Raw genomic sequence first — 237,179 nt, 5'->3', positions numbered from 1 at the left:
AGTATTAGATCGAGGGGCTCCCAAGTATTTGCCATCGTATTTGTACATAAAACTGCATGACAACTATTTATCTTAAGAAAATGGATACAAATCGAGAAATCATATTTTGTTTGCGTTCGAACCGATTTCAGCCAAGGGGATTAATAAAATATGAAACTATGAGCGAACCCAAAAAGAAAAAAAAGAAAACGAAAATTAACGTTAGCATAAGCCAACAACTGCAGTGAAGCATAAATAAATAAATAAAATCAAAGAAAATTGTGTGAAAATGATTGGGTGCTCCATTATGGATTAGGTTATGGCTTCATGAATGAAAAATGGGATTGGATGGAAAACATGTGACTTCAGCAAAGGCCTGCTTTGTAAAACGCATCTCAAGATGTTTTTCAGTCTACCACATGATGATTTATAGAGGATAGTTATGCCAGCACTATAAGCTTGATATATTTAATGAGTTCTTCGTAATATTTCCCAATAATCATATATCAGAGCATGTGTTTAGTATCCGCTCCCTTGAATAGCTTAATATATTCTCTTTCGAGGCATAAGTTCCCACTTGCTAATGCCGCTGCCGCAAATATTAATTAACGAATGCCATTTTGGGCAAATTGATTTCATGGCTCGTCGCCAGGACGATTGGGGTTAGAGTTCGCCATGGAGGGAGATTCTGACACTTTGGCCTGAGATGCTGGGGCCTTGCAATTGGCAGCGAGCCCACGTAGCCGGAAATGTTGCAAAACGCCTTTAATTAAATTTAATTAATGCGCCAACAACTCAACGGATTATGATAATAAGCGCACACATAACGACCCCATTTATGGCACGCCCACATGTGCGGCCAGGAAGAAGGACCAAGAAGGCCCCGAAGGCAGGGGACTGGGCTCGAGTCCCGGTCGGCGGTGGGGGCCAGACGATGTACTCATCCCGTTGTCGGAGCTGCGACAGCGTAATGGCAGCGTCAACGAGCTGAGTCCTCGGCAGCGGAAACGGAAGCCCCGGCACCCGAATGGCTCATGTATGCAATAAAAGAAACTTTCGAAAACGTCAAAATGGCGTTCCAAAGATTGTCCCATTGATGGGGAGAGTGGGTGGGGTTCCTTCCCGGTTGCTTATTGGGTTCACCATTCTGGGCACGTAGACGGGCCGGGCATAAGTTCACATTTGGATGCTGTTATTGGAAAAGTTTTCGTGCGTCGCTCAAACTGCCCCAAAAGGCGATCAGCGACGCGATAAGGCAGCGCTTGATATATACTTATATATTTCATTTATGTGCTCGGCAAAAACCATTTAAGGCAAACTGTCCCTTGCTTAATAAATATTTTGCAATTAATATATGCAGGAAGGGAGTTCATGACATTTGCCTGCTAAAGAATGTTTTGTTTTATTTCCAATTTGACTTGTATTTGAAAAGAGCTTAAGAATAATCCAACGAATCTTTATAAGGAAATATAATTTGTATAATTTGTCAGCAACATTACAATGTTAGCTTTGTGTGACAAATGCTATAACATCATGTATGAAAATGTAAATAATGGTTATTTTCTAATACATTTTTTTTATATTTTAAAATAATGGACCGCATTTGGCCGTTCCCACAGCTCCATGATTTAAGCGCCCTGGAACACCCATTCCTGGCATATGTTTTATTCATGTTCTGCGAGTGAGTATCCACCACTGCGCGACTCGGCGAATCCGCGGATGGCGTTAGTCGGCCGTGTAATTCTAATGCCAAATCGCACATAAACCCTGGCACTTTATGGCATTCGAATTCGTTTGCGTCCGCGGGCTGAGCCCGGCCGAAAAAGAATTACAATATTTTGACAGGGCAAACAAAAAGCCGCAAACGCTGATCCTACTTTAAATTCCGTCCCAGCCCCGCGACTCGAATTGTGGATGCTGCGGCATATGCGAGCCCTAATTACAGCGCATCGCAGATGTTGCCATCCGCGTCCTGGATTTCTGTATTTGCAGGATTTCAGCATTTCTGGCTTTTGGGCCGACAAAATGGCGGCCAATTACCGAGTGCGCTGCGTTTAATTGAAACATAATTTTGCATAAATAAAACAAGGCATAAAACACCCTGTTCGATGGCGTTCTCCCCCAGAGAATCCATTACCGAGGGTGTTTTCCCTTTAACAAGTGCAAAAAGGGTCCCAATCCGAATCACAATCCCTAGGCCCATCCGTATCAGATGCGTTGGTATCTCCGGCCATCCCCCACCCACAGATGTCACTTCTCCCAGCTCACAGCTCATTGCGAATGCACAGGTTGATTTTATCCCCTGGCACTTTTTCATGCCTCCGCCGGAAAAGATTGGCCCTGTCTCCGGGTAGGCCTTTATATGTATGGCCGACACTGTTGTTGTGGCCGTCCTCTCTCCACCTTTATGTTGTTGTTGCAAAATTGCACATCCCGCCGCGCTGCTACATCATAATTTATTAACACTGCGAAATGAGTTTTTGCCTTTTTTGGCCCAACACTCGCCGGGCGCTGTTTAAAGCCCCTGGCGCTCGTTTATCACAATTTTCGCTTTTCAATTTCAATTTAAAGCGCGACAGGGGAAATTGAAAAGTGGAGTTTTCCATTCGATTAATTGAAAATGGTGAACAGAAAAATGGCCGCTCTTGTTAGTGGGATTCAGGTAGAAAGAGCCAATTTTAAGATAAACCGGGAAAGGATTTAATTTATATACTTCTTACCTAATCAGGAAAAGTTGTCGAGGCTTAAACACATTTCTTGTAATCATCATTAGTACATTTTAAGGTACACTACATTATGAGTAAAAAAGTGTGTGAATTTTTCCCTCTCTTAAGTGCATAATTCGTAGAAGAGTGTTTAAAAGCTGACAACAAAAAAACCAATATAATAGTTCCAAAATTCGAAGAGGCAATAAAATGTTTTAATATTTCCCAATCCAGTAATTTGATTTATTTTAAACCCCCCATTGACATTCCCAATCATATCCAACCCAGTCAAAAATGTAAGCCAACAGAACTACAGACACATTGCCATCGAAAAGTCAGAAAATGTGAAGCATCGCCATTCGCCGGCCATTGTGCTGCCCTTATTGGGCTCATAAGACCCCATTGGCATTAACACTAAATTTCAACTAAGCGATCTTCAATATATTATAATAATCCGCCAAGAAACCAGCCGACAAATGTGCACCGCATTCAAATGGAACACAATCTTTTTAATACGGCCACCCCAGAGCCGGGAGAAAACACCCCCAATCCCATGGACATCACCCCAAGCCCAACCTTCCACCCCGAGGTTGGCACTTCCACAACGGCTACTTAGTGCTCCCTCGAATTCCGGTGAGGAGGCTAGGAAAGAGGCTGAGGGACAAACTAGAACTGGAACTGAAACTGAAACACGTTGCCAACATTGCAAATTTTTGTTGATTTAATAAAATTGCACCCACGAGACTAATTTATATGGAATGTTGGTAGCCGAGGAGAGAGGCCGAATTGGTTTCAGGTACAACGCAGCCATCCTTGTGGGCTGCACAGTGGGATTAGGGAGGGTTTCTTGGGGCTTAAGATATAAAGAACAACAATTAAAGATATAAGTCTTTGAAACAAAGTTTATACAAAAATATTAAAAATACATTTTGTTATTATAAGTTAGTTAGTAATTCTGTGAATATTCAAGCAAGGACCTCACTAAATAATTAATCCTTTTAGCTTTTTATGGTATTGAATGAGCTGTTTTTTATCTAATTGACAGTTACAAAAGGACCTTCAAAAAATAGTTTACGTCAACGATATTCAACGTTCTTCTTCTTTAATAATTACACAACTATTTTTAGGCTTCCTTGCAAACTCTCCCTGAAAATTGCCGGCTAAAAAAGTATGTTTTTTGTCCTTGACAACCCGTCTAACAGCCTGATTGGTAGTGGCTGTCTTTCGTGGTGTCCTTGATGTTCCTTAAAATAACCCATATGATAACCCATGAAGCAGCATGTGACCACCATGCCGGAACCACTGTGCACACAGAAGTTCGCTTTCACGGTGGCTTGTTACATTTTCGGAACTTCTGTTATCATTTCGAATTAAAGTTGCCATCCCCGTGCCCCGAGGCCTTCACCTTGCCTTATCCATCGGCTGGACTGGGTGGATTCGGTAGATTGGGCCACCCGCCACCATTTTGGCCGGGTGTTAGTGTGTCGCTGCCATTTGCTGATTTATATTGCATAATATTGCTGAGCTGAAAATTGCCTCGGTTATCGCCATCTCGTCGTTGGAGGAGCGCAATTTGCCAACTGCTCACTGCGCAATAAACATTTCGTCTTGCACCGACTCCAATTGTTTTGATCTGCGGCAATTTACGAGGCCTTTTCCCGGGAAAACTCTTGCCCCTCCATACCTAAGCCCCTGGCCGTTATCGATTTTGTTGTGCCAACTAACCGTTCTCATAATTTTTATGCGATCCAATGGCCCCTTTGAATGCGACCGACCGACAGCCTTCTTCGCCAGCCACTTGAACAGATGTCAGCGCGAATTTCTTCGACTTTCACCCAATACAATCATATTTAATAAGGAGTTCTTTCTTCGGGGCCAGACTGTGAGATATTCGGTTACCTGAACGCCGAGCGGAGAGGAAAAGATACAAGGAGCGGCCGTGACGTATCTGTCAGATTACGGAAAGGTCGTAAAGTGTGGTGAGCGAGGATGACAACAAGACACGGCCATTGTGCTGCCTTCCACACAAACATGGCAGTTGGCGGGCATCCTCTACCCTTCACCTACCCCCACTCCCAGGGAGTTGCGAGACCCTGACCCCTGACCCACCACTGGTTATAATTTTAATTGTCTGCCGTGGGCATTTTACATTTGAAATGCCATATATAGCATACCCCGTATCCGCTGACTGGCTAGCAATTGAGCGGCATTTACGACTGTAAACAGAGTATAAACTGTCGCCCATCCATCGGCAGTACGGATCGCAGACCCAAGTGCTTCCTTGGGAACGCGCCGCCTCTCGAATTTGATCCTGCCCAGCTTCTGTTTCGGCTGCTGCTCCTGGGCGAGGAGCTCGGTCGGCACCTCGGCAATTTCCGCTATTTCCCAGCGCCAGCCATCACTGGCGACAGTTATGACTGCGGACGGCACATTAAACTGACTTTTACGGCGGTAAACAGTTCATAAAACGAACTCTCACGGCCAGATACGCGTCTGAGCTACTCGAAGATGCTCCTATGTCCGGGCGTTTCATTACCGACGCGTGTGCCCAGGAGCTCCGGAGAAACTACGCCATCGAAGTGCCATTTATAAAATTAATCATTAGGATGAGGGCTGGTGGCCCATGCCACTTACTTGATTACCTTGTACTACCCTCAAGATCTTTGATTGACTTGGATAAGAAATTTAATTCTGTTCCTTTTTTACAACACATTTTAAAATTTGAGTAGTAGTAGTAGAAAGTAGTCTTTTGAATCTTCTAAACTATTATTTTTAACCACTAAATTAATAATAATAATAATTAAAGTAAAAAAGTCAAACTAAATGCTTAAGACAACTTTAGTTAGTTATGTAGTTTAAGAACAAATTTCAATCTCCAATTCTGATAAGTTGATTGTTCATAACTAAATTTATGCCAAGAATTCCCCTTAAGTGATAAAAAATATATTTTCTTTTCAGCCATAATAAAAGTAGTTTAACACTATTCAAACATATCTTGAAATTGAAATTTTATCAGTGTTTATTTTCGTTCCTTTGCATTTATGGTATGGTATGCAGATTGCCCTCAAATAGATACAAAGAAAAGCACTGAACGGACAGATATGGCGGCTGCCATGGGAGATAGCTGGGCGTTTCTAGGGGTCCGATGAGGCCGATTAAACTATGCATGCATAATGGTCGGGCAACTCTTTTTCCCAAATCGACAGCAGGTTGATCTCGGCTCCGAGATAGAGGGACACCAAATTCCACGCATAGGTGGGATCTGCTCGGATTACTGGGGCCTGTCAGCGGATTCCCTGCAATTCGAGCCGAGAATCTCCCGCATTTTGCTCCGAAGTCGGCCATCATGTGCATATTTTTATGTGGCCACGCCATCCACGGGGCCTCTCTACCTGTGCGTGTGATCCCAAAGATGCAATTTATCTTATTTGTAGCCCCTTTATGGGCCATCTTGCTTTTGGCCATTGTCTCGTCCGCTGGGGTCTTTTGTATTCGGTTCCCTCCCCCATCCCCGCTTCGATTCTTGGGTTTCGTTTCTGGCGGTGCGCCTCCACGCGTTCGGTTTCGGTTTTAATTTAAAACGGAATGGTGATTCCGAAGATACGAGACCGCGGCGAAGACTCATACCGCATGCTTACACGGGAAAAAAAGAAGAACTGATATAACATTCAATACATTTTTTGTTACCATTTTCATATTAAACTGTTTTAAGCAAAGTGAATATACATACATTATACATTACAAGTAAGAAATATTTCACAACTTTCAAACCAATAAAACTGATTTTTGCACAAAAAATTAAACAATTAAGTAACCCCCAGCGTTTATTTCTTGTTCTTACAGTTGGAAATTTAGTACTTTAATTTCAAATATTACTAAATATTCTTAAGTTTCTTAACGGTGGTATCTTTTGGAGAACCGAAGAGAATGGCAGATATATGCCTTCTATAACTTTTAAAGTGATATCTAAAATTATCTTTACACTTTCTCATCTGAAAATTCAATTTTAGTAGAGAATATGAAGACAGTTTTCCAATTTTTGTCTGTGCACCCCCTCCAATCCTTGTTCCCCACACCCGACTCTGCGCGCTTCACTCGAAATGGAACGAATGACTTTGTCTGTGATAATTTACGGCCACAAACCGAAAACTTGCACCACAAACTGAAACCCGGACTCAACTTTGTGTCACTGCTGGCTCAGAGACCCGGCTCTCGCGCTCCTCGTCTCCTGGCCGTCCTTATACACAAACATGTATCTACAGATGTTTGGCAGTGTGTTGCCACAAAAGTTTTTGCCATGCGGTTTCGGATTACAGTTCTTAACCCTTTCCTTTCGCAGGGCCAGCGGCCGGGCTGGGAATGCTCGTTTTCGAAATTCTGGGTAAAAGTTTTCCTGCGCTCGAATTAATTAAAATTTTAAATCGCGTCTGTAACTGTTCCTGACGTGTCCGCGTCTCTGTTCGTGTGAGTCGCTACATTCAATTCGGATTAAATTTAATTCAATTCCATATGCAAATGTCGCGCATGTTAGCTTGATTATGTGTTAATCTCATTGGGCCCCGGAGCCCCTGTCCCTCGATTCCGATTTCGATTCTGTGCAGCGTGTTTATGGACCGCAACATATCGTAGGCACAAATTTATCGCTGCCATTAATTGTAACATAAATTTATTTTATTTTAACATTTCGCATCGACGTAGTCGTTGTGGCCGTCTTTATCGAAGGCGCATTATACTTATAAGTCGGCATTTAGCCAGAAACGAGACCGAATCAGAAACAGAAACGGAGACTCGAACTGCAAGGCCTGGTTCGAAATGGAAACTTGTTTCCGAGTCGAGCAACACTGAAAACCGTTGGCGGCTTTTATTTCAGCCAAACCGCCAATTGAATCATTTTTATGGAGCTCATTTAAAGCGCTGAGATACTCGCCCCACATCCCCAGCTGTCGTCTCGATTGGCCGCTGTAACTTAGCATCCGCCACAGAAACAGAAACTTAAAGTGAAACAGAAACAGAAACATTCGAAAAAGCAAAATGTCGTAGGAGCCATTAGCTTTATCTTTTGAGATAAGCCAAACTTGTTTGCATCTTTGCGGGCTTTGTCTTTCGGCTCGGAATTCGGCACTTTCAATGCTTTATGGCTCTCTGCGGGCTAGATTCAGGGAACCATTTGTCAATCAGACCCTGGAACTAGAGTGAATAACAAAGATTCAGTTATGAATAAAATTAAAATGTGTCCCCTTCTTACCAATAAGAATCAATTATTATTCAGTTCATTATTAAATAATAATACATTAAGTAAACAATATGATCTTACCAATTGTCAAATTAGTAATTCAATACTTTATTTAAACCAGTCAGTTTCCACTTCATTATAGAAATAAATATTTCAATAAATACGAATAATTTGGAAAATTCATTACATAGGTAAATAAATTATTTTAAATTCTATAAAATATTTGTCATTATCGATGAGATCGCTACAACCACATCTAATGGCAAGCGGCTTTCAATATTCACATCCCGCTAGAACCAGTTTCGGACGAGGCAAGACATTGTATACATGGTTACTGAAATGGAAATAAACAATTTAAATTGACTTAACTTATTGAGGTACAAATTAAGTCGCGAAACTGAGCAAATGCAATTCGCGCATTTTCAAGATACAATCAGCGAAGCAATTCAAATGATTTTATTTCGCGGCTCAGTAGGGGTTTTATTTATATTTTATGGCTACCGAGGTTATAATCGGACACATAAAGTGCACGTTTTGATGAGCTGATACATAATTCGGAAATAATAAAGGGGAGAGCTAATTAGCTGCTTTTTTGCAGGGGAGTGCCTGTCTCAGATTGAATCCCAAAGTAACTTCATGAAAACACATGTGCGAGCGGTTGTAATGATAAGGGAAATCTTAATTAGAAGCTCCAATGAAAATTCTTATTTCGTTCCTTTGTAAGTGGTTTAAATAATTTAATTCAAATTAAAATCAGAATTTATAAGAGGGCGCGGCAATATTTTTTTAACTTTTCTGCAGCCATAACTTAAAATTCTTGGAAGTGAAAAGTGATCGCTTGCTAATAAGAGCAGGGTAGGGAATTTAAATTACCGAATAAAGAGATGTTTTTGCACATGGATTTATTATATTCTCTTAATTTTTGAATTTACGCGCCAATTTTCAGTTCCTTTTTTTCGATCTGGTATCATATGGTGATGCCAAATCGGTTAAAAAAATCTTACCAAAAAACTCGAAACACAGGTGTCGCAATCGAGGCAACTGCGCCCCTTTTGGCAGGCAGTTAAATATCCGAAATATAAGATTGGTTCTATCTACTGCCCAATAGGGGGCGCTCATTAACTAATGAAAAGGCAAATAAATAATAGTATGATTTTAGGCTTCTTTGGCTTATAAAATGTTGCCTACTTTTGGGACCAGAGGAATGCATACAGTTTGAGATTGACTGCAAGTAAAGGTGTGAGTACTTGCTTAAATATGCTAACGAACAGAAGCTGGCTGCGTTTTTATTAGTGACAAATGCTGCTTGAAATGCAGTCAGATTTAATACCCAAAAATTTTAAAGTTTAAAAATAAATACAAACTTATAAAAAACTTAAAAATATGCTACATTACTTTAAAGTAAATAAGAAATAGTTTTTGATTTAAAGCACCAATAATGTGTGGTGTGTTATTTAGGGGATACAAGTGCGAGAAAATGTTGTAATTTCATAAATGTCAAGTTAATGAACCCTTTTATGTAATATGTTTATTAAGACCAACCAGCAAGGTCGCCAGCCGCCTGTTGTTAATTAGCCCGAAAAGAGACCCTTCCGCCCACTCGAAAAACATACACCTCACTCAGATGCCCCGCGATAGTTAACCTGCTCGATCCGACCATAAATTCCAGTAGTCAACTTCATCATCGCGACGTCGGAGTGGTTTCTACCTGAACTAATGAACACAACACCGCACACCGCACACAGCACTCGGAAAACGGCGACTTCAACAGAACCGACCGACAACAATGTCGCTGACACGTTGCAATGCTGGAAATTAATTATGGCGTGGAGGGGTTTTAAAAATGTCGCTGTCGCGATGTTCTGTGTTAATTACGGCCTTTGTCGCTCCCAAGTGCCGGTTACGAAACCACCTAAAAGCGGCTAACTGGTGGCCCGAATTCTGCATTGGTCCAGGCCCAGATGGCCAACGGTCGAGCGGCGGGGGAGTGGCTCAAACGAGTTTGTTTCTTCGCTGCCGCCTCAGCTGACGTCTTTTCGGGTCGTAAATCCACTTAACGATCCTCAGAATGACGTCGTGGCTCTTGGGCCCTGTTTTTGGGCCATATTTGTTCGGATTCGGGCTAGGGTTTCTGGAACTGTCTCATGTTCGGCCACCTGGGAGTGAAATTTACATAAGATCCAGAGTTTCTACGAGAACGGGTTTAATGGGTTTTTGTTGATCAGACAATAGCCGAATATTAACCTATTTTTTGCAACTAAATATGTTTGAATTAAGGTCTATAAGATAAGTATAATAAATCCTGTGAAGAAATTATTGCTTCAAATGTATTGAATTTATTATTACAGTTTTCAGAGGTTTTCCACTTTTAAGAAATTCGAAAACATTTTTGAGAAAGAGAAATGATGAGTTTTAGTTCATAAAAGTGTGTTGTTACAAGTGTACAATACTAATTTTCTAAAACTCTGTAAATACGAAGTATTTTCTATCTATCTTTAATATTTATGCAATTTGTTTTGTGGGAAAATGGAATGCTTTTGCCTTGCCTTGGAATTTAGAATGGCAATGGGGAAGCTGCAGCCAAAGGATAATTCTCGTTTTAATTCGTTTCTGAATGGCGCATTCGCCGGGGCATTAAAACGCCACCAAAAAAGAATCAACACGACATTTGCGCCACCTGAAGGCCGGGATGCTGCCGTGGTTTCCCTCTATTTGGCCGGTGGGCATGGTGCACCAACTGGATCTTGATTAGAATTCTCAAATATTTATAAAAACCTGGGCGGGGCCACGCCCACCTCCGCCACCGCGAAGGCCGTACGTGAGCTCAGGGAATTTACATAGAACACAAATAAATGAAACTACAGTTCGTCGGGCGGGATTCGGGTTATGAAATTAACATTTCGAGGGGCTGCCACCCACCCCTTGCCCATTGCTGAGGCAGCACTTTCCACTTTCCACTTGGCCGCAACTGAAAATGCGAAAAGTCGACAAAAAGTCTAAAAAGTTTTCGTCCGCATTCGGAGCTGCTGCAAAGCGGAGCGGATCTCTCTGGCCGAAACCGAAATGAAATTTTCAGTTGAGTTGCCACAAGCTCCCCCCGAAAACAAGGATGGGGAATTCTGCTGAGTTGCCTTCGCTGGAGCCTGAAACTGAAACAGAAACAGCTGAACAGAGCTGAGCAGGACAACGACGACGACGACGACGACAGTCGACACATTTAACGATTATTGCCGGCCATTAAAAATAACAAGCAAAACTTTTGCGCATAAAGCCGCTTCGGGGATTCATTCAACGGCGGGCGAAACTCTTTGCCGAATCCTTTCTCGATTGCAATTGTTGATCCTTTCGCAACTGCTGGGACCTCGGCGTTCCTTTCGCCAGCAGTTTGCACTCCAATCGCCAAAGTTTCAATTCAATTGGAGGAGTGAGTGTTTTCCGAATTTGCCTAATCAAAAAGGTTTCCCAAGAGATGCCTCAGTCAGCCTGGGAAAAGTAATGGTATGGCGTGCTTTAAGATCTTTAAATATATTATACATGTTTTTAAAAAATTCTTTAAATAGTTTACATTAACAAAACTCGTCTTATCTAAGATTCAAGTTTTTCCGCAAACTGCTTTCAACTTTCCCATATGTTCAGCGGACGGCTCCTCCCTTTTCCAGCCCTTCGTCGAAGGTTCATGCTCGATAAATGGCCCAGGCACTTGGCAATCGAATCACGTATCGTTCATGTTTGGTGATTATAAAGTTTTAATGAATACGCACCACTTGTCCCGCATGGCAACTGCCACGCCCCACAGGAGATCCTCAGCATCCACATGTCCTGCGCTCCCACTCCCACCGCCCCCCGGTTACGCACCCTCTCAGAAAAAGGCAACTGCAATGGCATTTTATTTTTACAATGGTTCCGTGCCGGGATGCGTGCGACTCGAGGATATTAACACGTACGCAGCGTGTTCCATCGAAGCTGATGTGCGAGCATCCGATGTCCTCGCTGGGCATAAATATGAATGCCCTGCTCCGGCTCCACCTTTCCCAAAAAGGGAAGGAATCTCAGGCATTTCGTTCCCTCCTTTTCAACCGCTCGATTGGCTTGCGTATGGCGCTTTCTGAAGTTTAACAAATGCTTTTGCGTCCTTTGGAGGCAGGCACTGAAACACCTTTAAAAGTCGCTTCCCTAAAAATACTCTAAAATTTCGATATCCAAAACTTGATTTCTTAAATCCGGTGTAGACGTCCTTTAATTTTTGGTGGAATTCTATTATTTTATGTTTCATTTTCCATTCTTCGAAGGCTTTTCAGGAGGGTCACCCACAACTTAACTTTTATGATCCATAAGCACTTCCATGATCCAAACCTTGAGTTCTTCAATCCCGATTTAGACGTGGGATACCTCTATGAATTTGTGGTAATATTTCCTATTATTCTCCATCAAAATATCTACAATAGTCGATGGTCAAAATTTTAGCCCATTTTCATGTTCCATTTTTCTGTATTTCGAAGGGTTTTCAAGAGGGACACCCAAAAATGATCTTCTATTATTCATAACTAAAGTTCTTCAATACCGATTTAGACGTGGGATACCTCTATGAATTTGTGGTGGAAATATCTATTATTCTGTATCAAAATTTCTGATATAATCGATGGTCAAAATTTTAGCCCATTTTCATGTTCCATTTTTCTGTATTTCGAAGGGTTTTAAAGAGGGACACCCAAAATTGCACTTCCAAGATTCATAACTAAAGTTGTTCAATCCCGATTTAGACGTAAGATACCTCTATGAATTTGTGGTGGAAATATCTATCATTCTCCATCAAAATATATAGAATAATCGATGGTCAACATTTTAGCCCATTTTCATGTTCCATTTTTCTGTATTTCGAAGGGTTTTCAAGAGGGACACCCAAAAATGATCTTCTATTATTCATAACTAAAGTTCTTCAAAACCGATTTAGACGTGGGATACCTCTATGAATTTGTGGTGGAAATATCTATTATTCTGCATCAAAATTTCTGATATAATCGATGGTCAAAATTTTAGCCCATTTTCATGTTCCATTTTTCCGTATTTCGAAGGGTTTTCAAGAGGGACACCCAAAACTGATCTTCTATTATTCATAACTAAAGTTCTTCAATACCGATTTAGACGTGGGATACCTCTATGAATTTGTGGTGGAATTTCCTATAATTTTCCATCAAAATATCTACAATAATCGATGGTCAAAATTTTGGCCCATTTTCATGTTCCATTTTTCTGTATTTCGAAGGGTTTTCAAGAGGGACACCCAAAACTGAACTTCTATGATCCATAACTAAAGTTCTTCAATACCGATTTGGACGTGGGATACCTCTATGAATTTGTGGTGGAATTTCCTATAATTTTCCATCAAAATATCTACAATAATCGATGGTCAAAATTTTAGACCATTTTCATGTTCCATTTTTCTGTACTTCGAAGGGTTTTCAAGAGGGACACCCAAAACTGAACTTCTATGATCCATAACTTGAGTTCTTCAATCCCCATTTAGACGTGTTTTCTTATATATATTCTTTAAATAAGAGATTAAATGTAGCCGTAGTCTCAGACTTTGCTCAACGTTGCTCACTTTAGTTTTATATATTATTGGACTGCAGCATAATAATTTTAATTTAAGCCCGAATATTTTTTCAAACTGTATGCAATTTTAAATATTCCGCTTCGTAATTATATTTATGCAAATGCACAGCGCACATGTGGGTGGGAGGTCGGCGATATTGGTTCGAACATGCGTGCTTGGCAGCAGCTTCTGGGCAGAATATAATTTTCATTTTTAATATTCTCTTGCATGCACGGAGTTTGTACATTAAATTTATTTATTGCCGCAAATATTGGATCGGATGGCGATGGCTCGGGTCTCTTGCCATTTGCATTATGGCGGCTCCTTTGGCTCAGACCGTATATATATGCGCACACATGTGTATATGGTTATCCAATGTATATTTAAATTTTTAGTTTATATACGGTTTGAGAATAAATCGGAGTTTATTGCTTATACGGAGGCTGGGCAATAGAAATTAAAATAAAAAAGAAATAAATTAAGTCGTACATAAATTTAGGAATATCAATTTTTGTAGCTCATAATTAAAACATTACATTTTCTGGATAATTAAATTCCTTTCAAGAATAAATATTATTTACGGAGAAGTTTTGTTCTAAGACAATAAAGCAATGGACGTAAGTAACCAACTTAAAGCCAGGAAATGGTTCAACTTGTTTCCATTTATTGGTCGAAGCCTCCTGCTTTTCCTAGGAGACCCCCTTTCTCGGGAGGGGTTGAGTGGGCGGTGGGAAGTGGGAGGAGCTGCCTGTTGTTTGCTCAAATGGAATTTCCAAAGTCGTTTAGCTCCTTATTTTTCTCGTTTCGCTTTTCTTAAATGCCATTTTTTTCCATTTCGTGCGTTCGCATCGCAGAGGCAGCTGCCGCCAACTCCAAGGCAGCCGGAAACTTCTCCGGGGTGGCTGTGCGGAATGCCGCAGCCCGATGGCGCTGGAGAAGATGGCTGGCTGGCTGCCATCGCATCCATGGTATCGCCATCGCACGAACGGCGACCCACCCTTAAAGGCGCCTTCCGTGGCCGTTTGTTTGCTTTTTGCCGCATTTCTTGGCAGCCAACTGTTTCCACACGGAAAAAAATACAGCAAGGTTTCTATTAAAAAATGTAACTTACCTTACTTTAAAACAATATTTTAAAGTATTTATAATAAATTAATAATGGCATAAAGTGTAAACAAATAAAGGACCTATTTATTTTCAAAAGTTACACAGTTCCACCATAGTTGTTTAAATGGAAATCTTAAATGTTACAGTATATTAGATTCAGAATTTAAAATATGGTTTTTAGTAATTTAATATATTATATTTATATTTAGTAATTAATTGATTGAATTAAACTTGTAATGTTCCGTAATTTTGAAAGATGACTAAAATATTTGCAAAATAAAACGATTTTTCCCCCAGTGCAGCTCCTCGGGAGCAGCATCGTCTTAGGGTCTGAGATGCCATTCGGATAGTTTGCTTAGGTTCATTTTCCGTGGGCGAACAAGTGGGTGGTGTTTCAGGGGTGTGTCAGGGGGTGTACCGGGGGTGGTGGAACGGCCATTGTTGCCAGAGTGTGCGGTCGTAAAGAAGATTTATTGGGAAGACGCGCGCGCTTCTTGGGGCGCACGTAGCCAGCGGATTCCATTTGGCCGGGAAGGAAATTGGGTTTGCTCTTCCATATCCCTGCCCTCCCCCTCCCCCTGTGGCTTTTCCTTCCCCTACCCCAGCCCCCGGAAACCTCGACCTCGGCCCAGCAGCTTACCAAATTGCTTTTTCTGCTGGGGAGTCTCAAGAAAAATTACTTTGCCTTGTCTATGCGCTGGGTGTGGGTGGGATACATATTCCTATATCACATTTCTCACATCTGAGACTAATGCGATTGCGTTTTTTGAGAGTTTTTCTAATTTGCATTTAATTTTTTGCAGCTGTTACAGTTCCTCTCGCTGGGACTTGTCTAATTCCAGAGCCTTCGAGTGGTTGGAAATTCAGAACGCGTTTTGCCTTTAGTTTAACGATGCTCCATATTGAAAGATAAACATTTGAATAGCAGGATTATGCCCGTTGCGGCATTTCGTATGCAACAGGATGTTGTCGTTAGCCAGGGAAGCCTGCAAAAGGTGCCCTAATTATGGGTAAACAACATCATGGATTACTTGAAGAGTGTTCCGATTTTAAATTAAAACCTATTAAATAAATAAATTTTTATTTTTGATACATACAGAGTGGCTTTAGAATAAAGTAATTTTATAATAATTTGTCCTTTACAATAAATATTTAAATACATTAAAAATGTATCCAAAACCTTCGGAAATATTCAAAATTATTAAATATTATATAATTGTTTTATATGGATGAAGGTCAGCTTTGTGCCATCTGTGTCCATTGGACTTGCATCACTTGTGTTATACAAAGTGCCAACTAAAAATCGGTACTGTGAGCGTCAAGGACGATTCATTGTTATGTCCATTTCTCCCCTGCAAGGTGCTCATTTTTTGCACTTATTAACCCACCGCAACGGATGCGGGCAGTAAAAATGCGACCAAGGTTAATGGCCAGCAGGATAAAAAAGGAATAGAGCACTTTGCAGAATTCATATTTCACGGTTATTATCATCAGCTTGGAAATTTGCACTTGGAGCGGCGGGAAAAAAGCCAAACAGGTAAGAGATGCAGTTAGGCGGGAAGGTCCTGGCTCTCGAAGGTTAAATCGAAATCCTTGTGCCTTCGCTTAGGGTAAAAAATGCCCAAGACTGTGCTAGTGGAATGTAAAAAGATGCACGAAATTATCCTTGGCATTTCCCACAAGAGCAATACAAGGAAATCGAATCCAAGTGAGGAGCAAGGACCAAGTACCTGGCCCGGTTCCACTTTCTGGGTTTTTGGACTGTTTTTTGTGAATTTTTTCTCCGCTTGCCAGCAACGTTCTTAATCTCGTTTATGACCTCGTATATCCTTGGCAGGGAGCGCAGCTCCCAAAAAGCCGGATGGGGACGGGTCCTTCGTCCTGCGGCGCCGGTACAACGCCCATTACAATAAACAACGAGGCGCTGGCGTCGCCATGCCGGGAGTATGGGGGGCAGAAGGTCCTCCAGCCTCCCTTCTCCCTCCAATATACCAGATCCCACAGCCCGAATCCCAAATCCCGCCCCCCAAATCGCGTATCGTGCCCGTATCTTCGGATGTCCCTTCGCCATTTCCGTTCGCTGGCAGCGGCGAAAAAAAGGAGGGAGAGCACTTTTTTCGCCGCCTTATCCTTTTGGGATTTTGCGCCATTAACGTGAATTGCTTTTTGGCCAAATTATGTATACCCCGTGCACAGCGGCAGGAGCTTTAATGTTTTGTAAATTCACATAAGGAAACCATTATCACCTGAAATATGAAAGCAATTTTCATGCATCCTTTCGCGCCACAGAGTTCCTCCCCTTTTCCCAAGGGCCGCTTTTCTTCGGAGGCGATCGATTGGAACTGGAGAAAGCGTTCGTGATTGGACTAAATGTTCTAATCTCTGGCGAAGAATTATATAAAAATATTCTGAAAGAAACTTAAGGTTATCTAGTACTAGCCGGTTGAACTGCTATGGGTAAAGATTAAAGATGTAGGTAAAAATCAATATAGCTTACTTTGATTAAATCAATTATTAAATAAATATTAATAAAGGTAAATCTATTCCTAATTTAATTAAAGGTAAATAAAGATATTTCAAAATATTCCAAAACATAAGTAAGTACTTGTGAATGAGTCATTGTGGTCCCCAAAGTGCTAAAATACCTGCCTTTACAATCTTTGCCTTATGTCTAATATTGCCTTAGCCAATCGCTTAATTAAACCCAAGTTGTAATCATTTGCCATTTAATTTAAATTTTTGTGGTGCCACCAGGAATTGGCCATAGCCCGACGGCAACTTGGAACAAAAGAAACTCGGGATGCTCCGACTTGGACTTTTTCTCTTGCCACTCTGAGCTTTTTCCCACCCACCGTCTTGGCCAAGAAGGCAGCCCGACGGCTGTTGTTTCCTAGCTACTGGTTCAGCCTCCTTGGTGGCCACAAGCCGAAGACGATGAGGATGACGACGTCGTCGCAGTTTCAGTCTCGTTCTTGGCAATTGCTGGGAGCCATTTCGGTGGCCATAACAATTCTCGTAATACTTCGGGCATCTCCGACTAAACGATAATCGCGCGTAAATGCGCCACTAAAATCAATACGACGACTTGGAGCCACGTTCGTGGATTTGGACTCCAGTTTCACCTTCGTTGGCTGCTGCTCTTGGCCATCTAGCCATCCTTTTCGCAGGAGCGCAGCCAAGGAGAAGTCGGCGCCCACGCAAATGGGCGGTTATGCACATGCGCTTCTTGGCGGCAGCTTCTTCTTGGCTTCTTTTATTTTTCGTGGCTCCCCTCCGAGGGTTTTCCACTTGGCCAGCGTCTCAGGGCGAAATGAAGTCGGTTTGCTCACAAATTGAGTGTATTCCAGGGTTTATCAGATGCGGATTTATGCATTCACATATGAGCACTTAAATGTAGCGATCTGAAGGTTATGTGATGCAGAAAAAATTATATCATTCCATTTTTTTATATTTTGCAAACCTGACTTCATTACAATTTTTTTCGTTTATGCCTTATTTGAACATCTAAAATTTTTACTACTTCACAAGTTTCCTATTCACATGATTTTTGGCATCTCTTAAATATTTTAATCAATATTTCTCACAGCTTTATTAAGGGAAGTGCTTTAATCTTCCGATCAGAGCTTAAAATGTCGTTCCAATTAGCGAATGCAGCTCATTACAATTCAATTCGAGCTGCCTTTGTTCGAAGCGCACATTCGAATAATTAATTTTCCATTTCACTTAAAGAAATTATACATTTAAATTTCCCCCGAGAAGTGCATAATTAACGGCCGAGAAACCCAAGACTCGGACCGAGCTGAACATTTTAATCAGCCTGTGGGACTGCGAGCACATGGCGGAGTCCTCCACTAATTTACGATCCGGCGGCATGGCGATCCGAGCTCCGAGATCGGAGATCGGCAGATCCCAGCGGGCAGGTAAGCCAAATGAGAAATTTATCAAATTTATTGGGGGGAATGAATTGAGATATAATTCAGGGGAATTACAAAGGACCAGCCAGGCAGGCCAAAATGGAGGCTTAAAACCTCAATAAATTAGCCAGGAAGAAACGCCGGGAAAGACAAAGGCCAGAAGGCTCAGCCATTATATTTTTCCCCGGCTGCCCGCTGTGTGCGTAATTAAAAGTCGTAAACTATTCTTATGGTGCCTCGTATATTTGCCGCAAAATGTCAACCCCGATTTGCATGCGTAGCTCGTGGGAAGGTGAATACCATACAGCTGAGATACAGGTGAGCGGGGCCTTTCGGTTGAGTTCAATTAATTGCGGATAGATAAATCGAGATGATCGCCGAATCGGCACAGTTGCAGTCCGTACTAAAGTCCACAGATCACGACGAGGCAATGGCGACCATCAGAGCCCCCTCGCGCACATTTATCTCAATGAGAACTCCACTCATTAATTGGACTTTATGGCCGTCTAAATCATGTGACAAAATGCAAATTAATATTTATACTCGTACCAGAATGCCAGTGGAGCCCGAATCCAGTTTGTGTTCGCCTTAGCGCAGCTTTCAGCACACACAGCGCATAAATTCATAAATGTGCCAGCACCGCCAATGAATTTACAGTGTAAAACATAACTTTTAATTACGCGAGCAAGAAAAAGTGCGCAAAAACGGAGAATGTCGCCACACAAGTTGCATAAATAAATAAGTGCTTAATTATGATGAAGACAATGTTGTTACAAGGAAGGGAAAGGAGGAAGCATAGCTGCAATGATTTGGCTTTGTCTTGAAGAACGCTGGCAAGTTTTTATTAATACAGAACAATTTCGTCTCGTTTTCAAGAACATTTTGTACTCAAAAATGTGTTTTGAGTTTCCTACACTCAATTACGTTCAATGACTTTTTGGGCATTTTTTTAAAGCACAGCTTGATTAAGATCGTATAATGGAAATTCCCCTTAATTAATAAGTGTGACTAACAAATCGATTTATTTGAGACAGTGACTAAGCATCCGAGGAATCGCTGCTGGATGTGAAGGTGATCGCCGCTGGCCGGTTCATGATTCCCCCCATCTTCTGCTGGATCTTCGACGAGGACAGGCCCTTGGTCTCCGGGATGTAGACCAGGGAGAAGAGCAGGATGATCACGGCGATGATGGCGAAGAGCAGGAACAGATACGGCTGGCATTTGACCTCGTGGCTGGCGAACCAGCAGACCACGCAGAAGGCAGTTAGCCAGTTGGAGGCACAGGCGATGGCACAGCCCACGGGCCTCATGACGGGCACAATGAGCTCGACGTTGAGCAGCCAGGTGAGTGAGCCTATTCCGGTGGTATAGGCACCCACGAACACAGATATGCAGAAGAGGGCCACCCAGGGCAGGACTTCCGTTTCCATGAACATCCAAATCTTGAAGTACAGGCCGAGGAAAATGGACATGAAAACCATCACGGAGGAGGAGGAGATCAGCAGTGTCCTTCGACCCACTCGATCCACCAGCAAAATGCACAGGATGAAGCCAAATGTCACCCCAATGGCCAAAATGGATCCGTACTCCCGCTGAATCTTCAGGCAGGTCAGCATATTGGGGGCATAGAAGATGAAGATCAGGGCGCCACACAGCTTTTGCAGCACGGCAAGCGCCAAGGTCCGCGCGAGACTCCTTCGTATTTTCTTATACTTGAAGCCCCGCAGTGGTCCTTGGCGCACGTCCTGCTGACTGGCAGTGGGTTCCCTCATCAGATGGTCGATCTCCTTTTTCGTATCGTACTTCTTGCCCCGCAGGTACCGCAGGGAGGCCTCCGCCCGCGCAATATTGCCCCGATTCACATAGTACGTCGGCGACTCGGGCATGAGGATCTGCAGCAGGCCCAATGTGAGCACTCCCAGATTCAGGAAGTTCACCAGCCACAGTTCCAGGAAACAGGACATGGTAAAGCTGTAGAGCACACCGCAGATGCAGGCCCCCTGGAAGAGCACACTCATGGCGCCTCGCTTGATATTGGTACTGATTTCGGCATTGTAGATGGGAACCGCCACGCAGTGGGCACCTCCGCACATGCCCAGCACAAACCGACCTGCATATAGCATATAGACACTCTGGGCGAAGGCGGTGAGGCACCAGCCCAAGGTATTCGGCAGCAGTTGCATGAGGATGGTGCGCTTGCAGCCGCAGGATCGCACCATGTAGCCCATGGGCACACACCACAGCGCCGCTCCGAGGGTCAGCAGTATGCACACTCCGTTCCACTCGGCCGCCGAGAGATTGAAGAAGTACGAGTGCTGCTCCATCACCGACCGCTCCACCGATCCCGACCAGCCCACCGCGATGCCGAAGAAGAAGGATCCTATGTTGCTGTAGAAGGTGGCCTTGTAGAGGCCCACATTGCTGACGATGTTGGGCCTGGACTGGGTGGGGCTAGGCGCTTTTTCGATCGGCTTCTTCGCAGACCTGCTCCACCTGGAAGGACTGGGCGACTCCACAGCGGGCGGCTCAGGTTCCGGATCCGATGGCCGACTGCCCCATTTCATCACTCAGCGGTTGTTCGTTGGCAAATACTGAGCATTTATATTAAGAACTTTAAATAGAAAATGTGTGTGAGAGTGATCTAATTTTGGCACCCCAATTTGCTGAATTTTAGAATAATTTTGGAGGGTCTACTGAGGTAATACTTTTTGTTAATAATGAAAAAGGCCGAGCTAGAATTGGACTAAAAATATGTGAAATTTATCTTTAATCTCTGATTTATTAATCACAAAAAGAGGTTTGATAATAAGATAGTCAACACATAATTTTTAGATAAGTTTAAGGCAGATAATTATCTTTTAATGAGGTTTGGTGCGTCCCTTCTCATAGTGTAAATGTCGATGAATATCCAAAAGGCATTCCCCACACATCTAGTTAACCATAATGTGCCTCCAGTAATTACACAAATCATTATGCTATTCCCAGCGAAAATATCCCGGGCCCATAGGAAAGAGGGGATTGTGGGCGTGCGATTTACAATATTGCATTTGCAAGTCCCCGTACCGCCCAACTACATGTGTATGTAAACTGGAAAAGGGACAGCCAGGCGGCCATAAACTGGCATCTGCAAATATTTGTGCCCCGAAGTTGGGGAGTCCGGGTGGGTATTTATTCCGGACTCGCATCCGGAGCTGTGTTTTGAATTTGTACGGCTGTCTGTCCGTCCGGGTGTACTTCTGGCAAAGTGCAGATATTTATGCGTATTTGATAGCACTAATGGGCCATTAAATGCGTACGCAAATACACACACGTACCCGTTGCCACGTCTCATGTGTGTGGGTGGGGTTGTCAGGATGAAAATGTACCTAAGCGAATCTAAATGGCATCGGGGGCACCGAACATGCAAAATCATGTACTCGTAAATCTCCTTAATGCCAGCGGCCTCCGGCCAAACTGAGACACCCGGGAAATGGCAGGAAAAGCGTTGGAGCAGGTGGCGGGGGTGCTTTTCGCAGGGGGCACAGTGGGTCGGTGTGGGGTTAAGCATACACACGCACGGTGGATGCTCGTTTCGCCCCCTTCCCCGGAGAAAAATGCGAAAACGGGTGGCAGGGGATTTTCCGTAATGGAACTCGATATATATGTGTGCCCGGGCGCTCGTGTGGGTGTAAGGTGCTTTCGAATACGTATTACGTAACTAACGAAAATTAACGTTAATAGCCCTGAGTATCAAAATAATGCCACTCGCCTGTTGGTTGCCCTCTCTACAAGGCCGCTTTTCGCATTGCACGGCTCTGAGTCTGGGGCTCTCACTCCCCATCTGGATCCAGAAATAAATTTCAAAAGTCATTCCGGACTTGGGAAAAACGTGAAAATATTGTTACGACCTCTTTGGCCGTTTGGGTTCTTGGGTGTGCGAAAAATTCGGGGGAACTACCTTCCTTCTCCTTATGGCACATTTCCCATCGAACTAAATTAGATTTTAGTCGCAGAATTACGATGCTCGAGCGGTTAATTGAGAAAAGTGAAGCAGCGATTTTTAATGATGTTGTGATTGCGGGTGGAAGGCGTTAGATAGGGGATGCTCATATGGTCTGGATAATGGGGTTTAAAGGATATGGGCACAGATGTTATAGAGAAAGTGCGGCTTTAGAAAGATATCTTGTTATATGTTGGTAACTTTCAATAAAATACTTACTAGGTAACATGATGCTTTAATATTTATTAAAATTATAATGTTTTCTAGTTTCATCTATAGGTATCAAGCATCTGTTTTTGTAAGAGAAGTCAAAGCCCTTACTTATCCTGCACCATTTTAAAAAGCTTCTTTAAAGATACCCTCTTGGCAACGCAATTCAGTCTTCAACGAAATTGAAATTTCGAACCACCCACCGAAAAGAACAGCAAAAAATAAGATACTTTATATAAGGGCCAACATTTTGTGAACTGGGTATGCGTGTATCGTTAATTTTTATTGGCGAGCTCTCGAGAACCCCCTTCGCATTGAAATCGAATGAAATTCAGTTGTTGGTCCTCGTTTGCTTGTTGCTGGCACTCGTATCCGGACCTCAATGGCTGCCCGTACCGGGGGATTGGATCGGGAGGACGAAAACGCAATAAGCAGTTAAAAAGTACTCGTAATTGCAGCGGGAGTCAAAGCCCCGGAGACTGGCTTGCTGCATGCCTCATATGAGTTGCCATTGTTGCCTTTTTGCCGGAACGTGCGCATCTCATCGACTCGATTTCGATTGCGCCCCTCCCGCTTTCCATTTCCCCTTCCGGCGGAGGACAACGGCTGGAATGACACTCAGCGGACTCGTTCCGCCGGAAATTCATGAATAAGAAGATGAAATTGCCTGTACCAAGCCTTGTTTTAGCATGTTTTGTCGATCTCTCCAATCAGAAATTCTTCTTCGAAAAAGTATGTCTATCTTTGATAGTTTTAAGGAATTTTTAAGTTACTGAATTCGGCTGCAGTATTGAGTCATCCAAGTAATTTGCTAAAAAATTAACCTTTCTATAGATTATTACACGTCTTTAATAACTGTGAGTTGCCCACCATATTTTACCAGTAAGTCGGGTGCTTTAAAATATGGTTCAGTCACCATAATATAGTTGAAAAATATAATAAGTATTTCCAAAATTCAAATTTTTAAGGTAAAACTTATTTTTTAGGATTACCTAGTACCAATATTACACGGAATATTTTATTCTTTTAATTTAATAAAGTTTAAAGCTTGGAGTATTTATGGTATATTTTTGTAAGAGTATATTGCAAAGAGAAAAGAAAATCAGATTTTTGCCGGATTCTTCCTCCGGCAGAGCTAGTATTTTCGATTCCAGATGGAGTCCACTCAGTGGTCGACCATCTAGGATGGCTTTCGTTCCGCGGACCTCTCCCGCGTTGGCCGGCTTCCTTTTGTTCGCCTCGTTATTGCCGTAATATTGTTGGTCCGCGCGGGACTGGCCTGTTGTTGCTGCCGCCGTCGCCCTTGTTTTTGTAGTTATAATGGCCTAGTGCCATTCTGGGCGCTCGGGAGCGGCAAAAATGTTTCACAAATGGGTTCATATTTTGACGTTTAATGTAGCGAAAATGAAGAGGGGATTTATGGAATGCGCACGTTGCCCTCGCGGCTGTTTGTCTGCCCTTTTTTCGCCCAATTTCCCCCTGGCCCGGCGGCCAATTTCGAAATGGAGAGTGCAAATCAGGAATCAATTGCATTATTAGAAGGGGCCACTCTGTCTGGACATCTTTGTCTGCTGGATGGCGATTTTCCCCGGTTCTTTAAGATTAAAACTCTGGCATATTTTGCACTGAGCTCGTAACCTGCCACCGGTGTCCTTAATGGCCAATAGCGCATGATGAAAACGCCATCGGCTGCGGGCCAAAGTTTGCCTAAAAACGGCTAATCGACTGCCTCGGGCACTTGGGGCCAGCAGTTACCAGGAGGCACAGTAGCAACCCCTCCATGGACTCCGGACGCACACGCCGGGGATCAAGTAAATTGCGAAAACTATGTGCAAGATGGCCTGTTATTGCAGCCGAAGCGCTTGTAATGATGACTCTAAGAGTCGTTTCCTTAAGTGTATTACCTATAAAAAATTTATACAAACATGCTGCCGAATTCGTTCACATTTTCCCACCACCCAAGGGGCGCGCCCGGCCTCATCTGCCCTGCCTGCGATAAGGTGAGAGACGAGGACCGGAGCGTCTTGGCGATAAAATGCAACATTAAGTTGCTGATTTCAGCTACCCGCCCCCGTTTCTGGGCCACAGAAGTATCTCCGGGCCTCGAGTGGCGGCAGTTCATTAGGGTAACATTGCAATTGGGTACGAAAAGGTTATCGAACGTGCCCGAGTTGGTAAATATTAATTGGTCATTATGCATGCAAATGTCCCGAATCAATTCCTGAAGGACGAAGTCATGAAACAACTGAAATATGTAATGGGAATGACTCGAAGATGGCGTCTGAAATTATCTTTGATTTATAAAGCAACATAAAAGAAAAATAATTCTAAAATAAAAATAAATAAAAATTATAACATTTTCCTATAACCTTTAATTGAATCCTTAATCAAATGAATTGCGCACCTTATTCTAATTAAAACGAGAAATTATAAATGCCTTGTAAATGGGAGTATATAATGGCATAAATTCCACTGGGCGAACTGGTTTCCCGGTGTCCTGTCTTCGTATCCTGCTGCGTGGAATCGCCGTGCCGCGAAAAGGACGACCGCTCCCTTGGCGCTCGTAGTTTATGTTTACGTAGAAATTAAAATAAACGCCGCAATGAGATTTATTCAATGTTTGTATTAAGCTGCGCTGTCCAGGAAACGGGGAGTCCAAGGAGCAAAACCACCCGCCTGGAACGAATCCCCCACCAGGAGCGGCTGAGGCCGGAGCTCCCGGCCATTCGGGGTGATATCCTTAATGGCCCAGCGAGTCGCGTCCTTTGTGCTCGCTCTTCTGCGAGAGAGCGCAGGGTTGCTGAGTGGGTGGTGGTGGGTGGTGGTGGGTGTTTGGGTCGTCCTGCCACCGGATTTAAATTCTAATCTAACGGGGACAGCGCCGCTTGGAGCGCGAGCGTCCTGCGCCGGTTGCGCACTTATCCGGCATGGCGGTAATAGCTTTATCTGCCGACAGAATTATGGCCGCTCGCCTGATTCATGATCCTTCGGCAGCGCAGGACCTTCGTTCGAAAAGGGGGTGGCTGGGCGTTTTGGGCTTGGTGGGGTATTGCAGAGCTCAGACGTCGATTTCAACGCAGATTGATGTGCCTTTTATTGGTGATTTTGTTTAGTTAGAATTACTTTATACACTCCGTACTACATTATAAAAGAATATAAAAAAATGTTTAATAGGTAATTATATCCGTTTAATTTAAATATAAATTTAAAATTATAATAAATATACCTTAATAATAATACCTAGTAATATCTAATATTACTAAATATTACAACAAAATCATAACTTTTAAAAAACCAAAACACTTATTGAGTCTCATATTGTCTTACCCCGAGCTGTGGGTTTCCCCGTACTCGCTGGCCGATCGACTCTGCGGCTGAATGAAACTGAATGGGTGGCCGCCGCAGGAGGCTGCCTTTCAGCATCCGTATCTGTATCTACACGGCCGGCTGGGCAGAGGAGGAAATCCTGTTCGCCATGCCAGGGACTCCGCAGAACAACATGGAAAATCGATATCAACATGGCGGCGGGCCAGCAGCAGCCACCCCGGAAAAATCCGGGCTCAGCTGGGGGATGTTTGTTTAATTTTCCGCAGTGCAAGTGATGAAAATCTATTGAATGTGCCACCGAACTCCCGGAATCTCCGCTGGCGTCCTGTGAAAATATTTATTCAGTGCGGCGCAGAGTGAAGCGGAAGTGCGATTGCCAGGCGACGACTGACTTCGATCCTAACTTCCAATCTCGGCATTGGATGTGTCTGGCAGGGGATGGGCAGGACAGGCCGTGAATGACACGCACTCGCTTAAATTGACATTTAATGCCAATACAATGACAGTTATTTTAATTGTGTTTGGGTGCTGCGGCAATTTATGGCACGGCTGTAATTGTTATGGCCGAGGCAAAGTGATTGGGGAGATGCTCTCCAGGACTTGGTGTTGTAATTGCAGAAGAGCTGTAACTGCGGTTCCACCAGTTGAACTTATGGAATAGAAACTAATTTCATGCATATCCTTTTCTAAGGTTTCCATAGAGGGTTTATTTTACTTTCATAAATTTTTGTCAAAAACATATTTAAAAAACAAAACGATATATTTACTTATAATATCGACCAGGCTTTTTATAGATAATATATCTCTTTCTTTCGTTTCAGAGAATCCATCTAGATATCAGTTATTGGAATGCGTCACGTTTCTACACTCGATCCTTTAAGAACCGATAACTTAAATGTTTCAATCATTTATTAAAATAATAAAGTAATATTCATATTAACTCCATCGTTCTTGAACTCTTTTCCCTCCGTTTTTGATTTGGGGCCCAAACCCCTTTGACTGCGCACTTCGCTCCCGGGCTGAAAACAGGTTTTCCTGGCCAAGGCAGATAGGCAGGTATCGGGGTCCCTAACTCGATTGGGTTCCACAGGCTTATTCCATCCACACTTTAAAGTCGCACTGCCATGGGGGCGGAGGGGATTGGGGGCGTGGCTGGCCCCATTGCGCCGCAGTGCGTCCACATGCCGCTAGATGGCGCGCGGGTCAATTTAGTGGAATTAATGGAATTGGAATTCATGGCGCGGAAATTGAATTTATGGCCCCGAAGGCCGCCGTCCAATCGGCGCGAGGAAAATCCGGGGTCAGAGGGCAGGGGGCAATCGGCTTTTAATGCGCCATTGAACGCTTCGAAACTGTTTGCGATTTCCCAGGGACTGGCAAGTGCAACCAGAAACTCCGCCGTTTTCCGAGTTCGCCGAGCTGGGAAAACTTTGGCCGGCTAACAGGCAAGTTTACAACGGATAATGTCGCCCGTAAATAGCGCACGGGGCTCCGTAGTACGAGTAATTAAAAACACGTTTTGTCCTTTTGGGCCATTAAGGCGAAAGGGAGACCGCATTGCTCGCATGCCGCTGCCTGGGAAAAGTTCAAAATAAACTTCTGCGGCTAAACAAAGGGCCAAAACACACACACGTTGGTAACTCCGTGATGTCAACTTTCGTGTTTGGTTTCACATTCCCATTTCTCTGCTTTTCCCCTTTGTTTTGTTTTGGCTTTTTGTTCCCATACGGACTCACCTTTCCAGCCAGTTGATTAACGCAGACGAATCACGAAACGGGCTCCTGTTATTTTTGGCCCGCAGTTAGTCATTTCGCTTCTGCCGGCGAACAAAAGGATTCGAATCTGGGATTTCAGAAGGGTAAGGATCGATAGACGGGGGAAAGCGACGGAACATGGAGTCATCGAAGGGTTAGGCTTTAAGGCAGCCAATTGGGCTTTAATGGTAAGGCTAAATAGGAAAAGCTCCGACCAAACTTTACTTAATTGCTTAGTGACTCAGGAATGAAAGGGTAAGTTGTTAATAGACTTATAAAATATGTGTTCTATATATCAAGACACGCATTTAAATCAACACGGCATACATAACTAGAATATGTATACACAAAGTGGTTTATAAAGCAACGTAAAATTAAAACAAATATATTATATTTTAGGGAAATGATTTAATATTTATATCGATTAAACATCAAGTTTCATATAAAACTGAGTATATACAGAGTAAATTCTACTATGACACGGTTTCGCTAAGTTTAAGTGGTACTTTTTCACTGGACAGCTTAATTTATGGCAGGAACTTGGCCAAGAAAATGGTATTTGGCCGAGTGTCCCATCCTTTAGGCCAGAAGCCGCCTCTTCCTCCTCCTGGAGCCGGGCCAAATTGTGCAAAGTTGCGAAACTTTGCTGAATTAATTTGTAAAACTCTGCTGATAAATGTGTTTGAACAGAGGACCAGCACAACCGCAGGACCGCTAAGACCGCAATAAAGCCACATAAGCCCTGGACTGGCGAAGGCCAAAATCCAATCTCGCAAATCAGGTTGATAAAGCGCCGGCACGCAACCCTGCGACTTGAACCCTTTTTCAGCAGCCCATCAAGTCGTATATGGCCACCGTAAGCCGGCTTTAATTACGCTCCACCACCGAACCGTCGAACCCCCGAACCACCCAATTTCGCACCACCCGCAACCAAGAGCAGGCGACACAATTAAGCATTCATGGCTCCGGGTGAGCTTAAATTTTGACATTTTCCTGTTTGCCCTGGATGAGGCTGGGAAAGGTCCGAGGACCTTTCCGAAGGACAACTGGGTCCGTAATCAGACACACACGTCCTGTCGCTTTTCCCCTTTCCCTCCGATCCCAGCGACCATTTTATAATGTGTGTATAGCAGCTTAGGGCACCCGGGAGACCCATTGCCAGCGGCACTAAACAATTTTATCATTTTTAATCATCAGAGTGGATTTTCGGGGTGGTCCGCCGTGTGCAGGACGACAGACCGGGATTAAAAACTCATATTAAGTTATTATCGGGATGGCTGATACGAAGGCCCCGCCCCATCCCCCAGGATGCCACCCACTCGGAGCGGTGGAAAATTCATGGAAGCCCCGGCGAATGTCAAAGAAACCTCGGGGCCAATAAAAATTCATTCCAACCAGACGATGTTTAAAACATTGTCTGCACTGCGGCAACAAAGGATCGCTGCCAAATTGGTCTCGAGGAGCAGGGAAGCGGGTTCCAGGCTCATGGTTAATGCATGATTTAATGCAATTCGGACCCGCTCGCACGCATTCTCCAGTCGCCGATTCGGCCAATTTGGCAGCGCATCAACACGCCATTTGGGAACTGGAATCGCCACACTGGCAAAAATATTTAGGGATCACGGGGATTCCTTCCTATCAACCAACTATAATTTGAAGAAAAATCTTTCAATATATGACGCTTTTAATACAATAACTCTAAAGCTGTTAAATTTAATGGGAGTATTAAAGTTTCTTTACCATTTGTAATACTATATAAAGATATTATTTCTTTCTGTGGACTCTAAGCCCGCGGTCCCACTGCAGCACCTCAGCCTCGACTGGGGCATTGCACATGTTTCCATTAATGGCATTTCGCATCCTTGGTGGCAAATTGGAGGCAGCCTCGGTGGCCATAACTCTGCTGCTTAGCTGCCATTTATGGCCTGTCGAGAGTTGGCAGCGGAGATGCTCCATTGTTTCTGCTCCTCGTAAGTGAATTGCCGGTGTTCCTCGGCAGATTTCAGCCATTTAATGAGCTGCCATTGCACGGCAATGTGGCTCGTCAACAGGGCCATGATGTAATGAATATAGGCATTACTAAACGGATTGAAATTGCCTGGTAAATAGGTAATCGGCGAGGTGAAACCAATCAGAGGTTAGTTAGAGTTCCAGCCAGGATCGAAGCATGAAATGAAAGTGTGGGAAGGAGCAGGGGCAGGTTCACTAAAGTTATGATGGTAAGTTATAAAATTAGATGTATGTAAAGATAAGAGCACTGTTAAAACCGTATTTTAATTTGAAAGTGTGATATAAGGGTTTTTAAGCTATCTAGACTAAGACTAAAGTTTCTCCGATTTAATCCCTAAAAATTTGTAACTCGAGTCGGAAAACTGGGATTTTTAAGATTCCTTTTCCAGGAGTAAGCACAATCTGTATACGTGCAATGCGAACTCAAGTCTAGCTCATCCAATGGCCCATTCTGCTGGCAAAGTAAAAGTTGGAAACGCAAATGCCGTAATTGCTACACGTATGGAATGGTATATGGATGTTCCGGGTCCGGAACAAAGCCAAAGCCATTAGGTGAGCACACTCTCGTCCGCAGAAGAAGTGCCTCGGCCTCTGCCCCTGCCTCTGCCACTGCCCCTGTTGTGAGTCACAATTTTAGAATTAAAACCCGAAATGCATAAATTGCCGTTAACCGCAAGAAACTTTAGCCTTGGCTCGACTCCAGACTTCTGCTCTGCCCCGTCGCCATCTTCATGCCGCAGCCACAACGCCATCGCATCCCCGTCCTCGGTGGCGACCAGAGGAGCTGCTCCTCTGGGGAGAGCACAAAAAGTTGCTTAATTTAATGTTATTTGCGCTTTAGCATATAAAGAATTTTGTGTCTTAATCTTTTGACTCTGCGGCGAGCACGAGAGCCTCTGGAGGCTTTGAATATGCTAGTGCTATTTATGCGCGGGACGTGAGTCCGAACTCAGCTCCATTCCACGAAAATGTATTTGTGCAGAGAAAAAAATATTCATTATGTATAATAAGTAAATTTTCATAAAAAAAAACGAAGGAGACAAAACATCAGTGATCTCTTTTTAAAGTTGGAAAAGGGTATATTTAGGTATAAATTATGTTGGGTATTATACAATAATTTTTTTGGTTTAATTCCCCTTTGCTTATTTTATGTCTTATGTAAAACATATTTCTAATGATTTAATTTATATTTTTTTATACAATATATATTGTTTCCTGTGTACTAGACTGATTGCACCGCACATACATGGCTGCGGATGCTGCAGCGGTGTGCGATTGTGTGATGAGCACAAAAAGGGATGCAAATTTATTTCTTCATTTGCATATTTTAAGGAGCTCTCTGCGAAATATATTTTTTTCGCCATCTTAGCCGCCGTCGTCGTCGACTTTCCGATATTCATGCGCCTTTTGTGGACCCGGCGAAGAAAAAACCCTTTCTGCCTTCGTCTGATGAAACTTTATGAACTTTGGCTCTGCGCTGCGAGTGAACTATAAATTTGCGAGGCTCCGCTGATTGCCATTGTTGTTTTCCCCCTATGCCAGCATGTAAATCGCATCCGTATCTCCTGCAATTGTGCGCAATCAGCGAAATTGTAACGCAGCTCGTTTCTCAGCCAGTTTCCAATCCGGCGACCGATCCGCAGCTGATCCCGCCCCAAAGGCATCGTAAATTCACCGTCATCCGCCATCAGTTCGAAAATGTTTTAATTAAATCTCCGCTCCGCCGATGCGCCGGGGCATTCATTCCTGGATCGTCGTCGAGCCGTGTGGGAGTTGGCCTTAAAAATAATGTAATGAATATTTATCTCACTGGCGGGAAACGAGATTTCTGCCTGGCTTGACAATGGAAAACATCAGCATCTTGATGTTAATTTGGTTGAGTGTCGAGACGTTTAAGTGAGTTAGTACTTGAAACCATTTTGTGAATTTATTTTGCCTTTAATTTAAGAAAATATTTCATTTAAATTAAGTTATTCATAAGAATGTATAGGAATACGACCGGAATCACACCATCTGTTTAATCATCTCTCTAGTTTTCAACACTGCCTCATCACTTACATTTGATTATAAGTTAGCCCCGGCAATAATACTTGCAAATAAGTGAGTAGATACCGTCAGTTGCTTTTGTAGATGCCAACTTCATGGGTAATCATGAACTCCCAGGTAATTACAGTCCCTACTTACGCTTCAGGCAATTCTTAAGGCAACTCGAATTATACGGATACGCAGGTATTTAAGAATCAGCTTCGATACAAAGTAAGCAAACTGTTATTACATGTGAGTTCAATCAACGAGTTGAAGATCAAGAAGACCTCTTTAGTTCTTAACCCATAATTATTATAGGTTTGTTTTGTGGCCATTTCCAGGAACTTTATGGCACAATCGGCAATCCTATTTACCATGGCTCGGCAACATTTCACCCTGATTGCGATAGAGCACCAATCCCATGACATTTCGGTAGCTACCCCGGCTTCCACATTTTAAATTCTTTTATTCCCATTCAGCGAAATAAAAAACGAATCAGAATTGGAATAAAATTATGCGACAATCTGCCCAGGTTCTGGGACCCGCGCGACCTCGGCCGTAAATCGCATTAGAATGCATAGCAGATCCTTATTGATTCACTAATCGAATCGGCAATGGCGGGCGGAATGGCGACCCCCGCGCAAATAACTCATTTAAGGCGCGGGCCGTGCGAGGAATCGAAAGCGATTATGCAAATGGGAACGCGGACGCCATGGGCATGGGTGGCGATTTTTGAGGGGGACGGGAGTCCAAAGCCGCCAGCCAGCAGAGGAAGACAACGCGTCACGCGCCGCATAAATATCTGCAAAATGTTTCTAATAATAGTCGCCCAGACGGATATTAAGGAGGCCAAGGCATCGGCTGCATGGGAAGGAAACGCCAAGTGGAAATGGATATCCAGAACATTTGCGTTTTTAATTTGTCTGACAGAATTTATTTAACACTCATGGCCGACTCGAATCAAGGATTATTTATGAAGGCCCCAGCGAACATTTTACACAGGCAGAAAGGCTCTCTAACATAATATATCAAAATGCAGACAATACCTAGATAAGGTATATTTAGGACGATAAATTGGCGTTTTCAGAAGCATAATTAAATATTTTGCGTTTTTATTTTTGATAAGACAATTTTAAATTAATCCTTGAAAACTTTTTCCGTGTGGAACTGGTAAATTGAAACCCAACTTTGGTTTTAATTTCAACACCATTTTTTGCCTTTGTTTTTGCGCCGAAACACCATAAATAATAAAATTACTCATCCGCATTGCAATCTACTGATAAAAATATTTAATTGGCTTTTACTCGCACGGCAGCCGGTGCAGCTGAAAAATTGAATCGAAATCGCATTTTTGCTACCGCGCATAAATCGCGGATGCGGCGATGCAAAGAGCCAGATAAATAATTTAATCGAAACTTTTCCGCGCCGCGGACACAGTGCAGAGCAGCGCGATAGGGACGAAAATGGAAGATGGAAAGCACGCACTTTATTTATTTTTAATTTACAATGACGCCGCACCAAGTCGGTGCTCGGGGGCGAGTGCTGGAGCTCTAGCTGCAACCTGGGGATCCGGCCATTCCGGGCGATCTCATCTTACAGCGCTGTGTTGCAGTTATTTTTATAACTAAATTATATACGCCTGTCCTGGCAGCCCACGGCCACTTGCTCCAGAGCCGGGAAGGAGTAAACCATGTCCAGAATCTCAGATCCCTGCCCTGGCAGCCGGGGTCTCTCCTCCTTGGCCAGCTCGATTTATGGCGCACAAGGAGCGCGAAACCATAAACAGCTTTTATGGCGTTCTACTGGATTATTGCCAGCCAGTCGGTCCAGGCCAAGCCCCAGTCCCCAAGCCCAGTCCCTAGTCCGGGCCAATCCCCAGATCCTTTTGATTTAGCCAGGCCAATAAATTGTGTGCCCCACATGCAATTGTTTCCCATCTCCGGGGCCTCCCTTCAATTACCAGAGTACTGGGCTCGGACCATTCGCAGGTCGTGTTGCAAATATTTGATCGTCCGATGCTCAAGGAAAGTTGTGGAAAATCAAGGGATCTATTGGATAAATCAGAGCCTGAGTACATATTGCAATCAAAGAAATAGCAAATGTTTTAAGAGTATCAATATGGAAGCTACAACTTTTCAAATTTAGTTAACCTAATATGCTCTCTTTTGCGTTAAGAAGGAATTGGCTTAGAAGCTTATTTCTTTTTTTAAAATTCAATTTTCGACTAATTTTTATTTAAGCTCAAAGGTTATTCAAAGAAAAATCTTAAGTAAATTCTAATATTAGGACCCTAAATAAAATCCTGTACCCCAAGCCGACTTCCTCTGGTTTTCTATTTCCATCAGCTAAACACAAGTTAAGGCGTGTATTTATGGGCCAACTAATAAATATATGTATGAGTTAATCGATTTTTGCCTTTGTTTCTGGCCCAAAGTATTTCCTTATGTAAACGGATTTCATTTATTGGGCATGTTTGTGTTGGCCTGGAGCTCCTGGAGCGGAGAAACTTTTTTCGCCAAAGTTGCGGCGGGCCAGTTTGTGGCGACATTGCTGTTGTTGTAGCGGCTCCTTAGCCCCCACTCCAGCACCACCACCCCCCTGGGGTTTATTCATGACGCATAAATCTCGGCGGCAACACTTTATGCGAACTCACAACCACACCAGTGGAAAATCGGCAACCACACGCCATGTACTCCTCGTAAATTTCGTGAGTAACTTTTTTACGAAATTAAATCTTGTAACAACAACAGCCTACAACAGCATGTATACATGTATTTATTTATATGTAGGTATGTTTTTTATTCGTATTTATGTAATGGAGTTTGCGCCGCTTGGCCAAAGCACTGAAAAATATTAGTGGATAAGCATGAATACCTTTAGTTTTAAATTTATTCATATAAAGATGTGTTTGTAATACCAATAATCTACGCAGATTCCAAGCTACTAAATCTTCAGAGCTCCGTTTATTTTTACAATATTCAAAATATAGTAATAGTATTTTTTAAGTACTGACTTTGACGTTACAGATTTCTTAACTGAAACAAACATTTTTTTAATTTCAAAATTGTATTATTTTACAAGAGATGTTAATCTCTTAGTTTGCAACATGGGTATCCAAAAGATTTTAAGTAAATATTAAATTTGTAATATATCGACCTGGTTATTGATCTTTGATTTTCCTCAGTGGATCTAAGGCCGGAGATTTCGGCGGCCCAAAACTGAAGCTGGCCAAACGAGGCTTCGAGGTGGGCGTTGTGGTCGTCGGTGGTGCGTCCGTCGGTGGGTGGGGCGCTGTCTTGGGCCAACGCGTGTTTATTGCCCTGCAGCCGGGGGCCAGAGATTTACAGGCCAGGCAGCCGGGCCGCATAAATCTGTCCACTCAGTTGTCCTGCTGCCGGCCAGAAGGGAATGGCCAAGGAGTGGAACCTGGAACTGTGTCCCAGTGGGCGGACTGCCGCAGATGCGAGGCTGCTCTATGAGGATCAGGTTACCGGGATGGGATGGGTGGTCCGGGGATGGGGGATCGGTCACGCTTGGGCCGAGCAGCCCAATGGATGCGGTCAGCTAATTGTTAATGCACTCGCCATTATGGCCGAGCACTGGGCGAAAAGCAGCACGTGAATGTAAAATGCCTTTTAATTACCCGCCATATATTTCACTTTAAGCATTTCAATGCAAATTGCCCGGCAATGCACCGCAGCCCGCGAAGGGGCCATATTAAATGTAATTATTTGGCACAAATTGCGTGTTTAGGATTAATTATGATACGGATAGGCTAATAACGCGGCCCGAAGTGCAAAAAAAGCCATTTTCAAATTATGCGCCGTCGCTTTAAATGAGCTCTGATTGGCGACCATCGGATAGGATATCGCATTAAAGTTAATTCCACGCGCCTAAATAATGCAGTCGCCATATGTGTAAATGGCTGTGCGTGATGCGAATTTAATATAAGCAAGCTCGTTTTATTAGATTTAAAGTGGTGCCGACGTGCGAGGGGTTTGAGCCTGTTAAAGCCGTGTTTATGGGACTTCAAATGGTAGGTTTTACATTTTAAATATTTAATTTGTAAAATATTCTTACCCTCTAGCTAAATTCTTAAAACATCCTGTGCTGCTGCAAAACTTGTAGTCAATGAATTTGCCACACAACACAGCTGTTTCCCCATTCCAGAGAACACGACACTACATAAAACAAATTTAATTACGAAAATGTTTTTATGTCCGTGTAAATTTTCATGTTTCTGCAACGCCTGTTTTGAATGGCAGGCGACGATGAGGAGGCAACCCAAATCTGTGGAGGGTCCAAATGCAGCTGCGAATGAGCCCAGTTAATGGGGGTTTCAACAAAACTGAATAAAAAACCTTGAAGGCTGCTCAAGGTAAGCATAGAACTTTCCCTATGCAATCATTTAGCAGGTTGCGTCATTTTCCACGGTGTTAGAAAATATGAAACAATCATAATTTTTGGCCATGGCTAATAAAAAACGACGGCCAAGGTCAGGTCAGGTTGCTCATTAAGAACACACAAGTGCAGCTGCTAATGAGCTATCTTCAGGATACTATAAATATATACATCTCTTTCCCGCCCTCGCAAAAATGTGAGCCGAGGCACCTTTTTTAATGGCCGCCGGCGGTGATGACCTTGGTCGAATTTTTAAGCGGAAAAAAGGCAACATACACACATTTTTTATGGCGCATTCCCGTTGCGTGGCGAACCGTTTCGGATTTGGTTTTTTACCATCAGCCTTTGGAAATTTATGATTTATGACGCCGGCCGTGTCCAAGTCCGTCCAAATGCCCGCATCCGTGACCCTTTTGCATGCGGTCCAGGATCGGTTGGTGTTGTAGGATCCTCAGGGATCGGCGGCTGCTGTTTTGTAAACACTCAGTATGAGTTCCCGTTCCCGGGCGCTTGGACGTTGCGGATCGGCTTAAAAAACGCATCGGAAGAGGCTATTTTCTGTTCGCCAGCAATTCGAAATGAGTTAAAATGTGTGCAAAATATGAAAAGCCATAAATGGCATATGTGTCGATTTCCATGGGAAAGTGTTGAGTGAAGTGCGTCCCAGGGACCGAAAGAGGTCCATGTGTTAAAGATGTGTTTGCCAAAAATAAAAAACGGAAAAGTCAAGGGGTTTAGGGCTACATTGGATAAAAAACTCGATGGTAAGTTGATAAATCATCATAAATGTTAAAGACTAAATGTATCTTTCTTCCCAAATATATGCCATCTTTTCTGTAGATGCTAAAATTGCTTATTTTTAGCTCGCAGTTTTTATTTAAGCATCCTATATTAAAGCTTCAACAATAATTGCACCCCTTTTAACAAAAAACGGACCCATTAGCTTCTTTAAAAATATTTTAAACTACATTTCTTCACATCCATCTTCCCTTAATTGAATTCAAAGGAAGCTCGCAGGGCTCCTTAAAAACGAAAAAGGAGAACTCAAGAAAGGCCCAAGAAAATGTTTGAGATAAATCACAGACGAAAACCGCAGACATGCCTGCGCATCTCATCCGGGGAACATTTCTTGCTTCCCTATCTTTCCCCAGATTTTTCTCAGCGTTTTGAGTAATTCCGCGGAATAAACGATGAAGCAGCCGGTCAGCCCCCGACCCCTGACAAAAAAAATACACAAAAACAAACCCGCTCCAGGTACAAAAACAACCAGATCGGGCTGCGACAAATCTTGAGAGAGCAATAAACAACATGGTTGACAATCTTAAATCTTGCCTCATGCAGGCCATCCCACACAGATGCAGATACGAGCTCACAGATACGAATGCGAATGAATGTCGCAGCCATTATGGAACCCCTTGTTTTGGTTGCCTTTTGTTGGCTCACTTCTCTTCCAAACGACCAACACTATCGCACTTCCAATGCCAGTTTTCAGATTTCAGACCCAAGTAAATGTTGCGGTCATTGCTATGCCGGAATGCAACAACAACAAAGCCAGCGGAGAGCAGGGTTCAGACCAGGCCGCTTTAAAGGCTTGGCCGGTTCTGTCCCGATACGATACGGCCCCTTGGTAGGTAAAAAGAATACCAGGGCACCCCTGCTCCCCAAACAATGTACTGTGGGTTCCATAAGAGAAGATCCCCTTGAAAACTTTCTAATTCTAAATTAAAATAAAAAAGTGTAATACTATAATTCAATTTTTTAATTTGCAATAACAACTAACAAAAAAATGGTATATCAAAGAAAATGAAATCATACTATTTTTTTTAAGATATAAAAATTATATAAAGATACCCTTAATTTTTCGTATATTTTTATAACATTTCTTTAGAAGAATATCAAGTAAAACAGTTCTTTACATAGGACCTTTCTTAAAAAATTAATCCTATTGAGCTTTTTTATAAGTCGTTTTTTTTTCCTACACTCTGTTGTTGCTTTCCACAGTAAAGACGCGGACTCGAACCCAGTCAGCACTTGGCCTTTTGGCTTCTTTTTGGCCGCCTGGCCTGTTTGTTGTTTGTCTCCTTTATGGCTTCTTCTCCATACCCTTAATCGCTATCTCCGATTGCAGTCGGATTTTCCCTGCTTTTTATTATATTTTTTTTTTACTTTGGGGTCACATTTTCGTGCTTTGCAGGTAAACGGAGCACACGAAAAGCCTTTTCTTTGATGGTGGTCGTTGCCATTCGAGATTCGTTTACGGATATCGAGTGTCTGGCGAACCTCACTACCCAACCATCCTTCGCTACTTTAAGCCCGAGAACCAAGCCATCCAATAACTTGTAAAATAAGCACTCATCTAAGCCCGTAAATCATCGCCGAACTGGTTAACGACATTTTAAACACTCGGGAAATCAGGGCCCGACATAAAGATTCAATGAACAGCCAAGACATAAAAACCACAGACAACAAGCTCGAGCAGAACAGAAGCGTTTGGCATTTGATGTTTATTTAATTTGCCGCAATTCATAACAATTTCGTTTACGACATTTTTACTACTCGACAAATGCCGTAAACAAAACACAGCGTCGATTTGCTCGATGTGCCCTCTCCTCTGACTCCGCCGGCACACGCTCAGGTTTTTATGGCTCCGTGTCCGTGGACTTGAATCTGCGCTGCTCCTCGACAATTAACCGCCATCATCGAGTTGATTCGAAGGCGAAAGTGCAGTCAGCACCCCGGCGATTTACGGGCGTTTTATAGATCGTAAAAGCGGCTCTAACGGCCGGCCAGATGATTTTACGACGTGTCGAAATGCCACCAGGACGAGCTGTGCCAGCACTTGTCCCCCGAATTGGATCGCATCGGATGTGGTTCAAGTGCAGCGTCGTAAAAACTTCCTCCGTACTCCCGTGACTACTTGAAAGAGCCGTAAAAGGGCTATAAACAAAAGTGGCGCCCAACGGAGGAGACACCGCAAGTTGTTGGCCAGACTTACGTGTCGTTATCCCTGCGGATTGTGTGAGCGATTCGATTCTGATTTGATAAGGATAATTATGTCTGATCGCCATAAAAAGACAATCAAGCTGAGAAGGCGGAAGGAGCATATGCCCAGTAATTGGACTGTTAAAGACGAGAGTTTTATGGGGAAAATGATGAAGAGATTGGGGTTAGTAAATGGGGTACAAGTCTACACAACTCAGACAGACCGTTAAATTATTCATTATTTTTCTGTTAAAACTGTTTTCCTAAAAGACGTTCAATTACAAACACAAAATATTATGCAAATATTATAAAAATGTTAATATGCATTGAAAATAAATTAATAGGTATGTGGTATAAAGTTTTGAATACTGAGATGATTAACAAGGTAAATCAGAAGTAGGATCTTATATTTCTATGTAGATTTCTTATCAGAAGACCTCGCTGCTCCTGCGGCTAATTGAAGTCTGCTAGAAACAACAAAGGGCCGCACTGCCAGCGATATATAGTACGTAGCTTATCCATGTCGTGCGCGATACCCATTATTAAGCCAGCCGAAGACGTGTTGATGCACTGGGCCAGGAACCAGACATCTCAGACAGCTCGGACAATGCAGAGCCAAAGACAGAGGGCCACGGACAATGAACAGCGAACAATTGAGCTAATGACGTGACTATGGACACTCGACGCACTGCCCGGTCATTTGGCAGCGGAAAAAAGCCAGCCCCATTCCGATTCGGCTGACCATTCCATTCCATTCCCGAGCCAAAAGCGCTCGTCTGGGCCGCGGTTTATTGTTATCATTCGAAATGGCAATGGGCAAACTTATGCATCGAAAGTGTTGTTAAATTACGCCAAATTGCTTAATTTCAATAATGAAACGAACCGAATGGACGGCAACCACTCAATGAAATTGTAAATTTCGGCCCCAAATGATATGCAAAGAGCAGTGCAAAGGCGGAATGATCCGTGATCGTGATGTCTCCTCCCTGTATTTCTTATTTCGATTCCGATTTCAAGTGTGTTTCCCCCCATTCGGACACACGGACAAAAACCAAAACCAAAACAATGGGAAAAACTTTACTTCAGTTGCTCGACTATCACATACTCCTTGCTCGCATACTACTGTGGTAAAAAGGATGTACCGAAAATGATATCGAAAAACTTCCATTACTGAACATAAGAAATGAGAAAATACTAATGCTAAGCGTCTAGCACTATATTTGAATTTTTGTTGCTTTTCTTAGTAACTGAACTTTTTTCCAGTGTGTTTTCACTCGATCTCGTCCAGACGGCGGCTCGAGTCTTCCAATTTAATGGGCCCATTGAATCGGTCGTTAATGTTGCTTTTTATTTGGCCTTTTATTCGGTCCCTCTGTTTTAGTCTCTTTTTTTCGGTTATTGTTGCCCCAGACTTACTCAATTGTGTTATTGTTTATTTATGCGAGCTTAAGTAATGCGCTGCAATTCCAATTTCAAAAGATAAATTTCAAATTTACTGTCAAATAATTTATTAGACGAATGCCTCTCCACTGGGGAGCTACTTGGAAAGAAGCTTTATTGGGCTTCTTTGTTTGTTTTCTCTTCTGTTTGTGTTTGTGTGCTCCCCCCAAAAAAACACTTTTACATTTTTGTGTGTGTTTTGGAAAAGATAAAAGCAAAGCCGCAGCGAAAAGTTTTTATAAAGTTTTTTGGTATTATTTATGGGCTGGCTGTCGTGGGCGTATACGTAATATTTTATAATTCCCGAGTCGGGGGGCAGAAACTAGTTGAACCGAACGACTTGTGATTTGACACGGCAGACAGTTTTGATGGCCCATTGATATCACTCCAAGGCGTGGGCTGTCCACTTAATCAATTGCGATCTATTAAAGCTGGTTTTATCAATGGGAATGGATACTAAATCGGATTAAAATTGCCCGCTTTAAATGGTTAATACTATTAAGATTAAAGGATATCTACGTTTGAGATATAATGCTTAAAATAAATAATGAATAATAAACCTGAAAATAAACCTTTACCAAGCGGTACCGATAAAATATAGGCAGCGGTTATCGTGTTTTGACTATCGATGGAGATCAGCATCGATATCCTTGAACCTACGAAAAACACTAAGTTAAAGTACAGTATTTGTACAATGGAAACTGAAAAGTTATTACTAATGGAAAAAGACTTGGAGACTTTATAAAAATCCATTAAATAAATTAAAAATAATCGAAGAGTTTTCGTTGCCAATATCAATAAATCGGAACCAATCAACTGGAGTCCTTATTTTCCATGCGACCAGTCCTTGTCTTTTTTAGCCAATATAAGTCCCTAGTTTATCATTATAAATTATGGCCACTTTCGGCCGACGCCATCAGAGTCGTTTACTAAGTGCAGAATCGGCGGCTCACGTCCTCCCGTGGGCTTGAGTCTACTGTGTGGTATATACCTACAGATATAGTAGTTCCTGCCCGATCGAGAGACATTGCCCCGGCGGAGGCGTTCAACCCAGAGTGCTCCACGGCATGGCAATTGCGACTGGCCACTGGCAACTGGACTGGTGACGCTTGCTGCCACTTTATCACGGCCGTGCATCATAATTTAGGCAGCCATTCCACCCACACTGGCGTGGCCAACAAAGAGACACACTGACAGAGGTTGCAAATAATAAAATTCGTTGACATTCGGTGCGCTGACTAAGCAGCCAAAAGGCCGAGGACGTGTGCAAACCTGGCCAAGATGGCCCAGCGCGATAGCCACAAAACGCTGACCACGCCCACCCATCGACCCTCCGGCCACAGGGCCATTTCCTGCGACAACTTTTTGTGCTTGAACACTCGTATTAAGTATTAAGTATGAGCATATAATGGTTTTGTTTTCATTTTGCGACCCAAAAAATGTGAGCACTTTGCTCTGGCCCCATTGATTAAGTGGATCGATTGGCCGGCCTGCCTGGCCGCCTGGCAGCAACTGGCTATCAGCTCTTGGCCCAAAACACTGAAATTAGTTGGCATTTTAACACGAACACCTGACACTCGAGCCCGGCCAAAGCAGCAGCTTCCTCTCGTGATGTGTGGAGTGGACCGAGTGGTGGGGGAACCTATGGTTTCTCTTTGGTCAAATGGATTATATTACAATCGGAGGGGTGCGGGGCTCCACCATTATCGATGGGGCCTGACGCAGCAGCAAAGCAAAAGAACACTTGAAAAAAATAATATTTTTAAGAATATTAAATTTAAGAAAATGATAGAGACTTCCTCGAAACTCTACATATTTCGTATAAAGAATAGTTTTGCTTTTTTTGTCAAAAGATCTAACAGCTAGAAAAGATACCTTAATATACCATATCAATAATATTTGGCTTGCATTTTATCATTTGATCAATTTTGTAATACAAAATAAATATTATATTTACTTAATTCATATTTCCCCCAGTGCATCAATGGGTTATTGATCGATAATTCCATTTAAGCAAATGTTCGCGCTGAGCACCAGAATTGTCCAAATTATATGTGTGTGGCCCCTGCATCGAGTAGGAATTAAAAAAATGGCCAAGTTTCCTCAAAACCAACTCGATTGCAACTCTTTTTACCGAAACGCTGGTAATAACACAGGCACCCGAGGGACTCCGATCGGGATCGATGGGATTCTGGGAGCCAGAAAGTCGGGATACCGAGGGTTCGGGGTCGGGATCGGGGTCTGTAACTCCGAGTGCGTTTGTCGCTGCCGCCAACTCATCAGAGGCCAGTCCATCTTCATCTACATCCCATACACTTCCCAAGCGGATCCCCAGCATCATCCGCATGCACAGGCACATCCAGAAGATGTATTTTCACTTAAACGTTTTACTCGGCTTATAATGGCTTTAATGACTTTAATGGCGTTCGGATAATTTGGCCGCCGGCAGCTGGCCGGACTTCATCTCCGCCCGAACTGCTCTTTCATAATTGACGAAAGTAGATGGCCGCCGGTGAGATGCACTTGGATGCGGATACCCGCACATCCAGGATGCTCATGCGAAATGTATATAATTTGTAATTGTTGTTCCTCTTTAAAATGCACTCGACTGCGGCTGGAATAATTGCAATGAGCAGTTGCAAAGTGATCCAAAATGAAATGAATGCAATTAATTCGAGTTTTCTCCGCAGGTTCGTAAAAATGTGGATGGGTTAGGGGTGGGATTTTCTCACGAAATATTTTTGAAATATTTTTTGATTGTTTTTATAAAGAAGAATAAAAATTGCTTTGATTGATCTTCAAAATCTTGATCTTCTGATCTACGCTAAAAAATATTTTACCTATTTAAATAATTTAATTATTTTAGGGTTTTCCGATTTCTATAAGTGCTGTCCTTCACATGCAAGAAACAACTCTAAAATAAGTTATTAGGATAAAGATCACACCATTTAAAACCGAAAATATTTTGTGAAACTTTGTACCTTTTAATTTGTAACTCATTTCTATACCAATTTCTCTATTTCTCTTAAGGATTACCATTTTGCCAATAGATAGCACCATTCCACGTCATTCACCCGCCGCGATTGACCTTGAGACAACAAGAATCCATTGAACAGAGTTCGACCCTGTTCGGCGTAAATGGCAATTCGTAAAAAAAAGACATAAAGACTACAGGTATGGCCAAAAAAGACACGAAAGACGTCGTCACACGGCGACACAAATCAAAAGGTGCAGCATAAAAAACGACATTGGGAAAACAGATAATTAAGCAGAGGAGAGAGAGGGGCAAGTGGAAAACGGGATGTCTGACCTGAGAAAAGCCGGAGGAGGAGGTGGAAATGCTGCTGCCGAATGACAAGTCGCACATTTTCAAAGAAATTACCAAAAAATAATGGGAATAGACAAGAAAGAAAACATTGGAAAAGGCACATAAATTCACCGGGACACATCCATAAGCGGATCAGAATGGAGGAGTATCTGGAGAGCAGCTGCCGAGGGCGGGCAAAATGGGAATGGGAAAATGGGGTGGGAGCAGCGTTGATGGAGGGCCGGGAAATGAAAGGAAGGAGATCCAAAATTAGTCAAACCGGGCGAGTCAATTAAATCGAATGGGATGCCCGGCAGGCGGAATTTATCGGATCGCTTATGGCGAAGCTGCTACTTAAAAACGCATTTGCCCGGGGCAAAGTATTTCTTAATATTTGTTTACGAAAACATTCTGGAACGTCGCAGTGCAGAATTTACAAGCTACGCGTCCCCCGGGGCGGCGGTCCCATGCGACTTTTTAATTAAAATTCCGAATGCATCGGCGGTCGAAAAAATGCTTTTATTATTTTAATTACCCATTTCGGACTCGGATGGCCCGCAGCACTCAATATTAATTTCACAAAAATAACTTTGCCGCCATTCCTTCTGCTGCTTCTGTTCATTACTGTCTCTCTACCAAAACGTGTCTTTTGTTTGTTTTCCCGCCAGCTGGGTCCCAAGGCCCAGACCCCAAAAAATGAAGAAAAAACCCAAGTGTTTACTCCACAAAAAAGAACTCCCAAAACAAAATAAAGCGCCAAACATTCAGAGGATAGATACGCATTTGCTCGACGTTCGATAAACATTTATTGGGCAATCCAATCACGGAACTCACGTTCCAGGGCCGTGACAGTTTCGTTAAAATGCTTTTTCTTTATCTGACTTATTTCTCTGCTTTCTGGTTTTATGCTGGCCGCTCTTCGAATTTCACAAGAATTATGTTTGCCTTATGAAAGAGTAATAAATAAAGCATTTTTGTATGCGAACGGTATAGCCAGGGGCTCGCAATGAAATCGAAACTGAATTCGAACGCGTTATGGAGTCTTGCAGTTGTTAAGGTTTTTTTAAGGACAGATGGGGTTAGGCTGTGTGAAAATTATCTTTAAGCTTTTTTAATATCCATAATATTATGGGCTCTTGCTTAATATGCAATTATCAAAGGAAGTCCCTAAGGAATAATATTTGTATCAAACGTGTATGCCATAAAGTACCAACGTTTGACTCAAAGAAACCAGTCATAAACTGAAAAGAATTTAAGTTATGACGAGAAAAAATTAAATAGGGCTACTTATTAATAAATATATCTAAACTCTTAAACTTAGAAGATACAAAAATAAAATATCTTTACGTTATGAGGACTCGTTATCGAGAATTCTTAAACTACCCTTTTTGGTCATTGTTATAGTTATAAGAGTATCTATATTATGATGTTTATTATATTAGGGCTCCCAACTCTCCCCATCCTCTCCAGTATTTCCCCAATTGTGTTAAAGGTCAAAGCTAAGCCAAAGAAGAAGACAGCGCAAACATGAAGACGGTGATTAGGGCCATAATCTTCTCTTCCCGGGGCAATTTGTCACCACAAGGCATTGGGCCACTAAAAATCATTTAAGGCGAAATAAAAATATTTTTTACGGCCCTTTTATAGTTGTTGCAACAATCTAATAACAATCCAAATAATTATCCAAACAAGCGACGGCAAACGTGAAAGTGGAAACCCCCGAAAAATACGAAATACGAATACGAGCCCAAGGAAGAAGAAGCAGCGGCGGAAGAACGCACTCAAAATCCGAAAATGAGCCATAAAACCCCAGTGCGAAATGCTACTGCTCTCTAGGCCACGCCCCCTTCACACGGAAGCCATAACGGCAGAGCCAAAGTGCCGATAACTCAAAAAGAGAGAGGGCTATCAAGCGTCTTGTGTGTGTGAGAGTGGGATGCAGCTAGGGCTGACCTGTGTGTGCGAGCGAGAGGGCTGCGCGCACCATAATGGCTGCGCCGTAAGAAATGAGCGGCCCGAGCGAGATGGCTGCTCTGGCCTTCTCTCTCTCTCTCACCCCCATCTCAGGCCGCCACGTGTCGCTCTCGCATTAAGACAAGTAAATCGGCCGTTGAGCATAATCGATACGCAGCTCTTCGTGAGAATGGCTTTTCTCACGCTCTCCCTTGCCGGGCAGCAGCGCAGCCGCCGCCTCTGCTGGCGTCGTCGCCATAACTGTCGTTGGTAATGGCCGTTTTAAGTGCGACTGAGATGGCCTCATAATCGTTTGCTGAATGTGGCTCAATTGTCTGCGGCTCTCTTTGCCCTGCTCTCTCTCACTCTCTGGCTCGTGCTCTCTCGCTCTCTTTGTGCTTGCCCATGTTTGCTTATTAATTTCTATTGATTTAATTGTGCAGAGAACATTTGGCAGCCCGGAAAAAAAGCCTGTGGCGTAAGGAAAGGAAAGCTCTCTTTTTGTCCGCTCTCTTTCGCACTTTTTTTGCAAGAGCGAGAGAGCCGCCGAAAAGAGCGCGCGCAGCCAGCCACCTCGCGCGGCTGTTAGAAGGGGACATAAAATGTGCCAGGCAGTTAAAATGTAGATTTAAGTAAGTGGAAACGAGATCGTTACGTTGGCGCATAAAAATAAAAATCATTGAGCTCGGGCACTGATTGAAAAAAAAGCAACGCAGCCAGCGGAAGACGGAGAAGAGAGCGCCGGGCAACAGGCGAACTTCCACTCAAGGGAAAGGCGACGGGAAAAGCGAGTGGAAAAGCGAGCGCAGCGAACATGTTGCGAGTGCTTTTCCATATCAATCAGAAATCACCTTAAACTTGTTTTCCACCTCCTCTCCCCCTGCCCCACCCCCTCCACTACCTCTTGCCCTCTTGAAATTCATCGCTTCTTGTTGCTCGCCGCTTTTTAAGATTCTTTTCATTTTCGTTTTATGGTTTTTATGGGTTTTATGCGGGTCTTTATGACTTTTATGGGGTTTAGTGCGTGCCAAAAACGAGGAAAACAAAAGATACACAGCCCCCGCAACAGCAAAAACTTTTAATTGAATAATGCCGGCGTCGGCCGGCCGCCGCTGTTGTTGTTCTTGTGGCCCAAAGGCGGCGGTAATTAGCCGGAGATAAACATTTAATTGGCAAATTCAAAATTGGAAACCGCCACGAGGTCCACGCCGAATCGCCGCCTTGCCCATTTTCCCATTTCCCCGGCCATATGCATTCTAATTGGGTCAAAGAACCCGAAAATACGACTGTTTTCTTCCGCGGCGCCACGCTTCTTGGGTGGCACTTTCTCGGGATGGTATCTTGAGATATTGCAACATCAAACAAGTTTTTTGATCCTCAGTAAGTTGGTATTTTTATTATGATACAAGTACAAATTATATTATTTTATAAAAAAAGGATAGAATTTAAAATGTTTTACCACTATTTTAATACTAAGAAATCTTCTTTTTTATACTCTTCAATACTTTAAACAATTAAGATGGAAGCACTTCAGCATATTCCTAATCTATTATGTTATTGGGGACAACACTGCGTATGAGTGATATTATATTTATGAAACTTGTTTGCCCTTTCCTTTAATGGCATTTCTTATGGACACCGCAAAACGCATTGAAGTAATACCATAGCGGCGTGTATCTACTTAAAAGGCAACATTGTATCTCTTACCGAACGAAGGGAAACCCAGAGAAATACCCCCTTACACATGCCCCAAGTAATTATTGTTTTCGAGAGGCCGATGCCCATTATGCACTTGCCAGTTGTGCGGTCGCGGAAAAGGTAAATTGATAAATTATAAAAAGAAACTTAATAATATAAATAAGTCGGGCCGCAACCTGTCGCATCGGCTCACAACTCTGGCGGTAATTGGCAAACTGGAGGCACTGGCCGCAGTTAATTGCACTTTTTAATATCCTGACCCTCTTGCTGGATTTTGGTTGAGGAGTCGGGGAGGAGCGTTCGGAAAGTGAGTGTAAACACGACATGAAATGTTGCACGGCCACTTGGCCACCTCGAAGTGGCTCGAACGGCGAGCCGGACCCCCCGTGTGGCAAGCTACTCCTTTTGGTTTTCCCTGCCGAGGAGGGAATTTACGACCAGGGCTGAGGGCTTGTGTAATTGCCACGCAATGCTGCATCCGCATCCGCACACAGTTTTCAATTTACAAAAATTAAAAAGGAAAATATGAGGCGTACGGCGGTGGAAAAGCAAACAAGGTGCCATGCCCTCTCGGCACGGCACGTCCTTTCCCAGGACACATGTGGATCGCCGTCGGCGTGGAATGTCCTTTTAATGGACTCGCCACTCTCACACTGCGCCGCATCCTTTCGCCGCGTGTGCCGCGCTGTTTGATTGCCGTGAATGGCTGGCTGCAGGATTTTTATCCTTTCCTTTCCCCTGCAGATCCCTGCCCTTTGTTCCATCGACGCAGATGTCGTATATTTCCCGTAGTCCTGCCGGGCAATTATGACACGGTAAAAGCGCTCGGACAACAGCTGACCAGCTGGCAGATCCTTGACGGTTAGAACTCGGATAGAAAGGAGGATCCACTATACAAAGCATTTGGTCTTTTAGAGAAAAGAATTTTAAAAACAACAGTCAGTCATGCCATTCAGTGTGAATTCTTAATTATAGTACATGCTATAGTAAATGCTACTTTATAAAGTGTAATCTTTATGATGACTATAACAAATTCTACTTTTTAAACGGTGTACCCTTATTTATTATACATCTTTCTTATAAGTTCCTGAGCTTCCTTTTAGAATTACCAAACCAATAGAATTTATTTAATCATAAAATATATTGCAACTTAAACTATCCAGTAAATATTCAAAAAGGCATCCTAGAACGCCACATAAACGTCTGCAGAAGTTGTCTTGAAAATAGAGTGGAGAAGAGCTTGGTGGTGCCCCCAAAGGGCGCCGGATGATGCATGGTACAGTTAAGCCAAGAGGTCGAGAGTGGCTCTGGAGGACCAAGTGTCACTGGTGGATTTCCCGCCCGCCGGCGCCCATGGGTCCACAGATGCGATGTCGGGGTGTCAAATGTGACGCTGAATTTATTACGGAGGGCTTTATTTATGCGCTTATCGCGTTGCCAGTGCCGGCCTTAGCACGTTGTCAAGTGTTTATCTTGGCCTCGGAGCCCGAACGCCGAACCCCCTGGAACCCCTAACCCCACGAAACTCGGGGCCCAAAACCAGATCCCCGGCCAGAGCCAGACCGAAATGAAATACCAAAAAGCTTAAAATTGAATTTATGACTGCACCTAAATCATGCGTCGAAAAAACAACACAACTTACGAATATGCGAGTGATTCTGGGTTGGTTGCTGGTTGTTTTTGAATGAGCCTGTCGCATGATTTAGGGCCTCCAGCGCGCAGTCGAGAAATTTAAATAATAAATATTCCATAGTTACACAAACGCACAAAGCCAGAAAATGGTGGCCCAGGCCCAAATTCGATTCAGAAAATCCAAACCGATTCGTAAAATATTCAGAGCGAGCGCGACTAAATCAAAAAGTTGTCGAAATAAAACGTTTGAAAATTGAATTTGGCCCGGGCGAAATTGAAAAGCATTTGTAACGGAAATGAAAATCGCTCGAGGGTGGCATCGAACAAAACCCGATTCACCCCGACTCTGAATTTAAATTAAGAAATTTATCTTATCAATGGCCTTTGTGTATGTGCGTCTTTGTTGTGGGGCCAATGTAATTTTTTTCCGAGCATCTCCCACCTTTTTTGGGACCATAAAACTAAATGAACTCAATTCCTTTGTTTTGCCAAGCGTTTTCGCTTTGGGCTCTAAGATTGCCATCGACCGAAACTCGATATTCAATACTTTGTTTGTTTTTTATTAACATTTCAAATTTATTTGCCCCGAAAACGAGTCTCATGAAGTTATTAAAATTAGCCCGAGATATCTCACCGTTTTGCACCTCTTCTAACAATTTGTACTCCAGAGGAGAGCAACGATTTCGAGCGCTGCGAAATGGCTTTTATGGCCGACTTCATGGCTAATAAAAATTTGCATTGTTCGGGCCGCAAGTATTTTTTTTTTCAGCTGGTCGAAACCAGATCGGTTTTGGCCAAGTCCGCGGCTTTCATAAATTAGCAAGCCAACTGCCAGGGGAATTAGCATACGAAATTACGCTGCTTAAAGATAAATACCTTAAATTGGTTGTTATTTAGAAGACCGTAACATAAATTCGAAAAGCAAATAATGCCATTTGTCAATGGGATTACGAATTTGGGGCTGCAATATTTTCACGGGGTTTATTGTTTTCGGCCCGTCTGAAAGGAGGTGATCCGACAATTTGTCGTTCGAAGTAATAAAATCATGTGTTAATGTTTGCTTAATGTGGAGATTTGTATTTGCATGGGGCCTGAGTTTGAGTTAGAATGTGGAAATCCTTTAGATACTTTGGTGAAATATCTCAACAACTATTATTAAACGTTAAATGACCTATGAATATACATGAAAATGTGAATTTAGGGCACCTAAAGTAATGTCTAAATAGCTTTAGTGGTCTATCTCGAGCTCTCCCCGATCCCATTTAACACTTTCCATTTAATTTTCAATTACAGAGCACTCACACAGCAAATAAATTGCCCTGCCATCCGATTGCCAGCCCAGGATATGGTATATAACACAACTCTCGAGGACCGTTCTCCATTTTGGGCCCATTAGAAATTCAGAGCGCGTTGAGGTAAGTCCACATGTAGCATGTATTATATGTGTGTTGCACATTATTTATGGCAGCTTCGGAGTCTCGGAGTACGTAATCAAAACTGGGCTTCAGATGCTGGCGATATGCGAAGCGGGGAACTGTGTCAGTGGGCCGAGCGGTGGAAGAAAGGGTAGCTGAAGGATTCAGGATTTGGGCCAGTTGGACAAAAGGCGAAGCCCTCGGCCAATTTGTGCCATGTGTGTGCGACGTGTCCCTTTCGCCGCTCGAGTGGCACAAATGAAAGGGCCAAAACAGAGGGCAAAAAACCAGATACAGATACCCAGATACACCGTTCCAGAACTGACCGCCGGCCAATGACCGGACCTCGGCAAAGGCCTGAATTCCAGCTCGGGCAGCTCATTTGCATTTTCGGGGAAAGGAGACAGGGAAAGTGTTTCCAAATTGCCACTCCATGTCCTGTATTTTCTCTGCCTTTTTGAGTTTTTCTCACTTAATTTCAGTTTGCCAGTTGGTCTGTTGATTTTTCTAATTAACGAAGGAATTTTCCATTTTCTAAGTTCCATTCTTTTTGGGCGTTATTTATCGTTTTTGATGCCACCCTCGGTGGGGTTGGGAAAGTTGCGTCTGTTGGTGGATGAATTATGCCTAAACAGCGATAGTCATCTAATTAAATGAGTTATGGCGCCGGCATAACGCCGAGTATCTCGCTTTCGGATAAGCGTTTGCCGCCTAATCCCGCCCCGCGGCCAAAGCCCAAAGCCCAAAACCAGAACCGAATTCGGGCCCACAGATAGTGAAATAGTCCGACTTGGGCCCAGGGGATTTATGAGCTCGCATTTTGCATAGTTTGGAATGGCACCGAGCCCGAACTTGAACACAATTCATTTTCCGGCCACAAATCTCCCGTTTTGCATTTGGCGGCCATGAATCATGACCAAGGGGAGGGTAGATTTGGGGAAAATTTAAAACTTTACAATGGGAGGGAAGAATATTTAAAAATATATTTGGATATGGAAATATGCAATTGGTAAATAGATAATTTAATTTAATTAAGGTAATGTAAACTGTGTTAAATACTGAACTTTACTAAAGTTTTTAAAATGAAGTAGAAATTAGCCTCCGCGAATTCTTGAGAACTTACATAAGGAAATAACGTTACGCTCAGCCATGGCTCTATTTTAATCAACTTTTAAAGTATCTGAACTGAAATGCGAATCCAAAGAACATTCACTTATCCCAAAAGTGTTTTTTGGGTTAACCTCTTAAGTTGTAAGTTATTATTCTCCCACTGTATCTCGTAGGTTGACCCGTTAAATGCAAAGCGTTCTTGTGGACGGCCAGGAACGACGAGTTTCGGGTTGCCGTTGAATGGCATCGGAATTTATGCACATTTTATTGACCAGCTCGGGCAGAAAGAACGGAGCAGAGTTGAGAGTTGTTTGTTGGGCCAACAGCATGTCCGAAAGTGTTTTATGGCCGTTGTGGGCGCTCGAGTGGCCATTTTGGTCGATCCGGGGATATGGGGATATGCGTTCGTACATCTGGGGAACCAGAGGGACATGCACTCCCATCTGCACTCTCTGGACTTGTCCGACAAGCACTTCTCCCCGAGGAGCAGAGGAGCGGAGGAGTCGAGGCGACGAGGGGCCCTGAATACAGATGAGCCTGGTTCAGATGAGTGTTGTACTAAATACTAAACACCCGCTAGGAGTCAGTACTTGCAGCTCTGCCAGCCCTGATTTATGGCATTCTAGCAGCTTTAAGGCTTCGAGCTAGGCCCAGAATTAGTTTAAATCGCCGCCGCTGGGGAGTCAACGACCTGCGACAAGGCGGTTCAAAGTCAAAAAGTCAATTATACGGATACCTAAAGGCACAGCGGCGGGTGGAGTGGAAATCTCGTTAAAAGCCAATAACAGACGCCATTAAATGTGCATGAAAATTAAATGAAAACGGCTTGATGAGCTCGCCTGCGGGAGCAGCGAAGCCACGCGACCACTTGAACTTGGGCGGGAATATCACTTTTTGTGTGTTTTGTGTGCAGCAATTCGAACTGACCGAGCGGATCCAATTGGAGGGCAAGTTCAATGGCACCGGGGAGCCCGGGGAGTGGGGGGATCAAAGGCCCCTGCGAGATAAGAGAACTCCAATAAGTTTAATTTATTCCAGCCCACTGCCATCTGTTGCGATGTGAGAGGTCCAACACTCAGTCAATCAACGCGATAGGCGTGTGCTGTAATTATAAATCCGATATTAAAATGCCGGGCATGGCGGGGTTAATTCAAAAGTGCCTTAGGGGAAAGTGGGAGAAAACATTTTCGCTTTATACGGGAGCTAATGAATGTATTCAAAAGTACGGCTGTAAAATAACCATTAAATGGGATCAGTATTATTAAAGTATTATAGGAAAAGAACCATTTTATTTCCATTTGAAGCTGTCTTTAAGTGATTAATTGTACATTAATGCATATCTACGTTTTCAAGACCCCTGAGCCTTTTAAATCAACTCAAATTTATGTTCCTTAGAACAACCTGCCAAGAGCATTCAGTTCTCCCAAACAAATCACACAGGGCACAGTCAACTCACTCCCAGTCGCAAAACAAGTACAACACCATCTACCACTTTCCACACAATTTAGTACTGAAGATAATGAATCGCATCCTGGAGCAGGTGATCCACCAGAACGCACCCGTGGTGGATCGCATACTATCGGAGCACACCTTGGGATACGTGGTCTCCGACAACGTGGCCAATGCGGTGGCCGAAACGTCGTTCGATAACACCAGTGCCCAGGCGATCGTGAAGCATCTGAACGGACTCCTGGTGGGCACCTGCCAAAGTGTGGTTCGGGACCTTGACCCCTCCAACAAACTGTGCTTCATGCGCCTGGCCACTCGCAAGTTCGAGTATCTGGTGGCCCCCGAGGAGTACTTCACCATCACAGTGGTTCAGTGAGGGAAAAATCGAAAAATGGGGGTATCGATAAAAATACCCCTATCATAATACCATTCAAGTTGAATATTCGAAGAGAATGTATCTTGTGCTAGACGGACTACTTTCAAATTGCCCAAAATTTGTAGGAAGAATTTCCTCAGATAGCGCGAAAAAGTTGTAGGAAATTGTTTCCTACAATTTTTAGGCAATTGGCTGTTCCAGAGTATAAATTCATCATATTGTCTCTATGAATATTCTAATGTTGTAAAGTCCAAGTCAAATAAATGAAGCTATCTCAAATATAAAAGGGCGGTTGCATAATAAAGTTATATATTTCAGGCAGATCTTTAGAAAGGTATCCGTCTGATTTCCTTTCCGGTATATCTAGTATATAGATAGGTTGAAAATTTTTGTAAAATGCATGCATTTTTAAATTAAAATTGCGAATAGCCATGACATTCAAATGAGATAAGAGTAAAATGTCGATCACTGTTGGTGGCAAGGGGAAGCCGTCGAGCATGGGGTGGCGATTGTGTAGAACCCTTTCGAATGCCAAACAAACACGGGAAGAATGCTTAAATCAACAGGGCTGCCCGAAAATCCCTTATAATACCCCGACGACGTTCCGATCTCGATTATTTACGACATGGCTTCATCGGCCGGGGAATCTGAATCGATGTATCTGTGAGATTGCGGCATCTAATGCGATAATTCAAGAGATTTACTTCTGTCAACATGACCATTTTGTCCGCTGGATTGGATTTTCGGGGTGGGAATGCGTGGCCTTTGACCTTTTTCCTTTGCCTCTTCCATCTTGCTGCCACAATGGACGCTGCCTGCTATTTTAATTTAAAATGGCAGGACTCGTAACTCATTTTTACGACGCACCCTCCGGGCAGATGAATGCGTGCGAGTGCAACTGCGAGTGTATCTATATCTTGTCCTATTTTTAAGGATCCCTTTGCAGGGGTTGCTTTTCGCCGGCAACAATAACTTATCTGCCCTTCCTCCTTTTTTTTCAACCCGACTTTTAACCCGAGTCCATAATCACCACGAGACGCTCCTGGGGTGCTTTGTGCCCCGGCAGCTATCTTTAAGCAGTTTCCCATTGTCTGGCGTCGTTTTGTGGTGCTGGGTAAATATGAAATCGTACAATTTGTTCACAAACTTGATTCAACACAATGGGCCAGCTTCGATGGTGGCAAGGTCGAGCCACTCCGTTCGTGCCCCCACCTCGGCTGTCAGAATTGCGCACTTCATTTGAGGCAGCGTGAAATGACATTACTCCACGGTCCATTCCCGGTGACGACTCTATTCCTGCGAAATTATCAATGCCCCGGCGAATTAGAAACACTTTGAATTAAATTCGAATAAAACGTTTTCCAAGAGGCTTTCACACATCACACTCTGCGGACTCGTCAGGCGGCTACCGTCCCCGTCTCCCGGTGTTCACTGTACGGGTGCACGGCCAACACGCTCTATGAATTCAATTAAGTTGTGCCGCAAACCTGAAAGCGGAGATGCATCGTGATGGAGGCAGCGAGTGTGATGAATACTCAAGCGCAACATCTGCCCATTACTTTTGAATACTTTGTATTAGTCGTAAGCATATATTTTATTTATTTATTTATTTTTACTTTGCCAGCTTACTGACGGGTTCTTTGCCAACTTTGAGTTCAAGCGTGAATGCAGATTTGATAAAGGAGATTAAATTAAGTAGTATTTGACATTAGATCGCATTTGTTTATTTATTTACATAAACACTTGCTTGCTTTAAGTTAAAAGTGTAGCCATAGCTATGCATTTTTCGCTTACATTATTGCTTAATTCTTAAAAGCTTTTAGCAAATTGTTTAGTATGTTAGTATATGCAAAATTTAGTACCTACAGAAAGCCATAAAATACCTGATTTTGACAGATATGTATTAAACAACGTTATTAAGAACTTATAGCAAAATTTAATGGAAATAACTTTTATTAAATAAGAACAAATTATTTTTAAAGAAATAAAAATATTAAGATTATGAAGAAAGGGACCAAGAACCTTTGGAATTTTACTTTCAGCGCCGACGGCTATCGCATCGAGAAAAAAGAGAGGGGAGCATGGAGAACTGAGGAGAACGAGCACCTCGAAATACTCACTCAAACGAAAAGGCCAAGCCCATTTTCTGCTGGTGGTGGTGATGAAATGCTGAATTTTTTCTGGCTCGTTCAACCACCGCGCCACATTTCCAGTTTCGACTTGCTGCGGCGCAGACGTCGCTCGCAGGGGGCGGATGAGCGATGTTCTGCAAGAAGACCAAAAATAGAAAGAACTGCTGGAAAAAAAGAGAGTTAGCAGAAAAGCAATACAATATTTAACAAAAAAGCATAAAACTAAAAGTCAGTGAAAACATTTATTTAATAAACAAAACAGGAAATAAGGAGTTAGCTGCAAGCACTTACTCCGTTTGAAAATTAACGGAAAAGGGACGGCGTTGCGCAAGATTTTCGACAGATGGCAGCACTGTTTTGCATGCGCCATCTATGGGTTCTCCCACCATAGTTTGAGAGTCAGCATGGTTGTCCAGTTTTAGAGCCACTGTTACTCCTTTGAAGTTTTTCTGTTGCGTAACATATGTTAAAATGTAATGCTACAATTTAAAATTTGAACTTATTTAAAAATAAATGTTATTTGTCAATTTGTAGGATGTTAAAATTCCGGTAAAAAATTAAATATTTTGTTTTGTTTATTGGTTGTAAGTATCTTAAATAAAGAGCTACGGCTGAAAATTAAACTGTTTTGTACAGCTAGCAACCTAAGCTATATAGTAAACTATTTTTAAGATTGACTTAAAAAAACTAAAATTTTTCCAAATTTTTTATTTTTTCATAGGGGGTAACATCTTATTTTTTGAAAAAAATGGGCAAAAAATAATTTTTTCTGTTTTGAACGCTAATCGATAGGGAATTTTATTACGAACTCAACGATGTATGACATTCCATATTTGGACAACTGGTTTTTATGTTTCTAACAAAATACTGTGTTTTTTATGTCGAAATTTGGAATGTTGGAGTTATGGCAAAAACAGTACAATTTAGTTTAGTTTTTTCTTTGTAATTTTGGTGAATGGAGTGCCACAGCTAAAAGAATAACAGTTTTTTACAGCTAACAACCTAAGCTATCGTGTCAACTGTTTTTAAAGTTGATTTAAGTAAAATAAAATCTTTTCAAATTTTTAATTTTTTCATAAGGGGTAACATCATAATTTTTGAAAAAAATGGACAAAAATTAATTTTTCTTGATTTGAACGCTAATTGATAGGGAATTTTATTACGAACTCAACGATGTATGACATTCCATATTTGGACAACTGGTTTTTATGTTTCTAACAAAATACTGTGTCTTTTATGTCGAAATTTGGAATGTTGGAGTTATGGCAAAAACAGTACAATTTTGTTTAGTTTTTTCTTTGTAATTTTGGTGAATGGAGTGCCACAGCTAAAAGAATAACAGTTTTTTACAGCTATCAACCCAAGCTATGGTGCCAACTGTTTTATAGTAGGATTTAAAAAATATAAAATTTTTTCAAATTTTTCATTTGTTTAGAAGTGTTACCCCTTCTAATATATACATATTTTTTAAAAAAAATGAACAAAAAATAATTTGTTCTGTTTTGAACGCTAATTGATAGGGAATTTTATTACGAGTTCAACGATACATAACATTCCATATTTAGAAAAATATGACTTAAGTTTCGTACAACATTCGGTTGTTTGTTTTTGTAAAATTTACACTTTACTTTATAGTTTTTCCAAAAGAATGCAGCCTTTAAATACGAACACTCTTCTCCCAACAATTTTCCAATTAAGTTTTCTTTATATTGGCTCTCTCTGCATTTTCCGCTTCGGTTAACGATCGACTGCCAACTTGTTAAGGGGTCAACAGAGCATATTGCCAATCAAAGCCTTCGATTCAATTTCCCCGGCTTGCCAGAGACGATAATAGCAATGGGGCATAAAGCCAAGTGCGGGTGTTGCAGCGCAAACTATTCCATTCAAAATCGGAGCAATCAAAGCATCAAGATGTCAGTAAACGCGGTTAAGACAACAAAATTACTTTGAGCATCGTTAGGGCCACGATTCCGGCTCAAAAACCGGGGCGATGCCGGGGACGATGAGGGGGAAAAACATGAAAATCATCTTTCAACGCGATGCGCTTTCGACATTCGCAGCAGCCAGCCATCGCCATCCGCTGAAACGGCTAAAACAGAACACCAATCGCCATCGGGGGAGGTGGAGTGGGCGGAAGGGGGCTCTGGCTGCGAACTGGAGTTGTTGGCTTCGAGTTGCACATGTGATGGCCGGGGAAATAAGAAAGATCCGAGCCATAACAGAGACAGCCAGCAAGTGCAGAGAAAGGAACCGAAGGAGGCGAAGACTGCTTTTCATTTGGCTGCCGGCGATGTCCATCCAGTTAGGAATCAACTGGTTTTCCTCACGGCACATCCTCCCCGCCCCAGCACTCTTCATTTGAAACTCTAGCCATCATCAGGGCTCTAAGACTCTGCATACTGGATTAATACACAAGTATAATATGATTTCTTGAATAACTGCATTAGTTTATTGTTATATTTTTTTTAACTTTTTTTATTAAAAAACATCATAAAAAGTTTAAATGATAATGGATCATACTATATCTTGAAAATAATGTTTTTCATCTTTTAGGATAGGGTTCAATAAAATGAAGGAAATAATTACCGAATACTTTACTAATTAGTTACCCAATAGTACCTTTGAATAGTTAATTTTTGAGACTCACAGTTCACGATGCAGGAAGTATCTGTGAAGTGGCTTTGTTTTGATGCTCCCCACTGGGAAATCGAGACCCACCCACGCCTCACTGACCTCTGCACCGCCCCGAGATCCTGCTCCCCATATCCCTCGATTCAACCTCATCTAAACTGATGCAACACCGATACAGATACAGATACGGTTCCATCGCTCCTCCGTCGACACTTGCCGTCTCTTTCGCCACTCGTGTTGCTGTCCCTGTCTCCGTCTCCGTCTCATTGTTCGTCTCAGTTCAGTTTGGTTTGGTTCCGTAAATTACACTTTTGATTTTTAGTGGCCGTAAAATAATCGTAAATGTCGTGGTTATTGCGACCGAAAGTGCCCATTTTGAGTGCTCCCCTTCCAGCGCTGCCCCTCTAACTGATATTTTCGCTCAGTGCAGCTTGTCGATGTCGGCTGGGACGTGCTGCCACTGCACAAACAGCACGAAGGCCCTCCAGTGCAGCCAATACCTGAAAGCCGAAAAGGCCAGATGGGAATTTTTTCCAAAACAGAAATCTGTTATTATACAAATAAAGATTTTGGTTAAAAATGCACTAATTTTACCCCAATTTTTTATCCAAAAATTTAATGATTTCCATATAATATGCAGCAAAAATAAACAATACAATTTTTTTTAACCAAAATATAATAAAAGGTTTAGTGATTTTAAAAACACTACCTACATAAAATGTTTAGCAGAAATTCGAAATTCCTTAATTAACCAAAATAAAGGTGTTATTTTCCTCCAAATTTCTTGTTAAAGAGAACAAAGAATACGATAAAATTGAGTATTTTTTTAAATGCCTGAAACTACTTTTTCACAAAATGTATTCTCCTACGTTTTAAAAAATATTTCTAATATTTTTGAGCTAAAGTTTTGTTTATTTTTGTTGAAACCCTCAACCGCCAGTTCTAAATTGTTAGCCAACTTGGCAGTACCGATACCCTCCGCGTCTTACCCTTTCCGCCCCGCCACCACCCCCTTCTGGCCAACTCGCTAAGCAAGCTGCACTTGTTGTTTTTAATAAGTTTCTGGTTGTTGACTGGTTGTTGTTGCTGCCGCTGCTGGCTGGCTGGCTTTCTTCCTTTGATGTTTCGATTAAGTTCGGAGTTCGCGTTGCCGAACTGGTTGGTTGGGTTCCATTCTCCCTCCCCATCCAACCCCCTTTGGAGCCCCCCGAGGAACCCTCCCCTCGGAGGGAGCATTTTGGCTTAAGTTTATGGCCATTTCGTTCGTTTCACTGTCTCTGCTTCTTGGCGCTGCTCCTCGTTGGCTTGATTTTCTTGAGCATTTCACCCATTTGCCACTTACCTTTGCTTATTTGGGCTTGTGCTGGAAATTTTCTCACATCGCCGCTCTGACGCAACTAGTTGCCCATTGGCCCGCTCACACAACTCCCTATAAACCGCCCACCGCTCGCAAATTTCAAATTTGATTTTATTGTTATGATTTCAATTGTTTTCGCAACGTAAACACTGGAGATTTCCAGAGCAGACCATGTCGAGTAGTCGGTTAAATAATTTTCAGTTTTTATTGCACTCCGCCAGGGAGATTTTGCATTTAGCGCGTACTGTTCGAGTGACTCAGGCAAGGGGCTCTGGAGAATGAGGAAACCGCAGCTAGGTTATCTTAACTCTTGGGGGAGGAATCTACAGCTTTAAAACATTTCATAGAAATTAATATTTATCCCATGAGGCGTACAGTTCGTAGATCAAATTAGTTGGGAAGATATTAGGAGGTTTTAGGTAGTAACACGGTACTGTAAGTATATTTGAAATAGCAATAATAATACCATTTATTTAGCAGATACTATAGCCCAGGTTGATTTATGTGTTTTATAAACCAGTTTAAATTAATTTGAGACGGATTACCCCATCCTACTGCATCAATTTACCAGCTCTAATTAGTGTTAGCCGGCTTATTAGCATTTTCCAGACAGTTGCCGCAAACAAGTCACATCGAAACGCCCAATTTCACAAGAACAATTACGGAAAGGCACCGCCGAAGGTGATCATAATACCAATATGCTCCGGTAATCGTTTTGAGGCCAGGCCCTCCCAGGACACTCAAATCGAAGGTCGCCTGCCCGAAACGACGCACAGAAAATAATAGATCGTGGAGGAAACCCAAAGTCGAAACCAAATCAATTCATAAATCATAAAAATGTGTCATAAAAAATATTGCAGCCATAAATGGAAATGGAAATGGAAATGGTAATGCTGCCTTTCAACATGTCCTCGAGAGCGTAAAAAATGCCAAGGCGAACGATGCTTTTTAGCTGACCTTAGGAGATTTGTTGTGACTCTCTGTTATCGCATCGCCGACGATCCCAAAAAAGGACACCCAGGTATTGTCTGCCTATGCCAGCTCGATTATAGCCGGGCCCGGTAATAAATCATAAAAATATGCCTCAGCCGCCCAGATCGGCAGTGAGGCATAGACCTCGTTACACGGTGGATTCGAAAATTCGTAAATCCCCTGTAAAATTGGTGGTGGCCCTCGGTAGGTACTATGTTGTGTATATATTTTGTATATATGTTGCGTATTCGGGCCGATCGCGCCCTCGAGCATCTGATAACAAAACCACCGGCATGGCCAATGGACAGGGAAACAAAGGGCCAACAACTTTCTCTTTTGCGCCAGGCGATTCGGGCCGCATTCATCCTTGCCAAATATGAGAGTTTTGATTTATTTCCCAAAAACATATTCCAGCAGTTGGCCTGTTTGTTTGGCTGTCAGTAAGAGGCGCCTGTGAGTACGTCTAATTGTGTTTGGGCATCAATTCTTTGTATTTAAATACAAGAAAATAGTAGTATTTTACACCATTTCATTGAGCGACTTTCCCTTCTAATCCCCAGCACATTATCACTTGCCATTGGACCGAGATGTCTTCATTTCCATGCCATGTGACTTGGGATGTCAGTGCTGTACTTGTGGTTCCACCCGCTCCCTCTTAAGTTGCAGCCATGATTTACTACGAGCAGATGATTTAATATAACCGCATATATGGATGTAGACACACGCACACACCCGGCCGGAGTGCACTTCAGATGCATTCGACTGCATGGAAACTGGAACCCGTTGAACAGGCCCAGGAACAGAAACATATTCGGAGGCAGACACCCCACACATGTTGCCAGTGAAGCGTCCGATTTGGAGGAAATCGGGAGGACAGTTCAAGTTCCTCCATCTTGAAAACTGACGCCCCTAAGAGTCGGGTCTAAACGTTTAAAATTCTATTGGGACTCAGGAGTAATACGTTACTGAATCTCATCTAAATTAATAAGCGCAAAGCTGTCAATTCTATTTTATTTTCATTTCAACATCCCGAAGAACGGTCCAATCAAACAAACAATTCGAGATATTTATGTATTTTATTAAATTTATAGTAAAAGATACAAACGCATATCATTACATTTATAGGCAAAGTAAAAATATAAAAAATGTAATTTTTTGTTTAGAAAAATATGTAAATTATGTAGAGCTAGTAAAATTAATTCCTGTACCTACAAGTGCTAATAAAAACGCTGTAAAAACAAATTGAACAAAATATGACTACATTTATGGCCCCATCGAAACGAAAATGAACTTCCGCCAGTGCGAGTGCGAGTGCGTAAATCAAGGCGTCAACGAGCTGCGACCTTGCCGGAGGGCTCATCAAGATGCTGGCCAAATCCGACGTCAAAACAAATCGTTAAAATGCCATAAAAGCCAGAGCCATATGCAATCACTGGGCCCCGGCGAAGGCAAATGCATTCAAATAAAATTTTACCGCCATTTCCTCGGCCATCATCATCGCATCAAACTAACGGCGGAGGCAACGGCGGCAGCATCCGAGGCACCTCGTAAAAGTAATGATGTCTATGGGCCATCAGCATCTCGCAGATACATTTGTATCTACACGCAGGGGATATCACAATAATTATGGCATACGTCACGCAACTTGGGTTTTATGTCTTTTATATTGATTGTCATCGTGTCACACTAACAGATCGTAAAAAGGTCGTAAAGTCCGCAGACTCGAACTCGAAATCTCACTCACGCCGGAATGAACGCACATCCCCCGGGGCACTCAGGATCACAAAGGACACTCGAACCAGCCGGGATGTTCGGATCACTCTGAGTGATTCTCAGGCGACTCTGTTTAGCAGCGGATTTCTGCCACTCGAGTGGTGGCGGTGGCGTCAAGTCGTAAAAAGAACATAAAACCTCGCCCTGTGTTTTGGTATTAACCGCAATTTGTTTATATAGTTGTTAAAATGCCATTCTATCTTGTTCCGCTCTGTTCTGCTTAGCATTTAATTGCCGACTGCCGGTTTTTCTTTTTACGAGCCAATAAAATTTATTTTACGACAATTTAAATGGTTTCATTTGCTATTCGCTGGTACTGCATAGGTACAAGGGCCCAAAACAGCAACAGGTTCTAGGCCATCTTCTTTAAGTGCTTAACTGTTTGCTTTTTTATTAACCAGCCCCAAGTGGGGTCGTAAAAGTCCCTAATCACAGACATATGACAGTCATTACGGATTGGTTGTAGGGTGTTCTGAATAAGGGGAACAATTGATGTATTTCAAATAGTTTAGCCCACTTTATCATTGGGATTTTTGGTATACCACTATCTATATGCTTTTTAATGTATATATCTCGAATTCTATTACAGTTTAAAGAAGCGCTTACCATTCTCAGCACGATTGCCTGCCATAATCCCTTCCGGGTTGCTTGACCGTTTTCCCACCTCCAAAACAAACGCCCCGGGCGCCGCGGGAAAAATTTGTTTGCGACTTGATGACTTAATCCACCGCAAAGTGGCTCAGCGGTGCCGGGCATGGGCTCATTACGGGGTCAGAAATCAATTGCGGTCCGAAGTCGCTGTGAAGCAACTGCTTATGCAAAGCAGACCATCCGAACCGAAACCAAAGCAAAACAATGGCGAAACCGGGCCGAAGAAACTCCTCGGACACAATGAAGACATTCGGTGCGGCCGAATGCTACCTACTAATCCTGGCAATGAACCCTTGACTTCTGGCCGCAATTCATCAAACAATCGGCAGAGCATTTGCATGCGGCTGTCGGCAGCTCTTCACTTCCCAACTGCCTTTCCCGTATCATCATCCTAATCCGAAGGACTGAGGATCGAGGATTGGGAAGTGAGGATTGAGGATTGAGGACGGAGGGCGACTAATTGAGCACTTTTGTTTGAGTGCGGTGGCTCGCGGTTTTCGCCTACTTGTTAGCTGCTGGCCAACTATACTCCGGCCCTCCCTCGCACACTCAGAGAAAAGGATTGGTAATTTAAGATCCTTAAATGTAAAGGTATTTTAAGTAGAGAAAATAAATGTCAAAGGTGAAATGCCCGCATTCTTTTTTATAAAAATATAATAAATGCTCCTTTTCCTACAAAAAAAGTGTATGTACATATATTATTAAATTCAGATTTCTTTTAATATTTTTCTAAAATAGCTACAAATTGGGTGGCAAGTCCAGATACATTAATATTTAGAACAAATATTCGAATGTCCAAGTATTTATAATGATTATATTAATCTAAATCTTGACTTTTTCATTTAAGACAGCTAAGGAGACCTGCTAAAAATCACAACTATTTTCTTTTGAGTGCGCCATTATTAACTGGAGCGGTGTAAGCCGGAGCGGAATCCTTTTTCACTTTCCACGGCCTGCGAAAACGTGCAAAGTGGGTGTAAACGGATCGAAATGATGATTGTTTATTGTAATTTTTATGACTGCTTTGCACACAAACACGCCAAGGCGCCGATGATTGCACTCCAGGGGTAGCAAGGCCAACAGCCGGCTGCCTTTGGCCCGAGCTCGAGGGCCACATCCACATCGAGATCCCGCAACTGGCCAACTTTAAGGGTGTGCATGGAGCGGAGGGCCCAGACGAAGCCATATCCCATGGATAGACCAGCCAACGGAGTCTTCGGCGACGACAACTCCAAGCACTTGAAAACTTTCTAATTAAGCCATTTGCCAGATAGTTATTGATGGCGGAAACTAATGTGAATGGGCGGACTCAGTGACAGTGATATGCACATCAAAATTACAGCTTCAACTTTTGGGCAAGGTATTACACTCATAAATTCAATCAATTCGAAAAAATAATAAGGTTATAAATGTTTTAAAAAATGAATATCTCTCTATACTTTTAAGAAGTAAAATTAAAATTAATTAAAGACCTCGAGGCTTTGAAAATATACACCAAATGACAGTCTTTAATCTGACTTACTCTTCAGCGATTTGCAATGCCCACAAGTATTTAAGGTAATGTTCTACCATTTTCCAAGGTATTCAATAAATATTCGATATTTATATGAACGACTGGAGCTAATGACCCTTAATATCACGTCTTTGAGATCTGATTAAACATTTTGCATGCTCAGAGTTGGCGAATCAATGGCTGCTTATCAATTTCAATCAATTTGCCCAGAGATAATTTACTTCTCGGACACACATTACGAATCCATCAGGCGATCTGCCGTCGTACTAGTTTCTATCGTGAGTGTAGCTATAAGATACACATATGGGTTGATGGATAGATGGGCAGATACTCCACCTGGCTGCTGCATCGGATGGTAATGGAGATCGGGTTCCGGCTGGCGGGGTGCCATAACACTAATACGCAACTATTACCTGGGACTGGTTTGCTTTATGGCCAGAATCGCCACGGCCCACCGGTGGGGGAATAAATTAAGCCAGCGTTTATGGAATGGCGCTGGGGGCGGTTATGATGCATTTTTAATTGACGTTCATTTGAAGAAACGCGAAGAGCGCTTCGATTCAATTATGCGCTGTTGCTGTTCGCTGTTCGCTGTTTGCTGTTGCTGCTGCTGCTGCTGCCTCACCGGGTTGCAAGTCGTCAGTTGGCAGCCGGCAGTTGCAACTCCGTCTGCAGCTCCGTCTCTGATTGTATAGGCCATAAAAGGCGCTCGCAACGGTTTTGGGCCAAATTGCCACTTTGTGTGCAAATTTGAATTGTGGAAATGCTGCGCATAAAAATGGAAAATCGCGCGCCTCGCCAATTGTTGAGCCATCCCAGGTACACCTGGAAAAAGTAGGTTTGTAATGTTTTTATTTTGAATAGGGGTTCTTATTTTAATTCTTAGGAGGAGAGAGAACTACAGGAATTGTTAAAAATGATTAAATTTAATGTAGTAATTTGTACATAATTTAAAATAAATAAGTAAATACAAGCTAGTTAGAACATGTAGAAAGATACATTTTAGGGATTAATACTTAGGCATTTCTTAAAAGAATATACTTATAAACTACATTGTAATGTTTTCCTAAAACCTAAAGAGTTTACGAATATAAATATTTTATTTTATTTAAATTGACAACCTTTAACAACTTTGGACTTAGGCAAACTAAATATATAGTTTTATTTTATCTCATAAAAATGAATTATAATACTTTCCAAATCTTAAAAGTCTACTAAATATTTTTTATCAGCTAGTATAGAGTCCTTTTCTATGTAAATGGACAGTCAAGGTTTTCAGGCGTGTGAAATCCCTTTTTTTGCGTGTTTGTTCTGTCATTCGTATCTCGCGAATGCAATCTGCAAACATTTTAAGCTCTGCAGCTCGTCAAGCAATGGGGAAGGCATAGCAATAGCAATGGCAGCCACTCCCCCACCCACACGGGCCTCAATTACCACCGCCAACGTTGGTGGCACTCGCTAACGAATATGCACGCCCAATTGTTGCACATTGTGGCTGCATTTGCCACTGCCCCCCGAGCCTGCATTTAGCCGCGTTCGACAGCCGGCGGTGGATCGTCAGTCGGTGGCCCGTCAACTTATTCATTAATTCATCAAATCGCATCGAAGGAGCCCGCTTTGGAATCCCCTCACGATTTATTCGTACGAACGCAATCGCTTTGGCAGTCGTCGATAGTCTTAATTGGCTTCGTTTCGTTTCGATTCGATTGTATAAAATAATCGTTAGGAAACGTGTTCTGCTTAATTGGAAAATTTGTATGTCTTGTCCGTAGGCCGGGCTTTTTGCGTTTATTGATTTTCCAGCGGACTCGAGCTGGAAAACTCTCCGAGTTGTCTGTCCAGGTCGCGAGTCGTCCAATAAATTTAACTAACGGCGGAACGACATTCAAATGAGGCTATATGGTGGCTTAAACGACGCTAACTGGAAGGATATTTCATTCGTGAATTTTGGTGAAAATGTACAGCAGGTAAGGGTGATTTAAGATTGATTTAAGGCACCTAGAAAAAAAGTGAATTTGAAAATATTTCTACCAATAAATTTACAATTATATTTTTATAATAGTTGCAATTAATAAACCTATTTAATTATAAAATATTTTGCAAGGAATTTTCACTCTCTTCTTCTCTTTTTTAATTCCACATTTTTGTTGGCAAGACCTCCGTTGATTTTATTAACTAAATTTGAGTGCTTTGTTCTGTTTTCGCCTCGCTCTGTCACTTGTTCAATTAAAGCCCGGCTTAAACAGAATGTATTGTTGCGCCCACAATGAATGGGCACTAAATATTCAACTTTGCGCACCACACTCCCCTCCCTCGAATCGATTCACCTGAATTTGACGACACTCGCACACAAATAGGCCTTAAGCTTAAATCCGCAAATATTTATAATTCCGTATTAAATTCATAATGCAGAATGTTTAATGCATAAATACATAATAAAATTTTACGACTTTTACCTTATCTTGTCATGCAAAAACAATAATAAACTCTCATTTAAAAATGAAAGAGGAAAATTTTTACCATTGCCTCGCCAGAGTTGCTGGTTGAATTTTACGAGTATTTTATTTGTGCACGCTGCAGTCGCCGTTGCCGTTTGCCGTTGCAATTGCAGTTGCATTGGCAACTTGCAACACACGTGCAAAAGGGCCAGGCGCCACAGGCGAGCGCCAAACAATTTGTCATTTTTTGCCATTCGAGTGGGAGTCGGAGGCGATGATCAATGCTTTGAATTATGATGAGGATTTATGCTTGACACTGTCGCAATGTGGCAGATAGTGCCGGACAGCGGGGACAGCAGATGGATGAATGGATGGATGGATGGACAAGCATTTACGGCCCTTCCCCGGTCCGCTGGCGCTAGTTTTATGGCCACCATTTCCCCTTGGCTGGTGGAAAGCGAGCCCCCGAGACAGTAGGAGCCACCCAGAGCCACCCAGCACCACCCTGCATCGCCCAGCACCGCCCAGCACCCTCCTATGATTTATTAAGTGTTAATAAAGAACTTAAATCCGTTGGATTGCATTCCGCATTCGGCCCTCTGTTTGTGCTCTTTTTCGCTCTCTGTTTGCCATGGCCCCTGCTTGCGGGTCAACTCCCCACTTCCCCTCGAAAGCAGAAAAACCACCCGGGAAAACCGCCCCCTAGAATGGCCCTCAGGATTTCCTTATCAATGCGTTCCATATTCGCGGCGCGCCGATTTCATTTTGCACTCCCGCCAATTTCGCAATAAAATTTCGCCAGCCTGCAAATTAAAATTGCAATGTAATTGGTTAATCCATGCGTACATTATGGCCATTGTAGCCGGGGCCATTCAAATTTGCAGAGGAAGTGCGCCCGGTAGTTTCGTTTCAGTTCGCTCCTTCGTCCATTCTGTCCGCTCATTGTTTCTGGCTCATTTTTTTGTGGATTACATTTTTCATTAAATTTTTCGGAAAAGCGTCGGCGTGGGAGGTCGCTCTTACATTTGATGGGGCTCTATTTTCCTTGGGGCGGGGCTTTATTTTAAATATCTTAAATGTCTTTGGTGAGGTTTATTTTCAGCATATCTCTTTGCGTAAACATTTACATTGGTAAATGGAAAGTTTTAAGATACTAAAATATGCATACCACTTAGGAAAAGAACACAGAAGTTTTTAATAATGTAAATTTATTAAGGCGAGTTGAAAACTTGAAAATGAGTAACTAATTAGTGGCACCAATCAACAAGAAATTTGAATACCAAATGCATCAAACTTGGCCATTTGCTGGCCCATCAACTTGTCGACACCATCTTGGTTAGCGATCACTTGGCTTCGGTCTCATCAAAGCCCGAAAATCGACGGAGAAATGTATTGACTTTGAAAATTTTGAACGGTTGCGGTGATAAATCCAAGGGGGGCGTGAAAAGCGCCCTTCAAAGCACCACCCACTGTAACACTGAAAAAATAGATAACAAAAAATTCCTATAAATGAGTTCCTATATCAAAATATTGTACTAAAAACATAGAAAATTTTGAAAATATTTTCTAGATCTTAAGAGATTTTTAAAGCATTAAAGTATATTTTAATCAAATGGTTTTAGGTATCTGTGCAAGAAGTCTCACTTGATTAAAACCATAAATATACAAATACAAATAATTTAATAACTTTACCATATCAACATAAGATCTTTCAGCCTTCTCAAAAGCACATTTTCCGCTCAGTGCACCATCTAACAGGTGCCGAGCCCCATCGAGCCGAAAAACGCCGAAAGACAGAGCCAAAATCTTTATAGACAATACGTAAACAATCGGCGAGCGCAGGCGGCCAGGCACCGAGGAGTACGAGTATTTTGTTGAACATTTCTGTGTAAATAAACCTCGGGGCCCCGAAACTTTGATCTCGGATGGCGGAGGGGTTCTGGGCACTGGCACTGGCCGTTTGATGTTTTGGACTGGCGTCAGCGCCGGCGCTTCCAGCTGCCAAATTGCTGCTTTATTAGCTGCGTAAGTGGCTCCCCCCGATCTGCAGGTGGAGTGGGGCGTACGTAGCCGCCTCTGGACTATGATTAGATTGGGTGCGCCTAGCCCACGGATGGCATCGCTCGATTTGAGCGATTGTGGCCAATAAAACAGCGGGTGGGGCGGCAGATGAGCTGGTGGTGGCAAGGTGGCAATTAAACAGCTCGTCTAATTGCCCTGCACCAGTTCTCAAAGCCGAATGGAGGCCATCAATCAAGGCGATGGTGTGAAGGTGGAGTCGTCTTTTGGGCCACGGATTCGGCTGCCTCGGGGCTAATTGGCCGCGTTTAGCTCTGGCCACTGGGCAACCTTAGGCAACTCGGACAGGTGTGAGCTTGCCACTCGACTCCCCTTTTTCGCAGAACGGAAGCTCTCGTAAATTGCCGCAACAAGCTACCGATGACAGTGGCTGCGGCGGAGGCGGTGGCGGTGGCCATATGAAAATGAGATCGCTTTGTATGCAAATGCCTGGGAATCGAATTGCGAATCGGGAATCGCACAATCTCACTGCAACTTTATGCCAAGACAATCGAAGCCTCCCTTTTCGGGCTGTGTGGGCGGGGATTCAGCGGATTCAATTGTTAAAACGTGTTTACACATGCAGAAGAAGAAGTAATTGATTGCATTGCATTCTAACTAAAAAGTTATACTAAATTTGAACAACATGTTGGGTATACTTAAGGACCATTTAACAATGCTTCATATCATTTAATGTTATACCACCTTTAATACAAATATACAAAAAGGCATTAGTTAGGCAAACATTTTAATACATTTGTATCTAAAGTATTTCAAATAAAATATTTATTCCAATAAATAGTTACCCTTTTTAAGGAAATATTCATTCTTACTACATGTACATCTCATTTAAGACTTATAGATACTCTTAAGGGGAAAGTAATCCATATTACCTTATTTTTAAGCATTATTAAATCGTAATGAATCAATCAATAACCGAAACACAGCTCCCCACCTCTGCCATCAGGAAACCCAAGAATGCACGGCGGAGGAAAAAACAATCATCGATGTCGAACAAAAACCAAGTTCGGAGTCCCAACTTTCTGCAGGCGGAGGGGCTTCTGCAGGAGCAAGAACAGGGAAGCCAACAGGAGCCACAGAGGCGAAGGCAGGGCAGGCAGGGCAGGCAGAGAGGGGGAGCTGCCCCATTGCATAGCCCATAACGTAGCAAGTTTGAATATACTCGTACCCGTAAGATTCCCGAGTATATTAGGTAGCAAAATTTTTACGAGCTCATTATGGCTCATTTCGGCGATTGTTGTGATCCTTTTATGCGCCTTCGAATGGCTTCAAATGGTTATGAGGCTATTTCTCTGTCATCCCCGCGAGTCCTTCGCACTCGAGTCCTTCCCCCGGGTGCCGAGCTAGTTCCTGGGTCCTGGATTGCGAGTTTCTGGGTCCTGTATTCCCGACTCACGATATTTAGTTTGCAGTTGCGACTGCGATTTTTACTTTTGCCTCGCTCTTGGCTTTCCCTCGTTTTCCTCGGGCTTTTGGCCGCATATTTGGGAAGATGTCGCCGCGTCTCCGAATGTGATTCAAATGTGTGTGAGGGTGCCTGTGTGTATCTGTGTTTTGCGCAAGTTTTTGTATCTTTCGCTTGTTGTTGATTTTTCAGACTTGGCACCAAAAAATTTCGGGGGATGGAAGATGGCGCGTGCGGGCGGGGGCTGGAAAAGTAGAAAAGTAAATTTCTTCTTATAATAAGTTTATTTTGCAAACACTTGTGGCAAGCAACTTTGTTTGTTCGTCGTCGGTTTCTGGCTTAATCTACGAGCCGTTTGTGCGAATGTGGAAACTTTGACAAATATTTGCGAAACTTTCGCGAATGGCTCGGCGTTCTGCGCTCTGCGTTCTCGGCCCGCAAGACCCCGATCTATTTGCATTATGCATATGAATTTATTAGCATCAATTCGCAGCCATATTTACATTGACATTAATATCCCATTGAAAGTATTGGCGAACGGATTGAACATTGCGATTCGAATGCGAATTTGAATGTGAATAGGAAAAGGAAAACCGCAGCACACAAATTTTCCGGCTGCTCGACTGGAACACATTTTAAAGACAAACCGGAGGAGGTGTACACTTCAGTAAGGCTCTGTGGGGTGTAGGTTTATTTTTCTAAACACCATTTTTATAAATACACCATAACACATTTCTTTAGATATATTTAATCAATTTAACTGACTGGCGATTCGAGAAATGCTTTATTTGTTTTCTGGCTTAAAAATAAGGATTTATCTCTTCTTATTTTTTAAAATTCCTAGAATTTTAATTTCAGAATCTAACAAAAAACATCAGCTTAGTACAAATACAAATACATTTAATATTTTTACAACGGAGAATATAGAACATATTTGCATTTGACATTATAATAATTTTTGGCGAGGTCAGTTTCTATTATATTATTATTTACTATTAATTTATAGTGTTTTCTAGGTAAAAATAAATTCCCTTGTTAACAAACTTAAAGTCTGTCAAAAACTTCTTTAAAACCTCCGTACGCTTTTAGTGTTAAATCTATTTTCCCAAAATCTCCCCAGAAAAGCATTTTTTATTTAAAAAGTAAACCATAAAAGAGTGTTGTACAGAGCAGATACATTTCGTGAGAGTTTCCAATAGCGGAAAATCTGAAATATGCCTTAGCCATTAGTGCGGCGAAACCGACTCAATGCGAGATGTGCAGCGCTTGGCGTGCAACTGGCAACTGGCGGGCCCTCCGCGGAGCGCTTTTCGCCACTCCGTTGAGTGAGTAGTTGGCCGATAGGAAAATCAGCCCTCCTCCATGATGAATTTCCCGCGGCGAGCGCATTTTCCCAGCTCGCGAATGATGAACGAGAGGCGCCCACCCCGGGAAAGCGGAGAGCGCCGGAGCGCTCAAACAAGTTCGAAGGCTGAGCGGCGACTGAAAATGAATTCATCGCACCGCACGGCATCGCACGGCATCGCACAGCAGAGGGTTCATTCGAGCGGGCCAGTTTGAGCGCTCTCCGGCTCTCTGTTTTGGCTGGCGGGCGCACTTCCACTCGGTTTTCGGCCGAGTTGAGTGGCTGAGTGGTTTGCGGGCCGAGTGGTTCGGCGGAGCAAAGTCAAAACACTGGCAACTGCGATTTGGTGGCACATTCGTTCGATGGCAACGGTTTGGATAACAGGCGCGCGCTTTGTTTTATTATCCACATTATCAGCGGCATTATTGTTATTATTGGCCCTCAGCGCTTTTACCGCTCGCCCACGCGTCGTCCGCCCGTAAATGCCGCGCGGAAAAGTCGCTTTCCACTAAATTGGCTTTCCCGATTCGAGGAAATTCGTCACCAGCCACATTCGCGCCCGTTCGGTCAGCACTTGGGCTAATAATCGTTCAAATCGTTAAAATCATAAAAATAATAATAATAATCGCAATAACAATAATAATAGTAATAATCGTAACGCTTACGAGCCTTTGATAGTGCCAAGGCAAAGCGCAAAACAAGTATTCAAATTCAAATTCGAATTCAATTAACAGCAAAGTGCAATTGGCCAAAACAAAACCAAACCAAAACGCAACCAAGTATACGAAAACACTTGTGAAACCCAAAAAACAATAGTGGAAAAATATTTAAAATTATTTATGCCAGTTAATGTTCAATAAACACTAGTGCTTAAATTAAACTAAAGGCCTCGAGTGGAAAGTGCAATAAATAAAATTAACTTTTCAAAAATAATTACCAAACAAAATCAAATCAGTTTTGAGAAAAATATTTTAGAAATATTAAAAAAAATAATCAAATTGGTTCAGAAAAATTTTCAAAATTAAAAGACATATTCAAACCAAAATTAAAAAACAAAGACTTGAAGTATAACACATATTTACAAGTTATAAATAGATTTTGGAAAATCTTAACAAGAGTTTAAAAGTCTTACGAAGAGTTAAAAAATATTTAAAAATTCAGAGGAAGGCCAATGAACAGCAGAGACAGCTGAGGAGTGACTTGAAAAATCCGCCAAAAATCTGAGCTGCCCGGACGCAAATCCCTGTGAAATCGGTCAGGCCCCCAACGACTGTCAGCCCGTCTCGGACGGAGCACCGCCAAGATTCTCACCGCCAGCAGCGCAATGAACTCGTACTTTGAGCAGGCCTCCGGCTTCTATGGCCATCCGCACCAGGCCACCGGCATGGCGATGGGCAGCGGCGGCCACCACGATCAGACGGCCAGTGCAGCGGCGGCGGCCTACCGGGGATTCCCCCTCTCGCTGGGCATGAGTCCCTATGCCAACCACCATCTGCAGCGCACCACCCAGGACTCGCCCTACGACGCCAGCATCACGGCGGCCTGCAACAAGATCTACGGCGACGGGGCCGGGGCCTACAAGCAGGATTGCCTCAACATCAAGGCGGATGCGGTGAATGGCTACAAGGATATCTGGAACACGGGCTCGAATGGTGGCGGAGGAGGTGGTGGCGGCGGCGGCGGAGGGGGCGGAGCGGGCGGCGCCGGGGGCGCGGGCAACGCCAACGGCGGCAACACAGCCAATGCCAATGGACAGAACAATCCGGCGGGCGGCATGCCCGTTCGACCCTCCGCCTGCACCCCAGACTCCCGAGTGGGCGGCTACTTGGACACGTCGGGCGGCAGTCCCGTCAGCCATCGCGGCGGCAGTGCCGGCGGCAATGTCAGCGTCAGCGGCGGTGGCAACAACAACGCCGGGGGCGTACAGAGCGGCGTGGGCGTGGCCGGAGCGGGCACCGCCTGGAACGCCAACTGCACCATCTCGGGCGCCGCCGCCGCCCAAACGGCGGCCGCCAGCAGTTTACACCAGGCCAGCAATCACACATTCTACCCCTGGATGGCTATCGCAGGTGAGTGTCCTGAAGATCCGACCAAAAGTGAGTGTCCACTGCAGCACAAGTCCACTTAAAGTCCCCCCAGGAACCCCCATCCCAATAAGCCACTAAAGAGCAGCCGAAGCTTTGTTGTTTTCCCAGTTGTTATCAGGCTCAACAGATTGCAGGCCGGACGGCCAAAGTCATCCTGTGACTAATGGCCGTCTCTGCTGCGATTAACAGACAAAGTCAACATGTAATGGCAAAGTAATGAAGAGCCCAAATCGATCGTAGGGAAAACAGATAATCGCCAGCACATTAATCTAGCCAGGGAAAATAAATAGAGCCTGAGAAAAACAGACCTTGTTAGGGAAATATGCACAGCCTATTGGTTTTCAAGGCGTAGGTAATATCTTTTTATAGAGAAAATGCTTTGAAGTAGATATTTTAAAAATATAAAACTAAAAATAGATTTAAAATTTAAAGTGTTCAAAATCCATACCATGCTAGCATACTTATACCTTAATTTATTAAGTGCTAATAAGATTTCAACGAGCAATAATAGACATACCTATACCACAATTTATTTGGCATGAAACATAAAAACAGGTTTTAAAATAAATTAGAATTAAAAGCTTCAAGTTAAGAGGGAAAATTCCAGATTGGCAGACCAAAATAAACTTCATAAACCCATGCAATAGTAGTTCTCAAAAATTCCTTTTGGCTAAATGACTTTGAATGAACTGCAAATTGTTTTCCACTTACTCTATTTAAGACCCCCTCTTTTTGGGCTGCCAATCTGGGGATAGTTTATTCGCTGGCCGGCCCTTTGAGCGATTTAATCACTTTAAGCAAGATCAGAGCCATAAATAAGAAAAAACAAGCAGGGAAACCCGCTCGGAACCCACGATTCCACCTGCTCCTCCGCTTCTGCGACACCTTGCGCTCCGGCTGCCTCATAATTTTCAACACTTTGTTTACTAATTTTTGTCACCTTTGCTTTTAATGATGCTCGGCGGTAATTGTTGCAGCGCCGGCAGCCCAAGTGAGCTGCAATTTGTGCAACAAGAGAGCGGCAACGAGCAGCATGAAGTTGAATTATGGCATGCGGCCGAAGGAGCTGCAAAATAGCAACAGAAAGGGCAGGAAATAGCAGAGGGCAGCCGCGGGAGGCGGCGTTCGGCGGAAGGGGCAGCAATCCTTTCAGGACACACACTGCGCGCAGAAGTCGCGCTTATTACGGTTAACTACGCCATTATGTAATTACGTTCAGCACCGCGGCGCCCCGCCCCGGCTTTCCACGGCTCTAAGCCACCAGCCGAGCGAGGCGAACGGCTTGCCTCCGAGATTGCCGTTTGGACCAAGAACAATGCCGAGAGTAGGTCAGCCGAAGGAGGTCTAGGTGCTCGAAGATCGAGCATAAATTGCACTCAAGTTGGCACTGAGAAAAATGACGAAGGCATGGGTCTTATTTCAAACAATAGCAGGGAATATAATAGTAAATTTCCTGTTTTTTTATGAATTTTATTTTCACCTTTTGATCAATACTTATAAAAATGTTTGTTTTTTAATAATCAAAAAATCTTTTACAATATCCAAAGTCTTTTGCTTTTCCTCTGTGACTAAATTTACATTCATCAATAACTCTTAAAATATTTAAAATAATTTCCTTCAATTTTTTCTATGTGTAAAGCGAAAAGCTCGTGAAAATACCCTTCAAAAATCAATCAAATTTCACTTAAAGCCAACGCGCAGAGCTGGTTAAAAAACAATTAAAGTTGAACTAAATTCGAGAGCCCTGCTACAGGTTTTCCCCTCCAATCGATCGGTCGATCGGTTCTGCAAGATGATCAGCGTAATGAAATTTATGCGCTGCGCCAGCCCAGTTTGAAGTGTCGGTGATGAATTGGCCAGGCCAAAAAATAAAAAAAACATGGCCAAAAACCCTGCATACAGGGTGTCCCGTATAACACTTTCGGTACAGCCCAGACAATCTCTCACAGTTATAACATCCCAGGTGGAACATTTCCCCTAAGAAATTCTAATGCATTTTTCTTACCTGAAGAAGGTCCCGCCGGATTACCTAAGTTCAGGTAATCAAATTTTCAAATTGTTTCTTATAAGAAAACGTAGCCCCTAGACACTTACGATATTCGAACCATGTTGAATTTGGTGAACTTGTAACCTGGGAACTTGTGATTAGCTGATGGCATCTACAAGATTTCAAATACAAATACATATTTTATTCATGTCTTATCTGCATCTGGCTGAACTTAAATCCGCTTGATTGCCATTTGTCAGCTGCTATCGCTGATTCGACTTACCCCAAACATATAATGCGAATATAATTTAATTTAAGCGATTTGCTCTGAGCGAACTGATCAGATCGCTGGATCGCTAGAGAAAATCAAGTCATAAATAAATCGGCGCACACTTCCAGCGATCATCGATCATTTGCCGCTGATCCGCGGCCCGAAATGCAAACCGAATTCAATTTTATCGTATCTAAACATGGCTTCACATTTGAAAAACCCACATCCCAGATTTCTGGCCTTTGGAGATCCGAGCTTGGAGTTGGCAGTTGGCGTTGCTGTGTGTGGTTCTTGGGCCCGTTGTGCGGTGTGTGTTGTATGTGCGAACACGGCGCGCGGCGGGCGAGGAGCATTAAATCATTGTCCTGAAGGCTTTTAAGTCATTATCGATAAATTTCAACATAAATTCGTAAATTTGCTTTATTTGCCCGGGCCGGTGTGTGAGGTTCACGTCGGCGAAGTGGTTTATGGCTGAGTTCTGCCGTCCGGCTGTCCCAAATTTGTCGGCCGCCTAATTTCGACCAGGGCAAAAAATAACTCACAAGTGATTTCATTTCACACACATTTTTGAACAATACAAAATATGAATTAAACTTTTTTTAATTATTTTTATCTATATCTATTTTCTTATAACCAGAAGCAATTGTTCAATTATAAGTAAAAACTTTTTTCATCGCCCCAAAAGTGCAGTTTAAATCTAAAGATATGTCTAAAATATTATTATTCCACTGACTAACACAAAATATGGGTTTTCAGATATCATATTTCATAAAAATAATTGGCTAGGCACACTGCAAATGCTCTCCAGCACTCCTCATTTTTCTCTGTGTAAATGTAGTGCACCCTGAAAGATAGATTTTGTTGCGGCTTGTTATTTTTTTGTTCCACAATGACCTTGAGAATAGCAGGCTGGTCGGGCAATTGACACGTATCGGGCAATCATAATTCATATTTGCCGCATTTGGCGAGCTAAGAACTCTCACGCTGTGACGTAATGATCGGGATGCCCTGTATCCTGGCCAGAGGCCTCACCTACCTGCAATTGTAGCGAACACGTAGAGTCGGGGAGGGCACGTCATCCCCTGGCAAGGTTAATGGGCTACGGCATTCCAAGACTCTGCAGTTCAAATGTCGGGCAACAGTGGCCACTGCAACGTGCAATTAATTGCCAGAGGAAGTGCGTCGATGATGCCGCTGATTATGTAAATGGCGAAGTGCAAGCGAACGCACACACAGGAAAGCCTTTCAACGCGCGCTTTTAATCATTTTTCTCCCGAGCAGCGGAGGGCAGAATGCAAAATCTGAAAGTCAGAAACAAATCAAAGCGCCTCTGAGCTTCGCAATTTCTGTGGCGGATGCTAGGGATGTGCCCCGCGCGAGTCGCCCTTGCCGGGCACCGCTTCTTTTTTCGGGGATTGGTTTTCGGGTTCTGGGGCAGCTTCTTGCATTTTTTTAATGTATTTTTAAATAAGGAATTTAATAAGCACCTTGGCGGTCCTCAAGTCGTTGGACTCGGGCTGCGACTGCGGCGGCCGGTCGAGGAGGCCAAAGTTGCAAGACGTCGACGTCGCCAACGACGACAACACAAAGTGGCCCAGACACATGGCCCAACAACCACAGCCAGAACAGAAATAACAACGGCGAGGAGCTGCAGGGCGAGGAGCAATTTTGGCTTTCCTCTCGTATTTTTCGAGGGCCGCGTAGTTGCAATGGGCTGAAGCTAAAAATTCGGGATTAAAAAATACAATTTTTGAAAATTCGGTTGAAAAAGAAAGTATAACATTTTACAATCCTAAAAAATTGGAAAACTAATTACATTTAAATAGTAGCACGAAACTAAAAGTGTACGATCCTTACATCAATGTTAGAACATTGAAAAGTATTACAAAAAAGTATGGTTCAGTTTCTCCCTAAAAATATATCATTCCTTCACGCTTCTTCAAAAACTGTAAGAAAATATGTAATTTAATAATTTCTAAAAATATTTATAATGTATTTTTTAATCTTTCCAAAATATTAATAAAATATGCCCATTATAATTTCTGAAATAATCAATTTTTTATGATAACGCGTAAGAATATAATTTGAAATTCCTCATTTGCCTTATACCCAAATATTACAAATCATAGAAATAAATTTATTATAATTTGACCTATTAAATTAAATCAAAGTACATAATTCAATATCATATTTCAATTGTTCAGCTCAATAACAAAACCTGGGTGGCGCTAAGCTGTAAACAATTACTATATTTTAAAGCCTCAATTCCGAACAGACTAATGACCATTCGCCATTCATAGTTCTCCCCTAAGTGCCCCCAATAAAGGTGATTAGGTGTTGTATTTTCCATACTTAATAACCATAATATACGATCGCCGATAAGAAATAGTTATAATAGTATATGTGCACTGCGCCCCTCTTCCGCATTGTGACATTGGCAGTGCGGCGTTATCGATCATCTCTTTAACATACAAATGCCATGTGAACAAGCAGTTATTACTCATAATGCCACATTTGTGGGCCCACTGTGCGGACGTCTTCGCTTGGCAGTTGCAAAATCATGTTTTAAGGTGTTTTTGATACCTAATAAAAACAACAACACGGCCCGGCCGAGAGGCCCAAAAGAGACGGGTAGAGTGCGGCCATGCCAAAAGGGACAAGGGTCGTGAATACACCGGGATATGCAGTATAAACGAGGGAGTATGGGAACACAGAGCAGACGTTAGTGGCCAAAACACAGGAACAGCTCCTCCCCACAGCACACAGGCCCCTTAACCCTTTGGTGGCTACGTCACAGCCACATCGCCACTTGGAAGACGCCAACATCGCTGGCCGGCGTGTTTATTATAAAACAACAAATCATTCATTATAACCACTTGTGTGTCTGTATGGGAAAGTGGCGTAAACACGAAAAGAAATCCATATAGGGGCACACACACAACCCCATGTTGTTTCCGATAATATGCATATTTGCGTATTATTTTGATTTTAATAATGATTTATTTATTATTAATAATTCATTGGAGGTGGCCTCTTGCCGGGATTTCGTATATGCCGGGATCGGACGGCCTGATTGCGATCTGATCCCCGAGTCCAAGTTCTCCGAGTGCAAAAGCCCCTCTCTAGACCGCCACATCTATCCCCGGCTCGTTTGAATATCGCTTGTCTTCGGGTTGTGTAACAGAAGTTGGGCTACCAGCAAACAAACAGGCCGCAGCGTAGGAAACGCATATTATAATGAGCTTCAATTAAGATAGAAATCTCGAAGACTAAAAAGACAAAGATTAATGGGTTCACAATTGTCCAGTCGAGTGGCTTCAGGTGGTTCTGCCAATAGAACTGCACAGAGAGATATTTGTGTTAAGCCATCATTTCAGTAATTCTAACTAAGTATATCTCTTGTTCTGAGGCCTCCAAAATAAATAGCCAAAAATTAAAATATACTCATAGTTTATTCTAAAAAGCCAATCTTAAATACCCCAATATTTCTTTCACTGTAGACACATGTTAATGCCACATGCTCACAAGCCCGAAGATCATTAGGCATGAATATTTCTTTCGCGTCTCCACGCCTTTCAAAATTTTAAACAATTCTTTTGGCATATGAATGAAGAGTTCAACAGAGTTGTTCCATGTTTCGTTAGGAAAACCCCCATCTCTCAAACAAGTTTGCACTGCCCACTCTCTGACGCAAAATTAGGGCATTTCGTATTCGTCGATACCCTCTCCCAAGAGCCTGTTTGGCCAGCTCCCCATGATTTACGAGATCTCTGGCCTGACCAAAATGTGGGTAACTGTTATAGCAGCTCGGAATATATATTTTTTCGACGTTGGGTCATCGATTTGTTCGCCGCATTCTCCAAACATTTGCCTGTACACTGTAATTTATTGATTACTATTTTGATTTATCTGAGCGAGAACTCTGGTCAGAACTTTAAGGATCCTTCGCCTCCTCCTTGGGGAGGGCGACCACATTAATGTCAATTTAATGTTTCCTTAATGACCTCGTCTGGCTGCAACTTCGCCTCGGCTCAGTTGTTATCAGTTTGCTGGTCAAAACTGGGAAAGTGTTTATGCTAAATAGCTAACGAGTTTTCCACTCGAAAGTGAATCTCTCCGGCACTCAAGTTGCATTCCGTCGACTTGATGGTCTGCTCAAAGTTCCGTATGCCACATGCTCTCGGCGTCTATTTATTTGGGTCGGCAATTAAGATTTATATCAGCCCCTTTGATGGGGCAATAAAAGGCCAAAGACGCCGCAAGCTGCAGCCGGAAAATGCTCTCGTTCTCAGCCCAGAGATTTTCCAACTGCCCCCTTCTCTCGCAGCTAATCCTGCCACAAAAACGAAGCGTGCGCCGCCTTAAAGAGTCATAAAAATCATTTCCCCCCGCGGAAAAGGTGTGAAAAATCACAAGGGGGCCAGGGGTTGGGTTTTCCAAGGGGCAAGACCGCAAACTAAATGTTTAATTTTTACAAGTCGCGTCGCATGTAAACAGAATTCAGCATTCATTCCCCCCTTTTCCCAGCCATTTGTTTGAATTTGTCTAAAGTGGCTGGCCCCTTTTCCTCCGCTTTTTTCTGTCTTTCATAATTTTTATTTACAGACCGAAAAAACACAGGGAGAAAGAGAGAAGAACCAAGCGCTTGTCAAATTTAAAACCCTTTGCCCCTCATAGTTTTTGGCGTTTTCTTGGTCTTTTTAATTTAATATTTTCTTTGTTGTTTCTTTGCGTCTGGATGGCCACATAGTGGCAGTATCTGTGTGCGGCACTCGCTTTTCCCGGTGTCTGTGAGCTGGAAATTACGTTTGCTCAGGCGCCAGGCGCGCATATTTAAATACACACGTGTTTTATCGCTGCCATTAAATCATATTTTTATACTTTTACCTTTTCCACGGCAAGCTGCCGCCGCCCCCTCGCCAGCCCCACCTTTCGAGGCGTTGGCATTTCGGATTGTTTACATTGTGCACTTTCATGGCATAAACAAAGCTGAGGCGACGCTAAATATCGTGAAAAAGGCGAGACATCCAGCAAACGCGATAGAAAGAGGCGATAGCACGGCGGCCATGAATCAGTCCAAATGGGATTGATAGCCCTAGTTTAAACTTTGAACGACTCTCGTGGTGTTATCATGAGCCATGGAGTGCGTTTTTAGTGGCTCAGAACATAAATTATTACGAATGGATTACATCTCCGGGGAGAAATCATTATAATATGTATGCGATCTATGCATTATTACGAATATAAGATCTTTAGACCTCCAATAATAAGTTCACCTCGTTTACCTAACACTAATAATTATCTCTGTAACTGCTTCTAAAGAGCTTCATGAATTATACATTAGTTCTAGATATTATGCAAACTTTTTTCTGATTCCGAAACGTATAATTATTTAATGTTTTTATTACTATTTCATAATTTGTTTTTTGTTAAATAGTCTCTATTACTTTCCATTATCACTTATCTCTGAGCACCTTTTGTATCTTTTTCTATGCATCATCCATTATCCAACCGACAACAACAAAGCTTTGGTTGGCAAATCTTAACCAGCCTCGCACCACGTGCGGCTGCTTAGCCCCTAGTTGCCCCCCAGATCCCCACGTACTCCCCTATGTACCAAACACCATCCATCTGCATCTCGAGATCTGCTCTCGAGAGCAAACAATTTTGATTCCACATTTTTTAAACGTTTTCTTCTCTCCGCTTTGCTTGCATTTTCAGGTAAGATAAGATCTGATTTAACACAATACGGCGGCATATCAACAGACATGGGTAAGAAAATTTCCACTTTTATTTCATTACATTATTCGCTCTTAAGTTTTCGAAAAATAGAGTATAGAGTGTAGAGTTTAGATCGGTTAGTCTACTAACATATGATTTAGCGGTGTCGGTGGCTGAAATACCCTGGCCTATGTACTTTTTAGGTGGGCTAAATGTATGTACTAAGGGGGCGGGGCTGTGGGTGGGCCGGGAAAACCTGGGGGCCGCGTGTGGAAATGATTGATTCACTGTCCCGTGATTACGCTGCAGCCGGGAGAGCTGGCCATGTTCGAGCTGCCTGCTCCGCTGGCAATTAATATTAAACATGGCAATTCAATTGGCCAACAAACGCGGCCAGCACGCACGGTGGAATGGGGGTTGGGGGTACCCAGATCTGGGCCCGGTTGGACGCCTCGTTCGAGCGGCTCCCTTTTCCCTATAGTACCTCGTGCTATCAGCTTTTGTTCCCGCTGCCGATCGAGCAGCCCAATTGCGTGTTCTCCCCACATACCCTGCACTTCGGGTGTAAATTCACTTAATTAACAGTTTTTTAGATAAAAATATAAATATTAAGTAATATTTTTTTCGTTTTATTATGCATTTATAGAGTCATCTATATACCAGTTGTATACTCTATTCCTTTGATTTTTTTAGAAATATTTTTACATAATATAGGAAAATTTTAAAAAAAAGTTAGGTAAAATTTTATGTTAAAAAAAGAAGTTTTATAAATTTCAAAAATTGTAATGAGTAGAACATTTTTTAAAAATTCTTTCCTAAGATGATGTCACTTTGAACATTTTATAAGTACTTTATAAGAGGCTAAAGTATCACTTTCTATATAATTTGTACTACCCTATGATTTAAGAGTACACCTTATTCGTCTAGACAAAATCGCTCACGATATTCGCCGCCGAACGCGAACATCAAAGCCCCAAAGCCTCGGAAGGCGTTTATTTCAGCCTGTTGTTTGGGACCTTTTGATGCAAGGTTATCAATCAGTCTTGTCTCGCGCAGCTACTTCTTAAAATCCAATTACACACGTGAACAAGGGAAAAGCCGGGGACCTGGGGACGCAGGAGTCCCTCTGATCAGCGCGGGTCTTGAGCTTCTTTTTTTTGGTTTTTGCGCGGGGCAGGCCACTCAAATTACATACATTGTTGGCGGTGCATTGAGGCGAAAAATTGCGGGGCCATCAGCGAAGTTGAGCCACCCAGATGCTCCGCAGTCAGCCACTTCGCTCCCACTTATTATTTATATTCAATTGATAATCTCGTGCAAATCGGTAGCTAAATGTTGGCACAGGCGCAACAAGTGGGCAGCTACTTGTGGAGCTGCGATCAGCCATCCCAGATTCGAGATCCACGAATCGTGCACGGAGAAAAAAGTAGTTAACTTCAAGTCCTATAAAAAGCTATAAAGCAGTATTATGAACTTTGAAAAAGAACCTTTAATATACAGCTTATCCAATGGAAAGGTTTATTTATAACTATCTGATCTCAATTAATTTTAAAGTTGTATCTGCCATTACGAAGTTGATATGCATTTTAAATAGTTATAGATTTAGACTGAATTCAAAGAATATCAGTTTGATATACAATCACCATCAGCTGGAGATCAGGAGATATTAAATTTTCTCCGTGTGGCATCACTTTTGGCACTCGCAGATAAGCTGCGATAAGCCCGCTGCTCCCGGCTGTGGATTATGGCCAGTGCACTTAAGGGGCACTCTTGGGGGAAGGGTCTTGGAGCCGGCCAGAGGAACCACTCTCTTCCGGCTTCACTGACATTGAACGCTGCGTTTTCGGTCCGTGCCCGCAAGAGATAATTAAATAGCGGCCTTAATAGAATTAAATGCCGTGTTTGCATTTCAAAATCCGCAACGTGCCAAAATGCAATGGCCAACGGGCTGACGCCCCCATCTCCATGTGTGTCCACCTGGCTGTCAGGGGGGGTAAAAAAATGTCAATTTGGACAAGTTTTGATAATTGCAGGTCCCCCTAGTTACCGACTGTGTGTGTGTGTGTGTTGCTACTGTGCGGCGTGTTGCCGGTTGCATGTGGCCATGTTGCATGTAGCATGTTGCAGTTAATAATTATTGAAATGTGCGGCCTGCCAGGAGTTGTGCCGTGCTCCTTGCGCTTCCTGCGCGGCTTCCTCCACCTGAATGTCCGTACGGCTGTCCGTTTGTCCGTTTGGCTGTCCGCGTGTCCGTTTGTCCGTCAGTGGCTGCATGCTTCGTTACCTTTTAGCCTGGCCAAAAGGCTAACAATGCTTGCATTTTCCCACCTTTTTCACATAACTTTTTCTCCCTCTCCCTCTCCCTGGCTTTGTTTTGTTTTCTGCGTTTTTTGTTTTTCGTTTATTTTTTTTGTCTGTTTTTCGCCTTGTGTGTTTGCTGGTGGCAGGGTAAACAAGTCGGCCACTTGGCCAACTCGTTACTTCCCGCTAAAACCCTCCCCTCACATGTCGATTGGCGATGTGGAAGTTGTTACCACTTTGGACGCGCGGTCCGGCCTCCGTCGGCCGGCACCGGCACCGGCACCCCTGTAATAAATTCATATTCAAATTGTTAATTGAATATTATTTGTTAAATTTGCAAGCATTAAATGTAAATGTCAGCGGCGGATGTCCGACGGAGGGGGCGTGGCCAGTCGGGGGCGAACGAGAGCTCCTTTTCTTTATTTGCTCGTATAATTCCGAAATCGGCAGAGCCGGTGTTCGTTTTTAATTGAATTTATGCGATTTTAATAGAGCAGCTTGGCCTGGGGTCTTTTCGATTTAGGGGGAATTTGCACTTCAAACTGTTCTCGATTTTCTCGGTAGATTATTAAATCTGGAATCCAGTATTTATTTTATTACATTTCAAGGAAACTTGTTACTGTTGTCTTAAAGTGGGGAGAACTTTTTTAAACCCCCCTTTAAAATAGATCGAACGCAGAAACAAAGCGAAACTCGGTCACTGTTCCGACGACCTCAATGGCCTGCAAATATGCGGAAACACCGCCCCCAAAAATCAACAAAAAATCCCCCCAGGAGAGTTTTAAAATTCGCAAGCGAATGACAAAAAGGACCAAACAAAAAATGGTGCCAAATGCGACTGTGAGTATTGTGAATACTCAGGCTCTTGTTCGCTGGTCGTTGTCCTTGTCGCTGTGGCCCTGCCATTTCCATAATTCATATTCATAGACATTACACAATAACAGCCAGAGGAGAAAGGGAGAAATGGAGAATTGGAGAAGGGGAAAGAGAAGGAGACCGAGTCCAGACAGCACCTGCAATACGGGCAAATGTTCGTCCAGCAGAGCCAAAAAATAGACCATAAAAGCATGTGCAGGGTGCAAAAATTCCACATATGCTAAGAGGGAAAAAGAAAGTTCAAAAACTGTCGCTTCACGCCTATGCATAAATTAATCGAGAATCTAAAGCTCAAAGAGGAATTCTGCCATCAGTTTGATGAGCTTCAAATCACTGGCAAATTAGGCCAACATATACGTACACATGTAGACTGCCACTCCGCAGTCGCAACGTGCCGGCAATTTGATTTTACACACTTCGAAATTATTAACTGGGGAGCACTTTGGGTGTGCGGCAAGTGTAAGTGTTGTACGCCCTCCGACGGAGCAGAAACAGTTCATAAAATGGCAAAACAGGGCACTTTCGTTTTTACCGCTGGCATTTGCAGCATCTGCAGGACGACAAGGACGACAAGGGGGTGGCGATGGCAAGGACATCCTGGCATGTGTCGCCCGCGCGCCAATGGACATCTGGCCTGGTCAGAGGCAGAATCAGAAACGGACTGAATGTTACCGGGCAGGTTTCAATTAATGAATTAGTAATTTCGGCTTCATTGCCACAATGAACCCTTCGGGGAGGTCTGAACGAGGTGGCAAAGTGTGTGGATTAGTCCCCACTGAAAATGGGCAATAAGGAACACCCTTAATATTTACATAAATACTATGGAACCAGTTCAAAAAATATAAAAATCAGAAATAGTTGTGTAAATATATATACAAGTTCCATCACTGTTTAGTTAACTTCCATATTCAGCTGTTTAAAACACAACGACGGCACAGCAATGTAAGCTTTTAAAAAACGCTCTAGGCAAAGTCAATAGGCACTCTTCAAATAGCACAAAACACTTTGAACTCCTTTTAGCTGCTCTGATTGCAGTCCGCAGACAAAATGCCATTTGCAATGGCGTAATTTACCATATCATTGTGTCATTAGAGCGTTTGTATCTCAGCTCCAAAGTGAGCGCTGTGTTCAAATGATAGTTTGTTTGCTAAGTCACAGTTAATGAATGGTTCGAGCTGGAAAAACGGATGGATTGTAAATGGGACCACCTCCATGGGGAGTTGTGGCCAAAGCGATATTTACTCGCGATGACTCCGAATATTAGGGAACCCGTCTTATCGCTGAATTAACATCCGTATCTTTGCTTTTTCGTTTCACTTTTATGGCGATTCGGTGCGCTCCGCTGTAGGTATGCAATTAGTCAATTAATTTGAAAATTTATTAACCGCCAAAAACCAATTTGCTGCAGATCAGCAAAAACACACGAGAAACGAGCGGCGAGAGAAAAGACAAAGAACGCGCTGCGAAGATCGCGAAATGCCGGCGGTAAACTGGCCGCGATCTTGGTCAAGATCACGGCCGCGGCTGCAAAAGCTGCAAAGATCCGTTCGAGGCGTTGGTCGGCGGACAAATGAAGGGTCTAAAGGTTGCGGAACTTTCAGCGAGTTAGGGATTTGAAATTAAAGCCCCGAAAGGAACCTCAGTCCCCCCCTCGTTTTCAGAATGTGGAAATGTAGTGCAGATAATTTATGGCCTCGGCGGTGGCAGCGGAAGTGCGTGTGTATCTGTATCTGGGAGATACGAATCGCAGCGGCTACCGATTTCTGATTTTCTAGGTCAGAAAGCAGAGTCCGCGAAATAAATGACTTTTGTGCATGTCGCGGGCTGCTTGCCGTCGGCTTGGCCTCAGCCCATAAATTTTGGGTGTATTTGAAAAGCATTTGTTGTCTTTCCCACTCACTCACTCGTTTTCGGGACCCTCTCTTTCCGTTTTGGGCTTATGATTAATAACGCTCGGTTTCGGTTTCGGTTGGGCCGAAAACCTGCTTTTGGCGGCCATCATGACCAGCTGATCGCGCAGACCCGCAGACCCGAAAAAAGAAGCAAACGTCATGACAGCGCAATGTCCGTTGGGCAAATGACAGGAATGAACCTGGAAGGGATCACTCATAGATACAAGTGACGGATCACCTTTAGCAACAAGTGTAGTGGTGAGCGTGCGTGAACCCATTTTGGAAATGTCAGCAGCAATGTCTGGAAAACCACAGTGATCTTCACCTGACGCTCAAAGGCGTTCGCATGCTCACCGCACAGGTATGCGCTCTCTCTCTCTCCCTCTCTGTTGGTGGCTCATTCTTCTGCTCTCTCCACATTTATCTGGCTCCTCTCTTTCGCTCACCTGGTGATCGATCATCTTTCGCTCAGCCGGTTTTCGGACCCTGCTCTGGGCATTAATTTATGTGCTCTCGCTGGAATGAATCTCACCTTTATTCGAATTGGAACATTTTGGGCAAGCTTAGATCGTTTACGATATTCGCTGTCGTGAATGGGATTTGGCAAAGGTGAGATAATCTTCTGATTAGAGAACTGTTAGAGAGGTAAAGACGTCTGTTATACGACTTAAGATCTCATGGATAGGTTCTCAGATGAGAGATTGGGTTGCTCTCACCTGAATCTCATTGAATATCATAGGTGCTAGCTTTTGTGAGACAGAAGTTATGAATTTATGATTTTGACTTTTAAATAAACAGTGCTACATTTTTTTTAGAAAATCTTACAACTTTTTTGATTTTAGAAATGTATGGTTTTTAATTTTTAATAACTATTGCCCTCATAAAATTACATTTACTGGTACTGTACTGGTATCCAACTAAAATTAAACCGAGTCCCGCCCTTTAGCCAGCTCCTGCCCAATCGAAATCAAAATCACGTCCACAAAATGTCCCCTGATTTCAGGGGAATTTCAAGGGGCCCCGGACCCACCGCAGCGGAACCGAACCAGAATCGAACGATTCCCTGTAATCTCAATCGATGATCTATTAACGAGTGCCCATAAAAATTATGCAACTTTCCGCTGCAGCAACAAAATGGATGTGCACAACAACAGCAACGACAATTGAGCCAGAATGCCATTTCCTTTGTCAGCTGGGGCCATAAATCTTGAGCATATTAACATGGACGTGCGATGAAAGTGCCAGCCAAATATGTCATTGTCAGCTGGGTTTTGGCCAGGAAGGGGGATTGGATTCGGTGAGATGGCATAGTATACGATGGGACTGGATGGGAGGGCAGAGCGGACTGAGACTGGGCATCAGACGCCTCTGCGGCTGCCGTAAGCGAGTGTATTGACACCTGAGCTGCCCAAACATTCGAGCCGGGGGCTGGAAAAGATAGTTAGGGCCCCCAGATCGATAGAACAGGTAGTTTTGGGCATTGGGAATACTTTCGGCCGTAAATCACCGATCCGAACTGCGGCTGATAACTGGCCAAAAGTCGAATGCCAAGTATTTCGGGCCCTGTTTATCGCACTCGATGCATTTGGAATTGGTCAGAGTATTTTTCCGTATTTATGCGCAACTTTGTTGTGTTGCCGTGTCTGTGACACAAACACAAAACATGACCAAATTTTTGGGCGTGAGCGAGAGTGCGATAGAGAGAGAGAGAGAGGGGGGTAGAGAGCAAAAGAGAGAGACAGCATAGTGACAGCGCCCATAAATCTCTGTAACATGACACTTTTGGCAATGGAAATAAAATATGGCATTCGGCGCACCAAAATGTCGCACCAGGCTCCCTTGATTTTCGTTCTGTTCTTTTCTTTTTCGATTTTTTTTTGGCACTGCCCCTGGCACTTTGGCCCACTGTGCCATGCGACACTCAACGGATCGCTCGCGCACAGCATTCAGCTAATTACAAATGAAATTACAATGGTCAGATATCGCCCCTGCCCACCGCCATTGCGATCCTCTGAGCTGCTGCTCCTGCTGCCGGCCAAGTGTCACTTGCCGCTGTCATTTTCGTTTCGTTTTCATGTGTCACTTGGCAGTCCAGGCCCCCTAGCCCCCTTTCAGCCCCCTCGCGCGCAGCCCTTGTCCTTGTAATAAAGCAAAACGGCTGCGCATGCGCGCAAGTCACTCAGCAACCATGCACTGCAGGAAAGAAAATGTCTATTCAAAAGTTCCACAAACTGTTTACTTTTTAAATTTACGATCTATTTAATATTCATAAATCAATTGAACGTTTATATATTTAAATTTGATAATAATTTTGATCAGCTTATCTAGATATTAGAAACTAATAGATCATCAAATATTTTAATTGCACTTCTATATTAATATGGAACATTTGTAGAGTATGTTTTTAGCCATTCTGCGTTTCTCTCAGTGCCCTCACAGCAACTACAACTTGGTAAAGCCGCTGCTGGCTCTGTCAGATTTTGTGAGTGTCACTTGGGCTGCTTTGTTGCCGTGTCCCCCGACTCATGGTCTTGGCAACTCGGATCCCGAGCCAGACTCTTTCTTGGGTGTTATCTGTCCCGTCGACCGTCTTCAGTTTCGCTGCGGCTGCGGCTGCATCTCGGCGGCCAAAACGACGACCGGCGGCGACCGGGTCCGAATCTGTATCTGTATCTGAATTCCTGCAGAAACACGCGAAATGCGCGCCTCGGCGTATAAAACTGTTAACTAACTCAATTTTGTAGCTGTCAGTTGGCCAAGGGGGCTGCAGAGTTCAGCATGGGTTAATGAGTTGTTGTTGCCCCTCGCCGGCGTGCCGCTTACACATGTCACAACAAATTGCCAGCCGTTGAGGTTCGGCTGGCCCATAAACAAATCACTTGACCCGCGGCGAGGTGAAATTTCGCCAGCCCGTTTTGTGTGATGGATCCAGATCGGATTAATACATATGTGTACGCCTAGGATTACAGTGGGCTGTGGGCTTAAAGCACGTGTTTCGCTGGGCAAACTCACGGATGCACGCCGCGCACATGTCTGTCACACAAATGTCACTTAGAGTTGCAAACGCCGCGAACGCTTAGCAATTTCATAATTCGGTGGAGCAACGCAGGGGGCTCAGTGGAACACTTGACATTGGCCCAGGAGACTGGGGAATGCGAAAAGCGAGTCCGGATATTTAGTATTCGCAGCGCATTTGAGAAGTCAACTTACCAACAAGAAGCGAGGATCAGTGCACGAGGAGAAATGCCACCTATATTAACGAAATTATTAAAAAGAAACGTGTTTGTGCTTTAAAAATCTCAAATCAAATTACCAAAATTTTAATTCATTCCTAAACTTTTTATAGTAATATAATGGAATAAGTTTCAAACCCTAAGAACACTTTGTGAATTTTAATATTTTGTCAAAACATACCTAAATGCTTTGGTTATTTTGGTAATAAATCCATTCAGCCATTAGAATTAGAAATATAATTTTATGCTCCGGTTAAATTCTTTTCTTTTATGGTATAATACTAGTTTTTCTGTGCATGTTAGATCCCCTCAGTGCCTCCTTACCTCCCAAAACCTCCTCAAAAGGAAACAAAGTTGACAATTCAATCATTGTGGGGGCTTGGCCGCCAGGGGGCGCCACTGCAGCTGGAAGTGCCTGGCGCTTAATATATGGTATAGAAAGTAGTTAGTTGTATGCACTACAACTGCCGGGCTTTCCCACTCCCTGCCACTCTTTTGTTTGTTTGTGTCACTTGGCAGCTTCTGGGGTGGGGAAATGAAAGGAAAATGGGGAGGGAAAAGGGGTGCCACGTTGACAACGGCAACAATTGCAGCCACAACAGTGAAAAGGGGGACAAAAGGCGCACCACGCGGTAATTCTGCCCAGAAAGAGTTTTGCCCATGGTCTAGTGTGCCCGCCTGTGTGTGAGTGTGTGTGAGCCAACAAAACTTGGGGCCATAAATTTGCAACGGATCACATAAATCACATTCAAGTGAAGCTTAACACACGCGCCCAAGTAGAAGACACACACACTAATAGATGCCAGCTCGTTTTTGCAACACCCTGTGTGTGTGACTGCAAAAAAAGATACTTTTTGCAGCTCGAGGAGAGGAGAAACCGTTGTAATGAGAGCTTGCAGGGTGCAAAGTGTCCCCAAGGGGTCAGCAAAGGTCAAACCGAATGCACATAGTGGAAGGTGTGCTGTGGGGAATGTTTTTATACCTGCAAGTTTAGGAGCCTTGATATGAATGTTAAAAAAACATAGAAATAAATCATGTTCAGATTTTAGATACAGTCATAATCATACTATAACTTTCTTCTGAAAATGGATATATAGAAACCCTTGATAAAAAGGATTCCAGCACGACTAGCTTCAGTGCAAACCAAATTCCAAACATATTATGTCGGCCAACTCGCCACTAAGCTACATATCCGAAATTCCCCCAAGGATGCTGAAACTTTCGGGCCAAATTAACTAAACGGTTAAAGCAACAATTGCAAATTGGCAACAAATTCACAGATCATAAAGTGCTCTCGAGGTGGGACAACAATTCCGACTGCACTTCCGTGTGCGACCTCCGGTGCGCCCAGCTTTCGGCTCTCACTGCTCGGCACCCAGCATCATTTCATTTGGAGAACTTTGCCATTTGAACTTGACATTTAGCACACGGTTCGAGGGGACTTCTTTGCAAAACAATTGCGAGCCCGAGTGGGAAGGAGAGCGGTAGCTGCGACGAGCAGGAGGGGGAATGCACTTTTGGCATTCCTCGACTGCCAGGGAATGCCGGCACACAAACACACACATGGCCAGGCCGACAGGACGAAAGGAAACAGTTGCAAGGGTGCGAAAGGGAGAAGGTCGCCAGCCACCCCCTGCCGGCAGAGAGAGAGGGGTGGCTGGCGGGCGACAGAGAGGGGGCGAGTCCGGCTCAGACAGGCGGCCATTGCAGCACCTGTCGGCCATGCGACTGAGTCGCGTGCTTGCCGCTTTATTTGCTTCCCGGATTTTGCGCCATTAACAATATGGTTCGGTCCTTCCCCCTTTTCCGTACTCACCCCACCCATGCAGAACTGATGAATTGGGCGTGTTTAATAGCTAAAAGTAGTCCGGATTTCTTTATAGTTTTAATACTTTTTAATTTTGTTATAATACATAGGTTTTAATATGTTTTTTAAGATAATAACATGGTTTTATTCATCAAAACAATTTCCATTTCTCATCAAAAACTTCAACTTCTGCATTGACTATAACTCATTTCGCTTTATATATATTTTTTTATTTTTTTTTTTACAAAAAATATTAGAATAATTCCTTAATACCTAGCTAGAAAACACCCTAGGGTGCATCCCTTAGAAAACGTGGAGTTGCTTATAAATTAACCCATTGGCGGAGTGAAAATATCGTCTGTTAATTGATCAATGTGTATGCAGCGAGAGTGCTGTGGCGCCATTAGCCGGGCACTCGGATGTGTGGGGTGTGCGTGGTGCTGCTAAAATTTAATTAGATTCCGCATTGGCCGCTGTAGCAAATGTTCCGGGCTTGGGCTTTATCAGCTGCACACAATTGCACAGGACCCGGCCCACACAAACACCCAGCGAACTTTATGTCGTACGTGCAAATTTATTGTTATTGAAATACAATTGCGAAATTAACTGTCAAAGTGTGCGACCCATCGTCAATGTACTCGCAGAATGCCATATGTTTCCCATTTCGAGAGGCCATGGGTGCTGGGGGTAAATACCACCCCTTTATGCAAAGCATACTAAGGGGTTAAGCGGGGGATTGGTGGGAGCAAAAGTATAGGTTTAATATTAATAAAATAGGTACAGGTTTATAAATGAGGTGGTAGTATATTAATTATTATTTTTACATGTTTTTAATTATTTTATTTCCGCTCGCTCAGTGTATTTTCCCCATTAAAGTTGCTTGCAGCCATGATTAATGGCACTCTTATGCACTCGTAAGGGCTTTATTTTGAACCCATTTCTTTGGCCAACACCAAAAGTTGCCAATACCCTAAATCAGTGGTCGAAACACCCCCCGAAACCGCCCCTAAAACCGCCCCAGCCCGCCCCAAAAACCCCCCAACTGTTTGCGCTAAACGAGCTTTGCATATTTACTGTACTAGCAGCAGACATTTTACGATATATTGAGAATTATTTGCAATATATTTCGCAACGGGCAACAGCAGCAGCAACAAGGACGACAAATGTTCCACCGACGGCGGCGGCAACAACAAGTGCAGTGTGTTCAGTGTTCACTGTTCAGTGGAAATGCAGGCAGAGAAAGCTTCTAATTCCGGCACTGAAACCATAAGTCTTTGTCGCATTGTACACACAAACACACTCTCGAGCACACTCACACAGATAGTGACTCGCAAATACACTCGCAAGATGGGGCTGTGTGTGTATGGGTGGTGGTCCTGGCCTTTCAGGAGGTCCTGCGAAGGTCCTAGGCCTGAAGTTGCGCCCATTACTTAGGTTCGATACACAAGTTTCGCCTGTAAATTCGAAACTTATTTTTCTGTTTTCGAAGATTTTGTTTAATTTACGAAAATTTGCATAAGATACAATTGTGCCCACCCTTCGGTACGGCATTTGTGGGGATCTGCGAAGTCCTTTTTGCCTTTTGCAGTCTCTAAATTTGTGCGAAAATTGAGCCAAAGTTCACAGGCAAAGAAAGAGGAGCAACAAACGATTTTTTCTATTTCTTTTCCTTTTTTTTTGCACATTTTATTGCCCTGGCCTGGACTAAATTTGAATTCAGCTCAAATTGAAAGTTCACAACGCACATATACAGCTCGGCATACAGAGCTACAGACGGGGAGACACGCCGATATTTATGCCTTTTCGAATGCAGCTCAACTCAGCTTTAATTTAAATGGATTTCCCTGCCTGGCAACCCTGGCAGACATATGGCAGCATTTGCAATTTGCAGTCCACAGGGGCGTGGGGTTAAAAGGGGCCAAAGGGGGCCGCTCTCCCTGGATGGGCGACTCCACTGACTGCTGAGGATTGATTGTGCTTGTTGATATTTTGTCAAATAACGCAAATAAATACACAATTACACACTCAAGTGAGTCCGTTGCGAGAATGGGGTGGTTTTCGGGGGGTTTTCGAGGGGGCTCCGGGCGTCCAGGGGCCTCCTGGAGTCATGGGGTTAAACCGAGCATGGACGTGCTCTCTGTGTGTTATCCTCGTTTAAAGGATTTTCATTTGTTTAAATGTGCTTTATCGAAAATGGCCAAAAGGCCGCTGGCCATTGCCGTTGTTGTAGTCTCAGCTCCTGTCCCTTGTTGCCACGTGAAATTTATTCTTAGCGCACAGTGGTTGCAAATATATTGAACCAATTTTAGGTTTTTAAGAAATTAAACAAATTAATTTAATTATTTTTATAGAATACTTTTTTTAAGCTGTTCCCTTAAAATATTTTTATAGATAGCTCAGATCCTTGGGTACGTAAGCCAATGGTTTCTAATAGTACTAAAATACAACCCTGCTAAAATATACACAAATAAAATAAAGAATAAAATAGCAGTGCTTGCTTTTAAGTAATTTATAAAGAAGTCATACAACACTTTCCCTTTATAAATTAAAAGTTAAAATTTTTGGTTTTTTAAATACGATAATTATTTCGCTGAAAGCTAAACTATGTTAACTTGCCCCACTGTGCCCCGACTTTTGACTTTGTCATTGTTTGTTTTTGCCTTTGGCGTTGCTTTTGCTGGCACTTTTTTCGGCGCACGCCCGTAAATTCCAATGTAAAATGTTGCATTTATCTTGTAAAAATAATAAATCCAGGCAAAGGGACTTTACTCTCTCACGCTTGGCAGCACATCCCACATCCCAGCCAGTAACAGATTGCGCCGCCCATCCGAGGGATGCAATCGGAAGGGTTCGAGATGGGGCGAGATTGTGTTTTTGGGGATGATGGTCATTGTTAATGGCCGAATGGGTAAAGAGACGTAAATTTGGCTAATTTTATTAACCGTCAATACGGCGAACAGCAGAGGGGGAGCGGAATGAACGGGCAAGTGGCGACAAAAAATTAGTCAACACTCGGCCATTAATTTAACTTATTTATTGGCTGGCGCGCAGTTATTCCAATTCGAAAATCCCGAACTGCTGGCGCGATAAATTTAGTCGAATGTGAAAATTGTGCTGCTGCATTTCCACTGCATTTCCACATGCACATGTCGCGGATTTTCATTATAAAATATGGCGCAGCGCGGTGGAAAAGGGGGGACAAACGACTGTCGCAAAAGAGTTTGTAATTTATTTTAAAATAAAAGTATCTAAAAGCATGACAAATAGTGTGAGATATGTTTTTGCGCACTGCAGCAGGCTGATCCCCTTTGTCCAACCATCCCAAAACCCCCCTCGATCCGGAGACATATGATGGGGCGCCGCTGATTTATTTGCATACAACAGCGCAGCAGACACAGCGAAAATAAAAAATCCCTCGGCCTGATTCCTCCTCTTGTGGGTTTTTTTCGCTTTTCAAGCTACGCCCATTTTTGACGCCAACGGAGACGCGTCGATTGAGTTGGCTGCAGTTGCCAACTTTCGAGGGGGTGTGAGGCTGTGGGGGGCTGTGTCATGCCATCGGAGTTCATGAAAAGTCCATTCAAAATCAAAAATCAAAATGCCAGCAAACTACAAGGAAGGTGGAGTGTCACAATGGCAGAGAACATATTTTTAAATGGTTCGCCTGGCACCTAAAATGATTCGCTAAGTCAGCAAAAAATTCAAATGAAATTTACATAGCAGTAAAGTCTCATTTTTTTGAGTCGAGCCTATAATAAACATTTAGTGCCTCTTAAAATCTGGCATATTACATCAATTTGAACATGAACTGTTTTTTATGATTTGGATTCAACATTAAGTATCAAACAAATGATTAAATTTTAAGAATCCATATACACACGAATTTAAATCTCATTGTAATATTTTAAAATTTAAGATTTAAGCTGGAAAATATGTCTTCATCTGCCCTGAAATTGCCTTTTCCTTACGTAACTCCGCAACCATTTTCCCTGTCTACCGCTCAATTCATCATTTGGCAACATTTTGCCCAGCGCCAAGTTGCATTTAGTTGTTATTTATGCAAATTTTACATGCTTCAACTTTTCGCCAAGTGCGTCGTGTCGTTTTCGATTATTTAAAACTTTGTACGGAATTTACTAGATTGCGAGCTGGGATGGGATGGGAGGTCTCCGTTTTAATGCGCACACCTGACGCGCTCCAACGTCTTCCGGCGGGAACACTTTTACCTTGGGCCGGAGGATTAGGGTCTGCCCTCCGTGCATAATTTTGTGCGCTGCTGTTGAGGCAAATAAATTCTTGAGGCGGCTAAAGTTATTAGATTAGCATTAGAGAAACGCCGGGAGGTGGGACAGCAGTGGGCTGAGCTTAGAATTATGATTTACCTGGGGTTATTTACATGCGCATAAACGAAATACCTCAGGCAGCCTCAAATTGCTAAAAATTTATGAAAAACTTAACTCACTGCTCAGCGAGTCATGTGGCTTTTATAGTTGCCCAAACAGGCGCGGCAGTTTAAGCATTATTATTTTTTACATTTTACTTTTTACACCAAAAAGTGGAAGTTTTCAACACAAAAAAAGAAGATAATGTTCCTTGTAAACCTATATATTGTGCACTAATGTCCTATTAAATGTCTTCCTTACGCTCTTAAATAAACCAAATATTTATTTGTTTTATCTTTAATTTCAAGTTTTGAATTGGTTTTAATCATATTTATTTATTTTAAGCACCGACAAGAAATTTATTTTAATTAATATTTGTATTTATTGCATTTTAATGTATGTGTTGTATTTTATATTTGTTATTGATATATTTTTATATATTTATTCAACTATTTATTATTAGTTGCTTTTGTTTTTATACTCTATTTTTTACTAACATGTGAGGCACATTGACGCCCTTGACCTTCATAACTAAACACCTTTTTCTCTGTTTCTTCCAGGTAAGAGATACTCAGAATCTCTTGCGGGCTCACTTCTACCAGACTGGCTAGGTAAGTCAAAGTTTTATTATATTTTTTGTAAACCCTTAGCTTATAGTTTTGCCTATTATTTATTTTGGATTTTTGGTGAGAAAACCCTTTTTGAATTTTCACATTTTTTATTCACCTTTTCGATATGTGTTGCAAAGCCATTTTTCGTTTTTGCGGAAACTCTCTTTTGATTTTGAGAATGCCTAGTCCCGAAAACCCAGACAAAAAGCATATTTTTCGAAAGATACAGACACAAACACCAAACCAAAACGAAACCCGCCCAGTCCAAGTGTCCAGCATTTTTCCAAAACCCTCCAAAGACTCCAAAAGAAACACCAATACTCCATTGAATCGAGCTTCTTTGAATTTTGCGTTGATTTTTTGCGTTTGGTTGTTGTTGCTGTTGTTGGTGTTGCAACATCATCGCATCATCATCATCCCGATCATCCCGTTTGTCTTCATTTCGTGTCAGTCAAGAGGAAGCGTCTCCTGCCAGAGTTCGAGAGGTAAAGCGATATACTTTCCAATTCCAATAAATCTAGTAAGTTCTGTGTTGTGTGCATATGTACCTCCAACTATACTCCCTAGAAGCTACCCAATGTACATAAATACTATCTCTCAGTGTCTGCCATAGTTCAGCATGTGCATGCCTCCCAACCTAGGTTCTGGCCCGAATAAGTTATGCAACTCTGTACATATAATATGTGAAATTATCAGCTCGTAAAATTTGCCCAAAATAATTGCCAATTATTCAGTTTGTCAACTCTGGCCAACACACACAAATGCAGACGTAGAAACAAAAGGTTTAACTACCAAAAACACTCCATACACCATACAAAGACACATTTTCCTGGCCCTGGGTGTGCAATTAAAAACCACCCACCGCCCGGCGAGGAGAATCGGGGAAAAGTATCACTTGGCACGCAAAGAAAATCAGCGAGAAAATTGGTGATGCCTGGCTGCGAATTTTACAAAGCGTATCATTTTGTTAGCAGTTTTTCAGCAGGTTGCACTTGACAAGAATCGCCCCGGGGCACGCCAGCCCAAGTGGCACTGTAATGCAGCTTATTGCAGTGGCACTGTGGTGCTGCGGTACAGTGGCACCTCCCCCGCACAGCCAATTAAGCACACATTTAATTTACTTTCGTCCGTTTAGGCACACTCGAAAGGCTGTTAATTCCTGTTTTTAGTTATGTTAACCGAACACTCGACAGACAACAAAACCAGCCAGCTCTGCACTTTCCCTATATGTTTATGGGCAATTTATACAATCGCATAAATTACCAGCGCAGGCATAAACAAAACTTCCTTCCACCGAGTGCCATTTGCCAATCGTAATCAATTCCTGTCCATAAAAAAAAGGGACACAGCCCGGAGAGTCCTGTCGCCGGCAGTGACAACAACAAGTACGGTTCCAAGTCGGTTTCCATGTGTATCCTTAGAGCCACCCAACCTTCCAACCTTCCAAGCTATCCAACCACCAGCCCAACCCAGCCCCACGCATAAATATTTATCTGAAATGTTGAAATCTTCAACTGCAGAAAACATAAAATCCATTAGAAAATTAATAAAGTCTATGGCGGGAAATGTATTCCTGCCAATGCGGTTTTCCACTCTCTCCCCGGATTTTCCCGGCTCATTTTTTGTCATATATAGGAAATTTGTGGCTGCTTTTTGAGGGGCCAAATGTATATTATGCCGACGCTAATAGAATAAAGTCCAATCGATTACAATAATGCTCCTTTGTCTGGATAATGTTTCTGTTCGAGCTGCGGTGGGAGGAGTTTCTGGAGCGGTTGTTGTCAGCCTTTTAGGGATATAATCCATTAGACCAGTTTGAGGCAGATGTTGTAAGGGATGGGCGATAAGGATGTTTATGTTTTCGAAAGCGAGGTAATAGTTGTTATATATTTCTAATTTATTGGAGGGCAAGATGTACTACAATTCGTTTCTTACCATCCATAAAGTGAACTATCTTTACCTTTTAGTGAAGAAATACTGTAATATCAGAAATTCTCACCTTAAAAACTATGGAAATGTTAACAGTATACTATTATATCGGAACTATGTTTCTATAATGTATATTTATTCAATTAACATACGAATACGTCGTTCAGACAATGCCAATGCTCTGTAGATTGTTCAGCTTTGTATAAAACTCACATTTCACGATCAATTATATTGTAGATTCTTATGAAAGATACATTTTCATTCCCAATAACTAAGCAAATATACAAGATATCTACACGAGATATGTAAATTGCTCCCGATGTGTGCGGCTTTGATCGTTTTGTTGGCCAGATGTTTGCACACACTTTGGAGTTGGCTTCATTATCATTCGGGCGGGGTCTATTTTTAGCCGGGGGATAGAACATGAATGGAGCAAATGTCTTAATGTCTCGACAAGATCGACGCGTCGGCGCCCTCTTTTCCCCTCCGAACGAAAGCAAATGGCACGCAATTCACAATAATAACATAATAATGTGCAATAAAGTATCTTAATTTGTTGAATTGTTGATAAACTTTGGCGCCACTTTGCGGATAAACATGAAACGAGGCAATTGGAAAATTCTGGGCCCCCTCCGCCCATGAACTGTTCCGTTTGGTAAACGTAATTCGGCAGGTTGAAAATACTTTCGGCTTTGTTTTCCCGTACCGAAAATACTTACCTCACGACAATCCGAAAGTTCTCCTCTCGCCGTTTCCGGTATTTCGAACCACTTGGCACTATTGCAATTATCAGTTCGCTTGACTTCTGACACTGCCAGGTGAGCGGGGCAAGTAAACACCGAGATGGGGACAAATTCCAACTGCAACAAGTTGAATTATCTGCAAGTGCCTCATGTGGGTACATATATACTCGCATCTGGGTACATATATGTTCGCTGGGCCAGTGTGAGTGCACTTCCCTTTCTGGTCGTTGGCCGTGTCCTCTTAATTGCCCCTCGGAGAGAGACTTGGCAAATTAGTTAATTGGCGGCCAGTTCACTTTGAACTGCTCCACGGCCACTGGTCGACAATGTATCTCACAGATGCAAAGATACTTGCGAAGGTATCGCCGCATTGCAAGCTCTCAGATATATTTCGTTTTTGACTTCTCCCTAGAGTTTAGCAAAGTTATTTCACTTAATTGTGGTTCAAAGTGTATCAAAAAATTAGAGATTTAATTAAATTGTAGCACTTTTTTAAGCATAACAAGCATTTATTTGTGAGTTATGTCACTCGCACTATTTTTTTAAAGTTCAAGTTAGTACTTAAAAGGTAAGGGTTAATCACCACATTTTATAAAGAACTTTTCGAACTCCTCTCTCTGCATATTTGATCCACTGTCCAGGCTCCATTCTCTTGGGGTCAATCACAAATAACAGAGTATCCTTCCTTTTATTTCTTTCTTTAAAAGTCTTTTGATAATGCCGCATTCTAACCATATGATTATAATCACTAAATATACTTGTTTATATATACGTACAATGTATTCTGACACCGGTTATTTTTACTTTGTTTACCTTGTTCTTTCTTTGACTTCGAAGTCGTATTTTATATTTCAAAGTAATTACTGGCTATAGTCAAGCCATTATTTTTTTATACGAATTTTTAGATGCTCTAAAGAAACCAAAGAATAATTTAAAAAAACATGTTATAAAATTGTTAAAAAAAATATTTTATATATTAATGTCCCATTGGTTGAAAATGTTATTGATCGCATTCATTTTTTGTCCGATTCTAAAAAGTAAAAAATTTTACAAATTTTTACTTGTTGTAAAACATCATATTTTTTGCGAAAATTGGTCAAAATTAACAATTTTTAGGTGTGAATGCCAAACGATTGGAAACTTTATTACGAGTTCAACGAGGTATTTCATTCCAAATTTGGACTATTACTTTTATTGTTTCGACCAAAATACGAATTTTTAGGGTTGAAAATTAGGTTCTTAGTTTTTTGGCGAAAACCCGATATTTTTATTTTACCTTTTTGGCTGTATCTTGATCAAAAATGCTTCGATACCAAAAATATATACTGTTTTGAGCAGCTTATAAGCTACATAATTGATCGTAGTCAATTTTTGTCCGATTCTAAAAAGTATAAAATTTCACAAATTTTCACTTTTTTTAAAAGGGGTAGTAGCATGATATTTTTTGCGAAATATGGTCAAAATCAAAAAATTTTTAGGTGTGAATGCCAAACGATTGGAAATTTTATTACGAGTTCAACGAGGTATTACATTCCAAATTTGGACCATAACTTTTATTATTTCAAGCAAAATACTGAAGTAAAAAATTAAGGCTTTAGTCAAAATCTTTTTTGAACTTTTTTTGTTGTATAAATTATTAAATGAAACCTCAAAATCATTCTAAGTTATTTGAAAGAATCAAAAACAACAAGACATATATTTCCTAATTACTTTTATAGAAGCGAATTCCCACTTCGTTGTTGCCCACCAAAGCCGCCCCCCGATAATGCTAATTTAATAATAATATTTTAACCATTCAAAGTCGTTAAGCTTTCGATTTATGATTAATGGCCACCTAATTTGAATAACAATTTCTGGCATTAACAACGGAATTAATATTTGTATGCCGGCCGTTTGCCACTCGATTCGCACGCAATTAAAACACTCCAGTGTCAGGTGAAGGGAAATAAAGCCAAGTGGCAGCTCGCACTTTATCGATTTTCGGTGGCCATTAGGTTTCGCACAGTTACCCATATTTTCCGCCTTTGGAAAACTCCCCCGAAAACGGCATTCTCAGCTCTCGGCTCCACCCTCGCCGCAGGCAATGTGGCAGATATATTTTTCTTGTTCTTTTGCCAGCTCAGCAGATGAATGCGTATAATTTTCGGTTTGATTTATGGCCATTGACCCCGCTTTGGGCCACCTTTAGCCGCACACATGGCCAACATCCTGGAGCCCAACCTCAGATTTTCCCTGGCTTCTGATGCTGCTGCCCCAGTGGCTTTATCGCTGCGAATGCTAAACGCAGCCATCCATTTGTGGGGACTCGGGACTCAGGGCTTTTTGGGAGGGCGGGCTTTATTACATTAGGCGTTCGTAAAGTAAAAATTGTGCCACTTTCTCAAAAACACGCACAGCACAATAAGTGGGTGTGTGTATATGCCGCTGCCGTTCAACCTGCTGCGGCAAACTGCCGAAAAAAAGAAGGGAAAATGCCGGAAAATGCCAGAAGATACGGGGGCCACGAGGCGGGACCCAAATGTGCTTGGCTGTACGCTTTTGTTTGGGCCCGCTGCTTTCCTTTTGCTTACATAATCAGTCATGTTATCCTTGTTTCGCCGCCACCCAAGCACATTAGGATACACAAAGCCACGGGGACATGCAGAAGAAATTATTTATTTATGCCGCTGGCCCGAGGCAGATATCTTTTTTATATTTCCATTGCGTGCGGCAAGGGTGGATTCAAAATCGGTCAGCGAATATGCTGATTTGGTGCGACATGCGTAGGAATGCGGATTTGATTGCCTTGAATAGGTGCTCAGCCTCAAGGAGGGAATAGGAACCTAAAGATTTAATTTTAAAAATGTTTCAAAATTAGGGAAACGAATATCTTGGAAAATTAAATAATTTATTATATGAAATGATTCGCTAAAAAAATTAAAATCTTATTTTATCCCCCAAACCTTTTAGTTTTCCCGGGCTTCCGCCTCGTCCTTTGGCCCACTCGCATCTTTGCCGTGTGCTCACTCGCACTTCGCTTTCCCATTTCCACAGCCTTTCCCCTTGGCCAAAAACTGTGTTTTCGGCTTTCCGCACCGAATTCCTTTTGCCATTGATAAATGGCTTTCTGCCCGGAGTTTGTTGATTTTATTGCTCTCCGGGTTTCTGGGCCTTTTGCTCTGCTCTCGCGCTTTTGGCCATTTGTCCTTTCGCATTCGCCGTCGGCGAAATTTTTGTTTGTTTCCACTTGCCTTGCGCCGGCTTTCTCCTCGAGTTCCAGTTCCTCTTTTCTGCTTGCTCAACGGAATCTGGGCTATTTATTCACCCAATTTCTATGTTTTTTTCCTGCCTTTCGCTTTGCACATTTATCATTGTGCCTTCAGATGCACACACACACACACACACACTCGCAGGGTTCCACCCACCAACTTGTACACTTGCGAAAATCACCGGGCTAATAGTCGCTGACCTTCTTTTCCCTGCAACCATTTGGGGCTCTTGACATTTCCCAAACAGTCTCGGGTCTATAATCAAGCATATTTTATTAATCACAAATGCCATTATGGGTCTTGTTTCAGCGGGTGACTTCGAACCAAGCCAAATAGGCGAAACCGCCAATAGAGGTGCGCCCAATGTTGGTTTTCTGCGAGAAGAAGGCATCTTAAATGGGAACTAGACGGTCCTCTAACTCAAAAAATATTCCTTAAAAATCAAATATACCATGTTTGTGTTGCTATAACAACATTATGATCTACCTAAATAGTTTGTTTACCAAAAAAAAATGTCTTGAGAATTTTTAAAAAACATTTCTTTAAAGATTTAACTATAAGATCATTAATTGAAGTGGACAAATTTTTCCCCCGGGAAATAGATAATTTTTCAGGCACAACTACAATATCAAAAAAATATATTTGTTTATTAAGATTCCTCTAAATTGTCACCGAATTTTGACAGTTCCTAAATCTTTATAAACAATAAGCTAACTCATTGCGAATTCTATATGTGTTTCCACCTCAGCGAACTCATAAATAAACGCTCAGCGTCGGCGGATTTGTGCGATTTTTGTTGTTTCGGTCATACGCATGTTAAACCCCGCTCGTGCCCCTGATAACCCCCCAGATCCCCACTATTTTGGAACTGCTGATGATGACGCTCTCGTGCGTGTTGGAAACCAAAAAATAAATAGCTTGGAAGGCTTGGCCGTCGCTACAAACACACAGACACACTAATACATTTTTTGAGTCTTTGGGAAGATAAGGGGAGAAACGAGTTAACCCTTTGAATTCAAGTGGTACAAAAATTCATCGCCCATTTAGGAAATATAAAATGTAGTAGAAGGGAAAACATACTTAATTTTAAATTACACTTTTAATGTATTGCGCTGAGATTATAAGGTACCTTATCGTAAAAGTAATTACGCTTTCGTGTACATCTTAAAAATATTTTTGTTTAATACCTAAACACATTTGTAAACAATATAATCGGTAGATTTCAATGAAAAGTGTTTAAATTTAAGCACTCTATATAAAATTCCCCTCCCATTCTCTCAGTGCTTCGGCACAGGTATTTAGAGGGTTAAGAGCGGAGAGCCATCTGTCGGCCAGCGGTGGCAGCTGGAAAGGGCAAAAGGCAAAGCTTTTGGCTCAAAAGGCGAGCTTACGGGATCGCCGGCTTAACACTGGGCTACAAAATCGCTCCGCGAGCTCCGCGCTCGCATCCTCTGGATTCCGTATCCGAAAACCGGCATCCGAATTAAAATGCATTGCATGCAGCCACGCGTGGGTGGAGAAACAGTCGTTTTGATGAGGTGTCGGCTGTAATTTAAACAACAGCACAAGGCAGAGACGGAATTTCAATAGCCGATTATATAATTGACTCACCGCCTCTCTGCCTGGCTCGGGGCTCTCCCACTCTTTGGCAGCCTATTCCCAGTGGAATGACCCATATACGAATTTGAATTCCAAAGCCCAGCCGATAATGATGGAATGTGAGTGCTTTATGGCCGCGTAAAAGCACTCAAGTCGCTCTCTTCTCGCTTTTCGCCGCTTCTTGAGTCGTTTTCCCGCCCATAAATCGATGAACACTTGAGTTGCTGGCCAAAAACTTAATTTTATTGATTTGTTTGCTCACTTGTTTTGTTTGTTTTTTAAAGAGTGCGTTCTGGGTATCCTCAGTTGGTTAATAAAGCCTAAGTTAAATATTTTAATTTAAAACTCTCTCTCTCCTGGCTGATTTTAGGGGCCATAAATTGTGCAGCCCTCGTAAAACATGCGACTTTTGCAGCTGAGTAATTTCCTGCGTTTTTATTTTCTGGAACATGCGCAAAAAGCAATGGGAAAGATAAAGAAGAAGAAGAAGAAGCGGCAGTCGCGTCGCGTGTGTAGAAAATTAAATTTATTTATTGTGTTTAAAAGGTAGCTGGTTTACTTCTAAAAAACCATAAAAAAGTGAGAAGAATCGGCCAAGAAAGCGGTTCGCACATAAATCGCGGGGCAGGAGACGTGCTTAATACTTTTTATGTGTATTTCTAGACACTTGGCAAACAAAGCAAATGGTTTATGGCCCCAAAATATTGACTTATTGCTACACTGTTCGAAAAACAACACAAAACCCAAATCGGTGAGCTTAATTTGTGCGTATATCAATACTTTGCAATAAAAAGCCGCCACACTTGACTTGAACCGCGCTAATTTACTTGTGAATTGTTATTAAAAAATATTTATTATTCCTCCAGCCAGCGAGAGAGAGAGAGAGAGAGAGAGAGGAAAGCGCGAGAGCGTGTTCTTCCCCTTTACACACACACTGGCGCACACAGCACCTACTCAACGGCTGCTGATTTATTTCCCATAAGTCAAAACAGGCGAGCATATAAACGCGCCGCGCCAGAGCGAGACGGCAGAGGCGAGCGAGAGAGAACGGGGCTGGGTTATTTGTCTTGCGGCACCGCCATTATTCATTCGGCTCTTTCGCTCTCGCGTTCATTCCACTTCCATTCACTGCTGGCCGCTCGCTCTCTTTGAGCGAGTGCGCTCTCGCTCTCTCACTGTGATTTTAATGGCCGCTCTGAAGTGTTTATCGTTGGCACACAATATTCGCAAAGTGGCATTTCTTATGGCCGCCTCTCTTCGCTCCGCTCCTCTCTCTCTAGCCCTAAAGTCGCCCGCCCCTTTTTCACTCGCTCGTTCTCGCTCTCTCGCTCCATCGTTTTTCTTGCTGTTGCTGTTGTTTTCCCTGGCTTTTCCTGTTGCACTGCACTTGGCGTTTTCCAGAGGCAAAACTCTTGGCTTTTCTTCTTGGCAGCAGCTGAAAAACCGCGCCACAATTGGCAAGGCTCCGCTGCCTTCTCTCTTTCTTGGCAAAAAGAGTTGTTTTAAAAATTATTTACGACCGCTTCGCTGACGCTGTTCATTTTCCCCCATGCACTGGAAAAAATGTTCATTTGGGGAGTTCATTGCAATTAATTTTGTATATGACACGAGACGACAATGTATTTATAGGATAAAACAACAAATTAAATAATATATATTAAACATTTTTAGTTACGTATTAAAGTATTAATAATATATCTATCGGGTTGAAAGTATGCAGTTGAATTCCGGTATATGTAGGAATACTAATAATGGATTTTTTAAAAATTATTTAAAAAGCAAACATATTTTTTACTGTGTGGAAAAACTGAAACTCACTTCCATCCTTATTCGCTCTTCCTCTTCGTTCTGGCCCTGATTAATAGTTTTATTTATTTTTAGCGCTCATCTTGCAAGTCCAAAGTCGTTTTGTCGCTTTTGTTGTCGTCGCCAGCGGAATTTATGAGTCTTTATTAAAACGCGGTATTTCTTCTCTTTCCGTCCTTATTTTTCCCCCGCGTTTCCTTTTTTCCTTACCCTCTCCAGCTTTATCAGTTAAACCAAAATTTTTGTTTTTATCAAATTTCTGTCACATTTCGCTGATTTATTGGACCCCCTAATTTATTGTTCGATGTTTTCCCAAAGACTTTAATGAAGTGCCCGGCGGCGGAAAATAAATAACCAATACTATTCGTGGCTGTGCCAGAAGTGTTAATTGGTTCTGGGGGAATGTATTTATGGATTCACTGTTTGAAGGATGGCCCGGGGTTATTGGATGGGAAACTATTTTTATTGCAGGTTAGTCTTTATAATCTCTTTAGAGTTAGGAAGGGTTAATTTATGTTTTGTAATTTTAAAGGAAATATTCTGTTGGGGACTTTAAACTATCTAAGGGAATCATATAAGATAAAATGCATCTCTTACTTGCTTCGATTGAATAAAATGAATTTTCTGGTAACGGTTTTACTGTTTTTGAACATTTAATAAAATTGTATATTGTTCATTAAAACCCACTCTTCTATAATCTCTTATAAAGAACGTTGCCAATCATCCTTAAATCACTTTTTAAGTGATTTTTCCAGACTCCACTGTTCTCCAAAGCGCCGCACCACTTCTTTATCTCAGGCTGTTGACAAAGTCCAGAGTTAGGGCTCCCAAAAAAGAACCCAAAATGAAGACACGACCACGACTTCGACAGCCAACTTCCAGCTGACCCCGCTGACCCTTTCGGGCCAGCATGTGAGAACGCGGCGGCTCCAGCTGGGCATCCGATCGTGTGGCTCCGTGTCCTCGAAGAGATCATGACAAGATTTTCGTGCCGGCGCAGGAGGATGAGAAATGTGGCGCGGGACACGATATTTCTCGGCGGATTTCGGCGGGAAAACGTTGTAAATTCTCGGGCGGCACGAATTCGAACTCGACCAGGTCCCAAAATAACAATCGTTAGAGTTATCCTTGACTTATGCATTGTCTCTTGGTCGTTTGGTTTCTTCTCATTTTTTCCTCATTTTTGGTTTTGGGAATCGTTTTTTATGTCCAACGTCTGATCAACACATGAGAAACATTAAAAAATCGTTCGACAGAGGGCCGATTGGTCATTAACTTTTTTGCGCCGCCGTCAAGGTCGGTGTTTTTCCCCGAAAAATGAACCCACTCAACCTTCGGATCGGCGGAAAATGTGTGCAATTTTTTTACGAGGCCATAAAAAGTGCAGTGTTAAGTGTCGGGGGTCGTAAACAAAACGCGCGCCTTGCAGCGAAGGCAGCGCTGCTAATTTGGCCTTCCGTTGAAAATTCAGGATGCAGGATGCTGCGAGACGGGCCAGGACACACGCTGTCCTGCGACCTCTGCCCTCCGCCCTGCGAGCCCAGTCCTCTGCCATTTAGGTAGATGGACCAGTGCATTTGGCAGTTTTTTATGGGCCCACCGGCAGTTGGCAGCCGTCGCAGTGGCGAACAAAAAAAGTATAACAAGAAGCCGAAAAGTCAAAAAGTAGATAGCGGCAGGTAAATGCGGCAAATTGCATTCACAGTCGCAGGAGGTTCACCTGATGAGTTGCGAGAGGCTCGGAAATTTCAGGCAAAGTCACAGGAGGTTCAGAACTCAAAAGCATCGGGAAGTCCTAGAGGTATGTCTTTTGAAAATATAGCTTATAACAAATAAAATGAATACCATTTAAATGAACACATATGAAAGAACAGCAGTATAAAATGAACCTATTAAATGAATACAAACCTTATACATAACCTTATAACAATAGGGAAATTTAAATTTTTATTCGTTTATTCATAAACTTCTTTAAGTAAAGTACTAATTACAAAAATTTGGAAACCAAATATAACATCCTATAAATTAGTTAATTGCTTTTTAAAATTTATTAAACATAGACGGTTTTCCGGGCAACCAGAACTAAAATTAACTACACAACTTAACAAATTAAACGAGATACTTTTTAGATTGCTTCAACAAGCGAAAAGGCCTGCAAAAATAGCCAGAACAAGACTTTGTGGCCAAGAAAAAGTCGAGGCTTAGCGAAAAAAAGAAAATTAACTAAGGCGCAATTCGAGTGGAAGTCTTATCAGATTTCTAATTAATTTAATTCTGCCTCGTCTGCCCAACCACCACTCCCTCCCGCCCCCTAAAACCTGAGTCGACAAAAACGGCCCAGCGCAAGTGGGGAAAACTGGGGGAAAACGGGTGGAAAACCTGGCGGGGAAGAGCGGGATGAGGGACGACGGACGGCTGACTTCCTGACTCTTGTCAAAGTTTGCTGATTAAATCAGTCATAGAAATGTCGAAAGGAGGACGGCGAACGGCGGGAGACACGGCGACAAATGAAAAACCTTTAGACCAAATCAAATATTTGCCTTGGCCAGGACGGCAGACCAGCCATCTAACCGTTAGTTTTGTGGTCGTATTATGCAAAAAAAAGGGGGGAACAAAAAAGGAAAGGAGAAAAAACTAAACAAAGACCACCACAGCAGTTGGAAAGAGCTAAAAAGCTGGCTAAAACCAAACACGAAACAGTTAAGAGGGAGGCAGCAGGAAAAAGCCATCGTCATCGGCAATTCAAACATATGCACGCCTCTGCCTCGGCCGACGTCCTCTGCCGACTGCTTAGTTAGCCTCATTTAGAAAACGTTTGTTATGCAATGCCAACATTTGTATTCGAAAATGTTTTTTATTCAGTTGTTGACTTTTTTCGCCTCGCTCGCCGTTGAGTTGGCGCGGCCTAAATGGCCGACTTGGGGTCTTTGGGCCTGAGAACGTCGAGGAGATGGCCGAAACGATGGCGACATGGCTTTGTGCCGACTTCAGCTGTTTTTTTCCTTTCCTTTCCCTGGTCTTGTGTTTTTCTCTTTTCTTTTTTTCTTACCAACCCGCGCTCGAGTTTGAATTTTAAATGCAATCATTTCCTTTGCCGCAGTTGGCAACCCGTGGAGCAAAGGACTTCGTGATTTTCGCTATGATTGTTTAAAATGTTAAACGGGTTAACTAACGAACCGCGCTGAAAACGGCACCCATACATAAAATAACAGAAAAGAATAAAATAAAAGCAAAGCCCATGCAAATTCGCTCAGTGTACGAACGGTGATTTCAATCGCTGCACGCCCGCAGAATTTCCACAAAAATTCGAAAACAAAAGTTCGTTTGATTTATGCCCCGAGCGATTTATAAAGATGTCGACTGCAAGTTTTTTTTTTTTGATTTTATATCTGTTTTGATACATCTCTGTATGCTTTGAAATACAAGTATATAAGTATTTTGTTTTCGGGCTCCACGTTTTCGGGCACTACCTGAAGCCCTCCATCAGCTGAATAAGATAAAACTTTTCGAGTTTTTTTCGTGTCCGTCCGCTGCTGTCAACCCAATTCAAATTGTGTACAAAATCGTGAGTCGCATAATTAAAATTTATACGTTATAATCATGGCAGGAATCCGGCAATTGAGTTGTTCGGGTAATGCGTGAGTATTGATAAGCTGTTTAAACGAGAAATTACAAAGATATATGCATTATAAAACAGCCACTCTTACCTAAATATATGTCTTTATAAACGTGGCTTTCTTATTTGGAAATAAATTAGAAAACGAGTTTGTTATTTCTTTTAAATATTGTATAGTACTGCATTTAGCAGATAAAAACCCCATTTTATTTTCTAAAACAAGTCGTCTATACTTTGTAATGTGATGCGTAATAATGCCTAGTTCACTGGTTAAAATAATTATTGTTTATTCCATGCCAATTGAGTTTGATTAGCACTTTTTGCCAGTCATGGCGAATCGATGTAACGATCGATTCGAAGGCAAGGGGAGCCTATTTATAGACAGCCTATTGATCAGCAGCCACTGCTGAAATCATGGCGCCGAGTGGGCAGGCGGAAAAGCGGGGAAAATCGCGGTGAAAAGCCGCCAATCTGTCGCAGCCACTTGAGTCAAGTGGTCAGGGCCGCTGCCGTTTTCGGTTGCGATGCGAAAAACTTTACAATGGCAATTAAAAGTAATTACCCAGGCCATTAACGCAGCGGCAACTGCAGCAGCAGATACCGAAAACGGAAAAAAGCCGGAGGAAAAGACCAAGTCGAGCCGAGCCACAAAAAAGTGCACGTAATTTATTTGTCATCCATCGGCTGGCAATAAGTCAGACAATCACAAAAATGCTGTCAACATTAAGACATGTGAATACGAATACGAATACATTTTTGCAGCAGCAGCAGTGGCAGCGGCAACATTGTGGCTGCATTTTAGCCAAGTTGAGACGATGGCGACAAACGGCGGAGACGACGTCGCCAGCATTTCAAGATTTATGGGCGTGTAACCTGTTTCTTTAATTGCACATTTGCAGCCCCAAACGACGACAGCAGAAAAAACGTGAAAAATGAATTAAATAAAACTGCATACAAAGCAAGCGAAGCGATTTGAAAATGAACTGAAAACAGTAGCAAAAACACTCTGAGCCGAACAAAAGCAGCGGCCACAAAAAGCACTGATTTAATTCGCCTTTTTGCAGTCCGTTCCTCTGGTGTTTTTTATTTTTGTATCTTTTTTTGCTCGGCTGAACTGCATCAAATGTGGAGGCTGCCGATGCAAAGAGAAAAGGTCGCCATTCGTCAACGGGGCTCATTCGCCATTTTTGGGCCGCAGCTTTTCCTTTTTGCGACAGTGCAGCTGCAACATCGTTAGCGATTCGCCAAATACGTGAATGCAATCCATCATTAAATTCTATTACCGCCAACTGTTTAGGCAATTTCGACACTAAAATCTGCTTTACGGGGTAAAGGGATTTTATGCAATTCGATTAGGCTTTGAATTAAGCTAGGCTCAAGGAAATCGGAGTATTTGACATACTTCAATATATCTATATTCAAAACATCTATTTTATTATATTCTTAACTAATGAGACATACAAATTTTTGTTTGTAATACATTCATATTTAAAAAAATTGCCTTCACCAAAACCATGATATTTCGTATGAATACTCTATTATACGAGTATTTATGGAGATTTTAAATTACCCTTTTATACATTAAAGGGAACTTCTCCTTAACAACTAAAAAATCCCTGATACACAGTTATTCCACATAACTAATTACACACATAGATCAGCTAATTCTGTAATTCTTGAGAAAAAATAAGGACCTCACATCCTTGGGCTTTGGCAAACACAAACACCGAGCCGAAACTCAATGAAAACTTGCAGGCAAACAACATCCCAATAACTGTTTTGAGTCCCATGTTTTTGTCGAATTAAAATTTGCAACAAGGCACGTCTCGGCGAGAGCGCCAAACTTTGCTGCCGCTGATCCTGGGGAGCGCACAGCAGCAGCAGAAGGACGAGGCCGAGGACGAGAACGAGGACGAGGACGAGGACAAGGACCCTACCCCTTTGGAGAGGAGGCCATCCTCCGCCGGCTTGCTTAGTTATTCATGTACATTTGTATCCTGCGCATAAAATTGCGGCTGCGGCTGCTGTGCGGAAAGGCAGCAGACAAATAGTAATGAAAACTCTTCTCGACTGCCAGGACACTATTTCTTCCGCTCCTATCGCCATCGCCACTGCCACTGCCACTGCCACTGCCATTGCCCCATTGTTGCAAACGGCAGCGGCAACATTTCGACATAATGTAAACTAATTAAAATTCAAAAGCCATAAACAGATTTTGCCAATAAAACTTTGCCAGCTAAATATTTTTTGCACACACCAAGTGGTGGGGGGATTTTCCTTCTCCCCCTCCGCCGGGGAAAACAAAGAAAACTTCAGACAGGATTTTTGGCTTCAAGTTGGCCTGTGCCATTCGCATTTTCTTGTCTTGCCGCCTCGGGCCAGAAATCTCGGGTTAAAGGCAGCCTTAAAGTTTCGCATCGCATCTCCAAGATACATTCCCACTTGTTTTTGTTGCCATTGTGCATTGTTGTATCTGCGGAGATGTATAGATACGGCTGCAGATAGATGTGCATATAGTATGTACCATATAGATTGTGTGGACTGTGTGTGCCAGGGGATGCAGCTCAGCTCGAGTCGAGTGCAGGAAGTGAAACGTAGGAAGTGTGGCCAACAACATTTTATACTCGAGCGCATAATATTCATATGCAGGCCATAAAAAACTTTGGCAGCTCAACGAGAGATCTTCTTCCGACGTACCGACAACCCCTCCAGGTTCAACCCCCCTCGGAGACACGAACAGTGGGCTTTAAAGTGGGTAATGTTGGGGCACTTAAAGGGTTTTGGGTGTTTAAAATATATAATTTTTTTTGAAAATCCCAGTAATGTTGTAAAAGCTTATAAAATATATTAAGATCTAATTGTAGGAGGCATAATAGGAAAGAATTAAAAAATGGGTCTTCAAATAATACTTCGATATTAATCTCATTGTAGTTTCAATTTTTACGAGTGGAAACCTAATTAGAATGATATGAAAATTGGTATACAGATATTAGGTCATTAAATTGTATTAGAAATACCTAATTTCAGTTTGTTCTAACCAAGTGGGCTTGCTCTGATTAACTTTTAGCCATATCTTACCATCGTGGCCCATAATGCACCACTCGATGGCCCGGCAGACATTTGTGCAATATACGAGAGTCAAGTCGAGTGGAGAGCCAAGCCGCCCCCTCGGCCCGCCCCCTTTGACCCCTCGCGTCCCGATTGTTTGTGTTGGCTGCTGAACAATTGAAGTTCGCCGGCGCAAATATAAAAAGTGAGCAAGAGCCAGAGATATATGCACATCTATATGCAGCGGGGCAGAAAGAGAGAGCCAGTTGGGACTCAGCTGATGGTTGTTGTTTTTGCTGCTGGTGGTGGCAGTGGCGGCGGTGGTGCAACGCCTCCATTTGCAAACTGTGGGCCAAAGTTGGAAAACGGGAGCGGCAGGAGCTTAACTTAACTTTGCTTTTACTGCGATAAAATGAAAATTGCACACGCGCCATAAATAAGGATTCTCACAAGGATAATTTATAAAACTTTGCTCACAAGCGTTTTACTTATGAGAAGCGAGCGACGCCAGACAACGTACTCCACACCTAGAAGGGGGCAAGCGGGGGGACTCCCGGCACTGAAAAAAGTATGGGTTGCGAACTAAATATTGTAAAATTGTAAAAAAAATTAGTTAAGAATGTCACTCATTGATTTAAAATGAAAAATCACACTAGATAGAAATGTATAAATAATTCCAACCTTTTGAAAACTTATAAATCATATATTTTCCAACCCTAAAAATCGTATGATCCGAATTTTCCCCGTGTACCTGGGTTGCATTTTCCCCTGACCATTCGCCCAGCCGCTAGTGAAGTTTGTAAATTCCGCAGGAGTTGGGAGCGTGACGTATGCAGCAGTACCTGACCCTCCGGCTGACCCCGCCGTGCCGCGCCCATTGGCGACCCCGCCACCTCTGGAAATGGCCAAAATAGCCGTAATGGCCAAAACCCCGGAATCTGTCGGCCTGGGACGCACTCCGGCATTGTAATCGATGTGCGAAATAAACAAAAGCGGACATAATTATCGAGTTATCGCGCGGCGCCTTGCTGCGGGTGTGCCTATGCCCCGAAACCCCCTTGGCAGCCCCCTTTGACCCCTCGGGGGGGGCTCGAAATGAATGGAGCTAAGCCCGCACCGAAAATGTTCGTTACGACGGCAACGCATCGATATTTATGATGTCATGGATTTTATTGTTGCCTGCTGCAAAATATTCATATGCACACAGTGCTGGCCAAGAGTCCTTCGTGGCCCAAACCCCCTCCCCCCCCCCCTCTCCTCCCCGCCCCCCTCCACACACGGAAACAGTAAAATGACCATCAGCAGTACAGGATGTAAATTTTGCAGTAAAACGAGACAACGCACGAGGATATGAATGGGGCAGAACGGAGTGGCGAGTGTGTGGGGGGCGATAGTGAGTGGGTGTGCCTTCCGAGGACCCCTTTCGGGGGGTGGCTATTGACGTCGGCGATAAGGCGGAAAACAGAGGAAGAGCGAGAGATTGCGATAGTCCGGCCGGATGTTCGGAGTCAAATTTGAGCAGGTCGTGGCCCCCCGAAAAGCACCCCCTCTCTAGGTCAGAGGGCAATAAAATGTTGCCGATATTATTTCGCTGTTGCTGCTGTTCTATTTTTTTTTTTTGCCCCTTCCTTTGTCTGTGTGTGTGCGCCTATTGCCAAGTTTGATGGGGTCCAGCATCAGTTAAGCGCCCAGCAGCAACAGAAACATCGGAAGTTGCACATATGCCTCTCGGACCCGGTCCACGGCTCCATGGGTCCAATGATGCGGGCTCGCTGGTGTTGCTGTTGCTGTTGCTGTTGCTGTTGCTGTTGCTGCACTTGAGTTATGCGCATAGATTGAAAACCGTCGATAACCGAAAAAGAATCGCACGAAATGCAGCAACAAACACGCGCTTTCCAAATTGTTTGTTGTTGGGCGGGTCGGGTGTGCCCCATCCCACCCCCGGAAAGGGGGCGTGGCCACACGAAGTTTGCTGCGCGTGATGCAACACGCCATTATAAAGTTATTAAAAGGGAACACGGCCACACCAAAAGATACGAAAACAAGCCAGAAACAGGTAGTAAAATGAGTTGGGGCGGCCAAAAAGTTGGGGGAATATCTGTGGGACAATGGGACAGGTGCATTAATGGCTGTGAAACAAGCTTAATTGGCCAAGGAGTAGGAGAGATATATTATTATAAATAAATAATAGTTAGGGTGACCATGTGACACTTGGATCATATTTCAAGAAATTACATAGTAAAATATAGTTAAATCGCATAGTAAAATATTAATCAAGTGTTAGAAATTTGAATGAAACTGAAGTTTAAATACAAGTTTACAACTTTGAAAGCTTTTTTAATTTTAACTTTTAATCAAAGTAACATTGTTTTAACCTTTCCTATTTCGACATGAAAATACCTTTAAATATCATAGACTCTATAGGTATGAAGTTAAAATCCTCATTTTTTGAAACCCTTTTTTTATTTGCTTACAAAATATTTTGCCTACCGTCTGCTGGCTATCAACAATGCCGAAAAAATCGTAGCAGGAGAGAGAATTTGCAACAATGCAGAAATTGTTTATGAGATTAAGCCCATAAACTGCGAAAATGCATTTTAATTGAAGTGCAGCTTTGGGACTTAATAATATTTCGATTTTTGCCCTTTTTGCAGCATCCACAGTAGCCGATAGTAAATTTTCCAATATCGGGGCACAAAAAGGGAGTTGGTGGAAAATAAAGCGAAAGGCCTGGGACAATGGCGTTGATTGTTTGAACTCGCTCCGGCGCTTCGATGGATGTTTTTCCCATCATCTTTTTTTTCGCAATAAATTGGCAATAAGCGTAAATTGTGTGGATTTATGCTCGGCGCTCGTATATGAAAAATAAATAATGCTTTTTTCAACCATCAAATGGAGTAATAAGATTAATTAACAGCGGCGATGAGCCAGGGATAGTTAGTAATTTGCCTTTCCCCAACGGATCCGGATGCGGATGCGGCACTCAAGATGGAACGGAAATGCCTTCAGACAAGGCGCTAATTGTCCTGCGTCCTTGAGGGGGACCTCATAAATACTACATGCTTTGCATGAATTCGAAATGAAATGTTGTCTGAGCCATTTAATTTGTATGGAATCCATCAGCGATCCTTTGTCTTGTTTAGCACAAGCGAAAACCCGAAAAATAAAATAGGGGAAGCCAGACAACAAGAGGAGACCTCCGGCTAGCCAACTCCTTTGGCCGTTTTCATGGCTTTGTTCAAAATTACCATCAAGTTGACAGTTCTATGGCGCGTTGACAGTTCACACAAACGTACAAAACACACAGGGGCACATATGTAAATGTCGCCAACTCGTTGGCTCATTCTTGTGGAAAATGTTTTTCTGCAAAACCGCAAAACGGAAGGAAGGAACTACTGGGCAAACGAAACGAAATGAAGAATGTGCTGAAAAAATAGGATGGAAAAAATGGGGTGGAAAATGCGATGGTCATGCTTTCCCTCGACTTGAAAATGCAAATAAATGTAAGGTTTTGTCATTTTTTAGTCCTTCCACACGTCACGAATTCGTCACCGTCCACGTGAAGTGTACCCCATCTCCACAACCATTTTTTCTTCTTTTTGTTTTGTATCCACCGCAGTCTGGCACTATTTTTGTCGTTGGCATTTAAAGTGTCACATTTAAATGGGATTTTTATTCGGTCCTAGCCACGCAAATGTGTGAATTTTTGTCGCGCCTGGGTTGGAATTTTAAAATGGGCTCCCACCTTCCCCACATTGAAGCGTCTCTCATTGGCAGGGGCCGTGGATAAAAGTCACTCAGGTGTTGAAATACCACTGCACTTTGTCACTAAAAGGGTTATTTATAAGGCCTTTTTATGCCTTCTTTACTTTCTAAATGTTTCCAATAATTTTTAATACACAATTGGTTGAAATCTCTTTTTTAAGCAGAATTTCCGGTACAATATTCCTTGAAAAGAAACCAAATCCTATGCTCCCCTTGGGACAGAAGTATATATCCCCCCTAAACGACAGATCGCTCCTCGTCAATGGGAAACTGATGAATCTCAAGAGACTCGGAAAATGCCATGTCTTATCGCCTGGAGATAATTGTCAGGCCATAAGAGTCATTCGAACTCCAATTACAACCTCGCTTCTAGTTTAAAAAGGGAAAATGGAAACATCCTTGATCCTTGTCTTTGGCTAACATGGCAGCCATTATTCAAGGGCCGCACACAAATGTCGCTATTTTCGGTCGATTTCGGTGTTCGAGTGCTTCCCATTCCCACCACTTCTCCGCTTTCTCCGCCTTTCTCCTGCTCCTTCTCCCGCTGCAACTGAATGTCTCACTAACTAGCGCATATGCGCACATTTCCCACATATATACATTCACAGAGGGTTATGGACTAAGTACCCTTGAGCCGGCTACAACATGTTCCAATCATAAATCATAATTCAATATGGAGTACTCCCCCAGCCTTTAAATATATATATATATGTGTGCAGATACCCCGAACATGCATTACAACCATTCAAATGAAATATGCTTTAAAAATGCCCACCAATTGGTAAAAGAAAACCCGATCGGTTCCGGGTTGAACTATATTTTTCCCAAGAAATTCATTTATTCCATTTAAAATGAGCACCAGACTTTGTTAAGTGCTAATTGCCCTAAATCACAGGAGGATTTCGGGCTGTCTGGCAAGTACATGGCTTGTGGTCACTTTGGTGCTCACTTAAATTTTAGAGTTCTAAGCAAATCCCTTAGTATCTTTGGCAGTGTTCGAGGTATTAGCTAAACATCGGCTAACTAAAAACCCAAAGAGCTGCCATAAATTTCCATTGTGATCCTGGTTTTGGCAGGCGAGTGGAGCCAAGAGATTGTCTCGACATTAGGGTGAGATTAGCCGGAGGATTAAGAGACTCCTCACATGGTTATGCAATATGCACTGCAGCCTCACCCTCGATCAAACTCTCAGGTAGCATAAAGATACTTGGCAATAGTTCGATGACATCGCGGCAAGCTGCAACTTTCAGGTTGCGAGTAAGATTTAAAAGTAAAAATAGCTCCTTATTCATTTTCGATACAAGGGGCAGCTGGAAAGGAAGTGGAACTGGGGGCTGGATACCGATTCCCATTCCCATTTCAGAGCCATTTCCATTCCTATTCCCGGAACGTGCAATGGCAACTCGCATGTTGCATGTTGCACGTTGCATGTTGCACCGCGTGCAGCTTTATTTGCATACGAGGACGCAGACAGATGGCGGAGATTGTTTTGGGGTGTAGGTGAATACAAGCCGAATGCAAATCGCAGTGCCAGAAGCTGCAGAACTCGAGTTTCACCTTAAGAAGGCTCTGGTGAAATGCTGAAATATTCAATAGGTATTAAACTGTACTAAAGTTAAGATACATTTATATCTTATGTTGGGCTTACAGCAACAGATAATAACCAATAATATACTTAGTGTTTGCATGTTTTCAAATTCGAAATCTGTAAAATATATTTAAAAGCCTTATATGCTTTATATATCCTGTAGCTTTATATATCCTGTAGAAATATTTGTTATATCTTTTTTTCAATAAGTTTTGTCAAATGATTGTTAAAATCTAAGAAGATTTAAGGAACTACTTTATTTAGTTTGTTGGTTGTCTCAAGTGCAGTCCCTTTAAAGATTTGGATGTTTGGTAACCTTCAACTGCAACTCTTGCTCTTCCCATTGTGTAGGCCTTCCATCCATCCCCCTATACATGTGGGAACGATACACATGTGGAACCCTGGCCATATGTGAGTTCCATCTTCAATCGGCTCTCCTTCAATTCCAGAGTTCGAATCGCTGTCGGACTTGCCAAAAGATTGCCTTTTGAGATATGCCCACAATAAAACACACAAATAAAACTTGCAAACCTGCAGCAACTGCGACTCACCTTTGGCTGCCCCTTTGCCCCTTTGCCCCCTTGCCCCCTTGCCCCGCCGGAATCCCCTTTAACCCCTTTCTACCCCGCTCCTTTGTCTTTTTTTGCCTGAGTGTTTTGGCTTCTTGGCTGCGTTTTCTTCTTCTGCTCCTCTGTTTGGCGGCAAACCTTTTGTTTATTTTATTATCTTTGGCTATTTGGCTGCTCCGTGTGCTGTGCCGCCCCCTCAGCCCCCCTGGGGAGCCCCCTTCGTCCCCGCCGCCCCTACAGCTGCGCTTCTTTGTATATGGAGTGTGGCGAAAACGCTTAAAACGAAATTTATTTAGTCGGCCCAAACGGAGGTCGCGCAAGATTCGCAATGCGACAAAAATGCGACTAAAAATAAAACAAAAACGACACAAAGTGGCCAGAAAATGCCAGTGGGAAACTACAAATAAAAATAGAAAGATGTCGCTGAAAATCTATTTTATTTTCCTGGTATATTTCGGGTGAGAAATTTAAAATAGCCTTCGAATCTGAATCAGCATCACAATCTCAGTCCGAACCATAATCAGAATCAGCTGCCAAATCCAATTTTATGATGGCGCGCAGGCATTTGCATAAATGTTTTTGGGGTGCAGAAAGAGACGGCATGTGTGCGGGGCGAAAGAGACGGGCATATGGCTGCAACAGCGCAGCATGTGGCAGCCTTGTTGATGTTGTTCGTTCGCGAGGGGGTTTTCGGTGGGGACATGGGATAGGTCCTATATATAGGGAACTGGGAACTGGACATTGGACATCGGACATTGCATTGCACTGCACTGCATGGCATGTTCGCCGTGTTTCGCAATTCTCGCATGCAAGAGCAAACAGCACGCGAAGACAGATTAGAAACGGACTAGCCCCGAACTGCAGGGGGCTAAGGGGGCCGGGGAGGGTTCAGCGGGCAGTGGGGGGTTAAGGGAGCCGGCTGTTATCATTGCAAAAACACAGCAGGCAGCTGCAGTCGCGAGTGCGAAAAGCAGGGTCAGCTGCATCTGAGCCCCGAATTGAATGCTGAGGGTTAGAGCTCTATGACTCGATCCGATCTATCCCGACTAAGTGATGAAAGAACCCCGGAAACCATGAAGAGAAAATATTGCAGCTGAAATACTTTATTTATCGGGGATATATTTAATATTACCATGAATAAACCAAATGGTTTAAATCAGTTCAAGGTTTGCAGATAAGTTAAATCTGAAATGCCTTAAATATATTTAAGATACTTTACCAATTTAAGTTTCACCATAAACAACCCAAAACTTTTTGTTAGCGCAATCCTAAATCACCAGCCAGTAAATGTTGGCAGGTCAAAGGAGGTTCGTGCTGAAATATTTGCCTAAGCATATTCTTTAAGGAGTATCTTCATTACTCTATCCCCCATTTGCAGCCATCAACCCTTTTTTACCCGCTTTTGCAAGTTTAACTGCATTCTGGTAAAAAATTTGCATATGCCGCCTGTTCGAGGCAAAAACTTCTTAGCATTTCTGCTGCTTTTGTTTGGCTTTCAGTTTTAAGTTTTCAGCCTTGTTTTGTTTTGCTCCACTTGCTACTCCACCTCTTTGCAGTTGCTGTTTCTCCCAGTGGCAACTGTTGGCGTTTCCATTCCAGAGGGTATGGGAAAACCCGAATGGAAATACGAGCCAGCAATTTCTTTAATTTTCTAAACGATTTTAAATTTATTGCCACGTCTCTCGAGAGGCTCCCTCAATTATATTCGAAATCTTCTGCAGGTTGGACTGCCCCATTCTTCTCTGCTGCTCTCCCGCCTTGTTAGTTGAAGCTGCAGAAATTGCAATAATGTTAATTTCTTGCAACCAGCCAGCCGCCATGTTGCCATGTTGCTGTTGCTGCTGTTGCTGCTGTTGCAACAGCAGCCGCCGAAAAGGGTTTAATTTCATTTCGAGTTTGCAGGCCCTCCTCCGGGACTTCCCCTTAACCCCTAAGTGTGTGCTTATGCAGGAGCAGACCTCGTTCGCTGCGGCTCTGTTATCTGCGAAACTCCATTAGAAAGGCAAAGGAAGCAAATGGCAGCTAACGAAGGCCAACACAAAGGAGTCGGAGTCTGGCGAGGGGAGCAGTGGCAGCGGCAGACGGATCGGAAAAAAATAAGGAAAAATAAAGAAAAAGCCAGAGCCCAGCGAACGAACGAGGGAACGACGTCGCTTAACGACTTTAAAGAAAAATTAAAAACATCCCAAAAGGAATACATCTTCGCCCTGCCGCATACATCGCAGATACATGGGGATACTCTGCTGTGGAGTGGGGAGCCGAGGAGCGGGGACCCCGATGTTCTGTTGCATGTTGTCCATCCACCGTCCAGCATCCACCATCCACCATCCAGCATCGCATCCAAAAGTCCGTCCTGCCGTCCGCTCAACATTGTTAGTGGCTCTCGAATTTATTTTAACGAACTAGTTTGGTCACTTCATACAACATTTTTTGCCCTGGCTGCGGATTCCTCTCTGCTGGCTGCATTTGCTTCGGGTTATAAAATATATTCGCCTTATATAAATAAATAAATTGGTAAATGGCGTTTCATTTGGAGCTCCTCAATCCTCCGCCGCCGCTGATGCGATGATAAATGCGACAAAAACCTGTCGCAGTCTCCCTCTGACCAGCAGCAAATTGAATTTATTTGCTCGCAAATGTCGCAAGATGGAGTTGAGGCCAAAACGGGAACAACAGCAAAAAGGTAGAAATGCAGAAAAAAAGAGGAAATCTAAAGGAGAGGTTGCCTTTTATGGCTTACAGCGGTTTGGTTTTGGACTTGTCTGATTGCCAGCTATGTCGAGTATTTGGCGGATGCCGGCAGCTCGATGGGAAGCGCAGCAGGATGTGGGGGAATCGAGACCGAGATCATTGTCTGCCGGCTGGGGAATTGTCAATCATCGTGCGAGCATGCGGGCTCCAATGGAGACAAATCTTGGGTCACAGGGAGAAAAATGCCCTCAGAGGAAATACATACATTTGGCTTAAGCATTTTGTAAAAAAAGGTTAACAAAAAGGCTTTTAATGTAACGATTTTCCACACATTTAAATAGTATTTTAATATTCTTTTAGCAGGCTTATATAAGGAGACTTATAAAATGATTTCAGGCTACTTAAGCAGCACTCGTATTTCTGATTCCATCCCAGTTTATCCATCTCTTACTCACTCCTCTTGAGTTCAAAGGCATCTCTGAGTAAAGTGTGTTATGTAATGCACCCAAAGCATGAGATAAACGAAACGGAACCACTTTTCATTCCTTTCTTTCTCTTTTGATACTTTTACTCCTTTTTTTGGGAGCTGCATGATGAGCAACATCAGCAGCAAATAAAAAGCAACAAAATCGCACCCAAAATGCTTAACGAGCAGAGCAGGCACTTGCAAAATGCTCAAAAGCAAAAGCGAACAGCTAAGAATTATTTACTTCAAATTCCGAGTGCAACATAGAATTCGTGCAGCGGCAGCAACATGCAATGCACGGCAGCAACATGTTACCAAAAGGAGCTGAATGCAGGGGTGGGGCGGCAGGGGCTCTTCAGGGGGGTAGAGGGAGCAACAGCAGCTAAAACGCCGATAAAAGCAACGATGGCAGTTCAGCTTCGTTTGCTGCTCAGGCGGCCATGTTGCTGATTGCCATTGCCGTTGCCGTTGCTGTTGCTGGTTGCTGTTGCCGGTTGCTGCTGCAGCGGCAACTCATTGCAAATGCAGCTCAACTCCGCGCCTTTCTCAAGACTTCGTTTCGGCGACGTTCGGCCAGCATCATTACTTCCATTCAAGCTGTTTGGCTTGGCGTGTACATAAAAAAATAAAAAAAAAATACAGAAAATAAAAAAAGGCCAACAAAAAACGCTGCATGCCGGCGCTGATGTTGCTGCTGCGTTGCCCCGACCTCAGCATTTTGGACAATGCGACTGGGCAGCAGCAGGAATTGTTGCCATTGCATGTTGCCGTTGTGCCCATGTTGCTGTTGCAGCAGCAGCAGCAGCAGCTCCCAAATAAAGCAAACGCATTGCGAATTCCTCTCGGCTGGCTGGCTGCTTTTTTCCTCGCTGGTCGCTGCCTTTTAATGATTTAAAATTCCATTTTAAGAATTTTATACTTAATGATGTGTTTTGCGTTGTATAGCATCGTTGTCCGCCAGCGATCCCCAGACCCCCTTCCGCCGCCGCCCCTGGCAAATGGCGATTGTCGTCGTCGTCGTCGTCTTTGCTTTTGATCTAAACGCTGCGTGCTTTTCGTAAATTGCTTTTCGTTGTCGTCGTTTGGGTCTCCTGGGCTCTTACCTTTTGTGGAAGCCGCATGAAATGTGTGCGAGTTTCATCTTCCTTTTCGTTTTCACCTTTTTTTGTCCAAAAAAAAGGAGGCAGTATTAAATGCAATTGCAATTTACAGGCATGAAATCGAAGCAACCAAAATATTTGAGGCGAGATTTATGGTGCATGTCGCAGTTGTAAATCAAACGACGACTTTCCTTTTTTTGGCAACTGTTGCAAAATTTCCCAAATTCTATTGACGCATGCAAATTTCACGGCGCACCGCCCGCTGGCTTTGTTTTTGTCATCCGACAGCAGGTATGGCAAATTTCCCCCGCCAAGTGCGTGCGGAAATATGAATTTTCATAATTTTCGCACAGTCTGCGGTTGGCGAAATGAGAAAAGGTCGACTTCTGGAGGGTCATAAAACAGCTGCAGCGAATTTTTCATATCTTTTTGTTTGCACTGTTCTGATAAAAACTGAAAAAGTCGGGACAATGGAAAAGGTAAAAAGGTTTCCGTACTCGGAAAAACCTTTTGAGATGTTTAGAAAGTGCGTTACATGCCTGGCTAGGAAATTGGCACATGACTCGTTGATTTATGACTGGAGAAATTGACTTCGGGTCACAGTTCAGAGCTCACAGAGCCGATTGCAATTTTCTCCCCTTGGTCCTTGGAGCTTCGATTGTGGAGCTCTGCAGTCGGTGGCATAAAAATTCAATTATCACTTAATAACCAGGGGGCAAATGAAAATTGCGTGCGGCGCTGCACAGTTGCTGCTGTTGCTGCTGCAGTTACACATTGTTATTGCTGCCGTGGGGCAGTTGCAGTTGCACTTGCAACATTTGCACTTTGCGTTATTAACAGAAAGGTCGTTAAGGTATTTCAACCTACTTTACACATTTACACGGGCGTATTTTCCTTTTTAATTATTTTATTTTGTGCAATTACGCAAAAGTTGCGAATGAAAACTTGCAATAATTATGTTTGAATCTTCTTTGCTGAAAAATGGCTTTGCAACTAATTGAAACGGTAAAACTTGAGATTTTCTCTTGTACTATAAGCATGCCTAAATAATATTTAAATATTTTTAACACCCACCCATGCCTTATAAACTAAACGAACCATTTTCTTCTCTTTTTTAGGTAAGTGTCAAACATTTGATATACCCCAAAACCCCCCCAAAAAAACATTGACAAAGTGAGTAAATAAATACAATAATAAAATGGGCATTTCAACCAGCCAAAGAAGCGAGCGAGGAAAAACAATTTTCCGGATTAGCTGAAGATGTGAAACAAAAATTGGAAAAATTACTCATGCGTGCTGGGCAAAGCCGAAAAGCAAAAAAACTTGCAAATTTCCATCCCGCCATCCGCCGACATCCTCGGGCCAACTCAACGCCCCCATTTAAATTTATTTGCCCAAGTTTACTTTCCCATGGCCCGAAATCAAATCCAATCAATAAGTATCTTAAATAAATTCATGGCGCCCACACACCCCCGGCATCCATCCATCCCTTCTTCTCTGCTTTTTCCTTCGTTTTTTTTTTGCCAGTCAGCCACTTAGCTACCTCATTTTTTGTAATGCTAAATAAATTTATTTGCTAATGTAGTTTCTCAGCTCTTTTTTCGAGAAGTGCAGCGGAGCAGAGAGGGCGGGCCAAAAAAAGGAGCAAACGGAATGAAAAGAAACGCTGGTACTTGTTAGTTTTATCTGCATATCATTGAGATAAATTTGGTGCCGATCAACTGTCTGTCTCCGTCCCTTTTCCCCCAGTTTCCCTCTCTTTCCCCCCAGCGGCGACTGTCGGCTGCCGTGTGGCAGCAGCACAAAAAAAAGTCTGCAGAAAAGCCGCTGATTTGCATACGAAAGTAATTTGATGTCTTGCGAGGAAAGCACTCGCACACACATACACGCTCCGCATCCGGAAAAACAGGGCGGTGGGTGGAAAATAAGCCGTAGGACACGTCATGAGTTACATTTCCCAGTCATCGATAAGCGGAAAAATCGGCGGTTGGCAGACGGAAGGGGGAAAGCGGTTTTCCAAATTAAAATAAACCGATTTGGGTATTCCTCAGCCCAACATCAGTTATTTTTAGATTGAGATAAATAAGAAAGTCTTTAAAATATATTTTATTTATTAGATCTGAATTTTCTAATATTGATTAATTGATAACCAGGAAAATTATTAACTTTTAGATAATTTTTACTGGCAAAATGAAGAAATAAGTTTTAAAAAATATTCTGAACGCCATGAACAACAAAGAATAAATTTAGAAAAATTAAAAATACCTAAATTAAACTGAAACACAATGACACCACTCTAATAAATCAGTATGAATTCAGTTTTCACGCCACATAACAATTAATCATTGGTAAAACTGAGTCAGAACCATCACAGAGAGATTAATGTTCGTGGGCCGCTGGAATTTATCCGCGGTCACATTTTCCTGGCAGCACCGGGATAGTTTTCCGGCATTTCCTAATTTGATTTCTGGAGAATTTTCAATTAACCGATTGTCAGCTTAGCCAACCCCCGGCCGATTCATATGCCGCCGTTGCCAAGGGGGTGGGAACCATTTTGCGAGGCCATAATAGTCGCGGCCATTGTAAAATGGCCGCCACAGAGGGAAAATTTAAATTGAAATTTTCCCGAGAACTCCCACCACCCGGTGCGGGGCTCGTGCTCACATAGTTTTATAGTTGTTTGGTCAGTGCATATGTAGATTTTCAGCTGACCTGGCAAAAGGCAGTGTCAACCCATCTGGCCCACGCCCATCTCGTCCTGAAACTGAACCGGACCCACCGCACAATTTATGGTCCTGCAAAATTCCTGACACTTAATTGTCTGCGTTTAATGAATGAATAAATGCCCTGGCCCCCAATTGTAACCCACTCGATCCCCCAATGGCCATCGCGCACACATATTTATCGCCCTGCCCGGGCGGTGCCATTAACTCTCGATTATTATTAGTTTTGATTCGATTTTTGCACTTTTGATTCGCAGTTTTTAATTGAATTTTAATGAATTTAATGTGCCGTGCGCCGCATGCACTTCGTATTTATGCCGGCCATTTAAATACACATAATGCTCTCGCTTGGAGTTAATCAAAGTGCGCTTGATTATTTTCGCTAAATTAAATTTTAATCATATTTTTCGCACCAATTTATATGGCACACTAGTTTAATTAGTTTACATAGCTACACAAATTTTGGGTAGCTCGTTTCTCGCCATGCTGCAAAAGGGGAGAATAAAAAACGAACGACGAGGACGACAAACGTTTTATTTTCGTTATCTTTTTGCCGCAGGCAGCTGCAAATGCCACGCAAATTAAACAAGCTACCTTTTTTTTGGTCCTTTGGCCGGGTCCTTTTTTTGTTGTTGTTGCCTTGCCTACTGATTTTTTACCTTTTGCTGGGTGACAAAGTGGGCTCTCTGTTTTTTACCAGGTTCTTCTTCCCTTTTTTGTGGGTTTGCCGGGGGGAGGGGGGAACCGGAGGCATCCGGTTATTAAACACCCACTTATTACCTCTTTTTATTTACATATTCATGCCGAGCTCTCCGCGCTGCCGGCCTTAATTGGCAGCCTTCTTATTTGGCCACGTAAATTTCCCGGCCCCCACCAGCAAACTCCTTGCAACCTGAGCCGAGCCGTGCCCCTGACTCTCTGCTAATCGCATCATAAATATTCAGTGTGCCTCGGTTTGGTTTTTGATTCCAGTTTTCACACCCTCGGGCGTTTCGGGGCGTTTAACGTGTTTTATGTCTGGCCAGCACACACAAATTGTTGCATACTGCGCGGCGCACGCATGTGAAGAAGGGGTTTTTCGGGCATCGGGATCGGTTTATAAGGATTGTGATGCTGCTGCTCTGGTCCCAGAACATAAATAATTTCACTAAATTACGCCGCACGGAGGTGGAGGCCCTTCCAGGCTGTAAATAATTTTTCAAGCCCAAAGTTTGTTGAACTTCCCGGCGGCTGCGGGTCCCGCTGCTCGGAAATTAATTGCTTAATTAGTTACGGCCAAACACTTTGAAATATGGCCGACATCGGTCGGCTCTCAACTGCTCTTAATTGCTCTATTAAACGGGCCTTATTTTTTATTCGCCAGATTTTTCGGCTGCTGCTGGCCAGCCTGCACTAATGGCCTTAAAGCGGCGGGCCCCTTTTGCCCCTTTTCTGGCCTGACTTATTCGACGACTTTGCCATTAGCCGGGCCATATATTCTATATGGTTTTCATAGTCCATGGCCGCTGCAACAAAAACATGTTTTATGTCGCCCCTAATGACCCCGGAGTCTCCAGATCCGAGAGTTGCGAGTTTCGAGACTGGAGACACTTAATCGCTTTGAATTGCAAAAGCAAATAATGTGCAAAAAAGCATAAGGATAAAGGATAAACCAAAGCGTCGCCAGTTGGAGGCAGAGAGAGTGTGTGTGTGTGTGTGTGTCCTAGCGGATCCTTGTGGCGTCTTTGTCGGCTCACCGCCCCCGAAATACCAGTCCACCCATTCGGAGTTCCAATCCTTAGAACCACTGCGGCGACCACTGCAGAATGACGCCATTATTTTGACAAATTTTTTGGCAATCCCCGAAGTTGTTGGTGCCTGGCTTTTAGATGCCACTGCTGTCAGCTTTTGTTGGTTTTTAAATTGCATGCAATAATTCAATTTTATATTTCCGCAAAAAACTTTATCATTTTTATTGGCGAGCAAAGTTTTTCCTCCTCATCGCTTGGATTAGCGGCGGGGGAGGTCAAGAATGCGTTGGCAAAGATTTTGCATGGATTGCGAGGGCCATAGATTTATTAATAAATAAATATTTGAACAGGCTCTTGTGAGCTGCAAAATTATTTATTCCAAAAGGATGTGTAAATGGAAAGAATCTTAAAATCCAAATTTTTATTTAAAATATTTGTTTTCTTCTTTTTCTATATAAATATCAAAGTATAGTAAACAACAATTGCTTATTTCGAATATTTGCTGCTCCCAAAAATTGTTTTGCCATTCGAGTTTCGAACAAATGAAAACAATTTGAACTATTCCGAGTTTATGGCAAACTTTGCTCAATGGAGCAAAAATATTCCGAGTCGCCGGTGGCGCCACAAAACTGTCCCTGTCCTTGTCCTTTTGTTGGGGATGCTGCCTGTTTGGCTTTCGGCTTGTGGCAGGCAGATAACAAATATTTGCAGGAAACCCCGAGACCCTTAATTAGTGTAAAGAAGCCCCGCACCTCTGAACCACATAAAATGCGAGCAAGGAAGCAATTTATCAAAGTTTTGTTGCTTAATTGTCGTTTGTGCGGGTGTTTTGGGTGTTCGGTGTTTGTCCAGTGAAAGTTTGGAGGGTGTTGGGTGGTCGGGTGCTGGTTTTCAGCCTGTGGGCGTGCTCCGTTCATTTGGCTCGGAAGCAGCCCAAGGACGAGTGTAATTATCCTGATAAATGCGGTGCAGATCCCCATCATCATTATCGATTTTCGCCCCTTGCAGTTCTCGAGATATTTTCCACATCATAAATATATAAGTACGCAAAGTACGCCGCTCGGTTGGCTGAGTAAACACACGGGACCCGGCCGGGTTGCCCGTCACATTTATAACAATTTAAAATTGCTCGAAAAAATGGCAATAAAATCCCACAGACAAACGAAATTACGTGACCAATGTGTTTTATTACGATTTTATTGCGAAAATGCCAAGGAGAAGTCAGGTTCGGATGGGCGAGGATTCTGCGGGGGTTCGACCGCAAATATGAGACTGCGTCTGGTTGGAGCGGCAGCAGATTATTTATCTTTTGGCTGAAATCGGCACAGAAGCGTAAGGAGGCGAACGAAAAAATCCAGGAGCAGGATGGAGCAGCCGAAGTGCCTGGAGAGGGTGGCACGTGAGTGGCCATACTAGCAGAGGGTTGCTCGAGAAGTTACCGCGCGATTTATGCCCATTCTTCACGGCTCTACGCCGCATCAGGTTAATGCACAATTTATGAGGAAAAACACGATCCAGAGACTAGAATTTAATTGGATCCGCGTTGGGAAAATGTATTTCAGCTGCCTCAGCAGGTCCATCATATGCGAAAGCCATCGCTTCCGTTTCGGGGTGGACAATCAAAGGGGTTGCAAACGATAAATGGCCAAATACTAACGCCCCTGGCCTCATATTGGTCTATTGAAAATGTGTTTTGTTGTCGACAACATTTTATTAAGTAATTTGCATAAATTTCCATGGCCATATGCTGCTCGAATCTCCTGAAAGGGGTAATTAATGTGGGGCAATAAAACAGAAAGTCAGAAAAAACACAATTAGAATTGGTTTTCATTGTAAATTCCCAGAGGGCTAAAATCAAAGGTTAGTCCCCAAAGGTGACAGTCCAGGTCCAAGCCTTGAACTATCCACCGAGCAAACAATTACCCATTCAATCTTGATGGCTTGATCTAATGGCTTTCAATATATTTGATTAGTGCGCTCCAATTCCGGACTTTCGGGCCATCCATCTACATCTACCTTACATTTTCGCAGCCCTTCACTGCAATCCATCTTGGATAATAGTTAGTGCTGCCACATTGTCCGTACTCCCCAGTCGCATATTGATTAAAGGTAGGGAAAATAAATTGCAGCCACGGCGAGCAGCGGGCAGCGGGCGGCGGTTATGTATAAAATGTAATTTTCAACAAATTATAGCAATTTTTATGCTTATAGAAAAGCGCATTTCAGCTCGCAATTTGCTGCACTCGCTAACCCTAAAGGGTAAAGAGCGATTACTTTTATTATTCCAACGGACCGTGGACGGCGCTGGACTTTCAGCTCTCAGCCGGAGGGGTTTTAGATCGACTGAGGTCAATTCCTTTAAAAAAAATCGCCCAATGATTGATGGGTGCCTAGGCGAAGTCTGTATGTCTGTAAATTGCCCACCGATATTATTATAATGCAAACTGTATGATTACGAGCGAGGAATGTCCTCCCGCTCGCCGAATCTACAATTTCTGATTCGGGAATGGGACGTACATATCTGGTTTTTCTCCTTTTCGCTGTATTGGTCATAAATCGAGCCGAACTGTCCACAGTTCTTAACTCATTTGGCCTGGCCAGGCGATGAAAGAGCCAGGGCATAACGCGCGACGTTTATTGGCTGCGTCTGGCCATTTATTTCACTCCTATGATCGCTGGCGGAAGCCATTAAGGCCGCCACCGAGCCGGCTTGGCTTCTTATTTTACCTGCCCCTCGGAAACCGGTTGTCCGCCGTCTTGGCCGGGCAACCATTAAGCATTTAGCCATTTGGCCGGCAATTCATCAGCTGCATCTTTTGGCGACCCATTAGAGCGTCGCCGTCTTCTTCTCTCAGCGAAATCCACAACTTACAATCCACGTGGTTCGCAACCGGCAGGTTAATCATATGCGCGCAAGTGCCAAAAGCCGATCTCAGCCGGTTTGGCCAGTTGTTTGCAGTCTGTGTGTGGTCTCGGCCATGTCTATGAGGCATCATCTGGTGGCCCTCCGCCCGTCCCGCTGAGGATCGGGCCTAAGCACAGTCATTAGTTTAATTGCACTGTTTATGGTGGAGCAATGCCGGACAGGTTATTACCATTTCGCATGCCGTGCATCCATTGCGATGATGTGGTTTGGCCTGTGTTGTTTTAAATTAAATTAAATTTAACATCGGTTAATAGAATATGTATGGGCAAGGCCAAGGAATGGTGGTGCTTTGATGTAAACAGCATGGGATAATTGAAGAAAGTTCTGCAACTATAGGAGTTCGGAAGAAGTAATTGAGAATGCTGTTGGGAAAATAGTTCACGTGTGTTATTAAATTAAATGTACTTGAATGAGAGATGTAGAATAATTCCACTCTTTTTTTAAATTAAAAAAACAGCATATGAGTAAATAGTAAATAGCTATTTTTAAAGAGAAAGATGAAAATATTTTTTAGGTATGGCCAATTTAACCAAATCGTGACAGATTCACGTAAAACACATTTAATCTCCGGTGAAAATCAAATGAAATCCAACAAATTGCCCATAATGTTAACAATCAATTTGGCCATCTTATCGCGACAAAATCGACAAGCGCAGCTGCGACCAATGCGAGCAGCAAAACATTTAGAAGCAAATAATTTCGAAACGTACTTAAAATCAATTTACTTAATAACCGGGCAATTTGAATGGGGCAAGGATCTGGGGGATCGGGGAGAAGGGGCTACAACTGAAACGCATGTGTACCGGGGCAGCTAAACATGTTGCATGCAACGCGCACAAACTTCTGCCGCGCCGCGTCCGCCGGCTGCTCAATTCATTTTGGCATGCGAATAATAATTTCCAGCCAAAGCAGAACAATGGCCGCAAAGCGTTGCACTTGTAAAAAAGCACAACAGGAACAACAACATTGTAGCGAGTTAATAATAGTTGTTCCAACACATACCGAAAAGCGAGCCTCCTAGCCGGCGGGTAATCGTTTTACTCACCCGGCAAACTGGCAACGAGCAATTTGAAAGCGCGCCACAGCAACACGGCGAAAGAGCGGCAACAGCAACAGCAACAGCAGCAACAGCAACAACTGCAACAGCAACATCAGCAACAACCGGCCAAAACAAATCAACAGCAACGTCCAAAGCAACAGCAACCTGCTGACCAGTCACAGCGCCCTCTTTTCCTTTCCTGCACTGAGAAAAAAATAGAAGAAAAAAATGTATTCATGAACCTTCCAAAAACATTTTCAAAACAATATATAAACCTTACTATGCGCTCTTAAGAAAATATCTTATGAATATTAACTATCTCTATGATATAAGGATAACAGGTTTTGCTCCAAATACACCTAATCATTCTATTTGAAATAAAAACTAGAAACCAAAATAGTTTTTTTTAGTCTTCCCTTAATAACAAATATATAATTAAGAGTTGTATATTTATTTTATTAAACAAATCAACATTTTTAGAAAAAGTAGATATATTTCAAATTATTAAAACTTTAGGTCTTAGATTTTATTTTTAAACAAGAGTTCCAATGAAAGGACGTTTAGAAATACTATATAGGCAGTCATATTTTTTTACCATCTTAGTATTATTCAGTTTTTAAGATTTTTTACCGTGTATCCATCAGCATTGCGATGGTCATCGGGCCTCGTTCCTTTTTTCACGCGCCCAGGAGCGTGTCCCTGCGTCCATGACCATGGTCCGTGTTCGCATGCGAAGGAAAAGGAAGCGAAAATATGCAATGTCGGACTAAATTGTCGGAGGTACCGCCAGTTTTCAGTCCCCAGTACCAGTCCAGTCCAAGTCCCAGTCCCAGTCCCATTCCCAATCCCCCCGATTTGCAGACCAAGTGCAATCAACTTTGGCTGCCTCTCGGCGTGCATAATTCGCCGTTGCTGTGGCTTGTTGCTTAAATTGCAAATTTATAATAAATAGAAGTCCGCCCGTTCCTCCTGCCTGGCTGCGTTCAATCATCTGGGCGGTGGATTAGCCATTTGGGTGGGTGAATAACAAGCATTTCATTCCAGCTAAAGACCTTAGTCGAGCGCATTCGTTCTGGCTTTCGAGCACATCATCTGGTTATTTATTTAATCACTAGGTGGGCTAATCGAAAGTTTAGATATAACCAACAATTAAACCAGCAAACTACTCTGCAATTCTTTTTTACCTTTATTTCAAATCTAAATACCAAGAAATGTTTTTATTAAAGCAATTTAAACTACGTTAGTTGCTTGCATTTATTTTCCAGCAAATCTCCTTTGAAATCTGACAGATTATCAGCATGGGCCATAAATTTATTTCACTTCATTTGCCATTCGTTATCTTAAAAGCCCGATCGGAAAGGAACATTTCATTTAAAGTCGAATAAATTGGCATCTTTTCCACCAGTTTACCATCGAAATAATGGATTTCGCTCCGAGCTTCAAACATTCAACTAATTAAAACTAAGCTCAAATGGGTGTGCGAATTATTCCTAGCAACTTATTTGTCAAATCCACTTGACCATACTGATACTGGGATATATAAAATATATTTTTATGTGTGTTGGTCCTTTCTAGTTAGTTTTTCTGCCGAAGCATCCAGCATTTTAGGGCAGAGTTTGTTTTGTGGCCATTTTATTGCACATACTCTGTATAATACGAGGGCAACAACAAGACCAGCATAAATGCCAAAAAATATATACGCTTATACATGTTTGTAGATTGTTGTTAGCCGACTGCAGAAATTTGTGTGTGGAGAGATAAAAGTGCCAGGGCAACTTGTCATAATAAATTCTGCTGCTAGAGCTGCGCTGCGCTGGCTTTTGCCTTTTTATTTATGCGCTTTTCATAAAACACAATAGCCTTTGTTTAATAACGCAGCGATTTATTTTTTTTTAATAACGCCCGGGTGCAACAACATCGGCCTTAATGAAGCCAGCGAGCAGACACAATTTCATGGGCTTCGATCTTTGAAATATTCGCCGCTCTTTTTTCGACCGATTTTTGCAATTAATAATTTGCATAAATTTATGTTCGCTTTAATAATCTGTTAACTACGAAAACAAAGCCAGTGCGCTTGCATGCCGGCAGGGAAAATTTGTGGAAAGTCGAAGCAAAAACTTTATCAATGACTGCACAGGCCCACAAACAACCATCGTCCACGATGCAAATAAACTGCAACACTGTTTAGAGACTGCAGTGCAGTCTCCCAGTTACCAATTCCCCTTTTCCCTGGTCGAAAACAATGGGCAGCATTCAAATGATTAAAACAGCTCCGAAATGCTGCTGCGGCCACAGCCCAGTTTAGTTCGGTTCGGTTCTGGCCAGGCCAAAGCCATAGAGCCATATAGCATACAGGCATCCAGAGAACGGCGGCCACAACAACTGACTCGCCGCCCCGCCTCCCCTCCGCTCTCGGTGTGTGTGCGCCACGTTAATCTTTGAAAATCCGAGTGCTGTATGCGGTATTATGCGAAAATTTATCTGATTTAACACCTAATATACAATAACTTAATATGCAGTGTGCTCCGGCACTTGCACGAGCGGCGGCCCAGGCCTGCAGTCATCCACCAAAGCCGGGCCCAGACCCAGACTCAGACTCCTATTCCGACTCCCCGACTCCGCTGGCCCATCGCCATCCCATCTGCTTTGATCTCGACCAGGCACTGTGGAATAACCTGCTGATTGGGTGTAATAAATTTGGATAGTGTTCTCTTAAAATTAAAGCAAACGATTTATTATAAAAATAAGTCAATTTGATGTGAGTAGTCAAGTCAAGTTATAAGAAAATGAAAACGAGAAATAACATTGAAAAGCTGATAAGATTCTAAATGTTCCACAATTAACCAGTTTTCTATGATATTTCCTATAATAAGTACTTAAATATCAAGGTCCACCTTTTTAACAGCTTTAAAATAAATGTTTTAGTCAAAAACTCACTAAATTTTACAATGAAATCCCATAAATCCCTGAGGTCACTTTAAAAAGTCATATATTATTTTTAGCTTCCCAAAATCCTGAAATGCCCACTGTACTTAACCCTTGACTACAACAAAAACTGCAGAGCTGCAATGCCATGCGCCCATTTTGCGCCCAAAAAAGCTCCAACAACTGCGGCCGGACTTACTCTCCCTCACACTCGCACACTCGTAGGCTGGCCAACACATATGCACACTACAGGGTCCATGCTAGGACCTGCCCCGCCCCCTCCCACCGGCCGCCCCCTGCACCCATGTGCGTTTCGAATGCTGGATTCTGGTATGCGGCGTTCGGAAAATGTGAATATGAACTGCATAAATCTTCCAGGGCGGCACTCTTTGCCACTGCGCCTAAACCCCATCGCAGCCCGAACTCCTCTTCCCGCCCTCGGAAAAGCCCCCGTCCAGAACTCTCCAGGCAAGGCTTTACGGCTTTTCGGCTTCGTACTCGGCGTGGACTCGCTCAAAATGCAAACGGACAAAAAAATACCAGGCGGCCCGCTGGCGCTGAAGCGAGTCGGTGCTAGTCCTAGTCCTTGTGCTACACGCAGAAATATTAGATCATAAAGAAACCTTATGATATTGATAAAGATACAAAGAATAATATAATACCCCATCCCCTCAAAAAACATTCTATTTAATTTTTGTTTTTTTTTATTTAAAGGCTATACATTTTGCACAAATATTTTCATTTCTTATATTCTAAAGAACCTATATCATTTATGTGGCTTATTACTTGAAAAATTTTTGTTTCAACAAGTTTAATTCCCTTCTTTTAACATATTCTTATCAAATCTAAAAAATTCCAACATTATCTTAAATCATCCATAAATTTCAGTGTTTTATCAGTTGCCCTAATATTTTTCCCAGTGCACTGCACACATATTCCTGGGCCGGCCACTAAGATATATGGCTATAGGTAGTTGGAGCGCAAATGCGAATAGAATGTGGCGGCATCAAAGTTCAGCTCACTTACTCACCCGGCGATGATGGCCGGGAATGGGAGGGGGAAAGGGGGACTTTTGGGGCGCTGAAGGACTTTAGTTTGCTGCAGTTTTATGCGCCTATTTGGAGGAGGAGAAGTGCGGGGGTACGGGGCCTGGACGGCGGGGTCTGGCCGGGTCATAACTCTCATATTATTATGCATTCATATCGCCATTTTAATCACACTCACACACGCATTGGAGGATGGGATAGCTGTGAGCGATATGGGATTATGGGGATTGCCTTTCGATTGACCATTGGAGCCAGACTTACAGACTTACAACCTGTGAATGGAGGACCAAATCGTTTTAAGCCAGTTTTTTTGACTCGTGAAACAATAATGAAACTTTGACTTTTTAAAGGCTCCAATTCCATTCAACTTAATTAACTGCCAAGAATGCTTTGCTTTCCCCGCAATTTTCCCTGGTTATAATAATGCCAATCAGTTTTCCACACCATTGCCACCGCCGCCATATGTCGCAGTGCGTTGCAAAATCTATATAATTTGTAGCTAAACAAATTCCAACTGTGTACATTGTGGAAGTAACACTTTGAGGCCCCCCAATGATTTATTGCCCAATTTTACTGCCATGTTTTCTTAATTTCGCATTCGACATTTCCCTTGCACCTCCGTTTTCGTTGGCAGCCATGCGCACAGCCCACCACCCCACCGCCACGCACCCACTCACCCACCCACCCTAAGCCACCGAGCACCACCCTTCGGGGGGGCGGGGTGAGGACGGGCAGGGGAGGCTTGTACCGTTAGATGGTGGATTGTAACTCAACGAAATAAAATAAAACACGCACCAAAGCACATTCATCCCTCGAGAAATATCGCTTATTTGGTCGGTAATAATTCTTGGCCTGTGTTTCCAGGCACAGGCCCAGGCCCAGGCCCGAAAAAACCCACCCACTTTCGCTGCCTTTTGCGGGTATAAAACAAAAGGCAGCAGCATCTTTTGCCACTGCCTTTCTTCCTCCTGCCACGTGCGTGAGAAGGGGGCGTTGGGTAGAAGGCGTGGCACGCCCCAAGGAAAGGAGAAAGTTTTGTGCCAGCAACTTGAGCAAGACGCATGGCCCAGGGAAATTCTGTTAGGAAACTCAGGAAGGGAGACCCGAACCGAAAAGGTGAAGTCGCCATAGGACAACCGAGGGCTTGGAGTTGGTAGAAGGAGAGCAAATTTTTCTCTCGTAGACACTTTTTACGAAATATTTCATCGAAATGTGTCCCTGGTGTAACATTTAATATTAAAGGTGGGCGGCTGCGGTGGCCAGACGTGGGGCGGAAGAGCCGGGCTGTGAAAGGCGGACTCCTTATAAATTAGCCCGGTTCTCCAAGACATTTTGTTGCGAATAAAGCAGGAGAAAGTTTACAAAATGAACCGAACCGAAAGGAAAATTCTAAGGAAAGAATAAAACCAATGGAATGAATGGAAAATAAAAGAAAAGCAAATGAAGCGGACACCGCAGACGAGGAAGAGCCGCCCGCTAAAACTTGGGCCAATAAATCACAAGTTAATTACAGGCGCGTATTAACTCAAGGCAGTGCAACCGCATGGCCGCCACCCACAAGAGGCGCCCACTCAAGCACCCCACCCCCGGGTCGGGGAAAATCCCACCCCCAGTGAGCTACAAATTTCATAATTATATTTTATGCGATTTATTTGTTCCTCGTTGTCATGTCTGTTTGCCCAAAGATAATGCCAAGCTGCGACTGGCTTCTTCCACTTCGGAGTTCGCCCCTGCCACAGCAATTGTCGTCATGTGTTGAACCATTTTAATTGCCGAACTTTTCTTGGGGGTCTGGGAAAGCGAGCACCCAATGCGGGCCCCGTGGAACCCACTAAATCTTCCGAACCCTCTTCCCCCGCGATTTATGCAGGGGAAATTTAATTGCGCCCCTCGCAATGGCAAACAAATCATATTAATTGTTATTATTAATTACGATTATTATTTTCATTGGTTACCCAGCAATCTGTATTTATGTATTTTGAAACATAAATACATTATATGGTCGCAAGAAAACACATATTTATGAGGTTATGAAGAGCTCATTTTAAAAACTTTCCAGGATAACAGCGGATTATAGAATATTCACCAGCAAATCCTGCTTAATTTTCTCCGCTTGCTCAATGAATATACAAACGGTTTCCACCCCGACTTAATGCAATCACCCCCTCAATTATAAATGTATATATTTAATTTGATGGTCTATTTACCATATTCATGATGTCACTTCTATGGCATCACTCTCATAACTTGAAAACTTTTCGTTGGTTTTTTCCCGAGTTTCGGAAAGTTTTGCCTCGGCCAAATGCCTCTGGGCGAGCATTGGCAGCTGCTCAAGACGAATCGGGGCGGAATTTTCACTTTGTAAGACAAAAGTTTTCATTGCCCTCTCAAGATTGCGTGTGGGCAATGTATCTTTTCCCTCAGTTCGTTTCGTTTCGACTCGCCGCTCTGTTTACTGTTTTTACTTACCTTTGGCGGGTTTCTGCAAAGTCATTTACATACCTCCAGCCCACACCATCCATCTGAGAGCCCTCGCCATTTATTCATTAATTTAAAGTCCTGCGACATAAATTAGTTAACTTGGACTCGGCGTTCGGAATTGGCGGGTGTTTCGCTCGAGAATTTTAATGTGGATTCCCGGGGGGAACTGACAGTTTCTGTTTCTTTTTTTTTCGGCAGTAGAGGGGTAGCATAAGCTGCGGTTTCTTTCGCCAGTTGGGCTGAAGTGCATGTTTTCCTGGGGAAAAGCAAAGAAAAAAGAAAAGCTGCGGCAAAGGAAAGCGTACAACAATTGAAACTCCGGCGAGGGCGTCGGTGCCAAGTCAAGTAGAAAAATACTCGTACAATGCAATAATACAGCAAAAAACAGACAACAAAAACTAGGGAAAACCAAACCAAACCCATCCGAAAGCGGGAAATTAAATTAACTTTGACAGGTCGAAGTTTAAATGCTCTGAATTTAAGGGATCTGATAAATATTACATGGGTATTTATTTTAAAATTTTTAGGGCAATAGAACTACTAATTTAGATCTTTAAAGTATTCACTAAAGATTCATTCATTTAATATAATAATGCTCTTATAAAGGTCCATAAAATGCTTTCATTTTTGTATTTATTTCTGATTTATATACAAAGGTTCTGAAAATGAAAATACCCTTTGATAGAGTGTGGAAAGGCAACATTGTAGAATGAAACAACGGGCGTGAGCATGGAAAAGCGAACGGCATGGGTTGGTTGGGCAAAGTTTTCCTTTGCCACGTTTTTTCCGCTCTCCGTTTTGTTTGGGCCCGCAACAATCTTGAACATTTTGGCGCTGTCTTTTGCCGGCCCAAGTGGAGAATGGGGCGGCTTGGGCTTCGGCTGCGGATTGGGATTGGGACTGGGCAGACTGGGCAGACTGGGAATGGAGAATGTGGGCCGCAGGCGGAAACACCCAATACAAGTCACAGCTGGATTTATGTCATGCCTTTAATTGGCTGCTGTGCCGATGTCGAACTCGAGCGCGGAGTACCGGGCCCAGTCTTTATTCTCATTCCCATTCTCGAGTACCAGTCCTGGTCTTTCCCTGCTCCAGCTCCAGCTCCTGCTCCTGCTGCTCGTACTGGTCTCTTCCGAAAGCAACAATTCTGCCTTCATCCATTAGCTGGAAAATCGAGTTTTTTCCTCTTGGCTGTTGTTTTTGGTTTCTTTGCTCTGGCCTCCTCTTCCCGCTCGGGCTAAAAAACACAAGTGGCAATATTTCTCGGGAGTCGACGATACGGCGGGATTCCGGGGCAGCAATTAAAACGAAATTTTTCTACCCGCCGCCATCTTCGGGATTTTGCGATGGCAATTAAAAACGAATTTTGCGCGGCTTCATTAGGCGATTTGCGAATGGCGGATGGCGGCTGCTGAATTTCGAAGGCGGTGGCCGGGCTGCCAGCTTAAATATTCATATGAGCCAGGCTCGGCGATCTAAGGCGGGATGAGGAATGATTTGCAGATGCAGATACAGATACGGATGGTGTAGCAGATTCGGATACAGATACAGATGCCCCATCAAATGCCAGCTGTTGCGGGGGCCCGTTGGGCGCATTCAAATTAAATTCAATAAATTTTTCACCTATATTTTTTATCCGCACTTTTTGTCGCCTCGCACTTGCAGAAGTCAAACGACCATCGAACGAAATATCAACACTTGCCCATGGTCCTGGTCCATCTGGAGGGGGGCTGGCGGGGGCTGGTGGGGGCGTGGCAAGGGTTAGGGCGGCTCTTGAGGCCCAGAAGCCGTCTGTGCTCCCCACTTGGAATTTATGCGCTCCGGCGACAACATATGGTCACGTAAATTCATGCGACAATATACGATATGATGTCACACACACATGACTCGGTGCTTTATTTTTTATGCAAAACGTTGTTGGGATTTTTTCTCTGTTTTGGTTTTTGCTCGCCTTATTTTTTAATATGTGAGAAGAGACTTGAAGCGCCCCGGGAAAATGTCGCAAAGGGTCGGGGGAGAGCTCCAGGGGCGGGGGCTACGGAACGGGCAGAGGGGTCTGATTTACGAGAGCCAGCCGGCCGGCATTCGCTTAAGTTAATAAGCGTGCCTGGCAGATGGAGATACATTTATTCCGAAGGATAGCTTATCTGGCAGATGGTATCGGTGAGCAATTTATAAAGTAAAATAGTTGTTTTGGTAAATACAAATATTTCGAATAATAAAATAAAGTTTAGCAATAATCTTCAAGTTGCTAGAGCATTTTACGTATTTTAGAGCTACTAATATATTATGGATATTTATTTATCACCTGCTTGATACGAACTCCCCTTGATAAACACCCAAGTATCTTTAGTAATTCCCCCTGAACATATGTCCATTTTCTAGACTACATATTTGTCACTTCACTAGTCGACTGCACTGTATGAGCTGCAAGAAATGTCACAATATTTTCCCCAAATTCGGACCCCCAGCACACCTCTCATTCCTCAGCCAGCTATTGGCTGGAAGTTATGGCCCGCCCTGCAGCGTTTGGCAGAGTGTGAAATTGGCAAGGAGCAAAATGAAAAACTTTTGGCCAAACTGTGTGCGGTGGGTGGATGGTTGGGGGCCAAGTTTGCAGTTGTGGCCAGCCAGTCAGCCATCTAGCCATCCAGCAGCCAGCAGCCAGCCTGCCAAGTTCATAATTTCCCAAGAAGATTTCGCAAAATATTAGTTAAACAAAACATAAACCAAAACCCAGCAGACGTTTGTGCATACAAACGTGGGCTAAATCACCTAAAAGCATGCAACATAATTCACCCGACGCCAGCTCCTTGAAACCCTTGGAGCACACACACTCACCCGCACAGAGACACACTCACGCAAAAGGGGGGGAAGCCCAAGAAGCGACGAAGCTCGACGTTTCCGTTTCCTCAAGCAGCACTCCTAACATCCTCCCACACGCCGCCCACTTTTAATGGCCCCGAGTTCAGTTTTCGGCAGTTTGGGGATCGTCTTTTGCATGTGCAAGCTAAGTGAATCCGGTGGGCAGTGGGGACCAGGACCAGGACGAGGATGGGGATGAGGACCTTGCTGTGAGGAGCACGCATGGGAGGCTGGGAGGGGCCCAACAAGCTGGGTTGACATTAGCGGGCACGGCGCACAACGAAACCCAATTAGAACGGAGATATACGACACCAGGGCGAGGCGACGAAACAACACGGAAAATGGAGACCCTCGACGCAAGCGGGGCCGTCTTCACGTTTTCATGGGCGTAGCTAGAGGGGTAGGAATAATTCAGCTTCTTTATTTAATTGGCTTAAGTTTTGAAGATGACTAGATTTTTATACATTTTTGAGCTTTATTTAAAATATCAGTGTGACCAGGGAAGATAAATGCTTTATAACATTGCTTGGTCACTCTAAAAACTCATTAAATGATAATATTTTGATTACATTTTCAATTTTAAATCTGTTTATAGTTTTCTAACTGCAATCTTTAACAAACATGGTTGTACACCCATAAGAAACCAGTTCTGACTACGCCCCTGGCCATCTTGGCAGCTCCTTCTCTGATCCTGCGCCCTTTCAACAATGAAGCGTGTAATTACAAGCGTAAACGCTGTGTGGGTGGTGGACCAAAAATCACACGACAGGAGACATTTTTTGAAAAGGGTTGTGCTGAATAATGGTGGTGGAGGTGATGGTGGTGGTTTACTCCGGTTTCTCCGGTGGGGCCAAAGCCAAGGTGGCACATACTCGTTCGTACGCGTCGCAGCGCATAATTACTTTACAAGTTCATTATAAACCATCATAAATCTATGAAGGAGCCCACAGCCAGGCGACGACTTACAATGGAAATGAACATTTTCAACCTTAGCACTTTCTTTCTTTACGCCTCCCCGCTTTCACTCAGTCCCCATCCCCATGCACCGATCCCAGTTGAGCCGTAAATTCTTTGTCTGAGGGATGGGCGAAACAATGGCGAGTAATTCACTTGCGAAAATGTTATTGATTACGAAACAGGACGGCAACAACTGCGGCACCCGGCATCCACTGCGACCAACTGCATCCCCAGTTTGAGATACAGTGGGGAGAAAGATACATTGCTGGGCGAAAATCGTAATAGGGAGTTACGATAAAATTTTAATATTTTGACAATCAATGAAATCATTTTAGGATCTAGTTTTTACAATGGTTACCAGTCAATAAAAATTAAAAAATATTTTAAAATGGATGAAAAAATTATTAAATTCCATAGATTAATTAAAAATATTTTGGTTTGTATTGGGTACGCTGAAAGAATCACTTTTAATACTTAGCCCACTGTCCTGTACTGTATTGGCCCTGTGCACCTTCGCTTGTTTTTGTCGATTTTGCGCAAAAGCAATTTGAGCATAAATCTTTCCAACGACAAACTCGCCGCATCACACACTCACACAACAGAGTGCAACTTTCGCAATGGACGCGGCAGGAATCGGAATCGGAATTGGAATAGGAATCGGTGGGGGTTAAGGGGCACGCGGTATGGGTTCAGGATCCAGGACTCGCGATGTGGAATGTAGGATGTGGCCAACTGCAACTTTGAAATTAACTGCTAGTTTCACACGTTCTAGCAGTGAGGACTTAAAAAAACAACAAGAGGGGGCAAAAGGAAACGAATTGTTGCTCCTAACTTTCACTTTTTCTCCGTCAGACGGTGGAAAAGAAAGAAAAAGCTGCCGGGGAGCAGCTGCTGTGACCCCAAAAGACCGAACCCAAAACCCGAATTCGACACCGCGCCGAATGGCTTCATCTCCATTGCCATCGCCATCTCCCTGGCCCAACTCAAGCCATCCCTCTTGCACAGTTTTTGGACCATAAGTTTGTCGTTAGTTGAAGGCAAATAAAAATAAAAACTTCAAGTGCCAATTATGTGTGAAATTCCGACACTTTTCGCTTGTTTACTTTTATGCGCCCTTAATGAAGTTTCAGCTGCACCACCTGACCTTTCTCCCCTTTCTCGGGCATATGTGGGCATATATGTTCATATGGCAGTGGGTGGCTGGGCGTGTTCTTGGGCGTGTAATGCGAATCGGGGAAGTCTCGGGCGATGCCGGAAGCTGGCTAATTAATTGGCCAAAGGTAAGCCGGCGAAATTTGACTAAACGGAGACGAGCCAAATGGGATTTCTGGACGGCTTTTCTTTAATGAATACAATCCTAATTATGTGGATATTTTATAAAATTTAGTTAACTAATCATATTACAAAAAGTGTAAAAGGGAAATAAAAAGAAATTTAAAAGCAAACTGATTCCTAAGCTAATGATAGAATCCTCTAAAAATATTTATTTCTTCTCCGATTTAAAACACAAACCCAACAAAGCAGCATTTATTATGGGCTATAAAACACACCCCCTAACTGATTGTGAAAAAATGCAATTAAAAACGCATTCAAGGCGATTTTCTCAACCGATATCGCAGAAGAAAGAGGCCCCCTTCGAGCAGAGTCGCAAACGAGTGGGCGTGTCGGATCAGAAAGGCGCACTCTTGCGCAATTAAAAGATACTCAGATACATAAATGGCGCTGCAGCCGTCGTCTGATTTGTATCTCAAGACCCCCTCCAAAAAGGCATAAACAATCGCAGTCTTATCAGGGTGGCAGCCATTTTGCCCATTTCGGAATCGTTATTTAGATTTGACACTTGGCGCTGATTTTTATTGGCCAGTTTTTCGGGTGAGTAGCGGAAATGTTGCACATTTCCGTTCCAGAAGCAGCTCCATAACTTCCATCGATAATTATCGGCGGCCCTCGAGGGCGGTGACGTCAGATGAGCCCCGCTGGAGAGTCTATGCGAATTTCGTGAGTTGTGCGTTTTTAGTTGCTGTCTAATGAGCTCTGAAATCGGGAATATATGGCCCGGCAAGACGATGTTCCTCGCAGATATAGATACGAAACAGCTTGACATCGTGCCCACTTATTTATTTATTCGGCTGTCTCGGGACCTCGCCGGACTGGCACTGAAACAGAATCGGAATCGAAATCCCCCATTGAACAGCTTCATCTTCGTAGTCACGCTTTGCTCGCATCTTCCACAAATGCCGCTGCTTGTGCTTCGCATTTGAACTGTTAAAATTTGGTCTGCGTATCCGTATCTGTCTCTGTATCTGTATCTCTCAATCCCCATCAATGCGTTCCGCCAGCTGTCGCTGCTTTTGTATCTGCATCTGTATCTGTATCCGTATCTGTCTGCCTATGAAGATGAAACTGGAAATGGAAATAGAACTTGAAACGGAGCCAAAATAGAGTCGTTGATTATTTTAATGATGACGCCGAGGTTAAAGCACGATGGGAAGGCGTTCCGTACTCACACACTCGGCGGCTGCTCAAATACACAAGTATATCTATCTACAGGCCCCTAGATGATGGTTTCGGGGTCTATGTAAATATGGAAATGGCGTGTCGCGTTCACATATATCTGTATTTTTCCTCCTTTTTTCGGAAAAAAGGGGTACGCCGGCGTTCACATCGCTCATTAATTGAGCTATTAAGATAAACCCACATCGAATTCCGCGTTCAGCTTCGACGCGCCATGGGTTTTGAACTCCAGACGCTGGGCTTGGGGCACTGGGTCACTCAGCCATCGCTCGGTCTTGGTTCGGTGTGCCAATGATGGCATTATTATACAATTCACATACCGAATAGAGACAATAAACAGTCAAATGTATTCATTCATACACAAATTGGCTTTTAATTGCCATGACATGCCGGCCCAAAAGTAACTCTCAAGCTAGAAGCATGAAAGGGAAACGGCTAATCACTTGGATAGGGGAAAACGGCAGACAGCTTGGGAATGTTTTTAGATCATGTGAGGGTTTAAATGATAAAGAAATAATTATAGTTATAATATAACAACAACTTTAAATATATGTTATATTATTTTATAAATTATTGTAGTTTTTGGTGACTTGAAACAGTGAGGTTCATCGGTTTTCGTCACTACTCACCGAACCCTTTTCGCCCTACGCTTCCCCCCAAAACAAAGCCTGCCCCTGCTAAATTGCAAGCTCAACAGGCCCAGTCGTAACTCAAAACTGGGAAGATGCCACAGCACCGGGGCTCGGAATATGGATCGCTGGTCAGTGGCCCTGAATCGAGGCGACCTGCTACCTGTTGCACCGGCAGCTACCGCGAGCAACTTGCAATGAATTATTTTAATGACGAGAGAGAAGCCCCTTCGCTCGATCCTGGCCGATCCACGCGTAAGAAGATACGCCGCCATACAGAGATGCAGTCGCAGAGGAACCAGTTTGCCAGTCGCCCGTTCCACTTCTCAGATCATCAGGCGGCCATTGAGAGTTGCGCTTGCAAGCCGAAATTACCGAAATAAAAAGAAAACACCCATGCGTATATAAAAAAGAGTTGCCAAAAACTGTGCGTGAGGCTTAAGCCCGTTCGTTAAGCGGATTTTATCGGCGATCTGCTTGAAATTTCACCAGAGGTGCCCTTTCCTTTTTTGGACCACAATTACGCTGAGGCATTGCAATTTGGAAGGCTGTACGCGCCACGAATTCCGCGATCCCAGCCGAATCGAAGCGATCTCAATTCCTCGTGCGATGAACTGCACTTGGCACATCATCTCTTTTTTTTTGGCTGAGGTTCAGGGAAAATCTCCATTAGCAGCTAGCTAGTTGCAAATGCCGATTCAGTTTAGTGTACCTGTACCCCCTCCGAAAAGCAATTAAAAACTCTGATTGCCTTGTGAGTTTTGGTTCGGAATTTGGGATTCGGGAAAGAAATGAAAATTCAATTCCTGGCTGCGACAGCCATAAGATACTGGGCAAAGTTGGGGGTGCACACACCCTAAACGTGTATCTCAAAATTTGATAACCCAACCGCACCGGCAGCTGCAGTTGCAAGTACCAAGTGGCAAGTTGCAGGTTGCAGATACTCGGATTGCGTTCGTGTTTGTGCTGGCAATTGCAACTCAATTGCGCATTTGCCACCGCAAGCATCAATATGTGGCATAGGCATAGGCGTAGTCATGGCACAGGAACCATAATCACGTCTGAGCACAGAGAGATCCAAGGAAGCCACGCCCCCGTCCCCAGAGACTCGCACTCCCTGCGGCCAATTTAATTGACAGATTTAGTGGTCCTCGATTGGCAGTGCGGAAAATTAGTTTTCCGTCTCGCATTCAACCTCAGCCGGGGCTGAGTCGCATTTAATTGTTTTATAGACACTCGAATTCGAGAATCCGGGGGGGCGACTCAGCCATATACCAGGCCCACCTACATATATAGGCGGCTATATATCTTCGTATATAGCGTATCCAGCAGATGTGTGTGTTCATCATATGCGCAAGGTGAAACACGCCCCTGACAAACACGCACGAAAATAGATTTAATTAAATTGCGAATAAAATGCGTGTGATGGTGTGGTATGGGACACATGTGTGTGCCAAGCCATCCAATTAATCGATGGCCCATCGATTTCTCTTCTCGCTTTTCGGCAGCTTTCCCCCGCCTAAAAAGGGTTTCTCTTCCGCATGTCCTTTCGGGTTGATTTCTGGGAAACCAAAAATAAGGGCAATTAATTTCCGGTTGGGCCTGAGCAGAGAGTTTTATGTCTTCTACGATTCCGCGTAGTCGAAGTATTGTATCTGGGAGATAGAGATCCCAGGAATGCCATGCCCCCATTCGAATTCCAGCTTATCAGAGCCCAGAGAAGGCTCCCCAATTTCTGGGGAAAGTAAAATCTCATCTCAGATAGCACGTGACGATGACAAAAACAAAACATAAATTAGAGAGAGTGCCAGATAAGGCCGGAGAACAAAATCGAATTAAATATAAGTAGAGTGTATGTGTAGCCCCGCATCTGTGGGTATAAATAGTTATAATAGAAGCATAGATCACACGATGTGCCGCATGCAACATGGAGTCGGCGTCACCTGGAGATTTATGGCCGCTTGCAACGCTCCCGAAACCGGGGGTGAGTCACTCCCCTAAGTCAGAAAGAGAAGGAAACAGAGAGCCAGAACGAGACGGGCATAGATATCGCTCCGTCTCGGTTCAAAGTTCGCTGCAAATGGGAAACACGTAAACTGTCAAAACTTTAAATCCCTCAGGAATTTAAGTTAAAAAATATAACACGTACTGGGGACCCAGGCGCAGCTGTGCTACCCAAAAAAAAACACAGAACCGAGGGGAAAAAAACAAGACGACGGAGTCGACAGAACCTTGAAAATGTATCTTCAGGGCGGCCGAAGGAAGGCCATGGAAAGGCCCCATGGAAAACCAACTGGAACCGAATAAATACTCGGAAAAAAGATTTCCTAGACTCTCCACCTTCGCGTTTTCCTCCTCGCTTAAATTATCTACGAGAAATTTCGCGCCTTTGCCATACAAAGTTTTATTGTGCCGCCCCCTTGGTCCGCACATACCAGCATTTAAATTATGTACTTAGAAATACACAAAAATTTTCCAAAAGTCTACAAAAGAAAATGGCACAGCACAGCAGGACGCAGATGAAGAAGAAGCAAAGAAGCGAGCCAGCAAAATGAATTTCGCACTTTTTCGCATAATAAATTTCGAAACTTGGCCAGCACTGGAAAAAATCTAAGCGGGAGGGGGGCGATGGTAGAAAAATACCGAGGCAAAGCAAAGTTTCGTAAAAAGTTTATTTTTGCATATACTAAGGGCTTTATTTTCTTCTTTTTTTTTGTTAGGGTAAGGGGAAGTTACGATAAAATAGTCGGTCGCCGAGTGACAAATTCCATTTAAAATTGCCGAGCAAAGCTCACGTACTCCTCAAGTCGAGTCTTAGCCCCCTCCCTGGGGCAACTCCTAAATAAAATGAAACTTTTGCTAAACCTCAGCGTGATGTATTCCAGGAAAAAGGCAAAAGGAGCAGGCACGAAGGGAGCACGACTGGCGGGGATTTAAGTTAATCAGCAAACAGGTTTAGAGCCAAATAAATTTATTTATGCCTTTTACACAGCTTGTTTGGCCGAGAGTCGGGCGGGGTTTGCTCGGGAATTCTTCAGGGCAGCATCTTTGTTTAATTGAAATTTCTTTAAGAAGTAATTTGTATATAAAAATCTTAATAAAAATAAACAAAAAAGTATCTCAATGGTCTTATGGCCTTTAAGGCCTTTGTGGATTTTATATAGTCGACAAATTGCCAGAAACGCACTGCAAATCTTTTGACCTGTCACTGGCCAATTTTCTCGCACATTAAATGGGTCTTTATAATTCTTGCAAGGCATTTTAAAAATAAAGCCACATTAAGCAAATTTATCTGCCTGAGAGCCAGAGGGAGATAGAGCTATCCCATATAGATGACAATTTCTTTGTTTGCATCCTGGCCATTTTATTTCCATATCATTTTTATTGTCTATAAAATTTTTTCGCCATTTATAACCGCCACCCACACAAGTGCACTCGCCACGTAATACAACCGAGCTGGCAGAAATGCCCGTGTATGAGTGAAAGATAAATGCGTTTTCACTTTATGACTTTCGTGTCGGCATAAATTTGTTAATACCTTTAGGCCAAATTTATAACATAATAAATGCTCATAATATTTAACTTAACATTGTGCCCAGGCGCAGGCCGAGGGCCCAGGAGAAAGACCTGGTTGTGGAAAGTCGGGTGGTTCGGCAACGGGGGGATGGGCTTTCGATAAAATCAGGCAATGTCTGGTCCTCGCCTTCGACGGGAGATGGGCGATGGGCGATGGGCCGGAGACGAGACAGCTGCAGTGCATTTGCACACACGAAATTGAGTTATTGCACTTGAAGGCAAATTAAACTTCATAAATATTTAAAATCAGAGATTAAACACGGCATTGTGCTGCCCTGTTGATGCGACTGCTGGCTGCTCCGGCTCCTCCGGCTCCTCTGACTCCTCATCTGGCCTGCTCTCAGGTTGCCAATTAAACGGGCATTATCTGGCATAACTGCAATTTAAGTAGCCACATTCGCCATCACATCTCCCCAGTGCCGAGTGCTCGCACGTTTCTCCTTTTCATTTTAATGTGGCGGGTTGCTGGTTGCTGGTTGCTGGATGTTGCAATGACAGCACGGCAGCAACATCGGCGGTGCAGCGGCAAACGATCAATTTAAAGTAACGATCCCGCGAGCAGAAACAAAAACCACAACTGCAAATGGCTATACTCGTAAAAATGAAATGTATTTCTTTCCTTTTTGTTGCTACCATGATCTCCTTTCCTTTTGCCCCTCTGCCAGGCGATTCCGGCCTACGTTCGAGCTGCTTGATGATCGCTGGCGAAAAGGAGAATTTATATTTACGACTGGGCCAAACAACGGCGAACAGCCAACAAATGTCGAGCAGCTTGTTGCAATTTTTCAATTTAATTTGCCCGACGAAAGGACAAATATAAATAGCCGCATATATTGTCAATGATTCGTACTGGATGCATATAACATTTTGAATTCATAAAGCAATTAAAAATAAAATTAAAATTGTTTTAACACAGAATAAATTGCTGAAACAGACACTTAAGAGATTTTATGCAATGCATTTTGATACTTATTTCGAAATTCGAAATTTAATATTATGGTTGGCATAAGGATAAAATTAAATACCCTTTCAAACACTTTGTCAATGTTTTTTTTTTACCAAAATCCTCCTATCATTTGGGACCTGTTATTTAAAAGGAAGTTCTAAAATTGAAGATCTTTTTGGAATATTCTTGAAATATTTCTTATAAATGCCAGGTCCATTTGGACTAAAAAGTAATTCAAAGAATTTTAGTTTTGTAGATTTCTAACGCACTGCCCTCTCTATTCTCCAGGTACAAACGGCCTGCGAAGACGCGGCCGACAGACATACACCCGCTACCAGACGCTCGAGCTGGAGAAGGAGTTCCACACGAATCACTATCTCACCCGCAGACGGAGAATCGAGATGGCGCACGCGCTCTGCCTGACGGAGCGGCAGATCAAGATCTGGTTCCAGAACCGACGGATGAAGCTGAAGAAGGAGATCCAGGCGATCAAGGAGCTGAACGAGCAGGAGAAGCAGGCGCAGGCCCAGAAGGCAGCGGCGGCAGCGGCCGCGGCGGCGGCGGTCCAAGGAGGCCACCTGGATCAGTAGATCATCGGATCTGCCGATCCATAGACCTTTAGATCTGTAGGGAAGAATTAGGCGGAATGGCGCAGAGACAGATACAAAGCAACTATATTGTAACAAATGAACTATTTACTTAAATGAATAATATTTAAATATTTTGATGGTACTTGTGCGAATACGAAACTTAACCTAAATCGAACCTAATGGAATTATTTCAAGCGTTTGAGCAGCAACCGAAAATACGTAAATGAAACAAAACTACAAACTAATTAACTAGGCTAAGTAAATAAAAGTAGTGGAAAGAAGGAGTGCAGATTATGAACCTACTTAGAGTTAGACAAGAAAAACCAACAATTTTATTTAGTTCCAAACGAAAAATTTAAAAAGATTCGCATGCGTAAGATTTATGTTTACCACATGTAGAGAGATCCCTCGAAATTGAAACCCATGTCCTGCCCCCTTTGTTGCTTACTGCTATGTTTAAATTAATTTTCGCGGAAAATACTCAAAAATTTATGAGAAAAATTATACCAATATAATGTTGAGCGCGAGCAAAATTCTGTTGATATGAATTTTTGGTAACAACCAGTTCTAAACCAATTTAAGATACGTGACAAAGGAAACGAAAAACAAAAGGAAAACTATTAAACTTTAACTTGAATATAAATAGAATTTGTTAGCCAAGTAAACATATTGCGAAACGAAAAACGAACGTTTTTGGGAGGATCGAATATTTGAATGTGTATAGTTTGTGCTTATTAAACGAAATAATGCAATTTTAGTTAACTCTGTTTATTTTTAAACGAATTTGTTTAGTTCTCGCCCAAACGACTAGAGTGAAGCTGTTTCTTTAAGTAATGTGTAGTGTGTTTACCTTTTAAATTTAATTAAATTAATGCCTAATTTTATTATTATTATGTTTAGTTTAATGACAAGCGTTTATGAGATTATCCGATAGAAGCGGCGAGAAGAGGAGTACGACAAACCGTTTGCCCCGGCAAACGCAAATAAATTATTGGTTTTGAAAAAATCTGAAAAAAAAACAATGAGAAAACGAATTCGATTGTTGTGTTATTATTTTAGTTCATTGCCATTGCGATCTTCTGTTCTCCCAGTGTAATTAGAGCCTCAGTTGTTTGAGAGTTTGCGGGCTGCCCGCTTGCATGCGAAATTGCTTTGATCTCGTTCCGTTAATTGATCGTGAGTTGTACGCTCTATAGAGATACCCATATACCGATTACGATAACGATTACGATACCGATACCATATATAGTTTAGGGGATCCCCACGAGCTGTGCTCGAACCACCAAGTCGGTGTGTCCCGAAACTTGATCCCTCAGTTTGTCCCAGTTCGGGGGCCAACGATGCCCTGCACAAGATGTATACGTAACTAGAGCCTAAGATTCGATTATAGATATATATTATATATATAAATCTTGATATATATTTATGTATTTATATGGATCGAGTATAAATGGACAAACAATAAGAGAGTAATTATCTGCGCAACGGAACGGAGGCAGATGCAAATACGTAAATAAGAATAAGTTAAATGTTATAGATTTTAAACGCGAACCGAGATACGTTACTGTATACATACACTGAACGAAAAAGTGGCGAATGAGAGGCGTGGATCGATTGGGGTATTCCCCGCCACCGCAAACCAAGAATAGACGCTAAAATACAATACTTGAATATTTAAATGTGGATTATCGTAGCAACAGATATACGTAAAGAACGAGACCGATTCGGAGGAGTCTTGCATAAAGTACAGCATCCTACCATTTACCTACTACTCACTTAAGAAATACCAGTGCATTCGTAGTAATAATAATCGCTACTTACGTGTACATTGCTAGTGGCTTTTACTTTAGACTCTCCGACCCTCGGACAGGCGGGCCGAGCAGCCTATCCAGATCGAGATTACTACTTTTCCTAAATAAAGATCAGATCAGACCTACAGATACTTTGCAGCTACATTTTCTACTCGTACTTTCCCCTCCCCGCGATCGCCCATTGGACCCGCAAGCTCCGTTTATACTTAATCTATTTAACTCTAATTTAAAGCCATTCTATGTTAGCTCCGTAAGTTGTAAATTATCAATATGAACTATACGTAAAAGAACAAACACAAAACAAACAGCAACCAGTGAGAATGTGGGAAATGAAACAAATAAATTAACAAAACGATTTAAACAATTTACGAAAGGTGTTTGAATTTTTATTGGGTTGGCTTTTTTAATTGCAGGAAAAATGGTCAAGGAGATTGAAATGGGCGATGATAATCAGGCATCCTACAAATTGCTTAAGCATGGCAAAAGGCACATTTTCTATAGATCTTTTAATTTTTTCCGCTTCCCAACACTTAACATATCTTGTTTACTTTATACACTAATACAACAGTAAATTTACACGTTTTATACTTATACCTTACATGTTTCTTACATGTACTTACATTTTACATTAAGACTTTACAAAAACAATACATTTTACAAAACTTAGGTGATGTAAATATAAGGTAAGGAACACGACTAAAAATCTAACACGGACTCATTCCTTTGTGAGTCTTATAATAAATCAGGGGCGTAGCCAGAGGTGAATAATTCTGGGGGTCAAATTCATTTTTTCTTGTGAAGCCCTTTGCCAACTTTGCCTAAGAAGTACCATTAAAAATGTCTTGCAGAACATGTTGAATTTGTGTTTTTTATAAGGTATTTTGTACGATAACCAAGAATAAGCAAATTTATAAAAATTACAAAATAAAATCAAAAATAGTGAAATCTCACTATTTAATCATCCGCTATTATAAAGCGCACAAGACTCTTAGCAATCAAATCGATACGATTAGCGCTCTTAGAACGTGTTTTGCGATTGTTATTTAAGATCCAGCTTGAACACACTTTGGCTCAGTTCCCTCTGCGAGCTCGGTCGGAATCGTTATAGGCTCGGCCTCACGTGCTCGCCAAGCCACTTTTATCAGTACGCACTTTACTGAACAATTACCTATGTGAGTGTTTTGTGCTCCCAAGCGCCTTACTAGTGCATCTGCAAGATCGATTTCAAACCAGAGATTATGAAACTCAAATCGTTTTTATCAAATATATTGTTTCTTTGTGCGTTCTCGCTGCGGCTCAGATCAAGTGAGTAAAGTTCAAAATGATAATACAATTCGATCGAAAATAAACATTTTCTGTACATATATGCGAGCTCTGCTTGTATACATACTGGCATGTTCAAATGGCTTAACAAATCGAAGTTCCTCTCAGAGAAGCGTTCTCAAAACGAGATTCGAGCCGGTTCATCTTGAAATCGCGCGCTGCATTCCCATCAGTCATCTTTGTTGATATCTGCTGATTTTAGGTTTGCTTAGTATAGACAGAAGAGCGTACTATGTTTAGGCTGAGAGCCTGTGTTTACGGAAATAAATAATAAAAAGCGTGCTATTGTAGCAAACTTGCCGGCAATTCTCGCAGCTGCGTAAGCGTTTCCTGGAAATATTGCTATTCAGTAATGCTAAATCGCTATTATGAATAATTAATAAATAAATATCATAGGGATTAAATAATTATTTTAATATTCACCTTTACCATTTTGAAAACATATTAAACTTAAAGTAGCAAAATTATTGGCGAAATAAAGTAACTTATAATATTAATAAATTCAAATCTCGTTCGCCTTTAAATTTTTAACTATTTAGAGAACATCCATTGAAACTCTTAAAATAAAAGCTTTTGCACACAAACAGAAAATTGAAAAATGGTTCGAATTGTTTTCCAAATAATGCGGTAAGGCGAATTTAAGTACTGAATAATTTCAGTATTTTCGGAATGTGATAGCACCCAGTTCGAGTGCGACAATGGCAGCTGCATTTCGCAATACGATGTCTGCAACGGCGAGAAGAACTGTCCAGATGGATCCGATGAAACGGCCCTGACATGCGTTTCCCAGCGGCAGCACTGCACCAAGCCCTATTTCCAGTGCACCTACGGAGCCTGTGTGATTGGGACTGCGGGTTGCAATGGCATCAACGAGTGTGCGGACGGCTCCGATGAAACCAAGTTGAGATGCGGCAACGAGGACGATGTACGCCAGCACGATCGACTTCTTCAGGGCAATTGTCAGTAAGTAATAAGGCAGGCATCCATTGCAAATAATTTACTTTGTTAAAACTCACCTGTTTTTAGAGACAATGAGTTCAAGTGCCCATCCGGAATCTGCCTGGACAAGGGAAATTTCCTGTGCGACGGCAAGGACGACTGTGCGGATGGAACCGGGTTCGACGAGTCTGTGAAACTGTGCGGGCACATGGAGTGTCCGGCGTACTCCTTCAAGTGCGGAACAGGTGGCTGCATCTCGGGCTCCCTGTCCTGCAACGGGGAAAACGACTGCTTTGATGGATCCGATGAGGCCCCTCTGCTGTGCAACACCACCAGGAAGGTCACCACCCCAGCGCCGGTTGAGACACCGCTGGAGCTGCTGGGTTGTCCACTGCCCATTGGCGACGAAAGGCCCATCTTGACGGGCGAGGGCAGCCGCATCCTGACTGGACCCATCATCCGGGGAACTGTGCGCTTCTCCTGCAAACAGGGTTACGTCCTGGAGGGCGAGGAGAACAGCTACTGCGCCAAGAAGAAGTGGAGTACACCTACGATCCCGAAATGCGTGAGTAAGTGAATTTGTTTGGGGTTTCTGTAAGGATTGGCTTCTTATTGGGAAACTTTCTTCCGCTAGAATACTGCAGCACCGCTGGGGAGTTCGATGGCTACTCCACCAAGGCCTTGTGCACTCACAACGGAGAGCAAGTGGACTGCAAGAAACCCTTCCTTCCTCCAGGAACTGATGTCAAATTTGTCTGCTCCACGGGATTCAAGACCCTCAGCCCCCTGCCGGAAATGAGGTGCATGAAGGGGGGTTACTGGAACAGAGGTCGCCAGCGATGCGAACAGGATTGTGGACAGATAGCCACGCCCACCAAGAGTTTCTCGGCTAATGGGTATACGATCAACAACACGGTTGTGCCCTGGCATGTTGGACTGTAAGTCTATAATTGCATTTAGTGAAAAGAGCTTCTAAACCGAAACTCCTTGGTAGGTACGCCTGGCACAACGAGAAGGTTTACCACTTCGTGTGTGGAGGATCTCTGCTCACTCCGGACCTCGTTATAACCGCCGCTCATTGCGTCTACGATGAGGGAACCCAGTTACCCTTCAGCTACGACACATTCCAAGTGATTGCAGCCAAGTTCTATCGGAACTACGGGGAGACCACGCCGGATGACAAGCGTCGGAATGTGAGCCTCATCGAAATAGCGCCGTGGGTTCAGATCAAGTCGCATGTATTTCGGCAAAACCCTAACCCTACCTATCCTCCACAGTGGCTACCAGGGTCGCACAGAGAACTATTACCAGGATCTGGCCTTACTGACCCTCAACGAGCCCTTCGAGCTGAGCCACGTGATTCGACCCATTTGCGTGAACTTTGTCAGCTTTGCGGAGAAGGAGGGCGTCACGGATGAAGTGCAGGGAAAGTTCGCTGGGTGGAGCATCGAGAACAAGCACGAACTGCAATTTGTGCCCGCCGTATCCAAGGCCAACTCAGTGTGTCGTCGGAATCTGCCGGACATTCAGGCGGACAAGTTCTGCATCTTCACGCAGGGCAAATCCCTGGCCTGCCAGGGTGACAGTGGCGGCGGATTCACCTCCGAGTTGCAGACCAAAGCCTTCTCCGCCCGGAGCACCGCCCGCCACTTCCTCTTCGGGGTAATCAGCAATGCACCCAATGCGGATCAGTGTGCCCACAGCCTGACGGTGATGACCAATATCCAGCATTTCGATAGTATGATCTGGAATGCGATGAACAGAAGCATAGAAAGCAGGTCCTAAAGTAAGTTAGCTCCCTTGCGATTAGAATAGATTTATTTCCAGAGATTCGGCGGCCATACTCTTTTGTTCTCCAGCCAATGCTAGATTAAGCTAATAAATAATATATATCAAATAAAACTAGTCTCAAGAAGGTCAGACTGTATCATTGTAAGCGATACAACAACACATATTCTATATGATCTCATTAGATAGTACATTTTTTATTGGGGTAATATTTATTAATATTTAATATTATATATTTGGTTGGTAGATCTGTAACGACTAAGAAGTTTATGTATGCTTAGTTTTTAGTCTTCGCTGATTCCCGAATGTTGAATTTGGGAACACGATCTTTTCTGGCCAGTATCTTGTTAGAGTTATCCTCGATATTAATGGCGCTGATGATCAGATTGACGCGCCGTTCAATAACGCCAATGAAAAGCTTCACATTGTGAACTGTCAAAAAGGTCTTGGTACTCAGTACATTTAGGATGGGCGCATCGTCGCAGGCAAGTTGTCTGCAGACCGATAGTCAGTTAATCAATAGTAAATGGTAATCTTCTAAGACCTCACCTGAATATATCCTCGATGCCCTTCAGAAGCTGTTCGAGCCGAATGCTCAAGGTGCGCTTCTTTTCTCTAGTGTCTTCCGCGAGTTGCTCAATTCTTTCTTTTTCAGCGTTGAGATAATCCAGGGCCTCCGTCTTCAGCTTCAACTCCTTTTCGGTCTGTTCCGATTTCTGACGTTCTGTTGGCAATATGTATATATATTAACGGACTTTAATGATTGGAAACATAAACCCACCTATTTCATCCTGTAGTTCCTGTGTGGAGTCGTTCAGCACCTCCACCTCGTGACTCAGCTCATTGACATAATTGAAGAGGGCAAAGTTCTCGTCCTCCTGCCGCTTGAACTGGGCCACCAGTCGCTCCGCGTCCTCCTCGCCGTAGAGCAGCTTGATCTTCTCGATGATCTCCTTGTACTCCAGGAGCTGCCTCTCATAGTTCTCCTTCTGGCTCTGCTTCTTGTCCAGCTCGCGCTGCTCCAGCTCCGGGTTCAGTCGCTTCTGGCCTTTGATGTCGAAGAACTTCTGCAGCTTGGCATCGTGCTCTAGGCGGCGCTGCATCTCACGCATCTCCTGGATGTGCATCACCTTATCGTTCTCATTGCGGTCCTTCAGGACGGTTAGTTTATTGCACAGCTCCTCCCGCTGGTCAAAGGCCAGAGTCGACTGGTCTATTAGATCCATGATGAACTTTTTGCCCTCGTTGAACTGAGTGACCATCGACTGCCACATGTCGTTAAAGTTGGCTCTTAAGTTTATAAAAATATAAGAGAGTTATTTCAGAAATCGTTTTTAAACCTTAATGTAGAGTGTTAGGGTAACGACGAAGCACTAATTCATAGAGGTATCACCCATCCAAATAGGAATCCTTTAACTCAAGATATGGAATCTGTAAGGTATCAAACATGCCAATCGGAATCGTATAACTCAAGTTATGGATTATAGAAGTGCAGTTTTGGGTTGCCCATACTGGAACCCATTGGAAATACGGAAAAATCGTACATGAAAATGGGCTAAAATTTTGACCCTCGAGTAAAAGAGAAACTTTGATGTAGAATGTTAGGGGATTCAATCACGAGCTCAAAAAGGTATCAAACATGCCAATCGGAATCGTATAACTCAAGATATGGAATCTAGAAGTGCCGTTTTGGGATGCCCATACTGGAACCCATTGGAAATAAGGAAAAATCGAACATGAAAATGGGCTAAAATATTGACCCTCGAGTAAAAGAAAAATTTTTATGTAGAATGTTAGAGGATTCAATCACGAGCTCAAAAAGGTATCAAACATGCCAATCGGAATCGTATAACTCAAGATATGGAATCTAGAAATGCAGTTTTGGGATGTCCATACTGGAACTTATTGGAAATACGGAAAAATAGAACATGAAAATGGGCTAAAATATTGACCCTCGAGTAAAAGAGAAATTTTGATGTAGAATGTTACGGGATTCAATCACGAGCTCAAAAAGGTATCAAACATGTCAATCGGAATCGTATAACTCAAGTTATGGAATCTAGAAGTGCAGTTTTTGGATGCCCATACTGGAATCCATTGGAAATACGGAAAAATGGAACATGACAATGGGCTAAAATTTTGACCCTCGAGTAAAAGAGAAACTTTGATGTAGAATGTTACGGGATTCAATTACAAGCTCAAAAAGGTATCAAACATGTCAATCGGAATCGTATAACTCAAGTTATGGAATCTAGAAGTGCAGTTTTGGGATGCCCATTCTGAAATCCATTGGAAATACGGAAAAATCGAACATAAAAATGGGCTAAAATTTTGACCCTCGAGTAAAGAGAAACTTTGATGTAGAATGTTACGGGATTCAATCACAAGCTCAAAAAGGTATCAAACATGTCAATCGGAATCGTATAACTCAAGTTATGGAATCTAGAAGTGCAGTTTTTGGATGCCCATACTGGAACCCATTGGAAATAAGGAAAAATCGAACATGAAAATGGGCTAAAATATTGACCCTCGAGTAAAAGAGAAATTTTGATGTAGAATGTTACGGGATTCAATCGCGAGCTCAAAAAGGTGTCAAACATGCCAATCGGAATCGTATAACTCAAGTTATGGAATCTAGAAGTGCAGTTTTGGGATGCCCATACTGGAATCCATTGGAAATACGGAAAAATGGAACATGACAATGGGCTAAAATTTTGACCCTCGAGTAAAAGAGAAACTTTGATGTAGAATGTTACGGGATTCAATCACAAGCTCAAAAAGGTATCAAACATGTCAATCGGAATCGTATAACTCAAGTTATGGAATCTAGAAGTGCAGTTTTGGGATGCCCATTCTGAAATCCATTGGAAATACGGAAAAATCGAACATAAAAATGGGCTAAAATTTTGACCCTCGAGTAAAGAGAAACTTTGATGTAGAATGTTACGGGATTCAATCACAAGCTCAAAAAGGTATCAAATATGTCAATCGGAATCGTATAACTCAAGTTATGGAATCTAGAAGTGCAGTTTTTGGATGCCCATACTGGAACCCATTGGAAATACGGAAAAATCGAACATGAAAATGGGCTAAAATATTGACCCTCGAGTAAAAGAGAAATTTTGATGTAGAATGTTACGGGATTCAATCACGAGCTCAAAAAGGTATCAAACATGTCAATCGGAATCGTATAACTCAAGTTATGGAATCTAGAAGTGCAGTTTTGGGATGCCCATACTGGAATCCATTGGAAATACGGAAAAATGGAACATGAAAATGGGCTAAAATTTTGACCCTCGGGTAAAATAGAAATTTTAGGGGATGCAATCACGAGCTCTAAAAGGTATCGAACGTGCCAATCCAATTACTCAAGTTATGAAATCTATAAATGGACTTTTGGTGGCCTGAAAGTACTTTTTTTAATGGTTCTTACCGATCTTGCAGCATATGATTAATGGCGTCCCGCATTTTGCTGTTTTCGGTGAGCACATCGCTGCACTTTTTGTTAACCACATCCAAGCGGTTCTCCAGTTTGACCACGCTCTTCTGGACCTTGCAAATGGTGTCCTTATAGCAGTTATCGGGCACTTCGTTGCGGCGCAAGGCATCGATCTCCTTTTCCATTTTTCGGATGTGGCCCTCCAGTTCCCAAAGATTGGTCCGCTCGTTTTGAAGCACCCTTTGGAGGTCCGCCTGCTGTCCCTGCAGAGTTCCCAGGTGTTTCTCCCTCTGCAAAGGTGTTCACCTAATTATCAAGGACACTAATCACTAATCCCTTAAATAGACACTCACGTAAGTGTTTTTTCTGGCATGAGTGCCTCCTTCGAGGGTCTTGATTTCCTCCTTTAGCTTCTGGTGCTCCACTTGCAAAACGTTTATCATGTGGTTCTGTTTTTTCAGTCGCTTGGCCTTCTCCTCAAGGAGACCTCGAAGGTCCAGTTGGAGACCCCGATGTTGGCGCTGGAGTCTCTGCAGCTCGGCAGTGGCCAGTTGGTCAAGTTCGCTTTGGTCAGCCATTGTGTGGATGTGGTGCTCTTAGCCAGGAATTTTAAAAATCGTTGATTCCATTTCTAAACAAGCGTTGCCTATGGCGGGTTGCTTGGTAACGGATGAGCCCTTTGCAAAGAAGAATTGGCTATCTGTAATAATTTTAGCGAGGGGCACCTGAGACTTCTATCCAATTTGATACCCATAAAATGTTTTTTCCATTTAAGCCACAACAGAAAGAGCAAGGAATTTTTTGTCACTCGGAATAGATTGTCAAACAGGCATAGACAAATTCTTAAAATGTGTAAAGTTTCCAGAAGGGTGAATGCTCTTATTATTCTCGGTTTTATAGCCTTGGTTGTCCCTCTGGTCGCTCTCTTCAGTCAAGATCATACAACGCCGCGCGAAGCTTATAAGCGTGTCGTGCAATATGGGATCTTATTTTTGTGGATGGTTCTTCCGGTGCCAACCATGTATTTCATCTATAAGAAAAAGGTTAGTGTTCACAACTACTTTTGAGTATTCATTTTTCTAGCTTAAATTCGCAGCGATATGTGAGATTTTTGCTGCCATGTGCTTTCATATGGTTAGTTCTAAGTTCTATGATTTTAATTTTTTTCATACTTAATGGAAACAACACATTCGATTACATTTACTTTTACGGATCAAATTATTATCTCTATGGTATAATGGTAGGTAAGTTTGGAATAATGCTTACCTGAAGTTATAAATTCTATTGTTTTCATTTATTTAGGATGTATTATTTTGGGATTTATCATCCCATTTTCATTTTTTATTTATTATAAACGGAAAATGGCTGCGGATGAATAATTGGCAAACACGAAGGAAGTGTAGGAGTTAAAAAAAAATTTAGTATTCAAGAGAGTTTAATAAAATTAATTATTTTACTTTATGCATATATACAACATTTGTATATAATTTTTTGAACATAAGAACATTTTCGATTTGTAAATTATACAAATATTTAGTTTTGTGCTCCATACGTTAAGTACGTAATTTAATTATTAATTAATTAAATAAAAAACCTTTAAAAACTGGTTTCCCTCTTAATAGTTTAAAAGGTGGCTTCTATAAGTTCTATCGATATTTCAAAGAATGGAACCCACCGCTATAGATAAGCAAATATTATGACTAAACAGCTGGTGAGTCAGTCCACCGGTTCCACTTGCTAGAGCCATAGATTAAGTGAAAATGTCTCGATACTACTGCGGCTACAACCCGCCACCCCCAAACTTCAAAGACTTCCTGCCGGAAAAATATAAAGATCGCCTGCAGCGTCTTCCCAACTTTGGACAAATGCGAAAGTCTTGGGAAACCCACAAGAGACCCACACTGGTGATGCTCCATGTCTTTGCCGATGACTTTGGAGCGCTGGAGAAGTGGGTGGAGTTGGCCTACAGACTAGCTGCCCCTGAGGCTCTCGGGGGGAAGATGGACTTCTACGTCGATGACATGTGGCAGTCGTACATCTTTAATGAGGACGACTTCAGCTTTTTCCGAGACGACGATGGCTACAACGTGGAATCATTGCCACTGGTTTACGGCGTAGGTGCGGCTGGTGAAGTGTTCTTCTTTGGCGATTTTGCTGGACCGAAATTGCCCGATCTGGAGGGCCTAAGGGACTTCTGCGAGCAGGTGATACAGGGGAATGTAAAGCAAGCCACCACCAAGGACCCCAAGGTGGAGGTTATTAACTTGGCCAACTGGAACGAGCTTGTGTACGCATCAGAAGGAGATATAGCCATTTGTTTCTACGACTCCCGGCAGAATGGCTCGGAGGTTAATGAAAGCCTGATGATAAATCTGGATAGGCTGGGCGATAGACTGAAACAGGAGTCGGTGCGTCTGTACAAAATGGATACACATGGAGTGAGTGTACCCAAGAAGTTCAACGTAGAATCTACACCCGCCTTCTTCGTCCTGCGCGAAACCCAAAAGCATACCCCTGTTCGGTGTAAATATGAGCTGGGCACTTGGACCATGCTAAGATTTGTGGCCGAAAATTCCAGCGAGGAGCTTAACTACTACAACCGTCGGGGACATCTGAGACTCCACGCCAACTTGCTTACCCATATGAGGGACTTCTTCGATTTAAGCCAGAACAAGAGGGGGTTTCTCATGTAAGCCAATCCCGAAAAAGTACCTTGCAGATTACCTCTTGTATATTGTATAGATCCTTGCATTTGGGATTTTATTATCACTCGGTATACATTGTCATCAGATACAAACCGATCATGAAGCATTATAATTTACGATAAATTATAAAAACTAAAAAACAAATTTGGCGCCCCTTATACTATCGATAAGTGCAGGGATGATATTTCACCTAATGAATATCGAGCCATTATTAATGTGATGTTGTGTTTACAAAATAAAACGAATGACACAAGACACGCAGTTTTCTTGGATCACAGGAAGCTGATCAAAGAGGCATGTGAAATCCAGCTCAAGTCTGAGCTCTTCAAGTTTCAAGTCAAGCAGGCGCATCCGCAGCTGGCGAATGAGGACGCGAAGTCCAGGAAGCGCAAAAGGAAGGCTGGCAACGAAGATCTGACATCGTCATCCTTGGAGGAATTGAAGGTGGTAAATGGATATCTGGAACTCCTGCCGAAGCCCTTCAAGCAGGCGGAAACGCCATCGATAGAAAGGCACTGGGAGGAAGCCTACAGCCTGCCCCAGCTCCATGGAGCCAACGAAAGCGGACGGGTGCAGAGGTTCCAGGGAACATATGAGTCCGGGAGGGTATACTTGATTCCCAATCAATCCCGATTCTACAACCACAATGTGGACAATCTGCCAGCTCTGCTGCACCAACTCCTGCCCGCCTACGATCTCATCGTGCTAGATCCCCCGTGGCGGAATAAGTACATCCGCAGGGTGAAGCGGGCCAAGCAGGAGCTCGGATACTCGATGCTGAGCAATGACCAACTGTCGCAAATCCCTATATCCAGGCTGACACACCAACGATCCTTGGTGGCCATCTGGTGCACCAATTCAACGCTTCATCAGGTGGCCCTGGAGAAACAACTACTGCCCAGCTGGCACCTTAGGCTGCTGCACAAGCTCCGCTGGTACAAACTGAGCACAGACCATGAATTGATCGCTCCTCTGCAGGCGGATCCCACGCAGAAACAGCCGTACGAAATGCTCTACTTGGCCTGCCGCTCTGATGCTTCTGAGGATTACGGAAAGGACATCCTGAAGACCGAGCTGCTGCTCAGCGTGCCCAGCATTGTGCACTCCCACAAGCCGCCCCTGCTGGCTTGGCTTAGGGAGTACCTGCAGCTGGAGGAGGATCAGGCTGAACCGAACTGCATGGAGCTGTTTGCCCGGTTCCTCCATCCCCACTTCACTTCAATTGGCTTGGAGGTACTTAAATTGATGGACGAAAGGCTTTATGATGCGGCTCGAGAAAATTAGCTGAGAAAAGTAACTTATTACTTTTGTAAATCGTAAAAATTTATTAATTCTACTGACTTGTATTTCAAATAAATTGTGTCCTACTTGATGCATGCCGTAAATCAACGTTTAATTTAAAGAAAGCATTTATGAGTTTTAACAATTTTATTTGTGTACTGTTAATGAGAGCAAATGCAGCAGAATTTGTGTGTAGGCGGCCCGCGAATGCGCTTTATCGTTCCAGAGATGCGGCAATGCCTGGCCGAAGCTAAATGTTAAACATTTGGGGTGGCGTGTGTGGGATTTTGTTTTGTTTTTTTCTCTTGTTTGTTAAATTAAGTATTAAAGGATAGTAAGCATTATTAATACACGTGGTTGATCGCAGGCTACTACTCCTGACCCTGGGCCATGGCGGCCGGGTTGGTGGGCTCGTTGCCGCCGCGTTTCTTCGATCCAGAGACGATGTCGTCGATGCGCAGCAGCAGGATGGCAGTCTCCACGGCGGTCTTGTAGGTCTGCATCTTGACGGCCAGCGGCTCCCAGATGTTCTTCACATTCATGTCCACAATCTCGCCGGACTCGCCGTCGATTCCCCAGGCGCAGACACCCTCGCCGGTGTGGGAGGCGTGCTTGGCACGCAGGGCGGTCAGGGCACGGATCGTGTTGGCTCCGCAGTTCTGGGCCAGTGTGCGCGGTATGATCTCCAACGCGTGGGCCACCGCTGTGTAGGGTCCCTTGACCTGTTTGCGCGTCAGCAGCTGGGAGGCAGCCATCTCCACGGCTCCACCGCCAGCCACCAGACGCGGCTCCAACACCAAGTTGCGGGCCACGTGCAGGGCATCCTGCAGGTTGCGTTCCGTCTCGTTCAGAATGTCTTTGCTGGCTCCGCGCAGCAGAATGGTGCATGCCTTGGGGTCCTTGCACTCCGTCACGAAGGTGAAGTACTCATCGCCGATCTTCTTCACCTCGAAGAGGCCAGCTCCCGTGCCCACATCCTTCTCGGTCAGTTCCTCAGTGCGGTTCACGATGGTGGCACCGCAGGCGCGAGCAATACGCAGATTGTCGGTCTTGCGAAGCCGGCGGATGGCCGTGATGCCAGCCTTCAGCAGATAGTGCTGGGCGAGATCGGAGACACCCTTCTCGGTGAAGACCAGATCCGGCTTCACAGCAATAATGTCAGCGCAGATGCGCTGCACAAACTCCTCCTCGATCTGCAGCATGCGGGTGAAGTCCTGCTCCCCGATGATCTCCACGTTGGTCTGGCTCTCGCCCTTCTTGTACTCCAACGAGCAGTCGAGCAGCACGATGCGGGGATTCTCGATGTAGCGGCGCATCTTTGCGTGCGTCACATCCTTGTTGATCATCACGCCCTTCAGCACACACGACTCCTCGATGGCACCGCCGGGAATCTTTTCCACCTTGGCATAACTATTGAAATATTAACAACATAAAAAGTATTATGGGTTTTTAAACACTGGCACTGGACTTCGTATCTTACCGCTTGATATCCACCTCCAGACGTCCGTTCTCGCTCAGAGTCACCGTCTCGACAGCGTCCAAGGCGATCTTGACGGCCAGGTCGGACCACTTGCCGATGAACTTGGTGCCCACGCAGGCCTTGACCACATCGGCCATCTTGGCCTTATCCTTGACGTCTAGCGTGATGCTCAGCTGCGACTGCAGGTGGCCGACGATGTCCTCGAGGGCCTCACGGAAGGCGCGGATGATCACAGTAGGGTGGATCTGTTGCTGAAGGAAGGGCTCGGCGGCGGCCAGCATCTCGCCGGCCAGGACGATGACCGATGTGGTGCCATCGCCCACCTCCTCGTCCTGTGTGCGAGCGATTTCGATCATGCTCTTGGCCGCCGGATGCTGCACGGTGATCTCGCGCAGGATGGCGTTACCGTCGTTGGTCATCACGATGGCGCCCATGGGGTCCATCAGCATCTTCAGCATGGCCTGAGGCCCCAGGCAGGTGCGTATCACATCGGCGATGGCCTGGAAAAAGGGGTTTTAATCAGCAGATGGCCGGTAGAGCACGAGAACCCCGAAACCCAGGTCCCAGACATGTGACTCATACCTTTCCGGCTTGGATGTTCTCCAACTGCACTTTGCGGCCCGATTCTCTCTTTGTGTTTTGACCTGTCGGCGAATAATTCGAATGCAATTGGGCTCTGGGAGGTGCAAATTTCATACTCACTCAACACGAGTATTGGCTGCTGTCCACCGAACATGTTTCTGGCTGCTTAATTTACTTCTGCGTGCGAGGAGAACTGAAAGAGAATGAGTGAGGTTAGACCCGCCGATGACACACTGTTCAAGAAGGTTCGATACAAAATGCGCAGACCGGCACGTTTTTAGCTGTTAGCGCGTTCTGCGTTTAATTTATAATGATTACATTTAATTATATCTATTATTATATTGATTTTCAACTTACTTTGAGCGAATTTGGGTAATTCTTTACGAGTTTAATTCAAATTCTTTACAATTCGAAGCAGCAGCTTTTTTAAGTATCGATAACTTAAAAGAGGGCGCTTACACTAGATTGGGTTTCTTATCGATGTTTCGGAATTTACGTAAAAATACAAATTAAATTTAGATAAAAACAATTACAATGACTTACTTGAATATTTAAATGTTATATTTTCTACAGTTTAATTGGCTTTCTCCCGTTATTATTTTACTTACAAAATTCTTATTTTCTGTAAAACCCAAAACAAGTTAATTTTTGTTCCAGGTTTCGTTTATTTGCAACACTGTGAAATAAATACTAATTATACCTTACCTTTTTTTTTAAAGTAAAGTTGATAATTTAAAAAAAACGCCTTTTAAAAAACGTTTTTTATTGTTCTCGCTAGGAAATAAAAAGCGTGATTTTTCAAGATGCAATAGCTCGACTGCATTTTAAGCCAACCGAACTAATATCGATATCGATAGCAACCCAGAAAACAGCTGTTTTTCTCTTTGTTTACGATCAATTCCGGCGTCTTTTTCACTTTATTATTAGTTATTAATTTATAAAGTAGTCAAAATATAAAGCCATGGACGCCAAAAAGATATCTTTTGGCTTCAGCAAACTGGCCAAGAAACCGAACATCCTGCCCAGCAAGCAGCCAAAGGAGGAAAGCAAAGTGGAACTGATAAAATGTTTGGAGGGAAACGAAATAATTTCGGTGGCGTAAGTTAAATTGTTATTTATTTAAGCTTTTATAATTACCAGTCATTTCCCAGCGAAAAGGTGGAGGCCGCCCCGCTGACAATCCAAATGATTGGCATGCAGAAGACTTCGTCTGCCCTGGCCAGTTTGATGAGGCGACGGGCGGTTTTGCTGGGTGAGGAGGAGCCGGACCCGGAGGAGGAGACCCCAGCAGCTCAATCAATTGCAGAGGTCACCGGTGGCGCTATTACGGAGAGCCTGGAACAGCGAGCCGCTAGGGAATTACTATCCGCCAGCCAAAACAATGGTGCGGAAGGCTTGGATGGCCAGAAACTGGTCCTGCCGGCCGTGAAAGCCGACGAACTACCTCTCGATGGTGCCAAGGAGGCAACGCTCGATGACTATGACAATATTCCCATACAGCAGTTTGGCCTGGCGATGCTGCGCGGCATGGGTTGGGTAGATCCGCCGCCAAAAAAGAAGGGTTCGGGGCCAATTGACGATGCCCCCTTCCTGCGACCCAAGGGAATGGGTCTGGGTGCTGATAAGGCACTCAAACCCAAAGCACTGCTGGTCCAGCCAGAGAAAAACGAAGTGCTCGAGATCAAGAAGCAGGCCTACGTACGCATCCTGGGCGGCAAGCAGAAGGATCAGTATGGCCAAATCCAAGGATTCGACGACCATGCAGGACGAGTTATTGTCAAAATGGCCATTGGCGGTAACAAGGAGGCGTTCAACGAGTTCCTATGCCAACCCGTCTCCCGGAAAGAGTACTCCCAGTATGGAAAGTGCATAAGTAAGCTGAGACTTGGAAATATCTTTCTATGAAGTTAAGCATTCTTAACATTATTTTACATTTTCAGACTCCGCCAAGTATGAAGAGTTTAAAAAACAGGAAAATGAGCACGGCCAAATTATTGTGAAGCAGGAAAAGCCAGCAGAGAGTAGGGACAGGGACCGAAGGGAGGAGGGAAGATCACATCGGAACGAAGATCAAGATCGCAAGAGCTTTAAATCGGAGGAACAGAGATCTATCAAAGACGAGTATCGCAGGAGAAACAAGGATGAGGACAAAAGGTCCTATAAGGATGAGGACAAAAGGTCTTATAAGGATGAGGACAAAAGGTCTTACAAGGATGAGGATAAAAGGTCGTACAAAGAGGATGATAGCCGAAGAACGCACAGGTCCTATAAAGAAGAGGGCAAATCTTACAAGGATGAGGATAGAAAGAAATATGTGCAAGACCCAAGAAGCAGTAGCTCCTCGGCAACAAAACGGGAAGAGCGCGAGCGGCGTCGTTCACCCAGTCCCAGCAGCATAAGTTCCTCTAAAAGTAAACGCGATGACCGTGATCGGCGGCGATCACCAAGTCCCAGGAGTAGCAGAAGGGCAAAGAGCAGTTCAGACGAGGCAGACGACACAGGAGAGTCCACTGAAAGCGACTCAGACTCTGCGTACGAGCGCAGGAAACACAAGAAAAAGTCGTCCAGCCGAAAGTCCAGAAAGCACTCAAAGAAGTCGAAGAACAAATCAAAAAGGGCGGACGACTCCAGTTTAGAGAGCGACGAAAGCGCTAATGAGAATCATCGTCGACACCCCAGCAAGCACAAAAAGAAGACCAAGAAGAGCAAACACGCAAGGTCCCGAACGCGGTCTAGATCTAGGGACCGGAGGTGATTCGTTCTATTCAGTTGAAATCTTTATTTAAATATAGTTCAATAGACGCTTAAGTTCTTTTGTATCTTACTTGGGATTATCATAAATTTCAATTAACTCACAAAATAATCACAAAAATGTCTTGTCTTTTGTTGCGCGTTCTTTTTCTCTCTCCGTACGCCTCGCTTCGAGATTTCTTTCGCTCTTACATGTTACAAACTTATAGTAGGAGATGTGATGGGGCCAAGACCACGACGGGATTTGCTAGATTTCCGACGCGAACACTTTTCAATATGCTGCTCTTAACTTTTACGATACTCATAGTTTTCAAATTCAATGCTCGAGGGTGTATTTAGTGATGCGATGTGTGCATGATGGCAAGTAGATGACTTAGGCTTGTTTTATATTTTTTGGTCAAATGGTGATGCGTGTATCTGCTAGTTTGCGCTGATATTTTCTTTACTGCAGCTTCCTCTTGCCGCACTGGATCTTGTCGTTGATGATCTTCGAGGCCTTCTGGGTGATGGACTTGAAGACGTCCTTGTTCTGCAGACCCGGCCACATGGCGATGAGCAGGGTGGCAAGATACATGAGTAGAAGATTGTTGATGATGGCTCCGATCCAGGCGAGAGCCAGAAGGCCCAGGCTTATGATGATCACGAACTGGAAGGATGCAAGTTGTAAGTGACAACTCTATTATACATTTCTCAGATGCACTTACCACTGTGGACTTGCGCTCCTTGAAGAGGTATTCGTACCAGAGAACCACATTGCTCTTCACAGCACAAACCTGGCCGCAGACGTCCTCGAACTTGGCCTCCTGGTCGCCATCCCAGTTGACTCCTCCGAAGACAAGACGCGACACCGTTGGGAATATGTAGTCCAATAGCAAGCTGATCAGTCCGAGGAGCGACAGCAGGGTGATCAGCGAGAGGTCCAGGTACCACAGGACCAGGTACAGGACGCTGGTGGCGCCGAACACCACTCCGGCGTGGTACTGCTTCTCCCAGGTGAGCACGCCGTAGGCTCCCACGATGGCCGTCCGGAAGGGCTCCAAGTCGTGCTTCAGCTTGTTGAGGGCACGTTTCTGTAGGGAAAGAAGGGATATCTTAGCTCTTTGGATTTTCGCACAATGGCGACGCCGTTTTCCGGCCGGAAAGCTTTGGCGAATATCGCCCGCTGCTCACCTGGTCAACCTGTGATGCTGCCATCTTTTCTTGGCTTTCCTTTGTCTCTACTAAGGCCGAAGTTCGGTTCGGTTCCCAGAAATGTAATTGAAGCCAAAGCCAAGGTGTTGCTTTCGGTTTGATGGAAAAATCAATTTTCCTAGGCTGACTTTTTTTTATCGTTATTCGATATTAAAGGCGGTATCTGACTATCGGCACAATCGCAATGTGACCGTACTTCATCGATACTAGGGGTGGATATTTTTTAAACAGGACCTTTTTAACGAAATTTTTTATTTGAGTTTGAGATTCTATTTTCTTTGTCTTTAATTCCTAAGCAGCCTAATTTTTTCTTAAACATTATTATATTGGTTTGCGTTTTTAAGGTTTTTTTCTGTTTTCAGATTTTAAAACTAAATCGAAAAATATAAAGTTTTTCAAAGTTACTTGAAATAAATAATAAACGCAATTGTTATCAGTTTAAGTTAAATTTAAGGCACGGGCATCACTTCTGCTTTTGTAAGTTAATCAAGACATATCATAACCATCCATTGTGTTTGGCAAGGTAATGCAATCAAGTCAAATAAAGCTTTTCTACTTATAATACAAAAAATAAAAATTGGTTTCATATAAGACAACCAATAAATATTTTTTAGCATTCAAGAAATTTAAAAAATCGATTAAAAAAATAATATTACGATTGAAGGTACACCCAAGTTCGTATTTTTAAAAATTTTAACTTGATTGTGATTTTCAGCGTTGGAGCCTCGTATTGATTTTAACTAGAATGAGCACACAACAAATAATAACAGACGTTTAGCTAACATCCATATAATTGCGTAATTATGGTGGGTGATGTTGGGGGTCAGACAATAGATTACTCCTGTGGACCAAACTAAATGTTGTGTTTGAACAACTGATTAAATGATGTCGTAATATATGGACAGTCAATTGGGATGCCCGCAGAAATTGGGGCTGCTGTTCGTCCTCAACCTACTTCCAAAAATTTTATACCCCTTGCTCCTTTGGGAGACGCCTACAACCACTGCGAAAGGCAATAATATTGTTGAGTATCGAGCCATTTTTATTAAAAATAATTCAGTACACAGGTATAATTACAAAATACACCGAAATTCAAGCGGGGGTGGTAACTCAAATAATACATGTAAAATACTCCCATCCAGGTTTTCAAATGTGATGCTAGACCCCTATAATGAATTCTCTGGCGAATAAAATATAAATTCAGTCATATCTTCATGTATTTAATTGAATGATAGACAAAAAGTAATCTTGTTACTGGAGATAGTCACTACATATATCTAAAATTATCGTTATGATTAAATAGATGTACGTAATGGTTAAAAGATGAGTGGGAATTTTTTAAGTGTTTTCCTATTTGCAATACTGCACATCTTGTAAGCATGCCCTTTGGGTTTGGATTGTGAATTCCATAAGGTTTTTCTTTTGTCATTTCCTTATTATTACTTCATGGTGGATTCCTTGTTGAGACCGTTGACGATTATTATAGTTTTCAAAGTATGAAATCAAATGATATTATAAGTCTGCCGCATATTCGCTTACACGATCCCTTTGTGTAATGTTATGTTGCTAACTCGCAGTCGAGTAAAATGTCCAATATAAAGCATAATCAATAAGATTACGTTCTTTTATCTTTGTTTATCGCGTAATGTGGGTTCAGTGTCTAAAAACGTCGGCGTCCCCACGGTGAATTGTTTCCGCCGATGTTGTTGCCGCGTTGATTTCCGCCAGCACCGAATTCAAAAGGCTCCAGCTTATCCTGACCGCCGGGACCAGCATTGTTTCCAACCATTGTGGAATTGTTGCTGTTGTTGTTTCTAAATACTTCAAATGGTGATTCCGCCCCAAAATTGTCGAAGCCGGAGTTGCTGCCGCCGCCTCCGAATCCCTCCTGCAGATCGAGCATCGAGTTGAGCTGCTTGGCCTGCAGCAGCAACGCACTCTCCTGCTGACGGATGCGCATGTCCTCCTCCTGCCGGAGCATGTGACTCTGCAGCTCGCCCTGGTGACGACGCATGTTCTCCTCCTCGCGTTTTCGCATCTCCTCGGCCTGCTTCTCGCGCATCTCCCACTCCAGTTTCTTGCGCTCGTTATCCACCTCACGCTTCCTCAACTCCTGGCGCAGCAATTCCGTCTCCTGCTCATAGCGAGCGTACTCCATCTGGGCCTCCAGTTTGTCCTCCTCCATTTTCAGCTCACGCTTGAGGGCGTCCTGCTTGCTCTTGAACAGGCCGTGCAGCTGCTTCCATCGCGATCCGTACTCGTGCTCAAACGAGTTCATGTCGGCGAAGCGAGGCCCGATGCTACGCTCCTGGCAAAAGTCGGGCATCTTCTTGTTCAACGCCTTCTCCGGCAGCCCGTCATTGTCATCGTTCACCTCCATCGGCTCCACCAGGCATGGTCGCAGCGAGGACGTAAGGAAGAAGCACTTCTCATTGCACAGACGCAGACAGGCACTGGCCGAGGACTTCTTGGCGAACTCCACTATGCCCTCGCCGGTGTGCTTGCCACGATCGTCCACGACGATGCTGGCGCGCTCAATGGGTCCGAAGATCTCGAAGGACTGGTACAGCAGCTCGTTGGACACAAACTGGTTGAGATTGCTCACGCGCAGAATGGTGGCGTTGGGTGCAAAACGGACGCGCAGCTGGCGTCCCTTGCGCATGGAGCCGTCCAAAGCGCGCTTGGCCTTCTCGGCATTTGGATGGTAGTCGACCTTCAGGAATGTAAAGTTCTTGTCCAGGTTCGAGAAGATCTCGGAGATCTCGCCGTACGGCTTGAACATCTCGCGCAGCTCATCGTCGGTGATGTCGCCGGTCAGGTTGCCCACATACAGGCGGTTGCGCCCAGAGAACTTGGTCTCGGTGGGCACCTCAATGGGCGGCAGTTCGAGGGTGGGTCCGCCAATGCTGCGCAGACGCTGGGCAATGAAGAAATCTTCGCCGCCGCGTTGGCCACCGCCACCCATGGTGTTGTTCATGCCTCCAGGTCCTCCAGAGCGATTGCCGCGGTTACCACGCTGCTGTTGGTTTCCACCTCCACCGCCGCCGATCGTTTGATTGAGGCCAACGCCACCACCGCCGCCGCCACGTCCTCGGAAGCCTTGTCCTCCCTGGTTTCCTCCTTGGTTTCCTCCCTGGTTGCCGCCTTGGTTTCCTCCCTGATTGCCACCTTGATTCCCCTGACCTGGCCCCTGGTTGGCATTCTGATTGGGCTGGTTTTGCCCACCGCCACCGCCGCGTCCTCTGAAGCCCTGTCCGCCTTGGTTACCCTGGCCTCCTTGGTTGCCTTGGCCTCCTTGCTCTCCCGGATTTCCTTGATTTCCCTGGTTGATATTTTGGTTTTGGCCACCTCCTCCGCCGCCACCACCACGTCCTCTAAAGCCCTGGCCTCCTTGGTTGCCGGCATTACCTTGATCGCCCTGGTTTCCCTGGCCTTGTCCTTGGTTGGCATTTTGATTGGGCTGATTTGGGCCACGTCCTCTGAAGCCCTGTCCTTGTCCACCCTGGTTACCTTGGTTCCCTTGGCCTCCTTGATTGCCCTGTCCCTGGCTGGCGTTCTGGCTCGGCTGCACTGGGTTGGCGGCGTCTGTGGGGTCATTATTCTTTGCGGGCGCATTGCTCGCAGCCGGCTTCGGCGATTCGTTCGGCTGCTTCTGATTGGCATTATTTGCAACCTGGAAACCCTGGCGGTTTTGATTTTGGTTGCCTCCTCGATTGCCGCGGTTGCCGGTGAATCCGCCTCGGCCACCGCCTCCGGCACCACCGCCTCCACCACCGCCGGCTACTCCACCTCCACCTCCATTCTGGGTGTTCGGCCCAAATCGAGGCTTTTTTTCGGCAGGATTACCATCGCTTGCGGCGTTTTGCTTCGGGGCAGTGTGCTTGCCGAGATTCTTATTGGCTAGGTTGCCCCTCAGCTGGCGCTGCGGCAACGGCGATGCGTTACTGGAGTTGTTGAGCTTAACTGCACCTTCCATTGCACTAAAAAAAAATTGTCCTTTTTGCAGATAAAAAATGCTCTATGCCGAAAAACACCGATGGAAGTGTTGCCAGGTGGAAAAAAGTGGTGGAAAGTCGAGATGGACCTGCATCGATTATCCAAAACTATCGATGCTCGCAGGAATGTCGGAGTATCGATATTTTGCTCCCAAGCATCGATTAGTTTTAAAAACTGCAAAAATTCAAATGAATTCTTAAACCCAAATGTTTTAAAAGATTAATTTTTATAAGTTAAGAATTTGCTGAAGCTCAAAAAACATTCAGGCCTGGCAACACCAACGAAGGTCCCGAGTCTTTGGTTAACGTCAATATTGAAACAATGGAGCTAAAAATAAAATAGACGAACCCAGATTTTCAGCCGTTTGCAAAAACATAAAAATAAATTATATTTGTAATTAAAACCAAGAATTACCTACCTCGTTTCACACTCCTCCCTATATTATTCAAATTTGAAAGATTATTGGCGCCATGATCAAGAAACCCCAAAATTGAAAAAAGAATAGGTTCTACATCTTTTGCCCCAAAATCAAACACCTCAATTTATTTATAGTTAGTTTTAAAGTTTTATTATTCGCTCAAGCTTGCTGAAGATTCTCGGTTGACATTCGGTTTTCTAGTACATGTAATAATTAGTTTAACTAATGCTAAATATAATCTTGCTGTCCATTTACGAGTAATTGAAGTATGGATTCGGTTTATTTGTAAAAAGCGCTTGTCGTAAAATAAAATGGAATAATATTCTTTTGCACTGCAGTTTTCCATAGTTTGCTCGATTCGCATATTGTATATAGATTTATTTTCATATCATATCCCGTGCCTAACGCTTGCTTCGAAACTCAATGGCTAAATATACATCAAATATATGTGATTTAATTTCCTTTTTGAGATTCTCGAGTTGTACAGTAAATAAACTACATATTACGTTATATTATTCTGACAATTAAATATATGAAAAATATGCATTTCTCGATTTGTTTGGTGTATTTTGGTGTAAATAGCGTGTGGCGCAATATCATTTGTAGTTTTACTTGTATTGTTGGGGTGTACCTCCGTATTGTATATATATATCTGGATATCTTTCGAAGCGGAACGTATGGTTGGTTGGGGGCACAAGATGTTTCGAGTAAATTTGTATAAAGGTTAAGGTAATGCGTTTATCTTTAGTAAGGCACTAGTTACACCTTAAGACGCCGCTTAACGTGTAACTACTGACACTGACTACGACACAAATTGCGATTGCAATGCGGTTCTCCCTCCTCCAAACTCTCCGATCCGCGCTCTTCCAGCGATTCTTTAAAGCTTACGTGTACATTTCATTAGCGTATTCATTTCTACATTTTCAATTATCAATTTCCAACTTTCAACTGCCAATATTCAATTTTTCAATTTCTTATTCGTTTTCATACATTTTCACTTAGCTGCTACGGGGCACTGCACTGCGCCAAACGAAACTAAACCACCTACTAAAGATAAGACTGCCGGAAAGGTCCGATCGGATCGGGAATTAGCAACTACGTGAAGCGACAGCCACAACTGGGTTTTCGAAATCGTTTTCGACTGAGTTCCTAGTGGGTGGTGGTGGTGAGAGTTGAGACAGTGTGTACTGGTAGGCTGATAGTAATTCTTTTGGGGATAGTACATTTCAGTGTGTTTACGCTTTGGGTGGCTTGTTACGCTAGTTACAATGTCTAACCTATAAGTACATAGCATTAGGGGGAGAGACAGAGAGAAATAGAAAGAGAGTTGGTATATAGTTAGCGATTGGGTTGTTCTAAGTCGGACTAAAAACTAGTTTTAAACTACGTACAAAGTTTAAAATGCAACTGCTCGGGCGAGGGAGAATTTAATTTCGATTTAGTTCTCTTCTTGTCGTTCTGGCTTTAGTTCTTTGTTTTGCAAGTTAAAATCGGTATCAAAATCCATTCAATGATGACATGTAGTAGTGTCCCGTGGTGAGTGATTTAGATTACAGGGATTGTTTGTATGTTTCTGTAGTTGGCGGCAGTTTTGGAACTTGTTTAACATTGACTAACCTAGTTGCAGTGGCTACTCTCGCTCCAAGTGGCTGGTGTGTGTGGGGGGCGTGTGTGTCGTATCTGGGGGATTCACATGCATAGCGGGCTAACAACTAAGTGCAGGGATGGTATCTCGTATAATGCTTGCTGCACATTTCTTGCCCGACTCTGATATAGTTCTGAGCTCTCAGCTTACAGGGGTCACTCGATTTCGTTCGAGACAAGAGTGCTGGCGGGCTTAGTAGTTAGGTTCAAATGAAAAACTTTCAGTTTATTATAAAATTTCACACTTTTCAAATCTTACGATGACTTCGTTTCGTATGTTCTCGTACATGTTCTTATGTATTTATGGACAGGGATAATGGACTGCGGGAATGTGCGGGCGTTCGAGTATGAGTACGTGTGATGCGCTTATTGCTTATGCTTCCGCTTTGACATGTACAATGAGATTCGCATTCTACTTAAGATAACTCATTTCGTAAATCATAAATTAGACCATTAACTAAAACAAGCAATTCACAAAAAATATACACTTAAAATCATAAACACAATCGGATGTTCCATGGTACGATACCAATGTCAATGTGGGTCTAAACTTAAAACATAGCGAGCTGATGAACGTAAGCTACCAGTATAGGTCGAACATAAAATTAAAATGTTTTACAGAGAGTTTCATATTTCATATTATACATAAGGCCGTTGGGGGGAATCGAGTTTAATACTTAAAAGTAAGGTCTTCATTTTCGTCGTCCTAATCTTACTTGCCAGCTTATGTTTTTTGGGGATAAGCTGTTGATAAAGCAAATTCAGCAGGCAGTTTTCTGCATGCGTGTCTTTCTGTGTTCTTTGTTTTTTTTTTGGGCTGTGTGGATGTATGGATGGCATGGACGTGGGCGTGGCAGGTTGGAATGATGATCGTTCCTTGTGACGCATATATTACAGATACAGTTTTGGTTGCTTGTGGTTTTTGATCGGTATCAACAAACTAGTGCTGATTATTTACATCCAAGTGGATGTCACATTAGTCTGATACTGAGTGTTGTTGATTCTTGTTCTGTAGACGACTGTTGTTGTTGTGTTTGATTTGCATTTGCTTTGGATTGTATTGGATTGATTTTTACATATCGGATGCGTTTAGTTCAAGAACTTTGCTACTGTTATCATTATGAGGTTGGCCAAGATGATGCAAATGCTTGATTCTGGCAAATAACTACCTCCGGCCACGACCACATCCTTCTCCTCCAGGAGCGGATAGTCGATGACGTGGATGATTCCGTTGGTGCACTCCACATCTGGCCGGTACACGTTGATCTTCTTGTAGTTCCAGATGATCACATAGCCTGCAAGAGGAAGTAGTCGTTGTTAGCAAGTGGGTCAAATAGAAACTCAATGTTTTATGCACTCGTTGGGTGGCTAATGCTAGTGGATTGCCCAATGGGAGAGCTATGGGTGGGCAAGGCCAGGTTAGGGGGTTTTGTGGGCGGTGCGATGTGGGTGTGACAAACGACAGCACTCACCAGTCCATTCGTGACTAGCATACTCATCATGGAGATCTTTCGATTGGACAACGATTAGATTTTGTTATTAAGCAGAAAGCGAGAAATTTAGTTCGAGAGTTGTAGAAAAAGAGGTTCGGTTAGTAATGCAGCACGGTAGGGGGCACCAATAGAATAAAATCAGATTTATATGAATCGAATCGACTTGAATTGAAAGGACAAGAAGCAGAGCCATTGGCTTCCCATGCGAGATACTTACGTCCAGCCTCCTCCTCCACCCGAATGCTCAGGGAGTCGCGGAACGTGGGTAGGACAACGCTGCCCGATTCCTGCGAGAACTTTACCAGATCCTTCATGGTGTACTCCTTATCCGAAATGGCCAAATGACGCTCCAGGATTGACTTGGACTGTAATTGCAATAAAATATATGAGTATTAAAGAGGAGATAGACGGCAGGGTCATAAACTTACATGATAGGCAAAGTCTTGCATGAAGAGCTTCTTGTGGGCCGATGGGTAGTCCAGCTCGGTCTTCTGCCAGCCCTTGTCCCTGGGCACAAAGTAGGTGAAGCGGCGTTGTGTGTTGTTAAGCTGGTCGTTGAAGTGCGAGAACTTGCCCATCTTGTAGGTGTCACTGTGGGAACAAGGTGAAATTTAAAAAGAGTTTTATTAAAGCTTTAAAATCTATCCTACCTCATCATGGGATCGGACTCGAGTTTGCCAAGAACTGTTGTGTAAGGCACGCCCAGGACGTGGTCGATAATGTGGACAAAGCCATTGGTCTGGGCCACATCAGCCTGGATAACGGTGGCATTGACGCCGCCTCCCTCAACGGTGATCACGGTATCCGTTCCCTCACCACGGACGTTGAAGTACAGGAAGGTGTTGTTGTTGACAGTGGGCACCTGAGCAATCTGGGGTCAGAAAGATTAAATTAAAATATAATTAAATAAGTGGTTTAAGTGGACGCTCACCAAATTGGCATTCTTCTGCCTGATCTTATCCACATTCAAGCGGTCCTTGATGATGTGCATGTTCAAGATTTGCCTCATCTTGTTGCGGTCTCTGTAAAGTAGAATTATTTGTTACGAATGGTTGACATATTTTTGTATAATCTTAGGGATTTTACCGCAGAACATTGTTGATATTGGAAGAGTTCCAAGCCTCATTGCTGGGTGCCAAAATAGTCACTTCCGACAAGCTGTTGATGTCGTCCAAAACTGCTCCTCCATTGTCCATGATAACTTCGTAGAACTTTCGCAGAGCTCCGTTCTCAGCATTCTCCTTTAAAACACAGTACACAATTATTAAGGGGGGTTCAATATATAAGTAAAGCAGGTTGCCTTAAAGAAAATTTATCTAAATAAAATACTAAATGAGGGAAGGGTACGCATAAGCATTTGAGGTTTTTGGAGATTTTTTTACACGTAAAAACAATTATGAAAACAATACAACAATGAGACAAAAGTCCGATTATAATGTAAACCAATTAAACACATATTGAGTGGGGGATGGGTGGCTGGCCAATTGAGTCGTGAATCAATGGGGATGTCAAATGACTCACTACAAACATCGTAAAGTATGCGATTTTATGGTAACAAAATCTGTAGACTCATTGAGTTAATAGTGCGGTGGTTGGGTTGGATGGCAATTTGATAGCGAAGCGTTGCACTGATGACTGTTGTGGTTTTTGTTCTTGTTCTGCTGGTGTGTTATTTACTTACGTTCATGAACTAAATCATTTTTTTAACGGTGTGGTAGAAGAAATACCATTCGATGTGATTTAGTCAAGATAGGGTTCGAACAAAATTGAATTGAAACATTTAAATATTAATTTTTTGGGGACACGGGTTCCACGCAGATTGACCGAGTTGTTCCGCCACATAAGAACGTTTGAAATGAAGCAAGGGAAATATATTTAATTTTCGTTGTTCTTAGGCATTTTGCAGTGAGCAGGCTAATGTTTCCTTTTATTTACATTATTGTTTAACGGCGTGCACTTGTCAAAAATGTACAGCGAAGTCTATAAAAGCCAATATATTTTAAGAAAACTTCAAAATTTACATTTAAGAAAAAGCGATAAAACCAAAATTCCGATCCAAACAAAAATGTTTGGTGGAAATAATATGGAAAACTGAAAATCGACATAAATTTTAAATATTTCATTGTTAAATTAATCCTTTCATTAATTCTCCTAAGCATTTTCTAAAGCAGCATGTGCATTTGTTTTGATTTTAATCAAATTACTAGTGCTGGACATTATTATTTTATACATTTTATAGATTTTACGACTTCACAGCCACTTGATCAACCTTACACTTCTGGACGAAAACCATGCATTGGGACAATACTTAGCAGGGGATGCAACACAAAATGCAACTTTAAAGAAACTAATAAACTTAATTTAAAAATCGGATTTGTATTCTGTTTACCTTGAACGACTGAATGCGTTAACATATTGGTTTTGTTTCAATTTGTCGGTGCATCGATTCAATTTTAGAGCGATATGTGGTTGGATTGGGTTGTGTTGTAGTTTTAGATACAATTATTCGGCATGTGGCGAGAAACAAAGGACAGAGGTATGGATCAGTAAGTAGCCATAGGAGCGTATCACAAGTAATTACAACAGAACTAGATTGGAAATTTCGAAAACGATAGCACGATATGGGGGTGCTGACGATTCGAGCCACTCTACACTCCGTACCGCAACTATAAAACTATCTTTACGAGAACTACATTACTTGACTCGTCGTATTGTCATGGGAAATAGTTCACTCAATTATGTTTCATAGTTGCGAAACGCAGTGTAACAATGTGTATGCCTATGAGGGAGCTATTTATCAGGCTGGGGGTGGAGTTTTCGGATTAGGCTTATAAGAAACATAGACAGCTACGATTACGATTACGATCAAAGCATGCCTGCTGATAGCGAGCGAACGGTGATTGACCATCGATATGCACAGCGATTGAGGGTTCGAAGAGCGTTAGCCAATCAGTGATAAAGAGTAATTTATAGATGTTCTCTTGAGGCTATTAGGTTGCCAATGCATTCAATACAGAACAATGGGGTTTTTTGTGAATGAAGTTTTTGTCGATTTCGGTCAGATCGAGCAAAGCGCATTTTCATCAATTTTTTCTTTGAAGTGTGTGCCAATTGGTGATATTATCACGTATTGAATTTCGAGTGCCAATTTCCAGCACCTTGCCCAACTGAGTCAGTCAATTGCACTTTTCAATGCAATAACTGCCAGTGAAATGCATTCTGATACGGAAATCTGATTCATAGAAAAAAAAATTTACATGAATTACATTACGTTTATATAAATTGTTTTTTTTTTGGTTTTTCAGTTTTTGGCAATACTTACATTACACCCAAAATTTTTTTAAAATAAAATTTATATTTTAAAAATTATTTTAAAATAAAATTTTGCTTTTGATTTTACATAGATCCGAATCGGAATACTGACTTTTGAGCAAATTCCTTGGTTAGAGGAAACTTGCGCCAAATTTGGGCAAAAATTCAGTTCTACATAAAATCAGTCTTTTGGGTTTTCAGTTGTTTCAATAGGATGTATCTAGGGGTAATTAGAACTAGTGTCTGCATTGAACTATTCTATTCTGTGTGTTTATGTGTTTAAGCTGTGGTTTCTGGGTGCCATTTTATTTGGTTTGGCTTTGCCCCCAGTTGAGCTGCGGGAAATCTTTAGCCTTAGGGATTTTCCCCCTGTGGCGACATATTTTTTTTACTCAGGAGCTGCTCAATTAGGGTCAAAGAAAAGCCGAGTGTTTGAAATGTGTGTGTTTGAATGTCTTAAGCTCATGTATCGTAGCATTTGCTGGGGCAGCTGGCAAGCGTTTTAATTGGTTTCCCAGTCTCCTCGGCTCGGAACTGCCGCCAGCGCTATCTTTAAGTGCGTGCCGAGCCAATCAAAATGCCAAGCCTTATCACAAGCCGCAGGCACTATCATTGTGTCTGGTCGTCTGTGTTCTGGACTGTCTGTGTCTGTGTCGTGTCGGTGTGGCTACAATTGCCCTGGATGCGTTTCTCCAACACCCCACATACCTGCAGAAACTGGGTGACCGTCGTATCGATGATCATCAGCGGACGGTGGATCAGATGGACCACTCCGTTGCTCACTGGGATGTTGGCCTTGACAATCTCGGCCAGGACCACTCCCTCGCGGTGCTTGGCATCACCCACAATGGTGTTGGACTTGACGTACACTGCGATATAATGGGAATACATTAATAACTTAGTTCTTTAAAAATTCATTTGTTTAGAATTTTTTTTTATTTAGAAAAATTATGTTTACTCACTTTTGCCGTTCTTCTGCTTGAAGAAACTGACGGTGACCTTGAGCAAATCCTCAAAGGCGGCGGAAGTCTTGGGGTCGTCGTGCTGGGCAGCGGCAGTGAAGATGACAGTGTTGGGTATCACATGGCCATCGATGACCTTGGCGTCCACCAGGCTGCTGCGAGCCGTTAGCTAGGATCCCAAAGGGTTTGTAAGATTATGAAGCCATATAACTAAAATACAAGCCAACCTTGAAGCCCTCATCGACGGGCACCAGGAAGGTGTGCTGTCCGGCGGCATCATAGACCGACTCCTTCTTGGCCATCGTCACCTGCGTGCGGTACGTGCGCACACCGATGTTGTCCACATTGAACTCCTCGGCCTTCTGCAGGAACTTGAGAGCATTCGGGTTGCTGGGGGTGTCCGAATGGCCAGCCTTGACGGTGAGCGGCTCCAGCACCTCGTCGATGATGTGCATGATCTGTGGGTGGTCGGTGGACATGGGAGGGAGTTTAAATGGGTTGGAATTTAACATGAGTTTGTGAGGCCACTGACCTGCCGCTTGCCATCGTTGTTCGTCTCCACACTGAGCGAGGGTATGATCCGGGCATTGTTCACAAAGATGTCGCCGTTCGAGTTCTTTGTGATGAACAGCGGCGGATTGCCGGCCATGTCCGATGACACGGTATTCGGCAGTCGTTTCTGGGTGTACGCCTCAGTGGCTGCAATGGGAAGTCAGAGGGTGGAGTCATGTCATTTTTTGATGTTTTATTATCGTTAATCAGCCTGATTGAAACTGGGACTCACTAATGTGATAGAGCACATGGGCGGTTTTGCTCTTGTAGCGCTGGAAGGCTTCATTGGTGGGCACAAAGATCGTGCAACTGCGCAGCGAAAGCGTCGAGTTGGCAATTTGATTGCTCTCCAGCAGGCTGTAGAACTGAAAAGATACATGGACGGGTTCGTTACACTCATTCGCGTCGCTCTATTGCCAATATCTTATCGAACCGAGTGGGTGGGGTGGGGGAGTAAGTGGGTGGTGGTTCTCGGGCGGAGTGGGTGCTTTCTGGGGGTGGTTCGCCGACGGTTGTTGGGCGGTTTTGGCAAAACGGCAACCGGCCAGCACCATGGCAACGTCTAACAAACTAATAAAATGAGGAACAACATTATGCATGTGTCCTGGTTGGGATGGCAGGGCGGCGTTCCAGAAAAAAAGGTTTATTGAACCAATTACGTAAGCCTCTAGGGGTGGGTAACGCCTGCCGCCCAAGTGGATTGTGTGTCATTCGATTCGAGAGCGGGATGTGAAAATGCATTTTCCAGCCACAGCTACAGCCACCCCAAAAAGGCAGCCACTGACCCTAAAGCAGGCCCTCCAGAGTCAGTTGCTCGAGCGGACCGCCGCCACCTGCCCCTGCCACATGAGGCCACATGCAACCGCACACTCTGCGGCTTCTCGGCGGAGAACCACTGGCCGCCACGCCCCGCTGCACATTCCCAGTCGGGTTTATGAGGTCCTGCGGACCTATCTGTGTGTGTCTCCCCGTATGCCTGTGTGGGTGCGTGTCCTGCCGAGGACAACACCTTTTTCCGTGCCCTCCTTTAAAACGGTCGGTCGTGTGACTCTCGTGTTGTCGTTGCTGCCCAGCATGAGTCATGGCAATTTGGCTTTAAAGGTCCTTCCTTTCCCTTTTCCCTTCTGGTTCCCATTTCCCCTGCCTGCTGAACATATCTATGCTCTGGCATCGCCAACACACACGCATGTACACTGAGAGAAAATTTAGGTATTTAGAAATGTGCTATGCTGTAGGTGTGTCGGCAGACGCTGAGCAGAGATAAACTCAATCTTTAGCCCTATAAGTTTCTGAGTAAGCAGAACCACTTCAAATAATTGAATTCGTTTAAGTGTAATCCGAGTTCAAGAAGGGCAAACAAGTCCTTATCCTCTCTTAAAATGGGAAGAACAATGATACGATTATAATATTTGAACTATTCCCTAGCTCATTCGATTTTACTTTGATAAAATGCTAAACAGTTCCAATTGGTAGTTTTCCCCCAGTGTAAATACTTTTTATTCTCGCTCTCCATTCGGTTTCTTTTTTGGTAATTCGAGACCGTCAGTTGTCGGGGCCGTTAGCGGTGTTGTTGTCCTGGTCGTGGACATTCGAGTCGCCGCTGGCTTTGTTCTTGGCCCGTCTCCGGTTGATGGCCAGGACTGCTTGGCCGGTTTCTATTTCGCTCTCGAAGTGTTTTTGCTTATCTGCCAGGAGAGTGCCGTACTGCTAAGTGGGGTCTCAGGGACTGACTGTGGCATATGTCACAGGTTGATGTGGGATATGGGATATGGGATACCTTCAGGTACAATGGCCTAGAGATTCGAGAGAAGTTTGAGTGAATAGAAGATATTGTTTGCCCCGAAAACGGTGACACTTTCACTTGGCGGCCATTTTGCCATGCCCATCTGTCAGCATCCTTAGCCATTTCAACCCCCTTGGGTTCTGGCCAGAAGCCTTTGACAATTAGACGCAATTACTTTCATAAATTTCCGTTATCGAATGCTTTGCATTTGATGAAAGCCGGGAGAGCAGGGCGGAAGGGAATGAGTTTCCGGCTCTTTTGGCACATCATCGCGATAAGGCGTCGAGCTCTTTCCCCGGGGAGTCCTTTTCGGAAGCCCTCGAATCTGATGCAACTGCTAGCGTATTATCCTGTCATCGAAAAACAGTTTCCCTTTTCGGGCTGGGGCGTCTCATTTACTATGCAAACATCACTCTACGCCGCCAAAAATTGCTCCCAAGGGGGAGGGTTCTTGAAAAGCGCATTTTGATTTTCCCGAGTGCCGAGCCAATGACCCTGGGGCCACCAGACGCACCCCGAACATCAAGGGTGCGAGTCAGACGGCGGGGCAAACAATAATTTGGCCAATGGCCCGATGAATACCGCTTAACTAAATTAAGTCCGACATACATGCGAGTTGTACATAGATGATGTCTTTTGTTTTCGGTCCAATTTTACAATAGCTTAATTGTGTGTTCGTGTGGTTTCTGTTTGGTTTTTGGAATTGCAGCTTACCCTAACATACCTCCTCAAGGATTCGACAAAGCCCTGAAAGAGATAGAGAGAGAAAGAAAGAAAGAGAGAGAGACAGAGAACCGCTGGCAGTTCAAACTTGTTTTGTTTTCCTTCGATTTGTAGCCAAAAATTGTACTAATTCCTATACCAAAAATTCTACAAAAACTGGGGGAAGGCGCGGCACTTGAGGAAATTGAATTTCCACCATCTAATGGAGCCATTACAACTAATTAGCCAAGAGAGCGAGGGCCAAGCTTCGTGTTTCGGAGTAGGGACAGAAACCGGAGCAGGAGCAGGGGCTGGGGGAAGCTGGTTTCCTTCTGGGCGAGTGCATGTTGTATAAATAAATTTAATTGGTACAAATTATGTATGCATATGTCGGCTGTGGTACAGCACATTTTCTTTTTGATAATTGCAGCGGCAGCAGAAACAGAAAACACAAGCGAAAGCGATCTCAACCCCCGCCGACGCCGGACTTGGGATTGAGATTGGGGCAGCGGCCCGGCATTTCTCTTTTAATTGGCAGGGCAGTGGGAAAGGGGGGTCGAAGGGGGGCTTCTACGAGCGGCTGAGCGGCATCACTCCGAGGCCATTCCGCCCCCACGGCACGGATCATAAATGCACATAAGTAAATGCATGGCTCGGAGATCCGTCTATGAGCATCTGGATCCATTAAGGTCAGTCGTGGCTCATTCATCGCCTGCGCGCCTGTAATGGAGCTCGTCGCATATCAAATAACGCGCCTTGGCATCGCATTGAATTCTTAAATTAAATTTAATTGAATTCGATGATGCTGCCAGTGAGAGTGCGGACTGGTCGGCACCGCGAGTGCTCCTAGACGGAGTTCAGCCAGCAGTTGACAACCGAGCGCGGGTCCACACCCCCACTCGGCCGACTGCTGCAATTGCATCAGTCAAAGGTTAAAAATTAAAATTAATAAAACGCACAAGACGTTGACGCACGACAGGAAGTGGGGGTCAATCGCAGGAGGTCGTTTCTCGTTTCTCGGACCCGCACATGGTCAGCAATGTGTTTTTTAGGTACACGCACGCCTGGGCAATGAGTGAAATTTCACTCAGGAATTTAAAGATAAAAAACCAAGCTCTGCTTATCCCAATTAGTTTCCCCCAGTGCTATATTTAAGGTCTGAGTCAGTGGCACTGGGATCAGCAGGGAATGCGATATGGGGCTATATTAGCTCATTTAAAACTCTCTCTCCCGAGCTCGGTAATTTGCCAAGCAAAACCACAGTCCGCAAGCCGCAAGCCAAGACACAGCCAACCCACATTTATCTAAACCATCAGCATGTAATGAGAAGTGCAGGCATAATGAGGGAAGAATGCTATCTTTGAGCTAGGCGGAACTAGATACCCTTGCTCACAGGCTTTGTGGTTGTTTTAATAGGATTCATGTTATTCAAAGAAATATTATTAAATATCTATCAATAGGATTAGGACCCTGGATCTTAAAAATTCTAAATACATTTATTTATCTCTGCAGCTCATCAAGAAATGTGACTTGAAGTGCGGCTGCCAAGAGTTGACTTTAATCCTTCAGTTTTACGGCTTTGAATTTACATAAGCGACTAAAGATCACTTTCCGCCCCTACCAAATGGACCCACCCCCATGTGCGGCCGGAAACGTTTTTTCTGAATGTGGCAAACTGCCGGGCGAAGTTACAATACCCTCAGGCAAGGGTGCAAATGAGCAGGCCGGGTCCCCCTGCTCGTTTTTATTTTTCGCTGTACGCTCTGCTTAGTCCATCGCTGTGTTTTCTGTGTGGATGCAACTACTTCCCTGAGACCCAGGTTCAGAGACACCTGCAGCAACAATTGCCTCCGCCTATCCCGCTCTATGGTCGAACGCTTTCTTTTTACTTGGAATACATTTACTTTTCGCCCAGCATGTATTTCGGGAGTCAAGTGCTAAGCAGACTAGAAAATTAGGCAGGGGCTTAGACTTGCTTTTCCACAAGGGTTCCAAACTAGTTACAGTCCGTAAATATTACGGCTAATCTATTGTTTATCACTAGTTTGAGTTCACAAGGCCAACGATTTAAGAAAGGCTCTTCTGAAGCTAAGATCTTTTTTTCAGGTGTAAAATTATGAGCCCCTCTGCTGGGCAAACCCCCGCCCCTGGGCTCATTACACATGTTGTTCTTCTTATTTCAGCCGCGTACCTTTGTTGGCTTCTGACTTTTTTACACTTTAATGTGTTTTTCTATGTGCTTTCTGTGTGAGTTGGCCTGTGAAGGTGTAAAAAGGCAAAACTAGACATAAAACTGTTATGCTCAGTGGACGTCAACGGCCGGCGTTTGCGGACTTGTGCTAAATTTATGTGGCTTTTCATTTTTACATAACGTAATCCGCCATGCATACGAAATGCTGCCAAGTGGAGCTAAGCGGTCGGCTGGACTTTCCGCCAGGGACTCCGCGTTTCGGGCAGCATCATCGATTTTCCGCAGCCCCAACAACAAGTGAGATGGCTAAAGGTCAAGGACGATGCTGCCGGGATAGAGCTGTAGCTACCTGTGCCCAAATGCGGGTGCCTAAGCCATCTGTCCTTCCCTCCTGCGCAGGCTCCTTTTCCGCCCGCCCCGTAGCCCCCGACACGCTTTGTCAAGGCTTTTCCTTTCAAGGCCAACGAAATGTGGCGACTCTGCGCGGGGGAGGGCACAATTACAGCCGAACTTTGACAAATTTTGGTCATATGTTGGCACGGTGAGCACTTTAGTGGAAGGTATGTAGGTCTAACAGAAATAGATTTATTTTATTTGCTAACTAAAAACCTTTATTTGCATGGAAAATATTGAACCGTTCTGTAGGATTCTGAAAAAGCGGTCAAATTTAAAAAAAGTAGAAAACAGTACTCGAAAATTTAAAAAAAATTTCAATCGCTTGGAATTTCTTAAAAGTCTTTGCTCAGCCTTTCGAAAATGAGTAATCTCAAAACGGATTCAAACTTAGTAGAATTAGTTTAAAATCCACTTTAAAAAAATTCTTTTTTTTTAAATAAATTTCGGAGTGCATATACATAATACTAAAATTCTTGCACGAGATACAAGTATCTAGCAACTGGGTGATGGAAGGTAAAGCTATGGGGCTATCGAAGGTTCCTCGCAGGCAGTGCCGACTGTACCCAAGGTGAGCGGGGGGCGGTGGGTGGTGCCTGGGGGCTTACTCGCCTACAAGTGTTTCGAACTGTTTTCTTTCGGTATTACTTGCGCCAACTGTTTCTGCTGCTACTGCTTTCTCCTTCTTGTTCTAGCACCTCTTTCTCCTCCTCCTCCACTTCATCTCCTCGTTCTTGCTCCTCCGCTTCTTCTGACTCACCTGAGAGAGTTCCGAGTCATCGCGCAATTTGTCCGCCAAATCGGCGGCGGCGGCTGCGTTCGCGGCGCAGAGCAGCGCCAAAAGCAGCGCTGCGGCGTTCAGCATTTTAGCAACAACAACAACAGCACTTGATAATGGGGCTCTGCTGGCAGTGTGTGTGTGTGTGTGTGTTGTATTTTGGGGGGCGGGGCGTGTGCGAGTGTGAGTGCGCTGCTCTACGTTTAAGATCTGCAATTCAAAGGCAAACAACAGTTAGCCGACAGGCAAACAGAATATTTCTCTTCCTCGAAAAGAAAATATTAATTCACAGATAACGTTTTCTGCAGAGCTGGGCTTTTCCCCCTTCTCGCCCTTTGTTTTTGCAAGGCTATTTGCGCTTCCTGTTATTGCCCCGTTCTTTTTGGTCTCTTTTTGCCTTGCAGCCGAGCAGGTCGAATACCGTTATGTCACATATAGAGAACGCAAGCGAAAAACGGACCACCGAGGAATCGGCAAGCACAACACAGATGAAAACTGCTAGAAGCTAAGCTGCGCTTATTGTGTATTATTTTTTCTCAATTCCGCTGTGTGTTTAATTATTATGCGCATTCCCATTCCCGCTGCCGCGGCACTTTTCTTCTTATAGTTCCTTCTCGCAGCTTTTTTTTTGTGGGGTCTTTACTCTGCGTAATTCTTGGAAAGTCGGGCTGCAGGAATCGAACGAACGCCACAGAAATTATGCAATGCACGGCCGAGGCAAGCAGATACTTTAAATAGCACACAAACGAACGCTGCGCGGGGGCAAATGGTAAATCAATAGCAAGCACTGCGAAACGGCTTGCAGCTAATTCAGAGTTATATCGTATGCACAGTATAGATTTTTCACTCTTCAAAGGGGGGAGCCAGTACCAGTCGGAGGAACCGCAACGTGCGCCACGCTCGAACGTTTTTTTCGAATTGAAATTTCAGTTTGAAACGAACAGAACAGGTTTAAGCCGAGCGTTGGCCGGTGGTGCCGACTAACTACTTCCCGCTAGATCTAGCTAGAGGTGGAGAAACATCGATGTAATCGATTTTTGGCAAGCCAATCGATAGATTTCACTTCCAGATGCAAAGGTCTTTTATTTCGCTTTTTCTTTACTGGGAATTGCGGTTGCTTTCGTTCAAACACAAAAAAACTGAAAAATATCTTAGTTAAATACTAAGTGCTAAGATTAATCCAATATTAAGTATTAAAATACTGTTATACGGTATGCCAATAATCAAATGCATGGTTTGTGTCTCGGGTTTGCAGTGACACTTAAAAAGCAGTGGCACAAACCCATAACAATAGAACCGTTTTATAAAAATATTTCAAAAACATTTTTAGAAGGTTGGAATGGTAAATTGAAATAAGATCTACAGTGTCGGAAAGCATGAAAATTGATTAATATAAATAAATTGCATTTATGTAGGTTCAGGGAACAATCTGAAGAGAATGATTATATTCATTATTATATTTTTTTTTCTAAAAATGCAAAGTTTTGATGTCTCCATGATACCCACCAATTGAATACAGACTTTCCTTTACAACTTTATTTTACTCTTCCTTGAAGAACGGTTCTTATGCTTTACTGCTTAAAATTATTGGCCTAAAACTTTAAACAGTGAACACCCAGGGTTTTATAAAGCTAAATGATTTGCGTGAGCAGAAAACTTTAATCAAATCATCCATTTGACCAGTGTCCACAAGATGATTCCAGCAATGACCCACAGTACAGTCATAAGGCCATAGTGCAAGATCTTCAAACTAATTCATAACGAGAGGATACATTTAGGGAAAAGGTAAAATTTTTACAATAAGAACTTACAGCAGCAACAGTCTCAGACCCTGATCAATGGATTCCTTGGTTGGAGGCTCTTTTCCCAGGTAAAGTCGCATGCCCAACAGGGCCTTCTCCCAGTACTTCTTCCAGTTGAGAGCCTCCATGTCGAAGTTGTATATTTGACGCTCCTCAGGTGACATTAAGGCCCTTAGCCGATCTGTGCTCTTCGTCTCAAAATGCCAAGTGTTGTGTAAGAAGGGCTGCAGGATCTTGATGTTGACATGTATAGATCGGTAGAGCTTCACCAGGCGAGGTCTCCTTCCCGAAAGACTTAGGGCCAGATCGTAGAAAAACCCGGGTAAAATGTGGTAAAAGAACGCGAGCAGCGGATACAGCCAGGTTGTGGATACGTTTTGCACGAACGGGTACCAGATCATCTTCGTCAGGGGAAACTCATCTCGGAAGTACAGGCCGTAGTTGATGTAGTCCTCGATGTTCAGTAGGTTCTTTTCACTGGGTGCTAAGGTGTAGATGGCGGGTTGTAACTTCGGATCTAGAGGGGTTTTTTCCTTAGACGTTTGCCAAACACTTGCCAAAACCACGTTTGCGCAGTAGTCCACGGGCACAAGGCTGGCGTAACCCTTCTTGTCGTAGCTAATCAGGCGCAAAACTCCATGGCCGACGCCATACATTAGAGCAATGGGGCCGTACAGATTGTCTATCCAGCCACTTACAGGGTCGGTGTGGGTGGCGATTACTGAGAATGAAAAAAAAATGTTATCAGGAGTTCAAGCCCCTGTACCACGCCATTTACTTACTAACACCCGGTCGAAAGATACTCAGGGGAAGATCTCCGGATTCCCTCAGGACCACGTCCTCCGCCAGTGCCTTGGTGTAGGTATAGGTGTTCGGATAGTCTCCCTGGAGAGTGAGTGTCAGTTTGTCCAAAGTTTGTTCGTCTAGCAGCTCACTCAAGGCCAAAACCTTCTCCGAGTCGCAGGTCAGGTGCTCGGGATAGAATTTCTCCTCCACACGAAATATGATGCAGTTGGAAAACGCCGTGGAGACGTGCAAATAGGCCTCCAGATGCTTCATCTCCTTGGCCAATTGGAGCATTAGCCTTGTGGCCCTTGTGTTGATCGCCAAAGCAACGTGGAGCAGCTCATTAAATCGCACTGTGGCTGCTCCATGGATGACTATCTGGACCTCGGAGGCCAAGAGCTGGCGATCCGACTTACTAATTCCCAGGTCGGGTTCCAAGCAATCGCCTGCGACTATGGAGATCCGATTGAGTGCCTCTGGCTTTGCCTGCAGCAGGACTTCAAAGAGCTTGAGGGGTAAGAGCATATCTTAGCCCTAATCGAAGAGCTTCCTTTACTTTTTACTCACTGGGTCCTTCTTCCATATGGCTATGCGTTCCTGAATGCCCTGACCCCGTTTGGGCCTGATCATCGAGTAAATCCGTTTCACATCCGTGGTTCGCAAAAGCTTTTCAATTATCACTGCAAAATAAGGAAGCGCACTTAAGAAAAACATTCCAGGGCTGTCCTTCGGCGTTTACCTTTCCCCAGAAATCCTGTGGCGCCTGTCAAGAACACCACCTTGTCTTTGTAAAATCCTTGGATACCGCCGTCCTTTTCGGAACTCGTTGTGGCGTTTCTCGGTGTCATTCTGAGGATCCCATGAAGCTTGCAAGTTGAAAATGAAATTCTATCGGAAATCAATTCGGTATGGTCGCGCTTTTTATACGCGCTGCGCCGATAGACGCAGTGTCATTTGAACAGTGACCAGGCCAATCGTATGCAAAGTTACCCCATATACGCGAGTGTCTTATGAATAGTCACAGCTACAGCCACGGTTGGATTGCATTTATCGGGTCTCGACAGAACTGCACATTCATCCGTGCTAGTATAATTTTATTAAACACATTTTTAGATACGAACAGATCTCTCAAAATATATGTTTATGCTTCAACAGTAGTCCAAAACAGATTCCTCCCAATCTAATCATTCAAGTGACAAAACACCAAGTTGGGTATACAAGGTGCAACCTATTTAAGAGCATACCTTTTGGCGGAGAACTACAAGTCAAACGATCTATAAGAAATGTAATTCGTTTGTTCTATCCATTTTTTTCCCAATCTTGGATGACGTCGATAGGAAACCTTTGAGTTAATCACCTTACCATTTAATGAGGAATTATACAAGTATTCAAATTGCGTTCTTTGTTGCTTTTTTATAACCTCGTTAATTTTAAGCATAAAATATTAAGACAGCTTAGAATTCCAAAGACTCTTCCAACTTCTCGACTCCCTAGGGGGATGTTAGACCAAGAGCTTGGCTAGAGACCACAGGGCGTAGCCAGCAACGGAGATCAACGAGTATACGAATGTGTAGTGTAGCACCTTTAGACTGTTAGGAAGGATATTAAGTATCAAACAGAGTGGCAAATCTTGTTCTGAAACTCACCGCTTCCCCAGCTTCAGACCCTTGGCGATGGACTCAGCGGTGGGCTGCTCCTTTCCAATATACAGTCGCACTCCGTACATGACCGTCTTGAAGTAGTCGCCCCAGTCCAGGCGGGCCATGTCAAAGCCGAACAGTTGGAGGTCATCCTGGGACATGGCCTGCCTCAGTTCCTTCGTGTTGGACGTGTCAAAGTGCCAAGTGGTGTTGGAGAATGGACCCAGGACAGCGATGTTCTTGTGAATCTTGCGGTAGAGGTTCACCAGAATGGGCTTCCGGCCCTTGAGACGCAGCAGCAGATCGAAGAAATAGCCCGGAAGAGTGTGGAGGAGGAAGGCAGCCAGCGGAAACAGGGATGCTTTGGTGATGCAGAGGACAAACGGATACCACAACATCTTGGTCAGCGGAATGACGTCGCGGTACTGAACCGATGTATAGATGAACTCGCCAAAGGTCACAAGGTTTTTCTCGCTGGGCGCAAAGGTGTAAATGGGCGGCCTCGTGGTTTTGCCACTTTTCACCGATTTCTCCGCCGTTCGCCAGGCACAGGCCAAAGCTACATTGACGCAATAGTCAGCCGGCACTATACCGATCTTGGCATCGGGGTCCACCATGGTGACCCGCATAATGCCGCGCGCTCCTCCAAAGCAAAGGGCCATAGGTCCAAACAGATTGTCCACCCACCCGCTTACGGGCTCCTTGTAGGTGGACATAACTGGGAATATTTAAGTTGCAGCTGTTCAAGATTAACTCCAATCTGATGCACTTACTGATCGCCGGCCGGTAGACACACAGGGGCAGGTTGCCGGCCTCCCGCAGGATCACGTCCTCCGCCAAGGCCTTGGTGTACGTATAGGTGTTGGGATAGGAGCCCAACAGGGCAGGGGTCATTTTGTCCAGCACCTCCTTGGACACCAGATCGTTCAGGGCCAGGATATTAGCCGAGCTGCAGTTCAAGTGCTCCGGATAGAAGCGCTCTGCAATGTCACGAATCACGCAGTTCGAGTAGGCAGTGGAAATGTGAACGTAGGAAACCAGGTTGGTCATCTGCTTGGCCAACTGGAGCAGCAGACGGGTAGCCCGAACATTGATGGCCACGGCCAAGTGCAGGACCTCGTCGAATCGCACAGTAGCAGCTCCATGGATAACGACATGCACCTCGGCGGCCAGGATCCTTCGATCATGGTCGCTGATACCCAAATCGGGTGCGGCACAATCTCCTGCGATGGGGCACACGCGATGCAGGGCATCTGGCTTCGTCCTCAGAAGCACCTCGAACACCTTCGAGAACATAATTGAAAGGGTAACATGTGTCCTCCCTAGACCTAACTTTGCCTCACCGGGTCCTTTTCCCAGGTTGCGATACGTTCTTGGATGGGCACTCCGCGCTTGGGTCTAACCAGGGCATAAATCCGGCTAACCTCCGATGTTCTCAGTAGTTTCTCGGTTACCACTTTAAAAAAATAATCCATTAGCTATTGACTGTGTTCCACAGCTGGAACTGGGCTACCTTTTCCTAAAAATCCTGTAGCTCCCGTTAGAAATACTGTTTTATTCTTAAAAAATCCTTGTATTCCGATGTCCATTTTGCTCAGAGTGTGATACCTTGCCGTTTCGCGACCAAGTTAACTAAAAAGAAAGTCCAAACTAGCGCTTCTATTTATTTGGAAATCTATAAATTACAAATACCCTAAAGAGGTCGAGTTCAGCCTTTTCTAGAAAAGCAATAGCTTTCCGTTTTAGGGAGGAGAGCGTGCTTGCGTAGATATTTTAAATTAGCTATATAAGAGGGAACTTTTATACGGAAACCAAGTCAAACCCTAATGTTATAACAAGATATTAGAAAACAATTTTGCCAATGTTTTTCCAGTTGAAAAAATATTAGGTTTTTGGTTTTTTTCAAACGCTTAAATAAGTTTTTTTAATTTTCTGGAAGCATATTTATTTCCTTCAGACACATTTAACACGCAATTTGATTTTTCGAAATCGCGACCAGGCGAAATGCTTTCTCTAACGCCCAATGCTAATGAGTTTATAAAGAAAAGGAAGGAAAATACGACTTAGCTTGCTGCATACGGTGCCATAACCTGTACGAATATATTTATCAAACGAATAAATCTAATCGCTACGTCAATATTATGTCTTACACGTGAAGGTTTTATAGGTACAACATAGGTGAGGCTAGTAATTACTTCCCATATTGAACAGCCAATTTATTTTATTATCCAATAAAGCTAACTCTTGTTACTCAAGTTACAAGTACACATTGACATCTGACATATGGTTGACATCTCGCTGCTGCGACGAGCCCGGAAGATTGACTTAATCGATTAAAAGCTCGTCATGGGTATAAAAAACATTTGTTTTTATGAAAGTAAATATGTATTTTTATTTAGTGACTCATTTATGGGGACTTTAAAGTGTCATATTTATCTAATTTACAGCAGGAAATTGAGCAGCGACAAAACAATAAAAGCGGCCACAGAAAAGAGAATGAACTCCAGGGTATGATGGAGCAGCTTCAAGCTGTAAGGAGAATGCAGTTAATACACTGAGAAAACCAGGATTTTTAATAGGTGATTACCGCTTGATCAACTTCATGCCTTGAGCAATGGACTCCGGAGTGGGCGGCTCTTTTCCCAGATATTGCCTCATGCCTCGGAGGGCCTGAAGGAAGTACTCCTTCCAGTTGAGGCTGAACATGTCAAAGTAGTATATGGTTCGGTCCTCCGCCGACATGAGTTGCCTTAGGCGATCCGTGTTGCGCGTGTCGAAGTGCCAGCTCTTGCAGGCAAACGGCCCCAAGATGCCAAGGGTCTTGTGTATCTTGCGATAGATCTTCACCAGCCGCGGTTTCCGGCCACTCAGCCAAAGGGCCAGGTCAAAGAAGTAGGCTGGCAAGGTGTGGTAGAAGAAGGCTGCCAGGGGATAGAGCCACTGCGTGGTGATGCAGTGGAGAAAGGGGTACCATAGCATCTTGGTGAGCGGACAATAGGATCGTCCATCGAGGGCATGCTGAATGAACTCTCCGTGGGTGAGTCTGTTCTCATCGCTCGGCGCCAGTTGGTAGATGGTGGGACTCTCCTGGGGTCTCTTCCCGCTGCCATCCTCGGTGGTTCTCCAAGCGCAGGCCAGGGCCATATTGGCACAGTAGTCCACGGGCACCAGACTCGCCTCCGCCGTGGGATCTATGGTGGCGATGCGCAGTACCCCTCGCGCCACTCCGAAAAGTATGGCCATGGGTCCGTACATGTTGTCAATCCAGCCGGAGATGGGTTCCTTGTGGGCCGCAATGACTGGGTTAGGGGAAAACCACTGCTATAACTAGTATTATATCTTTGGCAAGGATTACTCACTGACTGCCGGTCGGAAGATGCAGAGGGGTAAGCCACCCGCTTCCTTCAGGATGACATCCTCTGCCAGGGCCTTGGTGTAGGTATAGGTATTGGGGAAGGAACCAAGAAGGGCAGTTTCCATGTTGTCTAGCAGTTCGTCACTCACCAGCTTGGTCATGGCCAGTACCTTGTCGGAACTGCAGCTTAGGTGCTCGGGGTAGAAGGTCTCCTTAATGTCGTAGATAATGCAGTTGGAGAAGGCTGTGGAGATATGAACAAACGCCTCCAGCTGCCTCATCTCCCTGGCCAGTTGAATCATCAGTCGCGTGGCCCTTGTGTTGATAGCCAGAGCCACATGCAGCGGCTCGTTGAATCTCACGGTGGCTGCTCCATGGACGACAATCTGCACCTCGGAGGTCAAAAGCCTTCGATCACTCTCGCTGATCCCCAAATCGGAATCGAGGCAGTCTCCTGCGACGGGCCAAACCCTTTGAAGGGCCTCCGGCTTGGACTTGAGCAGCAGTTCGAAAACCTTTTCTCAACTTCGAGAGTAAGTAATAGTCTTGGGTCTTCCAGCTCTTCACTTACCGCATCCTTGGACCAAGTGATAATCCTCTCCTGAATCTCAACACCCCGCTTGGGTCTGATCAACACATAGATTCGTTTCACATCCGTGGTGCGCAACAGCTTTTCAATTATCACTTTAATATTGTAAGAAAGGTGCAAGTCGCAATTCTGTTATTAATTGTTGAAACAAGTTTTTCTAGAGTCTGCCGCCTGGTCGTTGCTTTGAACTTTACTCCTGTAAATTTGAAAATGTGCCAATACCTTTTCCCAAAAAGCCTGTGGCTCCGGTTAGGAAAACAGTTTTGCTGCGAAAACATCTCTGAATTTCGGTATCCATTTCACCCAATAATATCCAAAAGTAGTGCTTACACTTCGAAGTGGTGGCAAAGAGTCCAAGCTGTTGTTAAAAACGTCGACTTTGTGATCGACGAGAAATAGCTTTAATGTAAATCACCTTGAATTCGCTGCGGATATTTATACGAAATGGGCGTTCGTTCGGTGAACTAAAGACCCAGGGCTGGTAAAATCGAATAATATTATAGAACTAACGAAAGTATGCTGTTTCCAAATTTCATTTAAATTAGGTTAAAATAATGACTTGCAGAAGCGGAGGTGTGGAAATTTGACTGAATGAGTTTTCTGTTTTAAATTGTTTTCTGCATCCCTGTTCTGTATCCATATAAATGTACTTACATTTTTTTCAAATTTTAATTGGTTGATTTGCCAACCAAATGGCCGCTCAAGGAGGTCTAAGTACGGCTTGTAAATAAATTTATAAAAATACTTGTTATAGCACTTGGCAGACATATCTTAATAATGTAATGTAATTGGCACTCAGCATGACCTTAGTCTATTACATGAGTGTAAAGCACTTCGATTCTTACTCGGGCAAGCATATACTAACATATTTAATTTTATAGAATAAAATGCAGCTTGGAAAGATTTTTTTTACTACTTTTTGTTAAACTTGTTAAATTAGTGTTGTATCAGATTTTTTACCAGGCTCCCAAAAAGTAATATCCTAAACTAATTTTAATAAAAATAAAAAATAAATTAAATTCAGCCCCTGAGTGGATTCGAACCTTCACCTTCACCTCCGCGGGGACCACCAACCTACGAAGCGAGCCAAAGGGCGCCCAGAATCCACGAGCGCAGTGTGCCCTTTAGATGGACTCCTTTTCGTCGTGTCAGGAGCGGGAAAGCAAGTTAAATAGAGAGAGAAACAAAGTTTTCAGTTTCTGAAAGATCTTTTGTTATGATGGGCAGCCCATATACGTATGTTATAATGTGCATTTTGCAGAAAGTGAAAGTATGTACCAGTGGAAAACAGGCATTTTTAGTTTCGTGCTTTTGCGTAATGACACCTTCGTGAACCAAACTTTTGACACGCGCTCATCTCTACTGCGAGCAATCGATACATTTCGATAGTTAACAAACAGCTGTCGCGTTGTTGTATAATTTTGATTGGGGAAATGGCATGCGCCAGAAAATTGCCTTTTCGCGTTTTCCTGAATAACTCCTTGACGGTAAACCGTACCATCACCATGTCCGCCGCCCGCCGCGCCGAGGAGGCCGTCGAGAAGCTGAAGGAGACCAATCCCTACTACTCCAAGTACGCGAGCAAGATTGCCAAGTTGCAGCAGACGTCGGCTGAGGAGTTCCTGGATCGCGTGGAGCGCGTGGTGAATCCCATTAAGGATGGCCAGAGCCAGGCCAGGTGAGGACAGAGTTCGCAAAAAGTGCACCCTCAGGCTAATAGCATCCCGTTCCAGGTCCTACTCCGAGCTGCTCAATCCCAAGCAAAAGCTGCAGGCCGAGCAGGCGGCTGAAATACCGCACAAGAAGCTCACCGACATTATGAAGTTGGAGCTGATTGCCGACAAGAGCGCCGAGGAGGTCTCGCAGATCTGGCTGGAGTACCACAAGACCAAGGAGGTCCTGGCCGCCACTCTGTCCACTACTCAGTACGAGACCCTCATGCAGCGTGCCAAGGAGCACCCAGTCTTCTTGCTGCCGCTGCCCCGCAGCGAGGGCTTCGAGTTCGTCATGCTGCAGTTCGCCGCCAACACCGTGCACTTCACCCCGCTCCTGGCCTACCAGGTGCACCACGAGAACGCCCCCGAGTGCCTCACCCTGGTCCACTACACCGAGGTGCAGGACAAGGGAGTGGTTCTGATGCGCGGCGAGTACGACACTAAGGTACTCACCGCCCAGGAGGCTCAGTGCCTGGCCAACGAGCTCCAGATGTTCTACCTTAAGCCCGACGAGGGCAAGCTTAACCTGCTGAACACCTTCACCCGCAAACCGGACGAATTCAAGCACATGGATCTGATCAAGGAAGTGGAGAACATACAGCTGGCCTAAGCCCTGTGATTTTAGTCAAAATAAACGAAGCAAACACGACACCGACACAACAAATACGAAATATTGGTAAATTTTCAAATTTTATGTCTTCATAAACACAGGACATGGAGAACTTTGATTTGGTCATGGAGCAGATTGGTAAATGCGAAAAAGTCCGCATCCGATAAGCTTGCACATGAATAGCCCACCGCCCGCAGGTTTCGGGAGGGTTCATCTGTTTGCCACTGTGACGCTTGGTCTCCTGCAGATGCTCACCATCCAAGAAACCATGGGCATGGGTACCATAGGACCTGCCGCTGTCTGCGATCTGCACATGAATCAGGCGCAGTTGGCCTCGCTAACGGCGGCTGGCTTTATGGGCATCATATGCTCCTCCTACTTCTGGGGCTACATAACAGACAAGAAAGGTCGGCGTTGGACCCTGTTGCGTACCATTGTTCTAAGCAATGTGTGTTCGCTCGCTTCCATGTTCTGCATCAGCTCCACGGGCTTCTTTGTGATGCGCTTCGTCACATGTATTTTGTGAGTATTTTGGGCAAACTAAACGAGATGAGACATTTATCCTCCAATCAGTGTGGCCGGTCCGAGTTTCGTGGCAGCCACCTACCTGAGTGAATTCTGCTCGCAACGGATTCTGGTCCGTACCATCACACACATGTACATGTTCACCGGCTTCGCCATGATCTCCTGCCCAGCTTGGGCCACGCTCTTCCTGAGTCAGGATTTCATTCAATTTGAGGTCGAGTTGGTCGGTGACCTGACGCTGAGACCTTGGCGCGTTTTAGGCTGGATATACATTCTGCCCGGAGTGGTGGCTTTTTTCCTGCTGCTCCACTTGCCGGAGAGCCCCAAGTTCCTGATGATGATTGGCGAAACACAGAAGGGGTTGGCTACCATGGAATGGATATCCAAGAAGAATACTGGGCACGGCCTTACCGAAGACCAGATACGACACATGATCGCCTACGAAGATCATGTCCGGGTGAGGCGGCGCAAGAGCAAACAGAACATCCTGCGCTCAATGCTCGACGATGCAATGCCCCTGTTCCGGAAACCCTTTATCGGCTATTTTCTTTGCGTCTGCTTCGTCATGTTCGTCCTGGGTCTATTGTGAGTGTGGTAGGTGTCTCGAGGATTTTTATTAATTTGTCCACGGATCCCCAGGTCTAATGGCCTGGGCATTTGGTTCACAGCCATGAGGAATCGTTACAACATGCGGCAGGGCAACACGAAGGGCATGACCTTCTGCAGAGTACTCTTCGTCCCAGAAACAGGTCCGATTATGGAAACTGAGGCTGACTTCGAGGCGGTAAGCTGAGGACTCTGAAGCAATATCCTTGATTAAGTTATTTGTTTTCTCAGGTCTGCGACGACTCCTTCAAGGGCTTTAATAACTCCTTTGTCCTGGGAGCTGTGTATGTCGTGCTGTACAATCTGAGCTGGCTGTCGCTATTTTGCGTGCACAAGAAGGTGATGTTCGTCTTCTCCCTGGTGGCCGCCTCCACATTTGGCTTTCTGCTTATCGTTGTCACCGATCCCACGATGCAACTCTTTTCGCTGGTGTTCCTGCTCGCCTTTCCCGGCGTTACAATTGGTCTGCTTGGAGGTGCCCTCTTGCGCTTTGTGCCCACCTACATTCGCGCCAAGGCTCTGTGCATCAGCCTGATGTGGTGTCGATGTGGAGCAGCCGTTGGCGCAATCCTGGTCGGCTCCAACATACAGGATCATTGCGAGCTGTTCCTGCTGGCGATCGCAATTCTACCTCTGAGTAAGACCGCTTAAAAACAATTATTTATTTTACTTGGCCATTTCTTATTGATATTTCCACAGTTGCCGCTTGTATGGAGGGGTACTTGCCATTGTAACTTCTGTGTTTTTATTTTTATAAGATAAATCTTCATATTTTAATCAACATATATTATTTGTATATATACTTGTCTCAAATCTTTTCCTTCTAGCTAGTAAAGTATTATTTTTTAAGGCCCGAAAGTAGGCAAGAAAACGAATTATAAAAAGTTATTTTTAGCTTTTATAAAACAACAACAGTACTTGGACTTGGCACTGGTTATAAAATAAAAAAGATCCCCGATAATGTGACATTTGGACCAGCATTAACTGGAAATTTTTTATCTCCCTAGAGTGTGCACCAATTCGGATTATTACTTTTAGAGCTCAAGGTCGAAATTTCTTTATTTAGTCTACCAAAAAGTTATATTTAAATCAAAACCAAAGTTTGATCATTGCACTCTTTATTATAATTTAAGCATCACAAAGACAACTTTTTGGATAATTCGTTTATTCAACAAACATCAAGACTAGAGTAAATACTTAATTCTGTAGCTGCAACTACAATATTTCTCCCAACTAGTTAAACTATTGCCCCGAAAGAGAACATAATCCAAAAGGCGTATGCTAATAAATATATTCATGAGTTAGTGACGTTGCCAAGGTTGCCTAGTGAGGGATTAGAACACCTCCTCCTCATCCAAAGCGCGGACCTGCGGGATAGATCTATATTTTTCCGTCGTAAGTGAATTCTTTTCTGGTTACCAATTCTCCGCCATTGCCGGCACTCTTTCCCAGGTTGAAGTTGTCCATCTCGCGATTCCGCAGCAGTTCCATTAGGGCTCCCCGCTTGCCGAACCGAACTCGGGCTCTGTCTCCGTAGTAGGTGTCCAGATCCTGCAGGAACTTGTAGGCATCGGCCATGGTGTTGACGTCGTTCTTGCGCGGAGGTCGGGAGTTCGAGGCCTCCACACTGCAGCCGGCGGCCAGGAGAGCGAGGGCCACACAGACAATCAGGATGCAACGCATTGTTTGACACATGGTTCTGGAAATGCATCAGGTAAAATATTATATGTTATTTAATTATATCTAAAATGTATTTAAATGTGTGGCAGCTCAATTTTTCACTTTGATAAATACAAAACCAAAATTTTAGCAAATATCTCACTATTTGCTGATGTTAGGGAAGGTCGTAAAAAATTAGCAACCGCTAATGATTGTGTACATTTTATCATTGATTATTTTTGTGTTGGCTCTTGAAAAGAATGCTTTTTAAAGAACTTATATAAAATAATGGTTAGTAGAAAATGATACTACAACAATGTTTACAACTAATGGTTTTTTCCATTCATAATAATCGTTTACCAGGTAGAAAACCTTAGAACTAACAACCGATATTTAGTAATTTAGATCTCGTATCGCTGGGGGACCTATTTAGGGGTCTGGATCTTTGGAGGGCCTTAGTTAATAACTGCTAATCTCGTATGTTAATTAATTACATCGCGGTTAACTAAAGCGCACAGCCGTCGTTTAGGGCCAACCAATGATTTTTGGGCGGGACTGACGCAAGCTGCTGATACTTGAGCGCAGCTAAAAAGCAAATAAGCCCGATAATTACGAGTATTATAAGGCACTTAGCTTCTAGTTAGGCCCGACTTGACCCGAACGAAAGGATGCAGCTGTGAGTCATTATTTTACGATCAATATGGGCTTAAGATAACATGTAATAGTTCTAAGAAAGCGCATTTATTGGCTTTATATGACAAGTGTTTTTTCAACTGAACTATCCTTAGTGTTTTATGGGAAAGTATTAGTTCCGTTTTGAAGCACTTACCTGGTCCAGAGGAGGAACTTGAGTATTTGGGAGCGCTAACGATATGACAATGCGATTGTTTGGCGGACTGTGTGTAATCGGCGGACGCGACCGTGAATAAATGTTGGCCAAAAGCCATTGGCAACAGGTATTTATAGGAGTCCTCGGCTGGAGGATGTGGCCGGCTTATCATAGTCGTACCACCCCCCACCCAACCAGATCCCGAGCAGCCGCGAACGGAAGTTGGCGAAACGATTCGAAACGAGCACCGGGCGAGGCGAAACCTCTAAAATGTTTTCATATGCAGGCTAATTATGTGGCTGCTGCCGTGTTTGAACTTTTGCAGCAGCTGGAACGGAAGAGCCACCGGGAGTGGGAACCCGACCGGGTGGGCGGGCGTTATGGAAATGGGAACGGACTATGGAAAATGGAGAGCGGAGAACGGAGATTGGCGGGCGCTAACAAATAGTGACAGTTGGCTAACGAGATATCTGCAAAACGGGGGGCTATCAGGAGCAGAATTACGCATAACTGAATAAATGACAAATTTTCGATAAGCAGGATTATAGTGCCTGCTGCTGCTGCTGCTGCTGCCCCACCTGAAATCGGTCGCGTTTCGCTTTGGAGCCCACTGATTTATGTGCTCGGGGACTGGCTGCACTCCTCCTTCCGCCTTCGCTGGCGTCAGAGTTGCGGCTCTGTGTCATTAATTATAGTATTTTGATTATTGTTTAATAACTGTTGGCTTAGACGTCGACGTGATTGCGATACGCGGCCCGGCCGATGAGGTATTAAGTGCGCTGCTCGACTTCCCATTGCTATTTAATTTGGGGTCAGGCGGTTAAGTCACTTCCACAGCGATTCGAGCACCGCTGCAGTTCTGTAATCTGCCCGCCAGTGCGTATACGTAATATGTTATGCTTTCCCCAAGTCGAGAGTTGTACGATAACAACATGACATCACGGTGCGGGCTCGGTTTCTCTGGTTCTTCTGGATGGTTATTAAGTTAATATTTGTAATAAGCGTTCTGACTAATTAACGCTCTAGCCATTACTTATTTACTCGGTTTATTTTTCTTCTGTTTTTTTTTGTGCTTGCTCCGTTCTCTGTCCTACTGTTGTTGTGATTATCGCTCCAATTAAACTCGTTAGATATTCATTTACGACGAGCGGTAGCGTTTAATATTTAAATCTAATTGCCATCCAACAAAGTTGGTTCCTCATTGTTCGGCTGAGAGTTTAGCTCCAGTTCCAGTTCCATTAACGTCCGCCGATATAGAGCACTTGCCTTTGGCTAATAATTGGAGCTATGATAGGCGACTACATGCTGTGGCTCTGGCTACTGGGCTCAGCACTCCCCGTATGCTTACCTTGCGGTCGACATTCATTACAGCATCCGCGAACCGGACCACGTCTGGCCGAAGTCCCCTGAACTTTCCTGCACTTTTCATTATTAATTTAATTATACATTATCATTATTACACAGGGGAAAATACATACGTAACTAGATTTAAAACACATTAAAAGGTTGTCTTACGATACAAAAGATTTCCCTATTGTGACCCACTGACATTCAATCGATTAGGGAATACACAGAAAAGAATCTGCAACAACCGTTTATCTTTCGACCCCACTTATAAAACGAACTTTGTAAATCGTTTTAGTGTGGTTCCTTAATAAACTGTCCCCAAAAAAAGCGTTTAAAATACACCTCAACAATACTTCTACTCGGTTTTTCTGACCTCGCGACGGCAATAAACCTCATATTTGATCGAAATCTGAAAGGTCGACAATCACACAACAAATTATTTTTTATTCTGTTCTGTAAATACAATTTGGGCTATGACTTTAGTTTTTCATGACTCAGCCTACTATTGAGATGTTCTTTCAAAGCTCAAGGATGGTTGCATGATTTGGGAATATTTTGTAAGGTCTCAAAGAACCTAGAATTTGAAAAGATTTCCATGACAAATTGACAAGCACAACAATTAACGTTGTCAACAAATACTGTTTAACAAATTTTAACCTAGCTTGCGAGTCGTATGAGTTATTTTTAGGGAGCACTTGAGAGTCATTTAAGTTAGATACAATAAAAGTGTTAAAATATTCTATATATATATATATATATTTGGTAATATATTTTTTCCGTTTAGAGCTGGGGTTAAAGCTTACATTTAAATGCTGGCCTTAAGATTTTTCTGGTGAAGTTGATAGTTGTCCGGGGAACCCCTGAGCAGGTTCAAGGACACACACTGCGTGTGTGCAGTCGCATGTTCCGCATTGAGAGCCAGTGGAGCTGGTCAAGTGGGGCTGCCTTTCGGGTTTTCCCAGCACCTCCTATATGCACTCCATTGTTCTGCCGGCTGCGAGTTTGCAGGGCTTTTGTCACCTTCCATGTGCTAAATTGCCAACGTCATCGCGCCGGCGGATGCCGAATATCTCAGACAATACTTGAAGCTGATGCGGCGCTGCAATTACGACAAAGTGCCTAGTTTTATACAGTTATAATTCCTGAGTTGCGGCCTGCGCTTTTCGGATTTCAGGGCTAGGCTTTCCCCCGTTTTCCCAGGCCCACTTCGTGTGCCCCCCACTAAATGTATATATTTTGCATGCCAGCCCCCAATTTCGGGTGAACAGTTTGCGTAGATGCTAATAATTCCGATTCGATGCCCCTTCCAGCTCGTTTCGAAAACTACTTGGGGTAATTGAGCGTTTAATGTATGCGAAATAGTGTTTTTGGAGGGGGATGAGCAAATATATTACTTCCTCAGTGGCCAGTTCTGTGGGGGAACCGCTTTTTGGGGGCTTTCCTCGCCTTGAGAATGGTCGCCAGCTGGAAGATTCCCATTTAGACAGTCGCCAAACAATGGCCTTATTGGCAGCCCAGCGATAATTGTTCCTAAAATTTCGCAGCTTAATAACAAAGTTTGCATCTATTTGTGTGTGTGTGTTTTTGTTTGGCTCTCCAAATCTGGCAAATATTGATCTATATCCAAAGGGTTAGTCAGATCCGTGGTATTCCACGTGAACTCGCCACTTGACCAGAGGACAGAGAGGGGTGGCCACGGGTCCGTTGTTGAACGTCAGAGATAATTCTGCGAAACAAAAATAGAAATGGGTTTCACCATTTTTAATTTGTTTTTAGCCGGTCTGGGTATTTTTATTGAGATATTAGAAGTAATTGGTTTGCATTGATTAAACGATTGTAAATCTAGTTTATAAAATGTAAGTCAGCTGGTTTATTGCTTTGATACTACTGGGAAACAGTTAATCGCTGATATTAAAGTACTTTTTTATTGCAAATGTAATGCAAGTATTTTCGGCTATCTTAAAGTAAAAATATCTTGCGTTGCCCAACTTAATTAATCTATCCACCTGTTGGTAATAAAATCTTTATAGGCTTAGAGAATTATTTTTACGCATGGCTTAAAGAAGATTTCTTCACACCTCTTTTGTGCGGCTGATGTATTCATGAGGTTGAATAATAAACTGGTTTTCTTTTTATTATTATTTATTTATGGGCTATTCGGTTTTCAATTTATGATTATGAGATGCCTAGAGGGTTATTTTTAAAGTATGTAACAGGTCATTAGAAGCATTATGCAATCCTTCGGCACAGGATTCGTTTTTCTATCCCAGAAACGAGCTTTTATGGGGGGCTCCACCTAGAACTCTTGAAACTTTTGGAGAAAGCATAAAAAGCGAACATTCAAAAATGGGACTTTGGGATGCCGCGTGTATGCCATAATTGTGGACCGTGTTGCCATAAACACAAACAACAATTAGCCAGCTAACAACAACCGCCCAATGGAAAATTGCGACTAACATGCCATTTGGTAGTTAGGAGCGAGCTTATGTCTGTCTATTCGGGATCAGATCACCCATAGTCCGTTCGTACAACCTCAAACAATGGCCGGCCATAAAGGCACACAAAATGGCATTTCTCAGACAAATGTCTGGCGGGAAGTACGGCTACAGATGATATGTACTTGAGGTCTTGGAGACAACTCCAGAGCGAAATAGGTCACGTTCTATAGCGTAGTAGTATACGCCATTTAGGCCTGCTTACTGACCTTAGTCAGCGTGATCGGTTCAATCGCCTGAGCAATCCATAGATCTGTCATAAATATCGAGCTAAATAACCGACGGACAATTATCAGAACAGCCAGTTAATAGCTAATCGTTATTGGCTGCTAAGAATCAGAACTGGATGTAATTGCGTCAAGAAATGGCTTTTAATTGCGGCAAAAACTTCATGCATATTTATGGCAGGCCGCAAAAAGGGCACGGGCACGTGTGCGTGTCTGCTGTGCCCAAGATAGAGACCAGGCCGCCGGATTAAATAGAGTCATTTGAGCCATTCGGGCCATTAAATTTATGAGAAGGCAATTGCCGGCTAAGCGATCCCCGCAGACGATGGCCAACCCGAGCCCCCCATCTGCTGGGAGTTCTAACCCAGGGGTTTCGAGGGTTGGGCGCTGCTGGCCGCCCTCCAGAGAGGGGTTCATAGCCCCCGAACTCGGCCCCCGAACCCAGTCCAGAAAGTGACTTAATGCTGCTCGGGGTTTTTGTTTTGGCCAACGAGCTGGGGCGAACGTGCGCGGTTTTAGCCGAGCGCGCCAGGCCCGAGCAGAGGCTTGAATGTGGACCGGTTGTAGAAAGGTTGAGTTGAGATGCTAGTACTAGCTATCTGCCAGCTGCTAACTGCTAACTGCTAGCGGCTAGCCGATCCGATCTCCGCCAGACACTCGGCACTCGGTCGGTCGCCAGATCGGGGATCGGCCCAAGAGTCCATATAAAGGTCCCCGCTGCAGTCGAGATCGCCGCATTAAGTTGTCAAAATTTGTGAGAATAGGAAGTGCGTGGCAGTTCAGTTCGATTCGAGACAAGGCAGCGAGATTCTAGCCCAGCGACTATATAGACTGCGGATCCGACTCAGAATCAGTATCAGAATCAGAGCCAGTGGCAGGCAGATCGGATCACGGCGGAGCGGGACAACCGTCAGGCATCCCACACTCGACCCATAAAAAGCTATTAAACCACCAGTCAATAACGGTTACCATGCAAATTCACCCGATCCCCATCGGAATCTCAATCACAATAACGCTACCGACCTGTTAATGGTTTAATTTGCGGTCATAAATAATAACACAAGAATTAATTGATTTTCGTCATAAATCAACAAACAACTAACCCACTAACCAGCCGTTCAATCAAGTGCAGCCCGTGGAAAAGGAAGGGGAAAAACACAGTAACAAACGGAGTAAAAAATAAAATCAGATCGCGCCGGAGCTTAAGTTTTTTAGGTGCCGAAATGAAACTATTTACCAACAAAAACCAGCGCAATGCAAGTGAGTATAAAGCAGGCCCAGTCCAAAAGAGCCAAAGTGGTCGGTGCTTTGGCTTAATTAAGCCAACCGGAGACGCGGACGGAGACTGAGACCATTGTGCGCATTGGTCAAAGCCAAAGGCCCATAAAGAGTTAACTCGGAACCGCCGTTTTCAGCCAAGGGAGCTCCGTTCAGCCCCCACGCGATCGTAAAAATGTCAACAAAGCTCTCTTGCACACACCGCCAAAATCCAAAAACCGCCAGAAACCAAACTAGACTCGTTGTGACTTACCAGGAGTGGTGCAATGGATTTTTAAGCACTTGTGCCTGCCAATCAAAGCGATGTAAAACGGTGTCGAAATTTCCCACTCAAGTTCCCGGCGAAAATTAGAATGCTAATCGCCGAACTACTGACAGCTGGCGGCACGCGTGAATATTTAGTTTTTATTTATTGCACAAAGAGCCTGGACCGAAAATAGCAGACCAGTTCGCGGAACTGGGTTCTGAGGTCCGAGCTCTTTTCGGTATATAGGTAAATCTCTAGTAGATACAGCGATCCGCGCTGGGAAAAAAACTAATTAGTGCTTTCTAGTGCCGTCTCCCATTTTTATTTTTCGTCACCAACTCGGCTCTTGGCCAAAGCAGTTAACATATGCTCAAAGCCATGTCAAAAAAAAGGGGCAAAACAAGGTATTGGATCGGTCCAATTTGCATGACAACGAATGAGCCGCCAAGGGCGTAGGGTTCTATACGTTGTAGGTCAGTTGTGTAGGGTCACTTGGGATTACCCCTTGTTTATGCAAACGATTTAATGTAGATCTGCGGATCTCCAGTTTTGGCAATCTCATTCGCAGGCGTACGTGTGTGCATATGTGTGTACTAACGGATCTGGACCTGGCAGTGCAATTAAAATGAAGTTTGCATAAATTAAGATTTGAAATGAAATCGGCTGGGGCTGAAAATGTCACGTATTGCCTTACCATGAAGTTCGATGATTTCAATCAGCATAAATGCGCTGGGAAAACTGAAGGTGAGCGCGATGATGGCCCAGCCCGGGTCAGATTGGCCCCGCGATGTGTGTAGACAGATGTGGCGCGCCAAGAGGCTGACGGGTCAGAGGCATGACTTGCAGAGACTGCCCATACGAGACCGAACCCTATGCCAACGCCCAGAACGATGGGGCGGTGCGAGTGGGCCATAAATCAATACGATCTACAGCTCAATGCCCGCCGAACAATGCAAATAGCAGCCATTGTCCGGGCATTAGCCATAGCCAGATCATCGCCAGTGCGAGGTATCCGTTTCAAAGGCGAACACAAATCGGATCAGCACCTCATCCAAGCCTGCGGATCGGGGAAGTTGTTCACTCGGCGAGCGAGATATTTACTTTTCCTTATTGGCGGGCATCTAATTGCCGCGAGACTTTGAGACTGCGACTATTTAAGGGTTTTGGGTTTTTTCACTGGTTCTGGTTCGGCTTTTTGGCGATGATTAAAAGCAAACAGCAACGGATCTGGGATTAATCACTAGCCAAACACAGGCAAACACAAATAGCGACATAACAGCTCGGCGAGCGGCGCATGCTGCCTGAAAAGCAAAAAGTGCGGAGCGAGCGAGTGTTAGTATCACTATCTCGTGGATGCCCGAGTGCGAATCTCATCGACGAGCTGTAGCCAAGCTGTCGAGCTGTAGACCTGTAGAGCTGTAGAGCTGGGGAACTGTAGTTATGGCTATTTGCCTAATTTATTGTCGTTTGACGGAAGTCGCACACACACACACACCTGTCGGCCGGCGAAGGTGCTCCGTCAGAAACAAAACAAACTCATTCTTGACTTCAGTGGGTCACCACTGTGACTGGTCAAAAACATATTTATATTTAATTTTTTTTTGGCCACCAGCAAGCCGTGCACTTGGAGTCGAGCTGGGTTAATTTTCAGGTTTTTGAACGCTGGCCGGCGAACTGCGAATTGCACCGAACTTGAACTTCAGACCGCTGCAGAGGCAGTCGTCGTCGGTCGTCAGCTGCCAAGCTCATACTTAGTATCTGATATATCCGATCCGATCCGATGCCGCCTGATATTGAGCTGCTGCTCGATGTTTCGCTGTTTTGCCGTCGCAAACAAGTTCACAGCTCACTGAATCAGCTGCTGCGGCGACCGAGACAAGCGTCTTTCATTCATGATGCCGTGTCTTGTCTGAGTATCTTATGTGTGTTTGGTTTTTTTTTTTGGTCCGACAATCTTTCTATCGACTTCCAGCGGACTTTACTTCGCCGGTGCACTTGTTGCGCAATTCGATTCAAGCCCCACTTTTGCCAGCCCGTGGATTTTGCCACTCCGCGTGTGGATTTTGGCATTGGTCATTCCATTGCAGCAGAATAATTTCGGAGCGCTTTGTGTGCGGCCCAATTTATGGCTGGGCCCGGAGCTCGGGAATTTCGGCTGTCACTCTCAAGGCAAGGATATGCATGAGCATCTAAGATTACACGGGAAGAAATGGTAGATATTTTGGAAGTTTTCGGTATTGGGAAATCTTAACCATAGCCTTAGAACTTGAATATTTTGATTTTTAACTATTTGAGGGTTGTGAGCACTAATTACGCCTTAAGTTATAAAAGAAAATATTTTAAAATTATATTTACAATATTTATTTACAATATAAAACTTAGAATGAGAAAATGGGAACAATTTAGAGCTATCGCTTATATAGTTTCGCAATTAAAAGCCTGGGAAAATAACATTTTTTAACCATTTAAATTAACAAGCCAGAATTTAGCAATATACGCCCCTTACTTAAGGATTAGATTTCCAGACTAACAAAATATTAGATATTCTTATATATATTAGTTAATCTGACCGAAATTTCTCGCCGTGCACGCTCTTAACTCCTATCAATGGAATATATGTTTGGATTTCTGGTTTCATCGGCGCCATGCATAATTTGTCATGTATCATCGCTATTTGTTTTGATTGTGAAGTCTTGAACCTATTTATGACACCGAAGTTGACACCGAAGCGAAATTGTTAATGAGTTTATGCTGTTTGCTTTTCGATCTCGGCCGCAGTTCGCAGATGCTGTGGGATCGTGCCATTTTGGAGCGAGCTGGGGGCGTGCTAGGCACCTGGGTATCTAGTCAGTTCATTGATCTTGGCAGGTGTATCTGTATCTATCGGTCGCCGCTTTCGGTTTCTGTTTCCAACGCACGTTTTTTTGGGCAAACAATTGGGGATTTTTCTGCTTTTGTTTTTATTGCGAGAATTCGCTAAATGATTTCTGTACCGATAAATGGGCACAGATTGTGCGTTTGATTTATGGGTCGCCCCCATGGATTTATGGAGCGGCCGTGATCGCTGGAAATCGGTCAAAGGAGAACTGTAGGGTGCGACCGCGCCCCGGATTCGCCGACTTCCCACCGGTTTCCGGGCAGATTTCGAGTGCGGAAGTGAATATCGCCGGGGCAAAGACAATAATCTTCGCGGAAGGTGAGAACAAACGAGTTTCGGTCGTAAAGTGAGTGATTTCACTTCAAGTAGATGTGAGACGAAGTGCAGCCTAGATTGATATGCTTCGATTGCCTTGCCCATCTTCCGTAATTTTAATTAATATGCCAAACAAGGTCAGTGAAACTGGATTTTTACGACTTTTCTAGGAGCGGCAGTCTTATCCAATATCCAATTGGTGTAAACAAAGCACACAATCAGTCGCAGTTCACTCTTCTCAGCCTTGTAAATTCCCTTGCTGTAAAAAGAAACAAATCAAACCGGGCAGTGACAGTGGGAAAATAAACTATTCCTAAATTTAAGGTGCAACCAGAAATAAAACAAATACTTTTTGTTTATCTTTTATGGTAAAAAGTCGGCGATTTTGCTAAAACCAGTTGGCAGCCGTAGGTGTATATTAGAGCCGTCTATAAACGAGTAGTGTGGCTTTTAAATTTAGACAATATATTTAAATTGCCGGAAAAAATGTCTGAGAGCGCGAGGGCAGTAAACTAGAATTATGGGAATTTTTTTTTAGTTTTTTGAGTGCAGGCATCACCTTCCCCCTCTTTTGCGATTATAAAACCGAAGAACGTTCATTGAACCGCCACCGTTTTGGGCATCGTCATCGTCTGCCGGTTGTCATCGTTTTGTTTAATAAATTTTGGCCTGGAGACGCTGCTGTCCCCTTCCTGCTCCTGCCATTGAGGTAGGTCGCGGATCTCGGCCCGATTGCATCTCGGATCGCGTCCGCCACCAAGGTCAATGGCATGATGGGGGGCGCACGCTACCGACAAACTGGAACTGGAGCCAAACCAGTTCAACTTCAGCTGGGACGGCGCTCGCATGACCATAACTCACCCGGTGATCTATTTATTGCAGAGCTGCTGCGCAGCGCTGCCCTCGGGATGACCCTGCTGTTCTTCGGGTCACTGGTCCTCATCGCGGACCCACTCCAGAGCATCCTGGATGCGGTAAGACTAAGCAACTAGAGTAATACAGGGACTTCCGCAGAGAAATATGAGTTATATTTGTATTTTATAGTCACATCAATTAGTAACTTTAATCACTTAATTACCAACGATTGCCGAGCTGGAAAAAAGCTTGCAGTTTGTCGAGCAATCTAAATACTAGCATTGGGAAGAAATTGATTCCATTTAATAGATTCAAATATTATTGACCCATTATCATAAATAGCTAGAAGAATTTTAGTTGCCTAACAAATTATCTTGTAAATTTTTCCCTTACAATCAAAAATGTAAACTACTTAAAAATGCTAAGTTGACACTGTGCTCAGTATTCTTTCTATAGAAAATGCTGTTCATGGACAATCCAAACCCATTTGTTGTTCAAGCACAAGCTATACAAATTAAACAAAAGATATTTCTGTAGGTCAACCTTTGTTATTCAATCGAAATAAAGTTAGTTCTGCCAGATCAGTGATTCTGTACGAACCGACAGAGATAGCAAACTACATTTTTGTAATGCTTTTCTTGCAGCAATTGACCTTGAAACCGGGCGCCCTGCTCCACCGACTGTGGCTATCGCCACCGCTGGATGTGTACATCAATGTGTACATGTTCAACTACACCAACGTGGACGAGTTCACGGCGGGCAGGGCTTCCAAGATGCAGCTTCAGGAAGTGGGACCTTACGTTTACCAGGAGATTCTGACCAACCACGACGTCACCTACAACGAGGCCAACAATACCATCACCTACACGCCAAAACGGGAGTATATCTTTATCCGGGAACGATCTGTGGGAGATCCCAAGGTCGATCGCATCCGGGCGCCCAACATTCCGCTGATGGGAGTGACCACTCTGGCCTCCAGTCTGTCGATGTTCGCCGCTTTGGGTCTGAGTGCCATTACCAGGCAGCTGGACTCGCAGCCCATGCTGGAGATGACTGTCCACGATTACATGTGGGGCTACGAGGATCACCTGGTGGAACTGGCCTCTCGGTTCGTGCCCAGCTGGATTGACTTTAAAAGCTTCGGCATAATGGAGAAGGTAAGTTATCTCCTATAAAGGTTTAAATACGAAATAATGGACCTGTTGCTTAATTTATAGCTGTTCCGGGAGGGAAATGAGAGCAACGTGTTCAACATGAACCTGGCGGAGCCCAAGGACAAGTACGGTGTGAGGGTAGCGGATGCTCCTCGAGGCTACACCGTGGACAGCATCAATGGAGAGCGGGGCTTCAAGGGCTGGGAGTACAACAGGGAGACCAAGTAAGTATTTTAGGAACCCTCCTTTAAGTGGAAGATCAACAATTCCATTATTTTTCCTTTAGTGGAACCATGTGCAATCGCATCTGGGGCAGCCATGATGCCACGCTCTTCCCGCTGGACATGGACGAGAACGACGAGTTCTTCCTGTACAGGCGAACCTTCTGCCGTCGACTGCCTGTGAAGTTCAACCGCACCACCACATACAACGGCATCGATGGCTACGAGTTCTTAATGGAGCCGGACTCCTTTGACAGCGATGTGGACAACTCCAACTCCTCGTGCTACTGCAAGAACAATCGTTGCCTCAAGAAGGGAGTGGGCAACGTGTCGCCCTGTTACTACAGTGAGTTCTAGTGACCTTACACCAATGGAAACATCTTAGTTAACTAGTCTCCTATCACTTTTCCAGACATTCCTCTAGCGATTACGTATCCGCATTTCATGCATGCCGATCCCAGTCTACTGGAGCCATTCGAAGGCCTCCGGCCCGATGAAGAGCGTTTCACATCTACCTTCGTCGTGCAACCGGTACGTTCAATAGAAAGTAAATCAAATTGGCCAATCTAATGATACGCTTTCAACTCCAGCAACTGGGAGCCCCGATGCAGGGCACCCACCTGCGGTTGCAGGCCAACCAGGTGGTGGGCAAGGTGAACTTCAACCGCATGATGTCGCCCTTCGAGAACATGATCCTGCCGCTGCTCTGGGTGGACCTGAACATCGATGTCCTGTGCCTGAGCCTGCGCCTGCTCATCCATGGCATCAAGTGGGGCTTCCCGCTGCTGCAGTGGGGTGCTGCCTTGGGAATGCTGCTGGCCGGCGTTTACCAGCTGTGCAGCGCCCTGTTGCTCTGCATTTGGCCATCAAGCAGGCAGTTTCAAAAGGTGGATCAGGTTGAGCGAGGCACGGCGATTCAGGTGATCGGCGCTGGAATTAGTTTGGCCACTGGCCTAAGGAAATCCTCCCTCCAACTGGATCCGGAGGAGCAGCTCAATCTGCTCTTCGGCGGCGGCAGCTTCATACCCAAGTTGGCCAAGGCGTGAGCCAGAATCGGAATGCTGAGCTCAACTCAAGAAGGGGCAACACTGTGATATTTAGGCTAAGATTCGGTGTAAATTATTGTGCTCATCGGAAACAACTTAGGGAACGTCCTTGCCTACGTACTAGTTAACAATAACTATAAGCTAGGGCTAAAGTTAGAGTGGTAACAGTAAGCAATGTACAGCTGAGCTTGCACTCGATAAATACAGGTCGATAGCTATCTAATCCTCGTGGTAATCCTTGATTCAGTGGGCGGCGATCGTGTCCTCGATCCACTTCATGTAGTACGATGTGCGGGTGTAGACGTCCGGAAAGCCCTCCAGGGCACAACCGGAGCCGAAGGAGGTGACCCCCACCAGGATCCAGGGTCCATCGCGGCTCAAGCGGCACTGCAGCGGTCCGCCGGAGTCGCCCACGCAGGTGCCACCCTCGCCATTCAGCTTGCCGGCGCAAAGGTGACCGCCGTGGATGTTCACAAAGCTGCCGTAGGCGTCCTTGCACCTAAGGAGGGAGGTAAGAATAGCGATATTCATATAAATAGTTGTCATAAGCAGAAGCTGCACGGGTTCACTCACCTGCCATTCTGATGAAGTGGCACTTGTGTTTTCAGCAGCTGATTGGAGAGATCACCACTTATGTTGGCCTTGCCCCAGCCCGTGGCCACGCAGTCCACGAAGGCCATTTCCTTCGGCTCACTGACCTCGCTGGCCTTGCGGTGCTTCTGCTCGGCAGAATCCTCCGAATCCCCTCTGCGGGGACCCAGCTTCATGAGCTTATCGTTCCTCCTTCGCGAGCGTTTCAAACTGCGCGGGGAGCGTTGCGCCAGGGCCTGGCGCATCCTGCTGAGGATCTTCATGTTCATCAGCTCCTTCATGCTGGGAGCAGTGACATTCCTGTAGCGCCGACGGCTCTGGACACTGCGCAGGAAGTTGTCGATCTTCTCGGGCACATCCTCCAGCTCCAGCTGCTGAATGAGCACATCCTCGTCGGCCGAGGGAGATGAGGGCTCTGTTTCCGCAGGGGCAGAGTCCTGGGACTCGGCGAGGAGGAAGGGCAGGCAGATGCGCCGGATATTGGAGGCCCTTTCGAGGTCCGCCGGCTTGGAGAGCTTCATTAGTACCACGTCGTGCCGGAAGTTGTGGTAGCGGTGGTGCATCACGATCTTCTCGACGGGAATGCGCTGCTCGTTGCCCGATTCCACACCGCGGTCGTGCTCGCCCAGCACCACCGTCCACAGCGGTGGAATGGGCAGGTTGAAGAGATCGCTGAGGCAAGGTATTTCATACATTAAAATACCGGCTTCAGAGTTTTGGGTTCGTGGACTTACTTGTGAACACAGTGGGCGGCGGAGAGTATCCAGTACTGGTGGATCAGCACCGCCCCGCACCAGTGGCCCAGGAATCCGAGCGACGGATGCAGTAGCTCCAGGGAGGCCTGCCAGGGGAACTGGCCCTCGTTCGTGGCGGCTCCAGCAATTATCCGCGGTCCTCTACGCGCCGGGCGACAGCCGCAGTCTGCAAAAGATACTCGATTAAGTATAATTTAAACCATTTAATTTAACTGTTTTTTTCACGGCTTGTTCTTAAATGATATTTCACAGTGTGTTATTATGAAATTATTATAATTTTAATTACATATAAATCAACTAATTTACATTTTTGTTCGAGTTTCAAGCCTTTAAATCGTAATTAATAATATTCATTTCATATTTTCGCCACCTTTTAAAGTAGTAATTAAATTTAAGTGCTGAGCTACCAACTGCCATCGATCAATCATGTTTGTTATTTGTGCTTTGTTTACGAGTTTATTTACCTATTTCTGCCGTAAAAGCGTGAACAAAATTAATTAAATCAATTAAAGTGGCTAGTTTTTCATTTTTATGACACTAATCAGTTGGAAATAGCTTCTGGGTGAAATGTAATACATTGTTAACAATGTAACAAGTAAACAATTTTTGTTATAATGAAGTAATAATAACTATATGAGGTATTTTAAATATTTTATTTTTAAATTAAGCGTTGTTTAATATATTTTTTTATCCAAAATTATTTCAGATTTCTTTTATATGTTTTTGCCATGGATTGGAACCTACCCGTCTCAAACTGCCTGGAAGAGGGCAAGAGCAGCAGGAGGCACAGCCAGCTCAAGGTCGCGGCGTTTGCCACTGGGATCTGCCAGTGGCACTGCCAGTGCGACCGCGACTGTGGCCGTGACTCGGGCTGCGACTGTGACTGCGCTGGCGATGGGGATTGTGATGGCTTCATCATCTTGGTGGCCGCTCCTCGGGCAGCTGGCGCAGCTCAGCTGCTCATCGCGCGCATGACTGACCCACAGAGGCCGTTTACGGATCGTATCGCTATATAGTATCTGTATCTGCGGCTCTAGCTTTGTCCTGCTGCCGGTGACCAGATGCTTTTCACTTTCACGCTGCCAGTCAAATGGGCGGTAGAGGGTTTTGCTGTTTCTACTTTCCGGTGGGACTGTCTCGGGGATCGGAACGGGAACTGGGAAGGAAGGCGGATCGCGTCTCGCGGCCCAAGCGCTTTTTCCGTCCTTAAGTATTATAATTTACGAGGTCTCCCAGCTCCGCTTTGCGTTTTCTTTCCACGAGCGCGCATTAATTAGTCCGCTGGCTGGGCGGCAACGACATGGCGAATTGTGCGCAGAAGCTGGGGTTTCGCTTAGGTTTTTTTTGGCCAGAAGCCCGGGTCTCCAGTTTCCACTCTCGATTATGCAACGACTTAAGATGCTGGAGGGGTCCACGGTAGTAACGGTCGCTTTGACTGCTTTGCGTTTTCGATTTCGTTGGGCGCGCGTTTGCGCATGCGCGACGCTTAGCGGACGTTTGGCGTTTTGACGGCTTTTGATTCAGGCTTTGGCTTTTTGGTTTTCAGTTTTTGGTTTTGGCGCCAGATGTGCGAGTGCGAATCGCTGGGGACGAGCGCCAAAATGCAACTGTGCTCTGCTCGGGTTTGCCAGCAAACATTTACCGTTTCGAAGGCAGCGGCGTTGACGTTGACGGCGCCGTCGACTGCGGTGTGGCATGCCCCCGCTCGAGTAACAACAGCCAAAGCAACAACAAAAGCGGAGCCAACGAAAGTGAAAAGGCAGCGGGACGTTGAGGGGGGGGGGGGGGGGGGGGGGGGGGGGCAATCAAAAGCCCCACAGATGATGGCCAGCTGAGCTGGCGATGGTGGGAAAAGGGTAAGTTGGCCCGGCTCAACCCACGGAAATCATTTACCGTGGAAAGTGGCAATACAAGAGAATAAATTAGGCGGCAAATAGTGATTATTTAGCTTTATTTGGGCAATGAATGTGGCCTAATGTCTGGCTGGGCTCTGAATACCCCTGAAGATTTCATAACCTCAGGTTTATTTGCATATTCATCGCGGTGTGGCATGGTGCGCGCTGAAATATTACTTTGTTTTGATATTTATTTCCTGATTAAAGCTTAACTTTTCACGCCTTCAATGACTTATCATTGATTTAAAACGTTCTACTTTTAGGTCGTTGATTAATGGTTGGTTTTAAACTTGAGATGGTCATTGACAAAGTTCTTGAACCTAACATGGTAGAAGAGAAAAAAAAGGAAATTTAAGAAGAACCTGTTATTATAAGATTAGTCATAGATGGTACATTTGAAGTTTTTGTTTTTATATTTACATATGCTAAGGAACAAGTTAAAAGTAAGACAAGAGTAAGTTGTTTTCTTTCTTCTTGAATTTCCATTGAGCACTTTACAGGTGGTCAACTTCCCTTTGGATATTTTGCAATTTTAAGATTACAGACCCCTGAATGGATAGCAAATTAGCCCCATGTCGAAAACAAGTGCTGATTGCATGCCAGCAGGGCTTTGCAACTGCCAAGCAAATGTAAAACAGTGGTAATTGCAAAATTAAGTCATACAAGCGGGTCATTACCATAATTATTTATTTATTTCTATTTGAGCAAACTATTGATCGCCGTGAATTCGATTTCGATTCGATATTAGAATAAGCTCGCTGGCCGTAAACTATAAGCGATATGTGATACCACAGTATGTAGTTAGATAAGAGAGCCGCTGCCATTTGATCTCGCATTCGTGACGCCGCCGGAACGATTCCACCAATTATCTAATCTAATTTAAATGCGAACGGCTGCATGGGTCGCACAGCTTTGGGTTGTCTCGCACGTTACATATGGGTATCGATTCGATCTGTTTTGCTACCCATTAATTGCCGGCCGAGTGCCACTCTGTGTCATTGCGGCATTTGAAGTGCATTTTTTGCCCTACTCCACGCCAGTTATGTATGTGCGCCATTTAAGTGAGTAATTAGTGGGCAGCTATTCAACGCCTGCTTCAATGTAAGATGTCAAGTGATTAGTTTAATTGCGATTAGTTTAAAATATGCGCATAATTCCGGTCAGCCCCCCAGTCGGCAGGGTGAATGATGTGGCGTGTGGCTGCCCGATCCCAGTGCTCAAGTGAGTTTTCTGTCTCTATGTGAGTGCGAGTTACTTTCGTTTTCATTACGCGATGCAGCAGCGGCAATACAAGCAGCAACATCAGCAGCGGCAGCAGCAGCAGCAGCAGCAGCAGCAGCAGCAACTCGACTCGAATTCCGTGTTGATGCACAAACTCATAAGTCATGTTGCTTGTTGCTGCACCACAGCAACAGCAACATACACAGAGCCAATGGGGAAGTTGTTAATGCAACACCAACAGCAACAGCAACAGCAACAGCAACAACTAACTAGCAACAAGCAAGAGGCAACAACCAAAGGCAACTGCTTCGTCTGGGGAAGTTTTGTTTGTGCAGCCGATTGATCATTTAAGCCAAGAGGCGCTGCCTGTCAATTTGTTGTGGTGGGCGTTGGCAGTTGTTCGGCATTTTCCGTTGTTGTTCAATTAAGAGGCGCCTTTTGACGATGACGGACGAATACTTGTATCCACCGGATAATCAAAGTCAGAAACTCGAAATCCCCCAAATCGCTTGCCCAATCGAAGAAAAGTTTCGGTCGGTTGCTGGGAACTTTCCCGCCTTGTTGCGAAAATAATAATAATAACAATAATGGCTGTGTGCTTTGGCATTTAATTGAAATCGTCAAGACAGCCAGTGGATATAAATAAGTTTTTACGCATGCCTCGGAGTTCCCGCAGCGATGACAATCGACGGAAGCATTGCGGGTCAAGACGGCAACGTCCAATTGGTCAGGCCAGACAAGCTGGGCACGTAGATCAGCTGGAGTTTGGAGCTGGAGCTGGCGTTGGTCTTAAAGTCGGGAGAAATCGAAGTTCGGGACCTTGAATGCGAGTGCAGGGGCTGCAATTTCTCTGCTGCGGTGGCCGCTGTTATTCAATGGCAATGCAACTGCAATTGCATCATCATCGCAGCGGCAACATGTGCCCCTCGATCGGCGGATGCTCTGGCCAGAGTTCGAGAAACTCGACAATTAGACAAATGGTAGGCCGGACAACTTCACAGATCGATATCGGTCGGCATTTGCATGCCAGCAGCAGCAGCTACAATGCGGCGTGTCTTAAAGATGCGCGCATTACATTACCAACAAGCAGCGACCAGCAACCAAAAGGCGCTTTCCACCCGACTGGCGATCAGATGAAAACGAAAGTGCTTCAAGTGGTTAGCCAGCTGTTGCTGCCGTTGCTGCTGCTGCTGCTGATGTTGCTCCTAGCAGTGTTGCTGCACAGCAGCAACTCGAGTCGCACGTTGGCAAGCTGATGCTGCCGCTGCCGCTGCTCAAATTTATCTACTGCCTTGGCTGTTGTGTGTTTCCTGTATCTCCAAGTTTATGTTTGCTGCTCTTGCGGTGCCTGCGTTGCATTTGTTGCCTGTGTGTTGCTGTTGCCACCGACAGTGGCAATGGCAATTTCAATGGCAATGGCTTGCCACATGCGAACTGTTTTGCCTGGCCTTTGTCAAACAAAGAGACTGCTGCAGACAGGCAATTTGACTTGTCGATGTTGAATTAATTGTTTTATTGTTATTTCATCTCAAGTTGAGTAACTGCCACGGGAATCCAGTTATCGACGTCTATATCTATATCGCTGGAAGTTCAGCCTGCGATTGCGTAACAAGCTGAGGCTGCAGGGGTAATTAGTTTGACAAACTTTGAGAGCTAATGTTTCTGTCGTTTCGACAACTGTCTGTCTGGGGTTAATGTACCTCTCATGCGGGTCTCACTTTGGCCACCCAACTGGAACCGAAAGTTCTCTACAGATTTTTGACGATCTCCCAGCCAGGCTAGTTCAACCCACCTATTTGCTTTTACTTACTATTTGTTTTTATACTTTAAACATACACTTTATACTTCTGGTATAATTACCACTTTTATGTGGCTATTCCGCCATTTACTTTGTGATTTAAATATGTTTCTTTAAAGATACCTAACAAATGCACACTTAAGCTTTGGCTTTCCATTACTTAGATAAAACTAGTTGTAGATCAACAACCTCGTGGCAATTTATAAGTAGTTATTGGCCGACAGAGGTTAACTTCTATAGAACATAACAGTGCTACAAAAAGTGGTGTTACACTTTAATTAAGGACTTTGACATAGAAAAGGTTAACTTTCTAATAGGAAACTAATTAAATAATGGGGGACCAGGAATGTCGATTAAAATTTAGTTTTTATGACATAATCAGTGCTCCAAAATGTTGGCACTTTAATTGGGTTCATTTATTGAGGCTCGTTTTGGCTTTACACTCGGCTTTATTATACCACATGCTTTTACAAACGGAAAAAAGTGTTTAGCAACTCACCACACATATAGAAAAATATTAAGCGATCCTGTACGCCAGAGTATTTGCCTTTCGTCAAACATGAACACTAGTTTATAGGCTTGTGTTGTTCGAACTCGCGCGTGTTTAATTGCAGCTCAAACAATTAGTGGCTGTTAATGCAATAAATTTGAATCAACGTGCATCTGTGTATGCGGTATATCGGTTTTCAGCCGAGTCGAGTCGTGCGGAGTTTGGCCCGCGGAATTCCGAAAAGCAAATCAACAGGTGTGGGAAGCCCCATAAAAACATAATCACAGATGAGCTCCCATTTGGCCAACCAGCTTTTCTCCTCTCTGTTCGCCAGACAATGGATAGGGCTGACTTTCCACATCTGGGCTAACAAGATTGCGGTGGCTAAGGGCCCCATTGTGCGGCTTTTTGGCCATTCCGATCGACCGTAGTGCTTTCCATCCAGCGGGCCACACAAGATGCCCAGATGCCGCCAAATAGCGTCTCACCTGCTGGAAGCTGTTTCTTTTTATTAATAGCAATTAGTTGAATGGCGAAAAAACAAACAGCAGCAAATCTCTGGAAGCTGCAGCCTCTTGTTTGTTTTCATTTTTTCTCTTATTTTTTTTTTTTTTGAATTTTTCGATTTGGTTTATCCGCGTTTTCCTCGCTTTTCTTCTAGCGGTTGTTTTATGTGGCGCGAAATTTGCGGTTTCCATGTGGCTGGGATGCGAAATCGTTGTAAGTGAGCCGCCACCACTCGACTGGCTCGGTGTGTGAGCGGAGATATATGCTTGTCAAGTCGAAAATAATTCGTACCGGCATTTTGCCAGACTTGAACTCGATTGAACCCCGGCCGAATCCGGCGACTCCCCCGGGAGGTTGTCTAATCAAGGTGAGCAGATATTAAATACGAAAATTATGTCATGCAGTCCCCAGATTATGGCGCACTGCAGATGGCACACTCACATCGAGATAAGGCCAATTACCCAACACAACGCTGGCGAGTGGGCAAAGAAAAGCCATGGCTGTGAGTCTGCACAATTACTAATTGCATTTTAGATTGGGGCCTGTCAAAAGCCAAGGCAATTGCATAAAATTTGATTTTTAAATGAGGCACCAGGCTCAATCAGTGGATAGTGACGTAGGCGGAGGCGGGCTGATAAGAAAACCCCTTGGCCTTATCGGATAGAAAAGAAAACCCCTAGCGTTTAGGCTTATCTGGCAAACATTTCGTGGTGAAAGTGACGCAGTCTCAGATACAAATGCGGCAATTGGTTTGGACAAAAAAGCCCCCACCCGCTGTTTACCCAACATTTCCTGGCACTGTTTTTGGGCCGGCCCATGTCATAACCTTAGCCTAGACCTCACACATCACCCAGTCACCCGTTCCCCAAATCACCCACTTATCCACACACATCTCCGCCCCCCCAAAAAAAACCACCCACCCAGTGGCAGGCGAGGTCGCCGAAGATATAAATTACCATAGTCAAGTGGCCCGGTCTTTGGGCCACTGCCGAATTTCTGGCCCAGAAGTCGAGACCCACTGTGCCGACTGCTGACTGCTGGCTTTTTCATGGCTTCCGTCGCCACAGTCGTTGCCAAAATCAATGAAATTTTCAGCTTCCGCTGTCACCGCGCCCTTGCCGCCAAGTGGGGACTGTAAAATTGGGCCGGCGAGGCAATAATTGTTATTATACCATCCGTTTTGTCTGGTATTTATTTTGCATATGTGTTTGCATACGGGTATTGGCCAGAATTTGGACTAGAATGCAAGGGCGGAATGGGTATTCCCATTACGCTACTCCCTTTGCTGTAAAGGAAGGGATTTAACTACATGAAAGGATTTTTAAAACATCTAAAATAGCTGGGGATTGAACAAATAAGGTTTGTTATTAAAGATACGATATTGTGAATAAATGTTTAATTTTTAAATCACTTTTTTACTAGTTATTCAGTCAAATCCATAATCTTAAATGTGGCCAATAGGAGTACTTTAATTTTATTGCAAGAAAAGAAAAATATTGTTAAGAATACTGAAAATTATTAAATTCCCTGTTTTACATTGCAAACATTTATAATTTTTTATTATTACATTAAAAATAAATTACACATAGGAAACGGCATAAGCTGTATTTCTTTAGTTTTTGCTTAATAAAGTTTATTCTATTTATAACACTGTTTCTAGGCCAAAGATTTGATATAAAAATATAGTATCAAACAAGAGATAGTCCCCTGCTGATTTCTTTATCACCATGTTTGCAACTTGTCAAGAGCATATCACATCAGCTGACTAGAGATAGCAGATCTTTCATATATAATTAAAAGTAATAATTGTTTGTTTTCCTTCAAACTAAAGAGTATTACCGCTGCACTTAGGCCTAGTGCCTAATTTCTTATTTAGTATTTTGTTTGCCTTGCTTCCTGAGTGTAAACAAAAAAGAATTTCCGAATTTTTCGGAAGGTCAGTTGGGGCCAAAGGGTGGGCCCACAGGCCTCTGGCTTTTCAAATTAAAATTCAGTTTATGCGGTCTGAAGAGTGGAAAGCTGAGGGCGTTATGTAAGCCTTTGTTTTGTGGGTGGGAAATGTAATAATTCCGGAATGACCCTCAAAGCAGGTGGAAATAATTACGCAAGCGTTTCTACTAGTCAGCGGGCCAGCGGTAAATTCAATTTGGCCTGGGCGAAGGGAAATCTGCAACTGCAGCGAAAATCTCGGGTCATCAATTTGCCATTCGGCATGGCTGCAAGGATGCGAAAGGATCTGGGTCTGGGTCTGGGCATTCCATGGCTGCAACTCAACTACACGAGACAAATTCCGTTTGGCAAAACATAAATCTGGCAGCCAGCACACACAAGTTCCCAGCCAAAAAAAAAAACAAAAGAACCCCCATCCAAAAAAGGGAAAACAAACAAACAAACAGCGAAATGAGAGAACAAACAAATAGTCAGCGATACGAGTGCGACTACAGATGCAGATGCAGATACAGCTACAGATAGAGATACGGATACGTATACGGACTCGGATCCAGGTACTCCTGGTGCAATCGCATGCAGACATGCTGAAAACATTGGAGGACATGTGTAATTTCTCACGTGCAACTGCGGGGTCTCCACCTACAGCCCCCTTTTTTTGGGGATGCCCCTGCCCATGCACAGCACCTTTTTCACACAATGGAGGGCGGAAGGACGCCCAGCTGAAAACAAACAAAATGCCAAATGAAACAAACAATAAAAATGCTTGTATGTAGCAGCGAGCATAAAAGGAAAGTGCTTAAAAAATAATAGTAAATTACACAGACAAGCACCGGGTACCAGGGGCGGGACCGGGCCAAGCCACGCCCCCTTCTGGCCACACTGCCATGCATGACAAGCTTGCGTTATTTTTGGGGCAAGCTGATTTAATCCCAGGCTGCAGGAGGTGCAAGGACGAGGGACCCCAGGTCCAGATGAAGGAGGGTCGGGGGCGTTGAAGGGTTAACGGTTTACTCACCTGTCCTGGCCCAAAACGCCGCCATTTGCAACGCCCCACCTGCATCTGGCTGGGAAAAACTCATGGGCGGGGGTGAGGGAAATTAGAAGGGGTCGTCGACGGATTGCCCTAACGTTTTCACGGCTGCTCGCCTTTCTCGGCGCATTTAAATTCAAAGGGAATGCCACTTTGGCCGGGCTTAAATGCAATTTCCCCTCCCGGCAAACTCAAATTGTTTTAGTCTCGCCATTTGCGATATGAGAATTCATGGCGCACAAGTTTTCCGTTTCTGATTATGCTAAATGAGATGATTTGGCCAAAAGTGAGAGATAGAGGTAAATGCAATTTGGCTCAAGTGGCCCATGACACACGAGTTTTGCATTCAGTTTTTAGCCCAGCCAGCTCTATTATTCTAAAATACTGCAGAGTGTGCGCTTGATTTTTGCCCAGCTTCTCAGCTTCCCAGCTTACCCTTCAAATGGAATTTTATATGATACCAAAACTTTACGTCTTTTCCAAAATAAATGATTTATTTTCTTCTATTTTTCTTTCCAATTTCCCGGCATTTTTGGGCAGAGAGTCCAGAGCCGGAGACTCATCCTCGAGTGAGATACAAATGTTTTCATTAAATTCGGTTTGTTTGGTGGTTTCCTTTGTGTCCCGCTTTGTTCTCGGTCGCCATTGTGGTGTCCATTGGTACTGCCTTTCCCACGGAAGGCGCTCTATCCACCAGGCACCGCCTAACAGCCACCACCCACTTTTGTTGCCAAGCTGGAACACTAAACAATACAGCAAAATTACTTAATTTCATGTTGGTCTAATCAAGTTGCCATTGCCGAGTAGGTAAGCGACGAGTGTGTGGCTGGCACGGAACGTCCTCCGCACAAAGGTGGCCAGCGGGAGCAGCAGGAGGAGCAGGATGAGGTGGAGCAGCAGCCCCGTCAGATGGCAGGAGTGTCCTGGGGAATGGAGGTAGTGCCATGAATGGTGGGTGGCCGCCGGGCCTCCCTCAAATAATTCGCCGCTGCCGTGCACCTTTAACATGGCTACACTTAAAATTATTTTTTTATTACCATTATTTTATTTAGGATTTTCTCACAGTTAAAACAATTTTTTTGATTCCCAATATTTTATTTTTGAATTTTCCATTCCAATTTTAAATTAATTTAAAGAGAATTTGCAAAAGTTCTTTGTAAGCCCACATTTATTTGTAACTTTTAAATATATTTACATTTTACTTATAAAAAAATTATACAAAAAAATCAAAAGTGTCCCCTTTCAGGCAAAATACTTTTTGAGTGTACGTGGAGGTTGAAACGTGATTTTAGACTTCTAGTTTCTTTAGCAGTATTTCTTGGGGTATTCTATAGATAACGTTTCCTCCCCAAGATTTATGACTACATTTTACGTCCATACAAATTTAACCACTCATATATCTACAGATACATTTTTAGAACTCACTTTTTATCACGTTAGTTGAGTAGTACACTTTTTCTCAATTTAATCTATTTTCCATTGGCTTTTTTCCCGAACGGTCGATTGCTTATGCCCATTTCGCTCAGTGCACCTTACCCGCTCGTGTGTGAGCCACGACGTAACGTTTAGTGGCCCCACTTATGCGGCGGAGCAAAAGGGAGGAAGGAGCAGATGCAGACGTGGAATGGAAAGCCAAAAACAACATGAAATAGGTGGACAGCTAAACGCTGAGAAATGGGGCCAAACGCTAGAAGGCATTCAAGATTTTAGGTGGGTCGTTTTGGCCAGGCTCATGTTAATTTCAAACTGTGTCAATGTCGGCTTCCGTTTCCTGTGCGCACACACAGGCGCAGGCCGTAGCCCTTGGCCACTTGAGATGCAAACAGGTAAAAAGGCCACAAATTTAAACATTTGCCTACTCCAACACGCACCGTCGCTTCCACACAGATACGCCCGCACACATGCAGAGGAGAAAGCCTGGCCGGAACGAAACATTGGTAAAACGGTCATCTGCAATAGGCATCAGCTGGCGGAACAGCGGGAAAGTGGAACAGGACCGGCTGCAGGACACCCGCTGGGTGAGAAGCAGCGGGATGTGGGCCAACCGGGCGAAATGGCGAACGGGGAGAGCCTGCTCCTGAGGCGCCTGATAAATTGGCAGCGACATTTCAGCCGAAACTTGACAATTAACAGCTGAAATACATGAGCTGTATATGTGTCGTCTGCTTTGTGTAATTAAAAGCCTGGAAATTGCTTGGCCAAATGATTTTTTTCCCTGCCGGTTGGTGGTCCGCAAGTCCGCAAGTCCACAAGTCCACGGTCCACTCTTGGCCAAGATTGAATGCGCCACCAGAAATTATGCCGCCAAGTGTGCCTGTTATTGCTGCTGCTGCCGCTGCCGCTGCCACTGCCACTGCTCCTACTGCAGCAGCTGTTTCCACTGCCTTCGCTTGGGCCAAATTAACTTTGGCCAAGTTGAGCCCTCAGCCAGCCTATGTGTCGTGTCTGTGTTGCCTTAAAGTCAGCTTTTCTGCCAGTGTGTGCGTGCCTTGGTTTATTGTGTGTGTGCCAAGGCTATGCTAAAAATTTGTCCAGAACATTTGCACATTTTGATTTGTTATGTTGTGGTGCACTGCGAGAAGTGCACTTACTTGGATGCCTGCCATAAATTGCTGCGTTTTATTGAGTTTCCATGGATAAATAAAGGAAATTGTTGCCTACTTTTGGGAACCCTTGTAATTAATTTGAAATTTGTAGAGACAGTTTTTGCAATAAAAATTAAATTAGAACTAGATATTTTAAATTAAAGACAGCTATTTCTGTTTCTTTGAATACAGAAGTAAGAAATATATTAACCTTTTCCGTTTATAAAAGCAGAAAAGCCACGCCCACTTTCTAGAAAGTTCTAACCGCTTCTGTTGCTTTCTTACTCAAAAGTTTAGGCTTTAACCTCCATAGTTTAAAGAAAGGGCTATAAACTCCGATGTGAGCTTAGCAGAAAGTCTGCATTTTTGACCCTAACCCTGTAAGCCAGCCGCACATCCCTCAGTGAGTGATTCTCAGCCCGCCCAAGGAGTCGTAAGCCCTGGGCCACCGACATTGTATGCCCGGCCCGATAAGAAGCGCCATTTAATTACCCAAATGTAAAGTGCATTCGTAGCAGAGAGCGCCCAGCATGGGAGTTTTCTGCGAGTGTCAAATCCCAAAACAAACCCACGAGCAAATATGCCGCATGCTGATGGTGATGGCGATGGCGATGGCGATGGTGATGCCAGCGCTGCCGATTCTCTGCTCGTAACGTTGCACGTGGTGGCCAAAAGCACACTATGCACCACCACAGGCACACCCGCTCGTGTGCAGCACTCACATGCACGGGGTCGTCGGCAGTGGCGTCGGCAGCGGCGGCGATAAGATAAAACCCCTGCGATGACATAGAGCACCCAGAGCGCCCCAGAGTTCTGTCGGCGCCGGCAGCGACGTCGGCGCAGTCGGAGGGCGCATATAAAAGGCGGTGGCTCGGTGGCAACGAGCATCACAAGACGGCCAACCGCGTTACAGAGCAGACGGTTCAGAATTCCGAAAACCGAAAACCGAAGAGTTACAATCGAAAAACAGTCCACGAAACGGAGGCAGTTCAGAACGCACGGTAAAGTTCACGTCTACCTGTGTACCCGGGTGTTTGTGTTAAGAGTTTCCGTTGCCCGAATAATAAAGCCGCAAAATTTTCGAAAAGCACACATTTCCAAAAAAAAAAGAAAAATGAGAATACAACCGACAAAAGAACAAGCCCAAAGTAACGAGCTCAAGTGGGTGGCTCAAAGAACTGCCACGGCTCAACAGGAACCAGAGCCCCAGTTTTTCTTGAGTGGGCAGATAGTTTGCGAAAGAAAGTGGGGGGGGGGGGGGTTAACTTTCACAGAACACAACCAGACTCTCGACAATTTAACAACTGGAAGAATATTCGTACTGGCCCACCTTGGGCCGGCCATAATGAATTCATTGAAAGCCAGGCCGAAAGTTTTTCCCTGCCCAAGGATCCTCGTCCTGTCAGTCTGTTCTGGGCCCCGATGGCTTCTGCTGGGTCCTGTTGTGTGGTCAGGCATGCGTCGGTGGCCTTAGGCCGCGCATTGTCCGCTCCGCGGCTCCTTGGCGGCTGAAAATTAAATGTAAATTAATGCAAATTACACAAAATTACTGAGAGCCGCGGACAATGCAACAAAGGCAGATGGTAGCCACTGGATAGTGGACGGTGGACAGTGGACAGTGGGCAAATTCCCCGAGCGACTGCATCAGCAGATAAAGAGCAAACGACGACGCCACTTGCATTGTCTATTATTTTAAATTGGCTGCGCAAATTTACGGCAGCGCAAAAGTAATTAGCGGCCGTTGGAAACTGTGCCAACTCGAATCGAGTGGCTGGGGGTCATCTGGGGGCTCTCCCAGATCCCAATCCCAATCCCAGTTCCCTAATGGCAGGCCAAATAAATAAACCCCATTTGCGTGCTGATGAAATCAAAGCGATTGCAATTACAATTCCGTTTGCAACGAAAATCGACTTGCAAATCAATCAATCGCTTGTAGCATACTTTTCAGCACTGTTTCACAACTGTCAGCTATGTCAACTATCCGTGAAAGCCATGAATATTCCACTTCCCGCATTTTATTCTCTAATAATTTATGACTCTGCCACTCCACCTGCCCTTGCCCCCCGGGGGTTTCGGGGATTTTGCATAATAAACACATTGCAGGCCAAACAAAAAAGTAAAGCCAGTTTATGCAAATCAAATTGTGTTGGTAAACGGGCCAGTGGGGCGTTCTCTAATTTGATTGCCCAATAAATTGCGGAATCAAATCAGCCCCATTTCGCACTTAAAATGCAATTAAAACATTGATGTCTTCATATTGCAATTTATAACTTCGCAGATGGCGATTTATTGCCACTCTGGCCATATATAAGGCGCTGAAATTTCGCCATATTTTCATTATTAGAAACTCGTTGGCCCCGAAAAGCGAGAGCGAATCTGCAAACAGAACCCAATTAACGAGCCTTCGGTGGTGCTGGTTAATGTGGTCGCCTCGTGCCACAAAAGCCGACGCAGTTTTGTGGCAGGCAGCGCGTGGCCTTTATGCATTGGCGCATGAGTATTGGTAATTAATGGGAGGGCGGCGGCATAAACGCCCCTGCCACAGGGACAAACAGACCGCGGCGCCACACGGCGTATGCGTGATGAGCTCGCAGGCGGCAAGGCGAACGCAGCGGAAACTGAGAACAAATGGCATCGATGAATTCAATTTGCGCGCATATTTAATTATTAATTTCGAGGATAAATAATCCGCCCATCAGACTATTAAAAGGCTTTGCATTTCCACGGCCATTTGCCGTTCGCGAGGCGTAAGTGCCAGTAAAATGAGATTCCGCTGCATTGGCTTAAATTACATCTGCCAGCGGATCCGTCGATTTCGCAGGGTCTTTATTCTTATTTTAGCCTGGTTTAAATCAGCCGGAATATTGGTAGCTATAACAGTTAAATGAGTATAAATATCCTTGAGAGAAGAAATTCCTATAAACTTCAGAAGATAATGGGGTCAGCATATAAGTAAAATCAGAAATATTATATCCAATGCGAAAAAGAATTTTATTTCGTTGTGAAATAAGTATTTATATCTTTGAATATGAGTAGGAATTTATATAAACTGCACAATATAATGGTGACATAAAAAACAGAAGCAGTAAATAAATTTCGAAATATAAGAATTCCATTTAGTTTTGGTATAATTTCATTGTTTTTTTTGACAAGAAAAATGTAAGTCTTTTTTTCTCAAAAATGCCCTCAAAGAAGTTAAAATATCACAAATAGTTTCATCGTAATTTATTTTTACCCATATAAAACTTTACTCTCCCCAATCCCCTGGCTACGTGCCTTTACTCCAGGTGGAAAATCCTTTTCTCCCCGTCAAGGACCTCACGCAATTGCCATTGCAATTGGTCATAAAATTGAAAAGGGCGCCAAATTGAATTTCACACTTTTTGTGTACTTTAAACCAGTCGAAGTGCGGATTATTTTTTCAGCATGCAGTTTTTATTTCAACCCACTCACGACCATTTTCGATTTCACCTGATGTTAATTGACGCGCACGCAGGAAATTAATGAACTGTGACAGTTTGATTTTTTCGCAAATGTGTGTGCATTAAATGCTGAACCAAGTTGACATCGGCTGCCACATTGTTTGCGACCCTCGCAAAATCCCAATTATTAATATATTAATTAGGCCAGCGATTTACGCTGTCAAAATAATTGTCAGAATTAATTTTTATGACACAGATATTTATAAATTTAATTAAGATAACCGTAGTGGCTTAGTTGGTTTGGGCCAGTGCAAAAATGTTTGCTATAATTATTTTCGGTACGGATTAAGCCCTACATTATATTAACTTTGACCTTTATAATTGCAGCAGTTTGTATGTTAATTAACTTTGTTTACATTGCCGAACTGTTTTATCGGTTTCCTTTAATTTCCAATTTGTTTTATTTAACCCAGCGAAGCACCCACCTTCATTTTAGAGCCCCCGAAGGCAATAAAAACAATATTGGTAATGTCCCTCAATTTTGAAATGGAATTCTGGGAGCAGGGCCACCTTGGCTGCTGACAAAAGCCATCCTTTCCGCCGTAATAATGTAATAATATTAGCTTTAGCAAGAGTCAAATTTACCTGCACTTGACCGAAAGCCTTTTCGCCTCACGCCGTTTTGGAGCTCAGATGCCCTATTTCAATTTGCCGCTCAGGAGCATATCCAATTGGCGACTCGGAGATATTCCATTTAATTTCATTTCCGAGGCAAACTGCATTCTTGCCAAAAGGAAGTGCTCCGCTTTTAGCCATCAGCCATCAGCCGTTGGCCATCGGCGCTTTCTTGGCCATCCCGGTATCCTTGCGTCCTGGCATCCTCGTTGCCGTTGTCATGTTCATTGCATTCCACTTTCCACTTGACATCCTCGCTGCAATTTCCCTCTGTTGTGGAATTATGCTTTGGCTACCTTAGCCGCTCCGAGCTGCGCTGAACAAATGCCAGTTTGCTGGTTTTTTTTGGAGTGAGGGGGCCAGTAGTGAACTAACGCAAATATTTACTGTGTTTATGCGACGACCATGTCGAACAGTTCCCTTGTTTTACTAACTGATGGTTGTACAAACAATAGTTTCGCTAATTGAGTATCAGGTCAAACGGTTTGAGGGTGCCACAGAAATCACAATGATTTTAAAACCTTTTTTAAAGGTGTCTGAAAGTATGCAACAATATGTTTTAAAACCGAATCTTATATTTAAGCCTAGCACTTTGAATTCTATTTATGATGTTTAATTGGAAGTCTCTCATATATGAGGTGCTTAAAAGTATGTCCAAATCGAATATCCGATACATCCATCCTCATCTGAAGTTTCTAAAAACTTTTATTAGACATTTAAAAAACTTTGGATCCCCTTTATTATTATTTTGCCGTCATAAAAGAATTCCACATCTCTTGAGGTTCACAAAATACCCCCATAAACGCAGTAAACTGGCGTCCTCGTTTAGAGGCAGTTAATGCAAACACGAAGGCTTTCAGACTTCCAGGCTTTTTAGCGCTGGCAATGGCCTGGCGGGTCCTTTGATGTTTGCTGCCTGTTTAGTGCGTCTGCTGCCAAGATACATTCCACAATGCATGCATATATAGTTCTGTCTAATTTAGCACATGGCCCTGCCTTGCAACTGGCTGCTGATTGAAGGTTAAATGAGCCATGAGCCCCGCAAACACACATATACCACCCCGTTCTGGGGGGCGCGGCTGGGGGCCAAGAGCATTTGTGTCGCTTTTAGCCCGCCCCTCGGCCCGCCCCCTTTTTCTCCCCCAGGATGCATTTGCATTGCGCGCAGCAGCACTTGGCGCTCTTTTCGCATCCTTAGACAGTCCTGTTTTATTTCCTTTGCCTGAATTAGCTGGCATAAACTAAGCCAGTCAACTAGAGCAAACCCAATCCGTTTTCCAGCTGCCTCCGGTTCTATTCTGCTGGTTTTTCGGTCTCAGTTCGTTTCCCTGGGCATTATTTTTACGAGGCGACCTCCCCTAATTGAGAGGGATCTTTAAACTTAAACGCAGCCCCGCTTTCAAATACACTTCATTTGCCATTTTTATGCCATTCACGCAGCCCGTGTAATTGTGCTTTTCGTTGTCATTGCAGATTCCCATTTCCGGCTGCAACTGTGGAGAGCCAATAAAAGCGCAATAAAGAAAACAACGAGCGGGTAAAAAACGAAAACAAGGCAAAACACAACAATGTCGATCTCCGATTTCCGCAAAAAGAAGCTGCTCTTCCTGTTCAATGTGTTCTTCGGTGAGTATTTATCAGAATGATGAATGGCCAAGGATTGCTCAACTGCAGACCGCACGAACTCCGTCCGTTTTCGCAGCAGAATGGCTGCAAAACTTTGATTAGATTGCACTTGGCCCAGATTGCCTGAAAGTTCTTTAATAGGATTAAAAAAAAAAAAACACAAAGCCCAGCTGGCCAGGCGATATGGGGCTTCCCGTAATAAAATCGCAAAGCGAATGACAGATATTAGCATGCAGTTCCGCTGCCGGTTTAATCTTCTCCATCTGGGAAGTGCACACACCGCGTATACGTAATGTGCAGCTCATGCATTGCGTATACGTATGTAAGTGCTCGAAATCCACTTAAATACTCGTCGAGTGTATTCCGCTCCATGTTTGATGCACACAAGTGTTTGCCTGTCAGCCAAGTCAAACAAAACTTGCCAATTTAAAATTGAATTAAACGCAATGCAAATGTCGAGCGGCCCAACTTTCGGGGAAGCCCCCGCAAGTAGGCAACGCAGGGCCAGGCAGCGCTGTGTGCGATAAGGGTTAAGTGCTTTTCAATTATGACTAATTCGACGGTGCGATGCGGTCGGCTCATCCCTGTAATCCCTGGTATATCCACCTTTTTGAGGCAAACTTGGCTCGGTGCCCGCCCTTCGACGGCAGCTGGTCAGGCAATAACAAAGGAGTAGCGCCGAAAAAATGGCCATAAAACGCAAGCGCCAAACACTTGACACTGGCCCTCAAGTGGCCGTTTGCACACCGTTGCAAATGATAATGGAGCGCCCGCATGGCCAAAAGCCAAATGTGGGGCGAGCAGGGGATGGCACTCAGAAAAAGGAACTTTAAAATAAAAAATTTAATTCACGTTGCCTTCAGAGTTCCTCTTTACGATTAGGGTATAATCATTTTACAGACCATAAACTAGCATAAAGTTTTTAGGGGTTCTCTAGCTCTCTTGTGCTGAAAATATTTATAAAATGGCTTGTATCAGCAATATAATTTATATGACCGAACTGTTTTCAAGGGAATATAAGAAACATATGTGATCTACTTAAGTTTTTTTAAATATCTTTTTGTGTAGCAAAAATTAGGAACCAAAAAATACTATTACTAGGGATATTGTCCTTTTTTATTTTCACCTTTAATGTTCTAGTGTTATTATATTTTTCCTGTCTTTCAAGATATATTATAATTTTACATTATACCAATAAATGTGCTTATTATACACACTGTCAGAAGATGTATCCCATATTTAAGATATCATATCATAAGCTTTGCGCTTACTTTTTTCCGAGTGTGGCTTGGAATCCCATGCGGTGGTGTCATCCGGTAGTTAGGTGCTCGCCAGTTTTGTTGATGCTCGCACTGCCGCCGACCGGAACTGTGGCGCACAGCCTGGCAAAAATTGGCTACATTGTTCATCGCTCTATTCGCTGATTCTTTTGCCCGTTTTTGCCCTTTTTTTGGAACTCCTTTGCGGCTGCACTGTTTTCGGTTTTGGCCGCGTCTGACCAATGCAAACAATGTGAACAACGACGGGATGCGGACCCGCAACATGCGATGCACGCTGACTGCCCCCGAAATAACAACAATTGCGCATAATGCGTGCTGCAACAGATGTGAACCAAAGCGGCGAAATCGACGTTAAGGACTTCGAGCTGGCCATCGAGGTAAGTGGAGCGGAAATGCTGCTGGCGAAAAAAGCGAGCACAAATTTGAATATATACTTTGGAAGAGTGCCGGCAACCACTCGTCCATGCCGTGCATCAACAAAAAAGAGTTGTTTTTTTTTATGGCAGTACCCATTTTGCATGCAGTTTTTGCCCATATGAACTGATAACTCAATTTGCGAGTGCCGTGCTGACTGTTATTGTTTCTGCCAATTGCAGCGCGTTTGCCAACTGCGCGGCTGGCAGAAGGACACGCCGAAGAACAAGGAGACGTACGACCTCATGATGGAAATCTGGACTGGCCTGCGCTCCAAGGCCGACAAGGACAACGATGGGCAGGTGAGTTCGGCACCACCCCCTTTCACCTGCTTTCTCCCGCCGAGTTGCAAAGGCAACTACATGTCAAGTGATTCGGTTTTTTGTCTGGCTCCATTGTCAGTGCCAAAAGTGCTGAAATCCATGGACTGCACTCGATGCCATTGTGGCAGCAGCTGACAAGTGTGCAGGACACCCGGCCACACACCAGAATGTCCTTCGCAGAGCGACAAAGCTTCACACAAAAAACGGAAGAGAAATGTTCGTTCATAAATTTCCCTTTTTATTGGTGCGGAATGCCGACGGGGTGGTAAACAAATTCCCTGCCAGCGGGCGGAAATTGAATTGTGAATTATTTGAGCAGTACAATCCGAATTCCGGCCCAACTTTCTTCGTAATGAGACGACCAACTTTTTGTCCTAGACTGCAGTCCCGCCGGTTTTCCCCTCGCGATGGTGTCCCCAGTGCAGTGGCAAATTAAATTATAATCCGACATTGCAGAGCCCAGTTCAATAGCAACAAACGGCGAGCAAAGCCCGCAACAATGCGATACAAAGCGAGCAGAAATTGAAATGTCAGACCGACAAAACCTCGGCTTAATTCTATTGCCGCGTGCCAAGGGCTGAGGGGGTTTTAGGGTTACGGGTTTAGGGGTTTACGGGTACTTTGTGCTCAAATAAACCCGATGAGGTGGATGGCGGATAGTGGAACTTCGGCTGCCACAAAAGCCGCAAAAGTTCTGGCCAGCGGCCAAAGGAACTTGATGGAGAGTTTGCTGCCAAAATATGCCAAATCCTGGTCTATTGTTGGTCCGCCTTTGTGGCAGTCAGCTATGTAGCTTAAGATTTATTGTTCACTTGCCCCGGTCCAATCCAAATTAGCCGGAAAAGGAGCTGCAGTTCGCAGGTCTACGCAATTTTTTCTGGGGCCTCACAGGGTCAAGGATCTGGGCCAAATCGTTTCGATTCAGTCTGCGGCCATAAACATAAAAATATGCAGTCAGTTCGACGGCTCGGCTGTTTAGAGCCCCTTCTCGGGGTGGCACATGCCAATTGGCATTACAAGTGGTCCTGGTCAGACACAACCCTCGCACTTATTTATGGCCGCATTAAAACATGCCAAAACGTAACGGCCGGCCACAATTAATGGTGTGGGGTATTGGTAACTGGTACAATACTGGTACTATTTAGGTCCAACATTGTACTGGGTTTCGGTAACGCCGGCCAAGGCGGTCAGCCAAGTTGGTCAAGGCGATGTTGCGGTAACTGCCTGTCTTGCCGGCTATTGGCAGGCGGAAAATGTTAATATCGCATCACTAGATGGCATAAATTACACCCCCAGAGCAGCCATAACGCCGGGGCGGGAGGTGTTTTATGGCGGAACTCCGCCCGAGGCGATGCCGGGCTAATGGGCTTTTCAGCACGGGGCGGCATGCATAAATCTGGGGCGGCACCTCAACTAATCCGCAATCTCGGCGCGCTCTCATCCCATTATTATCCTCCAGGTCAGCGTCGATGAGTGGTGCAACATGTGGGACGCCTACGCCAAGGATCCCAGCAGTGTGATGGACTGGCAGAACGCGTACATGAACTTCATGTTCGATCTGGAGGACGCCTCCCACGACGGCGGCATCGATGTGACCGAGTTCACGCTGGTCTGCTCCAGCTACGGCCTCGAGAAGACCGAGTGCGAGGAGGCCTTCGGGAAGATGGCCCAGGGCCAGAGCGAGGTCACCCGGGAGCAGTTCGCCGCCTTGTGGAAGGAGTACTTCGCCGCCGAGGACGTCAACGCGCCGGGCAACTTCATCTTCGGAAAGACCAGCTTCTAAGACCCAGCCAAAGAGAACCGATATACTGGACATGCAAAACAACTACTGAGCAAATGCAACAAGTGAAATTATTATTAAAATAAACATAATATCTCTATTATTCGATTATCGACGGGGGGTGGACGATCCCCCCCATTTGATGCTCCGTCGTTGTTAGTTGAGTGTTGTTTTCTCTCCAAGAATCTCAAGTTTTGCCCAATTCAATGTTCTAATTTAGTAGCGTAATCTGTCTGTAACCTATTTATACTTTATATACCAAGGCTTCGAGCAATGTGCCAGCTGGATTATCTCTGCACAGAAACATATTCGCAGAAGTGTACCTTTACGAACTACGACTATATCTAGCAATGATATCAATTACGAGGTGGGGTCCCGCACAGATCCGTATCAATGTGGTGCGTAAATTAAATCAATTAAACTGTCAAATTGTTATGTGTGTGTAGTCGTCGTTTATCGTCTCGCATCTATGGCGTATAAATTTAAATTTAAATGTAAATGTAAAGTGTTCCAAGAAATTACGATAATAAAATCAAAGTATCTACACGAATCTCCCTCACTTGTTGCTGCCCTTGTAATTTCGATCTATAATGGCTTCCAATGGGCGTCAGATGGGGTGGGTGGTAGAAACAGCAGACAGTTCGGCGCATCAAGTGCGATATAATCAACGTGTGCCCGGCAATTTATGAAAATTAAGGATAAAGTGCTTCGGGTGGGGCAGCGTGAAGGAAATTTACTTTGCAGCGCTTAGAAGCTCTTAATTTATGCCTCCGCATGCAGCACTTAAATTGAGCTCCCTTCCAATAAAACAGTGAGTAAAAATAGAAGAATATTATAGATGGGTCTATTAAACGATGTCTGGTGGAATGTTTTTTAACAGTTCGCGTTGCGTAGAATAGCCAGGTGGGGGAAATATCCCCAAAAGAAACTTTTCAAAATGAAGTTAGCTATTGGTGACTCCAATTTATG

General features: G+C 43.8%; 21 protein-coding genes and 5 long non-coding RNA genes across 39 annotated transcripts; 13 read left to right on the top strand and 13 right to left on the bottom strand.

The window, feature by feature from the left end:
* Positions 1-19,523: 19,523 nt before the first annotated feature.
* On the bottom strand, positions 19,524-21,232 carry LOC108023472 (glucose transporter type 3). The gene has a single exon (XM_017092993.3). The coding sequence runs from the start codon at positions 21,090-21,092 to the stop codon at positions 19,566-19,568; it is 1,527 nt and encodes a 508-aa protein (XP_016948482.1). The 5' UTR covers positions 21,093-21,232; the 3' UTR covers positions 19,524-19,565.
* A 15,512-nt stretch (positions 21,233-36,744) lies between these two features.
* LOC122817781 (uncharacterized) lies at positions 36,745-61,909 on the top strand. 2 transcript variants are annotated; one of them, XR_006367353.2, is made up of 3 exons: positions 36,745-36,998; positions 50,540-50,661; positions 61,249-61,909. It is a non-coding gene; the product is annotated as an uncharacterized LOC122817781 (long non-coding RNA). The 2 variants fall into 2 exon arrangements; XR_007764477.1 differs by lacking the exon at positions 61,249-61,909 and adding an exon at positions 55,639-56,282.
* LOC108023430 (dynein light chain roadblock-type 2) lies at positions 53,167-53,882 on the top strand. The gene has a single exon (XM_017092921.3). The coding sequence runs from the start codon at positions 53,291-53,293 to the stop codon at positions 53,594-53,596; it is 306 nt and encodes a 101-aa protein (XP_016948410.1). The 5' UTR covers positions 53,167-53,290; the 3' UTR covers positions 53,597-53,882.
* A 10,266-nt stretch (positions 61,910-72,175) lies between the features above and the next one.
* Positions 72,176-151,209, top strand: LOC108024361 (homeotic protein ultrabithorax). Of its 4 annotated transcripts, none has more exons than XM_017094268.3 (4): positions 72,177-73,988; positions 81,959-82,009; positions 97,010-97,060; positions 149,874-151,209. In XM_017094268.3, exons 1-4 carry the CDS (start codon positions 73,217-73,219, stop codon positions 150,173-150,175), a joined length of 1,176 nt encoding a protein of 391 aa, XP_016949757.1. In that variant the 5' UTR covers positions 72,177-73,216; the 3' UTR covers positions 150,176-151,209. The 4 variants fall into 4 exon arrangements, with proteins under 4 accessions (XP_016949788.1, XP_016949757.1, XP_016949779.1 ...); XM_017094276.3 differs by having other exon boundaries at positions 72,179-73,961; XM_017094290.3 differs by lacking the exon at positions 81,959-82,009 and having other exon boundaries at positions 72,177-73,961.
* LOC127011495 (uncharacterized) lies at positions 104,061-105,407 on the bottom strand. Its single transcript, XR_007764476.1, has 2 exons — positions 105,360-105,407; positions 104,061-105,021 (listed from the first exon to the last, which is right to left on the bottom strand). It is a non-coding gene; the product is annotated as an uncharacterized LOC127011495 (long non-coding RNA).
* Positions 151,210-153,072: 1,863 nt separating the features above from the next.
* Positions 153,073-156,168, top strand: LOC108025565 (modular serine protease). The gene is made up of 6 exons (XM_017096096.3): positions 153,073-153,291; positions 153,969-154,272; positions 154,336-154,817; positions 154,883-155,186; positions 155,243-155,464; positions 155,526-156,168. The coding sequence occupies exons 1-6, from the start codon at positions 153,225-153,227 to the stop codon at positions 156,031-156,033; spliced, it is 1,887 nt and encodes a 628-aa protein (XP_016951585.1). The 5' UTR covers positions 153,073-153,224; the 3' UTR covers positions 156,034-156,168.
* A 94-nt stretch (positions 156,169-156,262) lies between these two features.
* LOC108023456 (outer dynein arm-docking complex subunit 1) lies at positions 156,263-160,264 on the bottom strand. The gene is made up of 5 exons (XM_017092959.2): positions 159,829-160,264; positions 159,470-159,765; positions 156,818-157,326; positions 156,586-156,760; positions 156,263-156,530 (listed from the first exon to the last, which is right to left on the bottom strand). The coding sequence occupies exons 1-5, from the start codon at positions 160,051-160,053 to the stop codon at positions 156,314-156,316; spliced, it is 1,422 nt and encodes a 473-aa protein (XP_016948448.1). The 5' UTR covers positions 160,054-160,264; the 3' UTR covers positions 156,263-156,313.
* Positions 160,265-160,270: 6 nt separating this feature from the next.
* LOC108023459 (uncharacterized) lies at positions 160,271-160,942 on the top strand. 2 transcript variants are annotated; one of them, XR_007764678.1, is made up of 3 exons: positions 160,271-160,518; positions 160,572-160,715; positions 160,778-160,942. It is a non-coding gene; the product is annotated as an uncharacterized LOC108023459 (long non-coding RNA). The 2 variants fall into 2 exon arrangements; XR_001768082.3 differs by having other exon boundaries at positions 160,275-160,518; positions 160,572-160,719.
* Positions 160,943-161,152: 210 nt separating this feature from the next.
* Positions 161,153-162,203, top strand: LOC108024990 (uncharacterized). The gene has a single exon (XM_017095248.3). The coding sequence runs from the start codon at positions 161,236-161,238 to the stop codon at positions 162,166-162,168; it is 933 nt and encodes a 310-aa protein (XP_016950737.1). The 5' UTR covers positions 161,153-161,235; the 3' UTR covers positions 162,169-162,203.
* Positions 162,204-162,344: 141 nt separating this feature from the next.
* LOC108024983 (N(6)-adenine-specific methyltransferase METTL4) lies at positions 162,345-163,569 on the top strand. Its single transcript, XM_017095236.3, has one exon. The coding sequence runs from the start codon at positions 162,400-162,402 to the stop codon at positions 163,462-163,464; it is 1,065 nt and encodes a 354-aa protein (XP_016950725.1). The 5' UTR covers positions 162,345-162,399; the 3' UTR covers positions 163,465-163,569.
* Positions 163,570-163,589: 20 nt separating this feature from the next.
* LOC108024976 (T-complex protein 1 subunit gamma) lies at positions 163,590-165,985 on the bottom strand. Its single transcript, XM_017095223.3, has 5 exons — positions 165,881-165,985; positions 165,644-165,716; positions 165,524-165,585; positions 164,942-165,441; positions 163,590-164,871 (listed from the first exon to the last, which is right to left on the bottom strand). The coding sequence occupies exons 2-5, from the start codon at positions 165,675-165,677 to the stop codon at positions 163,833-163,835; spliced, it is 1,635 nt and encodes a 544-aa protein (XP_016950712.1). The 5' UTR covers positions 165,678-165,716; positions 165,881-165,985; the 3' UTR covers positions 163,590-163,832.
* Positions 165,986-166,393: 408 nt separating this feature from the next.
* Positions 166,394-168,386, top strand: LOC108023286 (G-patch domain and KOW motifs-containing protein). Its single transcript, XM_017092582.2, has 3 exons — positions 166,394-166,621; positions 166,675-167,396; positions 167,464-168,386. The coding sequence occupies exons 1-3, from the start codon at positions 166,485-166,487 to the stop codon at positions 168,276-168,278; spliced, it is 1,674 nt and encodes a 557-aa protein (XP_016948071.1). The 5' UTR covers positions 166,394-166,484; the 3' UTR covers positions 168,279-168,386.
* LOC108023353 (ADP-ribosylation factor-like protein 6-interacting protein 1) lies at positions 168,279-169,617 on the bottom strand. Its single transcript, XM_017092702.3, has 3 exons — positions 169,445-169,617; positions 168,979-169,344; positions 168,279-168,920 (listed from the first exon to the last, which is right to left on the bottom strand). Exons 1-3 carry the CDS (start codon positions 169,466-169,468, stop codon positions 168,717-168,719), a joined length of 594 nt encoding a protein of 197 aa, XP_016948191.1. The 5' UTR covers positions 169,469-169,617; the 3' UTR covers positions 168,279-168,716.
* Positions 169,618-170,484: 867 nt separating this feature from the next.
* LOC108023204 (protein no-on-transient A) lies at positions 170,485-173,541 on the bottom strand. The gene has a single exon (XM_017092470.3). The coding sequence runs from the start codon at positions 173,439-173,441 to the stop codon at positions 171,126-171,128; it is 2,316 nt and encodes a 771-aa protein (XP_016947959.1). The 5' UTR covers positions 173,442-173,541; the 3' UTR covers positions 170,485-171,125.
* A 461-nt stretch (positions 173,542-174,002) lies between these two features.
* LOC108023212 (fasciclin-1) lies at positions 174,003-188,703 on the bottom strand. Of its 6 annotated transcripts, none has more exons than XM_017092516.3 (15): positions 188,560-188,703; positions 187,672-187,899; positions 184,340-184,372; positions 182,075-182,207; positions 181,823-181,989; positions 181,518-181,748; positions 181,291-181,459; positions 181,037-181,197; positions 178,103-178,257; positions 177,948-178,038; positions 177,667-177,887; positions 177,445-177,607; positions 177,234-177,381; positions 176,996-177,031; positions 174,003-176,818 (listed from the first exon to the last, which is right to left on the bottom strand). In XM_017092516.3, the coding sequence occupies exons 2-15, from the start codon at positions 187,774-187,776 to the stop codon at positions 176,613-176,615; spliced, it is 2,019 nt and encodes a 672-aa protein (XP_016948005.1). In that variant the 5' UTR covers positions 187,777-187,899; positions 188,560-188,703; the 3' UTR covers positions 174,003-176,612. The 6 variants fall into 6 exon arrangements, with proteins under 6 accessions (XP_016948005.1, XP_050745271.1, XP_050745268.1 ...); XM_050889314.1 differs by lacking the exon at positions 188,560-188,703 and having other exon boundaries at positions 174,003-175,156; positions 176,693-176,818; XM_050889311.1 differs by lacking the exons at positions 176,996-177,031; positions 188,560-188,703.
* On the top strand, positions 175,341-179,389 carry LOC127011600 (uncharacterized). The gene is made up of 2 exons (XR_007764714.1): positions 175,341-175,415; positions 179,256-179,389. It is a non-coding gene; the product is annotated as an uncharacterized LOC127011600 (long non-coding RNA).
* A 507-nt stretch (positions 188,704-189,210) lies between the features above and the next one.
* On the bottom strand, positions 189,211-191,504 carry LOC108023319 (fatty acyl-CoA reductase wat). The gene is made up of 5 exons (XM_017092625.3): positions 191,017-191,504; positions 190,845-190,957; positions 190,274-190,784; positions 189,501-190,212; positions 189,211-189,439 (listed from the first exon to the last, which is right to left on the bottom strand). Exons 1-5 carry the CDS (start codon positions 191,123-191,125, stop codon positions 189,352-189,354), a joined length of 1,533 nt encoding a protein of 510 aa, XP_016948114.1. The 5' UTR covers positions 191,126-191,504; the 3' UTR covers positions 189,211-189,351.
* Positions 191,505-191,670: 166 nt separating this feature from the next.
* LOC108023328 (fatty acyl-CoA reductase wat) lies at positions 191,671-193,564 on the bottom strand. Its single transcript, XM_017092638.3, has 5 exons — positions 193,431-193,564; positions 193,261-193,373; positions 192,691-193,201; positions 191,924-192,635; positions 191,671-191,866 (listed from the first exon to the last, which is right to left on the bottom strand). Exons 1-5 carry the CDS (start codon positions 193,504-193,506, stop codon positions 191,779-191,781), a joined length of 1,500 nt encoding a protein of 499 aa, XP_016948127.1. The 5' UTR covers positions 193,507-193,564; the 3' UTR covers positions 191,671-191,778.
* A 715-nt stretch (positions 193,565-194,279) lies between these two features.
* LOC108023329 (fatty acyl-CoA reductase wat) lies at positions 194,280-196,433 on the bottom strand. Its single transcript, XM_017092653.3, has 5 exons — positions 196,084-196,433; positions 195,844-195,956; positions 195,277-195,787; positions 194,505-195,216; positions 194,280-194,446 (listed from the first exon to the last, which is right to left on the bottom strand). Exons 1-5 carry the CDS (start codon positions 196,157-196,159, stop codon positions 194,359-194,361), a joined length of 1,500 nt encoding a protein of 499 aa, XP_016948142.1. The 5' UTR covers positions 196,160-196,433; the 3' UTR covers positions 194,280-194,358.
* An 806-nt stretch (positions 196,434-197,239) lies between these two features.
* On the top strand, positions 197,240-198,247 carry LOC108023344 (ATP synthase mitochondrial F1 complex assembly factor 1). The gene is made up of 2 exons (XM_017092689.3): positions 197,240-197,539; positions 197,595-198,247. The coding sequence occupies exons 1-2, from the start codon at positions 197,295-197,297 to the stop codon at positions 198,184-198,186; spliced, it is 837 nt and encodes a 278-aa protein (XP_016948178.1). The 5' UTR covers positions 197,240-197,294; the 3' UTR covers positions 198,187-198,247.
* On the top strand, positions 198,187-200,102 carry LOC108023335 (putative transporter SVOPL). 2 transcript variants are annotated; one of them, XM_017092666.3, is made up of 6 exons: positions 198,187-198,324; positions 198,384-198,708; positions 198,760-199,296; positions 199,351-199,495; positions 199,549-199,954; positions 200,017-200,102. In XM_017092666.3, the coding sequence occupies exons 1-6, from the start codon at positions 198,291-198,293 to the stop codon at positions 200,049-200,051; spliced, it is 1,482 nt and encodes a 493-aa protein (XP_016948155.2). In that variant the 5' UTR covers positions 198,187-198,290; the 3' UTR covers positions 200,052-200,102. The 2 variants fall into 2 exon arrangements, with proteins under 2 accessions (XP_016948155.2, XP_016948165.3); XM_017092676.3 differs by lacking the exon at positions 200,017-200,102 and having other exon boundaries at positions 199,380-199,495; positions 199,549-199,691.
* A 316-nt stretch (positions 200,103-200,418) lies between these two features.
* LOC108023363 (neuropeptide F) lies at positions 200,419-201,947 on the bottom strand. 3 transcript variants are annotated; one of them, XM_050888855.1, is made up of 3 exons: positions 201,806-201,947; positions 200,737-201,016; positions 200,419-200,666 (listed from the first exon to the last, which is right to left on the bottom strand). In XM_050888855.1, the coding sequence occupies exons 2-3, from the start codon at positions 201,010-201,012 to the stop codon at positions 200,652-200,654; spliced, it is 291 nt and encodes a 96-aa protein (XP_050744812.1). In that variant the 5' UTR covers positions 201,013-201,016; positions 201,806-201,947; the 3' UTR covers positions 200,419-200,651. The 3 variants fall into 3 exon arrangements, with proteins under 3 accessions (XP_050744812.1, XP_016948255.1, XP_016948246.1); XM_017092766.3 differs by having other exon boundaries at positions 200,419-200,663; positions 201,806-201,943; XM_017092757.3 differs by having other exon boundaries at positions 200,419-200,684; positions 201,806-201,934.
* Positions 201,948-202,844: 897 nt separating this feature from the next.
* On the bottom strand, positions 202,845-203,588 carry LOC127011559 (uncharacterized). Its single transcript, XR_007764615.1, has 3 exons — positions 203,284-203,588; positions 203,154-203,221; positions 202,845-203,090 (listed from the first exon to the last, which is right to left on the bottom strand). It is a non-coding gene; the product is annotated as an uncharacterized LOC127011559 (long non-coding RNA).
* A 3,011-nt stretch (positions 203,589-206,599) lies between these two features.
* LOC108023290 (lysosome membrane protein 2) lies at positions 206,600-214,091 on the top strand. The gene is made up of 7 exons (XM_017092596.3): positions 206,600-207,134; positions 211,475-211,566; positions 212,092-212,604; positions 212,665-212,825; positions 212,888-213,168; positions 213,235-213,353; positions 213,413-214,091. Exons 1-7 carry the CDS (start codon positions 207,098-207,100, stop codon positions 213,866-213,868), a joined length of 1,659 nt encoding a protein of 552 aa, XP_016948085.1. The 5' UTR covers positions 206,600-207,097; the 3' UTR covers positions 213,869-214,091.
* A 13-nt stretch (positions 214,092-214,104) lies between these two features.
* On the bottom strand, positions 214,105-216,802 carry LOC108022993 (transmembrane protease serine 9). The gene is made up of 4 exons (XM_017092227.3): positions 215,959-216,802; positions 215,194-215,380; positions 214,442-215,131; positions 214,105-214,367 (listed from the first exon to the last, which is right to left on the bottom strand). The coding sequence occupies exons 1-4, from the start codon at positions 216,131-216,133 to the stop codon at positions 214,112-214,114; spliced, it is 1,308 nt and encodes a 435-aa protein (XP_016947716.1). The 5' UTR covers positions 216,134-216,802; the 3' UTR covers positions 214,105-214,111.
* A 10,783-nt stretch (positions 216,803-227,585) lies between these two features.
* Positions 227,586-236,760, top strand: LOC108023355 (calexcitin-2). Its single transcript, XM_017092718.3, has 5 exons — positions 227,586-227,691; positions 232,261-232,413; positions 234,018-234,070; positions 234,290-234,409; positions 235,890-236,760. Exons 2-5 carry the CDS (start codon positions 232,356-232,358, stop codon positions 236,211-236,213), a joined length of 555 nt encoding a protein of 184 aa, XP_016948207.1. The 5' UTR covers positions 227,586-227,691; positions 232,261-232,355; the 3' UTR covers positions 236,214-236,760.
* The last annotated feature ends 419 nt before the right edge of the window (positions 236,761-237,179 follow it).

Source organism: Drosophila biarmipes, chromosome 3R (assembly GCF_025231255.1).
Source record: "Drosophila biarmipes strain raj3 chromosome 3R, RU_DBia_V1.1, whole genome shotgun sequence".
In the NCBI taxonomy this organism is placed as follows: Eukaryota; Metazoa; Arthropoda; class Insecta; order Diptera; family Drosophilidae; genus Drosophila; species Drosophila biarmipes.
This window is presented reverse-complemented; position numbering and strand designations above follow the sequence as displayed.

Bases quoted from the DNA above. Each gene is read 5' to 3' on its own strand.
- LOC108024976 (XM_017095223.3), bottom strand. From the start codon at position 165,677: ATGTTCGGTGGACAGCAGCCAATACTCGTGTTGA. The intron at 165,586-165,643 runs GTGAGTATGAAA...ATTCGCCGACAG, and splicing joins GCAGCCAATACTCGTGTTGA to GTCAAAACACAAAGAGAGAA. The intron at 164,872-164,941 runs GTAAGATACGAA...ATATTTCAATAG, and splicing joins CTGGAGGTGGATATCAAGCG to TTATGCCAAGGTGGAAAAGA.
- LOC108023212 (XM_017092516.3), bottom strand. From the start codon at position 187,776: ATGCTGAACGCCGCAGCGCTGCTTTTGGCGCTGCTCTGCGCCGCGAAC. The intron at 181,990-182,074 runs GTGAGTCCCAGT...TTCCCATTGCAG, and splicing joins CCATGTGCTCTATCACATTA to CCACTGAGGCGTACACCCAG. The intron at 181,460-181,517 runs GTTGGCTTGTAT...TTGGGATCCTAG, and splicing joins CCGTCGATGAGGGCTTCAAG to CTAACGGCTCGCAGCAGCCT.
- LOC108023286 (XM_017092582.2), top strand. From the start codon at position 166,485: ATGGACGCCAAAAAGATATCTTTTGGCTTCAGCAAACTGGCCAAGAAA. The intron at 166,622-166,674 runs GTAAGTTAAATT...GTCATTTCCCAG, and splicing joins AACGAAATAATTTCGGTGGC to CGAAAAGGTGGAGGCCGCCC. The intron at 167,397-167,463 runs GTAAGCTGAGAC...TTACATTTTCAG, and splicing joins CCAGTATGGAAAGTGCATAA to ACTCCGCCAAGTATGAAGAG.
- LOC108023344 (XM_017092689.3), top strand. From the start codon at position 197,295: ATGGCATGCGCCAGAAAATTGCCTTTTCGCGTTTTCCTGAATAACTCC. The intron at 197,540-197,594 runs GTGAGGACAGAG...ATCCCGTTCCAG, and splicing joins GATGGCCAGAGCCAGGCCAG to GTCCTACTCCGAGCTGCTCA.
- LOC108023363 (XM_017092757.3), bottom strand. From the start codon at position 201,012: ATGTGTCAAACAATGCGTTGCATCCTGATTGTCTGTGTGGCCCTCGCT. The intron at 200,685-200,736 runs GTAACCAGAAAA...TCTATCCCGCAG, and splicing joins CCGGCAATGGCGGAGAATTG to GTCCGCGCTTTGGATGAGGA.
- LOC108023430 (XM_017092921.3), top strand. From the start codon at position 53,291: ATGAATCGCATCCTGGAGCAGGTGATCCACCAGAACGCACCCGTGGTG.
- LOC108023329 (XM_017092653.3), bottom strand. From the start codon at position 196,159: ATGGATACCGAAATTCAGAGATGTTTTCGCAGCAAAACTGTTTTCCTA. The intron at 195,217-195,276 runs GTGAGTAATCCT...CCCCTAACCCAG, and splicing joins CATCTTCCGACCGGCAGTCA to TCATTGCGGCCCACAAGGAA. The intron at 194,447-194,504 runs GTAATCACCTAT...TTCTCCTTACAG, and splicing joins GGCATGAAGTTGATCAAGCG to CTTGAAGCTGCTCCATCATA.
- LOC108023319 (XM_017092625.3), bottom strand. From the start codon at position 191,125: ATGACACCGAGAAACGCCACAACGAGTTCCGAAAAGGACGGCGGTATC. The intron at 190,958-191,016 runs GTAAACGCCGAA...CTTATTTTGCAG, and splicing joins CACAGGATTTCTGGGGAAAG to TGATAATTGAAAAGCTTTTG. The intron at 189,440-189,500 runs GTAAGTTCTTAT...GTTATGAATTAG, and splicing joins GGTCTGAGACTGTTGCTGCT to TTTGAAGATCTTGCACTATG.
- LOC108023204 (XM_017092470.3), bottom strand. From the start codon at position 173,441: ATGGAAGGTGCAGTTAAGCTCAACAACTCCAGTAACGCATCGCCGTTG.
- LOC108025565 (XM_017096096.3), top strand. From the start codon at position 153,225: ATGAAACTCAAATCGTTTTTATCAAATATATTGTTTCTTTGTGCGTTC. The intron at 154,273-154,335 runs GTAAGTAATAAG...ACCTGTTTTTAG, and splicing joins CTTCTTCAGGGCAATTGTCA to AGACAATGAGTTCAAGTGCC. The intron at 155,465-155,525 runs GTGGGTTCAGAT...TATCCTCCACAG, and splicing joins AGCCTCATCGAAATAGCGCC to TGGCTACCAGGGTCGCACAG.
- LOC108024361 (XM_017094268.3), top strand. From the start codon at position 73,217: ATGAACTCGTACTTTGAGCAGGCCTCCGGCTTCTATGGCCATCCGCAC. The intron at 82,010-97,009 runs GTAAGAAAATTT...TGTTTCTTCCAG, and splicing joins CGGCATATCAACAGACATGG to GTAAGAGATACTCAGAATCT. The intron at 97,061-149,873 runs GTAAGTCAAAGT...TCTATTCTCCAG, and splicing joins ACTTCTACCAGACTGGCTAG to GTACAAACGGCCTGCGAAGA.
- LOC108023456 (XM_017092959.2), bottom strand. From the start codon at position 160,053: ATGGCTGACCAAAGCGAACTTGACCAACTGGCCACTGCCGAGCTGCAG. The intron at 159,766-159,828 runs GTGAGTGTCTAT...ACACCTTTGCAG, and splicing joins ATGCCAGAAAAAACACTTAC to AGGGAGAAACACCTGGGAAC. The intron at 157,327-159,469 runs GTAAGAACCATT...TATAAACTTAAG, and splicing joins AATCATATGCTGCAAGATCG to AGCCAACTTTAACGACATGT.
- LOC108023328 (XM_017092638.3), bottom strand. From the start codon at position 193,506: ATGGACATCGGAATACAAGGATTTTTTAAGAATAAAACAGTATTTCTA. The intron at 192,636-192,690 runs GTAAGTGCATCA...AAATATTCCCAG, and splicing joins TGTCTACCGGCCGGCGATCA to TTATGTCCACCTACAAGGAG. The intron at 191,867-191,923 runs GTGAGTTTCAGA...CCTTCCTAACAG, and splicing joins GGTCTGAAGCTGGGGAAGCG to TCTAAAGGTGCTACACTACA.
- LOC108024983 (XM_017095236.3), top strand. From the start codon at position 162,400: ATGTTGTGTTTACAAAATAAAACGAATGACACAAGACACGCAGTTTTC.
- LOC108023290 (XM_017092596.3), top strand. From the start codon at position 207,098: ATGAAACTATTTACCAACAAAAACCAGCGCAATGCAA. The intron at 212,605-212,664 runs GTAAGTTATCTC...CTTAATTTATAG, and splicing joins GCTTCGGCATAATGGAGAAG to CTGTTCCGGGAGGGAAATGA. The intron at 213,354-213,412 runs GTACGTTCAATA...TTTCAACTCCAG, and splicing joins CTACCTTCGTCGTGCAACCG to CAACTGGGAGCCCCGATGCA.
- LOC108022993 (XM_017092227.3), bottom strand. From the start codon at position 216,133: ATGATGAAGCCATCACAATCCCCATCGCCAGCGCAGTCACAGTCGCAG. The intron at 215,132-215,193 runs GTAAGTCCACGA...ACCTTGCCTCAG, and splicing joins GCCGCCCACTGTGTTCACAA to CGATCTCTTCAACCTGCCCA. The intron at 214,368-214,441 runs GTGAGTGAACCC...CTCCCTCCTTAG, and splicing joins CCACTTCATCAGAATGGCAG to GTGCAAGGACGCCTACGGCA.
- LOC108023355 (XM_017092718.3), top strand. From the start codon at position 232,356: ATGTCGATCTCCGATTTCCGCAAAAAGAAGCTGCTCTTCCTGTTCAAT. The intron at 232,414-234,017 runs GTGAGTATTTAT...GTGCTGCAACAG, and splicing joins CCTGTTCAATGTGTTCTTCG to ATGTGAACCAAAGCGGCGAA. The intron at 234,410-235,889 runs GTGAGTTCGGCA...ATTATCCTCCAG, and splicing joins ACAAGGACAACGATGGGCAG to GTCAGCGTCGATGAGTGGTG.
- LOC108023353 (XM_017092702.3), bottom strand. From the start codon at position 169,468: ATGGCAGCATCACAGGTTGACCAG. The intron at 169,345-169,444 runs GTGAGCAGCGGG...CTTTCCCTACAG, and splicing joins CAGCATCACAGGTTGACCAG to AAACGTGCCCTCAACAAGCT. The intron at 168,921-168,978 runs GTAAGTGCATCT...GCATCCTTCCAG, and splicing joins AGGAGCGCAAGTCCACAGTG to TTCGTGATCATCATAAGCCT.
- LOC108024990 (XM_017095248.3), top strand. From the start codon at position 161,236: ATGTCTCGATACTACTGCGGCTACAACCCGCCACCCCCAAACTTCAAA.
- LOC108023335 (XM_017092666.3), top strand. From the start codon at position 198,291: ATGGAGAACTTTGATTTGGTCATGGAGCAGATTG. The intron at 198,325-198,383 runs GTAAATGCGAAA...CACCGCCCGCAG, and splicing joins TTTGGTCATGGAGCAGATTG to GTTTCGGGAGGGTTCATCTG. The intron at 199,297-199,350 runs GTGAGTGTGGTA...ACGGATCCCCAG, and splicing joins ATGTTCGTCCTGGGTCTATT to GTCTAATGGCCTGGGCATTT.
- LOC108023472 (XM_017092993.3), bottom strand. From the start codon at position 21,092: ATGAAATGGGGCAGTCGGCCATCGGATCCGGAACCTGAGCCGCCCGCT.